A 284,363-nucleotide genomic window follows, 5' to 3' on the forward strand; every position below is an offset into this window, starting at 1 on the left:
ACGTGTCAAATATCCATTCCATCACACAGATACCACTTTACCCGTTGCTTGCGCTCAAAACCTCGCTCGGGGCTCTCCTGACTCTTGTACCTGAAGTCCAATCTGTTAGCAGAGTCTGACAGCTTAACCTTGACACAGACCCCCACCAGCCCGACGACACTGCCACTCACACCCAACCACCCCCACCTTTTGCCTGGGTTAGTCTGTGGCCTCCCAGTCAGCCCTCCTCCCTCAACTCTTGCTGCCTACAGCTTCTTGTCCCTGCAGGAGCAGAGCGAGGATTTTAAAAATATGCCTATCATGCCATTCCCTGCTCACACTCAGAATAAAATTTACAATTGTAACGCGTCCACAAGACTCCCCCGTGACCTGGTCGTTGGCGGTCTCCTCACCTACTTTCCTTCCCTGTCTCTCTCGCTCCTCCCCTCCCTGCCCCTTCTCTCTCTGTCATATGTTGTAGATGCACACGCTATCTCTCACACACCGACTGGGCTCCCACCTCAGGGCCTTTGCACTTGCCATCTCTCTCCCCCAGGTAGGTGCACGGCTTGCTCTAACCTCATTCAGTTTCTGATCAAATGTCACCTTGTCCAACAGGGCCTTGCCTATTCACCCTCTCTAAAATAAAACCCTTCCTGGGACACCTGAGCGGCTCAGGCAGTTGAGCATCTGACTCTTGATGTTAGCTCAGATCATGATCTCAGGGTTTGTGAGTGTGAGCCCCATGTCAGGCTCTGTGCCAACAGCTAGGATCCTGCTTAGGATTCTCTCCCTCTCCCTCTCTCTCTGCCCCTTTACCGCTTTCACACACACTCTCTCTCTCAAACTAAATTAAACTATAAAATAAAATAAAAAATAATACAATAAAATTAAAATAAAATAAACAAAACCCTTCCTATCCCTTACTTGATTTTTCTTCATAACATTTTTTACTACCCACTGATGGATGTAGTATATCTTGTTTATTGCACGCCTCACCTACTGCAAGGCAAGCACCCCAAGGGCAGGCATTTTTGTTGGTTTTGTTCACAGACGGAACAGAGCACTGCACGGAATAGAGCCTTAAAACGTATGACGAATGGAGGACTTGAGAGCCTTGCCTTTTCTCCTGCGGAAAAGCAGGGTGTCTGCGACAGACGTAGTCGCGTGGCTTGGCGAGACGGTGTCTGTAGCGCCTCAGCACAGCCACGGCTGCCTTCACTCCTCCGTGCCTGGTGGCTAGAAAGAGAAAATGAGAAGAGATCTTACACTGAAACAAATTCCAAATCAACCTCAGATACGCAGCAGTGGGGAAATAAATCAGTATGATGAGCCGTCAGGATGGAAAAGCAGGTGGGCAGGTACATCCAGGGTAGGATTTCCGTGAACTCTAAGGCTCAGCCCGAGAGGCAGGATGGCACAGTGGTTAAATGCCGACTCCAGAAGCCCAGTGCCCGGGGCTCGTGTACCGCTCCACGCCCTTACAGCTGTGTGACCTAAGCCTTGACACAAAGGGAAGTACAAACAAAACCTACTCCTCAGGGTTGTATGAAGATTCAACTAGTTAATTTTTATTTATTTTCATGTTTATTTTTGAGAGAGCAAGAGAGAGAGCACAAGTGGTGGGGGAAGGGGCAGAGAGAGAGGGAGACACAGAATCCAAAGCAGGCTCCAGGCTCTGAGCAAGTGTTCGGCACAGAGCCCGACACGGGGCTCAAATCCACAAACCGCAAGATCATGACCTGAGCCGAAGTCATATGCTTAACTGACTTAGTCACCCAGGCACCCCAACTAGTTAGTATTTATTTAAAACAACTCAGAACAGTGGCTGGCATGTGGCAAGCAATGCATATGTATAAATATGGTTTGTTACTATTCACTATCAACTAGAATTTCAAAGGAAAAAAACGAACTAGACAATATTTGCTATTCTTACTGTTAGGGGTTGAATTGTGTCCCCTCAAACTTCATATGTTGACGTCCCCCTCCCCGTTAGGACCTCAGAATGTAACCAAATTTGGAGATAGAACCTTTAAAGATGTGATTAAGGCCCTAATCCCATCTGACTGGCATCCTTATAAGAGAAGGTCACGACACAGAGGGAGAGGATGGTATCTATTTGCCCAGGAGAGAGGCCGCAAGACAACCTGTCCTGACACCCTGACCTTGGACTTCCAGCCTCCAGCACCGCAAGGAAATCAGTTTCCACATAGGCCACATGGAATCTGTGGCACTTTGTTATGACTGCCCCAGCAAATGAACATACTACTAAAGATCTCTTATAATCAGACAAAAAAGTAAATATTTTTTCCAATTGAAAAATGGGCCAAGTGGGGCACCTGAGGGACTCAGTTGGTTAAGTGTCCAACTCTTAGTTTCAGCTCAGGTCATGATCTCACAGTTTGTGAGATCAAGCCCTGAATCAGAATCGGGTTCTGCGCTGACAGTGTGGAGCCTGCTTGGGATCTTCTCTCTCTCTCTCTCTCTCTCTCTCTGCCTCTCCCCTGCTATTGTGCAAATGCACTTTCTCTCAAAATAAATAAACATTAAAAAAGTTATAAAAAGAAAGGTGGACCAAGTACACGAACAACAACAAAATGGACTGCACACATAAAAAAATGTGTTTGATTTCACAAATAATCAAAGAAACGTGAGCTTCGACAATGACCTACTAGTTAGCGCATCAGACTGATGGACACGTAAAGAAAGAGAACCCCCAAGCCAGGCCGCCGTCCTGGATGGCAATCTTCCGGAACAGTCTTCTAGGAGCACCACACAGCTAATTATCAAAGCTTCGCCTACAAAATGCATTTTTAGTTGGTGTTTTTTCCCTAAGAATACAATTGGACACATAAGCACTCGTTGGCTCTGCCGATGTCCCGCCGGGCACAGAGGTCACTGCTCTGCCCTCGGCCGCGCAGCATGTGCCCAGGCCGCACAGACGTTCTGCTGGTTCTGGCTCACAGCCCTCCCCCGACGCAGACGTGACTCTGGGCTAGGGTCAGGGAGGCCCCCGCCGCACTGGCTCAGGACCGTTATGTCCACGAAACTCTACTGGAGTGTGCCACGCGCCTTTGGAGTGTAAATCGCAGGTGCAGGACAGAAACACCTGCAGCGCCCCCTAGTGTCTCCTGGTGCCTCTTCATGACCAGGAGTCACCAGGCAGGTGAAGTGACTCAAAGAGAAGTCAGATGGGGATGGGGGTGGGGCAGTCATGGGGGTGGGACAATGTCATGTGTGGGTGGGGTAATGTGTGGGTGGGACAATGTGTGGGGGTGGGACAATATATGAGGGTGGGGCAATGTCATGGGGATGGGACAATGTGTGGGCGGGGCAGTGTCCTGGGGCTTAGGACAATGTAGTGTGGGGGTGGGACAAAGTCATGGGGTGGGACAATGTCATGTGGGGGTGGGATGCCATGGGGGTGGGACAGCGTCATGGGGGGTGGGATAGCATCATGGTGGTGGGGCAATGTCATGGGGGTGGGACAGTGTCATGTGGGGGTGGGGCAATGTAGGGGGTGGGACAACGTCATGGGGGTAGGGCAATGTCATGTGGGGGTGGGACAACTTCACGGGGTTGGGGGGGGTGGAGGAGTCATCAAAAAATACTGTGGTTTACAGTTTGGTTTAATGAAGAAAATCTTTCTCTTACAAATAATAAAGCCCTTCTGTCTCTGATGTGCTGAGGTCTCTGACCTCAGATTCATAGATTTCCGGTGCATCTGAATCCCGAGCAGTGACACGGGCACGGAGGTGCTGCCGTAGGCCGTAGGCCGGTGCACACATCGGTGACTTGACGCTCCCCTTTCATTGCATCTGCACAGGCTCCTCGGTCCGTGTGCGCTGGCCTCTCCTCCCTGTCTTCCCCAAGTAGGAGGAGTCCTACTGACCTGGGCGGGGCCTCCCCTCTTGGACCTGCCCTACCTGGGAGGCAAGACCATCACTGACCAGGGGAGGAGTTTTGCCCATACAACAAAGTGGTGAGCACATCTTTTTAAACACGAGATAAGCTAACAAGCTGTTCTAGCAGTAATTAAATCAGGACACTTGTCCCGCAGAGAATCTCACAGCCTTAACTCAGTTAAATAACTTATCTGGTCTAAAGCAGGCCTCAAGTTCACCGTCGGCCCTGCCCAGCACCGCAAAGATTTCCATTTATATCTTAGGTGAGGGCAGCAAATGTGGGTCCAGAAGTAGGAGATATTGGACACCGCTGACAGATGTCCTGCCATGAAGCAGCCGGCTGCACATCTGGTCAAGTGGGCAGAGTCGAAGTTACGTAGCAATGCCCGTGGACAGCGAATTCTGTGGTCCTGGGCAGACTCGCTTTCCTTTGTCTGTTTTGGTCTGGGGTATGCTGCTGTTCAGATGCCGGGAGCCTTTTGTGGCTAAAATCTGCGGATATGTGTTGCTTTCTCGGGAGCAGGCTGTCAGCTGGCTGGGCTGTGACATCAGCGAGGGGGGTTCCGGCTTCAGGCAGACCTTCTGAATCCCTTTCGGGTCCAGCCGATTCTCTGATCTCTCTTCCACCCACATTTCCTGCTGGTGTTCTCCCTGGAGGTATCTGGTTACTGACACAAACATATTACTCTGATCGCAAATAATCCTGAATTTTTGAGCTTCCAAGAATGACTGACTCTACAGACTCCACCATGGCGCAGCGTCCCCCCTACCATTTGCGTCGTGGTACAACAGAAAGCGGCGGAAACAGATGTGGGGGTGGGATGCCATGGGGGTGGGACAGCGTCATGGGGGTGGGATAGCATCATGGGGGCTGGATCTCATCAGGCAGAAATCAGAGCACTCAGGATGGCCACCCCCTGGAGGGTGTCAGACACCTTCGTGCTCTGGAACTTTTTCCCTGAAAAGATAACTGAGGCACAGGATAAACCATGGGCCGGGCCAGAGGAAGGAGGTGCTGGAAGCAGCTTGGGATGTAATGCGCATTTCTGATGGGGGTCACTCTCTTGTCTGCTAGAAAAAGCACGACATTTTCTATTAGTTTTAAAGCATCATTTGCATTTATGTTAGTTTTGCGTGTTTTGATAACCTTATTTTTAAATTAATTTTTTTTTTTTTACTTTTGAGAGAATTGTAGATACATGTGCAATTGTAAAAATGTGTAGAGACCCCACATACGTTCTACCCGGTTTTCTTCAATGACAGCATCTTGCACAACCACAGGACGATCTCAACCTGGATGTTACATCTGTACAGTCAAGATACTGAACGTTTCACCCCCTGGGTCCCTCCTGCTGCCCTATTCCTGCTGCACTGTGTGCCCCCTGCTCGTCCGGATCTGCTGTGGTCCATCCCTATGATGTTGCCATTTAAAGCATGTTTGAACAGAAGCACAGAATATGTAACCTTTGAGCATGGCTCTTGCACTGGGTATAATTCTCTGGAGACTCACTCAGGTTGCTGCATGCATGGATAACGGTCCTCTTCATTGCTGCATAGTATTCCACAGCAGGCAATGCCCCTGCAGTTTAGCTAGTCAGTCAGTGAATAGATACCGGGAGGTTTCCCATAGGGCTATTTAAAACAAAGCTGCTGGGAACGTGCATGCACAGGGTTTTGGGTGAATGCCAGTCTCCATTTTTCTGTATCATTTTGGTACCATTTCCAGATTGTAAGTTTTCGTGTATCATTTTATAAGACATTGCTTGTTTCACAGAGGGGCTGTGCCACTTACATGCCCACCAGCGATGGATGAGAGGCCAGGTCTCTGCATCCACGGCCCCATTAAGTGTCACTACTTGGATCTGAGCCTTTCTTATGGGTGCGGAGTGACACCTCACTGTGGTCTCGCTCTGCATCCTGCTGGTGGCCACTGACACTCACATCTTCTCCTGAGTTCCTGAACATTCCCTTCCGTGCGATGTCTGTTCCTGGTTTGGTCCATTTTCTAATGGGGTTATTTGTAATTTACTGTTGTGTTCTGAGAATTCTTTATATATTCAAATACTAGTCCTTTGTTGAACGTGCAGTTTGCAGGCATTCATCCTCTTCACAGGGTTGCTCATGGAACAAAGCTTTTCATTTTGCTCTTACAGATCAGGCTGATTTGCTTCTTTGCTTTTTCTCTTTTCAAAAATGTTACAGTTTCGTATTTTCCATTTAAGACCCATTTCAAGTTAATTTTTGTCTAAGGTGTGAGTGACTTCAAGCACTATTTCTCTCTCTTTTTTTCTTGCTTCTGGATGTCCAATCATACCAGCACCACTGCTGAAAAGGCTGTTCTCCCCCCACTGAATTATTTTGCACTTCTGTCAAAAGTTGGTTGGGTCTGTTTGCGTGGCTCTATTTCTGGGTTCTCTGCTCTATTTCCATGGTCTGTGTGTCTGTCCCTCTGCCCCCCACACCATTCTGACTACCCCCTACTGTCATGGCCATCACTGTCCGCTGACCCAGCATCCAAGAAATCAGCCACCTGCGAGGATTATGAATTTCATCATCCGCAGCTTTCGGGAAGGAAAAGTGCTCACCGTCTGCAGGGCACTGGGCATGCTGAGGTCGCTCCAAGGTCAGCTCACATTCCTGAAATTTGATGATCACTTTTCCTTGCCTGGCCTGACAACAGGGCCAGGAAGACAGTCACAAGGAAATGTAGTAAGTTAGGAAGGAGTCCCTGGCCAGCACAGGTCTCTGGAAATTGATTCAGCTCGGCTTACTGCAGAGAAAGCTTTCCTAAGGCCTCTACCTTTCTGAGGCCAAAGCCTGTGTTTTAGTGCTTTTTAGCCAGTTCTGTTACACAGACAATCCACAGTAGCGGGAGCCATCAGGGTGACGGTGGTCAGCCCTACAACAGGGCTCCCAATCCCAGAGATTTCCACAGCTTCCTTCCACATTTACTTTATTTTTTTAAGTTTATTTATTTATTTTGAGAGAGAGGGAGAGAGTGCAAATGGGAGAGGGGCAGAGGGAGAGAGAGAATCCCAAGCAGGCTCCGTGCTCAGCATGGAGCCTGACATGGGACTTGAACCCACAACCCTGGGATCATGACCTCAGCCCAAATCAAGAGTTAGACACTCAATGGACCGAGCCACCCAGGCGCCCTCTACATTTACCTTAATTCTGAATGTCCAATAAATTTCCACACGGGGGCAGCGAGTGGTGACGTTCTTGGGTCAGGCACGCTCACGGCGCTTGCTGTAATTAAGACGCTTCCTCTTCCATCCGAGAAAGACCCAGGGGATGCCAGCCAGGGAGGCTCTAGACCCTGCTCTTCCTCTCCCCTTGGTCCCACTGCAAACTACCTGCTTTGTCCCTGGATGTCACAATGCGGGAAGAGCTCCTCAGGACACGTCACGAGTGGTAAGAACCCCTGTGAACTTCCACACTAGAATCTACCACGGTGGACCCTCATTTCCAAGCTGATGGGGAACAGGCTGAGTCCTTACTCATGGTGAGGAGCACAGACACCCATGTGTCTGTGGTGGTGTTTTTTTTTCCAATGTTTATTTATTTTTGAGAGAGAGAGAGAGACTGAGCATGAGCAGGGGAGGGGCAGAGAGAGAGGGAGATACAGAATTCAAAGCAGCTCTGGGCTCTGAGCTGTCAGCACAGAGCCCGACGTGGGGCTCGAACTCATGGACCGCGAGATCATGACCTGAGCTGAAGTTGGACGCTCAACCGACTGAGCCACCCAGGCGCCCCAGTACACCCAAGTGGTGTTAAGGAGAGGCCCACTCGTGCTCCTATTTTAAAGAATTCATTTTTGCTTATTGCCTGATTTTCTTCAGAGCCAAAGAACTCAGATGATTCATTTATTCTATGGTTTTTATGATCATCAACATGTCCCAATATGTAAACACCTGTCCTGTGAGGTCTCCCCACAGGAGAATCTATGCTGAGGAAAAAAGAGGAAGTTTGTGAAGTTTTTGAGGATTTGGTTTTTCTTTCGTCACATCAGCAGGATTAAATTTCGCAAAAAGTTGGAATTAAAATGATATAACCCTTGTCTTTGAATATCTACAGTTGCTTAAAGGTCTTCGTGATGGATCCCCCACCAAAAGGTGGGGTGCCAATTCCAGTGCCCGCAAATGTGACCTCCCTCTGAAGATGATCGCATTAGATGACGTCATGACGGGGGGAGCCTGGGTGCCTCAGTTGGGTAAGCGTCTGACTCTTGATCTCAGCTCAGGTCATGATCTCGCAGTTCGTGGGTTCGAGCTTGGCATTGGGCTCTGTGCTGACAGCATGGGGCCTGCTTGGCATTCTCCCTCCCTCCCTCTCTCTCAAAAGTAAATAAATAAACCTAAAAAGAAAAAGACGAGGTCACGAGGGTGGGGCCTGACCCAAGGTGACTGTGTCCTTATAAAACAGGGAATTTGGACCCAGTGACACCCCCATCTCAGATTCCAGGACTCCCACGCTATTACATGATACACTTGTGTTTCTGGGACTTTGCTGCAGCCACCCTGGCAAACAGGTGCAGTATTTTACTTATTATTTTGGGAAATAACTGTAGTTTGAAAGACTCCAAGCTAACACAGAAACTTCTCGAGAAGGAAGGCGGCTGATGGTGAAGTTTAGTCTTGAGGAATTCAACCTTCTTGGCTCCCACTATGAGATCGTTTGGTTCAAGTAAATAAATGATGTTTTCATAGCAACACAGAAGTCCTGGTTTATATCCAAGTGTCTCCGGTGCTGCTCTAGCACACATCTAAATAAAAAAAAAAGGATTAACAATAATATTTCAGCTTTGCTGGAGCTCTGTCTGCCAGGAAGGAATGAATCAACCCCAACAACAACGGTCTGTCCTGTGAAGTTATCGTGGGCAGACTTCATATAATCCCGAAAGCAGAAGAAATTTATCTCTGAAGTCTGTTTGTCTGAATATTTCTGTCTGGTTCTTTCCACTTCTAATATATTACACATTTGTAAATCACTTCTGAATAGTTCTCCTAAACTTAATTAGCTTTTCTTGTGATGCCAATGGAAGGGAAAAATGCCAAGACAGGCGTGGAGAAGAGTTTAGAAAAAACAAAGCTAATCGCACCCGTAACTGGGACTCCAGCATTTGGTCATCTTGCCATTGAGTGATTCAACAGAGCCTTTTTGTTTATTTTTTATTTTTTTAAGTACTCTCTCTGCCCAGCATGGGGCTTGAACACAGGACCCCGAAATCCAGAGTCCCACGCTCCACCAACTGAGCTGGCCAGGTGCCCCAAAGCTGTTCATTTGGGAATCATCTCGAATGTCACAAAGAGGAACAAGAACAGTTCACTTGAGCACCCCTACACCTTTACTCAGAATCACGTGTTAACATTCTGCCCTATTTATTTTCCCTGTTTCTAGTAGTTTCCTTTTGCCAATAACTGATTACTCTGTATTTGCCAAGCACCGGGCCCTATAGGAAGCCCTGAGGTGAGACACCGCTCACGGGCAGACCAGCAGGGATGATGGGTCCCATCAGCCAAATCCAGGAGCAATCTCGTCCTCATGTATCGAGTGAATCTTGGGAATTACGGGGAAGTACGTTCTTCCTGGGAAACCTCATTTTATTGCTTTATTTTAAAGATTTTATTATTTTTTAAAGTCACCTCTGCACCCAGGGCGGGGCCAGAACTCAGGACCCCGAGATCAGCAGCTGTGTGCTCCACCGTGCAAGCCAGCCCGGCGCCCCGACGCCTCACTGTAATCCAGTGTCTGCGTCATCGATGGCTGCTCGCGGCTTCCGGTGAAGAGACATGTCGTGTGCCAGATCCAGGTAGGACAAAAGTCGCTCAGAACTTTGCCCCGAATTCTGAGATTTGTATTTTCCAGGTTCCAGGAAGACTGCCTGCTCGGTGGACCCCCGTCCCCAGGCCCTGAACTGTGCCCCGCACAGCACTGCCTGCCAGGCGAATGAAAACCCGGCTGAGTGACTGTGTAGCAAGCCCGGGCACAACACGGCACGTGTGGGCGCAGCAGGTCCTTCTCTGAGAGGCCCCTGGAGAGCCTCCTTCACAGGACAGGACACAAGATGTCAGGAGGACAGGTCGCCGTTCAACGCCCACCCAGCCCGCGGTTAAAGCCCAATCCCACCCCGCAGGTGTGTGACTACCCATACATCCCGTGTGTTCAGGCCGAGCGGTATTTCCTTAAACTCTTCATCACGTGTTTTCTTCTCGAGGATTTGAGTTTTGCATGTTCGGATATCTGGGATCGTGAGTCAGGAGGGCAGTGTTTATAGAACCCAACTGTCATCACAGAAAGTCCTGGATGTGAGGGGGAAGCTCAGGCCATTTCCTGGACAGGTGTCTGTGACACTTGTAGGTCACCCATGTTAAAGAGAGTCAAGCCTTCTACATACCTTTTAGGATGGCCCACAGACTGGCAAAGTTCGGGGAAGACGTGGGAAGGAGGTCCACCCTTTCCATGGCTCCCTGTGTCCTGACGACCGTCCCTGACTCACGCGGCGCATACACAAACCTCTCTGAAAGCAGAGGCCGTGGGGGATCGGGCACCAGCCCCCATCGTACACCCACATCCACGGTCACCAGTACCCGGATGTGGGAAGCGAGCTCAGATTTTCCACAGCTACACCAACTGCCCAATTCCCCTCCTGGCAGGTGGGTGCTAATGAATTACACTTCTTTCCTTCTTTTACAAAGGACCAAGTGGAAACCAATTTGACAATAAATTTCATATATTAAAAAAAAATAAAAAAAAAATAAGAAAATAAAAAGGACCCAAACCGCTCAGGCAGACTATAACCTGCGGTCAGGACGTTCCTGACCTTCTAGATGCTCCTGCCTTGCTCAGCCATATTCAGAAAAGTGAGTCAAGAGGAAAATACATAGGAAAAACCGTTCTGGCATCTCTAAATTGCATCGAAGTCTCGGTGGCCCGGCCACTCCTGCAAAGCAGCGTGTCCCAGGGGGGTGGGGTGATGAGGCCTGTGCATCAGGAAGCATTTGGGGCAGAGGCGTCCTGCTCCATAAGAAGCACCCGCTGGTGTGCCGCTGTCCTCCGGGCCCAACGGACACAGTTGGCGAGAGGGAGCCCTGTGACACTGTACGGTCGCCCAGGGGGTGAGGAGGACGGCGGCAGAGGCGGGCAGCCCCACGGCAGTTCACGGCACTGAGTCACCGCGAGAAGACAAAGGACAGTGTGATATGCAGGTGGCTTTGGTAGTTCCAGGCATCCAATCCTTCCAGTTTATAAAGATACGAATCTTAATTATTAATGGCTGAGATGAAAACCAGCTGGTCCGAGGTTAGGAAATTCAAGCGGGTTGTTTCCTCAGATCACATCATACAAAAGAGGGTCTGTCCCGTGCCGTCCGGCCTGCTCGGCCGGTTCCAGTGCCGAGCACATTCCTGGTTCCGTCCTGCTCCAGGCCAGCTGGTCACAGCGCAGAAACGTGAGAGCCACAGGCACTCTGCGCCTCTGTTGGCATTCGAGTGCGATTGTTCTTGAACCTTGGGGAGTTGGTGTGAGTGACCACGGGCTGTGCCCGTATGAGGACTCACAACAGGCTGTGCTGTGTGCACGGAAGACTAGCGACCACGTCCTAAGTGCAGCTGTGAGCTATTAAATATATACACAAGGTAAGTGCCTCCAGGGATGGGAGGAGATAAATCCCTTAAAAGTGATCCTAGGAGACTTCAGAACTGACAACCTCCCCTTGTCCTTGCCTCGGTGGGAATGTTTGGGACGTTGTACCATCACACAAAGAACCGGCTCTTGACTCAACATACAGTCTTACTTCTTTGATTATATCAGTTAGGAGTGTATTTTAAAAATTAGGAATGGGGAAGCCTAGATGGCTCAGTCGGTTAAGCCTCCAACTCTTGGTTTCAGCTCAGGTCATGGTCTCATGGTTTGTGAAATCGAGCCCTACGTCGGGCTCTGTGCTCGCAGCACAGAGCCTGCTGGGGATTCTCTCTCTTCCCTCTCCACCCCTCCCACACCTGTTTGTTTGCATGCTATCTCTCAGTCAAAAACAAATAAGTAAACTTAAAAATAAAAATAAAAATTAGGAATGGATGTTGAATTTCATCAACTGTAGTCATGGAGAAAATCAAATGGTAGTGTCTGCCATTTCTTCGTGAAGTCACTAATCTGGTTTCTGATATTTAGACCTTTCTTCTCCTGGTTTAAAACTCCCATATGATCACGGCATTTTCTTTTCATCCGATGCTGGATTCTGTTCGCCAGTGTTTTCTGTTTCTCGTTTGGTCGTTGATGCCACGTTCTTTGTAAACATCTCTTATGTCGCTCTGATTGGCATATACATGTCAGCTCCAGGTGTGCGGCACGGGGATCAGATATTTGCACGTGTTGCAAGATGGTCGCCACGAAGTCTAGTTAATATCTGTCACCACACGTTATTGCAAAATGTGTCTTCCTTGCAGAGAGAAGTTTTCAGGTTTACTCTCCGTAGCAACCAGACATAAACACGGTGTTGTAACCGGGGTTGCCTTCACATCCTCAGGACTCCTTCCTCTTAAAATGGAACTTCGTACCTTTTGACACCTGCACCCATTTTGCCCCCACCCCCTGCTCTGGCAACCACTGATCTGTTCTCTGTGCCCATGAGGTTGGGTTTTTGTTCTTGTTTTGTTTTCAGATTCCACATGTAAGTGAGATCATACAGGATTTGTCTTTCTCTGACTTACTTCACTCAGTGTCTTGCCCCAAATGTGGCAAAAATGGCAAGACTGCATTCCGGTTTTCTTTAAGTAATCGCCTCACATGGGATTCGAACTTATACCCCGAGATCAAGAGTCACATGCTCTACTGACAGAGCCAGCCAGGTGCCTGGCAAGATTGCGTTCTTAACCCAGATCATAACCTCCAAACACAACGATCTTCTTCTGAGAGAACACTAATTCCCAAAGCCCTGTTTTAGGATTTCTAGATACCTGCTTCCAGGGAATCAGGATCAGCATACACTGGGCATCATGCTGGAACGCAGCCTCACTGCCCTGTCCACTGGGACACCACCAGCTGCAGGAGGGAGGGGCAGGAGTGTGCTCTCTCCACCGTTTTTTCACACCGCACAGGATGCTAAGCCCACTCAGTGTAGACGTGAGTTGAATATTTACTTATCCATCTTACAAAACTGATCTCAAGTCAGACTTTAATGTGCTTCATGTATTTTGGAAATAAACTTGATTTATCTGCTTTTCGATTTCCTCAATGATAAAGAAGTTAGATGTAACTCAAATCAACTTTTTTTAAAATTTATTTTATTTATTTTTTTTAACGTTTATTTATTTTTGAGACAGAGAGAGACAAAGCATGAACGGGGGAGGGTCAGAGAGAGGGAGACACAGAATCCGAAACAGGCTCCAGGCTCTGAGCTGTCAGCACAGAGCCTGATGTGGGGTTCGAACTCACGGACCGCGAGATCATGACCTGGGCCGAAGTCGGCCGCTTAACCAACTGAGCCACCCCGGCGCCCCTCAAAGCAACTTTTTAATAGAATTGTTCTATCCAATTCTCTGGCATTCCAGGGTGTGAAGTGCAAACCCAGCAGCGGTCACACACAACATCTCAATCTCTTGGCCCCTTTCTCCCCCATGACAAACCACGAGGGGCTCTGTGGACTCTGGCTTCGCCCCAGCTACTCAGACACCCACATATCCTCAAGGGGAGTCAAAGAAGAGCCACCACCCCTGGAGGCCCACCTCCCCCTCCCCCACCGCTCCTGGAGGCCCCCCTCCCCGCCCCCCGCCAGTGGCACACAGAGCCCGCAAACTTCCCGCCCTCCTTCTGTAGGAGACAGGGTTCCACGTTTTTGGGCAATACGTGCCTGTGGCTCCCGGAAGCCTTGGTTCCATCAGTAGGGTTCACTGCTACAGGGTTTTATTGGTTTAGATTTTTTGGTATCAACATCAGTAAGACTGGCATGTGGTTGTTTTGTCTTTGTAAGTTAGACACTTGTGCCCAGTTTTGGTATCAGTGCATTACTTTGCTCTATAGAAGCACATCTGGAAGCTTTCTCTGTCTCTGCGATCTGGAACAGTTCAGAGAACATCCTGAACTTAAGTGTTTTTTAAGTCTGGTGAGATTTCTACCATCTGGGCCAAGGTGCCTTTGGAAGAACTGTTTCCCTCGCTGCTTAAGGTTTCTGCGTGACTCGAGTTTGGTGCAGGAGTACCGAGGGCCATTCTCGGGCTCCAAGTGTTTCAGAATTCACTTTATTTCCATAAAGTAATTTTCATTTTCTCAGTTTTATTTTGTACATTTAATGTACTTTCTTCCATTGCATTTCGCTGTATGTTAGCTAATAAGGTATCTACTTGTTTTTAAAAAAAATTTTTTTTAACGTTTATTCATTTTTGAGACAGAGAGAGACAGAGCATGAACAGGGGAGGGGCAGAGAGAGAGGGAGACACAGAATCTGAAATGGGCTCCAGGCTCTGAGCTGTCAGCACAGAGCCTGACGCGGGGCTCGAACTCACGGACCGCGAGATCACGACCTGAGCCGACGTCAGACGCTTAACCAACTGAGCCACCCAGGCGCCCCTCTACTTAATTGTTAAGTGGAGATTCATCTTGGGTCATTTTTTGCTGCTGATTTAATTAAATTGCATTTTCATCTTTACAGATTTCTTCTTCTTGCGTGTCTTGGTTTGTGCAGGCACGTGCGTGTGTGTGCGTGGATGTGTGTGCGCCTGTGCGCGTGCACGTTTCCCTGACGATTTCACTTGAAGACATACTTTCATTTGCTGCTGCTCAGTAGCATCGGCCCTATTTTCCCCTGAGCACTGATTTAGCAGTACACGTTGTCCTTCGTTTTCTCTCTAAAGTCTAGAAATAATAACGTTAACCTTACGGTATAAGTGAATACAAATGCATAAAGTTGTATTTCTTCTGAACTCTGGACTGAACGTCCCGTTATCTTATGTAACGAAGACAGTAAGTGGCATCTGTCCTTTCTTAATAGATTGTTTTTCTTCTAAGTTCCCCACACAACTTATTTCCTATTCTGTAAAAATTATGCTTTTCCTACCATTTGCCTAATTTTCCACTGACATGCACATTTAAACAGGTTTTTTCTTTTAGGGGAGCCTGGGGTGGCTCAGTCGGTTAAGCATCTGACCTCGGTTCAGGTCTGTGAGTTCGAGCCCCACGTCGGGCTCTGTGCTGACAGCTCGGAGCCCGGAGCCTGCTTCGGATACTGTGTCTCCCTCTCTCTCTGCCCCTCCCCCGCTTGTGTGCGTGCTCTCTCTCAAAAACAAATAACAAAACATTAAAAAAATAAAAGAATAAAAAATAAAAGTATCTCATTTTGCTGAGTGTTCTCAAATTTGCCACCTGTATCCTTCAGTCTGTCTTGTGAATTCATTTTTCTTTTGCTCGGCCTGTGTTTCCGGCCATCTGCTCCTTTTCTTTCCTCAACTCTGTCAATTTCTCCTTTGTGTTTTTTTTTTAATGCAGAAATTCACTTTTCTATCTTATTTTTGTTTATTTTTGAGAGAGAGAGAGAGAGAGAGAGAGAGAGCGCACGCAACCTTCCATCGTGGCTTTGCACTCTTATTTCAGAGAAGTAAAACTTTTCGGTGCATTCAGGCCTGTGCGTGGAGTACACTTGCCTACGGCCTGACGGGTCCGTGATGATCCTCTCCTGGCCTGGTCTCTGTCTCCTTCATTACCATCATCTTTAACAGCTGCTCTCTCAGCAGCCTGTCGCACGGTCCCATGGTTGATCTGAGTTTATCATGAGCACACCCTTCTGCGTGAGGGGGTCCACCTCACTGCGGCCAGGGAGCACGCCCACACCACTGGGCTGTGTGACCGTGTGTCTGGGCTGCACGGCCTCTCTCTGGACCTCAGGGAGCCCCCTGAGAACATGCCTCATGCTCCCCTGCCTTTTCACTGCGTCCAACCCGTGTGTGTGAATCTGGGTGGCTCTGGGCCCATGGGCCGCCAACAGCCCCTCCACTGGCCGCCACATCAACAGACGGCTTCTGAAACAGGAGGCTGTCGTTCAGCCCATGAGGGCTGAGGTTCCAGGGGATTTCTGTAGCTCTTTTCTTCCAGACCAGGGGCCTTTGGCTGACCCCCACGTGTGCTATTGAGGTTGAAGAATGTGTGCTCTTGGGAGTGGCCAGGTCCTCTCTCCCTTTGGTCTAATTTTCACTGTATTGGCAGTCATTTTGGGGGATTCTTGGTCACGTTCTGCGTGACCTGGGGTCTGCGGGCATGGAATTTCCATTTCTGTTTCTCACTATCTTTGCTGATTACGGCTGTAATCAGGGGTGAGGGAGTACAGAGGTATTTCTGCTATTATTTTACGCTGGAAGTCCTTTGCTACACTTTTCATTATTAAGTGGTTCTTCAGTTTTGGCCAGAGCACACCTTCCCGCCAGCTTACCCACCCTTAGGGAATATTTATGCAAATGGAATTCATGATTTGGAACAGCAACCAGTTTGTACCTCCCTTAGAACTTAAAAAAAAAACAAAACATTTTTGCTATAAAGGAAAGAGATAAAAATAATTCCTCATTTGCTTACCCCAGTGGCTTGTTAGGCAGAAATGCTCCCCAAGGGACCACCTTCTGCCCTGGCCTCTGTCTCATCACAGGATTGCTGCTCTGGAAGAGGAAGTCGCAGGCTGTCAGACAAGCCATTAATCTTCAACAGAAGTTCCTCTAGCAGATCTGAGACTTCATCCAGGTAGTAATGCTGAAGCAAAGAAAATCACATTAGTGAGTGCCTTCGAGAACCAGATTTTTTTCTTTTTCTCTCATTTTCTTTTCTTTTTTTTTTTTTTTTTTTAATTTTTTTTTTTCAATCTCATTCTCTCATTTTCTGAAGCGTTTACTGGTATTGACTTTAGATGGACTGTGCTTTGTTAGAAAGCTCACTGGAGGGGCACCCGGGTGGCTCAGTTGGTTAAGCATCCCACTCTTGGTTTTGGCTCAGGTCATGATCTCACGGTTTGTGAGTTTGAGCCCCGCACTGGTCTCTGTGCTGACAGCGTGGAGCCTGCTTGGGATTCTCTTTCTCCCCATCTTTCTCTCTCTCTCCAAATAGAAGAGATAAACTTTAAAAAAAAAAAAAAAAAACAACATAGAAAGCTCACTGGACCCTGGAGTCAGAGACCTGGGTGCTGGGCCCAAATCCTCACATCTCAGTCCCTGATTCACCGTGTCATGTACAGGCGTGCCTCGGTCCCTGATTCACTGTGTCACATACAGGCAAGTGTTAGGGTTCAGAATGTCTACGTGAGGACTCCTACATGGACTTAAAGGCAATAAGGAATGGTAAACACGTGACACAGAACGAAGCCCTATAAAAACGCACGCTATCACGACTGCACGAACCATGCTGAGGGATGACTGTCAGTCATGAAACAGCTGGGCACTCGGCGTGCAAACACTGGCTCTGATGTGCCTGCCTCCGTGTCAGGGTGACTAGGCTCAAACACTGTGCCTGAGTCCCCACGTTCTGGTAGAGGTTTGGGTCTGGTGGCAGAAACCGAAATCAAATGACGACTCTACAGGGACAGGGTGGTGTGTGTTTGTTGGTCGAAGCGGGAATCATAAACTCCCATCTTTTATTTATTTATTTATTTATGTTTTAAATCTTTATTTATTTTTGAGAGAGTGAGAGAGAGACAGAGTATGAACAGGGGAGGGGCAGAGAGAGAGGGAGACACAGAATTGGAAACAGGCTCCAGACTCTGAGCTGTCAGCACAGAGCCCGACGCAGGGCTGGAACCCACAAACTGTGAGATCATGACCCGAGCCGAAGTCGGACGCTCAACTGACTGAGCCACCCAGGCGCCCACAAACTCCACCTTTCTAACCCAACAGGGTCATCCAAACATAATGAGTTTGTGGAAGAGAACGTGCTTGGTAATCCCCTCAAGGCCTTAGAATTTCAACCAAAAATGTCCTGCCTTTGCAAAGATAGTTGGCACAGAATCGCCACCATGGTTAATGACCAAAAGCCAAGTTCTGCGAGGAAGCCTCCTCTGAATGTGCCACTGTGCCCCCTAACCCAGGCCCCACAGTCACCTGACTTTCGACCGTCTCAGCCTCTTCCCGCTGTGGCCGCTCCAGTCCCAGCAAGGCCAGGCACTGTCCCCACATGCACGCAGTCATGTCTTCTAGACTCACAAGGGATTTGCTTTGGAAAGATTTTCTTTTTCGAACAAGAGTCATGAGGGAACCTCTCAGCTGGGGAGGAGGACAAAAAAGATAGACAAATTGCATGTTACCAAACCCACCATGACTTTGTTAACCTGACAGACTACGAAGTGGAGATCGCATGTCAGGATGCTGTCCTGTGAGCTTTTAGTAAGACACCAATTGCTTAGCAAAACAGGAAAACACCTCTCGTGCCTTAAGCTCACTCAGAACACACGATGGATTCAGCCTTGAGGACAAATCTTACCATAAAGGATGTTTCCGTATCTAATAGCTGAGGACAAACACTGTTAACGTGACGTGCACTTTCCACACGTAAAATCGGGTTGGGGTCCTCAGCAGCCCTGCCGGCCATGCGTGTGCCCCACCGTGGGCTTGTGCCTGTGCCCGGGAGACAGGAAGAGGCGCCCTTGTGGTCTCCGCACACTGGCCCCAGTTTGTTTCTTTCTTTACTGCAGGCTGAGACTTGTTAGCTCAAAAAGCCCGTGGGCACCAAACTCAAAGTTTTGCACATTTGACTGTTTTAAAAATAGTCCAAACAAGCAAACTTTTGAGCCATGTAGGGCCTGCTTTGCATACCCTACAGAAAGTCACCGGACAGTTGTTGCCCCTGGTAAGACAGGGTGCTGCCCCTGGTGAGACCCCACAGTGCCCCCGCCCTCCGGAGCTCTGACTCAGACTTCCCTCGTGCCACTGGGTCACAGGGACACACAGAAGACCACCTCCCACTCTCCCTGCATCCACTGCCCTTCTCCCTTTCTTGAGGTGGCCCCGAGACACAGCCTCTGGACGGTCTTGTGCTGTGCGACCTGTCAAGATGTGGCCAGGTACCGCTTGTGTGTGTTGCTGTCTCTCGTGGTCATATCTTTTTCCTTGCTCGGTCCTAAATCCCTCGAACCCCTGGCAACGTGTCAGAGCCCTGCAGGGAGGCCCAGTGCCCGAGGAGAGGACACCATCCGTTCAGAGAGCAGGTGTGGGTCCGAGGCTTCCTCCTCTACCAGCCAAACGAGCCTGTCTCTGCAGAGACCCCCTGGGCACCACTGCCTTCCTATTCTTCATGATAAAGTCCAAGTGCCTTATCATCTTAGCATGACACTCAGAGCCCTCCTCGCTCCAAGCATCGTTCCCCAAATCACAGCTGCTTAACTCTGAACTCCAGCCTTCAGACCCTGCTCCCAGGCGTCTCCGTGAGCTGGTCCCTCTCATCCAACAAAGCCCAACTCCACTATCCCTTCTGCTGTGTGAGGACTTCCTGGTCCCCTCGGGAAAACAAATGGGACTCTATTTTGCTTGTTCTTTGAGGAAGCTTCTAGGTAGGCTTTAGAACTGCATAGTTGTGCGAGATCCACGTGCTGAAAACTACAAGATGTCAAAGATGTAAATAAACAGACAGACAGACAGGATTCTTGGCTTGAAAAACTTCCTATCGTGAAGATGTCAATTCTCTCCAAATCTGATTTATACATCCTTAGAAATCTCAAAATCCCAGCATGCCGTTTTGTGGATACCAACGAGCAGATTCTATAAATTATATGGAAAGGCAAAAGAACAAGAACAGCCTGAACTGAAAAAGAACAAATCTGGAGGACTCATCTGTGCCACGTTAAGACTTACATAGAGTTCTAGTACTCAAGACAGTGTGGGATTGGCAAAAGAAGGGGTCAGCGGAATAGGAAAGACGACCCAAAACCAGAATCACGGAAACAGTGAAGTGATTGGTGGCAAAGATACACAGGCAGTTCAACGAGCTTTTTAAAGATGGTGCCGGGGCAACTGGATGTCCCAAACGTGAAAGAACAGTAACTCTGATCCACCCCTCGAAACTTATACTAATATTAATTCAGAATGGACCTAAATCTAAAACCTATTAACTACAAAACTTCTAAAAGAAACATAGGAGAGAATACGTGTGACGGTGGCGTTGCCATTGGTTTTAGATAGGACACCAGTGGAATCTATAAAAGAAGAAACTGGTAAATTGGCCTTTACAAATACTAACAACTTTCCTGCAAAACAACACCATTAAAAGAATTAAAAGAACAAGCCACAGAATGGGAAAAATAGTTACAAATCACACATCCAATAAAGGAAATGTATCAAAATTTAAAAATTGCTACCATTCTTTGTTTATACTCGTGTCATCCTCTATGGACTGTGGACAATGTCCTCTTCACCACTGCCTAAACAGAATGGGTATTCTTTAAGTAATTGTGGAATGAGTGCACGAATGAACAAATGAGTAGATGAATGGATGGATAGATGGAGAGGTGGGTGATGATTCGATGGCTGGCTGGCTGGCTGGCTGGTTGGCTACATGGATAGGCGGATGGATAGGTGGGTGGATAGATAGGTGGATAGGTGGGTGGGTGGGTGGATGGATGGTTGGCTGGCTGGCTACGTGGATAGGTGGATGGATGGAGAGGTGGGGGGATGGCTGGATGAGTAGATGGGTTGTGTGGGTGGATGAATAAGTGGATGGATGGATAGGTGGATGGACAGGTGGACATATGAATAGACGGATGGGTTAATGGATAGACGGATGAATAGGTAGATGGATGAATGGATAGGTGGATAGATGGAGGGAGGAATGGAGGGAAAAGGGAGGGAGGAAATGCAGGAGGGAGGGATCTGTGGATGAATGGGTGGATGCGTGCATGGATGGAGGGCGGGACGGGTTAATGGGTGGACGGGCAGAGGGAAGACTAGATGGATGGATGAGCCGTGACCAGGAAGCTAGAAACACTGAAAGAAAAAAAGGACTCAGGTCTGAGTATTGTCAAGGTGGGGGTTTAAGTTGGTGTGTGCATGCGTGTGTGTGTGTGTGTGTGTGTGTGTGTGTGTGTGTGACATGACTAGATTGGCAAGTGGCAGATCAGTAGGAAGGTGGGAAACGGATCCCCATTCCAAACTCAGCCCGAGGTTAGAGAACCTGTCCGGTGAAGGCTGGCTAATGGAGTGAAACCTTTGTAAGATGGGAAGTTTGAAATAACAAGGCAAGAGTTAGCAGCCACCACGAGAGGAGGAAAGAGGGCGCAGCTCAGCGCTTGGAGGGCTGGGGGTCTCCCTGGAGGAGGCAGCACGCTGCAATGCTCGGTCTTGCTGGACCTGTTCAGGGTGCAGGAGTGTCCAGCCTCTGCCCCTTGTAGGGCAGACGGGCCTCAGGGAGCCATGGCCACGTGGAGATGTGCACACGGACAAGGAGAGTTTCACGCCTACGGCAGACCCTGACTTCAAAGTCTGGGGCAGGTGCACGTACCATTCCCAACCACACAGTGCTCGTTACTATAAAGAAAGCCCCGCAGCACCAAGCCGGGGCCCACGGGTCAGACTTGGAAAGACCGGGGAACGTGTCTCTTTGGTGTCTTCCTGGAAAACGGAACGGCAGGCCTCGGGAGACATCCGTGAAGGTGCCAGGCGGTGCTGCGTGCAGGTGGGAGTGGGCTGCTAGCATCAGGACGCCCGCCAGCTGCGGGGAGAAAACCCGCCATCACTCACCTGATTTGGCCCTGGTTCAGCGGAGCCCAAGACCCGCCTGGGGGCTTCTGAGGGCTTCCAAACAACAGCACGCTTGGGGAAGCAGCTTCTTGGGAGTTGATCTTGTCATCCCTAGTGCCCGGTTCTGTCTGCTGAACCTTCTCTGGGGCCCTGCCCCTCCCCTCCTCCTCCCTCACCCCTCCTCCTTCGCTCTCCCCTCCCCTCCTCCTCCCTCCCCCCTTCCCCTCCTCTCTCCCTGCTCCTCCTGCACCTCTCCCCTCCCCTCCCCCTTCTCTTCTCTTCCCCTCCCCTCTCCCCGCCTTGTCTCCCCTCCCTTCCCCTTTCTCTCCCTCCCTCACTTGCCCCTCTCCTCCTTCCCCTTCCCCTCCCCACTTCTTCTCCCCTCCCTTCTCCTTCCCTAACCCCTCCCCCTTCTCTCCCCCTCCCTTCCTCCTCATTCCCCCTCCTTTACCCTTCCCTCCTTCCCTCACATCTCTCCTCTCTTCCTCCTCCCTCCCTACCTAGCCCTTCTCCTCCCTCCCCCCCTCCCCTCTCCTCTCCCTCCCCTCTCCTCCCTCCCTTCCCCTCTTCCCTCCCTTCCCCTCCCCCTCCCCCAGTGCCCACCAGCTCCACCCCCTCCTCTATCTCAAGTGCCCAGGTACCATCTCTCCTTTCTTCCTCCCTGCACCCCACCCTAGCTGTTGGCAGCCATGCTTCACGTCTCCAGCACCTGGCAAGGAATCAGTAAAATAAACCACTTAAGAAGCAAAGGGAGTTACATTTAACTCAGGTCAAGTTTTGTGGTCTGGTTGTTGTGCCACATGGGAGACTTGATCTAGGAACCTCGGGTGGTACCACTGGTCCAGTGTGCACGTGTGTGCACGTGAGCGTGTGCATGTGTGTGCACATGTGTGCAGGTCTACCCTACCTGCATGATGGACCGCCAGCCCGTCGTCACGGGTCCACATGGGCCCCAGCCCAGCCCCCCCCCCACCCGCTGGCCCCATTTCCCGTGCTCCTAGCCCCGGCCCTGCACCCGAGGCCTCCCTACGAAGACGCTGGCCCTCCCCTCGCTGCTGTTTACTCTGAGTGGAATCACAGCCGCCAGTGGGCCGCCATGTGGGCCGAGCAAGAGTGGTTCCCCCGCACACCTGTCCCTGCGCATCCCATAATTTCTGAACGGTTGGGGCTCTGCCACTTAGTTTGGACAATGTACTCATGATATTCTGTGTTCTTCTGAGCAAAAAAGCATTTTTTTGAGTTGCGAAGTGGTATAACAACGACCAGTTTAGTAGTCAGAAGAGTTCCACGTACGCACAATCTCCAAGCCCAGGGTAAATGGCCAGGCACATGCCTGCCATGCACTCCTGGAGGCGGAGCTTGGGTACGGGCCCACGGTTGTGACAGCAGGCTCTGAAGAGGTGCAGTTGGGCTTGAAGCCAGGTCTCGACTCTGGGGTCAGCTGTTCCTGCCTTGGTTTGCTGGGCCTGTCCTGCCGAGCACGAAGCCAGCAGCGTTTGGGGATCTGTGCTTGGTTCCCCATGTGCAAGTAGAGTCTGGCACCCTGACAGTCAGATCACCTGATCAGATCACCCGGCCTGGACCCTCCCTCGGGAGTAAGGGGAGTGGAGGCCTCCCTGTGAGGAAGAGCCGGGCTGCAGGCGGCCTGGCTGTGACAGTTCAGGGAGGGAACCGCCAGACAGCCCAGCCGCCGTCCTGGCATTTAGCAAACGCTCCGCGGGGGAGAACGGCTGCTTTGGCAGTAGTGATGGTAATAATGCGGCCGGAAGGCACGGAACAGAGCAAGCGTGGACTCGGTCAGGGCTCCTGTGCTCACGGCCACAACTCACCACGTAGCGACCGGCACCCGTGATGTTAAACCACGGGGTGATGTTGGAAGCCCGGGGCTCTAGGGGTGTCTCAGCTTGAGAGCTCGTCCCTCCCTGTCACCCCACCCAGAGAAGGTGCTAACAGAAGAGGACGCTGGCCGTGCTCACTTATCGCGGAGGGAACCTGACCCTGGCTCTGGGAGAAGCCTCACCCCTGCCGCGAAGACGCCAGCGAAAGAGCGGCGTGTCAGGAAGGAGCAGGACGCCACCGGCATCTGGACACCAACGAGGCAGATGCACTTCAGCGTCAGGACGAAGGACAGGGTCCCCTGCAGCCACGACACCCTCTGAGACAAAAGGACAGAGCGGGTCAGCACGTCACCCCAACTACCGGCTGTACCTGCCGGCTGTGCGCGAGGGGAACACCCAGCAGGCAGTCGCTGCATGTGATGACGTCCTGGTCCCAGGTGTTGGAGGGACAGCAAGCAAAGTCTGCAGAATGGACTAGGGCCAAGGACAAATCATAACACACGTTCGGAAAGACCAGGCCTGAGTTGGGACCCTGCTGGTTCTAGAAACACCAGGACAGCTTGTCGGGGCTTCAGTTCACTGAGCTGCACAACAGCAGCCACGGAGGAGGCAAAGGCCCTTCCCAAGGCCGACGGTTGGGGGGCAGCCGTGTGTTGAGTGTGGCCAGGCTGGCAAGCTGGGCCGGCTGACTTTAGCCCCGATGGAGAGTCCCGGGGCCCAGACTGTGAGGCTGTGACGAGGCGGGCACAGAGACAGTGGGGGTCAGTGCCTCCCTGCACTCAGCAAGGAAAAGGCCAGCATGGCAGCCACCATTACAGGAGGCGGAGCTTGGGAGACCAGCAAGCGAGTACAGACACGCAGCGAAAGGCAGACAGGAGCCCACCGTCCATCTCAGAGAAGCGGCCACCCTCCTCCCCGGAGCCTCCAGCATTGAGGACGGACACACGATAAACCAAGCCAGCACAACACAGCTGGTCAGCGCCATGAGGACAGGGCGACATTCAATGGACACGCGGAAGAGGGGTGAGGGCACTGCCTGCTCTGGGCCAGCATCTGTGTGTGCAGCTTGACCTCGGGGCCCCACCGTGCATGGCCCTGTGCCAGCCTAGAGGCTGGTCAGCATCTGGGGCACAGAAGAGCCCATTCTTCTAGGTCATTCCAGGAGGGCCCACCCTGGGGGTGTGAGGTCACTTGGGGCCCTGGCTGCCACCCATTGGGTGGAAAAGGGAGCTCCCAGAAGACCTGCAGGGTCAGGGGGGTGGCTGTGAGGCCGCAGGACAAGGAAGCCGAACATGAGAGCTCTACTTGCCTACGTCCACATCCACGACAGCTGTCTACACCACAGGCTGTGCTGGGCACCACCCCACCCCCCCAACCCCCGAGGACTCCTGCCTGGGCTCACCCACCTGGATGTGCACTTGGCCCTGCTCCTCTGATGGAGCCCAGGCTGGTGGGGGTCAGTCCCTGTGGCAGGACCAGGGCCCTCCTGCACCATGGGAGGGGCTGACTCCACCCACCTCCAGGGCGCCGTTAGGAGGAGAGGAAACAGACACGATGTGTCTCAGTCTCTCATGTAGAGTCACTGGAGCAGTCCGTGTTCTAGAGTCACGTTCCACACACACACATGCACCCCTGCAACATGTCCCCTAAGGACTCCAGGCCCTTCCCTGTCCCATTCACCCTTGTCCTAGGCTCAGAGGATTTTCATTCAATATGGAACAAATCCCTTGTCTAGAACCTTCTAGAACGTGGATGACCTCCTCCTTTGGGCAGCCTCACAGAGCATGTGAGGCCCTGGACGCCCTTCCATACCTGATTCCATGAAGTCACAAGACTGAGGTCTAGAAACTCGTGGAAAAGTCCCTTTTGGAAGTGGTCAGCCACCTCCCCAGTGAGAGTGACCAGGTGGCTGGAGGCTGCGTGGTAGGCGAGGCCGGCTCCAACCACGGTGAGCTGTAGGGTTGAAGAGGAAGGTGCCTCAGGGGGCTCCCAGGGAGGCCCCCCCCAATGGCACCCGCATGGCTAGGGGTGCAAAGTAACAGCAGGAGCAGTGAACGGATGCTGACCCCATGCTATTTGTCATCAACACGACAGAGGGGGACACGGCAAGACGCTTGGAATTAGCTAGAGCATAACCCGTTTCTTGCTAAAATTATCTTCCTTTTCAGGTAAGGACACTGGTTTTCTGGTACCGTTTTTCTCGAGGACAATGACAGGAGAACCTACCTCCAGCCAGCGCCCCGGGCTGTGCCAGTAGCTGCAGACGCCTGTCTCAGCCATGCCGGAGAGGTGCAGACACAGGCCGATCAGGTTGAGCACCAGGAAGACCAGCTGACAGAGGGACACACGAGACAAAGATACGACACACTGTGTTCCCAGGTCTGCGCTCCCAGCTGGCTCCCCGCCAGGCACCTGGGGCTGTTGGTACCCTTCCCGCAGGACCCCCCCCCCCCCCCCCGCCCCGCTGCCCCCTGCCGGGCATCAGTTAGGGACACAGGTGAGATTGTGGTGGGCCCCACGCGCAGGCAGACCCTGTGGTGCAAACAGTATGCAGCCACCCGGCAGGGTCCTCCCGGCCCGTCCTTGTACAGCTCCAGAGAACGACTTTCCACAATTTGTGAGATGTGTGTTATTATCAGCTCCTGGGCCAGGCAGAGCCTTGGAAGCTCCTGATGAACAATTTCTTGAAGTTCCTGCTTGCCTGTGTTTGTTCATTCGGAGCAGCAGCAGGGACAGGACGTGTAGTAAGGTCCGAACGAGATGTGTCCCAGGGCAGGTCAGCCGTGCTGAGCCCCCGTGGACCCTCCCAGGTAACACTTTTGAGCTGAAGAAGCCTCTTTCGGGACGCTCCTCCACCCCTCTGCGGAGCACTGATGCCAACGTGCATCTCAAAGCAGAGAGAGGGTGCCGACTGTCCCCTGCCGGGCCCTGTGTCACAGGGGGCGGCACCACGGGTCTGCGTGAACGTGGGGAGCAGGGACGCGGTGGGGAGCCTGGCGGGTGGGCTGCCCCAAGTGGAGCCCGGGACCCACAAGCAGGCACGGGTGCGGGCGGACCCACCTCAGGAAGCGTGAGGCGGTACCACCGGGACGAGTCGCTGTGGAAGATGGCCACCGACTCCACCAGCGGGGAGAGGGCCAGGCCCCCTGCAGGGAGCAGTTCAGTGCGCAGGGACACGCTGGACAAGAGTCGAGTCGGAGGGTTATAGAGAGTGAAGTGCACGGACACGGCTCTGGTGCTGCGGTCTATCCACCTGCTGGCCCTGAGGCCGCTCAGGGCCGCGTGGGCCGCCGCCCTGCAAAGTGGTGCACGTCGGGGCGAGCCAGGGCCGCCACCCCAGACCTTGCGCCCCTGGTCTCCGAGGCCACCCAGGATCCTGGGGCTGGACGGACGGGCTTCTGTGTGTCCCCCCTCTCCTTGCCCGGGACCCTGAGGCAGGGCCACTCCAGAGAAGGGAGGCCCTGCATCTGGCACAGGCACAGCTCGGGGAGAGGTGGCCACCTCTCATGGCAAGGCCTCTAAAACCTTCATTCCTCTTTTCCTACTGCAGACTCACTCTGGTGCCGGAAAGACGCCGCCTTTGGCCTGTCTGTGTTTGGTGACAATGCAGTAATTTCCCTCCTGTGCTGCTGGTATCACTCACAGGCACCTGTCACCGTGGCTGCCTGAGGCAGGGCCCTTGTCGCTGTCAGACAGCCCACCCCTGTGCAGGCCATGGGCTGTTACAGCTGCCAGGGAGGCCGGGCTGGGCCACCAGCTGTGGACGATGGCCAAGACTCGGGTGCCCACCTGCACAACGCAAGACCAAGGGGAGGCTGCCCTCCTTTGTGGAGCCCCATGAGGCCCCATGTGGCTGCGTGAGGCCCAGTGAGGCCCAGTGCAGCCCTGTGAAGACCAGTGTGGACCCATGAGGCCCAACGAGGCCCAGTGAGGCCCTGTGAGGCCCTGTGAAGACCACTGCGGCCCTGTGAGCATCCTGCTCAGCACAAAGCCATTGAGGACAAATGTTCATTAGGTTTCCTGAACTTCAACCTTCTGGCAAATTCTGGGGGAATGTTTGGCTTTTCCTTCTTGTGCTGAGACTGAAGCCCTACATTTGCCAGGCCTCCGGCCTGCCTCCAGCCTGGGGCCTCACTCCTGTCACTTCCCAGCGAGAAGAGCTGCCCCTGACCAGGGCGGGTCGCGCCCCTGGCATCTGGCCACTGCACAGAGTGATGGACGGGCAAGCGTGGACGGAGCTGATGTCTGGATCACACTGACCTTGTGCTGCCCAGGCTGAGCACCCAGTGCTCTCTCGCCCCGTAGTCCCCGGGGCCACTTGCAGCCACTCCCTGGATGGCCGGATCTGTCACAGAGCTGGTGTCGGTGGCTCCCACTTGGGGGCTACGTGTAGGAGGAGAGTCTTCAGTAAGCACTGAAGGTGGGCTGGGAAGCTGTAGGAGAAATAATCAGAAATAATCAGCTGTAGGAGGGATAATCAGATGCATGTTTCAAAGTCGGCCCTGTGGCCTGGGCTGTATACACCTGGCCACACATGGGCACATGCTACCCTGACACACGGCCCCCACTTCCTCAAAGCCCCGTCACCCCTGGGCTCCAGTGGAGCCCGAAGGATCCACTCTGCCACGTGAAGGCCGTGCACCTGTCTGGGCTTGGACGTCAGAAGAGCTCCGTTGTCGCGGGGAACTCGGGCGAGGTGCCCACCTTCGAGCACCCCCTCCCACTAGGAGACACGAGAATACCATTTTCAGTATTTTGGGGCTGTCCTGCTTTCGCCCAGCGTGCTGGGACGGGCAGAGGGCGCGGGAAAGGTTTGGCAAGAGAAGGAAGGGCAGGTGACGCCCACGGTTGTCCCAGACCCTGGCCGCTGACCGTTTCCAATCACAACCAGGCTCCCAGCGAGGCTTCTCATGGCCTGCGGCCTTCCTGCCCGAACGTCTGCCAGACTTTCCGAACTCGGAGTATTTTACAGAGAACAGACTGGTGGGTGCCAGAGGGGAGGTAGGGCAGGGGGACGGCTGAAGCAGGTGATGGGGGTTAAGGGTGCACTTGTGAGGAGCACCGGGTGACGCACAGAGTTGCTGTATCCAGTGCGTATTGTACACCCGAAACCAGTGCGACATGGCGTGTTAACTCCATGTTAAGTCCACGAATCCACACATAAATCCACACGTGCGCACACACAGATAAATCATACATGCACACACACACAAATACACGCATACATCAATCCATCAATCCATCCATACATACATAAATGGCAAATCTCAGGAGAAAACACACACGCACACTCTCACGTGCACTCACACACGCTCACGCAAAGAGGTGACAAGAAGGAGAGCACCCCACCTCGCACTCGCTGTCAGAGGAAGCTCTCAGCTGTTTAATGACCAAAGCGCCCATGAGGTAGCACTTCCCGCCAAGGGCTCCGGGCTGGAGGAAGAATAAAAATGGAGACGCCTGCTACTCCTGACACCATTATCACCCTGTATGGCGGCTAATTGGAATTTAAATAAAATTTTAAAAAATAAATAAAAAACAAACAAACGACAACCACAAAAAACATGGAGATGCCTGGACAGACGGCAAGCCTGGAATGCGTGGTGCACCACCTTCTGGAAGCCCCAGCGACAGGATTACCTGGCAGGATGGATTTAACCAACATTCTCTGGAAGACACAGCTGCCTCACGGTCTTTGCACCAAATCTAAATGGTCACTTTTTGTCTTTTTTTTTTTAAGTTTTTTAAAAAAATTTATTTATCGAGAGAGAGAGAGAGGAAGAGAGAGAGGGAGAGGGGAAGAGAGAGAGGGAGAGAGGGAGAAGAGAAGAGAGGGAGAACAGCAGGGAAGGGGCGGAGAGAGGGAGGGAGGGAATCCCAAGCAGGCTCTACACCATCAACACAGACCCCGATGTGGGACTTGAAGTCACAAATCCTGAGATCATGACCTGAACCGAGATCAAGAGTCAGACACTCAACCGACTGCGCCCCCCCAGCAGCTCCTGCTTTTTGCCTTTTTCTAAAGTGTCTCCGGCGTCATCCACGTGACAGCATAGAATACAATAAAAGTGGAATCAGAAACGCTGCCGACCCTTGAACAGCACACTTTACACTGCACGGATCCACTGACACGTGGGTTTCTTTAGATGAATACAAGACAGAACCGTCAATGTACTTTCTCTTCCTTAGGATTCTCTTAAGGAGATTTTCTTGTCTCCAGCTTACCGTCATTATAAGGACACAATATATAATACATCTAACATGCGGAATATGTGTTCATCGACTGTTTCTGCTATTGGTAAGGCACAAGGTCAACAGTGAGCTGCCAGTAGTTAAGTTTTGAGGGCATCGAAACTTACATGTGGAATTTCAACTGCGTGGGGGTCGGCACCTCTGACCTTGTGTTGTTCAAGGGTCACTTCTACGGTGTTTGAGAAATGAAGGACAGAATCATTTTATTTTCTTAAAGAAAGGCAGAACGTAGGGTCACCTGGGTGGCTTAGTCAGTTAAGTGTCTGACTTCGGCTCAGGTCATGATCTTGCAGTTCGTGGGTTCGAGCCCCGCATCAGGCTCGGTGCTGACAACTTAGAGCCTGGAGCCTGCTTCGGGTTCTGTGTCTCCCTGTCTCTCTGCCCATCCCTCACTCATGCTCTGGTCTGTCTCAAAAATAAGCGCTAAAAAAAAGGTAGAACATAAAAGATAAACAAGGGACAGGGTTATTATATGAAATGCATATATTCACTGTAAGTTTTTTTTCAGAATTTGGGGAAAGCCTTGCCTCTCTCTGGAAGCTTCCTGGATGTTCCCCCTCTGTCCTGGGGTGCCCTGTGTCCTGTGTCACAGCATTTTGCACACTGATCTAGCCTTCTGTCCCCACTGGCCCACAAGCTCTGGTGGAGCCACCATGCCCTGCGTCCAGCCCAGCCTGGCGACTGCAGGCGTCCAGAGGTGCTGGTGCAGCTAAGGCAGGTGCACGGATCTGGAGCAAATTCGTGCTGGGCCGAGAAGCAGCAAGATGCACCCACAGCCAGGAGCCCCTGGCCCACAACCTAGAAGTCATTCACGAGCACGCAGTGTTGCAGGTCAGGTGTTTGACGATCTTGCCCACCGTGACATACTTCCCCGCAACGACCCCATGTTGAAGGGCGGACAGAAGCCCACCTGAGCACGTGGCACGCCAGCTGTGTGGGCGCCTTGCCCATGCAGGCCATCCAGCAGCGTGGTCAGACTCCAGTCCCACCAGGCCCCCACACTTGTCAGGCCGCCAGAGGAGCTCCTGGCATTCCTGAGCACAAGAGCAGAAACCAAAGGCTATTTTTCTGTAATGTACATTTCCAGTACCTTCAGGAATAAAAGTGGGGCTGTCCCCAGCACGGGGTATGGTGTGATTCTGGATCGTGCTCTGCTCCTCGGCGATAGGCGGGAAGACTGCACAGTGATGAAGCCACCTGTCCCTTCGCTCACCTGTTCACTGTACAAACTTCACCGTGTGCCAGGAACAGGTGGGGAGAGAGAAATCATGCCCTGGCCCTCTTGTAGGGAAACAAACAATAAATCAAATAAATAAGCGAAATGGAGGCTGTGTCAGGGGTCCACATTCAGGAGAGAAAGCTAAATCGTAGGAACCCGAAGGCAACGAGGGAGTGAGCCGCACGGATGTCAGAGGGAGAGTGTTCCAGGCGGGGAGGGTGAGGCAGAGGCTTAGACAGGCACGGGCCTGTGAGGTCAAGGAAGGGCATGGGGGGCGGTGTGGCCAGTGCAGGGTGAGCACCAGGAGGGGACCAGAGGAACAGGGGCCCCGGGACCCACGGGTAGAGACACAGCCCCCTCTCCACACCACTGCCTGATGGACGGCCTCCCCCTTTCTTCCCCAAAGACCCAGAATGGCCGCCAAGCCTCCCAAGACGGACTGAGTGTTCAGTGAATAGGCACAGACCGGGGGCAGGACGACACATAGTAGGGGGTCAACAAATGTGGGTCTGGTTTTCTTCCAATTAATTTTTATGACTTGTCAGATATCTGTTTCACTTTTCCAGCAAGGAACCGAAGTAAGGGACCACCGGAATTTCGAGCTGACAACACGGATGGTTTCTGCTTGCTCAGACAACGCAGTGAAGCCATGCGCACGGGCCCGAGCTGCACATGGCTGCACGAGTAGCAGACATGTGGCTCCAAGCTGCAGTCAAATGGAAAATGAGACGTTAAACTTCTTTAGAGAGAGGACAAAATACTTTGCCCTGCCTCGAAAACATGTCTTTACATGTGGCTTCACAGAAAGGACCCGTAGCCATGGCAAGGATGGTGTGCACCTAATACCCCCATGGCAATGGCAACCGGTCTCATGTCTTACTACATCCGGGCCTCCCTCCACGAGGAGGGGGGACCGGGACACTTCTTGGAGGAGGTCATATTGTGGGAAAGCGACGAGAAGTTAGGAAGTGACATGAACTCCAGTCATCCAAGGACACAATTTCTTGTTCTCCACGTATGTGGAGAGCAGGGGGTGAGCCAAACAATCCAAGAGTGTTCTCGCTCCGAATCAGAGCTACTAAATCAATCAGGCCCACAGAGCTGGCTAAACGTCGCAAAAATAAAGTCAGCGGCTATTTTCCACTTACGGCCCTTGGATGTCGTGATTATTTCATGTACTGGCACCTTATTGGGTGGTTTGCTTCTGTTTAACTTGGGACTTTCCTGGAGACTTGATAGAGTCCAGAAAAACTTCAGATAAAACTTAAATATGATGGAACCCAATCTCATGATCATTGTTTTTCTATGACAGAAGAAATCAAGCTGCCCAGCTGCCTCGCTGTGCAGATGGGGATACGCAGGCCCAAGGTCAATGGACTTGCCCAAGTCCCCTACTAAGCAAACAAAGCCCGGTCCCTCAAATAGACGTAGTTGGTGCTTCCTGGATGCTGGCAAACGCTGAACCGTGAAAAGCTGCTGAATTTTCAGGATTAGGTACCAGGGGAGGGTAGGGGGAGAGGGTCCCCCTTGAGGCATCCCAGTACAAGCCAGGACACATCAATACCCCTCCCCTGCCTGGTGGCCGGCACATCCAGAGGTAGTGAGATTTTGCGTCGCAGTGGGAGACACAGGTCTACACAAACCAACGGGACCAGCATCTGAGCCACGAATCCAAGCATATCCATTGCTCTACATGTGAGACTTTGCACAAATATTATCTCAGCTGTGATGTTTCTGATTTGGGGACCGAGAGGAACTTCTCGTATGAGAAGTATGTCAAGTAATGCTGACTTACAAAATAGGAGATCAAAAATAAACGATCCGAGCCAGAAATATCTCCGGTTTTCATCTCCTTTTCCAGAGAGAACCACCCAAATGGTCACTTTGCTTTGCACACAGCGCCTCCTGCTGGCACAACATATGTTGTGTGCAAGCGGGCAGAAAGCTGAGAAGTTGGTCATTAATGGAACTAACCGCAGTTGCTGCAAAGGTGGGGGGGCAGTTGCACTGCTAGAACATTCTCTGGTGAGCAGCTGTGTTCCTGTGTTCAGTACAGAGTCCAGACTCATGAACGTGGACGTCCTGCTCCCAATACTAGTGGGCCCTAGACCTGCATTTGCTAGCCATCATCTGGGTGGGCGTCAATCACCACCTCTCTCATAGAAGACCAAAGCAAATATGTCCTTAAGTAATAGGTAAATTAAATGGATTTGCCAGCCACCCACATATGTCCCCCTGACATCAACAAAAATAAAGTCCATCAAGTTGAATTAGTCAAAGGCAACAAATTCATAGAAAAAAAATCCAGGAATGTGTTTCAAAATATTCTCCAGAGAGTGGCACCTGGGTGGCTCAGTTGGTTAAGCGCCTGACTTTGCTCAGGTCATGATCTCATGGTTCGTGAGTTCGAGCCCCACATCGGGCTCTGTGCTACTATCTCAGAGCCTAGAGCCTGCTTTGGATTCTGTGTCTCCCTTTCTCTGCCCCTCACCCACTCCTGCTCTGTCTCTTTCTCTTTCAAAAATAAACATTTAAAAATTTATTTTTAATATTCTCCAGAGAAAGAGAAAGTAGATGTTGGAACATGGTATTTTATTTCCGCCTCCTTGACCACAGTAAAGAATCTATATGAGTTTGTGTCATGCACTTCAGAAATCAAAGCCAAACTTCTTTGAAAAGAACTCTCAGACTGAATATTTTTTGGCAGGAGAAAATAAAGTCACTTAATAACAACTTTCAAAAAAAAAAAAAAGGAACGGGCACATTAAGTGTCCACATTGATACAGTTCATGTCTCAATTTTGGAACCACCAAAACGTGGAGAAAATTATGGCACAACAAAATGCTGTCCGTGGTTGCCCCTGGATGGTAGTGTTTTGTTTTTTTTTATTGAGCATTTTCTGCTTTCTATGTTTCCATTCTTCTGTGTTTACCCACAACGAATATGTACTATTAACAGCAGGAAGAAACAAATGAGCATATGAGAAATGGTAGACAACTCGAGGGTCTTACCACTGCTTGAAACTGCGGCCATTGGTTATGAATCACAGCAGCCTTTGGCTGAAAAACTCAGATGTTCTCCGCAAAAAAAACAAACAAAAAAAAAAACAAAAAAACCCACAAAAACAACCTCAATAACCTGATTTAGCATCTTCGCGCCAGACCTTAAGGCACCTCAAAATATCGTTTCGCTATTAATGAAACTGAGATGCTATAAATGTGCCCAAAGTCTGCCAAAAAGAGGCCTCCTGTCAACAGTGGGGACAACAGTGCCCGAGCCAATATCTGACAATTTTTTCCAGATTTCACATGCGGGATAAGTGGTGAAACACCCTCTCTGGACCTCAATTTTGTAAAAGGAAAGTGTCCCGAGGGAGAGGATGGATCCCTTTCTTCTCTGACAGATGGCCTGTAATAGCAGACAGACAGACTTTTGTTCAAAATAACAGAGTAGGGGCAGCTGGGTGGCTCAGGGGGTTGAGCGCCCGACTTCAGTTCAGGTCATGACCTCGTGGTTTGTGAGTTCAAGCCCCGTGTCGGGCTCTGTGCTGACAGCTCAGAGCCTGGAGCCTGCTTCAGATTCTGTGTCTCCCTCTCTCTCTGCCCTGCTCCCACTCATATGCGCACACATGCTCTCTCTCTCTCTCCCTCTCTCTCAAGAATAAACAAACATTACAAAAAATTCCTACTGAAAAAAAAAAAGTAACAGAGTAAAGTAACTCTCACCCTGGAACCCCAGGCTCCAGGACCTCCCCGTCAGTGATGCTGTCCATGACAAACCAGTCCTTGGTGCGGTGGCCCTGGGTTCAGAGAAGTCTGAGCAAACATCCTACCTTGTAAACTCATTCCGGATAGCTTGATTGAGGGAATATTCATCCTGGGAGACTTTCCCACACAGTACAAACCAATGCAGGAGCAGCATGAGGGTGTGCATGCAAACGTCTCTGTAAGAAATACAGTTTAAAATTGGCTGTGTGCACAGACCCAGCAAAATATTTTTCGTGGAATGGACCTTTGAAACCCCTGGGTGAATTTTTGTATAAGTTGAAGTATGTACTGAGGTTCTTTTTTTTTTTTTTTTTTTTTTACCACATATTGAAATCTAATTTTCCTAGCACCATTTTTTTTTTTTTTTTTTAAAGTAGGCTTCATGCCCAGCATGGAACCCAGCATGGAGCTTGAACTCACCACTCTGGGATCAAGACGTGAGCTGAGATCAAAAGTCAGACACTTAACTGACTGGGAGCCACCCAGGCACCCCTCCTGGTACCATTTTTTAAAAATTGTTTTACATTTATTTATTGTTGAGAGACAGAGAGAGTGTGTGAGCTGGGAAGGGGCAGAGAGAGAGAGGGAGACACAGAATCGGAAGCAAGCTCCAGGCCCCGAGCTGTCAGCACAGAGCCTGCTTGGGATTCTCTCTCCCTGTCTCTCTCTCTGTTTCAAAATAAATAAGTAAACTTTTTTTTAATGTTCATTTTATTTTTGAGAGAGAGAAACAGAACATGAGCAGGGAGGGGCAAAGAGAGGGAGACACAGAATCCGAAGCAGGTTCCAGGCTCTGAGCCGTCAGCACAGAGCCCGACGCAGGGCTCGAACCCACAAACTGTGAGATCATGACCTGAGTCAAAGTTGGTCCCTCAACCAACTGCGCCACCCAGGCGCCCCTACTGGTACCATTTTTAAAAAGACTACCCTTTCTCCAATGAGACGGGCCTTCATGTCCCATCAAAAAATCAACTGAGTGTATTTGTGTTGGTCTGTCCATCTGTCCCCGATCTTTGGGTCTGTTCTATCACCAATTCCATGGTGTCTTGGTTGTCGAGGCTTTACGGTAAGTCCTAAAGTCAGTCCTCTGGCTTTGTTTGTTCTTTTCCAGAATTGTTCTGGTACCCTAATTCTTGCGCTTTCTATTGAAGTTTCAGAACCAGTGTGTCAAGATCTATGAAAAAGCTTGCGGAATGCTGGTTGGGAGTACACTCAGTTCCTATGGATCACTTGGGAAGAACTCACACCTTCACACAAGGATCCCAGCCAACGGACAGGTCTCTCCGTGTCTTTATATCTTCTTGGATGTCTTTCATTAGTGTTCCGTGGTTTTCAGCATACAAATTCTGCACGTGTGTTCTTGGATTTGTATCTAAGAGCTTCACTTCTGTTGTACTACTGTATACGCTATTCCTTTGTGCATTTTAAATTCCAGCTATTCCCTGCTGGTGTTTGGGAACAGAACCGACTGCAGGGTGACGTTTCCCCTGCAGCTTTTCTCAATTCACGTAGGGGTTCTAGGAGCCTTTTTCACGGAATATTTGAGAGTTTTCTGTACGGACTAGTCCTGTCCTCTTGCAAGAGGCTGTGCTATTTCTCCTTTTCAAACTGGTAAACTGTGTATTTCCTCTTCCTGCCTATGGCATGGGCTAGGCCTTATCACAGGAGGTTTAATCAGGGAGAGACGAGGGGACATCCTTGCCTTGTTTCTGATTCCTAAAAGCACTCCCTGGGGCACCTGGGAGGCTCAGCTCGTTAAGCGTCCGACTCTTGATCTCAGCTCAGGTCATGGTCTTGCAGTTTGTGAGTTCGAGCCCCATGTCGGGCTCTGTGCTGACAGCGTGGAGCCTGCTTGGGATTCTGTCTCCCTCTCTCTCTGTCCCTCCCCTGCTTGCTCTCTCTCTCTCAAATAAAAATAAACTTAAAAAAATTAATAAAAATTAAACCAAATTTAAAAATAAAAGCACACATTGTCTCACCACTAAGTGTGAGGTTAGGTGTAGGGTTTTCATGGATCCCCTTTATTGTTTTACGGAAGTTCTTTTCTATTCCTAGTTTGCACAGATGTTTTCTCCCCATGAATGAATGTCTAATTTGGTCAAATGGTTTCTTCTGCATCTATCGAGATGATCAGATAGTTTTTCTTCCTTGCTCTGTGGATACAGTAGATTCTATTCACGGTTTCCTGCTTCGGCCTCTCTTACCCCCTCAGGCAGCACCCCTACTTGCGTGGAGGGAACTGGCGCTGTCGCTGCTCCCCTCTCTCTCTGTCCTGACTCCCGGGGACCCCAGCACGTGCTCTCTTGTCAGCTGCAAGTTAGCACAAAAACGTGACCAGACTAGGACCAGGCCCTTTGGGGTAGGTTCCCTCCTGGGTGATGTGTTTCCCACCAGGAGACACATAATGTCTGGTTCTTTCTTCTTTTCTTCATGGTGGCCTTTGTGGATGATTGATGCTTAGACTCGTTCATTCATTAAAGGCTGAAAAATGGTCCAATCCTATCATTTTGTTTTCATCTGTTAGCTGGAATACCTCTGTAAAGAGAAATATTCCTTCCCTGTTATGTGATTTCCCAGGGGCAGTTTGGGAGGACAGGACCGATACTTTGTTACCGGCTTTTTGAAAGTTGGTTCCCACATATCTGCCGGCGCAAATCAATTACATTTCTGGTGTCACGGCAAATCTATGGATATTTGATGAGCTTTAATTCATTGTTACCACGATCTCTATCATGATCTCTGAAATTATGTCTAATTACCCATCTCTGACCCACTCAAGCCTCTTCAAACTGGCTTCTGAGTCTAGTTATTGTTTCCTTGCTTACCAAATGTTCCAGGCTTATCTTACACGTTTTCTATCACAGACTTGAAATCATAAAATCCAAGTCAGACGCTTAACCCACTGAGCCGCCCAGGCGCCCCAACATATTTACAGTCACTTTTAGTTCAAAGTCAGGACTATAACGTTTTAACTTTTTCAGACTCAAATCTGCACCTCCCTTCTCCCACACTGAGAATTAGGAAGTCACAGAATCCCTCATTTGCCACATCCCACACGAACCAGCGCTCAGAATGAAGACAAGAACGCTGCGCTAATGACAAATACCGTTGTGGAACCCGCTGGATGACTTTCTCTCTAGTTTCTCTGTCGTTAGGGAGCAGGCTTGTAAGGTCAAATGTTTTCATCTTGAGGCAAATTTTTGAAAATCCTATTCCTTTTCTGTCCCCTAAGTAGCAGTTTCCTAAAGTGGTAGGAAATCCCTCGTTCCACTGAGCACAAGCGGATGCACAGAAACTCGATTCCTAGCGGTTGGCCGAGTGGCGGGTAGCCCACACGTACATTCTTTCCCACCTGCTTCTCTCCTGTAATGGAGAGGTGTCCCCCGTCTGTGCGGACAGTCCTCGTGCTCCAGACGCCTTGGCCTCCCGCAAGACAGCGGGGTTATTTTTAGGCTCTTTCTATGGCAGGAGGTCCCGCACGGCCTGTCTCGTGCCTGGGTCATCTCGAGGTTTTGCTGACGCGCTTCCCGGAGCGGGGCCGCTGGGTCGAGGTAAATGCATCTGTGACGGTGCGGGGCTTCCCAGGTCCCCATGGGGGCGGTTCCATTCCACACTCACACGGGCGCTATGTGACAGCATCTCTTCCCCGTCAGCTCACCCCCAAACCACTGCAGATTTCTGCACTTTTAGTCTGCAATTCACTTGCTTACGAGCCCAAGTGCTACCCTCATCTGTTGGCTTCCTGAGCCCAGTTTTGTTCTAAAGAGTTGTTGGTCTTTTTTCCATTTTTTAAAACCTCTTCGTATGTTAAGATACTCCTCTTAGTTTGTCACTGTCTTTTTACTTTACGTATGACATCTTATGTCACACCAGGTGTCTCTTCTTTGAGTCTGATGTCCCCAGATTTGTTTCCTCTTCTATTTCTGGATTTTAGGTCACAGGGACGTTTTCCTCACCCACAGGTCACAGAGAAATTGACACACACTTTCTTCTGGGACTTGCATGGTTCTGCTTTCACATTTAAATCTTCATCCACTTGGAATTTGCACGTCTTATGACAAAAGTATCCAGTTATTTATTTGTTGTTTTTTTAAATTTTTTTTTTCAACGTTTATTTATTTTTGGGACAGAGAGAGACAGAGCATGAACGGGGGAGGGGCAGAGAGAGAGGGAGACACAGAATCGGAAACAGGCTCCAGGCTCCGAGCCATCAGCCCAGAGCCCGATGCGGGGCTCGAACTCCCGGACCGCGAGATCGTGACCTGGCTGAAGTCGGGCGCTTAACCGACTGCGCCACCCAGGCGCCCCTGTTTTTATGCTTCTCTCATGACTGTTCAATTATTCCTGGTTAAAAGCTCCCTCGTTTTCCTGAAGATCTGAGATGGTGCCTTCGTCACACACTCGCATCGGGTGGGATTTGCATTCGGGTCAATTTCCGGACTTCCTTATCCATTCCATGGGGCCGTCTCTTATTCGTGTGCCCAGAGCCACCCTCTTCGGGGGCTGCGGTCTTACCGTCACGGCCAGCAGAGTGAGCCCCACGCACTGGCTCTGCCTTCTGGGGTTTTCCTGGCTGGTTCTCCATGTTCCTTCTTCCACAGTGACTTGATCATGGGCCAGAACGAGTGATGAGGGAGGAGGAAGAGAAAGAAAAGAAAACCAGAAAGGTCTGCTGGCCCTTGATTGAGAGCGCGTTACAGTTGTAAGCTAACGTTAGACGGCACTCTAGAAGACGGGTGTCTTCTTCCCAGTCAAGGAGAAGAGGGCATGTGTTTCTAAGTCATCTTCACGTTCCTCCAGCTGCACTCGCTTCTCCTCTACCTGATGCCTGTGTGGGTCTCTTGTGTTTTATTTCCCTGCCCCGCTAAACAGTCCTCTCAAGTATGTGAAGGGCCCTGCGTTTTGCATTTTCGTTTTATAGCCTGTTACCTGACTCAATTCCCTTCTGCCTGTTTTCTTGTTCATTTTTGTAGGATTTTCTAGACTGTTAGTCACGGCACATGCAAACGGAAAAGACTCAGCCTCCTGCAAACCTGCTCTCTCTGGACCCACCGTCCCCTTGGTGCCCCTCCCCTGCGGCTGGGTCCCCACCCGCATGCCACAACCCCCGCTCCCAGGCCACCAGCGCCCCCTCTGCAGGGGGGTGGGAGCAGAGCCACCCCGTCGGGCCACCACCCACCTCAGGGCCACCCGCGTCCGGGTCTCTCTCCTCATCCTCTCCCTGGTGACGCTGAGCTGGGCCGCGGACGGTGGACGTGCCCAGCGCAGGCGGCGTGCTCGCTGTCGGGCAGCCACCATCTGTGGGGACGACAGTGCTGTGAGCCGGGGACCACAGATAAGGGCAGGAGGTCCCGCAGTCCGGACTGTTCATGCGGCCTGGGGCTGGGGGCAGAGCCACTTTGTGCGGGTCACATACAGCAGGCGGGCGAGCAGCGGGCCGGTGGGGGGGCAGGTCTCTGCCAGCTCTGGGGACAATGTCACTGCACAGGGGGAGCTGTCTGGCACTGACTGATTACGGGCATGGGTTAGGTGCTCAGGACGCCTAAGAAGTCAAAGACCCCTGTCCCGGGAGGTCACGTGAGTGGGGCCCTGGGGCAGGGATGCTCCCACCCCCTGCAGCCATCGCAACATCCTCAGTCCCAAGGAGGACAGGACGCACCCAGGGACACCTTGGGAGGGGGGGACTTGGCCGCCAGCCCCGCATCAGGGCCGCACCTGTGACCGGGCTGCAACCGGAGGCCAAAGACACAGAAGGGCCAGCAGACCTGCCGCACAGGGGCGGCGACTGTCCGTGGGACAGAAGGAGAAAGAAAAGAGACCAGGAAGGTGAGAGAAACCAGAGCCGTGTGCTGAGGGCCACCAAGTGCAGCAGGCGTGTGGCCAAGCCTTGCGGCCCAGAGCCTCGTCACCACCCAGGTGGCCTCGGTGTAATTACATCACTGCTCCCAGCTTCACTGTGACTGATCTTACAGCAGGTGCAGTGACGCTCCCGCTGCACGAGGTGGTGGGAGAAACACGCTGAGTATGAACAAGTGGTCAGGGCGGGGCACATGCACGGCACGTGCTCTCCATCACCAGGGGGCCGACGGGTTACTCAGGCAATCATGCCATAGGCCAGTTAGCCTCAGGGCTCACTGGTCACCTGCGGAAGGATGGCAGTTGGGAGAGAAAGGTAGGGGTGAGGCCCATCAGTGAGCTGGGGCGTGTCCCTGGTCATTCCACAGGAGGACATGACACCTGCCGGGGACCAGCCCGTACCCTTCCGCACGGGAGACCTTCCTCTGCCTTTGTGTTGTCCACCCCACCCGAGAGAAGGCTGCACACACAAGGGGGGTACTGATGGGAGGAGGGGGAGGAAGCAGCAAGAATTAGATTTGTTGTGAAATGCACATGACTTAGAAGTTCTCCAAAATCATGGCCAAGAATTCTACTTCTTATCTGCTTCAATAGTTTAAAGTAGGCTCATGGGGCGCCTGGGTGGCTCAGCTGGTTGAGCGTCTGACTTCCGCCCAGGTCACGATCTCATGGTTTGTGGGTTTGAGCCCCATGTCGGGCTTTGTGCTGACAGTTCAGAGTCTGGAACCTGCTTCTGATTCTGTGTCTCTGGCTCTCTCTGCCCCTCCCCCGCTCACACTCTGTCTCTCTCTTTCAAGAGAGACATGTTTTAATAAACATTAAAAAAGTAGTTTAAAGTAGGCTCAGGCCATGATCTTGAGGTTCGTGCATTTGAGTCTCATGCTGGGCTCTGTGCTGACAGAGCAGAGCCTGGTTGGGATTCTCTCTCTCTCTCAAAATAAATAAAGTAAAAACTAAAAAAAATAAATACAATAGGCGACTGTTCTTGATGCTCTGATTTCTCCGGGATTGGGGCAGAGGTAAGGAAACAGGTCTTGAGTGCTCACGCATCGCGTACGGGCACATGAAGCAGCAGAGAAACTACATTACACCCACGGGTCTCCAAAAACGCAGTCGAGTTTGAATCCAAAGAGGAAGTTCAGACCGGCCTGCGGAGGCTGGACCACGGCACCGAGGGCGGCCTCACCTCCTCCATCTGGCTTGCATGGTGGGCCATGGGGGACCTTACATGTCCTTCCAGCTCAGAGCCCAGGTCCTTGGTGGCCTCGCGCAGAGACTCGGTGAAGAAATGTGGGTCGTCTCTCTTTCTCCAGGCAAAGCCCAAGGCCACGAGGCCGACCTGGAAGGAGAAATCAGACAAGGCACCGTCCTCGTCCCCCGTCCCTGTGACCCACGGAGCTGTCCCGGTCACAGGCTCAGGCACACCCTAGTGTCACCTGCCTAGGATTCCCCGCCCACCCACACCCTGGGAGAGGTGGGTCCAGAGCCTCTGCGTCCCAAGGCTCCGTGTCCTCGAGTGAAAAATGGGGTTGGAGAGATGTCATCACGCGTCACCTGAATGGAGTCCTGGCTCCACGTCCAGGCCCCTGCTGATAGGAAGGGACCCCAGCAGAAGGGCCCCACTCACCAGAAGTGGCTGGGTGACAAAAACACAGCACAGCACGGACAGGGTCAGCAGGTGCAGCCACTGTGCGCATTGTGTCGGGTTAAACCTGTCCCCGGGGAGAGAGCAGCTGTCAGTACCTGCCTATCTGTGCACAGGACACCAGGACTGAGGGTCTGCGTCCTCGTGATGGTGCGACTGCGGGCAGCAGCAGTGGGCCTGTGGCGGGGAAGAGGCAGCAGCGGTGGGCGCCCTGTTGTTCCGCCCAAAGAAGGGAGTTTATCTGTCCGGAGGGGATGTCAACCCCGCAATAGAGAAAGGAAAGCCCAGCACAGGGACAGAGATCATGGGCGGGGAGGGGTAATAATAATGACAATAAACTTTGCATCTGCAAAGCACTGAGCCTGGAGGACTTCATTTGCTCCTTCTAAAATCTTACAAACTAGGTACTGTGAATATTCCCATTTCACAGAGGAGCAAACTGAGGCACAGAGTTTTTTTTTTTTAAGTAACTTGTCCATCATCACCAGGTGAGTCAATATATGCATGAAGAAAGGGAAGAGTCAAGGGCAGAGGGGCAAGTATCTTGGTTTTATGGCTGCTCCTCCTGGGCCCACAGGAGCCATGCTGAATGGCCCTCTGAGGAGCAGGGGACCCAGATGGAGAGGCCACCGTATGGACAGAATCAGAATCCCTGAGATACGTGCATCTTCAACAGACAGGGGTTGAGGGTTCCTTGCTGAGCCAGTAGCCTGGCTCAGAGCCCAGCTTCTTGGGAGCTTGGCTGCTGGACCTCTCCTTCCCGAGGAGGGTCTGGAGGCCTCGGGTGACACCCGGGGCTCCATCTGGGTCGGGCTGCTGTCCCAGAGCTGGCCGGCCAGGCCCTGGGGCTCTTGGGGATTTGTATCTGGATTCTTCGCCCGCAGGGCCGTGGGAGGGAGACCGGAGGACGAAATTAGCAACGGCCACATCTGGGCTCACACTTTGCATTCCCAGAAATGCAAGGAATCTTTTTATCAATGAGAGACTTTCCCAAAGGCCCGAGGATATTTGAAAACCACAACTGCTCACCTGTACCCCAGAAATGCCGTCCCCAAGCCACAGGCCACAGACACCATCCAGCAAGTGGCCCACGCTGCGAAGCCTGACCAAGGCGGTGGTGCCCTCGGCCACTGGAGCACAGCAAGTCGTCCAGACCCACTGGTGGGGACTAAGGGGGAGCAGGGAAGAGGCACACGTGTTAACAGACCTCACCCCTGCCATCTGAGTGTGCCTGCTAATTCTATGTCAGCGGGACTGGGTCATGGGTGTGCAGACATTTGGTTGAACATTATTCTTGGTGTGTCCACAAGGGAATTTCCAGAGAGATGAACATTTAAATGGCTGCACTGAGGAGCACCTGGGTGGCTCAGTCAGTTAAGTGTCTGACTTTGGCTCAGGTCATGATTTTGCAGTTTGTGGGTTTGAGCCCCACATCAGTCTCTGTGCTGACAGCTCAGGGCCTGGAGCCTCCTTTGGATTCTGTGTTTCCCTCCTCTCTGCCGCTCCCCCACTCGTGAGCTATTTTTCTCTCTCTCTCTCTCTCTCAAAAATAAACATTAAAAAATTAAAAACAATAATAAATAAAATAAACGGCTCCACTGAGTAAAGCCAGGTGCCCACCCAGTGTGGGTGGACCTCGTCCAATCAGGTGAAGGCCTGAATACAACAAGAGGCCCACCTTCCAGAGTAAGAGAGAGTTCCTTCTGCCTGACGGCCTCTGAGCAGAACATCTGCTTTTTCCTGTCTTTGGATTTGAGCTGAAACATTGGTGCTCCTGGGTCTCCAGCTTGTGGACTGTGGGTCCATGAGGACTGCCAGCTTCCATGAGCGCATGAACTAATTCCTGACAGTAAATCCTTTTATGTATACACACACCTCTGCACATATGCACCGTGTTATAGGATTTGCGTTTCCGTGTAGAGCAACGAGGTCTACAGAGCACCCGGCTGCACGCAGTAACCACCGTTTCAGTCTGGGTGAAGTGGGGACGCATTTCTCATATGGTCATTATCAGGGCAGAGTGCTCTTCATACTTAGGATTTTCTACCAGAATTATGCCACAGTCTGCTGCTGTATCTGCCTCACAATTTATAGTTTTCACTATGTGTATTGAGGAAGAGGAGGGGAAGGAGGGGAGAATCAGAACAAGAACAGAGAGGAGGGGGTGGAAGGAGCAGGAAGGAGGAGGAGGAGATCAGGGCCAGAGGAGGAGGAGGATGCAGGAGCAGGGGGAGGAGGGGGAGGAGGAGGGGGGAGGACTATGAGAAGAGCAGAGAGGAAGTGGGAAGAGAGGGGGGGAGGTGGGGGAGGGAGGAGGAGGGAGGAGCAGGGGGAGGACTATCTGAGAGGAGGAGGAGGGAGAAGAAGAGGGAGAAGGGGGAGGAGCGGGGGGAGGGATAGGGGGAAAGAGTGGGAGGAGCAGGAGGGAGGAGGAGGAGGAGGAGGACCAAGAGAAGAGCAGAAAGGAGGGGGAGGGAGGAGCAGGGGGAGGAGGGGAAGGAGCGGGGAGGAGGGGGGAGGGCAGGGCCAGGCAGAGGAGGAGGAGGAAGAGGGGGGGGCCACCTGGGAGAAGCACCTCTCACAGCTCCGTTGCGTAACCTCTCTGGAGCCGAGCACTTCATCAGAGGGTCCCACCCCCCATCTCATGTCTCCAAGAGGAGGCCGCTGCAGCCCCGCTTTCTCGGGTGATTGCTTGATAGGAGGATCCCAACCTGTTCAGAGGCGGAAGGCGGTGCGGCTCTAGGGCCGCCACCAGCAGTGGAAGCCAAGGAGCACCTGCTGGGGAGGAGGCGCTAGGCAAGGGGGGGGGACCCTTGGTGCATGTACAATGGGCTGTCCTTCCTTGACGACCTCCTCGAGTCTGGTCTGCCGGGCTGAACCCCCAGGCTCCCGGCCCCATGTGCGTGACCAGCTGTCGGCCGCAGGTGGCCGTCCTGGGGCAAGTGTGACCTCCAATTCCCGCGGGCCAGGCGCCTGCACTGCATGCCGCTGGCCCCGGGCCTCAACCAGTCACAGAACCCAGGTGCTCGACACCCTATCCCCCACGTGTGGGGTGCTGTGCCCACCACCGGCACCAGCCCTACCAACACTGTCCGCATGGCAGCATCTGCGGCTGGCACCTGCAGCTGGGACTCGAGGCCCTGGGTGGCCTGAAGCCAGGAAACACCACTCACACAGCCCACCACCCCGACCCCTGCAGCCACGTGCACCTGCCGGCCCAGGTCCCCGGCGGCCCCTCGGGTGGCCCTGACTGGCTGCTTGGCTGCCCCCACCGGGACCCCGTCCCTGCCGGCTCAGCGCTCAGCTCCTGCCTGGTCTGGAGCTGCAGCTACCCACTGCTGTGCAGCAGAAATAGTTGAAAGCGTCAAATCTCAGAACACTCAAAAAAAAAAGTTAAGTCTACTCCTGACTTTTTAAAAGGCGTGACCAGACCCACGTAAGTAAACACTGAAACGGCCAGGAATTTGGAACAAAACTGATGGCTGTCTCGATGGGCCTGGTTCACATGTGACCAGAGCATCCAGGGTCATTGGGCCCAACTCCCCAGGGGCCCAGGACAGGAAGGGCCTGGCGTCGCACACCCAGCCCTGACGTCACCTTGTGCCCCCTCCTCCCCCTCAGCCCGCTGGCGGGGGTCAGCTCCGCAGGCCTCCAGCTCCGGGGTCGGACCGCCTGCATCGTCACCGCCTGCTGCCCTTCTGCGGGCCCCGGCGCACCCAGGGAGAGTGTTACGCTGCAAAATACAAAGTCAGGACGAGGTTAACATCTCAGTGCATTCCATCCTCTGGGGCCATACTGTGTCCTCTGAGCCACGGCTTGTGAGCGCTCTCAGGGGGTGGGCCCGGACCTCCTCAAGCCTCAGGCTGGGCAGGGGTCTGGGGAGGAGGCATGTGGCCCTGGGACCAGATCTTCTGCCTCTACAGAGAGCTGTGGGGTGTCACCTGCCCTCCAGGGGGCTGACCTGGACCTGCCAGAGCAGTGGGGCTTTGAGGCTCACAGCGGGAGGGCAGAGAGGCCGCGTGGGGGTGGGGATCGGGCATCTCCAAGCAGGGGAGCAGAGGGGAGAGCATCCTGGACTCAGACCTGGGGACAGAGTCTCAGCAAGGAGGCAGAGATTCAAAAGCATAAGAAGCCTCCTGTGCCCCAAATGCTGGCCAGACAAGAGTCACATGCCTGCAGCACAGTCACACTGGTCCCCAAAGAAGAGCCATGATGTGGCTGAGCTACTTCGAAGCTGCCTTTCAGCCTGCCCTGGGTCACAGGCCGTGTCTGCTTGTCTAGACTTGTCCCGTGTCCCCTCTCGGGGCCCAGGAGCCAACAAGGGCCTCTGCTTCAAGCGACTTGTCCCCTGGACACACCCCAGGCCCAGCTTCCAAACGTCACTGCTTGTACACACGTGGCTTTCCCGACTCTGACAGCCACAGCCCTTCTCGAGTAGCCTCCACGGGGACTCATGACAGCTGGCCTCTCTCCCCGCAGGACCTGCCCTGTGCACTGGCCCCTGCTGTCCCCATCCCTCCCTGGGCCTGACCAGCCGTGTCCGGGCCACAGCCGAGGGAGATAGCAGAGAGCCAGCCCTGTTGGCTGTTCCGTTTACCTTGTGTATCTTCCGAGCCTCTGGTGTCCTGCCATGGGAGTTAGGGCCTGATTTAAAAAGAGTCAGATTTAGGACATTAAACCAAGGATTCAGGATTCTCAGGGAGAGAGCCTCCTTCAGGACATGCCCCTCCCTGTGACCCCAGCAAGATGGGTCCCTGAGACCCAGGACCCGACTGCCAGAGAGGCCCTTGCACGTGGCATCTTGGCGGGGGCTGCACAACCCCTTGTGAGGGCTCTTAGCGCACGAGATGACACTCACTGTCCCCACAACAAACACAGTGCAAAGGTCGCAGGAGACACAAGGTCTGTGCAGCGCACTGGCCTCTTGAAGAGGCTCAGCCAGGACGGAGGGGGCCCTCCTGGCACCACCCCGTCCAGACCTCATCCTTGGCCGCTGCCGTGACTTCACCTTTCAGGCTTTTTTAAACGCACACCTACCCTGTGCTGCCCCCATGGGCGCCCTCCTCGGGGGCAGGTGGGGCTTCACTCGGCGTGGCCCACTGGGCTCCTGCGGGAGAAGGTGGCTGTTCAGGCAGGGGTCCCGCGGCGAGGGAGGACCCGGGACAGCAGGACCAGGCGGACGGGCTGCGGGTACCTGGCTGACCCTCAAGAGCAGTGACAAGAGCTGAGCCGCGGGAGACGCCAGCAGGGTGCACAGGAGACCCGTCTGGAAGGACCCAGCGGCCGTGTCGGGGGCACCCAGAGCCCACAGGAGCTGCAGGAAGACAGCAGGACGCACGTCCCCCAGACCCATTCCGAGTTTAGCTACAAAGGTGTTTGATACGTGTGTACCCCATGTTTAACCAAAGCCCCTCTCCCTGAATCCTGGACCTTTCATAAAAAAAAACAGAAAAATCATAAGGAATCTTCTTGCTTTTCCGCCATACGCATCTCTGCAGACTGAACAGACGTTTGCCGGGTGCCCCTTCTTGCGAGGCACCTCTCGCCGCACCTGACTGGAAGTGCCAGGCACCTCGCCGCACCTGACCAGAAGGCACCCGTGTCCCCAGTGCGTTGATGAGCTGAGAAGATCACACACCGGGTGACGCCAGAGGGGAGGGCAAGTTCAGGTGTGCTGACCTTGGGCCCATTCCCGTCCCAGGGGGACAGGGCTCTTCCCTTTGCGCTGATAATACGTACCGCCGTCCTACCAACTCCACACACCTCTTACTCTTTTTTTAAAAAGCTCTGCCAATCCATTATTGCTATCACATGTACTGGGAACACCGTGCTCCCAGGTGGATACTTCGCCGGACAGGACCCCTTGGCACGTTCCCAGCCATTGCAGGGACCACGGACGGCCTCAGGTTGTCAGAAGCAGCAAAGCTGACTCTCTTCCCGTACCCCAAAGTCACCCTGTGAGCTCCCCACAGGAGAGCAGAGTCTCCGCTCTAACTGGCTGCGCTCAGGTACAAGTAACCTCTCCATCACATGAGGGATGGCCAGGCCAGCGCTGCTAAGGGCACGCTAGCATTCCAAGGGCAAACGTGGCCGTCAGAACTGTTCTGTTGTTTGTGGTCAGAGGATTTTTAAAATTTGAATTAACTGCCAACCTTAAAAGAATCCAGGAGCATTTTCTAGGACGGCCCGAGCTGCTGACCCCGCTGGGAAAGTCCTGCTCTGTGGCAGCAGGAGGCCACGAGATCCATGTGGCAGAGGTAATGCAGCAGGCCACCACCCCGCAGGCCCCCCAGCTCCGGGCGTCACCTCGGGGGCACTCGAGGCACATGGCCTCCCTCCCCTGCTTGAAACCTCTCCTAGGACTCTGAGTTTTGCTAATCCCTAAGTCCGGAAGGTGTCACACTGTGGGTCTGGGAATCGGAAGCCACTTTACACAAAAGCCAGTGCTCTCACCCGCTCTTGCCTCGAGGCGGTGACCAGGGCAGCGAGACACGCGTACGCGCACAGCAAGGTGAAGGCGACGGTGAGGCGCGGGGTGCGCAGGAAGCCGCTGGGCGAGGGCCGGCTGTACACGGAGGTCCAGACGTGGAAGTCTTCCAGATACTCCGTGAACTTCGAATACAAGAGCTGGAACAGAACAGCGCGGAGACAGCGGCAGACCTGGGGCATCTGCACCAACCACAGGAGCTCCTGCTTGGCGAGCAGTGATCTCCTGAGCGGGGATGCCCCTGGCTCACCAGCCGGACGCCGAGCTGTGTGGGCGCTGCAGGCCCCCGCGGACCCTCGTCCGCTCGGCGCCCTAGACGCCCTGCAACCCCACCTGCGCTGGGACTCGGGGGCTTTGGGACAGGCTGTCCCTCCGCCTCTCCTTTGTCGCCCTCAAGTGTCTTCACACCCTCCTCCCCAGAGCCTCTGTTCACAAACCCCTCCCCCAGTGGAACCCTCCCCCCTCCTGCTCAGTGGAAGTGTCACCCCTCCCCTGGTGATCCTAATCAACTTTCCCAGCATGCTCCCCACAGCACAGTTAATTTTTTCTGGGCTTTGAGCACACCGAGGACCAGGAACGAGCATCCCCCTGGGTGTCCGCAGTAGCCCGGCAGCGTCTGCTACGTACTGGGCAGAACGCCACGTACAGATTTGCACGTGGTTCACAAGGTTCAGTTCAACTCAAGGAATGCTTGGTGCTCAATGCTATTCCAGAAAAATTCATGAATTTGCTTTGAAATCATCACTGAAGGGGGTGTGCCTGGGTGGCTCAGTCGGCTGAGTGCCTGACTCTTGGTTTTGGCTCAGGTCATGATCTCAGGGTTCCTGGGATTGAGCCCCACGCTGGGCTCTGAGCTGATAGCACACAGCCTGCTTGGGATTCTCTCTCTCTCCCTCCCTCTGCCCGTCCCTGCTCATTCTCTCTCTTTCTAAAACAAAAATCCTGAAGATAACTAGAAAGTGCGAAATGCATAAGTGTTATTACAACTGCATAAAACACACTCACAAATGGGGAAAGATCAGAACAGACGCAGAGCGAGTTTCACAGCTGGTTTGTGAGGTTTTAGGGGATTCTGTCTTTTTTCATGACCCCCTGACCATGCCTGGACCGTTTCCTGGTCATTTTGGTGACCAGGAATCCAGGGCACTCACGTCTCTAATTAGCAGCCCATTGGTCACCACAGACCACAGGCCACCGTAATCCTGTAAACGTTATTGTGGAAGAAAACCAACAACCCAAGGGCAATTCCTTTAGGCTTGCAGGCTAGCTCAGTGGCCTCATCATTTACGATGCGGCCACCTTGACTCTTAGTGCTGTTCGGAGAAGCAGGGCCCTCACCGCGTCCTGCTGGTGGGTCAGTTGGCACCTACCTTCCAGAAGCCGGGTCTCCGGCGAAGGCAGCCCAGCTCCCGCTGCACGTGGCCGTCCCCCCGGCCCGCCGCCAGCCAGCACTCAGCGGGGAAGAGCCAGTGCCGCGCGGGCCCGGTGCCCAGCTCCTGCACCATGAGGTGGCTCACGTACCAGGCGGGGCAGGGCCCGCGGCTGTCGTGCCAGAGGCGGATCCTGCGGAGCGGGCCCAGCAGAGCCGGGGTGCTGGGGACACACACACACGGCAGTGCCTGGTCAGGCCTGGGCGGCGGGGGCCCCGGAGGGCGGCACCGGCCCCCATTCTCGCTTTGGGGACACATCGGACATGTCAACAAACACGGGTTACACAGACTGACCTACGAAGCCCCTCTGGGCCGTAGGGGGTGGACAGGGCTCTGGGACGTAGTGGGTGGACAGGGCCCTCAGGCCCCCACAGCCACTAAGAGTGACGCCCCTGGCCGTGCTGGGCGCTGAGCACACACACAGCTTGTCCACGTGGGCCCCTGAACCCAATCCACTCAAACTCCTTAATGCATGCATGTCTGGCGTGGACTAGTCTGGAGTTAACCTCTTCTTGATGAACACAGGACACTCGGAGCCCATACGGATCGTACATGAAATTCTCCAGGAGAACAAACCTTGCAGTTCTCCCACGCTTTCTGGAAACATCAGGAGCCTGTACTCCTGATAAATTACCCCTCTCCGTCCAACCACAGGGTCTTACATAGCGTTGCTCTCCCAAGCAGGGTGAACCGAATTCACTGAGTGCTGTCAGTACCATAGGAAGGGCTGGGCGTCTGACCCTCACCAAAGGATAAACCCAACACCCCTCCTGCCTCCCTCCTGCGCTTAACCGGACTCTAGTCTACTTCACACACCCCTGGGAGCAGTGTTACAAATCCGTCTGTGTGCACGTGCTCCTTATTGGGAAGTGATGCTCGGTATTTCTGCCTCTGCGGACGCGTGCTAAGGCCACACGGGGTCTGATGGGCCGCGCTCACCTCAGGACAAAGGTGTGTCTGGAGTTCCTTTCAAACAGGGGCTTCTCTGGACAGTAGAGTTCTCTGGGTTCTGAAACTCCATTTTCTCCACACAAAACAATGTAAACCTCCAAAGACAAGAGAGTGAGAGTCTGAGATCATGAACACAGGACACTACCCTGTGTGTGCACCTTCTCCCAGCCCCCAACCTTCCCAGAACCTTCCAGAAGGCCAAGGACAACAACGCGGTCCTGAGGGGCCAAGAAGACGCCCCCACCCCATCCCTGGATGGCGCCTCCCCAACTTCCCTGGGAGAGACGGTGAAGGAGCACCTGCCAGGGCGGCTGGATTTCTACATATTTGATCTAGAAAACCAGATGGCAACTTGGGTTCACTAGGGCACATATCTGTCTCAGGAGGAAGGGGACAGGACAGTGGGCGTGTTGTCCTCCCTCAGCTCAGAGGGGAGGCTGGGGAGCAGTGACGGTGACCGAGGTGGACCAGGGGAGGCCAGATGTCAGTGACAGTGACTGAGGTGGACCAGGAGCCCCGCAGGTGCACACTCTGGCCAGGAGGGCTTGCTGCCCCTCACTGGGGTGGCTTCTGTCCTACATAAGCGCCTGATTCTGGGGCTGTGCAACCTGTCACTCTTCCATTTAAGAAAGTTCCTTATGTATTTCCAGTTTTTAAAATCCTTCCCCATTGCAAAGTACACATTTCCTTCGAGAAGTTTCTAAATATTGTTTTGTTGTTGTCTTAAGTACGCTTCATGCCCTGCCTGGAGCCCAACGTGGGGCTTGAACTCACGACTCTGAGATCAAGACCTGAGCTGAGATCAAGAGTCAGACACTTAACCGACTGAACCACCCAGGTGCCCCCGTATTTTGTTTTAATCTTTAAATTTTGTGGAAGTGCTTTCGGGTATAAAATGAAGTGGACATTTCATATTGTTTTTTTCCACAAGAAAAGCCACTGTCCCCAAACGTCTTGCTGAACTGTCCCCGCTCCTCCCACGGGGCCTCCCCCATCACACCCATTCCGTCCTTAGCCTCACATAGGGCTGGATGCCTGCAGTGCTCCCCACAGACGAGGTGGAGAGGGTGAGGGCTCAAAGGGGCGGCCCTGAGGGCAGGGGAGGGGGGCTCGCACAGACAGGCAGGTGAGGGAGAGCAGGACGGCAGGAGAGGAGTCTCCCTCCCACCCCCCCGCCATCAGACGGAGTCAAAGGGGCAGCTGGGACGGCCAGTGTCCATGCCATGGCTCACGCCATCCACAGCCTTGCACACGAGAGCGCAAGCCCCGCGATGAGCCCTTACCTTGGCGCTACAGTGGGCTGGAGCCCGGAAGCCTGTGTCTACAACAACCGCGTACAGCTGGTGGTCGGCTGGAGTGTCTTCTTGCAGGAAAATGTACCCCGCCTTCTCTCTCTCGTGACGATCCACACGCCTGGTTTTGGTAACCAAAAGTGCATAGAGAACCACAGAAACCGCAATCAAAATACTGGGAAGCAGGTTTCCCGGGTGTCTGTAAACAGAAGGAGAGGAATGAACAGTAAATTATGAAGATAAAGCTCCCCAGGCTGGCTCACACTCCCTCACACTCACATTCACACACGGGGCCCCTGCTGGTCTTCACTGATGTATGTAGACGTCTGTCGGCCCCATAACTGGGAGAAGCAGGCAGACTCTTGCTGGGACCCGGTCAACAGGGGAAGGCGGAGGGAGCGACCTCTGCCGTCCGGTGTCGGGACGGGTCAGAGTCCCTCTGGGGGAAGCCGCTGGCGGCTGGATCAGGAGCTGGGACTCAGACAAAGCATCCCGGGAACCGGCCGGCTTCGGGGTCAGAAGGGTGCTGCGGTGCGGGGCAGTCGCTCACGTCCCGTCTCTGAGAAGCTTTCTTTATGAAATGGGATGAGAACAGGGCGCCTGGGTGGCTCAGTCTGTTAAGGGTCTGACTCTTGATTTCAGCTCAGGTCGTGATCTCCTGGGTGCGTGGGTTCGAGCCCCACATCAGGCTCTGCGCTGACAGCGTGGAGCCTGCTTGGGATTCTCTCTCTCCCTTTGTCTGCCCCTCCCCACTCACGTTGTCTCTGTCTCCCTCAAAATAAATAAATAAAACTTTAAAAATTAAAAAAGAGAGAAAAAGGAATGTGATGAGAACAGCCGTCTCGCTGAGCAGTACGTGCGACATCCGTAGTGGGCTTGCACACGTGCATGCAGTGGGTGTTCCCTCCCTCCCTCCCGGCAGACCCTGTCCTGCGTGCTCCAGCTGCCTGCGCCCCTACACCTGTCACTTGCCACCTGCTCCAGGCACCAGCGCTGGCCAGGGGCAGGGGGCACCGAACGCTCCAGACCCACGGAGTGGGGTCCCCTTCAAGTCACTTGTGCCAGCACCCTACCCTGGACTGGAGTCTTACGGGCCTCTGACGGGGTTTCGAAGGGCGGGTGTGGGGCCTGGCTTCGTGGGGTTGCTGTCCTCCCAGAACATTCCTGTCCTTGCAGGACTCCAGGGGCTGCCCCTCCCCTGACGGCTCAGCCCCCTGAAGTTCTGTCTGAAACCACAGTTGGACAGCTGTCCTGAGTCCCAGTCACTGGGCTCCTGGTGACCCCAGTGTCCCCAGGATTAATAAAGTACAGCCAGATTCCCCATCACAATGAGATATGGCACAGAAACCTAACACCCAATGCTCACCAGAAAATTCAGATACTCATTCAGCAAACACCCACTCGGCACCTGCTGCGTGGCAAGCCCGGTCCTCCTCTGTGTGCATGACACTGAAGAGTCAGCAGAGGGCGCCCGCTCCATGGCTCACACTCTCCTTACCCGTAGTTCAGAATTCAACACACGTATTCTTTCTTTTATGTTTATTTATTTATTTTGAGAGAGAGAGAGAGAGAGAGAGAGAGAGAGAGAGAGAAAGCAAGTGGGGGAGGGGCAGAGAGAGAGTGAGAAAGAGAGAGTCCCAAGCAGGCTCTGCACTGTCAGCACAGAGCCCTATGCAGGGCTTGAACCCACGAACTGTGAGATCATGACCTGAGCCAAAATCCAGAGTCCGATGCTTAACTGACTGATCCACCCAGGCGCCCCCAAATACACTGTTTCTATACCAAAAAATGGCTATAGAATAGGGTTGAGTCCAAATCTATTCTCTAAAATGGGACACTTTTGGAGGGTACCTGGCTGGCTCAGTCACTAGAGCATGCGACTCTTGGTCTTAGGGTTGTGAGTTCGAGCCCCATGTTGGGTGGACAGATCACTCAAACAAAAAACCAAACTAATTTCAAAAATAATATTAATAAAACAAAATGGGACACTTTTGAAGAGAAAGAGGGAGCCACGAACACACATAAACCAGGACGAGCAAACCACCACATCCTCCCTGGCAAGAAGGACCAGCCAAGGCTCAGCCTGACGGGAAGCGCACTGACTTTCCTGTTTATACAACTCTTGTCAGCGGATGTAAGTACAGAGAAATGTACGTGACGTTCCGGACGATAGTCTGGTAACACGGGTATTCCAAAAGGCAAGCTGACCGTAAGGGACGCGGGTTTCGGGCATACCCGGGTGTCCCGCTCGGTCAGCGGGGCAAACAAAACTTTATTCTCATTTGGAAAACGGAGCTCACCTCTGCAGCTTGGAAACGCCCTCCACTGAAAAGCCGGCACTCAGGTTTCTTCTTGCGACAGAGACCGGTGCGAGGCGATCGTAGCTAGGAGGGAGACGCGGCTTAGGACGGCACGTGTGTGTCAAGGGCCGTGTCGACAGTGTCACGTACGCGGATTAAGGGAGGGTCGGGAAGGGTGATGGGTTGCAGCACTTATAACAGACACCTGTTTTGCAGACACCTCAGTGTCCACACCGTGCACAGTCCAGCTCAGGCCCGGACACAGCAAGTTCAAGTCCCAGCCCCGCTGTGGGCAGATGAGTGGCCACTAAGCAGACTCGGGGTACAGGGACCCTGTCACCGTCACTCCTACCAAAAGACTGACTTTGTTTGACTAAAACCCACCTCTCCCTTGTTGTCTCGTGAGCAGACCCTGTGTGGCGTTCAATTCTCGTGCTCCTGGCTTGTGGAAAAGTGCCCGCGGACGGCGGGATGTGATGGAGAATGAACGGCTGTGTTAATGCGTTCGTGGTCAGTTTGACATCAGAGGTAAATACTGAGCCGTTACAGTAGGGCCGGTGATTTACTAGCCTGGGCACCGTATAAATTGAACAGCACAACATGGGCGTGAGCTGGGCATCTAACAGACGCCACAAAACACGGCTCCTCGTGACTTGATTTTTCTCTCCCCTTCCCTCCCCTTCCCTCCTTCCCTTCCCTTCCTTCCCTTTTTCCTTCCTTTCCCTTCCTCCTTTCCTTCCCTTCCTTTCCTTCCTTCCTTCCACCCTTCCTCCCTCCATTCTCCCTTCCCTCCCACTCTTTCTCTTCCTCGCTCCCTCCTTCCCTCCCTCCTTATTTTGAGAGAGAGAGAGAGAACATACACATGGGCAGGGGAGGGGCAGAGAGAGAAAGAGAATCCCAAGCAGGCTCCACGCTGTCAGCACAGAGCCAGACATGGGGTTTGATCCCACGACCTGTGAGATCATGACTTGAGCTGAAACCAAGAGTCAGACACTCAACTAACTGCACCACCTGGGCGCCCCGAGACTCGATTCTAAGAAGGAAATGGCCATTTCTACTTCTGAACGTGCCCGATCACTGTACCCTCCCCTCTAGTGGAAAGGTCCCAGCAGAGCCTCTCACAGGACTGCCCGTTCTGCCTAGATGATAAAGAATTTCTAATTGAGCAGCGTGACCGACACACCCAAATCTTCCAGAGGGCCAATGTGGTCCGTGTGGGGACTTTCCTGCACAGGAAATCTGCCTTCACAACCACGCGGTTGGGGGGCTTCCCGCAGGTGGGGCGCCAGGGCACGGGGGGTGGGGGGGAGCGGCGAGAGCAGACGCCCCACGGCCCGAGTGCAGACGCGCCCCCAAGAGCGCGCAGAGGCGGCTGACACCAGGCGCCACCCCCCACCCACCAGCACATTTCTTCAGAGGATGTGGGGGGACAGCTACCATGTGCCGTCACCCTGGGGAGGGGAGGGTACAGAGAACCCAAGAGCCAGATCCTGCAGCATGGAGGGGACCAGACCTGCCGACGGGAGGGACGCACAGTTTTCCCAGGGCCACGGCCAGGGAGGCCCCACGCTGGGCCCCACGCAGAGGAAAATGCAGCCGTGGTGTAAAAGTCGGGTTTGTCCTCACCAGCACGTCCCTACCTGCAGCTCACTTTCCCTAGAGAAGCTCCTGGCTGCGGAGAGGAGTTTGCAGACCTCCATTCCCTCGTTTCCCAGAAGACGCATCGGAGCCACTGGAAACGCACAGTGTAGTTGACGGCCTTGGCGAAATACTTGTTCCGAGGGCTTCTGTCATAGTCAGCATCCAGTAAGGATAAGTATCCCAAGCTTGTGTCTAAGGAGAGAAAAAAAACCCAACTCAATACAACCTGAAGTTTGCATAAAGGCATAATGCACCCCAAAGGTGGCCGGGGCAGGGGGGCAGTGGGTGGGGGAGGGTAGTGGGCAGTGGGGCAGGGGGCAGTGGGGGCAGTGGGACAGCAGGTAGGGGGGTAGGGGGCAGGGGGGCAGGGGGCAGTGGGACAGCAGGTAGGGGGGTAGTGGGCAGGGGGGCAGGGGGCAGTAGGGGTAGTGGGAAGGGGGCAGTGGGGGCAGTGGGACAGCGGGTAGGGGGGTAGGGGGCAGGGGGCCGGGGGGCAGTGGGGGCAGTGGGACAGCAGGTAAGGGGGTAGGGGGCAGGGGGGCGGGGGCAGGGGGCAGTGGTGGCAGTGGGACAGCAGGTAGGGGGGTAGTGGGCAGGGGGGCAGGGGGCAGTGGGACAGCAGATAGGGGGGTAGTGGGCAGGGGGGCAGGGGGCAGTAGGGGTAGTGGGAAGGGGGCAGTGGGGGCAGTGGGACAGCGGGTAGGGGGGTAGGGGGCAGGGGGGCGGGGGCAGGGGGCAGTGGTGGCAGTGGGACAGCAGGTAGGGGGGTAGTGGGCAGGGGGGCAGGGGGCAGTGGGGGCAGTGAGACAACAGGTAGGGGGGTAGGGGGTAGTGGGCAGGGGGGCAGGGGGCAGTGGGACAGCAGGTAGGGGGCTAGGGGGTAGTGGGCGGGGGGGCAGTCAGACAGTGAGTAGGGGGGTAGGGGGCAGGGGGCTAGTGGGATAGCAGGTAGGGGGGTAGGGGGTAGTGGGCTGGGGGGCAGTGGGACAGTGGGTAGGGGGGTAGTGGGCAGTGGGGCAGGGGGCATGGGGCAGGAGTCAGCCTCTCCAACTCCACACCACCCTACCCCTGCTCTCCTTGGCCCCTTAGCCTCCTGCCAAATACCAGCACGTCCCGAGTCTGCTGTCGTCCTGATAAGAATAGTGAGGTAACCATGAGGAGGCAGCCTGTCACTTTTGGATGACTTTTATGCTTAGAAACAAAAATATTTGGGGTGCCTGTCTGGCTTGTGTCAACTCTTGATCTCAGGGCTGTGAGTTCAAGCCCCACTTTGGGTATAGAGATTACTTAAAAATAAAATCTTTAAAAAAATTTAACAGTCCATTTATTTAAAATTTGCCCTTAAGATTTTTTAAACACTAATTAATTTTTTTTTTTTTTTTTTTTTTAGAGAAAGAGAGAGGGTTCATATGAGCAAGGTGCAGAGGGAGAGAGAGTGTGGAGCCCGACGTGGGGCTTGAACTCTTGAACCGTGATATCGTGACCTGAGCCGAAGAGGGACACTTAACCAACTGAGTCACCCGGAGACCTGTCCCTAATAAATGATTTTGAGACAACCAACTACTTGTAAAAACATGAAATTAGGGTGCCTGGGTGGCTCAGTCGGTTCTTTGGCTCAGGTCATGATCTCACGGTTCATGAGTTCGAGCCCCGCGTCAGGCTCTGTGCTGACTGCTTGGAGTCCAGAGCCTGCTTTGGATTCTGTGTCTCCCTCGCTCTCTGCCCCTCCCTTGCTCATGCTCTGTCTCTGTCTCTCTCTCAAAACAAACATTAAAAAGTTTTTCAAAAAATTATGAACTTCAACCTGTATCTCACACCACCTGCAGTGAGAAGCATCGATCAGAGATCTAAACACAAACGAATGAAGCAATATAGACACCAAAAGAAAACCTAAATGTGAATGATTTCCTTCAGAGCGTGGGTATAAGGAACGAATTTCTAACTAGGACTCAAAATCTAAGAGTAACTTGGGGCGCCTGGGTGGCTCAGTGGGTTACGTGTCCAACTTTGGCTCAGGTCATGATCTTGCGGTCCATGAGTTTGAGCCCTGCATCGGGCTCTGTGCTGACAGCTCAGAGCCTGGAGCCTGTTTCAGCTTCTGTGTCTCCCTCTCTCTCTGACCCTCCCCTGTTTGTGCTGTGTCTCTCTCTGTCTCAAAAATAAATAAAAAACATGAAAAAATTAAAAAAAAAATCTAAGAGTAACTTAAAACAAGTTGATAAATTTTACTCTTAAAAAAAAGTTTGCAATGCAAAAAAAACCCCAATGAAAACAAAGTAAAAAATATAGAAAAATATAGAAAAAATGTGGAAAAAATAAACTTGAGAGAGAAATGGGCATATATGAATAGGTCACCAAAAAAGGAGGTAGTGATCTTTAAACGTGTGAAATAATGCTGAAATGACATATAAATTGCAACCTTTTTTCTTTTTTTCCCTAGGTTTATGTCGGTTTGAAATTTCTTACAATAAAAAACTATGGAGGGGCACCTGGGTGGCTCAGTCGGTGAAGCATCTGACTCTTGACTTCGGCTCGGGTCACGATCTCACGATCCGTGGGTTTGAGCCCTGCGTCAGGCTCTGTGCTGACAGCACGGAACCTGCTTGCGATTCTCTCTCTCTCTCTGCCCCTCCCCCACTGGCTCTCTCCCTCTCAAAATAAATAAACTAAACAAACAAACAAAAACTATTAAAAAGAAACATCAAAGGCAAAGTGTTTTAAACTGCCAGTGAGAATCTGAAGATGGTTAACCATGTTGTCCATGCTGAAGAGAAACCAGGAGCTCACAGTGTCCGGTTCTCAGAGGAAAAGAGATCCGACAGAAACATGAAAACAGAGGCGACAGGTGCGCCAGCCAGAAGCCAATGCTTGTGCAAGGTCCACAGCCCACAGAATTGGTTGGGCCCACATGCTTACGGAGTGTGGATGCCCTGAAGCAGCCAGCCTGTTTCTTGCCTTCTGGGAACAACAGAGACTCAGGAGCCTAAGCAAACAAGGTCGGCCCAGACTGGCCCTGCCCTGCCCTGCCCTGCCCGCTGATGGCCGGGAGAGATCCTGGGGCTGCAGGGAGGCCGTCGAGTCATGGCCCTGATGCCGGGAGGCAGAGCAGCAAACAGAAGAGGCAAACACAAGGTGTCAGGGGAGCAGCCACCAGAGAGATCCCGGGGGTCGGGGAAGGTCCACCAAAGAGGAGTTTGGAGGGTCCGCAGAGGGTAGCGGAGGCCAGGAAGGGAGGCGCTGCAGAAACCGGAAGCCGCGGGAAGGTGCTGGGGAGAGGGAGACCGGCAGGGTCGGTGACCACAGCCCAGGGCACCGCTGCACACCGGGGTCAGGCCTCTGCACACGTCATGACACTTCCACCAGGAGTAGGAAAGTCCCTGCTGTCTGTGCGTGTCTTGTGACAGCTGCTGTCATCACACGGACAACTAAGGCTCGTGAGATCCTGTGCACTGACCTCTCAGAGAAGTGGCAGGGACATACACGTGTACCATCGGCTCATCCCAGATGTAGACCTTTTTCACGAGAAAATCGGAAGGAGTAGGTTTCTCAGAGAACCTAGGAAGGAAAAGCAAAGCAATAGTGTCCAGTTTTGTTTTGCTTTTTTCCTGTTGAGGACCTCTGTCATGCGACGTTGTGCAAGGACAAGGACGTGGGCTGGGACTCCGCGGGGCCACTGTGTGTGTCCCCCGGCAGCACTGGCTCTCAGTGAGAACTACACGCCCTCCCTCCCTTCACTGCATTAAAAATAAAAACTTCTGGGGTGCCTGGCTGGCTCAGTCGGTTAAGCGTCCGACTTCGGCTCAGGTCATGATCTCATGGTTCGTGAGTTCAAGCCCCACGTCGGACAGCTCGGAGCCTGGAGCCTGCTTCAGACTCTGTGTCTCCCTCTCTCTCTGCCCCTCTCGGACTCACACTCTGTCTCTCTCTCAAAAATAAATGTGTTTTTTGTTTTTTTTTAAAAAGCAAAGAGCCATGCTTCCCACTCAGTGGGTCAGTTCGTGTGACCAGATGAGGGTCAGCCGACACACTGAGTCCGTGCTGTATGCGGTGTGGACGTTACCCTGTGGAAGACACACCTAGCTGAGGTGTCCACCTAGGCAGGGCAGCAGGACAGACGGAGGAAAGCTTTGTCCGACAGCTGAAGGACGCGGCCCTTGGGGAGGAGAAATGATCCAGCAGAACCCCGGGCCCACCCAGACGGACGTGAGCTCTCAGCGCCGGCGGCATCCGCTGGCTCTGTTCATGCAGGATTCATTCCTAAAAACCTTCCCGGTGGTCATTCACCTGTGTTCCTTTGTGATTTATCCATAGGACAGGCCTCCCGAGGCCTCACCGACTCAACATCGCTGAGAGACAGGATTCGTTTACCAAGTCTCCTCAGATACATCCCTTTGAACGCATTTTTTCTTCTTAGAAAAATAAACAGAAAGAGGATTCTGACCCAGGTCTACACGGTGAGAGAGAAGTGGATCCCTAATGAGGCCACTGGTATTTGGGTGTTTCTTATGCTAATAAGCTGAGCAGGTAGGAATCCAAAATCAGGAAAAACTTGGCAGGAAGCTTATTCTGTGAGCAGGTGACCATGTCACATATGGCACATAATTCTGTCAGACAATGAGCTCAGGACTGCATTAAAAGTGAATTTCACTCCCTGGGGGCGCCTGGGTGGCTCAATCTGTTGAGCATCAGACTCTAGATCTCGGTTCAGGTCATGATCTCCAGGTTCATGAGTTCGAGCCCCAAGCCGGGCTCTTTGCTGACAGTGCAGAGCCTGCTTGGGATTCTCTCTCTCCCCCTCTCTCTGCCCCTTCCCCACTCTCTCTCTCTCTCTCAAGATAAATAAACTTCATAAAAAAGAATTAAAAGTAAATTTACTCCGTAGCTTTTGGCAAGGACTTTGTCACTGGCTGGAAAGAAACCCTGGTGGCCTCCCCACAACACACCTTACCAGCACCATGACCGGGAACGCTCTTGAAACGGGCCTAGAGAATTCTATCCTTATCTGCAGAGACTCCTGGGGGCTTTCAGAACGCCCGGTGAACCGATGAAAATTCACTGTCTCCTGAAGCAACACAAAGGTCGTCCTGTTTCTCCTCTCACCCTGTCACCACACGGAAAGCGAGGTCAGCAAAATTTGCCTTGGGAAAAGTCAAGGCACATGAGGCCGCGCGGCCTACGTGAAGTCGAGGTGGCTTGGGCAAGACCCCCTCACCAGGCCGTCTTCCTCCCCGAACTCCACGACCACAGGCTCCCTCAGCCGCTGCCTGCTGATGGGCCTTCTGCCGGAGCAGGTGAACAGGGACAGGGTGACAAGCGGGCCAATCTGTGGAGACAGGAGCACCTAGGAGCCGGGCGGCAGTACTGGGAACCCGACAGCAGGGGGCGGGGTGGAGAAACGCGGCTCCCTTTACTGGTTAGGAAGGCAGGACTGTGATTACTCTTATTATATTAATAATTTCTAAAGTCTCTAAAGTAGTTTCGTTTTTCACTTTAACAGCTCACACCAGAAGAACAGCGGCAGATCGTAGACAATCAGGAAGGTACAGAAAGGCGTACAGAAGAGACACGGATAGCTGGCCTGTGGCGCCGTGGCTCAGAGAACCCGTCTGGGGTGCTGCGTCCCAACCCGTCTGGGGAGCTGCGTCCCGACCCGTCTCTGTGCCCCAGACACATACTGGGCACGCAACGCATGCTCCTCACTGTTTGCACAGAATCTTCCAAAGTCACTAAAAGCCCGACTCACGTAATTTCAACTGGCTTTCAATTTTCATGGATAATAATTCATTTAAATCACCAGTGAGCTGGATCCCTCTGTCGAACATTTAGATACATTTCTATTTAGGTGATCACACATAATGTTGTTTTGAATAAATAAGTAAAACAGCACATCTTGCTTTGAATAGCTCTTTTTCTCCTTCCTCTGTAGGCTCAGTGTAGCAACAGGTCCGGCGCGTGAAGCTGCTCAGAGAACATGCACCGTGGACGCCTGCTCGCCGTGCCTCCCTAGAAGCGAGTCTCTCTAAAGAACTGTGCTGCTGCGTGTTAAAAAAATCATTTTGATTTCTATTTCCTGTTTGTTAATTTGAATGATTTTCGGGGCGCCTGGGTGGCTCAGTCAGTTAAGTGACCGACTTCGGCTCAGGTCATGATCTCACAGTTCATGGGTTCGAACCCCGCGTTGGGCTCTGTGCTGACAGCTCGGAGCCCAGAGCCTGCTTCAGGCTCTGTGTCTTCCTCCTTCTCTCTGCCCCTCCCCAGCTTGCACTCCATCTCTCTCAAAAATAAATAAATGTAAAAAAAAAAAGAATGATTTTCATATGCTGACTAGCCATTTCTATTTCCCTAAGAAAATAACAATGGGTCGATGTTTTCTCAGATGAGCATTTTTCACCAAGATAAGCTGTACATCATTCAGTCGTCAGACATTTACCAGGTACCTGAGCCAAGCGGGGGCTGTGAAACACACGGAGGATGCCGACTCTGCCCTCCCAGCTCCCTGCGACGATGGGGTTCTGCAGGTGGTTTCTGGGCGCAGGAGGTTAAGCAGGGGCTCCCAGAATCGCCAAGAGCCGGCCCCACCTTCCCCGACCTCCCCATTCTCACACCCTGCTCTGACTCTGGTCCCCTCTTCTGCCGAACCCCCCAAGAACCCAGCGGCCACGCTTGCTGGTTCAGCCTCGAGGGGCCGGTGAGGTAAGTGTGGAAGACAAAAGGTACAGGCTAGTGGGCCCAAGGCGGCCCCGTCTCAAGTCTCACGGAGTTACATTCTTCCTCTGATTTGCAGAAACAGGTAAAACGGCCCCTTTGGCAATACTGAGTGGGCCCAGGTCCCGGGATCCCAGGGAGACCTAGTTTTGCTAAAAGCTTCTTCCGAGAAAACTAGAGCCAACCGCACATTGTAAGCGGCCCCGCTCTTGGACCTGAGCGAAACGTGCCACGCTGACCCCTCTCTTCATCATCAAAGCATAACCACTGCACGGAGGAGGTGCTCACTGGAAGGAATGGGTCACCCGCCGTATGGTACCTGGCCGGGAGCTTGTCGCCCCGGATATGGGTTCTTCTTGAAGAGCATGAGCTGGCTAATGTAACACGGGCTTTGCATCCCCGCCGCCGCAGGCCTCTGTCCGGCCAGGCCGCCAGGTAAATGCACGCGCACGGGGCCCAGGCTCTGCACGGCGCCCTGACGGTCGTGATGAAGAAGCGTGCAGAACTCCATCTGCCCAGCGCTGACGCAGAGCTGATGCTCCTTGGCTGCAGAGAGACCGTCCTGGAACAGCAGAAAGTCAAACACTCACAGCACAAATGAGTACGCGGTCTCGAATCCAGAAGCAGGGGAGAGACAAAGTCATGAAAAGGTAGCTCATCTCAAGGTAGTTTGGACTAGCTGGTGATACGGGGATGTAAACACCAAATACCAATAACACACAACCTGTTTTCTTTGGTTTCGGGCCCTGTGCCTGGAACATTTTATTCACTTTGTGACAACCGTTATCCTTCTATTCGTTTTGCAACAACCGCTATCCTTCCGGTTTCTCAGCCCATCCAGAAGGAGCCTCGATACTGCGTGGTCTTGCTGTGTAGACGGGAGTGCGTGCCTTGGGGTTTAGTGCAGGGTGGGTGTGAGGTGAGCAGCTCGTGTTTTTAAATGCATAATTGCTAATCAGTTGCTATGAGGGGAGCATCTGTGTATTTCTGATTTCCCAAGTATCGGTTAAACCAGTAGGTCTGGACAGGAGGGAGGTAGTTATGTATCAGGGCTGCTTTTCACATTAACGCACATCAGAAATCATTTGTATCACTTCACTTTGCTCCTCAAGAAGCAGAAAGTGTGCTGAGAAATGCCGTCTCTAAGTCAGGCACTGCTCCAGACACCCCAAAAGGGACTCTACCAAAACACGGAAGGATGGAACGGAAGCAAAGTTTCATCGTGAACGTTACAGCATTCGCACGAAACACTCGAAATTCAAACCAAAAATCTCCAAAGGCGCCCACGACCACCCAGAACAAGCCACACGGAACTTCAGGAACCAGTTATGGTCTCGGCGTCTAGAAGCAGCCACGAGAGGGGATGGCTGTTACCAACGAAGATGAAGTCTGACTTACCAACAAGAGGGCCGAGATGACCTTAATGCCCTCTTCTTGGAGGAAGCCCACGTTCCTCGGGGTCTCCTGGTCGGACACTTCCCAGATGGCAGACACCAGCAGTATGAGCTCCAGCATCATGCCCTCGGCCACCGCGGGCCTCCCCGAGAGCAGGCTCTGAGCCAGGAGCGTCTGGGTGGACTTCAGGACGAGAGCTGCACTCGTAAAGCTTACCTGCGGGAGAAGCGAAGGCATAACCAGTCTCCCTGCACCTGTCTCCTCTCCTCCATCACTCCTGGAAACAGCAAATGCAGCACCAGAGCTCCAGATGGCGGGGTTCGAGCCCGGGTTCTGCCTAGTGAAGATTGGCCAAATTCAGAGGTGCCAATTTCCTTTCTGGTCTTCGGTCTCCTGACCCATGAAACGACCAGAGAAAATAAGGGTCTCTAATAACCGTTACGCAAAGACACTGCTGGGTCTGAACCCAGCGACCCTCTTATGGTTCCCCAAGCATCAACGTCTTGCCCTGCAGTGTCCTTTCCCTGCGTCTGCTGGCAAAACCCTACTTTACTCTCTTTTTTCCTAAACTCCTAATAGGGACCATTTTCAAACACACATGAAAACAGAATAACCCAGCTGTGACTACTACTCACCGACAAGAGATTTTCTCCCTCTCCTTTGGTTTCTAAGAAGATATTTAAAAACAAATTGCATGGTTTCTACTGTTTCCCTGCACGAACACGTCAGTGTGTATGGCTGACATGAGAACTCTTTCTGAAGATGTGCCCATGATGCCATTACTGCACCGGACAGGATTAATCATGATTCTTTCCCATGTTCTTTTAAAACCAACGTCAAGTGCCCACCAGGCAAAGTACTCTGCATCACTGCCCGTGTTTCTGGAGCTCCCTGTCCCCCTCCTCCTTACAGGACCTGGCATATTTACCGAAGCGTGTCTGTTCCCGCATTTAGCATCCGTCATGTGTGCCCCAAAGACAGCACTGAATGTGTCCCTCCTTTGTGCCCTGGCAGCTCCCGGCAATTGCCAAGTAAATGGGTATCGATGAAACAAAATTAAGATTCTACTTTCTGACAGCCATGCTTGTTTAGCCAGAACGTGGCTTGGAAACACTTCCTGACATCAAACTCTTTCACCAGCAATGAGATGAAACTCGCCTGGAAACACACTGAAACTGCCATTACGGGCACCACACACAAAGTCACTTCTCAGAATTGAAATAATAAGTTCTTATTTCAAGTAAAACAAATGCCTTTAAGGAACACATTATGCCCACTTTTCACACTGGCCATTTTTTTAGTTTATTTTGAGAGAGAGAGGGAGAGAGAGAAAGAGCAGGGGAGGGACAGACAGAGAGGGAGGGAGAGAATGAGCAGGGGAGGGGCAGAGAGAGAGAGTATCCCAAGCTGGCTCTGCACTGTTACCACAGGGCCCGACGCGGGGCTCGAACTCACGAACTATGAGATCATGACCGGAGATGCAAGCAAGAGTCAGACGCTTAACCGACTGAGCCCCCAGATGCCCCAACACTGGCTACTTTTTAATCAAAACTATTGGAAATGGTTTCTGCAAATGACAACCCTGCTAAGGTCTGCCCACACTGAGGCCAGGACCGTGGCAGACCCCAGGGTGCGCAGACAGGGGAGTGGGACCTATGCAGATATCTTCGGCTTCCACCAAGTCATCCCCCTGGCCCAGGGGAGTAATTCCATTCCCAGGTGCCCAGAGCCCAGGAGCAGCCCTGTGACGGGTCCTCTCAGGGGGATGTGATGGGGTGCAGGATGGCACTTATGGGCAACATCCTTGATGAGTGGTGCCCCTTCTCTCTGCCTCTCTCCAGCCTGGGAAGCCTCGGGGGCACGGGCTGACAGGACCCAGGGTGCCCGCGTCAACCTGGGAAGCCCACCCGCTGACACCTGTGCATGCGCGCATGACGGGGACAGGCTGCTGACATGCCAGGGATGGTCCACTACTTGTCCCAACCCGGTGTGCGATCCTAGCAGGCTAAGTCGCCTGGAGGTCAAAGACAGGCGTGCAGAAAGTGATCACCAGTCAGAGGTGCTAAAGCACCCTAACGCGGTCACTTACAGACTTGCCCAGAACGAGTGAGCTCTGCCTGCGGGGCCCTGAGAGCCCACTGAGAACGCATCACCTGAACCTAGCTTTGGAGGAGAAAACGGTATCTTCCCTGGGAAGAGGGGCAGGAACATTCCAGGCTGAGGGAGAACATATAGGTTCAGGGGTGCAAGGAATATTCGGTGACAGGAACATGGTGGGTGGCCATGGAAGGTGCGAGAGGAAGTGCAGAGGACGCAGAGCAAGTGAAGCCCAGGTGTGAGATGCAGGAGAACGGACTCTGTCCTTAAGGTGCTGGGAAGCCATCAATGCCTTAAAGGCAGTGAAGTGAGAGTCACTGACTAAAGTGTCTTCTCTGAGGTCTGCTCCGGGCAGCTGTGGGGATGTGTCCCTGCTGGGGGCCAGCCTTCCTCCCCAGGTCACTGACGGGGAGCAATTCAAGGTGATGCAGATGTGGATCGGGCAGGAGGGAGGGAACAAGGTAACAGTCATCCATGTCCTCACTCAGTACCTCGTTCCTGCCACACCTGTGTCATGGGCTGGGCTGGTGTCACAGCCCTGGTTACATGGGTGCAGAGGAGTGAAAGGAGCTTGTGTTCATGAGGGAATGTTCTGGAGGTAGTGGGCACAGTTGGAGAAGCAGGGAGCACAGTAGGGGAGATAGGGAGCACATCGGCAGATGTAGGGAGCACAGATGGAGGGGCAGGAGCACAGCTAGAGGGGCAGGGAGCACACTTGGAGAGGCAGGAGCACAACTGGAGGCACAGGGAGCACAGCTGGAGGGGCAGGAGCACACCCAGAGGGGCAGGGAGCACACCTGGAGGGCAGAGAACACAACAGGAGAAGCAAGGAGAACAGTTGGAAGGGCAGGAGCACAACTGGAGGCGCAGGGAGCATGGCTGGAGGTGCAGGGAGCACAGCTGGAGGGGCAGGGAGAACAGTCGGAGGAGCAGGGAGCAGTCGGAGGGGCAGGGAGCAGTCAGAGGGGCAGGAGAACAGCGGGAGAGGCAGGGAGCACAGCTGGGAGCACAGATAGAGGGGCAGGAGCACAGCTGGAGGAGCAGGGAGCATAGCTGGAGGGGCAGGGAGCAGTTGGAGGGGCAGGGAGCACAGCTGGGAGCACAGATAGAGGGGCAGGAGCACAGCTGGAGGAGCAGGGAGCATAGCTGGAGGGGCAGGGAGCAGTTGGAGGGGCAGGGAGCAGTTGGAGGGCAGGAACAAAGTGGGAGAGGCAGGGAGCACAGTGGGAGAGGCAGGGAGCAAAGCTGAAGGGGCAGGAGTACAGCTGGAGGGGCAGGAGCACAGTTGGAGGGGCAGGAAGCAGTTGCAAGGGCAGGAGCACACCTGGAGGCACAGGGAGCACAGCTGGTGGGGCAGGGAGCAGTTGGAGGGGCAGGGAGCACAGCTGGAGGGGCGGGAGCACAGCTGGAGATGCAGGGAGCATAGTTGGAGGGGCAGGGAGCACAGCTGGAGGTGCAGGGAGCACAGCTGGAGGGGCAAGGAGCAGTTGGAGATGCAGCGAGCACAGATGGAGGGGCAGGGAGCAGAGTCAGGGGTTACATAGAGGAGTTCCTGGGCAGGACAGGGGTGGAGACCATCAGTTCAGCAACATCACTTGCCTTTAATCGAAAAGGCCATGATGAGATCCATGTGCACCCACCAGGCAACAGAGAAGGGAGGCACCCACAGTGGTCACAGGCAAAGAGGCTATGCCCAGAGGGGTCCCTTGCAGGGCAGACCAGGCAGCACGGGAGTCTGCAGGTACTGGGTCAGGAGCAGGCTCTGTGGTGAGGTGGGGCAGGCAGCCAGATCCCGACAGCTTACCTGTGTGTGAGTCACGGCAGGCCGGGTGGGCCGAGCCCGCCTTCTGCAGGTTCTGCTCTGAAGAGGGGTCACCACCTGCAACCACACAGGGGCCCGCACGACGCCAGGGGGCAGCAGTCACACTGCTGCAAGGGAGCGATGAGGCGGCCCGGATGGGACTGAGCACAAGTAGGGGGTGAGCCCTCCTGGCTGTGGGGCATCCCTGCCAGGGCAAGGGGGGGCCCTGGAAGACCGGCCTGACTGCAGCTCGCTCTGAGGGCTGGTGAAGACGACCTCAATGGGGTCTCCTCTCCCCTCCCAGTGAGCAGGCAGTGAGAACATCGGGGAATGGGGGCAGTGGGGCCAGAGATGTGAGGAGAAAGAAGGCGTGGACTGGAGAACCCAGCACCCAGATTACTAGCAGAGAGCGACCCCCTTAACCAGAAGTATGTGTAGTACGGACGACACCATTGTAATGCGTCTCTACTTTGGGTCTTCAAACTTCTGTATTAGGGAGACCTTCCTGCCCCGTGCTCTGGGATGCGCCGTGCTGTTCAGGTGAATTTGCGAGAGAAGTCCCGTTTCGAATTCAAGGGTCAAACCCTATACCGTATGTTCTTCGAGAACGGACGGAGATCCTCCCAGTTAGGCACAAAAGCAGGAAAATACACTTGGCAAGAAACAGCACTCACCTTGTGAGGGAAGCGCAGGAGGTCCCTGAACAGGAGAACAGAATCAAGCATTTCCTCCTGACCCGGAGAAACAAGCAAGCACAAGGAGGCAAAAGGGAAGGTTACTTATGCAATTTAAAGTCAAACGGTTCACCGTGTGCTCCTTCCTGCAGCTGGAGCGGATTCCGGGGCTCTGAGGCGAGGGACCGTGGAGGGACCCAGGGTCCCCTTGACCTGAGTTTCCCAGGGGGAGCAGGGTGTCCGCCTCCCCCAGCCCACCTGGAGTGTGACCGGAGGGGAAGGAGAGGGAGGGCAGAGCTCAGGGAAACTTGGGACAAGGGGGAGAGAGTCCTGGAGGAAGGAACAGCACCCGTTCAGGAAGGATCAACACTACAATGACACATGTTCTAAGATGCAGCGTTCTCTAGTGGCAATCAGGGACAGCAGGTGCAGACGGGCAGTGACCAAGGGCAGTGACATTTGAACACACGCCCATTTCCTTAGAAGCTGCACATAATCATACACGTAACTCCGGCATGTCACTGACAAGACAGAGTCAGCTGGGTCACATCACAGTGACCTACAGTGGTAACCACCTTGCACGGCCTCTCTTGTGAACCGACAGCATTTGTTTGTGGAAGAATGAGCACACGTGACAGAGGCCACAGCCTCGCGCCCAAGCCACACCCTCCTGGTCCTCTTTCTTGACTGCTTTAGTAAGGCCGCTTGCTGGTGAGTCAGGCCCTGCTACCCGATGCCCATGCTCAGGTACCGAGTGTGCCCTGCCCCTGATGGTACCTGATCTGCGGAAGGCAGTCTGCATGCGGAAGAAATCAGCGCATCCTGTATTCGTGACCACTGGCCGCACGGGGGACTTCTGTCCTCTGCAGCCCAGCGACTCAGGATCCTGGCGATCATGGTGATGTAGTTCCTGATTTCTGCGTAACTGCCCATCAGCTGGAGGGTGGACAGGTGCTTCAGGCTGGAATTATATCTGAAGGAAATTGGGGAGTTATCAGGATTGCTCCGACATGCTGGGAACCTCTTCGGCCTGCCTACTGAGACAGGGGTACTTGTGATAGAAATCTTCTTGGGCGGGTGAGGAGGTCGGGGCAGACAGAGAATGGCTCAGAGGAGAGATGGTCTGTGCAAGCGAAACTAAAGAGACCCAGTGAGGCAGCACATCAGAATTGCACAAAACCCTTGATCTCCAGCAAACAGAATGACAGAGACGCATCGTGGCAAATGAGGGGGTACGGTGCGGGGCTGGACGCAGATGGCAGTGTGGCTACAGCAGGCTGAAGGTCTGCACACATCCTCACGGTGGAGCTGGAAGACAACACCCACAATCACAGTGCCGTGCACACTCCGACCGGATGGTATGTCCTTATGCTGGACTTCACACCATGGCTAAGAGGGGTCTGTGCCCGGAGCGCAAGAGTAACTTGAGTATGGAAATCAGTCAAGGTAATATACCATGGTAACAGATGGATGGACAAAACCCAATTAATCCTCTCGATGGATCTAGCAAAACACAGACAAAATCCAACACCCTGTCGTGAAAAAAAAATACCCCAAAGCTAGGAATACAAAGGAACTTCTTGGACCTGAAAAAAAACACAACTCCAGGGAACCCACAGCTAAGGTCACGCCAAATGTTCGGGAATGTTTCCCTGCCACGATCGGAAGCAAGACCGGGATTTCCACACTTGCCACTTCTACTCATCACTGAACTGGAAGAGTCTAGCCAATGCAGTTAAGCCAGAAGTAAGAAATTATCCAGATTGGAAAGGAGGAAAACTCTATTTGCAGATAGCATGCTCTTCTATGTGGAAAAACCCAAAGAATGCGTTCAAACACTGTTAGAACAGACATGCGAGTTTAGCAAGGCTGTGGGACACAATTGTATCTCTATACACCAGCAATTAAAATCCAAAATAAGAGAACAAGAAAACAACTTGATTTACAATAGCATGAAAAAGAATGCAATTCTTGTAACTAAATTTGACAAAAATATTCAATACCTATACACTGGAAACTATACAATGTTGCTGAAAGAAATGAAAATCTAAGTAAAGGGAAAACTCTGCTCATACATCAGAAGACTTCATATTCTCAAAACGATGATAATTCAAAATGACTCAATGCAATCCCTATAAAAATTCCAGGTGGCTTTTTGCAGAGATTAACAATAACCAGGAGATCCAGGATAACCAAAAAAAATGTGGAAAAAGAACAAAGTTAGTGGATTCATGCTTCCTGATTTCAAAATTCACTGCAAAGCTACAGTGGTTAAGACAGTGTGGCAGTGCCATGAAATCAGACATAGAGATGAACAGAGCATTAACTGAGACTCCATAGCATTTACAGTCAATTGATTTTTGACAAAAGGACTAAGACAATTTAATAAGACTGACCTTTTCAACACACAGCACTAGAAGGACTAGACATCCCTGTGTGCAAAAGTGAACCTGGAGCCTTACCTCACACCACATACACAAGTTAGCTCAAAGAGGATCAGAGAGCTCAGGGTAAGAGAGAAAACTAGAAATCTCCTGGAAGAAAAACACTGGAGTAAATCCTACAGATATACCAAAGGCATAAGCGATAAAAGAGAAAAATTAGGATGTTGAACTTCATCAAAATTAAACACTGTTATGTTTTTTTTTAAAGGTTTGTTTATATAGTTTAAGGGGGGAGGGGCAGAGAGAGAGAGAGAGAGAGAGAGAGAACGGGAATCCTAAGCAGGCTCCGTGCTGTCAGTGCAGAGCCCGACGCTGGGCTTGATGTCACGAATCGTGAGATCATGACCTGAGCTGGAATCAAGAGTCCGATGCTAAACTCACTGAGCCCCCCAAGCGCCCCGGGACTGTGTTCTGTATATGGGTGAACGAGTGGCACACAGATGATGTCTCAGTACGATGATTTCTTTTGCTCATCCTGACAAGATGGGACCCCAGGAGCCATCGTTTACTCCACCCATGGCCGACCGGGGGAGACGCGGCCCCGAGGAAACGCAGGCACGCTCCGGGGTCTCTGTGCCGCTTACTCACATGTCCTCGTCCAGGCAGAGACCCCCGTGGAGACGGGGCAGCACAGTCACCGCCACGGCACACGGCTGTACCCGGGAGCCCGAGCCATCTGTGATCTCGGTGGACAGCATGACTGGAAGGGAACATAACAGAGGATACCAACACCTCAGGACCCAGACTGTCTACTGCCAGCCATCACCAGAACAGTAACGACACCGTGCATCACAACAGAGTGAGGCGTAGCGCTGAGTGTGGCTGCCCCATCCTAGGGGCGAGGTCTGGCGTTCCAATGTAAAATGCCCCACAGCAGTATGGGATACTGAGCACCAGAGAGCTGGGGACACGGGTGCAGTCACGAGAGGCAGCAGAAGCAACAGCCACAGGCCACAGGAGCCAGGAGGTGGTTTGCTCACTCCCACTTCCTCGGCACTCACTCGTCTGACCTGCAGGCCCTGGGAGCCGGCAGCTCAAGGCCACCAGCAAACGGGACCGGTCCCGCCTGGGAGCACTGGGCCAGGGGGAAGATGGAGCTGTGGGAAGCCCAGAGGACGAAAGCCACAGTCCGCGATGGAGGATTAGGCGTTGGGGTAACATTTTAAGCCGCTCCTAAATCACATACAGAGACACGGCAAGTCTGGAGAAAGGCAAAGGAAGTCTGCGTGAAGTCATGGGAGTGTGGTCAGAAATGCCTTTTCTGGGGCGTCAGAAACTCCGTCCTGTGGTGCAGGCCTAGGGTCTGGGGTGTGGATGACACTCACCATGAAAGCCACGGGGCCGGCCACAGGAGTCACACAAAAGAGCAGAACAGAGGCATGCCATGAGCTTTCATAAAAGCATCTCAACCCAAAACACAGGGCCCAGGATTTGGGACTTAATTTTGAGGGTTGTGGTCCCTGGACCCTGGCCACCCCATTACCCCTACAAGCGAATTCTGGGCTCCCCCCTGTCCTAGGACTCTGAGCCCGTGGATACGGGGAGGCCCCATGTCAGCTGCGAGAGAGCCAGTTTAACAAGAACTGCAGGGACCCCACTGCAGGTGACGTGGCCCTCCTGCTGAAGCAGGGGACGCAGGCAAGGCAGCGGGAGCCGGCAGAGTTCAGGTGGACCCCACCCTGACCCCTGCGGCTATGGAACCTTCAGTCCAGAGATGGGCTGGGCTGGGATTAAGGGTCTGCTGCACTGTATTCAGTCTGCCTGCATTCCCCCTCGTAGGAATCTTCAAGTCAGGTCCTCGAAGGAACAGATCATCCCTGTGTCGACAACTGTAACTCCTGTGGGGTCTTTGGAATGGCCTGGGTGGCGTCACTCACCCTGACATTGCTCAGTGACTGTGGCCTGAAATATGGGTCTACAAATTCATCCCACATGGGGGCACCTGGGGGGCTCAGTCAGTTGAGCGTCGGACTTCGGCTCAGGTCATGATCTCGCAGTTCGTGGGTTTGAGTCCTGTGTCAGGCTCTGTGCTGACAGCTCAGAGCCTGGAGCCTGCTTTGGATCCTGTGTGTCCGTCTCTCTCTGCCCCTCCCCCTGCTTTGGATCCTGTGTGTCCGTCTCTCTCTGCCCCTCCCCTGCTCATGCTCTCTCTTTCAAAAATAAATAAACATTAAAAAAGCAAAACAAAAATCCATCCAACACAGAGCTGAGGCCCTGCCCTGACGTCCTAGGTGGGCATGTGCACAGCCCTATGGTCTGCACACCCCTGCGGACGGGGTCCCACATGGCCCTGTGGGCAGGAGTCTGGAGAGAGGCACTGCCCAGTCTGAATCAAAGCATAGGGCTTTGTGCCCAACACCAGGAAGCAGGGGAGCCTGCGGGGCGAGCATCCATTTGGAGGAAACTTTCCAGGAGACAGAAGGTGCGTGTGGTTTCATTCTGGAAGAAGTGAGGCAGGCCCTGAAACCACCTGCAGCCATCACCGTGCTCATCAGGACACACGGCAGATGTGCCCATCTGAGCGGATCGGTGTCCAGCTCAGAAGGCCTTTGCTCAGTGTCACCCACCTACAGCCAGGAGAAGGCGCACATGTGTCTAACTGGGGGTCAGGGAGGCTTTCCTGAACTAGAAACCTTTCTGGCTGGGGTTCGGGGAGAGAGGAGGTTTAAGCAAACCAGGTGGATGAACCAGTTGCAGACGTCAGGCTGAAATACTCTCAGGTGGCCAGGCCAAAGAAACTTCTAGATGGGTGACTCTCAAACTTGCCTGCACGTCAGAATCATCCAGAAGGCTAAAAAACACCCTGTCAGCCCCCGAGATTGATGTAACAGGCACAGTCCCGCAGATGGGGCCGCTTTCCTCAGTGGTGGGGTATCTAATACGCGCAGCGGAGGGAGGCCACTGCGGCCAGCTGAGAATGGGGCAGCCCGCCGGCACAGGGGTCGGGGAAGCTGCCAGCACCGTGGAGCTCTTTTTGCTCTGGGAACAACACATACTCAACTCTACATTCCCTTACTCCTGTGTTTTCTTCGCGGCGGGAGCCCCCCGATTGGGTTCTGTCTACAACCAACGCAGGATTCACCAGAGACCACATGTTTTGTCAGTAAACAAGGGGCGGCTTGGTCTCAAACATTTAATCCATACTCACAAGATGTTCCCTGGCACTTCAGCATTTACACTGTATCTCAGCTGTAATTTTAAAAGAAATTTATTTATAATATCGCTAATGTCTCTACACTAGAAAGTAGGTAATCTACCTCATCTAAAAAGCATGACACTTTTCCAGATGAATAAATAAGAACTTATTTTCTAAATTAAAAAAATTTTTTTTTAACATTTATATATTTTTGAGACAGAGACAGAGACAGAGCACGAGCAGGGGAGGAGCAGAGAGAGAGGGAGACACAGAATCCGAAGCAGGCTCCAGGCTCCAAGCTGTCAGCACAGAGCCCGACACAGGGCTCAAACCCATGAAACTTGACATCATGACCTGAGCCGAAGTTGGGCGCTCAACCGACTGAGCCACCCAGGTGCCCCGAGAACTTATTTTCTAGATGCATAGTTTTAACATTTTGTAGTTTGGGGAAACCAGGGGGAAGGTTTAGGACCGTAAGCAAACACAACCAGCAACCCACACCCACGGCCTGACTGACTTACCTTTATAGTCATCCAAGGGCTCGCCCGCGGGCAGTGCAAAGTAGTACTGGGTGTCTGTCCCGCGGTACAAAGTGTGTCTGGACCCGTTTCCTATCCAGTAACTGAATTTGTAATGGAAGTCCTAGGATCCGTTCCACGGAGAACAAAAAACAGTGTATAGGTGAACAAACTGGATCACGTCCCCAGGAAGTACACACCCCTGCCTCCTTCACTCCACCCGAGGGCACTGTTTATACACAGGCTGGGGGCAGATACTAACTTCGTGTCCCCCCGAATGCACACACGTGCATGGGGTGACCGCCCACCTGCAGGGTCCCTCTCCCAGAGCTGAGAGGACCCCACACACTGGCTGTGCCTGTCACTCAGGGTCATGTGCTCTCCTGTCCTGGGGTCTCCCAAAAGTCACAGGGGCACATGTGGTCTGGGCCTCCTCGGGCTGAAGGGGACACAGCAGACAGGAGATGGGGGGGGGCTCGGGCAACTTGTTCTTGGTGTCAGAACAGGGCATTTGGACAAACAGAGAGAGAGAGAGAGAGAGAGAGAGAGAGAGGCAAAGCAAGAAACAGACTCTTAACTACAGAGAATACACTCATGGTCACCAGAGGAGAGTGGGGGAAGGACGAGGGTTAAGGATGCATTTGTGATGAGCACTGAGTGTTGTAGAGAGATGTTGAATCAGGGGCACCTGGGTGGTTCAGTCGGTTAAGCGTCTAACTCTTGATTTCGGCTCAGGTCGTAATCTCACAGTTCATGGGTTGGAGCCCCGCATCGGGCTCTGTGCTGACAGTACAGAGCCTGCTTGGGATTCTCTCTCCCTCTCTCTCTGCCCCTCCTCCGCTTATTCTCTCTCTCTCCCAAAATAAATAAACTTAAAAAAAAATGTTGAATCAATATATGGTACACCTGAAACTAACTTTGCATGTTGACCATACTGGAACTGATATAAAAACTTAACTAAAAAAAACAACCCAGGACATTTGCCTGGGCCCCGAGGGAGGCCAGGATCCGACCCTCCAGGGACACAGGCGGTGGGTTCTGAGGGAAGGGGCAGGGTGGGGGAAGGAACAGGTGGTGTCTCCCTGAGCGGGTGGAGGGCACAGCCACAGCACTCCCGCCCCCAGACCCCAGGGTTAACGTCCCGCAGCATCTCCCCGGAGAGCCACCTCTGCCTCTGGGATGCACTCGGGGCAGCCGCGCGTACCGGTCTCCCTGACATGCAGAAGATGCTGAAGACGGTGTGTGCCTCGAGGCCACGATGTGGCTGCACTTGACAGGTCACGGCCCACGGAGCTGGCCTGAGTGTCACGTAAAGCTGAGCTCGCCCCAGGAAGCCATGCTTGGAGGCTGTGGAAGAGAGCGTGACAGAGAACTACAGTTGCACGAACGCACAGTCCCAGTGGGACACTGTGTGACTGCCACCGTGCGATCCCCAGACAGTGGCATCGGCGTCGCCCGGGAACTTGCTAGAGATTCGGATTGGGTCAGAGCCCGAGTGGGGGGACCCGGTGGTGGGGGATTGCGACATGTGCGGGAGGGGGGTACCCTGCACGCGGCACCTGTCATGTGACACGTCCACAGGCACTCAATGTGCAGGCAGCCACACCCAGGCCCGGGGGTCGGGAGGCACATGCAGATCATGCAGATGGAAATCAAAGTCTTGAGCACAGACACTAAATGACACAGGGCTCCCCCTCACCACAGACTCGCCACCCCCCCCAACCTGGGTCCTCTCAAAGTCTCATCCACAAACAGTTATGTGTGGCTCACTTGAATTTAGCACCAATGCCATTTTTTATGGCTTCTGTCAACTGCATTCATATCTAAATACAGAGTTCAAACTCCCCAGGGAAACACACATAGTCCGATATGCACAACCATGGTTCCCCAAGCATCAAACATTTTATTTCCCATTTGCTACCATGACTGATGATTAATCATTAATCATTCCATGTTTGTTCCCATGACGCGATTTTGTTTTGTTTTTCCACTTCTGATGTCTTTTTCTTGAGGTACAACATCTAAGAATGAGATGTGTAAACCATCATCCTAACAGCAGGTGCCACACTGGAGATAACCTCGTTTACCATCCTGCTCCAGGGTCACGTGGACCGTGGAAGTCAGCTGGGGGCCACGGCCCGGCCTGGTGTGGGCGGGAGCCCAGGGGCCAGCGTGGCTGCCGGGGCGGCACAGCGAGGTGAGCCGGGACGAGCTGGGCCTCTTGCACAGAGGCCAAGTCTCTTCCCCCCAGAAGGAGTGTGACCCACCTGTGAAAATGGCCCTAAGGCTCATCATTTGGACAAATGTCAGCAGCAAAGGGAGGGAGGGCTAGCCAATGGTTGGCTCTGTGGTATTTGGGAAAACACAGGGAAATGCTTCTCTTGTACCAAACACAGGCACCTGGGGTTTAGTCTCTGAACGCCCATGGAAGGGGTGGGACGACCTCTGCAACGATGTCAACAGAGACGGGGAACGAGAATGAAGCCCAGGGACCCTGCCGGCCCTACCAAGGGGTCTCACAGGGAAGTCAGCCTCGTGCTACATGCCCAGGAGAAAGGAAGCCAATGCAGAATACAACACTGGAAACGCACCAGGGTGTCCACGAGCCCAAAAGTGTGGGTACTGACCCAAACCCATCCGTACGTGTAAACCGTCAGAACCTCTGTGCTTCTTCTATGGAACTAAAGACCTCTAGGGGGCGCCTGGGAGGCTCAGTCGGTTGAGCGTCGGACTCTTGATCTCCGCTCAGGTTGGGATCTCACAGGTCGTGAATTTACAGCTTGTGAGTTCGAGCCCCACATTGGACTCTATGCTGACAGTGCTGGGCCTGCTTGGGATCCTCTCTCCCCCTCTCCCTCTGCTCCTCCCCCATTTGCATGTGCTCTCTCTCTCAAAATAAATAAATTTCAAAAAAAACCCACAACAACTCTCTAGAAATGGGGCAGAATGTCCAAAAATGACCCCAAAGTCAGATGTCAGATTGAGTCACGGGAAGGCCAGAAGGGACACGGAACAGGATGCGGGGTAAACATGTCATGTATTCAACAAACGGTGTCCACAGAACAACAGAAATGCTACCTCGTTGGGTTTTAAATATGTGGAGGAGTTATCGACCAATTTTCAGGGAAAGAACCAGCTAATGCACTTGTCTTGGACAAAATAAAATACATATGTAGTTTTCTGAGTGTGTGTGTGTGTGTGTGTGTGTGTGTATGTGTGTGTGTGTTTTTAAGGCAAACACCTCAGCCTTTACTGTGACCTAAACACCCAACTGATCCCTTAAGGATCAGAAACACACAAGGAGGCAACAATGAGCAGTGAGTGACTGTGGGGATGGAGGGAGGGTCAGGACACCCGGGACAAGAGCTCGGGAGACTCTGAAGTGGCTGAAATTTCCAGAAAAAACATGAATGTAATGAAACCCCTCATCATCCCCCCAACCAGGTCCAGCTGACAGCGTAACATACCCACAGAGGCTTGCAGGATGTAGGTCTTCCCAGGGCTCAGTGTGAATGGCTTGATTGTCACAGTCTGTCCCGTGATACCTGCGGAGAAGGGGCACATGGAAGCCGTCACGGGAAAGCTCTGAAGGCAGAGGAGCGGGCAGATGCCCTGCACCTCCATAGGCAGGGGTGCAGCAGGCTCCTCCCTGCAATGCCCCCAGATGCTTGTCACCCGCCCTCTTTTCGGAGCTGAAATCTCTCCTCCGGCGTCCCCTGCCCGACAGCAGTGACCCTGAGTGGGGGTGCTGGGGGTGGGCCCAGGGTCACACTAGGCTCCGAGGGAGAGACGACGCTGGTGAGAGCTCACTCTGCACCGGTAGCATTAGGTCCAGTCTCCAAGCCGGCTAGTTTGCACATTCAGTCTGTCCGTGAGCGGTGATGAAGAAATTTCAAAGCAGGGGAGCCTGGGAGGCTCCGTCGGTTAAGTGTCCGACTCCCGATTTCCACTCAGGTCATTCGTTCTTAGTTTGTGAGATGGAGTCCTGTGTCTCTGCTGCCCTCCTCTCTCTGCCCCTCCCCTGCACTCTCACTCTGTCCCTCCCCTGTCCTGTCTCTCCAAAATAAATAAATAAATAAATAAATAAATAAATAAATAAATAAATAAATATTTTAAAAAGAAGATATTTCAAAGCGATTTTTATATCTTGCAGGAACCCTGTAAACCATTTCTGAAACCTGGGTGTGACCGCTGTCCCCTGGGGACTGGGTCCCTTCCCTGGGGGGCAGGGGCTGACTCTGAAGGCAGGAGGGACCCAAAATACAGGCTGGTGGTCTCCACAGGGAACCATGGCGGGGGGCGGGGGGAGAGGGGAGGAGGCAGCCGTGTGACGGCAGTGAGGTAGACGTGGCCCCAGGCTTCCCCACAAGAGGCCTCAAGCCAGCACCGAGTGGAGCCAGTGTGTCACAGAGCAGGGCCACCACGCCCACTCCGTGGGGTGATCATCCTCCCTGTGGAGGTCGCGGCCTCGGCCTGGCACAAGCTGTTCCATGTGCAGACAGGGCTCCTGGGGCTACAGAGGCCAAGTCTGCCCGTAAATGGGGCCCCGTCTGCCGTCCCCAGAGGGACACATACAAGGAGAAAAGGCTCAATGACCCCAAGTACTTCTGTGTGGAAAGGAAATGTGGCAGAAGAAAGGGGCTGGCGAGCAAACCCTTCTGGACCAGCTGCCAATTCCCATTTGTGTAGACACGCGCCGTACCGGAGGTGGTGTAGCCGTGGAAGAGTGTGCGGCCCACCAGGGACTTGGGCCAGTCAACCATGAGAGGGGGCCCAGCAGCAGCTGTGGGGGGCAAGGGGCCCAGCAGGTTGTCCCCGTCACCACGGCCCCTGTCAGCACTGGAACTCGGATCTGATCCTGGGAGGCTGGGGTTGGGCCCTGGGAAGACAAGCCGACATGGTAAGGGACAGGCCATAATGACAGTCTGACAGCCTTCATCAGTACCCGTTCTGCTGTGCGTCCTCCTGAATGACGTGGGTTCGTGCTGCGATGGCACGTTCCGTCCCTTCTACCCGCCTCTCGTGTTCAGCAGACCCTCTGCGCACCAGGCCAGGTGCTGGACTGGGGCAGAGCTGCTAACCAGAGTGACAGGGGCCCTGCCTCCTGGAGCTGCCTGGGCAGGTCAGGGTGCAGGAGGACCCTGCCCCCTTGCTCCCCTGCCCCCCTCAGTACTGTAAGACCCTGAGGCAACGAGACAATGCAGAGCCTGGGAGGGAGGAGAGGGAGAGAGGAGTCAGAGGAACGAGAGGGGCCCCTCCGAGAAGGGGCTGTCTTAGAGCTGCTGGGCCATGGTCCGGGAGGGCCCGTGTGGGCAAGGCACAGACAGGGACCAAGTAAACACTCCTGGAAGGTTGGAGATGTGGCTGGAGGGGGTGACAAAGGGAAAGGCAGGGAAATGAGGCAGAAAGTGCCAGGGCACTCTGGTGGGAGGCCCAGCATGTGGCGGGAAGACATTGAGGACTGGTCGGGGGAGGGGGGGCTATGCTGTGGCCCTGAGAGGTCTCCAGCTGTGTCACATGGTGAATGAGGGCAGGCGGCAGGGACGGAGGCAGAGAAAGAGCAAGGGCTCCCGCGTGGTCCAGGTGCCTGGGGTGGTGGGACACAGACACGTCGTCCGCTGACCATCTGGCTGTCCTGCCCAGACACGTCGTCCACTGACCGTCCGACCATCCTGCCCACAGTCACGTCATCCCCTGACCGTCCAGCCGTCCTGCCCACAGACACGTCGTCCACTGACTGTCCGGCCATCCTGCCCACAGTCATGTCGTCCCCTGACCGTCCGGCCGTCCTGCCCACAGACACGTCCTCCAATGACCATCCGGCCGTCCTGCCCACAGACATGCCCTCCAATGACCGTCCAGCCGTCCTGCCCACAGACGACCAATCCTCCAGTGACCGTGCATCTCTCCATCTGAGAACACACTCACTGTGTGCTGGTGTGTCAGGCACTGTGATCGTCTGGCACATGGGTTAGCACTTGCCAGGGAAGCTCCCCTGAAGAGCTAGACTAGAGCAGGACACACAAGGAGACAGCCGCGAGCACCTTGCGCACCTGCTTCAGGGGCAGTGAGGAGTCTGCTGGGCTGTCACAGGAGTGGGGGTGATACAAGGTAAGAAGGTGGGACTGTCCCGGAGGAAGGGAACGGAGGCTGACCGGAAAGGAGGAAGCGCTCCAAGATGACAAGTGGGGAAGGCGCAAAGGGAGGTGTTTTTGGCAGATGACGCTCTGGGGACTGAGGTGTGGGACAGGGGCAGTACCCCAAATGGGCCTGGGGCTTTTGGAAGCGCAGGGAGCCCGAGGAGAAGTAGGTGAGATGGAAATAAGGATTTGGGGGAGACGGTGCCATGCAGAGGAATCGGGGCTTTTTCCTTCTTTGTCTCTGGGAGCTCTTGGTGGTCGTGATGCCATGGGGCGGAGGGCAATTCTCGATTTCAGAGGTTAGACCCGAGGGGACACAGGGACCCGAGGAGGGGACACAGGGACCCAAGGAGCCCCAGAAAGAGGGAGAAGCACGGACTCACAGTCAGCGGGCTGTCTCCCTCTGGACAGCTCTGCTTCTTGGATATTGCCATAATAGGCTTCAAAATCTACACAAGAGGAGAAAACCGTAACGTGTCATTTAAAGCCATAAGACTCTCCTGAAATTAATACCCACCCTCCTGATGCAGCACGTGGGCCGCCCCAGTGTGTTTCTAGAGTCCACATCCTGTCCTTGCGGGTGTTACCGCGTCACCACCACAGTGGAGGAGACAGTGGAGTCTGGGCCCGGCCCTGAATATGAGGGGACTGTGGCACTTACCAGAGGGGGAAGGGGACAGTCCCTGGGAGGGCGAACTTCCTCCAGGGGAGCTGGGTCCTGGAGAGCCCTGGTCCTGGGGAGTCACTCCCGGGGCCGCAGCGTCACCCGTGGTGGGAACCCAGTGTCGGCTGACCGTGGGCCCTGAGGAGGGTTTCCCCACGGCTGAAAGGCCGGGCTGGCCCCGGGTCTGTGGCGGCTCCTGTGAGAACGGCACTCCCGTTGTGTGGCACTCCGGCCAGCTCGGCTCCGTGGACGGTGGACTGGACTCTGGTGGCCTGGAAACGGCCCCCAGCCCAGCAGAGCCCAGCAGCCCCACCGTCCTACAAAAGGGAACTTGAACAAACACAGGACAGTGTCAGAAATCTGGAGCAGAAAAGCTATGTGGTTCAAGGTTTACAGATTACATCACGTGCTGTTGTAACAGACCCGATGCAAATCTGAAAAGGACACATATGAGAAAATTCGCAGAGCCTGGTTTTCACCGGAGGCAGGCAGTCCGGCCCCTGAGAAGCAGATGCATGGAAGCAGGCCACCAATTTGTCCATGTGTCCCCCTCGGGGCCCCGCCTGGCACAGGTCGTCCACACATGTTCGAGACAATGCGGCCACGTGGACTCTCTCCCGACCCTCGCTCACCTGTCAGCGTCTCGGGTCACAGTGCTAACAAGTGCTAGGATAATTTACAAGAAAGGACGAACGCCAAACAAAGAAAAATTTCTGAAGACGTAAAAGACGATGTGTCACGGTGGCCAGCTTTTAAGTGCTGCCGTGACACAGCAAAATTCTGTGACAACAAAGACAAGGGATAATCCCTGGCTCTGCTGCAAGATTAACTACCGGGGTCTGTGCCCCAGGTTCTTCTAGTGCGTTCCCCATGGGCTTTGCCTCAGAAACGCTCAACTATCTCGGGGTGTGGGAACGGCTCTGCTGTGAAGAAGTGCACATTGCCCGAGTCTCCGTGTCCCTCCAGCTGTGAGGGCAGCGGGGCTCCGAGCTCCGTGTAGGGAAGCTGCGTGCGGCCCCACCAAACGGATCCAAAAGAAGTTAAGTGTGGGTCTCTGAGGGCTTGGCACAAGCTTCTGTCATAGGAACAGACGTGCGCAGCTCAGAAATAAAAGCCCTTCTGTTTGCCATTCACCACCATCTCTCTGATCACAGACACCACCGGTGGGAACCCATGTCCCTCGTGGTTCAAACCCAGCGGCCACAGCACCCGCAGGCCACCTCCCACCCCAGAGTGGGCATGTTCTCCCGGGATCCTACATACCCTCACCACCATCCTGGCAGAGCCCAGACCCACCTTCTCCACCCAAGAGAGCCAGGTCTTGGAGAAGCCCCTCTGGGCACGGGGAGCAGAGCTGGGGCAAGACCTGGCCCCAAGGACGGGTGGGACCTGGGAGGGATGGGGGCGAGGCGTCCCCAAGGGCATAAAAGAGAGGGGCTGGGGGACACAGTCAGCGACAGGCAGGACCAGGGATGCCGGCCCAGAGGAGGCAGAGTCTGCATGCCATTAGCGATCTGTGAATCCCCGCGTCCTGCCCCGCTTAACACACGAAGGGGCAGCGACCTCACCTTCCACACTAGTCCCTTCTGTTGCGTTGACCAGGAAGAGGTCCCAGGAGTAGGACAGCCTGGACACTTGGCCACAGACTTCGCACTCAGCCTGAAGACAAAGTTCCTCGTTCCAGTTAACAAAGACGTCTCTAAAGTTGACCCAGGAGATGTGGACGAATCTGTGACATGCAGACCAGGTTGGAGGTTTTAGGGAAAGGACTGGGTGCTTCTGTGGTCTCGTTCAGCCACGTTAAGTGGGTGTCTGTGTCACGGCCAACGTGACTGAGCACCTCTGGGGTGGCCGAGCCCTCACCCAGCTCCATCCACGCGGGCCAGATCTCAGGAGGCAAACACATTGAGCTCACTGAGAGGGTGTGCGATCCCTCCAGGTCACACAGCTCGGGAAGAGCCAGGATGGCGCTCTGGCCACTCTCTTCGCAGGAGGGATGCCCCCTGAGCGTTCTCTTCACCTTGGGGCTCCGCCCCCAGTGGCCGAGGACATTCTGCATTCTCACACGGCCTCGGGTCCTCCAGGGGACACTGCATCCATGCCCTTAGCCTTGCTCCCTGCAGTCTGCTGGGCCCCACACATGAAACCCCACCCAATCTCTCAGGCCTGCAGCCCCGCAGCCCCCCGAATTCCTTCCCCAGGCTCCTTTGCTGACCAGCACTCGCCAACACGTGCCCTGAGGAACGCAGTTCCTTAGGCAGTATGGGTGGTCAGGGTTTGCTGCCGCGGGCCTGATTCGACGGGTTTCTGTCCTGTGGGACTCGGGGGCCTCGGCAGGCCAAGGTAGAGAGACCCCCCCCAAACTCCCCTAGCATGTGTGCGGTGCAGGTGTTCCCCCCGTGTCAGACCGCGGCCCCCCCAGCACAGGAGGTCCGGGTGGAGGGAGCACAGCACACGGGGCCATGCAGGCTCCTTGAGGGGCCTCAGGCTGGGCTGTCCCTATGTGTGCACGTACGTGTGTCTGCGTGTAAGTGGTCACATCTCTCTCCATGCACCACGTGCGCGTGCCTGTTGGGTAGGGACGGGCCAGATGCGGGAGGCCCGTCTGGCCCCAGACCTCGCAGAGACAGGGTCCACAGGGGCCCAGATAATGCCTGACAGGACTGATAGACATCCACCTTTAGAACATGGTGAGTACCTTCAAATAAATTCTTTATCTTATGAGTAGCAGAATTATATGGTACATTGTATTTTTTTAAAAAGGGCCTAATTTATTAGTATAATTATTTAAATGATGGCCCAAGGCTTGTAGCCCTGTACTGGCATTCCTTCACTTAAAAAAGATTTTTTTTTAAGTAGGCTCCACACCCAGTGTGAGGCTTGAACTCATGACTCAGAGATCAAGAGTCACATGCTCCACTGACTGAGCCAGCAGGGCACCCCCATTCCTTCATCTTTAACACACATCACGACTCAAAACCGATGCAGGCAGTCTGGGTCTGTATGGACCTTGGAGAAGTGTCCACTCTGTCTGCTGAGACTTGTTTCTCATGGCTTCAAACCTGAACCCCTGGGGGGCGGCGGGGCTCCATCACGGTGGTCTGCCTGACCTTGGTACCACAGCTCATGTCCTCTCCTTTGCATTGGTCCTGCCAGGCACGGCCAATTTGCTTCCTCCTCCAGGAAGCCTTCCAGAACCAGCTACCCACACTTCTAACTACACGTGTTTTCAACATGACGATGGCAACTGCCTAGACCTGTTGCAGGGTCCATGTATGGAAGCGGTCCCGCTCGCCTGAGTCCTTGCGGACGTCCCGCTTGCCCCCAGCCCGCTCCTCAGGACCTAGCTCCCCAGGGGAAGTCTGAAGCAGCGGCAGGGCACGCCAGCCTGCATGGTGCCGGCGCTGAGTGGGGCACTCACTCAGGTGCTAGTCTGGCCTCTGTGGTCATAGTATTTCTCTGCTCCTTCCACCTGCACCGCCTCCACGCTGCCATCTGGCCCAGCTCAGCGACGCCTGGAAGGCCCTGGGCAGAGGCCCTGAGATGCCTTAGCCCCTTCCAGGCTTGGCCTCAGGCCCCGGACACAGGAGCCCTCCCGCTTGGAGCACCCAGGTGCCAGCATGAGCCCAGCAGGCTCTGCCCTGGGGCCAGAGGACCGCGGATTCCCCCAGCCCTCCCTGGTCAGCCCCTTTCTCCTGTGGGCCCGGCTCCTGCATGCAGTGGCTCCCACACCCATAGGGCAGAGCACGGAAGGGTGCACCCCTTGGATCCGCAGTGCAGGGAGCACAGGACAGGACGCACCTGAGTGCCGAGTTGGGGCGAGGGGACAGGAACACCTGTGCCTCTGAAGAGTTCCGGCCGCCGCTGGACACCATCAGTGTCACGAGAAACTGGTCATAGGTGTCGCTCAGAGAGTCCGCAGGAAAGGAAAGGGTGGGAGCCCCGGCGTCCAGGCTGCGTGGAGAGGAGGCGGAGAAGCAGGGGTGCCCAGGGGCACTGGCCGCGGTGCACTTCCAGTGATACCTGTGGGACGCCACCGCGGGGCTGAACGCACCTACTCTGGCCTGTCAGGTGACCACCCCGGGGTCACTCAGTGGGCTTTCCCGGGGCCCCAGGGGAGCAGCTGGGCAGGGAGCTGTGAGGTTGCGCTTACACTCTGAGGCAGGGAGGGTGGGGGTGTCCAAAGTGGGAGCAGTACCGCCAGGTACCCACCCGGCTTCCTGGGCCAGGACATGAGCACCAGGCACGCTCAGTCCTCTGTACTTGCGACAGTCAGGAAGACAGCCCCAACCCCTGCCTGGGGCAGGTCCTGCCCGGGGCGGGGGGGGGGGCAGGGACACATGGAGACAAGCAGCGCCCCCCAGGGAGGTGCCGGCCCTGCAGCCTCAGGGACCCCTCCGTAGCACCCCCAAATCTGCACTCCTGCTCATCCCTTCAAGGTCACTTCCCTCTTTTGGCTGCAGGTAAGCTGGACCCGGACACCCGTCCTAACCCTCCCTGTATCCAGAGCCTGTCCAGCTCAGGCCCTTGTGGGAGTGACCCTCCCCGGGGCTCGGCGGGAACAATCCCCGTTCCCAGGGGGAGACTCAGCCCGTCTCAGCAAACACACACACTGAGCCCTTGCTTCTGGGTGCCACATGGGGCTGTCGGGAGGGCACAGCGTGACCAAGACCCCGCTGTCTCCTGAGGCCACAGTGCAGGAGGTACGCAGCCAGCTGCATGCTTTGTCCAGAGTGCGTACACATCACCGGCAAGTTGAGGGGCCGCCTCTGGCCTCCGCCAAAGCCCACACTTGGACGCAGCAAATGTCTACGCTGGTTATTCACGAACACTCACTGAGGCCCTGCTGGGCGCCAGGCACAGGGGATATGCCAAACCGCAGCCCTGCCCTTCTGGAGGGACCGTCCCAGAGGGAACAGACTGCTGACAGTGACAGCCGGTGAGCGGATATCCGATGTCATGGGGACAAGGCACAGAGTCGGGATGGGACCGTCGTTGCTTCAGATGGGGCCCTCAGAAGCCCCCCGGGAATGTGGTGTCTGAGCGCAGACGGAAGGAAGTGGGGTGGGGACGGTCCAGGAGTCAGCTGAGGGAAGATGTGGGAGGCACCCCCACCGCCCCAGCGCTGAGGGCAGGGGGGGAGCACGGAGCAGGAAGAGGACTCGGGGGACAGGTGGCCATAGGCCTGGGGCACGGGGAGTGCTCGGGCAGCGCTGCAGACTTTGGGGCAGGGCTTTGCGAGCTGCGTCCAGCTGCTCTGAGAAGCAGGGCCTGACGGTGGGCAGGGGGCAGCCGGGCACCGGTGAGGACGTCCCGTGGGAGGAAGCCGGACGCGGCCCTCGTGGCAGACGGGGCCAGCGAGTCTTCCTGACAGACCGGCCACGAAGGGGGAGAAGAGCAGCCGCGGCCGCTGAAGGCTTCGGCCTCGATAACAGGAAGGGCCTTCCATCAGCAGACGGGAAGGCCGCAGAGGGCCCGACGGGCAAGGGCACAGCCAGCCGGGAGTCCAATGGTGGTCTGGGTGGGGGCTGCATGGACGGTGTCCGTGGAGGGTGCAGCTCAGGGGGAGCAGGGTGCGGACAGTGTCCACATCAGGAAACTGGGTGAGGCCACTAGGGAAGGTGTGTGGACGGTCAAGGGCACCAGGCCTGAGACAGGGCCTCTAACGTTAAGGGACGTGCGAGACTCCGAGATCAAGCTCCCTGAACACCAAAGCAAGAACTTTAGTAACGAAATAACTTATTTGCTAAGGACGGACTGTTTGTGTGAGGTGTGAGCAGGGCCTCGGGAGAGGATTAGATCATGAAGGGGGGGGTGCCACGAAAAGACTGGCGCTCCTATAACATGGTCCCCAGGGAGCCCCGGGCCCCTTCAACCCTGTGAGGACACAGTGAGGGCACCAGCTCTGAACCAGGAAGCAGGTCCCCCCTGGACACGGAGCCAGCTGGCACCCCAGTCCTGGCCTTCCAGCGCCCAGAGGGGACAGAAGGAAGCGTGTGGTTTGTGGACGACGCAGGCCGGGGTGGCTTGTTACAGCAGCCGGAACAGATTGAGGCAGTATTTCAACTTCCATTTTCCAAAACACCAACTTACAAAGCTGCTCACGTGTTTAGTTCCACGCCTTCCCCAAATCCCTTACGTTACGATCCCGGGTGAAACATCAGTTCAACTAACAAGAGTGGAGGCACTTAAGTTGTTAGAATGACATGGCAGGATTTACGGCCACCTCTCCCAACGTTTCTGGGTCTGGGTTTGGAGAAGGCGATAGGTGGGGGGAGGGGGGGAGGTTATGCCCAGCCCAGATGGTCACACAGCCCCCGGGCTCACCTGAGAACGGCCCCAGGACTGTCTGGGTCATAAGACTGGGATCCCCTGAGGACGATGATGAACGAGGGGGCTCTGGAGATGAACAGGTGCGTGCCCTCGGAGATGACGCTCACGGGGGCCCGGGCTCGCACCTCCACCCCCACACGGTAGCTGCTGTGCATGACGCTGCCTTCCACCTGAACCTGAAACACCGCCGACAAGGGGGCATCACCTGGGGGACTGGGCAGGACGCCCTCCGGGGTGGACGCTCCTCTGACTCTGGAAGGAAACTGGGGCATCTAAATGCGCCGTTGGCTCCAACAGCGGCTCCGAGCACTGCACCGAGAGGGTCCGTTATTTCCAACCCCAGCCAGTCACCTTCGCCAGGCAAACAGCCTACTATGTGCCCGGTGGAAGCAGAGTGGCTAAAGCCAGTGAGGATGGGGGCATTCGCTCACCGCATCTGGAGGGCACACGGAGCTGGGACTCCTAGGTCTGGGGACAGAGCAACACCGTCAGTAACATGGCCCCATCCACTCAGTCCAGATGCCAAACCTACTCCACAGACAGGGAGTCTGTCCATCTGTCCGTGGTCTTGGACGGCACTGGCGACTTCCTTCAAACTACCTTTCTACCCCCATGTGATCGATGCTCTTGAAGCAAGTAAATGAACTTTGAGACAAATACTCTTCAACTCAGGAATATGGAACAGTTTATGAAGAAGGTATTTACAAGGGTTCTTTTAGAAGTTTGATGCAACTTTAAAACCAAATACAGCCTAACACCCACTGCTCTTTTCACGGGTCCTGGCTGGGTCCTCCGTGACTTTCTCCAAAAACGTACCCACGGTCCCTGCTGGCGGTTCTCCCGAGAGCGGGCCTGAGGGCGATCCGCCATCTCTGATGACACTCCAATCTGCCTGCCCAGCTCCTCCCGCCCAAGAAGCCAACAGGAACGTCCAGAGACGGGGATGTGCAGGGTGGGGGAACCCGTCAGGACAGTGACGGTAGGAGGTCTGGACATCTGAGGGAGTGGCCCCCGAAGGCGAAGTGATGACACGAGCTCGGATCTCAGCAAAAGCATCTTCTCAAGTTGGGTTGCCACGACTCGGACAAAGACACATCCATAGCCCACTCAACGCCAACGACACGGCTGATGAGTGAGTGTGTCAACCAGCGGAGCCATTGAGCTCCGAGGCGTGGACTGCAACCTTGACCCTTCCCACATAGGGCAGGCGAGGACACCTGTGACCCCACTGTCCGGATCTTGGGGAAAAGGGACTCTCAAGCGCTGGATGCATGAAGCTACCAGCACTGGGCCTCATCAATCATTTCGATGCCCATCTCTGTGCACCTTATCCAACGGCATGCGCTAGCTCAGAGCTGCAGGATGGAGAGGAAACCCATGTCCACACGGCCCTGTCTGCTTCTCTTTTTGCTAGGTCACAGAGCACTGACTCGTGACCTTACACAGTATGAACCAGCCTCTGCATGAATGACTGTTTCTAACCACACTGACAATGGTGCTTGTAATCTGCAGGGTTCGGAGCCACACCACAGGGAGATGGGCATCCGTGCCAGGCCTCTCGGGCAGGGGGCCAGACCGCCTGTCTTGGGAACTGTCCTCCACCCCATTCATGCCCAGCTGGAACACGGGGTGGTTAGGCTGGTCACACGGTCCATACCATGACCGCACTGGGTCTGCTCTGGGCCACATCTGTCCAGCTGAAATCTGCCCTTCTGGCAGTCGCTCCCCAAGAACCTCAGTGACAAGGAGACCCCCAAGACTGGTCACAGAACAGGAACGCCTGCTTGGTCTTGTCAATGTGATGACGGACAGTAAAGATTTTAAGCCACGTTAAACCAAGAAAAAATATAGACCGCTTCAGGAACAAGTGATTTCAAGAATATAATGGGGGTGCCTTGGGTGGCTCAGTCGGTTGAGTTGACTTTGGCTCAGGTCATGATCTCATGGTTCAGTTCATGAGTTCGAGCCCCGCGTCGGGCTCAGAGCCTGCAGCCTGTTTCAGATTCTGTGTCTCCCTCTCTCTCTCTGCCCCCTCCCCTGCTTGTGCTCTGTGTCTCAAAAATAAACATTTAAAAAAACATTAAAAAAATAAAATAATAACTGGGGCACCTGGGTGGCTCAGTCAGTTAAGCATCCCACTTTAGCTCAGGTCATGATCTCACGGCTCATGGGGTTAAGCCCCTTATCAGGCTCTGTGCTGACAGCTCAGAGCCTGGAGCCTGCTTTGGATTTTGTGTCTCCCTCTCTCTCTGCCCTCCCCTACTTGTGCTCTGCCTCTCTCTCTCTCTCAAAAATAAACATTTAAAAACAGGGAGTATTACTAATAAAACATTTCTACTATTTAAAAATTAACAGATCCTTGGGGCGCCTGGGTGGCGCAGTCGATTAAGCGTCCGACTTCAGCCAGGTCACGATCTCGCGGCCCGTGAGTTCGAGCCCCGCGTCAGGCTCTGGGCTGATGGCTCAGAGCCTGGAGCCTGTTTCTGATTCTGTGTCTCCCTCTCTCTCTGCCCCTCCCCCGTTCATGCTCTGTCTCTCTCTGTCCCAAAAATAAATAAACGTTGAAAAAAAAATTAAAAAAAAAAAAATTAACAGATCCTTATGATGCTTATTATAGACATACCAAACCTTGTCTCGTTTTCAGGCTCCTTCACCTGTTCCATTCCCAAAACACAAGGGCTGCCTGCTGGGGCTCCTCCCTCCTGCTCCTGTCCTCACTGCTCAGAAAGTGTCCCAAATGGACACTCTGCTCTCCTGAGGGAAATGAGGAGCAGTCTCACTGTACTCCATGCACTCGGTCTTGACCTTTGCGTTTTCCATTTCACTTGTGTGAGTAATCATGAGGGTAGGTGACTGGCTGTAAACCCACCTGCAGTCACCTGTTCTGCCTTTCTGCCCACGGCCACTGTGCCATTTCAGCTTCCTGTTGCCTCTGAGTTCACCATTAGAGTGCTCCAGAGTGATGGAACGTTCCAGACAGTATTCAGTAGTGAAGTCCCATCCTTCAGTCTACTCCCAACTCTTCCCTAATTAATACTTCTGAAGTAAAGTGTGGTTCCCACTCCGCTGCCTCTGACCTTTCCTGTGGACTTCATCTGCAACGGTGCTACTGTGGCCATCACCTGACCCTTGGGGAGGGGTCCAGGGCATGGTGGGACGAGCACAGATGTGGCAAGGAAGCATCTGGAAACCCTGATCGCGGTGCAATTCTGCTGAGACACGCAAGCACATGTCACTGCTCCCAGTGTGTGTGCTGGTGTCCCCAGGGACCTGAGGGACCCACACTGGTCTCCATGCATAGGGTAGGCCCTCATGTCCCAGATGAAGGAACAAAGCCCCCTCCCTATGGAGCTGGGGTGGCACCGGTGGTCTCCAGTCCAGCCTTTACACCTGTCAGGCAGACCCCAGACCCCTCATCAGGTCTATTCCCCACTTTCCCTGCCAGCCTGTGCCCCCTCGCGAGCCCTAGTCTCCTTCAGGGTCTTAGCCCCGGCTGCTGCCTCCCATGTCCTGTGCCCCATGAAGCCAACTCTCCTAGAAGAGACCACGACCTACTGTCACCATTTTTCCAGCCAAACTCAGCAAATGTCAGCACCAGCCTGGTCACCAGGGTGCCCTGGTGGCCCTGCTCTCTGACTAACATGCCCTCCCTTCCCAGGCAGCGGGCCCCTTGATGACACAAATACACCTTTAACATCCTGGGACTACCTCGGTGACATGGTCAAAGCAGGTGCACAGGAAGCTTTTGCTAAACAAATAAGGAGATTTTCACGATTACTCTGTCCGCATTTGGACATAAAATGTGTTAAAGGAATCAAGCACTTCTTGAGATCCCAGCCACACCTGTTGTGACAGCCCTCTTTTTCTTGGACAGAGCAGGCTGGGGTAACAGGGGCCGGGGTCCTGTTCGGAGGCTGGTGGAAAGCACGCTGGCCGGTCACCTACCTTGGCAAGCGCAGTGTAGTTCCCGGGCTGCAGGAAGTAGCCGGGGATGGTGAGGGTCTGCCCGTGAGTGCTGACAGCAGGGGGCAGGGGCACCCGTGCCCCCTCGGAGTTCCAGAAGGTCCAGGTGTAGGAGAGGCCTTGGGAGATGTCACAGAGGATCGCAGACTCGAACGTCACACCCAGGTTCACGGGCTGAGATCTCCATACCTGCAGGTTAAAGAGAAAAGAGTCTCGAAAGGTTCATTATGCCTGACGCCACAGAGAAGCATCAAAACTTACTCTCAACATCGGGCACCAGTGACCCTCCTGCATAATCACAGGGTGGGCCCCTTACAGCTGGAATACAAAACACTGAAACAAATACACATTCTTCCTGCAGACAAAATCATGAGTCAATATACAAAAACAAGAAAGAATACGTGAATGTTTATACTTATATACCCATGAGAGGAAAAATCCTTCTAAGCATAAGATTAATGGGAAAATATGAAAGGGAAAAGGTGAATAGATCTGATTCCATAGAAATTTAAACTTCTGAACAGTCAAATATAGTTTCAAAAAGATATCCACATAGAAAAGAAACACATGGGTAAAATACATGAAAGTTAGTATTGTTTAAAACTTTTTTATGTTTATTTTTGAGGAGACAGTGACAGAGTGTGAGTGGGGGAGGGACAGAGAGAGAGAGAGGCACAGAATCTGAAGCAGGCTCCAGGCTCCGAGCTCCAAGCTGTCAGCACAGAGCCGGGCACGGGGCTCAAACCCACGAACTGCGAGATCAAGGCCTGAGCTGAAGTCGGACACTTAACCACTGAGCCCCCCAGGTGCCCCAGTATTGTTAAAAATCAAGAAATATTAGGGGTACCTGGTGGCGCAGTGGGTTAAGTGTCTGTTTTCTCATCTTAGCTCAGGTCATGATCTCACAGCTCGTGAGTTCGAGCCCCGCGTCAGGCTCTGCACTGACAGTGAGGGGCCTGCTTGGGATTCTCTCTCTCCCTCTCTCCCTGTCTGCCCCTCCCCCACGTGTGTACACTCTGTCTCTCTCTAAAACAAATTTAAAAAGAAAGAAACTGGTATTTATTAAAATTGGAATGTGACTTTTGACGTTAAGTGTGTCCAGTGACAGTGGCTTCTCCTGATGCATTTCAGATGATTTCCCATTTTTCTTTACACTCTTAGAAAATGTGTTTGAGACAAAAAAATTATGAAGAAAAAACGGACTCATCAATGTTGTTTTATTTTAAAAATGAAAAAAACTTGAGTACTCTTTTTTGTAGAAAACAACCCCAGGAGGTGCCTGGCTGGCTCAGTCAGTGGAATGTGCCACTCTTGATCTCAGGGTTGTGAGTTCGAGCCCTCGCTGGGTGTAGAGCTTACTTAGAAAACAAAAAAAGAAGAGAACCCCAGATCACACAGCCAATACACAGTTTGAGCCACATGGCGTGGAGTCAACTCGACCTTGTTTAACCAGGGAAAAACCCCATTTGGTGGCTCAACCCAAGAGCAGAGTCAGGATTCAAGCACAGACCCCTCTCCCCTGATTCCAGGGGGACCCATGCTCCTAATGGCCACGTTAGGGGTCCCCCCTGACCTTCTGTCCATCTCCCCGACCCAGAGAGCCCACTGCCCGTGCAGACTGATGACCTTGTAGGCACATGCTGGCCTCATGGGGGCATGGGTCTCACTTGTAAGAGACTGTCACTGTCCCGTAGGGCCCACATGGCCAGGAACTACCCGGGTCTTGCCCGAGGGACTGTGTACCCCCCGATTCCCACTGCCTCATCTGGGGTAGGAGGTCCCCAACCCAAGACCCTGGTCAGCAGCCCATCAACGGCCTCTGATGCCAGAAAACCACGGGACACATTCGGGCAAATGCAGCCGAGTCCCAGGCTTTCACTCCGTGTGTCACTGGACACTTCTGCCCTGAAAGGGGAAATCCGCTCCACACGAGAGGCCTCAAAGGAACAAAAGGAATAAAAAGTGGCCCTACTTTTCCTAACCCGTAGTAGGCGCTCAGGGAAGGGCTGGCTGACACCATGTGTACCCGAACATCCCCTTCTCCTGACAACACTTCCGTGCTTTGCACCAGCAATTTCTGGAAAGCTTCTCAGAGCCAGCGGCTCTGAGCACCAGAGGAAGAGGGGAGAATGAAGGCCCAATCAGCCCAGAAGGAGGACCCCTGGGCCTGGCTCTGGGCGCTCAGAAGCCCTCAGAAGCGCCGCCTCACGTCCAGCACGGAGGGCCGGTTGCACAGAGCCTCCCTTTACTGCCCCAAGTGCCGTCGTTCTGGCCCAGCCCTACCTGCACCTTCCTCGGCCCCATGTTCTTCACCGGGGGCGGCTGGCAGGGCTCACGCACGACGAAAAGTTGCTTTCTCAGGGAGGCAGTGCTGACATCGTTGAAGGCGAGGACCTGGACGGTAAACTCCCCTTCCCTGGAAGGGCCACAACGCACAGGAATGAAGAGACTGAGCCTGTCCGTCTGTCCCTCCTCCTCTGGGACACCCTCCATCGGAGTGAGTGTAGGACTCCGAGCCGGGAGGCTCAGACCTGGACCCGGGTGGCCCGCGCCTCGTCCACTCCTAACCTTGAATGAGGCTTCCCATGGGCACGTCCACCTCCCCAGGCAGGCCTAGCTGTGCGTGGATCTCCAGAATGCCTCACGCCAGATAAACAGTGGGTGCTCAATAAATACCAAATGAAAGGACACAGCCCAAGCGCCTCAGGATGACAGAGAGGCCCTTCGCAGTCTTCCGAGCCCCTTCTACCCGCGTCGGGCCCCCACCCCTCGTCCAACTGCCCTCTCCGTGCCTCCTGGGGCTGAGAACGTCCATCTTCCTCCTGCCGTCCCCAGACCAGGAGCTCCCGGGGAGCAGCTGGGTTTACATGTCACTCTTCAGTATCTGCCAACGGCATGTGCTGCGGGGTCGGTTAGGAGACCCTTACGTGCCGGCCTCCGCGTGCAAGGCCCTGCCTGCGCCTGAGACCCTCACCTGCTGTAGCTGTGGCTGGCAGAGCTGCCCCCCGGGCCCACGGCGCCGTCCCCAAAGTCCCACAGGAAAGCGACGTCGCTGCCGAAGTTGAGTCTGCACTCAAAGGTCACGCTGGTGTTGAGCAGAGCCGAGGATGGGGATGCGAGCCGATTGGCGACAATTCTCCTCTGCGCCCTGATGCGGTGGGGCTCCGAGGACACCCTGCCCAGCCTGCTGGAAGCCTGCACCGTCACGCTGTACCTGGGGGGGGGTGGGGCGGGGACCGAGGAGGGGGCAGGTAGGGCAGGGGGAGACAGGAACAGGTCAGGGGCAGAGAACCCCGCCTCACTGCCTGAGAAAGGTGGGGGTGGGCATGGTCCTCCACAGGGCTTTCCCACTTACTGGGGGGCCACCCCTCGGTCATTAGGTCAGTCACCTCCAGAGTGGGGGGGGGGGGAGGGTCAAGCACTGGGACCCCTTCTTGGAGGGGGAATTTACCCAGGTGGGGGAGATGGGATCTGAACCCAGGAAAGTTTGGTTCCAAAGCCCCACACATGCCCCTGGTGCAAGCGGGAAGGAAGAAGCCTCTTCTTTAAATTCACATTTGAGGGGCGCCTGGGGGCCCAGTCAGTTCAGTGTCCAAGCCTCTGACTTAGGCTCAGGTCATGATCTCACAGCTCATGGGATTGAGCCCTGAATCGGGCTCTGTGCTGACAGCTCAGAGTCTGCTTAGAATTCTCTCTCTCTCTCTCTTGCTCTCTCTCTTTCAGTCTCTGCCCCTCTCCCGCTCACACTCTCTCCCAAAATAAATACACTTAAAGAAATCAAAGTTTAAAAATGAAAAAATAAACAAATGTACATTTGAAGTCCCATTCGCGGACGCACCAGCGGCACTAAGTGTGAATGTAGCTCAAGGTCATGGCGGGGAGACCTGTACACTGAGCTACGGCCACACTGCCAGCAGCCACCCCTCGTGATGCCCATTGACTGACCACTGGGGGATGCGGAGTCTTTTCCTAACGCTCCTGGAAGTTGTCCTCACGGGTGGGCCTTCTCCGAAATACCACAGGAACTCCAGGGGGACCGTCTCCTTGGTCACAGCCAGAAAGGTGATGTCGGTGTCAGTGGCAAACACGGTTCCGTTAGTGTAGACAGAGACGGCTGTGTATGTGAGGGAGGTACGGATGCTTCGGGCCATGCAGGGACCCCAGCCTCCTCACCTCCCACACGGTCGGGCGGGAAGGCAGGATCCTGAGCCCGCTGACACACAGGCGGCCCCAGTGCAAAGGCCAGCAAAGTCCTAAAGTGACAGGGCAATTCCCTTTGAAATCTCCTGGAAAGCGTCTGGTACAGGGTCAGGGGCTCCCAGAGGATTCTGCACCATAACCCACCCCGTACCTTCAGGCTGAAGCCTCGACGTGGGTGGTTTCTAGAAAGCCCTACAACAAACTACAGGGAAACACAGAGCTAGTTCAAGGGCAAAAGAAAATCTCAGCAGAGCTAATCGCGGAAACTGGCATTGCCCGGGGCCCTCGGGGATCCCGACTGACTCTGACAAGTCTAGAATCAGAAAGGGAACATACGCTGCATCTGGAACCGAACAGTCACGGGTTTCCACGCCTTGCCGCCACCCACTTGTGTCCGAGAAGTGAAGGACACGTTCCACGAGGGCCCAGTTGGAAAACGATGTGTGACGACAGTGCCTACGCGGGAAAACACAAAACAGAAAATGTGGCGACGATCTTAAAAATCCACTCCTCTGTCTCAAGCAACAGATGGTCCCCAGTTTCCATTTTTTACTCTCTCTGAATCCCAGTGGATTTCAAAATTCTGAAGCCCGAGGTTTGGAATCAGACAAGCCTGCGGAACGTGAACCCTGTCACAGAATGTTTTTCCCGGGAATCCTGTGTTTTCTCTTCTCCCCCAGGAACTGCCTGGCGTGGCAGTAACTGTTAATTCCTTTGCTGGATGGCCTCGTCTTTAAAGGGCCTCCCCGGTGCGCACCAAGGAGTGTCTTACTTCACAAGGGATCCTAACAGGGTCAGGCGGGGGCAAGCTTTTCACCCCTCGGACACGCAATGCAAAGGGCTGCACACACATGATACGTGTGCACACACGTACACATATATGCACACACGCGTGTGTGCGTGTACCGGGAGGGCAGGCACCCCACATGGTGTCAGGGTCCAGAGCAGGACCGTCGTGTCTGGGCACACTGGTCTGCTGGGACAGGAGGAGAGGAGACGGGTCTTTGTTCTCAGGGACTGGTGTTCTGTGCAGCTCTTCTCTTCACGGAGACAAAATCCTCTTTTATAACAATGGTAACGTGCAGTGGGTATTTTGTTCTTCATCAATACTCTAGAATATTTTTTTAACGTTTATTTATTTTTGAGAGGCAGAGCATGAGTAGGGTGGGGGCAGAGAGAGAGGAGACACAGAATCTGAAACGGGCTCCAGGCTCTGCACGGACAGCAGCGAGCCCGACACGGGGCTCAAACTCGTGAACCGTGAGGTCATGACCTGAGCCAAAGTCGGACATTCAACTGACTGAGCCACCCAGGTGCCCCAGTGTTTTAGAATTTCTGAAAAATAAATATCTCATGTCTAAGAGTGACAGCATCTCACTGACCACACCTACAACTCAGCTCTGACCAGGACACAGTCACCAGCTGGGAAGAGGAACCACGACGTACGAATCTGCACAAGACTACTCGGGTGGTCCATCTGTGCCAGGTCTCCTGATCCCAACTCCCAGTGCAGACCCCAAGGGCACAGACTAAAATGCCTCCTCCCTGTGTTTTGTGACATCCTGGACAGAGAGGCACTCACGGGTCTAAGTGTATAGAGAGTGTGGGGTCGGTGTGTAAGGCGCCATGAGTGTCATCCGGACACGTCCTCGCTGGCCTCTCCTTTTCCCTGCTTCCGGGAAACATAACCCCTAATTCCATCCCCTGAGGCTGAGTATCTCCGATGGGTGCCCACACTCGCCCATGACTCTTCTTCCCACGTGTTGCTGATATCTGGCTGGGATCCTCCACTCCCACTCCACCGGCCTCCAAGCCAGGTCCCTTACAACACTGAGCGCCAAGGGAGCCCCCGCCGGCGGCCGTGGGCCCGATGTGAGCGAAGCGGGAGAAGAGCGCCTGGCACCCTGTGAGCATTCAGCTGCCTGCAGCACCCGTCGGGCCTCCTCTCTGTGTGCAGACTCACTGCCACGCTGTCAGCTCCAAATGCTCTCCCCGCACCCGTTACCTCGCGGCAGACCCACTCCTCAAGGCCCATCGTGGACTGCTTACCCTGCAGGTGCACACGATCCCTCCCGAAACCTCCCAGACCCTGGCCGTGCCCTTGGGGATGCAGCTCCATGTCCTGGCTCCTGTTTTTCAGACGCAGACCTCCATGCATTTACTAGACTGTGAATCCCGAGACAAGGACTCTGGACGTGCCCCTCAGAGCACAGTACTGTGCAATCAGTGCTTGCTGAGCGAGGCGCGGTGAGGCAGGAGTGCGTGTCTGGATGGGAATGGCTATGCCCCGCACCGTACAACGCCAGCACAGAGGCTCGCCGCGTCCAGAGTGGAGGGCGGGAGGTTCAGACCCCAGGTGCGGCTCTTACCTTTCTGATCTGTGTGGGAGTCCGCGAGGACAAGAAGCCCGTCCTTGTGGATGCTGCTGGAGTTCATGGACACGGACACGGTCGCAGGGCCGATGTCCACATAATAGGGGCCGAGCTCCTTTTCAGTTCCACGGAACTCACTGTGAATAACTGCCTTGAGCGTATAGACTCCTTCTGGAAAAGGGAGGAAAAATGACCACTAGATGAACCATTAAAAATATGTGCAACATCAAACCTGTGTGGAAGGGCAGCGACGGTGATGACACTGGGAACCGACACAGCAGAGGCAACTTTCTCTTTCAGGAGGGCCACGTCGTGGGCACGGGACACCCCGCAGGCGGGCCACGTCGTGGGCATGGGACACTCCACAGGGCCCTGCATGGGTTTTAGTGCTCCGCTGTGGTGAAAGTCTTAATAATTTTCATTAACAAAGGGCTCTGCATTTGCATTTTGCCCTGGGCCCCGGGAGTTCTGCTGTGGTACACATTCACAAGGATGGAGACAGACCCTGGTCACCCCACCACTAGGCAAAACAATACAGTGGTTGTGAATATCACAAGCACAGACAAGAACACGCGGCACACAAATGCCCTTTAATGAAGTGGGGGGGGGGGGGTGGCGCTGAGCTGGCTGGCAGGCAGGAGACCACTGAGCACATAAAACACTCCACAAAAGTTAAGACGGGGAGCCCCTGGGTGGCTCGGTCAGCTGAGCATCCGACTCTTGCTGTCAGCTGAGGTCATGATCTCACCGTTCATGAGTTCGAGCCCTGCATCGGGCTCTGTGCTGACGGCTCGGAGTCTGCTTGGGATTCTCCCTCTCTCTCTCTCTGCCCCTCCCCGACTCCCACTGTCTCTCTAAATAAATAAATATATATTTGTTTAATCTTTCCGGGGGCACTTGAGTGACTCAGTCAGCGGAGCGTCCGACTTCAAATCAGATCATGATCTCCCCATTTGTGGGTTCGAGCCCCACTTTGGGCTCCCTACTGTCAGCACAGAGCCTGCTTCAGATCCTCTGTCTCGTTCTCTCTCTGTCCCTCCCCAACCTGTGTTCTCTTTGTCAAAATTAAACAATAAAAAAAAATTTATAAAAAAAAATTTATAAAAAAAATCAGAAATTAATAAACTTAGGGGAGGAATGTAATTAATGAAATTCAAAGACTGGTCCTTTAAACAAACCAATGAAACTGTGCCTGACCCAGTCAAGGACGAGGAGAAAGCATAACCCAGAAACAAGACGCGGCAGAAGGAGACACCCATGAACACTGATGAAACGTAAGGAGCTGTTACCGCCTGCTTGGCTCACTTCGTGCAAATACACGCGACAACCGGGGTTCAGTGGATGCTTTCCCAAGAAAATGTAACTTAAAAAAACTAACTGCAACAGAAATAGAAAACTTCAACAGTAAAAATAAACTCTTTCATTTATTTTTTTAAGTTGATTTATTTATCCTGAGGGGGAGGGAGGGGCAGAGACAGAGAGACAGAGAGAGAGTCCCAAGCAGGCTCCATGCTGTCAGCGCAGAGCCCAACATGGGGCTGGATCCCATGAATGGTGAGATCATAACCTGAGCTGAAATCAAGAGTTGGATGCTCAACTGACTGAGCCACCCAGGAGCTCAAAAATAAAATCTTAAAGAAAAAAAGAAAGGTTGTGGGGGATCGGGGGGTGCACCTGGTCGTCTCAGTCAGTGGAGCATGCGACCCTTGATCTCAGGGTCGTGAATCTGGGCACCATGTTGGGTGTAGAGATTATGTAAAAATAAATTTTAATTAAAAAAAAATTTTTTATTTTTACATTTATTTATTTTTGAAAGACAGAGTAAGACAGAGCACAAGTGGAGGAGGTGCAGAGAGAGAAGGAGACACAGAATGGGAAACAGGCTCCAGGCTCTGAGCTGTCAGCGCAGGGCCCGACACGGGGCTCGAACTCACGAACTGTGAGATCACGACCTGAGCTGAAGTCGGATGCTCAACTGACTGAGCCACCCAGGCACCCCCGTAAAAATAAAATAAAAAAAAAAATAGAAGAAGAAGAAAACATCTCAACCGATGAATTCCCACGGATAAAATAGAAGGTGGCATAGAAGAAACGGAGGCAATTCACATCTATATGCGTGTGTATGTATCAGTCTCAGAGAGTTATCAGCAAATTCTCCAAAACAGAGTAATGATTTCCAAAGCTATTTAAACCATTTCAAGACCAACAAAATAAAGAAAACCTCCACACAACATCGATACCCCAAATTCAAAACAACTGCACAAAACCTAGTGACTACAGACGAGTCCCATGTGATTACCAGAGGAAGAAACATAACTAAAATGTTGGGAAACTGAATTCAGCAGCACGAAGAACAGTACCCCCAAATCCAGTGGGTTTTCCCTCCTAGGAATTCCAGGGCGATTCAGTATTAAGATGCTGGTTAGGGACACCTGGGGGGCTCAGTCAGGTGAGTGTCCAACTTCGGCTCAGGTCATGATCTCACAGCTTGTGTGTCAGGCTCTGTGCTGACAGCTAGGAGCTGCGAACCTGCTTCGGGTTCTGTGTCTCTCTCTCTCTCTCTCTGCCCCACCCCTGCTCATGCTCTCTCTCTCTCTGTCAAAAATAAATAAACATTAAAAAAAATAAAAAATAGAAAGACGTTGGTTAATATTTACAGCTCTAAAGAGGCAGGAAAGAAATCATAAGATCAGCTCCACAGATATTGGAAAGGGTTTCACAAGTTAGATGACTCTTGATTTTATCTCAGTTTTTTTTAGTAGGCTCTAAGCCCAAAATGAGGCTTGAACTCACGACCCCATGATCAAGAGTCCCATCCTCCACCAAATGAGCCAGCCAGGTGCCCCATGGCTCTTGACATTAAAAAAAAGTCCTTGGTAGGAACCCTCTTCCACTGTTGGTGGGAATGCAAACTGGTGCAGCCACTGTGGAAAACGGTATGGAGCTTCCTCAAAAAATTATAAATAGAACTACACTATGATGGAGCATTTGCACTACTAGGTGTTTACCCAAAGAATACAAGAATACTAATCCAAAGGGATACACACACGCCTATGCTTACTGCAGCATTTTCACAACAGCCAAACTACAGAAACAGCCCAAGCGTCCATCAGCAGGTGAATGAACAGATGTGGTACATATGTACAATGAGATATTATTCAGCCATAAAACAAAATGAAATCTTGCCATTTGCAATGATGTGGCTGGAACTAGACAGTATTATGCTAAGCCAAATAAGCCAGTCAGAGAAAGACAAATATGGTTTCACTTATATGTAGAATTCAGGAAACAAAACGAATGAACAAAGGAAAAAAGAGAGAGGCAAATCAAGAAACAGACTCTTAACCACAGAGAACACACTGATGGTCACCAGAAGGGAGGAGGGTGGGGGAAACAGGTTTTGGGGATGAAGGAGGGCACTTGGGCAATGCATGGATGTGCTGAATCACTATATTGTACACCTGAAACTAACATAACACGGGTATTCAATTCCTAGCTGGAATTTGAAATTAAAAAAATGTTAAAGTCCTTGATAAAAGAGCAAAGATGAATATTTCCTTAACATTTGATAAGTTACATTGGTCCCAAGTCTGGTACCCAGTTTAACGAGCGACACCAAAAGCATCTCGCGACAAAGATGCCGCCATCCTCTCCCTTCAGGCCCCCTGTTCAGGAAGTCCCAGCCAAGGTGATTAAGTAGGACAGGGAAGGACAGGTGTCAGGCCGGGGGTACGAGGTTGGCATATCACTACTTGTAAATAATGTTTACGTGACTGACAAACACTGAAGAATACGCTTCACGGTTAAGGATTTGTGGCCACTCAGAGCGATGCAACGTTGATAGCGAATACCAGCAACTTCTCCACACCCGACGACAACCAACCTGAAGATAACACCTGATGGGTGTCCTCTCTATGAGCTAAAACTCAGAGACCATAAAAGAAAAGATAGAGTATACTTGATAGAAATTAAAATTTCTACATGAAAAGCAAAAACAACTCTAAGCAAAGCCTGAACACAAACGACACACTGAGAAAAAGAACTGTTGCAGCTTATATCACCTACAAAGGGCTAATCTTCGTAATTACCGAAAGTGCTCATACAAACACCATGGGAAGTTGAGCCACAAAAGTGCTATTCTGGGTACAATAAGGCAGACGCTGGCCCTTTCTCACGGTCGGACCTAATAACTAGTGAGACCTGCTCTGGGGACTAGAAACCAGTCAACCCTTGTTGCGGGCAGTTTAGTAACAACCGTCAAGTTACAAATGCACCTGGGGCGCTTGGGCGGCTCAGTCAGTTGAGCATCTGACTCTGGCTCAGGTCACGGTCTCACCGTTCGTGAGTTCGAGCCTCACATCGGGCTCGCTGCTCTCAGCCTGTCAGCTCAGCCTGCTTTGGATCCCCTGTCCCCCCTCTCTCTGCCCCTCCCCCTGCTTACTCTCTCTCAAAAAATAAGTAAAAAAAAAATTACAAATGCACTTAGCATTTGAGGCAATAATTCCTCTTTTCTTTGAAGTGGCAAAACGGCACACACGTGTGATTAGTCACCGCGGTGTTGTCTGTGATATTGAAAGATTAGAAGAACTCTCGATGTGTACAGATAAAAAGCATGGTTAAATAGACTCAGGCACATTAATGTGCACCCTGCATGTGGCAGGGCAGGGAAGCCCGTCCTGTGGGGACATGGGAGGAGCTCCAAGATGTGGCCGGGCGTGTGTGCCAGCGGGGAGCAGGGCTCCGAGTGCCGTGCTCATCTGTGTTCAGGAGGAGAGAGGGTCATGTACGGGCACCAGAGGCCTAAGGAATAGAGAGCAGGGGTCCCTGAGGGGGGACACCCATCACCACACATGCCTCTGTAAGGTGGGGGCTTGAATTATGAGGATGTCCCAAGTTCAAAAGATAATTTTAAAAGATAAACAGAAAGCGGGAAGCTGCACGCTGCTGGCGAGCGGGAAAAGGTCAGAATTCCCACCCACCCCGCCCCCCACACCGGCGATGGGGACTCGGTCCTTTTCCGGGCAGCATGGTCCCAGTGCCATGGTGTCCGGAGAAAGAGGTTTTTTGTCACTTTGCCTACATGCAAGGTGTTCGACGCTTTAGTACAAACGATGAAGCATGCAGCATCATGCGCGTGTGCACCCACCTGAAGGACAGTGTCAGCAGTTCACACGGTGGCTCAGAGCTTTCCCTGGGGAGGGTCATGTGGCTCCTCAGGTGTGCGAGCCGGACAGACCCCTGTCCCGCCTCCCCTACGTGGGGAAGGGTAGCAGTGGGGCTGGCAGGACGCAGCAAGGGAAAGTGCTCGGGGGCGGGCTTGGTGCAGCCCCCGAGCCTGTGTTACCAGGACACGGAGGGTGCGGGAGCCCCGGGAGGAGCGGGGTCTCCTCTGGCCCAGTGTGGCCGGGGCTACCCGTGGGGTGTCACCGAGTCTGCACCCGCTGCCCGTGCTCTAAACGGACGCCGGACCACCCACCTCTCCCAAACTGGTGGAAGGCAGTGACCGCTGTTCCCTCGGACACGTCGCGGATCCTCACTTGAACCCCACAGCCGTCCCCGAAATCCAGGAGCAGACACAGACTCGCATCGGAAGCCACCTGGACCCGAAACCCCAGACTCAGAGGGGCCCAAGTGTCAGCTTCTGGGAAGCAACGAACGGCGGGATCGACTGCGTCGGCAGGACCTTGCACGGAGATGGCCCCAGGGAGACAGTGAGCGAGGGGACAGAGCTGCTTGGGACGAGGCCAGGACACCGAGACATTGTGGCCGAGGGAGCTGTGGGGGGACAGGAAGGACGGCTTCAGAGAGCATGATGGTAAACCGGGAGGGACAGAGACAGGAGGGGAGCAGCCTGCCCAGAAGCAAGCGCTACGGGACCCGAGGGCAGGGCTGACTTTCACTGGTTCCTAAAGTGGGGTCCCGGGTCCAGCAGCATCGCATCACCGACCTGGTGAGAAGTGCTGGGGGCGGGGGGGTGCCGGGGCGGTGGGAACAACGGTGGCCACCTGCGTGGTCCAGGGCACTAAGGCTCAAGGCGCTGGCCACAACTACAATCACCGCTAGGTGGACAGGAAGACAGTGAGTCGCCGGCTCGCTGGGTGTGGCTCCCGAATCGGTGGCCTCCGCGCCACCCTTCCCCTACCTTCTGGGCAAGGTGGGAGAATGTGAAATCGGGGCGCTGGTTTGAGTGGATGCACGTGCCCCGACCGGGGCCCCCATCGCGACAGCGGCCGATGTGACGTCAGTCCCTGGAAGCAGGTCGGGGGCCACGTCCTCTGCAGAGCGCTGCTGTCCCGTGGTGCAGGAGGGGGTCCCCACCGTCACGCTGCAGGAGCCCACCACGGGGCGGGTGCACTGGGATTTAAGAGGTTAAGGAGTGAGGGGTGATGACGTGGCCTAGTCTGGAGTCAGGACCGGTTTCCGGGTTTCCGCCACGTCAGAAAGCCGGCGAATAGAGCGCCCCGGTGAGGCCGAGGGCTCCCTGAGTCGGCTGGGCTGGCGCAGGCCGGCCCCGTGCGCCGCACACATGGAGGGGGACAGGATTCACGCTTGCCAGCACCCCGGCCAAGAGAGCGCCCGGACACCCTCCAGCACGTTCCACCAGTAGCCTGGGGAACCCGTATCACCCCGAGTCCACGCTGCTCCCCGGCTGAGCTACTACCAATTTGCAGGGTCAGAGATGATCAAAGTGGACAGCTGGGTGATGGCGCTCTGGCCGACAGCAAAAACGCGCTGTACATTTTCTTTATCGAGGATCCAATTGGGTTGTGCTTTCCAACCGCCTGAGCGGGGTCTGAAGGCCCAGAAGTTGGACACACGGCTTGCCCAAAGGCCCCAGGGCCGCCTGACCCCACCAGCAGGTTTCTGGAGACAGTCGGCCATGTCGGGCACACACCCACCTGGGGAAGACCACAGAAGGCACTGCTCACTTTCCCAGCCACACACATCCGTCGGCGACAGGGGTGCGGGCCACGGCTGCTCCAGGAGCTGGAGATTGTAACGGAAGGTTCCCGGTTGTTTCTGGACACAAAGGGAAAAGGGACAGTGAGGACGGCCACGCTTCCTCGCTCATGGGGCCCATCTGAACACGACTTTCTCCCCGGCTCTCCCGGGGGGCCCCTCTGTGACCCACACCTGCTCCTTGGTGGTCCGGGTGACACCAGGGTGCCCTGCAGGTAGAGGCTGAACCAGTGTTCCGGGGATGAGTTTCACTGATGAGAAGCATATTTAAGGCCACAGACTAAACTCTGTGCCCAGATGGGACCCCGCTTCAGATGGCTGACCCAGAAGGCAGGTCACTGTCCATAGGGGCTCTGCCGTCCAGGGGAAGTGGGCTGCCCTGAGGCAGAACAAGGCCTCCGCGGCATTCACTGTGAGGTCACAGTGGCTACTCCCGTGTAGGACGACTGCCCACTGCGTTTGGCCCATTCACAGGTTCCGGGAAAGGGATGCGAGGGCTGTGACCCACAGCCAGCAAGGATGAGGCCCTCTTAGAGGGACCCTGTCACAACCCCATATACCTGGCCCGGTGAGCCGCACAGGGGAACTGTGCCCAGGCCTCTCAGGTACAGAGCACTCAGGGCTGTCTTCCCTCAGGCCCAGGGCACTCAGAGCTGCCTCACCTCAGGTACAGGACACCCAGAGCTGACCCTGCCTCAGGCCCAGGGCACTCAGCACTCTACCCCCCTTCACGCCCAGGGCATTCAGATGCGGTCCCCCTCAGATACAGGGAACACAGATGCCATCCCCCACTCAGGTACAAAGAACTCAGACTCTGTCCTCCCTCAGGTACAGGGCACTCAGAACTGTGCCCCCCTCAGATACAGAGGACACAGACGCTATTCCCCCCAAAGGCATAGGGCACTCAGAGCCACCCCCCCCCCTCACATATAGGGAACTGAGATGCTATTCCCCCCTCAGGTACAGGGAATTCAGACGCCATCCCCTGCTCAGGCCCAGGGCACTCAGAGCCATCCGCTGTCAGGTACAGGGCTGGGCACCTTCTCTTCGGGCAGGGGAAGGTTGCTTCTGGCTCTTGTGCTCTCAACCCTGGGCAGGAAACAGCGGCTCCCGGCTCACCTGGCCTTCTGGCCGAGGTCCTGGCCCACGGGATATTCCACTGCCTCCTGTCTGGACTTCAGCCCAACCCACGTAACCCACGTTTACTGTCCGTGTGTAAAACCTCTGAGGACTGCACCCGTGCCCTCATGGGAAGGGAGAAATACTCATTGTGGGAATGCCCAGGGAGTTTCAGGTCCCGTGGGCCTCACTGCCACCCCGACGGCTGCCAGGTCCAACCCTGGCCTGGGTCTCCCCCACCTCCCCTATCTTCCTTCTCTATGAACCTGACTGCCCTAGGGACCTCATGCAAGTGGACGCCCATGACATCTATCCCTCTGTTACTGGCTCATTCCACTTCACATCACGTGCTCAAGGCCCATCTAATGCTACTGCTTTAAAGTGTGCGTGTTTCGCACCCACTACAGGGTCTAGTGCCCTTGACCCTGGCAAGGCCCGAGGTGTTCCCAGTCTTCACGGTGCCCCCGTGGATGGCTCCCAACATGCTGGGGGAGGTTGGTCATGGCGCCTGATCTATTTCTCTCAACCGGCAAGAAGAGGCCCTCTTTCCTCCATCACGGTTGGTGTTCTGCGTGCTGTCCACGGTCTCCCGCAACCCAGGCGGCACCCCCTACATCACCCCGGCCCTGGCAGGTCCTTGGAAGGCCCCATGCATGTACAGAAGAACAGAGCTCAGCCAGGGCTCCCTGACATACCTGTTGGCACTATTGCCCAGATCCGAAGCAGCCCCTGTTCTCCTGCTGACCACACTTAATGGTGCTTGACCAGTTGTTTCCAGAATGTTCTGCAAGGGGGAAGATAATAATCATTTGAGAGCTGCTTACAAAAACTCGGTAAATTAGGGAAAGTAACACTATTCCATTCACAGACTAGCGGTTGGCCCCTGCTGTGCCGGGCTGTAGAGAACCAGCAGAGAACAAAGCAGGCTAGTCCCCTGTTCCTGCGGCGCCCACGTTCTTGGGGACCTGGGGGGCCAGCTGGCCACGGCTGCGTGGCAGGCGCCAGAAGAGCAGGGGGTGATGTGGGAGACAGGGAGGTTGGATGGGAATTTGCATGTCATTCTGAATGAGATGCAGGTTTGGGCACCAGCATGACATAATCTGACCAATGGTATGGAAGCGTTAGCCCGGCTACCATATTGAAAAAGGCCATGGGAGGCAAGAATCCCAAGGGACATCTTCTGACTTGACTCTAGATCCAGACATTGGATGGACTCTAGAGACACGAGTGGGCAGGGTGGTGCCACTGTCTGCCCCTGTGGAATCCCTACAAGAGGTGGGCACCATAGGACATTTTTGTCAAATTGACCGGCACAGATCTCCCTTGACGTACGAGGGGGTTGCATCCAGATGAAGCCATCATAAGTTAAAAAGACCGTTAAGTGGAAAATGCATTCAACACACCCACCGTCCCGGACATGACGGCTGAGCCTGGCCCACCTTAAACGTGCTCGGAACACCTACACGAGTCTACAGGCGGGTAAAATGCTCTTCTCACAAAGTCTATTTTATAATAAGCTGTGGAATGTCTCATGTAACTGGTTGAATGCGGACCTGAAGGTGAGAAGCCGAGCGGCTGTGTGGGAGCAGAAGGGTGGTCAGGGCCTCGGTTGCTGACTCTTGTGACCACGTGGCTGCCTGGGAGATGCTCAGGTCCTAGCGAGTGTCACCAGCACGGGAAAATTCCAAGTACGGTTTCTATGGAATACGTATTGTTTCCATACCACGGTAAAGTGGAAAATCCCAAGATGAGCCATCGTAAGTCGCAGACCGTCTATAATGAGACTGGCTGACAGCTTCTAACTGCACTGGATGATGCGAGGGGGAGGAAAGGAGAGGCTCAGAGATTCGAACTCCCAGCTGGAGCTGCTTACAGATCTTTGTCGCCTGGAAGGAATCCCGACCCTCCTGTAGCCACAGGGCTGAGACTGCCGAAAATCAAGCCAGAGGCTCGTCTCTGGGGTGTGCGTCCATACCAGCGAGAATGCTGGCCAGCACCAGGAAAAGGCACAGCCCTGCCCGCAGTCCCCGGGGGTGTGGCCCTGCCAGCAGGTGGATTTCAGCCCTGGAAAACCGATTAGACAGAACAAGCTTCTGTTGCATTAGGCCACCAGGTTTGTGATTTGTGTCGGTGGCCCCGGGAAGCCCATGCAGGAGCTTGGCTCCGATGTGGCAGCCTCGCTAGGGTGGTGGTCAGGGAGGCGGGGAAGGGGCTCGGTTAGGGACACCGGTAGGAGCCAGGAGCCAGGACGGGGCAGGAGGGGCTATGGGAGCCAAAGCAGGACCAAGCAGGAGAAAGAAGGAAAGGCAATGCCAAGGGCTTGGCAAACTCGGGGCCTGGGTGGGCACGGCCGGGCACCTGGGGCCAACTGCGCCAAGATGCGTCGCTGGCCTCCGCTCTGCCGGCGGCCGCAGCCTCCTGTGACGAAACCCACGACTCCTGCGCCAAACGGCAGGGAGGAGCCGGACGGGGGGATGGCCGTCAGACCTTTCCAGGGCTTGCCACCTCACTGGCCCACACTCAGGCCCCAGCCCCGACAGTGCGCCACTCGGTGTACGTACAAAAGGCAGCCACCATCCTCACACTGAGTGCCCAAGCTTCAATTATTCTTGACATCACGTTTAGCACAAGTGGTTTCAGCCAATTAATAACCCAGCTCCTCCCCTCTCGGGAGGCCCTCACCGAACTGTCCACGCACACTCTCCACCTGCTCTGAGTACCAGACCTCAGCTCCCCAGAGGAATTCACAGCAAGGTGTCGAGGGCCAAGGCCAAGGCTGACAGATGCCCAGCACCCGGCCTCTCTGCACCCCCACTGCCACCTACCAGTCCTGCTGACCGGGGGCGGGCCCTGCCCTTTCCTGGGGATGCGACCCCTCAGGCTAAGGCAGCCCCCCTCCCTGAGTCTGGAAGGTGCCATGAACTGGGAGCAGCCAGAGGGAACAGGACAGGGGCAGGGACAGCCACCAGCTCCTGGGCCTCCATTAGCCTCCTGCCTGCAGGTCCCACAAATTCTACCTTCAGCTGAGCTAGTTTGTAACAACACAAGCTTACTGCTAAGGGTTTCTTTTCCAACTCTCCCTATTTATGCAAAATTTCCAGAATAAACTAGTCCATGGAGGCTGAGAGAGGATTAGTTGTTGCCGGGGGAGGGGTTGGGGAGAGATGTTCATGGGGCATTTCCTTTGGGGGACGATGAAAATGTCCCAGAACAAGAGAGCAGCGACAGTGCACAACCTCGTGAATGTTCTAAGTGCCACTTAACTGCACACCTTAAAATGGTGTTGATGGTAAAAAAAAAATAATAATAATAAAGGGGGAAGGGGGGAAGAGCTTAGGCCTTACGTGAACACAGTGGAAATCACGATCCATTCTGGGGATTATACAGTTCCTGTTAAGTCTAAGTTGGACCATAACCTAAATTCAGCCCGTGACGACTTCCTCCCCTGTTTCCCTTCCTGCCTCCACCTCTGCCCCTCGCCCACCACACGTACACTCCAATCGTTGGTCAGCTACCCACAGGGCCTCTGAAACATCACATTGCTTCTTGCCCATAAAGCCTTTTCCAACTTCTCCCGTGACCTGACCCTATGCAGCATCGCAGCCCCTGAGAAGGCACCCAGCCCTCCCCACCAGGCCCCTGGGCCCCAGAGATGCGGCCAAGGCTTCCGCAGCCCAGCAGCCCAGCATTTACATCGTGCTCTGTGCTTTCCTAGGCGGGAGTTCCTGGAGTGCAGGGCCCTGTTGTTTTCATTCTCGGAACCAGTGGGCACAGAGTAGATGTGGGATATGTCCCTGTTTCCGAGTCAGTACCCAGGCAGAACCTGTGTTTGTTACCTTCTGGGATACAGTAAGGATGCTCACGTTTGCAACAGAGACAGAGCTCAGAATGAGTGGGACCATTGGGTACCCTGCATCCCACAGGCCCGGGTGGGGAAAGGCCAGGCCCCACAGACGCCACAAGCATCGGCGGCAGTGTTAGGACCATAAAGGAAGCGAGTGCCGAGGGTCCCCTGGCTCCTGACCTGGGGAGTGCCAGCTTCCCAGCACACCCACAGAGACAGAATTCAGGAGAATCCCACTTTTTCTTTTCCTGTGGGTCTTCCGTAAGCAGCTGACGCTTCTGCAGAAAGAATAGTAGAGTGGACGCAGGAAAATGCAGCCCCATTTAATGAAGTTTGGGAAGTGGTATTCTAGAAACTTTGTCAAAAACTTAGTCAAACTTGCTAAAGGTATGTAATGAGTAACGGAATAAAGGCTGGAATTTGGGGGGAAGCTTACAGTGAAAATGCAGCACTTTGTTCTGGGGCAAAGTCACCACAGGGCACCTCTCCAGGGAAAGGTGTCAGGCTGTGAAAGAGTTCCCAAGGAGCGCCTCAGAAAAGTGAGCATAGTAGCTGCAAAGGTGTGAAAGAACATTCACAAGGTTCGACCTACATTTGTGCGCATTTTACATTTACAGCACCCATCAAATTATGCCCATGGACCACAAAATAATTCGGCAAGTGCAGCTTTAAACATTGTTTGCCTCTGAACAGCTTGAAATGTCTAGAAACCTTCTCTCTCCAAAGCATGCGGCCTGAGTAGTAACTTACAGGCTGTGCTCTCCCCCGGACAGGAAGAGTTTTCTGCCCACAGTGTGGGCAGTCGGGCAGAATCTGTTGGAACAGTTGTGCTAATGGCAAACTCGAGAAAGCCAAGGAACGGCAGATAACCAGGCTGGTGGGGCCGGCCAGCAGGACGGTACCAGCACCTACCAGCACCACACTGGGAGGACCGGCGGCCACGTTCCTGCTGTGACCCCCAGGACCCAGCCACACCTGAGTCACAGGGCCTGCGGCTGTGGGACACAGTACTAACCATGCGCAAGCATTACTAAGGGCCCCGAATGTCTTATTCTGCAATAGCGAAAACGTAATTCTGATCAGGGGTACCCACATTTTATTCCAGACAACAAGACGCTCTGAAAACAGAAAGCGCTAAGCCAGCCCTCAGAGTTCTGTCCTGAAGACATGAAGGCTGGAGGGAATATGCCTTCCCCCACTCGGTAAAGACCCCCAGGTCTCCCAGGAGTCAGGTCGCAGTAAGGACCTGGCTCACCCACCCAGTGTGTCCTGTCTCATCACTCTCAACTCAACATCTATTCACCGAAATCACCCCCAATCTGCCATCTGAACTACAGCAGTGGGTTTTACAACCTTAACATTCACTTGGGGTAAGAAACAGTATTACTCATTTGTGTTTGTTCTAGAAAACTACATTTGCTTATTAACGTTTCACGTAACATTTAACCTATGAACTATGATCTTTGACGGGTCCCAGACCCAATTCCAAAGTCACCCCCAAACCCAAGCAATTCTCAGATACCAGCAAGAATTCAGCTCTCTTCTGACGCCTTCTACCAGAGACGGCGTCAGACCCCACACACGGGTGATGGGCTCAGTCTGCCAGGCCCCCCACCCCTGCAACTTCAGGTGCCAGCCACAGCCCCAGGCTATCACCCGGAGGTTCCAACGGGCCTCCTCCTTTGGTTCTTGGTTCTTTTAATTGGTTAGAGAGGCTCACAGAACTCAGGGAGACCCGTATAGTCCCGTTCACCAGTAAAGGATATGGTGAAAAGTGGAAAAGCTGCAGGAGGTGAGGTGTAGGAGGGGGCATGGGGCTTGACCACCTCCCCAGGGCTCATTGCCCCCCATCTCCACGTGCTCACCAACCCGGAAGCTCTCTGGACCCCATCCCCTTGGGTTTTTATGGAGCCAGAGGTTGGGGGTGGGGTGGGGGGACTGGAGTTTCAACCCTGGAAACACAGGGTTGGTTACCCCAGCAATCAACCCGCCCCCACCCCCAGCCCTGGGGAGGGGTCTAAAGTCTCCATTAACTTAACAAAAGACACGCTCCCGCCCTCTATCACTGCAAAGTCCAGGGGTTTGGGGACGAAGACCACATACACATGAGAGATCTATTCAGGTCATCCGGATGCCCAGATGGGCATTTCCTACAAGTCACAGTATGGCACACAACTTTTAATGTGGTGTGACCAGCTCCACCGACTGGAAACACTCTCTGTAACGACTTGAAGTGGGCAAGACCTATCCGTTCTCCCCCGGCTCCCCCTGCACCAGAACATTTTACAAACTCAGTCCGGAGTCTCAACTTCGCACAACAACACACCACAGAACCGCCTAATCATCAAACCGTCCAGGACCCCAGTCTGCAGCCCCACTTGGCCATTGCTCGAGGCTGAGTTGCCCCGGGGATCCAGGGAGCAGGGCCATGGGGGCTGGGGGAGGAGGGGTGGGTGGGCTCAAGATCAAGGAGAGCCTGGAAACGGGCAGGAGGTCCAAGGCCTTGGGGACAACCCCCAGGGCCGGCTGAGCATGTGGGTCACCAGAGCAGGTGTGGGTGGGGCACCCACACCAGGTCCACGACAAACCCACGGTACCAGGGTCCACTTGTGTCTGGGAACGCACCCCAACGAACTTCTCCCGAACCCTGCTCTCAGATCATTACAAGTTCCCCGTTGCAGACATCCTTCCGGATTAACCTGAAACGATCCCTATGAACTTTCACAAAGTGGCAGCTGAGCCTGGAAGAGCTCCCAACAGGAACAGAATGGGCTGACAGAGGTTAATTTTCAGATACAAATGCCCTTAGAGGTACTGTGTACAGGACAGGGGACCTCCTGGGGAATACTGGAAACCCCACGACAAGTACGAGGGACCACGTGGGGAGTACTGGGGACCCTGTATAGAATACTGCGTGCAGACCTCTATGAGGAGTACTGGGGACCCCATGGGGGTTACTGGGAACCCCAAAGAGGAGTTCTGGGGACCCACATGGGGAGTACCAGAAACAGCTGCAGGATAATCTCTGCCAAGGGGCGGGGAGGTTCTGGGAGCTTCTGCAGAAGGGGCTCCTTCCCATCAGGACAAAGGCAGAGCTCTGGGCTGGCAGCAGTCAGAGCTCACTGCATCGGGCACAGGTAGCCTCGTTCTCAGGGCCCGCCGCACCCCACGCTGCTTGCTGTGCCCCAGCTTCTCCTAGGACACTCCCCACCTCCTCATGCCACTAAGACCGTCTGTCCCGTTCTCTCCACCCCAACTGCTGTGGGCCGTTCTGATAGCCAGACACAGACGCACCTGCTCAGACGTCCAGGTAGTCTAGTCTTACCAGTAGAGGCCTTCAAAGAGCTCCCCCGGGGCCCCCAAATAGGGTTTCGGCTCCCTGGGAGCCCCCTGGGGTGCAGCCCGTCCCCACTTCTGTCTCCGGAACGCATCCCGGCTTCTCACGACAGGATTCCAGATCTGCAAGTGAACCCCGCTCCCTGGACGTGGCACACAGGGCTGAAACCACATCTGGCCGGCTCCTACCGCACCCAGGAGGCTTTCCAAGGCTACACCGGACACGCGTGCTGCTCAGGGAGCAAACCCGAGCTCCCCAGATGCCAATACCTTGTCCCACGACACCAGCGACACCAGCGAGGGTGGTTTCTCCAGTCCCGGGTCTCCTTCCGCCCGTGTCCGCGCACCCAGAGGACGGCTGGACTCGTCGGTGTTCATAAAAGGCGCAGGATTAGCGCGGACCTCTGGGGAAAAGAACAAACGAGGTGTGGGGACTGCAGTGTTCGATGAGGAGACCCGACCTCACACACGGGTTAATGCCCCCTGCTCTCCAGGTGGGTCAGGAGTCCTGTGCCCGTGGGCTCTGCCTGTGAGGGCGGCTGTGTGTATTCGGTGTTTCTTCCTTTTCATCCTCACCTGGCACAGCGTCTCAGAGGTAAACAAACACAGGCTACGTCAGGCAAGTCCAAGGCCAGAGCTCCTGCTCACCACCCGACCCTGAGGGCCCTCCCTCTCTCCTCCAGGGCTCAGGGCAGAGAGGATGAGGTCAAGGGCTCCCGAATCAGGGAGATGGGCACAAAATGGGAGGAACCACAGTCATGGGACTGGGCAGGGATTTGCTGGGTAAACATGAAGACCAAGAAGATGCCCCCAAATTTATAAGCCAGGATGCTCCCACCTGAGGGCTCTGGGCGTGCCCAGCCCTGCCCAGCTCCCTGCTCCCAGCTCCCTGCTCCCAGCCCTGCCCGGCTCCCAGCTCCCTGATCCCAGCTGTCAGTTCCCCACTCCCAGCCCCGCCCAGCTGCCAGCTCCCAGCCAGGCCTGTGTCCACCCTCCACCTGCCTCCATATGCCGAGAGCAGGCAGAACACATGTTAGAAAGAGAGCCAGGGTTCCAAACGGACCCCCTTAGGCCAAGTCACCAAACCAGGGCTTCACCCCTAACTGCTGTTCCAGCTTCCTCCAGAAATAGTCTTGGGGCTCTTGGCGGGGGGCCTCAGTCGGTTAAGCGTCCCACTCTTGATTTCAGCTCAGGTCATGATCTCATGGTCGTGAGTTCGAGCCCCACATCAAGCTCTGCACTGACAGCATGGAGCCTACTTGGGACTCTCTCTCTCTCCCTCTCTCTGTGCCCCTCCCCTCTGCTCACATGCTCTCTCAAAAATAAAAACGCAGACATTAAAAAAAAAAAAAAAAAGAGCCAGACGCTTAACCGACTGAGCCACTCAGGCCCCCCTGGTGGCATTTCTTTTTAAGTGCTTAATCTCTGCCATGTGCGCACACTTTTTTCCTCTTGCTGATTCCCTTCTACTGTATTGAATTCCCTGCCCATGAACCTGTAGTTTGCAAAACCCAGATGTAGGGCGGGTCCCTGCCTCTGGACGTTCTGACCCAGGCTGCAGTCTGTCTATGATGTGAAGCAGGTAGGAGAGGAGGGTGGCCACGGCTTTCTAAATGGTGCATTTAAATTCTCCTGCAAGGCTGAAGCCCGGCTCTCACAGGGCTACCAAAAATTCCAGTAGCAACTGGTGACCGGGAGGAGAGGCAGGGAGCCGAGCAGGAAGCCGAATAAACATCTGCCTTCTTGATGGAAAAGAGAGTGAGAGGGAGGGACATGGCGTCTGCTCCTCTGTCCCGGCCGACAAGGTTCAAGAACCTGGAACGCTCTTTCTCTACCTGCTTGGTGACATCTCGCCTCTTCTGCCTTTCCCTCCTGCTCCTGCTCCAGCACGACCTGGGGTGCGACCTGGGGTGCGGCACGACCTGGGGTGCGGATGGTTCCAGTACCATCCTCAGTGCCTCAGCCACTGCCGGCTCCTCCCACCCTCAAGGTCAAGGAGCAAAGAGCACCCTCTTGGACCACCCACTTCAGATTCCCCCACTGGCGTCCCAGTAAAAACTGACAGTGGGGAAAACCTGACTGACTTTTAAGTGGATACAGGTGAAACACATTTGTGTGAACTAATTTAAGTTTGCCGGTTTAATTAAGATAGACCTGTGTTTAGAGTTATCGGCATTAAATATGAAACCTCGATTCTACCCAGGTTTACTAAAGTCAAATAAGCTTGTGTTATCTCTGTTGCAATTTCTTTTTTTTAAAACTTTTTTTTTTTTAACATTTATTTTTATTTTTGGGACAGAGAGAGACAGAGCATGAACGGGGGAGGGGCAGAGAGAGAGGGAGACACAGAATCGGAAACAGGCTCCAGGCTCTGAGCCGTCAGCCCAGAGCCTGACGCGGGGCTCGAACTCACGGACCGTGAGATCGTGACCTGGCTGAAGTCGGACGCTTAACCGACTGCGCCACCCAGGCGCCCCTCTGTTGCAATTTCTTAGCAAAAAGATGACTTAAGGTGATGGTTAATTTTGTCTGTCTCAAAGTTTTCATGGGTAACTGTTAAGATGGCTTTCGGAGTCTTTGGTAACCTGAAACTTTAAGGTTTTGCATGATAAATGGGACTGAACTCATTGGACACCTGGGTCTTTTCCACATGGGATGGAGTTGCTGAAGCTCTGATAACCGAACATACGTTTGCACTTTTAACCTCTTATTGCAGAGGAACTACGGCTATTTGGGTGTATTGGACCATAAACGGAAGCAGTTTAACTTTTCTCTCTACCTAAACCCTCTAAAATTCAAACAGTCTCAGGGAGTGTTCTTTCTTTCGTGGCAATTACAATTGTTTGCATAAGTTCAATAAAAATCTGTTTTCCTCGTAACAGGACACCACTGGAAATACTGGCTATTTTACCAAGACTTTGCCTGGAATGTTCTATTTGAGACTGACCTGCATAGACTCAGATATGACCATCCGGCTTTAAGGAGCTAAGGTTGACTTTATGAAACACGGAGCCATAAAGCCCCTGGGATATGTGGGCCTGATACCTTGCTTACGGAGTTCCCAGCAGCCTCACCAGGTGAGCAAAGAAAGTCACTTCCTGGCAGGTGCAGGAAACGCAGGATGTCTTGGGGACCTCATGGAGAGGAATTTGCCCAATTCCACAGGAATTTCAGGCCTGTCTGACAGAAGTACTTGGCTTGGCTTCTGGCCTGGAGAAGCTACTAAGAGTGCAATCTGGAGAATTCCGTATAAAAGATTCCGGCAAAACAAACTTTAAGACATCCATATGATCAACCACTGTTCTTGCTGAACTTACGTAAATAATTAGGTCAAGTTTGTTAAAACTGGACTTGTTCTACAGACGAATCGGTCTTGATTTGGCCATCTCTGGAAATGACGGTTTTTAGAGAGAAAAACCATGTTTCTGTAACGCACCCTTATGGCTGTCAAATTCTAGTTCCGATTGTCTTTAAGTGTTTGTTTGCCTAAACTGGACGACTTGAGGTAAACATCAGAAAAACTGTCGCAATAGCACAGGTATGGACAATCTTCTTATCCTGTGGGGATGGTAACAGGACCCCATGGGCATATCGTTTAAACAACTGGGAAATGGGATGGATTCGCCTAACAGTTGTACGTAAAAAGACTTTTCTCACTGTAGACCTATCAGCCAATAAAGACTACAGTGCTTTAATAAATTATTCACTTCAGGCTGGGTGAATTCATAAATCTTTAAACATGCCAACAATATTCTCCCTAAACCTGATCTGACAGTTCCTAGAAACCCACCCCATACAACCCCAAAGACCTTGTTTTCTCAAAGGATGCAAAGTCTAATACAACAGGGGATTTAACTCCAAAATAAAAGGGCCCCTGCTGGGTCATATTATGCAGTGAAGTTAGAGGGGCACTCTTCATGGGCTCCTGTACCTAAAATAAAACCTGTATCCCCTTCACAGGAAATCAATGAGCAAACTAATATGCCTTCTTTTCAAAAAAATTTTTTTTTTGACATTTATTCATTTTTGAAAGGCAGAGAGAGACAGAGTGCAGATGGGGGAGGACCAGAAAGAGAGGGAGACACAGAATCCGAAGCAGGCTCCAGGCTCCAAGCGGTCAGCACAGAGCCCAACGCGGGGCTCGAACTCACGGACCGCGAGATCATGACCTGAGCTGAAGTCGGCCGCTTAACCGACTGAGCCTCCCGGTCGCCCCTAATTTGCCTTCTTATTTCTGTGAGCCTGTGGAAGACCTCAAACCTCTCTTAGGATGCTTGTACCTTTCTTCTTCGTTCTCCATTCCCCATTTCTACTAACAATTCCTTCTTGCAATGGGCCACTCAAAAGGACCACCACAGACCTGTGGTGTAACCTGTGAGTTACAAGCCAGAAAGACCAATCCGATTGCTGCTGTGTGCTCCCACTCCCATCTGAGGAGGCTTCAAGCCTGACATCTCAAAATCTCACTGGCAGCACCGGGAGACACTGGGTTTGAAATGCGCTCTAACCATTCACCTCTGTTTTTCTTGTTTCTGTAAAGATACCTCTTACTAATTAGCTGAGTGTTTACTAAACAAAGCAGCGTCTATAGGACGGCCACGCACTGCCTGTTACACAGTGGAGGCTTTAAACGGCTCTCAAGATAACATTACGGTATTAAATACGAAAATAACTCCAATGCATAAAACCGTTCTACAAACCAGAATGGCACGAGATGTGCTGACCGCTGCACGACGTGGAACTTACACTCTCGTACAAACAAAATGCTGTGTGTATGCTCCAGATGACCAGAGAAACGTTTCTGGATTTCTGCCTGACGCAGACACTCCACTTGCTCTGAAACAATCCCTCTTTCCTTCAGTGATTGGTCAAACTCCTGGACTGGAAGATGTTCGTCAGCTACCAAAGGGCTTATTTGGGCTGATCTTTCTAGTTGTTCTAATTACGTTTTGCCGTTTTCCCCTGTGTCTCCCTGCCTGGTGCCAAGACTCATCACTGCAATGACTTCGGGCCAGCAGATGATCCTCTCTACTCAAGAAGGTTCACACACGTTGCCCACGTTGGATTCAGCTGCCTCCGCCTTTTGTAACTCCCCTATATGTTTCCCAGCTGACCCATATTCACCCGTATGGCTGGGGACGTCTCTACACCCCCGCTCAGCGGGAAGAAGCCACAGAAGACGAGACCTTCCACCTGCAGCAACCCTGAAGATCTCAGGGTCAAAATTGTTCAGGGGGGATATGATGAGGGAGCGTGGGGCGGGCTGAGGGCAGAGCACAGCCTGACAGCCCCCCACCCCCACCCCCACCGTGGATCTGTGTGATGTTCCTCGGACACTCCTGGCCGCCTAAGGACACAGGAAGGGGGTTCAAGTGCTTGCTGTGGTGACGTGGGAAACTGAGGCAAACGAAACATCAAATCCCGTTACTGCCTACGGCTCACTGACTAGTCCTTGAAACCGGCACAGTGACCTCCTTCGAGGGGCTCAGCTGCCTCCATGATGACACTTTGCGGGGGACAAAAGGGAATCTCAGCTTCACATCACCCCACCTCGAGGACCCTGTAAGTCTCCTTCCTTTATTTCAACTGCCCCAGGACACACGCTGGCATCATGCTCCAGGCTTAGGGCCCCCAATATACGCCCGAGGGGTCTCAGGACTGAGGTTTTACTAAACGGTAATAAATGGCGTTTCCCTGGCCACAGCGACCCCCTGAAGGTCCTGGAAACCTTGCTTCCAAAATTCCTAAGAGACTTACTCTATCCCTGCCCCCTCCCAAGCTGAGGGTATGTGATGAGTTACCCGTCACGACCCCAGTGTAGCTCCTCCTGCCCAGGGGTCCTGTCCCCGTGCTTTAATAAATCACCTTTATGCACCAAAGGCATCTTCAAGAATTCTTTCTTGGCGGTCAGTTCCGGACTACCCCCCACCATCATCACCCCAAAACTTTATCATACCCATTGTGACGCTCGAACTCATGACCCCATTATCAAGGGTGCAGGCTCCACTGACTGAGCCAGCTGGCACCCCGGAATTTGGTTGTTTCACCCAAGCACTGCACACGGTTGAAAACCACTAAAGCTGACGCCGGGTTCAAGGGCGTGCATGACGCCATCTTCTCTAGCCGTGTAGATGTTTTGAAAACATTCCCACTGAGCCCTGGCCTTGCACAGAGCCTGGAGGGCACTATGCTCAGCAGCCCCCAGAGCGGGGCCGGGAATGTGAGTGGAAAGGAGGCGGTGCTCTGGGCTGGTTTCCGTCCTGTCTCCTTCACCACCAGCCTCCGGCCCCTATCAGCCACACTCACAGCTGGTGGCAGGACGCCAAACCGTGGGTTCTGGAGCCTGGCCACCAGGGCTGGCCCATCCCCAGCACCACCAGGCAGTAACACCGGCTTCAACCTTCCCCAACTTTCGGATTCGATATCGAATCCAATTTAAATTTCTGAGTCAACGCCCCTATTTAATGTCAAGAGTGCAGTGGATTCATATCTCAGGCTCATAAAAGCTGAACAAGATTAACCCGCAGCCACGTTGCTGAGGCTTCTTCAAAACTACACACAGACAAATATGCCAACCCAGGGATGACACAGTCCCCTGCCTGAACGTCCACGAGCACGTCTGTGAACGACCACGGAGAATAAAGTGACTTCCGTTTCTCTGAAACCCATCGATTCCCAGAAGTACTGTGGTCAGGTTAGCAGAAGAAAAATCTGACCTCCTAAACGACTGAAAATGTCCCCAAACTGGAAAAATCACATGGAAACATCCTGAAGATACATGGTCATAAAATTACATGAACAGAAATCACCAAAGGAGGAAGGAGTTAGATGACCAAAATCCATTCGCCACCATTGTCAGGTAAGAATCAGGAGAGTGGGTTTCGCGTTGTTTTCAACACCGACCCCCGAGCCCCGGCCACCAACACACACCATTAAATCTGGCTCATGTGCTAGACTGTGAAGTTCCTCACGTGTAACCGAGTGCATGGCCCAGAGCCGAGAACTCAAACATTCCCTTCTACCTACAGTAACACCGGAAATTAAGTTTCAGGCAACCATTTAAGATTTTTATTTTAAATGTTTTTTTACCTATTTTGAGAGAGAGAGAGAGAGAGAGAGAGAGAGAGAGAGAGAAAGCAGGGGAATGGCAGACAGAGGGAGAGAGAGAATCCCAAGCAGGCTCCACGCACAGCCCGATTTGGGGCTCGAACTCACGAACCAGAAGATCACGATCTGAGCCGAAATCAAGAGTCAGACGCTTACTGAGCCACCCAGGGGTCCCTAAAATTTTTATTTTAAAAGACAATGGACATACTGTCCTGCGCTGTGGCCGTGAAACATCCCCCAGTAACCTGGACGCCCCCATCACATGGCTCCAGGTCGGGGGAGCCTCACAGACTCAGTGGTTCTCAAGCGTGCAGCCCCTGGACCAGCCACGGCACCCCCCACCCAGACCTGCCTGAAGCAGAAACCCCATAATCTGGTTTCAGCGAGCCCCACGCCGCGGTGAATGCCCGGTGATGCCCTCTTGAGTTTGGGGATCCCAGGAGAGGTGGGTAAGGAAGGCTCTGGGTCCAGTGTCCTGAAGCCCAGACCTGTCACCTGCCGGCAAGCTGGGGGCAAGCCAGCGGCCTCTTATTCTCTACTTCCTCACCCGGAAAACCCAGCTAGGACGGTCCCTCCACGAGGCACAGGCAGGGATGAACTCAGTGCCGTGAACTTGGCTCCCCTTCCCAGGCCCTTACCGACTGGCGCTCCATGGAGGCAGGGGGGATGAGGACCCCCGTGCTCCTCGGCTCTTGCTCTCGGGGGCTGGGCACCGCGCGAGGACCAGCAGCAGGCAGTCCGGACGTACCTGACAGGGTGGGACAAACGGGGGTGGGCACCAAGTATGGCCATCCAGCACCCGCTCTGCCATCCGCACCTGGATTTCTTGCATAAATTAATGAAGCACACAGTTGGCTTCACGTGGATGGAAAGTTGCTTCTGTGGTTTTTTGACCATTTTCCAAGTTTGGGGCCTGTTTTCACACTGTCAGTCGAAACAGATTTTTCACCTCATTTTACTATTAAAACAGGGTCCCTCCCTCCCTCCCCACCACCTCCAGGTGGTCAGCAGCGGGGGGGGGGGGGGGGGGGGCGGGGAGCAGAGAGCAGAGCAGGCCAGGCCCCTGCCCCCCTCCCGCTGCACCTCCCCTCGCCAGCCCACACTCCTCTGTGTGGACCTGACCACTGTGGAAAGGAAGGGCCCAGACTGGCGGTTATGAGACTGTGCACCGTGTGACAGTCACAAAGCATGGTGCCAGCACATCCCTCCCCTGTAATCCCCACAGAGGACCAGGGAGGGAGAGCGCAGGCACTTTTTTTTTGTTTTTTAGTTTAGTTATTTTGTGAGAGGGAGAGTACAAGCAGAGGAGGGACAGAGAAAGAAGGGGAGAAAGAGCATCCCAAGCAGGCTCCGCACTGTCAGTGCAGGGCCCAATGTGGCGCTCAAACTCACGAACCGTGAGATCATGATCTGAGCTGAAACCAGGCGTCACAGGCTTAACTGACTGAGCACCCCGGCACCCCAGTGCAGGTGCTTTTTGCAGTGAGACCAGGGAGACCCTGGAAGACAGGCAACTTGGCTCAACGTGGTGCAAACAGAGCCAACAATTCACGTTGCCCTCCCGCGTTCCCAGAGGGGACGCCCGCAGACCCTGGGACACAGCTCAGAGGCCCAGGCCCCTGGGTACAGTGGTGCCCAGGACCAGTATGGGGCACTGGTCGCTCCACTACATGCTGTGGCTCCTCGGGGCCAGGGGCACCTGTGCCTGAGTCCATGGGGCTGCTGGCCATCCAGGAAGATCCACATGCAGTGAGTCAAATAGCCCTGAACCGAGGTGTGGGGACGGGGGTCCTGACCAGACAGGGGGTGCCATTTGGGGATGTCACCCAAGGGCTGTCCGGGCCCTGTGTCTGCACCGCAGGCGTGAACCCCACTCCCTGGGGCTGGGTCTCGCCTCCCCGTGAAAACACATGCAGACTTCGTGGTCATCCCTCACTTCTCTGAGCATCTGTGGAGTTGGGAGGGTATATCCTTTAATTTAAACCAGGCTTCTACAAAGACAAAACCCCACTTTTACAAAACCTCGAAACCTGCCTCTTGATGCAGTGCCCTGAGAAGCTGCCGCTAGAGGGCAGACAGGGACCTCGGGGACCCGGGTGAGGCTGGGTTCTGATGACGGTGGTCCTCGGCTGAGGGCCCCTGCTCAGCTTCTGCGTAATCCCAAGGACAACTTCCCACCCCTAACCACACCTGTCTTCCGCGGGCCAGGCGAGCAAGAGAATGAAAACAGGAAACGACCATTTGGCATCGTGCGCACCGTATCTCATGGTATCTCATGGTATCTCATGGTATCGCAAGACTAGAGGGGTCTCTGCCAAGGGCAGGAGCAGATCAAACAGGAAGCCCCAGGGGGCCTTCTCCCACACCAGGGGCCTGCGGCGAGGCCTGCCCACCACGCGGGGGGCCGGTGCCAAGAGCCTGCAGACCACACCTGATGCGGTCCGCCCTCTGCAGGGGAGCCTCACGGGGGGGGGGGGGGGCGGTGTACAGGGGTGTGCAGGCGGCACAGCAATTGCGCCCGGAGAGGTCAAAATCTTCTCCGCTACAAAACGGGGAGGGGGGTTAAGAGGAAAGTTTAAATATGAGACTCCCTGGCCAGGGTGGGCCCTGCTCTGGCCCTTTCCCAGAGGATGTGTGTTCATGAGAGTGCCCCTGGGCGAGACAGCATGGCTCACATGTCCGAGCTGTGCAGACAAGACGGCGAGAGCCAAACAGTTCCCGGCAGCGGAAATGAAGCTCTTCCCTCTCCAGAGCGGGGCGGGGCCGGCCAGGCCGGGGCGAAGCTGGGGACCCGGCGCTGGCTCTGGCTGTGACTGGACCACTACCCCCATCTGCCTGGCTTCTCTCCTTTTCCTGAGGGTAAAGGGGGCACAGGTCACTGGGGTGACTCAGCCCCCAGGACGTCCTCCTCCGCAGCCACAGCCTCACAGAAGTTGGTATGGGAGACACCTCTGCTGATGGGTGCTAGCCAGTGAAACGTGGACACATCCAAAGCCACGGAGACCCTCATGCGAACAGAGGCACCGGGCAGGAGAGCAGGGGCCCCCTCGCACGCAGGGGCCTCCTCGCACACAGAGGCACCGGGCAGGAGAGCAAAAGAATCTGCATCTGGCTGGGCCCTTGCGGGGAAATTGCCAGAACAGCTATTTACACGCCTTGCCTTGTTCTTTCCTCGTGTTTGTTCTTTCGGTTGCCCCAACTACCCGTCTAAGGTCTGGGAATGCTCCTTGCCAAGGTCCTTCAAGAGGATTTCCACCCCACCCCCAGCTCCTCAGTAAAACTGACACATCACAAAATCCCCAGAAGGTTCCAGTGAGTCCGGTTAGGTGCAGAGCCAGGGCCGTGCCCGTAACCGTTCTGCCTGGAAGTGGACCGTGGGTCCTAAGCGCAAGATCTCAGGGCTGGGAGGCATCAGAAGTCAAGCACACACGCCACAGTCTCACTCACACATACACACACACACACACACACACACACACACACACACACCCCACATGCACACAACAGACACACGAACATATACACACAGGCACACAGCACGTACACACAAGCACGCACTCACACAAACATGCCAGCACACCCCCCACGCTTGCACACACACTCACACGGACACACGCACGTGCAGGCACACAGACATGTTAAGTCGAACTCCGTGGTGTGGTGGGCACAGGGCACAATACAATCCCCTCCCTCTCTGCAAACAGACCAGCCGCTGTCTGCTTTCAGTGACTCTGGAGACCCCAAGGGGCGAGGTCAACAACCCCCTCCTCAATATGTTTCCTGTCCTTCTAAGGACAAAGAAATCACCCCACAGAGGGACACAGGGACACACATGACAAGAGTGCCTGCAGCAAGGCCTTGGGAGCTGGCTGGAGCGATTTAGAATCGAAGAAAAACAAGGCGATAAAAACATCAGGGGGAACAAAGTCACAGCCAAAATCAGCCAGTTTGGGGGCAACACTGATGTGACACAAGACAGAGAAATTTTCAGCCAGGACCACGGCCACCTGGTTGGAGGTGGGGCCTCTGTTCACACGGGTTTCTTCGATACAAGGGTGGTGCCTGCCCAGACAGACTCAGAGCTAAGTGGGCACAGGGCTCATGCAAACTCCACTGAAGGACAGATTCCTTTCGCCTTCAAAGGGCTCTGGGGGGTGGACAGTGATGAAAGTGGGAGCATTTTCGGGAGAGGGGCTGGGCGTGAGGAGTGAAGGGACACGAGGGTACATGCAGGTGCGGGCTGCCTGACTCCGCTCTCAGCGGCCGGGCACCCGAAGGGGGCCACCTCACTGACCCTGTGTCGGGGGTAGGGGTGTGGAAGCCACATGGCCAGCAGGTGGTCGACGGCAGAGTCGATGACCCAGCTGTGCTGGTGCATAGGGAGCGTGCGGAGGGAAGATGGAGTAGAGTCTGTGGCCCTGGTGACGCCCGGCTTGCCCTGGGCTCTGCCCTGCACTCCGCACAAGGGACATGAGAAAAGAGCTCCACTCCATCCATGCGGGCAGCAGGTGGTTCTGGGATCCCCGCGGGCATTCCGGGTTTGCAGGAAGAGCGAAGGGCACTTTGCGGGGGTGAGGACAGCCCCCGCAGCCCGAATCCTCCTGCTTCCTTGGGCTTTACTGCAGAGACACCCGGAGACCCCGGTGCTGCCCCACCCCACCTGAGCTAGCCCGGGCCCCCAGTGCAGATGCACGTCCTTCAGGTGATGACCAGTCCAGCAGTGACCTTCAGAGCTCACGCCCTTTTGTGGCACAAAGACGGAGAAGTGGCAGGTTTGGCACCGGCAGTGCCAGAGGCCAGGCACGCAGGCTGAAGTCACGGGGGTCCTCCCTGCCATGGGCTGGGTTCAAGTCGGGCTAATGCTCATTTCTGTGCACAGTTCTCTGAGCAACTCCCTGAAAAGTTCCCACTTTCCCAATGCTCAAGTAAGAGTAGAATATTCCTAAGAAAATTCCCGAATGCATGCTTTAAATACAGACTGTGGGGGTACCGGGCTGGCTGTCGGTGGAGTGTGCAACTCTTGACCTCAGGGTCGAGTTTGAGCCCCACGCTGGGTGTAGGTATTACTTAGAAATAAAATCTTTAAAAATAGTAACATAAAATACAGCTTATCAAATTCCCTAAGACCAGGGCTGCTCACCTCTCTGAGTCATCAGAAACGCCTTTAGAGGCCTCCTGGGCCCTTGGGACCCAGGTGCTTCCTGGTGTCCCCGGGTCATGACCCCGGCCACAGCAGCCAGCTGGCCAGCTTCCTCCTGAGCCCCCTGGAAGACAGGGAAGTAGGGGAGAATATGCTCGTTCCTGGACACACGGCCAACACAGGAGAGCAGAAAACCCACTGGCAATATGCTCCCCATCAGAAAGGCTTGCTTCCCTAACTCACAAAGCTGCTCTCATCCAGTCACCTGGAGTAGGTGGGGGTCCTTGTGTGTCCGCCTGCCCCTGGCCAGCACCCGAGGGGGAGAGGGCATCTGGCAGCAGATAAGTCTGGGAAAACACTGCAACCACGGATACTACATTTGGGAGGAGAGAAGGACTGACTGGGAGTCCACACAGGACCCTTAGGGCCACCCCAGCTGTTCCCCCGACTCCTCTGCGGCCCCCAGGGCTGCCTGAGTCCTCCCACAATAAGCGTCTCTCTTTTTTCACTATTGGTCAGTTCCCTTGATTCTTTATGTTGACATTTTAGTTTAATATAAAGGATCTTACAAAAGGTTGTCTTATTTTGTGTTTTACCTAGAAAACTAGACCGCCCTTCTGTGTGGCCTGGGGTTGTTTATGGGTGTGCACATCACTGGAGAAGACAGTGGTGTCAACTGGGGGCACCAGAAGTTCCTTCCCAGGCTGGGGGAGGGGGATCCTGAGAGAAAGACTGAGAAGGCTGCAGGGGCACCGGAAGCTCCCTGCGGGAGGGGGGGGAAGGGGAAGGGAGGGAGAGAGGGTCCCTGGAGAAAGACTAAGGAGGCTGCGCGTTCGACTTAGGCAAATTCCTCTGAATCCTGTGATTTCTAGAACATTGCTGGGGCCCTGCAGCCCAGCAGGGCAGGTGAGTAAACAGGGCCTGGAGCCCCTGGTGGGCTCAGCACACAGGCCCTGCACATGGCCCCCTCCCCAGCGCCTCTGGCCCCCTTCGTCCTTTCCCCACGGGGAAATGTGTACCTTCCGGCTTTACCGGTGACGGGCTTTAAAGTGAGCTGTGTGCAAATACCCACCGAGTTGGCAAACAGTCCCTCTCCAGAGCCCTGGGGCTGGCACCTTCCTGTCAAATATGAGGACCCCTGTGAGCCAACATCTGCTCCTGCAGGCAGGGGACCGGGCCGGGCGTTTTCTTCCCAGGAGTCGGGGATGGAGCTCCAGGGGTCAGAGCCAACCCAAGATGCTGGGCGTGATAAGGAACCGAGGGGAATAAGGTCCCTGCGCTGTCCCCTGGGCCAGCCGCAGCCACCTGGGCTACTTGAGTTTAATTAAATACGTAAAATTTAGCGTCTCCATCACATCAGCCACGTTTCAAGGTCAGTGTCAGACATGGGATTTGTGGGTGCTCGGAGCGCTGCGGCCGGTGAACAGGGGCCACCACCGTGTCACTTGTGAGGGCGGAAGGACGCCCGGAGGTGAGGGTGGCGCTCTCTGCAGGGCCTTCTCAGCTGTGCTCAGTACAGACACTCCAGAGGGAATCAGTTAGCAGCTTTCTCTAAGAAATGGCCCCGGAAGCCCCTCGGCAGGAGCCACGGAAGCTCTGCCAGGACGTCCCCCACCAGTCCTGGAGGCTTCTCCGCACAACTTCCCTCCCTGCACCAGGACCAAACCCCTGGGAGAACCTTCCGGAAGGCAAAGCACCCTATGCAGCCTCCACCCCTCCTTTGTGTTCGCTAAGTTCTGATGAACAAAAGCCATCTACTCAGAACTGTTCGGAGCCACAAATTCTATTTGGGATTTAGTGCTCAGTTTTGGTGCTACCTCTGAGCTAACACTCGACTTAACTGAGGCTTGCCGGTTCCAGGGAAGGCTCAGGGCAGCTAAGACACACACGGCGGCTTGACGGTGGCACTGCGTGAGGTCCCCACCGCCAGCGCTCAGGCAGGCCCGCGTACTTGCATACCACACCGAGCGCCCAACACCTCGGGAATGCTGTTCCTCATGGCTGGTGGCCTTTCCCTGCTCTCAGTTTGATCCGGGCCCTGCTGTTACCATAGGACTCAGTTTCCCCGCTCTGAACGGAGCTTAGCCAGGTACCCACGTGGCAGGCCGGCACCAATGGCAATGCCCGGCACCCCACCTCTTATGGAGCAAACCGCGTCTTCGTGGGCTCCACTCCTGGAGGCCCGCATGGACGGGCACGCACTGCCCATCTCGAGATGCTCCGACCTCGGGCCCCCATGGCGCCCGCCCCACCCCAACCATGCTCTTGTCTTGACTCAGCACCGAAGTGTGCGTGGGGAGAATTTGGTAATTAAGTTCCAGCCGTGAGGGGAGGGCAAAGATCCTGGTAAAGGGGACCCTACCTTCCTCTGGGCTGCTCCCAGGAATGGGCTGCGGCAAGGACAGCAGGGGCAGGAGCAGGGGCAGGGCTCGGACGAGCGCCCTCCAGCCAGGTCCCATGCAGACCGCTTCCAGGGGGCCTCCCGCTCGCAGCCCTAACCTCTGCACGCAGGACAGCCGTCCCCTGTCCTGAGAGGGGCAGTGAGCCTGGCCCTTAACACCCTGACAGCTGACCAATCACGAGCGAGCTCGGGGGTGGGTGGAGCTGGGGGGGTCTCACCCACTCACTCCCAGCCCCCCCTGATGGGCGGCCCACCTGGTGCTAACGTGCGCAGGGCAGAGGGTGAGTCCTGCGTGAGCCTCCACCGTGAGGCTCCACCGTGAGGCTCCACCGTAGCTCCAGCAAGGCGATGCCCTGAATAGAGTGTGCGACGGGGACACAGAGCCGGCACCTCGCGTTGCCAGCAGAGGGCGCCCACGGGACACTTTCCGAGCAGGTTTCCAGGTAGGAAAAACACATTCCCTATGCCTGCAACTAAAACAGCAACTGTCTTACACACTCAGATACTTGTTGAATGAGCACGCGGCACCTGTCCCTCTAAAATCTTCCCAATTCCCCCACGGCCTTCAAAAGTAAACTAAACATCCACAGATCACTCTTCACACACCTCAACAAGTTGATCGCGAATGCCTCGGTACCCTGGCCACTTGGCAGGGCGGACATCCTGACAGCCTGTTTTCTAATTGTTCTCTCCTCCCCACCTCCTCCTGCCGCCCGCCCCCTTCTCCTCCTCCCTCTTCCCTCCTCTGCTGCTCTCCCACTCCTTCCTTCTCTCCCTCCCTCTCCTCTCCTTCCCCCCTCCCTCCCTCTCCCCTCCACCCCTCTTTCCCTCTCCGTCTGCAAAGCTGCACAGAACAATTCCACGGACAGGACACAGAAGTCACAGAAGTCACAGAAGTCATTATTCAGCACTAAAGATTTAGGGATCACTTTGATTTTTCTCTTAAAAAATACGTTACGAACGGTAAATTAACACAACCACTTTAGCACGTATCTTGTTCCAAGGCAGCAATTTAAAAAGCGCAACACGTAGGGTGGGGGAATTTATTAGGGTCCAAAATACGTGTTATGTGTGAGCAGGGTACGGTCACTGGTGTCAGCCCCATCCACTCCTCTGTCCCTTTATCTGGAGTAGCGGCCCCCTACATCCTCACCAAACACAGCTACCGTGTACAGATAACTGAGACATCAAAAAGCAGAGAGCAAATCAGTGTGGGAAACTCATTTGTGGCCATGCAAGTCCGGGGCGGGAATCCTCAGGCAGGTGGGGCCCCGAAGCCCCTGCACAGCCGAGCGGTGCCACCACCCACCCACTCCAGGTCATCCCAGACGTGTCCAACAGGAAGGGAGGTCCCCTGTGTGACTAGGAACAGAGGAGCCAGCCAGCACCCCAAAATCACACTGAGCGTTACCCTCCAATGTGACAAGACTGCAGGCCCCAGGCTCTGGCGGAGCCCCTGCGCGGAAGGTGAGCAGTGTGCCCCCAGTAATAGGAGGAGCAGAGGGGAGGACAGAGCAGGAGGGGAGGCTCAGCCCCAGTGGCCGCTGCCAGCAGGGGAGGACCCCGCCCAGGAAACCAGACTTGGGGTCTCCCCCCCATGGTGTTCTGCTGGGCTGGTCACCCTCCGCCAGGAGCTGTGGTCACAGTGTGCGGTAACTGCTGACCAGCAGCAGACCCCCCAGGACCAGTCTCGTGTGAGGTTTTCACCCGATGGCTGCACTTCAGCTCTAGAGGCCTTGCCCGGGACTGGGGTCAGCATCTCCCCAAACCTCCCCGGGGAGAACAGGGCTCTCCCCATGCAGGGCACGGTCAGTGGGGCTCAGGGAGGCGGCCCCCTGCCCCATGCTCCCAGGGATCTCCGCTCATCACAGACCTGGGAAGCCCCACCAGCCTGGATGCTGGCAACTGTCCGCACCCCTCACCACAGATGCGGCAATCACGCTGCCACGCACAGCACCTTGTGGACGCGGACGCAGTGCTGTGACCTTCCTGCAACACGACTAGTGAGACTTCAGCTCTCTGCTTAGGAAAGGATGCATGTGGAAATGCAGAATCTAAAGTCCGATGTTCCGGAAACTCTAGTTGCCAGGTGATTATGGACTGCATTCAAGTAACAAATATTATTGCTCAGTCTTTTAAAACATAATTTTTTTTTTGTTACAAAACTCATCATAAGAGTTCTAGAAAATACCCTGGTTTACAAAGATCGAAGTAAAACATTCAGCAATGATCAGGTGTAGGTGCTGGTGTAGGTTTTCCAGCCCTTCTCTCCCCTATAGACACTCGTGTCCTCAGAACCAGAGTCACACAGTACACACGAGTGTCTGGGCTTCTTTCTGTGACGAACTGTGCACCGTAAACACCATGCTGGCCAGGGCGCTCCTTCTGCAACGTTGCTGTTAGAGTAGGAAATACTGTCGAACCACGGATGATTCAACAAATCCCCCATAAACTCATATTTAGGATATTTCATGTTGTTTCAGTACAAGAATATTAGAATACCTCTGATTATAATCCGTGTGTCAATTCCTATAAGCACAAGTAGTGGATGAAAGGGCACATGGCTATTTTGAAGGCTCCTTGAAGGCTCCACACGTAATAAATATCCAACCCGACCCCAGCAGGCACTGTCTGCCGGCTAAGGTATCTCCTTGTCCCCCACAGAGGGCTCCTACCTGCTGGCTCAAGGACACCCCAGGGGCTCAGGATTCCTCGTGGACCCCCCCACTGGAATCCACACAAAAGGACACAACTGTATCTCTTCAAAGTGAAGCCCCGCCCATCTGGCCACACCCATGACAACCTGAATGCCATTCAACACCTTCCCTGTCTGGGCACAGCTATGGTTCTGGCCCAGGAAAATGTGGAGGTCATGTTCCAGGGTCGCTGGACTGGGTCCTGTGCCAGGCCCGGAGGGACCCGCATGAGCTGCCAGGTCGGGTATTCCTGCACACCTCTGAGCCAGCACAGGGGATGGGGGCATGAAGGAGGGGGCCTGAGCACAGAACAGCCATGCAGGGGTTATCTCCAGGGTGCGGGACACGACTGAGACACCTCAGCACTCCCAGGTGCCAGTCCCGAAAGAAGTTAACCTTTCAAATTACGTGCTTGTTTCTAAGCAGACTAAACCGCTATTCCCAACCTACCAGATTTTCACCCTGGTATACTGCCCAATAAAGCAGCACCCTGGGCTCCCCTAAGTCTGCGGTTTCCACCAGCTTCCCCGGCGGTGGAGGGACAGCCATCCTCATTCAAGGCTCTGAGGGGCCGGTCCTGAGGCCGGGCCCTGGGGAACACCAAGCGGCAAGTCCTCCAGAGAATCAGAAACAGACCCCACCGTACTGACCCCCAGGGAAGGCTGCGTGGCCAGTCTGCACAGACTCGGGCCATCCATAAAACCATCAAAATCCGGCATTACTTAAACAAACACTGTACAAACCAGAGAGAAATTACATGTGGTTTAGGACATTTAAAAACTGCACGTAAACGTGCTTTCCTACAGCAGATTTAAGACAATGACACTCTCCCAGACTTAGGAAATGACTGGTGAACACGGACTCTGAAAGGTGGGACTCATCATTCCGGCCACACAGCGGAGCCTGGAGGAGAGGGCTTCCTATCAGACGCTGGGGCCTGGGTGCCACTCCCATCCCCGCCACCAGCCGTGTGGCCCCGGGCAGGTCACAAAACCCACTCGGCAAAATCTCAGGTGTCTGAGCAGCTGTGCCCATGTCACCTGACGCCGGACAACAGAATGCCAAACGCGGGCTACGCGCTGGAGCAGAGAACGGGCCCTGCTGTGTCGGACAGATGAAGGATGTGCTACTTTACTGCTAACTTACACTCACAAACAGCATTCTATCTTCGTTATATGTTAAAAATCGTTTAAATAATCAGAAGTAAACAATTTTCCAGGTTGGTGACTAATACATTTTCGGTAACCAAAACAAAACAAACAGAAAAAAACAAAACAGAGCCAAACCGCTTTTGTAAACTATTTTCAGGCACTGCCCCATTGAACATCACGATTTCTAAGTTTGACGCTGCAGCTAGAATTAACTTTGCTACAAGCCGAAGAGAGATGTGCTCACTTAGGGTGACGTGAACAAATGTTCTGCCCCATCTGAACTCACCTGACAAGCAGCGGAAGAGGCACTCAAATACCTAGCTGGCACCGAGTACTCAGAAGAGGCCATGAAGGAAACTTTCCACGTTGCGGATTTCCCACTTGTTCCTCTTCCTCAGAGCAACTGCCTTACTTCTCGGCTTTGTCGCGTGAGTTAAGACACTGTTCACGACGTCCCCATCCACGGGGCAGAGGAGAGGCCGCCACGGTGGGACGTGACGGGGCGGGCCCCAGGGGATGAGACGTGGTCTTGGCCCCGAACACAGGCTACTGGAGTTCTCTGTCCCTCCCCTACACACGCGGCTGTGCTTTCCAGAACATCAGAAGGCCGAGCACGGCAGCCCGCGGACCACGGGGGACACGAGATCCGAACGTCAGGGGGAGACAGAACGGGGAGGATCGTGACCCAGGACGGACAATGGCCCCGGGAACCTGGGAGGACCGGCAGCTAAGGCTCCACACACTGCAGCCAGACAGCCCCCCACAGACCCCGTGACGCTCTGCGCAACCAAGGCAGCGGGAGGGCTGCCCTCGCCTGTCATCCGGCTCCGGGGAGCAGAGCCAGGGTCGTCGGGCTGCTCCTAGAAGCCTCGGCTACCTGAAGCCTGCATAAAGAAACTCTTCCTTTTCTTTGCCGCGTCTTAACAAAACAGACATGAGAACAAGAAGCAACATGAAGTAGTGTGTTTATCCAACTGTGCTCCGCAAGCTCCAGTTCCCGCCAGCAAGGAACCGAGGGAAGAGAGGGGCCGGACACAGCCTACGAGAAGGCCGGGATGAAGTACTGCAGGGAGACGTCCTCGTGGAGCAAATCAAAATGGACGATCTTGTTGCTCACGATGTCTGGGGAGAGAAGAAGACCTGTCACCACAAGGGCCGCAGCTGGCGCTTGCACGCGGGGGCCCCTCTCCTGGAGCCCGGTCTTGCTGCGGCTCCACTCCCCGCGACGTGACCGCCCACAGCCAGGGAGACGAGGCCCAGGACCCTGGTGAGAGGCCCTCATTTGCCAAATCAGTGTCGTTCTAGGAAAACGCGTCTGCCACCCACGAGCAAGCTAAGTGAGGTGAGAAGGCCTAGCACGGTGGCCCGCGGACCACGGGGGACAGGCTGCAGCGCAGGCCGGAGCGCAGGAGGGGCCCGGGTCAGGCGCCGCGCCGTGCAATGGCAGGTGCACAAGCCCAGAGCGAGGAGTTCATCACTCTGCTCGATTCCACAGCAGTGAGCGCTGGAGTGAGGGAAGCGGCCAGGACCACAGCCACTGAGGGGGCGGGGACAGGACTGCGCCGGGGAGCCAAGGGCAGGCCTCAGAGGCAAGCAGGGCTGGGGCTGGACGAAGTCTGTCAGGGTTGGCCGGCCGCAAGTGCCAAGCCGAGGAGGGAGCAGTCCCAGGGAATGGAGGCCGGGAAGGGGCACGGCGCCAGCAGGAACACCTTCCAGGAGCCGTGGCGGCTGGAGACTGAGGGCAAAGGGCAGCCAGCATGCCGTGGAGGCGGGACAGTGGAGAAGCGGACCTGGGGGACGCCACCACGGAGGCAGAAACTATAGGCACAGACGCAGGGCTGAGGGACTAAGGAAAGGGTAGGAGCAATCCAATTTTGCTTTGTCACAATCTGCCACTTCTGGGGACTCCAAGTCACCTTCCCCAAGGCACAGGCAGCTCAGACGGCTGTCTCGCCTAGAACAGACAAGCTCTCTGTCCTGGGCGGGCCATGAGGGCGAGGGCAAGGGCGTGCACAGGGCCAATGCCGCCACGCTGCATGGGGTCGGGCTGCGTGACCCGGGTACCACCTGGACTGCTAGCCAGGACCGCGGTTGCGCCACCCGGCAGCGGTCAGGAGCCTGGCAGCAGGTGGGAGAGCTGTCTGGAGTCTGTGAGGACCCTGCGCTGAGACACAGCCACTGCCCTCAGCGTCATGAATGTGCGCCAGGCCAGGCCAAGGGTTCTCAGCATTCGGTGCAGGTGGACACCAGCACCCGCCCTAAGGCCCAGCTGCACCAGCTCCCTCCCTCACCCCGGCCCTCTGTCCTCCACACAACCCCTCACACCCCATCACCCCTTCCAGTGCCTTCCTGATGCGCTAACTGCCCACCCGTGATCTGTTTCACTTTCTGTCTCTCTTGGAGGGCTGGCATTCCTTGGCACAGCCACCTAGCATCTTCTATTCCTTGTCCTGGGTGCGGACGATCTGGCGGCCGTCCCCGGCTCCGCCCACTGGTGCTGCGCATGCAGCCTGATGGTTCTTCCACAAAAGGTGTAGCTCCCTTCCACTTGCTGTGGTCAGAGTGACAAGGAGACAGAAAGAGCCTCGAAAAGTTCAGGGCGAGTAAGCCCTCCCTCATGTGTGGTCAATGAATGCCGAGCCGAGAGGCAGGTGTATGGCTGAGGAAGACAGATAGGACCCACCACGGTCACAGGGCTGGCAGGAAAAGTCAGCAGTCGAGGAGAAACGGGAGAAACGGGAGTCGAGGAGGAACTGCTAAGGTTTAGACACAGAGGGGAAATAAAGGCATACGAGGGGACCTTAGTCTAAGTCCAGTGGAGTCAGGGGCTATGGCTGTCGGGCCAGATTAACAGAGCAGCCTGGACGACCAGCAGCCGTCCTCCGGAAGCTTCTCCTTAGGCGCAGACCCACGCGTGGTGGCCGGCAGAGGCAGCCGAGCCAGCGTGGCTGCAGGGCCCCGGATCAGAATCTCTAGGTCCTGCTGAATCCGGGAAAACTGCCCTGGGAAACGGGCCCACGTGACCGAGCTGTTCTGCACTTAGGAGAGTGCGCAGATGTGAGACCCACCCCGCCCCCCCCCAACCCCCCGCAGGCGACCCAAACGTGCACTCACTGCACACGGCCTTTGTCGGGTTCACTTGCTGTCCGGCGAGGAACTGAAGGAGCCTCCGGATATCGATGCGCACCTCGGCCATCTGCTCCAGGTTTCTATCCTGAGATGCGTCTTCAGAGGCTGAAACGACATGCACAGCTCGGGGGTCGGGGGAGCCCGGAGGCGGCAAGATGCCTGTTTAGATCAATGATCCACGTGACTGCCGGCTCTTGGAGCCTGGAAATGCTGCCAGACGCTAAGCAAGCATTTATCAAGTCCTTCTCTTTAAACTACGTGGCAGATTTCCAGAGAATCTTCACTTACAGTGACATGAAATCTGACCTGCTGTCCCCACTGCAGTGGAAGAAAACTCATGTGTCATTCCCCTGACATACACGGAGGAGCGGGACTGTCAGGCGCTAATACGAGACTGAATGTTCTAAAGTGGAATGAAACGAGAGAACAGGTCCTTGCAACTCCGGCAAACACCAAAGACCAGACCCTCTATGCAATTTATCAAACTAAAGAAAGTGAGTGTCACCAAGCTCAGTCCCTGCGCACAACGATTAGCAAAGCCTGCATCACACGGATTTCCCTTGGCAGGAACGTATGCCCTTTGCCACCAAGTGAAAACCCCTCGCTACGCTACGCCACGACGGGTCATCGACAAGCCAACTTGTGGTGATAGATCCAGACTGTAAAAGTGGTGGCCCGTCCTGTGTTTGGGAGGGAGGCTGCGCAGAGCTGAGCCCGTTTCGCGCGACCGGCGGACGTCCCCGGGACCCTGCCTCGCGCCCGCGGCACCACCCGCCGAGTGTGTCATCCAGGCCTCGAGCCCTGCCGGCACAGATTACCCGGTCAGTGACCCCATTGTCCCCTGCTACTGAACTGGTCCCACGGTCTCTGTCGCCGTGTAGGGAGGAAAAATCTGTCAGGTGAGGAAGGCATCTGTTAATCTGATTTCATAAACACTTGGGACGTACACAGGAGGGAGGAGACCTTCTGCACCTTGTGATGCCGCCCCAGGTGAGAAGCGGGCAGATGGGCACTAAAGAGCTGCCAGGGCTCCTGGGGACCATGGGGCAGGCACTGCCCTCAGGCCCAGGAGGCCGACCTTCCCTGCTCTGGCCTCGGCTGTCTATTCTCTCCCCGAGCGTGAAACTCGGGCAGCCGAATTCCACCCGTTCTCCAGGCAGAGATCTCAGCAACTGTGCACCTGAAACAACGTATTAAAGGCAAAACACAACCCGCCAGAAAACTCACCTGACGGAGGGTTCCCGAGATCCTTAAAGTGCGTTGTAACGCACACTAGCTCCGTTTCTATTTTCAAGTTCAATTCTCCATTTAGGTTTGCTTCAATGATCTGCAAATTGAGTATTTTACAGTCTTAAAAAAGCAAAGCAAAACAAAAGGGGTAAAGGGGGAAAGAAGACATCAGCTTCCACGAAACCAGGTGACAAGGCCACCCCACAACGGCACCAAGACCCACCCAGCACCAGCGACACAGGGAGCTCAGAAATGCCCAGAGGGGGGCCCGGAGTGGAGGCCCGGAAGCCGTGTTGGGGGGTGGGGGGGGCCTGGCAGGGCACATGGGGCAAGGGGCGGGGAGGCCGCAGGAAGAGCCTGTGCTGAGAAGAAATCCCGGGAGCAAATGTTCAAGGTGAGCGAAACAGGGGTGTGGGGCTTACAGGAGAGAAGGAGAAAGAGGAAGAGGTGATGCGGGGAGGGCTGCTATGGCATGCAGTGGGGCGGCAGTGTGCTGTGACAAGCTGTGGCCACAACAGGACGGAGAACCCGGAGTTCTGGAGCGAGAAAGCGTCTGGTCCGCTCCCACGGCTACAATGAAAACCCACGCTCTAAGAGAACTCCTGAAAGGTCTGTGGTCAGGCTCCAAATGGAGATCTTGTGGCAGGGGGATGAGGGGGAGAGAGAGAGAGAAATCCCTGGCCAGAGGGCATCTGGAGCCCAGCAGGTGCTACAGAGTGGACGCGAAGCGTAAGGGATTAGGTCTGGCTCATCAAGGGGACAGATGAGAAAAAAGAGCCTGAGTCAAGAGTCGGGGGAGCTGGGAGGCGACCAGACCTCATGCAGGCACAGAGTGGGAGCGGATGAGATGAGAGGATCGAGGATCGCAGAGGGAAGGAGACCAGGAGGGCACAGCAGGTGGGCCCAGAGAGTGCAGTAAGAGGAAATGAGATGGATGGACAGACGGAAAACAGGAATTATGGAGCAACACAGAGACCACACGCCCTGGAGAGAGCCACAGGTAAAACACGAGGTAGTCCACGTCGTCCAAAAGGAGAGCCAGAAGAGGGGCCACCTCTGGGGACGCTGCCCGCGCCTTGAGGGAAACTGGCCCCAAACAGCTCATGGTGGCTTCTGAGGGGATGGAAAAGCCCCCAGTCCCTCTCCAGGCCTCTCCCCCCTCATTAGAGCCCCCTGCTCACAGGGAGACACTGGAGGGGCCGCACCGGACCCCGTGCACCTGGAGACTAACCAGTGCTGCCCCCACTAGTCCTTCCCAAGTGACCGGATAGATGGCCGCTCTACAGGACTGTGAGCCCTTCACCGTCCCCGTGCAGTGCAACCTGCATCTCCACCGCCTATGGGCAGAGACCGTAGAACCACGCTCTGTTCTGACAACTACTACACACAGGAAGGGACCGAGGAAATTAGAAGCTGACCAACTGCCCTGTTTTCAGCTGGCCGCACCCTGGGTCATAGCTACAAATGCAGCATAACCACAAAACCTTGAGAATTCGTGGGAATGTGACCCTCTATTTAAAAACCAGGAGCGGAGGTTGGCAGGGGAGATTTCCAAGTTCAGAAAGGTCTGGAGACGTTGCAGCGTCCAGTCGCTGGTGCCCCTCCACACTCCCAGCACACAGGGTGCCGGCCACCCCACCCCCAACCCCCTGCCTCCTACCCTCCCATCCCGGCCTCTCCCCTGCCTGTGAGGGGCAGCACACCACCCCAGGACCCACCTCCCACCCTCCCATCCCGGGGGCCTCTCTCCCACCTGTGAGGCTTCTGAGGGTCAGACAACATTCCTTCCAAGCTCCACCCTCCACACCAACCCTAGGGTTTTTTAACGGGACAGGATCTACCAATGATGTTCATAGTAAGATCTGTGCCACCGAACAGCTTCCAGTTTCACTCATCTGATTTCTCTTCCCAAGTCTGCATCTGCCCATTTCTAACGCCCAGCAGGTCTTGGGGAGCCCGTGTGGCAGTTTGCAGGTCAACATCTTGTTCACCCACCAATACAGGACGGTGTGTGAGGCAATGGAAAGACAAAGGGGCAGCGGGGGACCCAGGATGGTGGAGGTGCCCTGCCTGCACGCTGGAGGCAGCTACATCTACCTACACTGAGTGAGCAGCTCAGTACCCCTCGTTCGTGTTCCTCAACACCGGTGAACTCCAAGCATTTCTCATTCTAGAAACAAAACCAAAACCTTTCTGAACTTGACTGAGCTAGTATCTCTGAGGGTTTTTTATTATTATTACTTAAAATATGTTTTTTAATGTTTATTTACTTTTGAGAGAGAGAGACAGAGTGTGAGCAGGGGAGGGGCGGGGAGGGGCAGAGAGAGGGAGACACAGAATTGGAAGCAGGCTCCAGGCTCTGAGCTGTCAGCACAGAGCCCAATGGGGGGCTTGAATTCACGAGCCACGAGATCATGACCTGAGCTGAAGTCAGAAGCTTAACCGACTGAGCCACCCAGGTACCCTGGCATTTTTTTTTTTTTAAGGTTATAGTTTTAAGTAATCTCTACACCCAACGTGGGGCTGGAACTCATGACCATGAGATCGAGAGTCACATGCTTTCTGTCACATGACAGAGCCAGCCAGGCACCCCTGAGGCTTTTAACATTAAGTAGAAAACAGTCCTCCAACTTCACTATTGCATAGTATCGGAATCGTGCCCTCAAACGTTAAGTGTTTCTTGTCAACTTTATTGGTGAACCCAGAAATACATTGTTGTATTTCTAAGCACATTCCCATAGAATCTGGAAATAATATGGGATTAAAACAACACACAACAATCTGTAAACTCTCGCTGCTTTTGAAAAACAGTGGTTTTATATAGACTTAATTCAGGAAAGCAGCTCGCGGTGGTTCCGGATTCACTTCAGCCTTTAACGCTCTCTTCCACTTTCTTCCGAATCCAGAAATCTGAGTCATCACATGATTAGCTCTACGTCCCCTGAGCACAGCCAGTGTCTGGTGCACGGCCACCGTTCTGCCACTACCCAGGGAGGGAACTGACAAACGACGGGTCTCTGACCCCCGGCCGCTTATGTCTACTCTGGAACTCACCAGAATGCTGCCCTCACCAACATCCTCTGTCTCTTAAGGGTCTGGATGGGATCTTGCTTCTTCCAGTGATCTTCTCAATGGTAATTACCTACCACTCTGCAGCGCTGACTCAATGCACTGAACATAAGGTACCTACCTCTCCATCTGTGGAAAGTTGCAAAGCCCCCGTGAAGGTGCGTAATCCTGCCCACTTTGGGTAACACCCAGGACAGGGCCCATAGGTTGGGTAGTGTGGCCAGGAGGGGGCCCAGGTCTGTGTGGCCCCAAGGACTCCCCTTTGCCACCAGGTCACTACACTGTTCCACCTGCTGTCACCACTAAGCTGATGTACATAGCTCTGAGTGGCTTGTAAGCTAACAGGTGACGCACAGCAGGACACAGCTCCCACCATGGGCACAGGCAGGACCGTGTCAGACCCCAGCACACACACACCTCCCGTCCTGAACCGGAAGCTCAGGTGGGCTGACAAGCCCTCAGGGGCTGGAGTCTGAGGTGGCACCTGCAGACGGCAGGGACTCCTGGACCCCGCACATGTCTTCCCTGCTCCTACATGGGTCCCACACGCACCGCCCCACGGCCGCATCCCCCACTGAAGGAGGTGGGGACAAGGCTGTGAGTCTCAGCAAGGGCCTCCTAGCACCTCTGGGACGGGGATGTGAGAGTGCTAACGCCCTCTCTTCCCTCATTCTCTTGCCACGACCTTCATATGCAGAATTCTGGTCATCTAGTCATGCTCACTATGCACTTGGCCACCCTGACTTTCCACCGAGTATTCCAGACTGCAGTGGCCGCGCCACAAATTTTTTGTTTTTAAACATTCCAGAGAAGAGAAAAACACCTCCAATGACTCGGTCTGTCTCAGCGACTTTGCTGACTCATTTCCACGGGACCGAAAGAACAAACAACCAGATCCTTGGATTAATTGCCCTGGTTTTCCCTGTGGGCCTCCCTGAGCCTCTCTGCAGGTGCCCGGACTCGCCGCAGAGGAGGCCCCCAGCCTGACGACTGGCTCGACGTGAAAGCCGTCACAGGACACCGGCGTTCTGGGACAGCTTGGACCTGCGCTCGCCGAGACACGTGGTACGTGGACAGGACGCTCGGCTGTGCTGATACCAATGATTTGTTAAAGAAACACACATCAGCAAATGAAACGTGACGCTCTGTCCGGGGCACAAGAATCTGCTGAAAGCATCCCTGACGCACTATAAACACGACTACGAGGGGTCAGGGCAAACACAAAGGCTCCCACTACGAAGGGGGCTGAAAAGCACTAGAACAGCTTCTCAGGGCATCTGAGACTGCAGGCTCTCCACCACAGGCCGGGTCCTCGAGCCTGCCTCGGCAGGGGGACCTGCACCCTGGGACGCCACCAGGTGAGCGAGGATGCACCCACACCTCTGCCAGGCGAGGCTTCCTCCCAGGACACTCAGCCCGATCCTGACACCTCCAAGATGCTGGGAAAGCTCTTCGCTAAACAAGTGACCACTTACAAGGTGATTGCTGATGTTTTTCATTTTTTCCACGATGCTCTTCATGGTCTTCAAGACTGGCAAATAGATGCTAACCTGCACAATGGAGGAGAAAAACCATTAACGCAGCCAAGGACAGACGGCACTCACCACCTATGTCGGAAACGTGCAGTTGCTTAGAAGCTCTGAAATCCTGTTTCCAAGTTGTGGGAACAGAGCTCCTTTAAAACTAGGAAAAGAGGGGCGCCTGGTGGGCTCAGTCGGTTGAGTGTCTGACTTCGGCTCAGGTCATGATCTCGGGATTCGTGGGTTCGAGCCCCGTGTTGGGCTCTGTGCCGACAGCTCGGAGCCTGGAGCCTACTTCGGATTCTGTGTCTCCCTCTCTCTCTGACCCTCCCCCGTTTGTGCTCGGTCTCTCTCTGTCTCAAAAATAAATAAACGTTAAAAAATTAAAATTAAAAAAAAAAACAAAACTAGGAAAAGAAAACAACCCTACAACCTTACTGACCCCCGCCTGCCTCCGGGACACCTTGGCGCCCTTGTCCCCGTGGCGTCCACCTGGTTCCAACGGGGTGGCCCTCCCGCTGACGTGCACCGGTACACGCCCAGGCGCCCACGTCCCCATGGTGTCCTCCCGGTTCCAGGGGGGCGGCCCTCCCGCTGAAGTGCACCTGCGCACGCCCAGGGGACAGGACTCAGCACAGCCCGCAGGGCCACCTGCCACCTCACAGACGCTGCGGGTGGGTCGGGCCCCAGCGCTCAGACCCTCAGACCCGGCCCCCGATGTTGCTTGAGACAGCGTGGTCTTCCTCCCGGTCAGTGTGGATGGCCTCCCAGAGTCCAGTAATATAGCCTACGCGATATATTTTCACAATTCCTTCTTGCTCTGATGTAAGCAAAATGTAAGGGACCCTCTGGCACCACACTCACTGTCAGGGGCTCTGGGACTCCTGGCAGCACGCCCGGAACAGCCCCGCCTCCTCGCTTTTACACGAACCCTGGACACCAGTCCTTATGGGACGAGGAAAACTCGAGTTCTGGGAAATGGACAGAAGTGACCTTGCCCCCAAGGACTACTCTAGGTTAGTCTTATGGAAGCGCTATGACTGAGCAGGACATTCTCTGTCCTGCGTGTGAAGCGTGTGGCGTTTCTACCATGAGCAGCACAGTCTAAAGGTGTTTTATATAAACAACGGAAGGCAAACATTCCAATTTTTCCCTGGAGAATCCTTTAAAAATGACTCTCGTTTCCTCCCAGGTACATACAATCTTCAAATGAAACGTATGGCGAGACAGTAACTAAAATCAGGGACTTCAAACCACACCATTTAGTTTGCAAGCAGAGGACGGGCATCACTCACGTCGGCGTCTGGGACTGTAGGCTCTTGCAGATCCTTCCACAATTTTCTAGGAATGACCCTAATGGGGATGTCATGTGTCACAACGCGGCTACTATTTGACACTGATAACTGCCAAGAGAGAACATGTTTTCATAACGTCAATGTAGAAAAACCAGAGTAACTGAAGAATAAGTAGAAGCCGACCCCACATCTACGTGGAATGTTCTCGACTCTTTCATCCGAGTCCATAAAACAAGTACTTCCGGCGTGGTGCCTGTCCTGCTGAGCCCTGTTGAAGTCGGGAGTGTGAGGAGTAAGTCACGGTCCCCATGTTCCAGGGACACAGATGGGTCAGGAAGCAAGAAAACAAACACGACCTTGTCTGAGCTGCATGTGACACACTGGTCACAGCCTGGAGGAAAATGAAGCAGTGACCAGATGAATGTTTGGGGAGGTTCCCAGATGGAGGGCAAGAAAGGCCTCTCCGAGAGGCAACATTTCAGATTGTGCCACAACATGGTGGGAAGATGGGGACGAGGGGAACCCTGTCCCTCACTACATGTGAAGCCGTGAGGCAGAAGCCAAACCGTCTGCTGAAGGAACCGAGACTGTTCTTTGTGAGCTCAGCATGCAGCAGTGTCTACACTGCTGGACAGAACCATGTTTATCCATGTCCAGGGGCTTCCGTGAAAGAACAGATTGACGTATCCTGCCCTTTTACTTATTTATTTTTAATTATTTACAATATTTATTCATTTATTTTGAGAGAGAAGGAGAGAGAGTATGAGTGGGCAAGGGGCAGAGACAGAGGGAGAGAGAATCCCAAGCAGGCCCCACGCTGTCAGTGCAGAGCCCGAGGTGGGGCTTCAACTCATGAACCATGAGATCAGGACCTGAGCCAAAATCAAGACTCGGATGCTTAACCTACTGAGCCACCCCAGCACCCCTAGCCTGCGCTTTTAGACAGAAAGCATCACACGTCACTATCCTGTTTCTCCTTAAACAAGTGAGGAATCACACAAGTTTGTCCTAAGGCGGGGAATACTCTGATCGGCTCTCACATAGTGAACAGGTGAAGAATCCGTTATCAGGAAGAACTTCAAACTGCGCACAGCGCTCGCACCAGAGTGGGGCACAACACACACAGCACGGGGGTGGGAGGGTGGTGGGGGCGGGGGGGGAGGCTGCCGATGGGAGGAGCGGCGCTGGACTGGCACTAACGGGAGAGGGGGTTTCAAAGAGCGAGAAGGGGACATTCCAAGCAGGAGCCCCAGGGTCCCCAAAGCCTGGGAGCTGGATTAGAATGGGACACTCCGGAGAACTACTTAGAAAGTGGGAGTAGGCGATGTGGCTCCAAGATGGACACATGGCTTTGAACAACACATTAAGATGTGAGAATGTCGTCCTGTGAGCTGTGAGTCTGGGGGAAGGGGGGCACGTCCTGAGGACAGCAGGTGTCAGATTCTTCTGGGAGCAGCACTGAACACACAGCAATTCTGGGAGATCAAGAGATCACCTAAAGGGATTACAGATGAGGTAGGGAAAACCCTTCAAAAGGGAAAATGTATAAAAACCATGATTTCTAGATGAAGGGACCACACCTCTAAGAGGAACAGAGATGCAGGGACACGCAGACTGGAGCAGAGGCAGAAGTGTTCCCACACGGGCAGAGGCAGCGTCCCAGCTGAGTACTGTGTGATTGCAGCACTATTTATACACGAGGGAATCTGACTCCAATAGAAAACAAGTATTTGTGGGCACATCTTTGCTTTTAATAAAACCAACTAGGGGCACCTGGGTGGCTCAGCCGGTTAAGCATCCAACTCCTGGTTTCAGCTCAGGTCATGAAATTCTTGGGGTTCTTTCACTCTCCCCCCCACCCCCCCACTCTCTGACCCTCGCTCAGTCTCTCTCAAAATAAATAAATAGGGGCTCCTGGGTGGCTCAGTCGGTTGGATGTCTGACTTCGGCTCAGGTCATGATCTCACAGTTCATGAGTTCGAGCCCTGTATAGGGGCTCTGTGCTGACAGCTCAGAGCCTGGAGCCTGCTTTGGATTCTGTGTCTCCCTCTCTCTCTGCCCCTCCCCCACTCACGCTCTGTCTTTCTCTCTCAAAAATAAATAAACATGAAATAAAAATAATAAACTTTAAAAAAATAAAAATAAAACCAACTAGCTTTCCACGTGTTATTAGAAAGCCTGGACTTGTAGCCACTTCTAGCCCTGCTGGGAAGTCCTGGAGCGCTCCCTCCTACTCACCAGCTCTATGGAGACCGTGAGGCAGGGGAAGTGTTTATTAGTCAGCTTGATCTTCAAGGCTCTGGCATTCTGGGCAGTTTTCAAAGCTCGAGATAAATTTTCCGATGTCAGCTCTAAATAAATCTCGTTGTTTTCAGCGGAGACACCTTCCATCTGAAATTCACTGAAGAAGTTCTCCTAAGGGCAGGAAAAGAGGGGTCCTCTGTCCCTTTGCAGTGGCCTTTGGGTGCGGTCCACAGGCTTCCAGAACCTTCTGCTCACCTGTTCCAGCTCACACCACATGCTCACGCCTCCGTTGGCCACTTTGTCGGAGAGGATGAAGTTCAGCTTATCCGGGCTGATGCGGAGGGTACAGGTTTTGGCAAGCTTGGCGATCATGTTGCTGACTCCTGCAGCAGGGGGTTAAAGCAAGGAATTACCAGGACAACTGAGCTTAGACAACCCCCTGAACATGGTGAAACTGCTGGTGGAAAAATAACCCACTGAAAGGGGCTTTAACACGGTCGGTCACACTGGCCCCCAATAACCCTCATACCAGGAGTGATGGAATGAAGAAGGAAGGCTGCGGGGAGGTTAACTGGAGCCCAGTGAGGCATTCACTCGCTCAGCCTGCAATGGGGCCCCCCAGGCCTGCAGCGCAAGGCCAAGGGCCAGTGCAGCCCGACCAGAAGAGATGTCTGTGCTGGATACACTGTCCATCCGGGACAGCAGCAGGTTTAAGATAAAAAACTCCGGGATGGAAATCAAGTTCCGTAAACAATCCTTGGCACCTGCTCTCTTGCCTGCCTGTCCTCACCCAGGTCCATTCACCCAATCCTTCACCGAGAGAAGCCCCATCCACTCCCATGGCCCCATCCTGCGGGGGAAGGGGGAGGGGGAGAGGGGTGTCCTGCCCCTTTGGCCCCAAGCCCCCTAATCCCCATCCCTTAATCCTCCCGCGAGCCCACATCCTCGTCCCCCCCCTTCCCGCGGGCTCCCATCCCCACGCCCCCCATCCCCGCGCCCCTCGACCCCCATCCCTTTCCCCCCACCTCCGTCCCCCCATCCTCCCGTGGCCCACATCCCTGTCTCCGTACCTCCACCCCTCCCGCGAGGGCCCACGCCCTCCACCCGCGTCACCCTACCTCTGTCCCCCCACCCCCGCGCCACCACCCCTTCCGTGGTCCCCGCCCCCATCCCCGCTCCCCCTCTCCCGTACCCCCTCCCGCGGCCTCCCGCCCACCATCCCCGCTCGCGCACCCCTATTCCCCCACCCCCGCGCCGCCGCCCCTCCCACGGGCCCACGGCCTCCGTCACAGCCCCGCACCACCCCCACACGGTCGTCCCGCGGCCCGCGCCCCCTCCCTATTCGCCCCCCGGCGCGCGCACTGCCTCCTTCCGGCCCGCGCTCTTCTCTACGCCCCGCGGCAGGCCCGACCCCGCTCACGTGTGAAGTGGTTCAGACACGCCGTGTCCACGATCTTGGCCCGAAACTTCATGGCGGGACACGGGCCCGCGCGGGGCTTCCGTCGGCAGCGGACTCGAGTCTCTTCCTAAGCGTCCCGCCGGAAACGCCGCCGCGCGCTCATTGGTTCCGCCGCCCGGCCCGCCCCGGGGGAGGCGGGGATCCCGGGTGACGTGCCCTGGGAGGCAGGGTCTCGCGTCACGCTCGGGGTCGCACCCACGTGGGAGGCGGGGTCTGGGTCAAGTCTGCGGGAGAGGGAGGTCCCGGGTGTCACTAGGGGTCACATCCCCGGGGAGGCGGGGTCCGGGTCAAGTCTACGGGAGAGGCGGGGATCCAGGATCCTGTCCCCCTGGGAGGCGGGGTCGGGGTCACACCCCCAGGATAGGCAGAGTTTGGGGTCAGGTCTGAGGGAGAGGAGGGTTAGGGGTCACACTCCGGCTCGCACCCTGGGAGAGGCGGGGTCTGGGTCAGGTCTCTGGGAGAGACAGGTCCCGGTGTCACTCCGAGTCACATCCCCGGGTTAGGCAGGGTTTGGGGTCAGTGTCTGGGAGAGCTGGGTCTGGGGTCTCTCTTCAGGTCACATACCCTGGGGAGGCGGGGTCCGAATCAGGTCTGCGGGGGAGGCGGAGATCCAGGGTCATGTCCCCGAGGGAGGCCGGTTTTCGCGTCACTCTCGGGATCACACCCCCGGGGAGGCGGGGTCCGGGTTAGGTCTCCTTGAGAGACAGGTCCTGGGGTCTCTCTCGGGGTCACGCCCCGGCGGAGGCGGGGTCCCGGATGTCAGATGAGGTCACACCGGGGAGGAGGGATCGAGTCAGGTCGGCCAGAGAGGCGGCTCCCAGTCTCACTCAGGGTTACACCCTAGGGGAAGGCGGGGTCAACGTCCCGAGGAGGCGGGGTCCAGGGCCACGACTGCAGGTGGGAGCCGGGGGGGGGGGGGGGGGGGGGGGGGGAAGGGGTGTACCCGGATCTGGTTCTGGTCACCCCCATGGAGAGGTGGGATCTTTTGTCAGTCCCTGGATGGGCTGGTCTAGGGTCAAGCCCCAGGGTGATCTTTTTGTGACTCTGGAGTCCTCAATCCTCAAGAATGGGAACTGTTTCTGAGGATTCACATTTTGAAAGAATTTTGTGACACCTATTTCCAATTGTTTTAAAACATTAAAAAGATCCTCTCCCTGTCTCTGCCCCTCCCCTGCTTGTGCTTTCTCTCTGTCTCTCCCTCAAAATAAACCTTAAATAATTTAAAACATTAAAAAGAAAACCCTTAGTTTATTTATAAAAGACTTGTCAGGGTGGCCAGTGACCTTTCAACATTAAATAATATTATCACTTAAATGTATACCTCTCTGGAGTAGGGCAGTTTATAACCCCCCTCCTGGCTCAGATGGCAGTGAGGAGGGAAACACAGGCAAGAGAAATGCAGCTTCAATGAAGCCTCACGGCTCACCGCCCACTGCCGGACACGTGACACATGCGGAGGGTCACCTTCCCAGACACCTGATGCGTGCGGGGGTCATCTTCCTGGAGGAACGCACGGTGCCCCCAGTGCCTTAATGTTTTTGTCTCATTAGAGACCGGAAGTAACCTTATCTTCACGGCACCAGCCCCTCGAGGTCCTGGAAGCCTTGCTTCCGATTCCTCAGAGACTGACTTTAAGTCTTACCCTTCTCCCTCCACTAACTTAAAAGTCTGTTATCCGCCTCTCCTCACAACCCCAGCGCAGCTCTCTCTGCCCGTGGGTCCTGCGTCCGTGCTGTTATAAAGTCACCTTTTTGCATCAAAAATGTCTCAAGAATTATTGCTTAGCCGTTGGCTCACGAATCCCACTTCATAATCTCATCAGTAGCACCGGTTGTGAATCCTTAGAAGTGAGGGTCTTTTTTTTTTTTTTTTTTTTTTTTTTTTTTTACCAACAACAACCAAAAAATGGGTTTATTCACAGGAATAGCAGAAAGGAGAAGAATGCTCTTTTGTGGAGAAAAAGGAGGAAATTGGGAGAGTTTGTTTTCAAAGACGGACTAGTAGAGAAAAGCAGGGCTTCTGGGCTGTAAGTTTTCTCCAGGAAGATTTGCAAGGGCGGTACATTTCTTGTAGGAGTTGGGATCTAGACCTTTCCCTGTTGGAGCCTGTAACTGATGTCTTGCTGTGGGCTCTTGGGGGGGGGGGCGCTATAATTGACACTCCTTCCTGTAATGGTGTGGAGGGGCCCCTTCCCCCTTCTAGCTCCTGGCTCCACTCCCCAGGCTTGGGCTTTCCCTTCATTCTCATATGGTAAAGACGGGGTATGTCAGCACTGACCTTAAGCAATAATCCTGCAAGTTTGTCTCAAGATGAATTTTACCAGATCCTAGTTAAAATTCTTTAAAAAATTTTTTTTAATGTTTATTTATCCTTAAGAGAGAGAGAGAGAACAGCATGAGTAAGGGAAGGGCAGAGCAAGGAAGGGACACAAAATTCAAAGCAGGCTCCAGGCTCCGAGCTGTCAGCACAGAGCCCGAACCCACAAGCCGTGAGACCTGAGCCAAACTTCGACGCTTAACCGACTGAGCCATCCAGGAACCCCCCCCCCCCAGTTAAATTCTTATAATGTACATGATAGAAATGATGGCAGAGAATTAAAAAAAACAAAATAGGAAATATACCTTCAACTGTATCCAGCATGGTTTTCCAAATACTATATTACCCATGTTAAGAATGTATTATTTTGGGGGGTGCCTGGGTGGCTCAGTCGGTTAAGCATCTGACATCAGCTCAGGTCATGATCTCACAGTCCGTGAGTTCGAGCCCTGCATCGGGCTCTGTACTAACAGCTCAGAGCCTGGAGCCTGTTTCAGATTCTGTGTCTCCCTCTCCCCTGCTCGGTCTCTCTCTCTCTCTCTCTCAAAAATAAATATTAAAAAAATGTTTCAAAAAAGAATGTATCTTTGTAAACAATGTTTCATGCAATATTGATGTTCATTATTTTTTTAATTTTATTTTTAAATTATCTGTACACCCAACACAGGGCTCAAACTCACAACCCCAAGATCAAGAGTCACCCCATTCCACCAATGGAGCCAGCCAGAAGCCCCTGCTCTTTACTTTAAATGACTTAATTTTATGCCATAAAAAATAAAACAGATTTTTTTAAACTCGCCAGGAAGACTTCTTTGATTTTACATTCTGCATAGACAAAGGCCCAAATAATAGAGGGAATTTTGCCCCAGCAATTATAAAATTAAGCTGGAATGCTGTTTACTTGAATGGGAAAAGGAATCTTCTGTATGAAGCCTCACAGTTTTCTTAAACTAAATAGATTCAATAAACCAATAATTCCAGTTCTGATCATTAAATATACAGACACTGCTACCCCAAGTTTTTTCCAAATGAGTGTGGGGTGAGGCGCAAGATCAGCAGTGATCTCTAGAAACCTGTGTGCTCTTGAGTTTTCTATCACCGAGCACTCTCCCTTTGCTATCAGTCCAGCCAGTAAACAGCCTTCGGATTTAAAAACCGGCCACACCTCAGCGGTTGGTAAATCAGTCCCAGGAGGATCTAGGGAACAGGGCTGGTGCTGTTTGTTATGTTTGTGTATTGTGCAAGGAAATGCCCTCATTTAGTCCTAAAATGGAAATACAGCTACAGTGTGGCAAATAAAAGCGTTTACTGCCTGTCTGTCCTGGAAGCTGCACACGCCCCATGGGGGGGCAGGTGACTGCTCACCTCCAGTCCCTGCGGGGAGGCCCATCTGTGGTCCCCCTGTCACGAGGCAGTGCTGGAAATCCTAAGCAAGGGGAAAGAGACTGGCACAGCTCAGAGCTTCTGCATCGGATCTGACAGGCGATATTTCTCTCTTTTTTTCTTTTATGTGAAAAAACTGTAAAATGAGGGTGTGCATACTGTAGAGGTGGTGAGAGAGCACGCCTTCTGACAACTGTACTGTTTACGGGATGGTTTTGCTTAAATAGCTTTTCAGCGACTTCATCTTTTAGACGTGGAAGGAAAAATACTTCAATAAATTGCATAAATCTTTTCTTAATGTTTATCATTTTTGACAGAGAGAGAGACCGAGCATGAGCAGGGGAGGGGCAGAGAGAGAGAGGGAGACACAGAATCTGAAGCAGGCTCCAGGCTCTAAGCTGTCAGCACAGAGTCTGATGCGGGGCTCGAACCCATGAACCATGAGATCATGATCTGAGCCGAAGTCATTCGCTCAACCGACTGAGCCACCCAGGAGCCCTGTACATTTCATAAATATTTTTTAAATTAACATTTGTGGAGCCCACGAGAGCTATGAGGCATGGTGCTCAGGGTTGGGGTTCTGAGGAAGGGGACACCCAGTACCAAGGACAAGGGACATGGGCATCTGTTGGCTACTGGGTCCCACATACAAGGTGCCATTGAAATAGTATCTGTCAGCAGGGTGAGTTAGATAACCATCGCTTCTACATCACCTTCTCCTGATAATATCACTTTGATAACAAACACCCATACGGCAAGTGCTATTACTGCCATCTTATTTTTTTAGATGTTTATTTATTTATTTTTGAGAGAGGGAGGGCAGGGGAGGGGCAGAGGGAGAGGGAGAGGGAGAATCCCAAGAGAATCTGTGCTGTTAGTGCAGAAGCCTGATGTGGGGCTCGAACCCACGAACCGCAAGATCATGACCTGAGCCGAAACCAAGAGTCAGATGCTTAAATGAGTAACCTGGGCGCCCCTATGACTCCCATTTTAAAGATGGGGGACTACAGAGAATTGGGGATGTGAGCTGCGGTTACAGCATAGGCTGTTTGGCTAATGGGCTGGTTACCTTAGGTGCGTTGGTTTGGCAGAAACGGTGACAGCTGGGAGCAGGTGGGAGCATCCTGTGGCCCTGAGGCTCGGTTCGTGGACCCTGCGCTCAAGAGAGGGACCAGATAGGACTGCGCTGAAGCTTCCCTTTCCTGTGCCGACATGGGTGCTGACATCCCGCCACCAGTGCGACCCGTCTGCGTCCTCGCGCTCAGGAAGGCACAGGCCAGCTCTCCGGCATCTGTCTTCTCTCCTTGTATCCTCACGGGGCTGTGGCTTTCAGATGGGCCACGGGCTCCCCCATGTGCCCAGCCAGCACTGAACCAGGTCACACTGGGGACCCCTGTCCCAGGTCTCTTGTGCCAGAAGCGTCCCGACTTCCCATTTCTGCATTTTGTCCTTTTAAAAATGTTCTTCCTTCTGTTTCTGTTTCTCATTCTCCCTTTACTTATTTAATATCCACCTTTCCCCCTGGGCCACGGGGAAATGATAAGACAGGACATATGTCCGCCCCGGAGCTCCCGGCACACAGCTCAGAAGACACTTGTCATTTCCTAAGTGACAAGAACACTAGCAGCATCTTACTGCTCTAACATGTGATCTTTGGCCCCATTTCCCGACTCCGAGCTTGTCAGTCCCTGGAAATTTCCTGGGTGATAAGAGCGCCTTTGAGGGGACTCTTGGTGCACCCCATGTACGGGCTGCTCACCAGAAGACCAAACCGTGATCCTAAGCTTGGAACTTTCAGTCCCACCCCTATTCCCCAGACTGGGGAGGGGGGCTGGGCATGGAGTTAATGATTGATCACACCAAAGTGATGAAGCCTCCTGAGAGTCCCAACAGGGGGCGCTTGGGTGGCTCAGTCTGCTAGGTGTCTGACTCTCAATTTTGGCTCAGGTCACGATCTAATGGTTTTTGTGAATTCGAGCCCTGTGTCGGGCTCTGCACTAACAGTGCGGAGCCTGCTTGGGATTCTCTCTCTCTCTCTCTCTCTCTCTCTCTCTCTCTGCCCCTCTGCTGCTCACACTGCCTCTGTCTTTCCCAAAATAAATAAGTAAACTTAAAAAAAAAAAAAAATCCCAACAGTACAGGGTTCAGAGAGCTTCGGCATTGGTGGACACATCCATGTACCGGGAGGGTGGCACACCCCAACTCCACAGGGACAGAAGCCTGTGTATGTGGGACCCTTCCAGACCTCACCCTATGTATCTTTGTCTGGCTGTTAATCCTTGTCCTTTATTATATAATAAACTGGTAAATATACGTATTTCCCCCAGTTCTGTGTTCTGGCAAATAACTGAATCCAAGGCGGGACAGGTGGTCATGAGAACCTCCAATTCGTAGCCAAGTTGGACAGATATTGTGGGGAACCTGGGGACCTGCCACTTGGCATCGCAGGTGAAGAGAGTCTGGTGGGACTGAGCCCTTAACCTGTGGTATCTGCACCGGCTCTGGTTAGTGTCTGAACGGAGCTGAACCACAGGATGCCCAGCTGGTGTCACAGACTTGCTTGGTGTTGGGGGAACAAAAGCCCACATCCAGCGTCAGAAAGTGGTCAGGTCGTCGTGTGAGAGTAGAGGAGAAACACGGCAGAAATGAGTTTTTCCTTTACAACCATTATGTAAGAAAGCAAAAGATCATGTCATAAAAAAGGTTTGATGTCTAAGTAGGTAATGTTTTCCCATGATCTGAAAACAAAATATTATGCAGTGGGACGTTTTGCTCCCACCCACGTGGGAATCCTCCTGCTAAACACTGCTGATGAATAACTTTCTAGGTACAAACAGGTATATACATGTATTTTTTTTTTTTTTTTGCACATGACATCTTGTTGAGTCAGAGGGTATACGCATCTGTAATGTCGCTAGATATCGCCACGTTCCCTGCGTCATGGTTGTTCCTGTTCACGTTTTCACCAGCAATGTGTGGGAGCCTGTTTTTCCAAAGCCTTTTCGTTAAAGTGTGATTGAACTTTTGAATTGTTCTAATTTCACTGCTGAAACAAGGTTCCGTGTCACTTTTTCCATTTTTCTTAAAACAAATACATTTGAATACTTTTTTATGTGTTTCTGTGAGCCCTCAGTTCATACTTTTGGGCTGTATTTCTGTACCTATTGATATTATTGTTGCCTTCTTGAGACTCTTGACATATGGGAAAGTAAGTCCTTCTGATATCAATGGAAAGTCTTTTTTTCCTATTTTGTTTAAGGTTTTGTTGGCCATGCAGAGGTTTTTTGTTGTTGTTGTTTGGGATGTAGTGGAATTTATGTTTTTTTCTTTTGTGGCTTCTGAAGCTTGAATCATACTTGGAAAGGTCTTCCTCTAGCCAGTGCCATGCAGGAATTACCACAGGGTTTCTTGTTTTATTTTTATGGTTTAATTACACCTGTTAATCTTTTACTGCGTTGGAGTTCCTCATGTTGTAAAGTGAGCGATGTGATTGCAACTTTATTTTCCTAATGAGCAGATAATTGCCCCAAGCCCAGTCTTGTTTTTCTTTTTTCTCTTGAGAGGTAGAGCGAGAGGGGGGGGAGCAGAGAGAGAGGAGAGGGAGAATCCCAAGTAGTCTCCACACTGTCAGCGCAGAGCTAGATGCGGGGCTCGATCCCATGGACCGTGAGATCACAGCCTGAGCTGAAACCAAGAGTTGGACGCTTAACCTACTGAGCCACCCGGCCGCCCCAGCAGTCGTGTTTCTTCCATCCCCTTTTGAGATGCCGCCTGCATCACATACACTGTTCCCACACAGATAGGGATCCATTTCTGACATACTGGAAAGACTTTCTTGTCTGTTCCACGGGTCTGTCAATGTTCTGGTACCACACCATTATTTAGCATCTCTCTCTCTCTCTCCTAAACGATTCCGGAATGCCAATCCCAGTGTGCGGGGTTTTCTTCTTCCACACCAAGCAATTCTCCAACACCAGGGGAGTGTCCTACAGTTCAACTCAAGTCTGACACTGTCTGCCTGGAGACGGCGTCCGAACCGCAGGCTGAGGGCTGGGTCCCAGAAGGCTGCCTCTCCCCCCACCCCTGCTACAGATGCCCGGGTGTCACCTGTGCTCCTGGCTCATGCCCCCCTCTTCTTGGGTTCAGTTAACTTGCTGGAGTGGGTCAGAGGAGTGAGAAACACTTTACTTACTGGATCACCAGTCTATTATAAAAGGACAGAACTGGGGTGCCTGGGTGGCTCAGTCGGTTAAGCGGCCGACTTCGGCTCAGGTCATGATCTCACGGTCTGTGAGTTTGAGCCCCGCGTCGGGCTCTGTGCTGACAGCTCAGAGCCTGGAGCCTGTTTCAGATTCTGTGTCTCCCTCTCTCTGACCCTCCCCTGTTCATGCTCTGTCTCTCCCTGTCTCAAAGATAAATAAAACGTTAAAAAAAAAAAAAAAATAAATAAATAAATAAAAAGACAGAACTCAGAAACAGCCAGACGGGAGAGTTGCCCAGAGCGACCACTGGGGGGAGGGCATGGAGCTTCCATACCTCCCCAGGGCACAACTAACCCCAAAATCTCTGCGCTCACCAACCCGGAAGCTCTTCGAACCCCATCCTTTTGGGTTCTTGCACAAGCTTTAGTATGTGAGCACACGTGATTTAATCATTGGCCACAAATGATTGAGTTCCATCTCTAGTCCCTCTCCCTTTACTGGAAGGTTGGGGGCAGGGCCGAAGGTTCCAAACCACAAATCCTGGTTGGTTCCCCTGGCAACCAGGGTGTTTTACGGTCCTTAGGTGCCTCCCCCACCAGCCCAGGTCACCTCATTGGCCTAATAAGAGACACCCTTATGCTCTCATAAATTGCCAGCGTTTTAGGAGCTCAGAGCCAGAAATGCAGACAAAGGCCAAATGTATCTTTCTTATTATAAATCACAGTATCATAGAGTTATTTCCCTCTGTTGATTCTTTCAGAGGGTTCCTGGCTTCCTAATGTGTTTATATTTCCATTTGAACCTCAGAATCAATTTGGTTCAAAGCACAACTCTTTCGGTTTCTTAGGTATATATGTCTTGTAATTTTTTTTTAACTTTTTAAAATTGAAAATATCCAATACAGGTGATACATATAGGCAGAATAGTGTGAGTGGACCCTCGTAGGCCAGCACTCAACTTCAACGATCGTTTACGGCCAATCTTCTTCATTGACCCCCCCGACGCATGTCCTCCTTGTATATAATTTTAAAACATACCCCAAATATATCATTTCATCTGTAAATATTTGTTTGTTTGTTTATTTAATTTAAATTGTAGAGGAGGGGGAGGGGCAGAGAGAGAGAGAGAATCCCCAGCAGGCTCCACACTGTCAGTGCAGAGCCTAATGTGGGGCCTCAAACTCTCCAACCGCGAGATCATGACCTGACCTGAGCCGAGATCAAGAGTTGGACGCTTAACAGACTGAGCCACCCAGGGGCCCTGATGTCGATTTATATAATTTTGTATCTACTAACTTCCTGCAGCTTCTTCCTCGTTTGTAATGTATTCCTTAGTTGGCTTCACTTCATTTCAAGGAATTCATCAAGCCGTCTGCAAATAGTCAGGGACAGACTTTTTCTCTAATTTTTGCCTCTAATTTCTTCTGCTTACCTGGTTGCATTGACCCAGTGCCTGCAGTCACTCTCCGATCACTTTTAAATATACATATACTTCATAGCCGTGATGGTGCGTACCCGTGGCTCGTATGCTTATGCTTGTATGAATAATGGAGACTGTTGACTAATACCAGCTTCTTCCAAATACATACTTATTTTCAGTGCTTCCACATGATGCATCCTCAAAAGCTACACTACCACAAGAAGATTGAATTTATTTTTGTATTTTTTACAAGTAAAACTCATTCACATTTTCTGGGCAGGTATGAACCACTTTGAGGTTCCCCTCCCACCCCCATTTCAATGCCTATGGGTGCGATGAATCTAAGGAAGACGAGTCACATGTTCTGGACCTGTGGTCACAGCCGTCTGCCTGGCTTCCTCTAGGCGTACTCTCCTGGGGTGCCGTGGACCCTGAACCTATACAAACACGTGTACTTCGGGTGACCCCAGTTGCTGAGGATTTTAAGTTTCACACATAATAAAGGTTCGGAAACTTCATGCTGAAAATAAAGAGAAGATACAAATCAATGCCTTATAAAGAAAACCATCTCAAAGAATCCCAAGGTATGCAGATCTAATGGAGAATTTGTGGATGCTTTCTTTCCTTCCTAAACAGTATTTTATGAGACACCAGTCTAATGGATGGGAAAACAAGTTTCTTTAAGTACAGGGCTCATAAGAAGGGTGAGAGAGAAGGAGATAATGTGGTGGTCTGGACATCAAATGCCTCTGCCCGTCCCACGGGGTCCCCGTGTGGGAACGGGAGACACGGCTAAACAATCAAATAGGAAACCCCACTGGGTCATTCGTTTCTGACACATATAGTGTTTTCAACTTAGATTATCTCAGCGTTGGCCGAGAGGTATCGTACGCAGCACACTTATTTTGACACGTTAGGCGATGCCATCTTAAGTCTTCCTGTGGCTGATGAGAAATAACGAAAATATATTTCATATACCTTAATGGCTTTCAGGGGGTTTATATCTTACCAGGTGGCATTTCCCCGCCTTGAGTTAGGAAGAGAGGTATCACTCACTCTGTGTGATAGAAGTATTTATTCTCTCTTCCTGAGTTCCTGTCTCCCTACAACCATCTCTATCCCCTTTACCCAATGGGAGATAACATACTATCAAGGGAGCCCAAGAGGTAAGAGAAGGAGTGAGAAAATAATTATAGTAAAAAAAAAGGAGGGGGAGTAGCAAATAAGGAAGAATCTGGCTTAGAACACATTCTGGTACTTGCCTGGTGTTTTGCATTAAAATCCACGTAGCATGGGGCGCCTGGGGGGCTCAGTCGGTTAAGTGTCTGACTCTTGGTTTCAGCTCAGGTCATGATCTCACAGTTTGTGAGTTCAAGCCCCACATCGGGCTCTGTGCTCACAGTGCAGAGCCTGCTTGGGACTCTCTCTCTCCCTCCCTCTCTCTCTGTGCCCCACTCTGCTCACTCTCTCTGTCTCTTCCTCAAAAATACATAAACTTAAAAAAATAATTAAAAAAAATCCATGTAGCACTTGGAGCTACAAATTAAAGTTCAGCTAAGCCTTCCTTAGCTCACACTTTTGTCATAATTATCCTCTCACAGCACTTTGCATCAACCCCACAAACCCATTCTGGGGATGGAGCTCCTCATACCCCATCTTTTCCCGTGGCTCTCATTACCTGGAGCGTGAATGTTTGAATGGTGGTTCCTGTTTTGTTATACACAAACCGACCCAGGAGAATTTCTTCTCCCTCACAGTGTTTCAAGATGCCCTGTGAAAGGAAACAACAGACATGGGGGCGTGTCACGAAAGGATGCTCAGTTGAATATACGGAGCCTGTTGTCTGTTCAAGTAGCCACAATTCACGAGACACCTTGGGTGTCTACCAGGGCGCGGTGCTGTGCTAGGCGCCAGTTCTGCCCTATAAACCCAAAAGGCATTTAACTGGGGGCTTGTGAGGCAAGAAACGGGTTGACCACAGGGCTGACTGGACATATAGACGATAGGTAGATCAATCGATAAAACGATCGATTATTCAATAGATAGATGATAGTTGGATAGATGACAGATCAACCAACAGGTAGATGATGGATAGATAGATAGATAGATAGATAGATAAGTAGATGATAGATGATAGATAAATAGATGATAGATGGATAGATAGATCGACCAATAGGTAGATGATTGATAGACAGATGATAGATAAGTAGATGATAGATGATAAATAGATGATAAATAGATGATAAATAAATAGTATCTATCTATAGACAGATTGACCAATACGTAGATGATAGATAAGTAAATGATAGATGGTGGATAAATAGATGATAGATGATAGAGACAGAGAACCAGAGCAAATCCCAGCATTAACTCTGGTCTAATAACTGAATTTGCTGTTGGCATACTTTGAATGAAGGAAACACAAGATAAGTTCCCATGCTGACCCAATGTTTTCCAAAATGAGCGAAATTTAACCCAATTGCCAGACTCAGACAAGCCAAGTAACTCCAAAAAGTAAGCTTTTGTTGACTGAAAGAAAATAGTGTTATTTGTATGCTATTTCCCTTGGGCTTTTTCCTTCCTTCTCTACCCTTCAAAATGGAAGTTTTTTGAGAGGAGACAGCCTGGTGGAAATTAATTTTGTGAATCTAAACTTTGTCTGTCATTAGTTTCCCCAAATCATGGAAACACAATGCACGAAGGGTCCATTAGTTCAACCGTTTTATAATGAAAATTATATGCTATGTAACTTTGATATGTAAACTTTATCACAATTTTTTAAACATGTCAGCTCTGTACCTAACATGGGATTTGAACCCATGACCTCGGGATCAAGAGTCATACACTCCACTGACTGAGCCAGCCAGGTGCCCCATTATAATTTTATTAAAAGAATCGGCTACACCATGATTAAACAATGCAGCCACAATTATATGTACATACAACTCAAACCTCATTCATAGCTGACCCTAGAACATGGGTTCAACCATGTGGATGCACATATACACGGATTTATTTTGGTAAACATAGTACAGAACTGTATTTTCTCTTCCTTTTGACTTTCTCCTTTTTTAATGTTCATTTATTTTTGAGAGAGAAAGAGAGCAAGTGGGGGAGGGACAGAGAGAGGAGGACAGAGGATCTGAGGTGGCTCTGTGCTGACAGCAGTGAGCCTGACGTGGGGTTCGAACTCACGAACCTCGAGATCATCACCTGAGCCGAAGTCAGATGCTTCACCGACTGAGCCACCCAGGTGCCCCTTTTTGTGAGTTTCTTCATAACATTTTCTCCTCTCCAGTTTCCTTCCTTGGAGGAATACAGCGTATAATGTATGTAACATACAAACTATGTGTTCATCGACCGTTTATGGTATTATAAAACTTCTGGTCACCGTAGGCTGTTAGTAGTTAAGTTTTTGGCTGGTCAAACATCACCACTGCTGGGGGCGGGGGGCCAGCTGTAGTTTATCCTGTTAAGGGAGGTGTGCGAGTTTCATTGCCACCTTCTTTATCACTGCTTTAATTTCACTGCTTCATAAATTTGCTAAGAGAAAAAGGATGAGAAGTGGTTTTTATTGCCTGACAGGCTACCCATAATTCATCTGTAATGAGCAAACGAGTGCACCTCTCTGAGGTGGGGTTCGACCCGCTCAGATCCAACCTAAGTCAGCTGTAGGTGTCAGCAGGCTCTGCGTCAAAGGGGAGCAGCTTCTGTTCTGTCCTGTGACCCCAGAATCATGGCATTTATAGGCGTTCCAATGGTGCACAGAGCGGGCCGGGTGCCCATGTTTTAACTGTGAGACCCCCTCCAGATGGGGTCACCGGGGAGCTGAAGAAAGGCACAAATTGGGCGCCTGGGTGGCTCAGTTGGTTAAGTGTCTGCCTTCGACTCAGGTTGTGATCTCATGGTTTGTGGGTTCGAGCCCCGTGTCGGGCTCTGTGCCTGCTTCAGATCCTCTGTCCCCCCTTCTCTCTGCCCCTTCCCCACTCACACTTTCTCTTAAAATAAATCAACTTAAAAAAATTTTTTTAAAAGCTTAAAAAAAAGAAAGGCATAAACCAACAGGGAACACCTGGGAACAGGCACTAAGACAAGAAGTCTGCAGATAGCCACCTGGTGACTGGTGGAGTGGCCTGGAGAAAGCATGAATTACCCTGTGTGTAGCGGGACCAACAGCATGTCGATACTGTCATTGCAAGTATCCAGAAAGGGCAGAGACGGGGTCATTGGGGTGGGGACTGGGAGGGGGCTGCAGTGGGGGGGGAGGGTACCATGCACCTGTTCTCACAGCGTGTGGCTGGTCACGCTGAAATCCCCACGCAACAAGGTTGTGGGATTCCTTGAGGGTCAACCTAACCCTGTATCACACTAGGGGCGTCGGAAGAAACAGCCCAAGCAGACCACCCACCCAAGAAGCTCACACACCAAGTGTGCAGAGCTTTGAGCTAGCTTTTCACCCTTTGTCTCTGAAATGCGACAGAAAAGCATCACCAGACACGAGAGAAGAGCCACTTTCAACAAATAGGAAAAGTGGTATTTGGGGATAAAAACAGGGGAGGGAACAGAAGAAAACACCACAGAACTGAAACGAATTCCGTTAATATCTTCCAAAACTGAACATACTGTATCCATGAAGACATTTAGACTCTAAAGACGGGAGTTATTTACAGAAAAAAGAAAAAGTCTTGGAATAATCATGACAGCAGAAATGAAGAATTCAACAAATGGGTTAAGATACAAGTTGGCAAAATCTTTCAGAAGGTGGAGCAAGAAACAAAGGAGAATCAGAGAGAAAAGATTTTTTTTTTAAATAATAGAAGAGGTGATTACGTTGAATCCCCAGGATGCAGAGATGAAGTTCATGCAGATCAGATAAGAGGGGGCAATGCGGACAAGAAGGACATCTTTTTTTTTTAAATTTTTTTTCAACGTTTTTTATTTTTTTATTTTTTGGGACAGAGAGAGACAGAGCATGAACGGGGGAGGGGCAGAGAGAGAGGGAGACACAGAATCAGAAACAGGCTCCAGGCTCCGAGCCATCAGCCCAGAGCCTGACGCGGGGCTCAAACTCACGGAGCGCGAGATCGTGACCTGGCTGAAGTCGGACGCTTAACCGACTGCGCCACCCAGGCGCCCCAAGAAGGACATCTTTAAAAAGTAAAATAAAGAAGAAACTTAGAAACTGTCTGACATGAAGGAACATAATGGCAGGATTTTGACACTCCTGAAAGAGAGATAATGAATGTTTTTGTGATAGGGATATAGAAAAGTAAGCAAATTATTTTTTAAGTTTATTTACTTATTTTGAGAGAGAGAGAGAGAGCAGGGGAGGGGCAGAGAGAGAGGGAGAGAGAGAGAATCCCAAACAGGCTCTGCACTATCAGCACAGAGCCCGACGTGGGGCTCGATCCCATGAACCTCGAGATCATGACCTGAGCTGAAACCAAGAGTCAGATGCTTAACCGACTGAGCCAGCCAGATGCCTCAAGCAAAGTGAATTAAAAAGAGACATTTGTTGTCCTCAAGAACATCAAAACTCTTACACAAAGAAACTCGTATACGATATGGCTCAAATGAGAACATCACTGACACGGTTACAGCGAAAACACTGCATACCGATTGAAAGTAAGAGATACCGTCTGGCAGCATCTCGAACATGAAATGCAGGTTTACCATGTGATCTAGTAATTCCACTTCCAGGTACAGTTCTGAGTGAAAAGAAAACCAGTGTCCACACAAACGTTCGTACACAAACGTTCCCAGCAGCATTATTCATCACAGTCAAAAAAGCGGAAGCAAACCCAACACCCATCATCTGATGAATGGATACGTAAAACGTGGTCTATCCACCCAGCGAAGTAGTTATTATTCAATAATTGAAAAAATAAAGTGCTGACACGTTATGACACAGATGAACCTTGAAAACATGATCCCAAGTGGCAGGAGCCATTCGCGAAGGACCACATGTTCTATGATTTCATTTATAGGAAATATCCAGAATGAGTGACTCTACAGAGACTAAGTAGGTCAGTGGTGGCGGGGAATGACAGACGGAAGATGAGAGGTGACAGCTAACGAGTGCACGTTTTCTGTCGGGAGCAACAAAAATGTTCCAGGGGCGCCTGGGTGGCTCAGTTGTTGAGCATCTGACTCTAGATTTTGGCTCAGGTCATGATCTCACAATTCGTGAGATCAAGCCCCACATCAGACTCTGTGCTGATAGTGCTTAGGATTCTCTCTCTCTCTCTTTCTCTTTCTGCCTTTCCCCTGACTCGAGCTCTCAAAAGAAATAAACATTTTTTAAACATGTTCTAAAATTGATGGTAGGGATGCATCCTCAACTCTGTGAATATACCGCAAGCCACTGAAGTGTACATTTTATGTATTTGAATTGCTCGCGTGTGAATTACATCTCAATACACTTGTTGTTGTTGTTTTTTTTATGAAAAAGTAAGACATAAAAGTTTGGGGAGATTGGGAGAGCCACGGAAGAGGCTACTCTTCATTTTTCATCAAAGGATACCAATGGATTACAAGCAAAACTGAAAGATCAAGAAGTAGAAGTAGAGGCACCTGGCAGGCTCAGTGGGAGGAGAGTGTGATTCTGGATTTTGGGGGTGGTGATTTCAAGCCCCCACATTAGGTATAGAGAGTACCTTTTTTTTTAAATTTCTGAGTAATACTCCATTGTGTGTGTGTGTATGTATGTATGTATATATATACATATATATATACATATCTTTTATTTTATTTTATTATTTTTTAAAATTTACATCCACATTAGTTAGCATTAGTGCAACAATGATTTCAGGAATAGATTCCTTAGTGCCCCTTACCCATTTAGCCCATCCCCCCTCCCACAACCCCTCCAGTAACCCCCTGTTTGTTCTCCATATTTAAGTCTCTTACGTTTTGTCCCCCTCTCTGTTTTTATGTTATTTTTGTTTCCCTTCCCTCATGTTCATCTGTTTTGTCTCTTAACGTCCTCATATGAGTGAAGTCATATGATTTTTGTCTTTCTCTGACTGACTCATTTCACTTAGCATAATACCCGCCTGTTCCATCCACGTAGTTGCAAATGGCAAGATTTCATTCTTTTTGATTGCCGAGTAATACTCCGTTGTATATATATACCACATTTTCTTTATCCACTCATCCATTGAGGGACATTTGGGCTCTTTCCATACTTTGGCTATTGTTGATAGTGCTGCTATAAACATGGGAGTGCATGTGTCCCTTTGAAACAGCACACCTATATCCCGTGGATAAATGCCTAGTGGTGCAATTGCTGGGTCGTAGGGTAGTTCTATTTTTTAGTTTTTTGAGGAAACTCCAGACTGTTTTCCAGAGTGGCTGCACCAGCTTGCATTCCTAAGAGATTACTTTTCAAAAAGGGAATGTAAGGGTGCCTGGGTGGCTCAGTCTATTAAAGTGTCTGATTTCAGCTCAGGTTGTGATCTCGCGGTTCATGAGATCCAGCCCTGCATCGGGCTCTGTGCTGACAGTGTGGAGCCTGCTTGGGATTCTCTCTCTCTCCCCTTTCCCTCTGCCTCTCCCCCACATGTGCTTTATCTCTCTCTCTCAAAATAAATAAATAAACTTAAAAATAAAGAAGTAACAGGGGCGCCTGGGTGGCTCAGTCAGTTAAGCATCAGACTTCAGCTCAGGTCATGGTCTCACTGTTCCTGAGTTTGAGCCCCGAATCGGGCTCTGTGCTGACAGCTCAGAGCCTGGAGCCTGTTTCAGATTCTGTGTCTTTCTCTCTGTCTCTGCCCCTCCCCCGCCCATGCTCTGTCTCTGTCTCTCTCAAAAATAAACATAAATTAAAGAAAAATTTTTTAAAAAGAAGTAACAATAAAAACAGATATGAAGGCAAGTAGCCAAAGGAGTGGCTAAAACTGTCGCAGGCAGAAGCTTCCAGAGAGTAGAAACCTGGGGTGAGAGCCCTGGCACAAGAAAGTGCTGAATTATAAGCATATAAGAATGTTCATTTTAAAATTGTGCACAGATAGCTTTGATAAAAGCAAAAAAAATTAAGTAATAGAACGTATCTGGTCCAACCCTTGCCTTGTCGATGGCAGAGCAGAGGTCCAGGGAACAAGTAACTCTCTCACAGTGATAAAAACGGTTAGCTGCTCATCCCAGCGTCTGATTCCCAGCCACCCCCTCCTATCATAACCCCTCGGAACACCGATTTTGATTGCCTCTCACATAGACGGAAAATTCCTTGGGTGCGCTGGAGATGTTTCCTGAGGGAGACACCTTCTGGGAGATGTGCTCCATGGTAACAGCAGTAGGGGTGATCTTCCTGGCGAGCTGGATCAGGGCATGACCCTGGGAACCTGGGAAGGCCCAGCACTTTCCAGGATGGACATCTGGCTGGAAAGAAAACATGGAGTTAATCTCTTATGTGGCTATATAAATCCACTGCTGCAACACTGGTCAGCAAACCACTACTGACCACAGATCTCACGTACGCCCATAACATGAAGGCGTTTTGTGGGTACACATCACGCAGGAAAACTGCCAAGATACCTATGGGTTCGGTTGTTCTTCCAGAGCACATTATGTTTATGGCAAACAAAGCCCTTTATTGCAGGATTATATACTATATGATTAGATAATTGATTTACGGTGTTTTCTTTTGTTGCTCTAATTAGACTGTGGGCAGCTAGGAGGTGGCGGGTTGGCATGGGTGGTAAAGATATGATGGTGGTGGCGATGGAGATGGCAGTCGTTGTAAGAAAGAAAAATGACGTCTACCACTTTCTAGATCTAGAGTCTGGAATGAGATCCATACGATTGCTCCTGAAGGGCTTCTTACCTTGAGAACTGACTTTAGGTTTGTAGGTTATAGTTAAGAAGAGCCCCACCACCTGTTGATGTCTGTCCAGAGCCTTTTGAATTGAATTTGAATGTTAGCGGAAATCTTGTTTGGAAATTTCTCCTGTTGTAACTGGACTTTGTAAGAATGCATTGGCCTGAGCAGCATGTAGCACAGTGTGGGAGCTGAGGGGACATGCACCTTGAGCAGGTATTTGTTCGAAGACTGAAGCTTTCAAAGAAAAGGGGGGTGGGGCGCAGAATCAACGTAAGGAAAAGACATGGAATGTCTTTGTCCTATTTAAGAAGTCAAATCATCTAGTCTACTGATCTTAAAATAATAAAAACAACTAATAATTAATCAATCATAATTTACTGCTCATACAATAAGAAAAAATTTATATAGTTTGATGACTATTGAAATGCAAGAGGATGGGTTCAGATTCTGTGACAAGTTCAGAGTGGCCTCCGTTTCGGTGTTAATATTGTCATGATACATAATAAGAACAAAATCCTAAAATAATAGATTCATCTTAGTCTAGCTTTTACCTGAAGAATAACATCTGGGGGCATTTCATAGGTTAAGAACCCGATCCCATGCCAGTAAAGTTTTGCTTTGTTATTTTTGTAACTTTCGGAGGTCCCAGATTCAATGACAGAGGCCCCTAAAAAGATAAAATAATTAAAAAAATAAAACATTATGCAACCCCAAACACGTCATTTGCATTTTATTTATTTTATTTTTAAGAGATATTTATTTATTTTTAGAAAGAGAGGGGGGCACAGAGGGACAGAGAATCCCAAGCAGGCCCCAAGTTGCCAGCACAGAACCCAACATGGGAATCGATACCATGAATCACGAAACATGAGATCATGACCTGAAGTGAAATTAAGAATCAGATGTCCAGGGGCGCCTGGGTGGCGCAGTCGGTTAAGCGTCCGACTTCAGCCAGGTCACGATCTCGCGGTCTGTGAGTTCGAGCCCCGTGTCAGGCTCAGGGCTGATGGCTCAGAGCCTGGAGCCTGTTTCTGATTCTGTGTCTCCCTCTCTCTCTGCCCCTCCCCCGTTCATGCTCTGTCTCTCTCTGTCCCAAAAATAAATAAACGTTGAAAAAAAAATTAAAAAAAAAAAAAAAGAATCAGATGTCCAACCAACTGAGCCACCAAGGCACCCCAGTCATATATATATATATAAATGTGTATATATATTGTATGTATATATATATATATACACACACAAATATATAACTGTATACATATGTATATAGAAATAACATTTTTTAAATGTTTATTTATTTATTTTTGATAGCTAGCAGGAGAGGGGCAGAGACAGAGGGAGACAGAATCCCCATCAGGCACCACACTGTTAGCACAGAGCCCTATGTGGGGCTCGAACCCACAAACCGTGAGATCATAACCTGAGCTGAAACCAAGAGTTGGAAGCTTAACCGACTGAGCCACCCCCCACCCCGGTCATTTGTATTTTAATAATGTTGTTCGCAAAGTATTCCCAGGCAGATTACAAGTAAGTTAAGGTTCACACTCGGGAACTGGCTGGAAAAGTATGACTTCTGGCTCTCATTACTGCTGAGATGTTGTCACTTTGAGAAAATCATGTTTGTTCCGTGTAATTTCACAAAACTTCTGAAACTGGTATTAACTGAATTCCAGAGCAGTTGCATCAGAGGTGGAAATATCATGTGCATAGCGTTTATTACTTAGACATATGAAACCCCATATTTTCACAGCTCGTGTGATGAGACTTTATGTCAGCCCAATCTACTTGAAAAAAAGCATAAAACCCGACAATGTTATAATTGTATCCACAAGTTATATTCGTAAGAGCAATTCTGTAGATTCACTGAGCTTTAATTTTAACCAAAGAAATCCAAAAGTATACTCGTCAAATGTTATCCCTTCAGGTTATTTCAGTTTAGAAGCAAAATGTAGTTTAGACACAAGAAATTAAGAAAATGCAAATCGTATCCTCAAGCTGTATCTGGATATCACAAAACAAAGCTAAAAATGCATGTACCTGACTGAGTATCCAATTGCCAGTATTTTTTCTGAGATGGCAGAATCTGAAATAGTTACTGTGCACCTAAGGTTGCCAGATTTAGCAAGTAAAAATACAAGACTCCCAGTTAAATTTGAATTTCAGATAAAAAAAAATAAGCAATTTTTTAGTATGAGCATGTCCCATACAATATATGGGAGATACTTATACTTAAAAGTTAGTTGCTGTTTGCCTGAAATTCACATGTAACTGGGCATCTTTTTTTTTTTATACTAAGCAGGTTTTCTTTTCTTTTAAGATTTTTTAAATTTTATTTATTTTGAGAGAGAGACAGAGAGAGAGAGATAGAGAGAGGGAGGGAGAATCCCAAGTAGGCTCCAGGATATCAGCACAGAGCCCTACATGGGGTTTGATCCCATGAATCATGAGATCATGGCCTGGCCAAAATCAAGAGTCAGATGCTTAACCTACCAAGCCACACAGGTGCCCCTAAGCAGGTTTTCTTGATCAATTTTTTTTTAAGATCTTATTTTTAAGTAATCTCTATACCGAACAAGGGGCTTGAACTCACAACCCTGAGATCTCACAACCCCGAGATAAAATGTCAAACACTCTACTGACTGAGCCAGCCAGGCGCCCCAGGTATATAGGTTTTTTTTTTTTTTTAAGAATGTATACGTGGGGCGCCTGGGTGGCTCAGTCGGTTAAGCGTCCGACTTCAGCTCAGGTCACGATCTCGCGGTCCGCGAGTTTGAGCCCCGCGTCGGGTTCTGGGCTGGTGGCTCAGAGCCTGGAGCCTGCTTCCGATTCTGTGTCTCCCTCTCTCTCTGCCCCTCCCCCGTTCATGCTGTGTCTCTCTCTGTCTCAAAAATAAATAAATGTTAAAAAAATTAAAAAAAAAAGAATGTATATGCATTCACTTTTTCATTCATTTATTTTTAAATTTCTAATCAGCTTTATTGAGATAAAATCCACATACTACATTATTCACCCATTTCAAGAGCACAAGTGGGTGGTTTTTCGATTATTCACAGAGTTGTACAACCATGACCACAATCAATATTAGAACATTTCTATCAGGGGCACCTGAGTGGCTCAGCCGGTTGAGAGCCCAAATCTTAATTTTGGCTCAGGTCAAGATCTCATGGTTCATGAGATCAAGCCCCATGTCAGTCTTTTTGCTGACGGCACAGAGCCTGCTTGGGATTCTCTTCCTCTCTCTCTGCTCCTCCCCTTCCCCAAATAAATAAACATTTAATTTTTTTAAAATTTTTTTAATGTTTATTTATTTTTGAGAGAGAGAGAGACAGAGAGACAGAGCATGGGCAGGGGAGGGGCAGAGAGAGAGGGAGACACAGAATCCGAAGCAGGCTCCAGGCTCCGAGCTGTCAGCACACAGCCGGACGTGGGGCTCGAACCCACGAACCGTGAGATCATGACCTGAGCCGAAGTCGGACACTTAACCCACTGAGCCACCTAGGCGCCCCATAAATAAATACACATTTTAAAAAAGAAATCTTTTCTGAACTTAGTCACAAGGATCTTTCTTTTAGAAGTTTTATAGCTTTAAACTTTACATTTAGGTCAGTCTCCCATTTTGAGTTAATTTTTGTATGGTGTAAGTGATGAGTCGAGATTTATTTGCTGAAAATGTCTCACTTCTCCAGCACCATTAACTTGCCTTTTCTCCTTTGCCAAAAATCAACTTGCCCTCTATGTGTGGGACTATTTCTGGACTTGCTATTCTGTTCCACTGATTTCAGCAAGACCACACTCTGTTAATTACTATAGCTCTGTAATAAGCCTTAACATCAGAGAATGTCAATCCTCATGCTTTGTTCTTCCTTTTCTTTTTTTTTTATATTTATTTTGAGAGACAGAGAGAGCACAAGTGGGGAAGTGCAGAGAGAGAGAGTCAGAGGATCTGAAGCAGGCTCCAAGCTGACAGCAGAGAGCCCCATGCGGGGCTTGAACTCACAAACCACGAGATCATGACCCCAGCCGAAGTCAGACGCTTAACTGAATGAACCTCCCAGGCTCCCCTGTTCTTCGTTTTCAAAACTGTTTTGGCTATTCTGGTTCCTCTGTGATTCCACATACATTTTAGAAACAACTTGTAGATTTGTATAGACAATTCTGCTGGGATTGAGTCAATAGACCAGTTAGCGAGAATTGCCATCTTAAATGAATTGACCCTTCTAATCCATAAACGTGTAACTCACCCCCACGTGGGTCACTTCTGGGTTTTTCATTTCCCTCCACAATCTGCCTGCTTTTGTTTACTTTTCATCAGACTTGGGTCTGATAAAAAGCCAGACTTTTTATATTTTATATATATATTATATATATAATATAAATATATATATTATATATATATAATATAAATATTATATATTTTTATATTTTGTCCAAAACTTTTAGTCGTATGTAATCAGTTGGTGGAGGAGGTGGGGGGATGGGAAGCTGGCATGGGCTCCCTCCATCTTGGCTCAAGAAGCTGGTATCGTGTCTCACATTTATTGAGAAACCATGACCATTTTCTGCTTTCCCTTACTCTAGTGGGTTATCCCTGGACTTACACTTGTCATCATGAATTCTTCAAAATGGAAGCCGTAAATACATTCAATAGGGAAGGGGAAAGAAAGCATAAAAATGGTGTTTCCAAATGCTAATACTGAAAAAAAAAAAAGGATTCTGCAGTTCACCTTCCTATGCTTTATCTCAATGCTGATTCTCCCCAAACTTCAGGGAACTCAGGTTCAGCAAGTCTCTTCTCTTGCTCTGTCTCTTTCAACACACACACACACACACACACACACACACACACACACACACACACCGTATAATCATTCTAGTCCAAATGCTGTCAACTCGATACAGGATACAGATTTATTGCCCCACTCTAAATCTGGCTTTGTCAGTTGGTACATACCAGTGTGACTGTGTGTGCTTTACACTTTCTCCCTCTTTCTCTCTTTCCACATGGTTCACTGAACACATTGTTTATAGGCTATCACAGGCAGGTAGAGAATATTAAGGTTCATGGTCTAAACTCTAAGCACTTAAGCATTCATTTTATTAATGGCAAGACATTTAGAACACATCCTGTCTTTCACCACGATTATTCAATCACGAATAATGCATTTAGATTAGTCATTAGCAGTCATTGTAGGTTGTAATGATTGTGTCACCTGTTCTATTTTCTGCATCCCCAACCTCACTGTGACACATCAGCTTCCTTCATGGTCCTGGACTCATGCTAATGAAGACGCACACCTTTGCTGCCTCCGAGATGCGCACCCAGAAAACATCAACTACAACCATGTCTATAGTCTGCCTCATTGTCTAGATTTGCTCATTTTTCCTCCTTCTCAATTACTGGACAGATAACTATGTTTTCTTAATAAACACATATGGAGAATCGAGACCCTTGGGAAGCATGAACTTTTTCCAGTTTTTACTCACCTGCTGACTTAAGGGCATAGTCAGCCATCTGGACTTGGTCTTCTCTCAACTTTTTAAGGATGGAATTCACCAAGTTTGACATTTCCTGTACAAATATTAAAAAGGGGTTTCTGTTAATCGCAGCCAAGTGTTTGAGTTTTGACATTCACTTTGTCGATTTGGACCTACGTGCCATCATCTGCCAAATAACAATAACAGTGAACATCTACTGAGCTGCACACATCCAAGCACTATGCACAGATTTGGAATGACCTTCATGGTTCTGTGGGATCACCACTCCCCGGGGCAGCTGACATGTGTCCAGACACCCTCCAAGTCCCAGTAAGGTTGGACCGAAGGCCCCTTTGGAAACCCCAACGACTGCCTGTCCTACTGTGATCCCCACCACCCCCCATCATTCAGGTCTCATTTAGTAATAAAGACTTGAACATTCTGTAAGTATTCAGGAATCAAGGCAGTTGACAGAGAGCACGTGACTGCTTGTTAGAAAGTATCCATCCTTTGAGTTAATATAGGACTCTTGGTTACGCAAGAAGACCACTGATTTCACCTCAGGTCATGATCTCACAGGTCATGGGATCGAGCCCCATGTCAGCCTCTGCAATCACAGCACAGAGCCTGCTTGGATTTCTCTGCACCACGCCCCCTTTCCCTCCCTGCTCTCTCTCTCTCAAAATAAATAAATAAACTTAAAAAAATATATTGGTTTCTTAAGGGCATTCTGATTCTCAAAAAGCAGAAGCCCCACCCTTCAAGCTGTGACTGATGGAAGCCCTTGTCCCAGGGCAATGACAAAATAGGGTCTGGAAGACAGCAGGTGTCAGGGTGAGGTTTCCGGGTGCTTCAGAAAGTAGACATCATTCCCTCTCTCCCTCCCTCTCTGCCCATGCTGTCTCTCTCAAAATAAATAGATAAATAAACTTAAAAATATACTTTTAAAAATAGGGCCACTGGGTAGCTCAGTCAGTTGAGTGTCCGACTCTTGGTTTCAGCTCAGGTCATGATCTCACAGTTTGTGAGTTTGAGCCCCATGTCAGGCTCTGTGCTGACAGTGTGGAGCCTACTTAGGATTCTCTCTCTTTCTCTCTCTCTCTCTCCACCCTTTTTGCTCATGCTCTTTTCCTTTCTCTCAAAATAAACAAACAAAAAAATGTATAATATTTTTATTTATGGACCTGAATCAGGCGCACTTGACCTTATCAGTACCCAACATGGGGCTCAACCCCACCAACCATGAGATCATGACCTGAGCCGAAATCAAGAGTCAGACACTTAACTGACTGAGCCACCCAGGCACCCCCAAAATGCTTTGTTCTTTAAGTACGTGTGAATAGACATCAGAGGCTGCCACTTCTGAATGATCTTCTGTTTGTTTTCCTGGAAAATAAAACAGAATCAGTCATTTATTTGGCGGGAAGTCAGTCATATTGCCACAGTCTTCTCTGTGATTCAGCAGTGATGAAAAATTGGGTGTGTGCAGCAAGCTTTCCTGAGGTAAGCTGCTGTCAGGGAGAAGGTTAGAGAGGAGGACACAAGCCACATAACAGCCTGCACTCGATCTTTCTGCGCCGGGAAGCCGTGGAGTGTGACCCCCCCCCCCCCAAGCCTCCCTCACCTCGTCAATGGCCCCCATGGGGTTCTGGTCCTCGCCTCCATCCGTGTCCCCGCTGTAGTTGTGCAGACCATCTCGCGTATCTCTAAGCAAAGCCTTCAGAACATCTATTTGTTCAATCAAAAATAGAATTTCTCGGAAGTTGTTCTCCAGAGTCTGGCTTTCCTTCCTGTGAATGGAGACCCCCAGTGTGAAGGGTGGGAGTGGGGGCTTCCCATCACCAGCCGGGCTTCAGGAGCGGCCGAGGAAGAAGTGATGAGGCTTTATGTTGTAGCGGAGACCAAGTCTCGAGAGAGAGCTCAGGGCCACCCCTTTGTCTAAAGAACTGCCTCTAACTACCGATGAAAGGCAAGGACACTCAGGGGAAGCTTCTGGAAGGCGGCCCAATGCTTAGGGCACACTCTTCCCAGGCAACTGGGGCTCATCCAACCTTGCATGTCCCTCCCTCAGGGCTCTGGCCGCCCTGACTGAGACTGGGTGATTTCATGGTGTGAATCCTCAAGCCTAACCCCCACCTTATTCGAATGGGGAACCCCCTGCATCTCCAGTGGGGCATGGAGCCGTGGTCTTCAACCTGAGCCCTGAAGAGGGCTGGAGGTTGCAGTCCAGGGCAACTCCTGTCACTGTCACTGTCACTGGCAAGGAGGGTGCCAAACTTTACTCTTGAAGAATGGGTTCTGCCATTTTGACAGTTTGAAAATGACTGGTGGGCCGAATAAGAACATGTCAAGCCAGTAGGTATTTCTCTTTCTCTCTCTCTCTTTTTTTTAATGTTTATTTATTTTTGAGAGAGAAAGAGAGAGAGTGCGAGTAGGGGAGGGACAGAGAGAGAGGAGGACAGAGGATCTCAAGCAGGCTCTGCACTGACAGCAGAGAGCCGGATGCAGGGCTCGAACTGTGAGCTCATGACCTGAACTGAAGTCGGACGCTCAACCGAGTGAGCCACCCAGGCACCCCAACAACAGGTATTCTCTTATGTTGAAAAATGTAAGCACTACTTATGTAGTATTTTCTCCCCAATTTGTAAAACAATACATGTTCATGGTTTAGAAAATATAAAACGCTTCCAGAAATAAACACCGTTACAGTTTAGTGTGTTTCTAACACTTTTTATTCCATGCAAAAAAGTTAGTAGCCAAGTAGAGATCCTGTTGACAATTTTGTGTCCTGCTGCACATTAAATACATTAAATATGTTTTGGAGTTATTTTGATGACTTCATAATTCTCCATTGTACGGATAATCTCGAACGTATTTAACCATCGGCCTGATTTTCTTATCTAGGCTGGTTTTCCATTTTTTTCATCGTAATCCGTCTTGAAAGCACTTCTCAGCGTACAACTCCCTAAGGAATGACCCACAGGGAGGGCGCCTGGGGTGGCTCAGTCGGTTAAGCCTCCGACTACTGGTTTCAGCTCAGGTCCTGATCTCACGGTCCGTGACACAAGCCCCCGTGTCAGGCTCTGTGCTGACAGTGTGGAGCCTGCTTGGGATTCTTTCTCTCTCCCTCTCTCTGTTCCTCCCCGACTTGTGCTCACTCCCTCTCTCTCTCTCTCTCTCTCAAAATAAATAAACCGAAAAAAAAAGAATGACCCACAGAAGCAGGAATGATTTCATTTTTATAGTTTTACGAAAACATCCTGCTGCTGCAGTCCCGCCAGAAAGGCCCGCGTGGCAGAAAAATCTCACTCACTTTAAAAGCTCCAGGTGCTCCTTTGGCATACGAAGTCTGGCCTGGAAAACAAACAAAGAAACCAAATCAGTCCCAATCCTGCCTGTCTGAATAGAGTTAGTCTTCTTATTCGTAAAGGGGAGAGAAATCACATTTCCACCCTGATACACGTTCATGGCAGGTGGGACGCTGAGTGTCCTCTGAGACACCTGTGTCCTTTCCAGACTTTCCTAGGAAAAGTCACGTTCAGGGGAGATGATCTGAAAGCGGGGAGTCTGTTGTACTGGAGTCCGAGAGGCTGTCTGTGAGGACACAGAATGGGGCGGGGATGAGGGCAGGAGGAGTGGGGAGGCGAGAAAGAGGGAGGGAGGGGAGCGGAGGGCCATGCTGCAGCCTTAGGCTGTCCTTGTAAACAGTGAGGGGCATCGCCTTTCTACAGGAGGGACCCGATCATCGATCATCGGAAGAAGCTCGGACATTGATCTAGGCTGACAGGTGTCTGACCAGGACCATCTCCTGTTTGCACGGGTGATGCAGCCCCGTGGCTTTCAGGCCCACCTACAAATGGCTGCAAACCCAGAAGCCTCCAATAGTAGACAGGTGCTCTCTTGGTCTTGAAGGCAAGAAGTCAAATCAAGGTGCCGGCAGGGCCGTGCTTCCCTCTGAAGCTGGGCGGGAGGGACCCTCTGCCTCCTGGTCCTTCTGGGGTCTGGTGGCTCCCGGCTCCCCGGCGTGGAGCTGCCTCACCCAGTCTCTGCCCGGCGCCCAGGCCTTTTCCGCCAGGCGCTTCTTCAGGGACACCTGTCCCTGGGTCAAGGGCCCAGCTGGGAAATCCAGGATCCCTAAGTGTGTCTGAGGAGACTCTTTCCAAATCGAGGTCACTCTCACAGATTCTCAGGCCGCGGGACTGGCCTTCGGGGGTCACCTTTCAACCTGCTGCAGTGACCGTCGATGCGCTGTCTGGGCAATGGTTCCCCATCCTTCTCTGCTGTTACCGCTTCTCTGTCTCAAAGACCTGACCTCCTCCAAGCTGGCTCTGCGGAAAAACAGCGCAGGCACGGAGGGCATCCCATTGGAGAGTCCCCTCTGAGGACCGCGGGGCCAAAAGCAGCGCGGTGTGGCACCCGGAAAAGATGACCCCCCCACCCCCCGCTGTTTGTATGTTTTTAACCTGCTGAGCAATTTAATTCCCTGTAGGCTCCCCTCAACATGTTTCCTTTGCCAGGGACGTGGATTTGGGGGCTGATTTTGGGCAGGGAGAGACATTTATTTCTAGTTTTCTGGTTTCTGTCAGTACGGGAAATGTTTTCAACTTTTATCTCTTGTTTTCACCTTTGGCCTTAAAAGTCCATACAGGAGTGCCCAGGTGGCTCAGTCGGTTAAGCGTCTGACTCTTGGTTTTGGCTCAGGTCATGATCTCATGGTTCGTGAGTTCGAGCCCCATGACAGCGTGGAGCCTGCCTGGGATTTTCTGTCTCTGCCTCTCTCCCCCGCGAAAAATAAATAAATAAACTTAAAAATATCCATACAGAAAATACTCCCTCATTTATTTGCTGCTAAATGCGTTTGGGGGTTCCTTGAAAACTAAACGTCTCAGGATTAAAAAAATACATATTTTATTTTGGCTTCTCCCCCAAAGGGTTTCAGCTGGCTCCTACTATAGGCACACACACAGCGTGACGCATACAATTAATTCCCTCAACTGTTCCAATCCAGTTTCCTGGAGGCATATCCAGTGTTTGAAAAGCACTATCAAGTTATTAAGATTCAAAATAAAAAGGTCACTAAAAAAACTGTGAATCGTTTATCTGTCTTTCAGGAGTTTATCCTAAGTAAGAAATTAAGCACGGTTGGAAAGATTTGGCAACGGGGATGTTTATAATATCGAAAAACTGCATACAATTCAATTGTCTGGAAATATGTATTATTGAATATGAGATTGTTTTCACATATTTACTCAGATATAGTCACTGGAAATTAGGCAGACATAAAATGCCATTATAACATGGTATCTAGAGAGAAGGGAACGTTGTATAAAGTCTATCATTAATTGAATAAAAGCAGATTCTATGGTCCACAGCTTAGGATCTAAAAAGAAGTCACCTGGGGCGCCTGGGTGGCTCAGTCAGTTAAGCGTCTGACTCTCGATCTCGGTTCAAGTCATGATCTCATGGTTGGTGAGTTCGAGCCCCGTATTGGGCTCCACGCTGCCAGCATGGAGCCTGCTTGGGATTCTGTGTCCCCCTCCCCCTCTGCCCTTCCCCTGCTGGTATCTCTCTCTCTCAAAAATAAAACATAGAAAGAAGTCACCCAGAAATAAGCCCCAGTCAGTGTCATGCGATTTCTAACAGGGCTTTCTCCTGTGTGTAAGACAAGGTAACACTGGTCAACAGTGTGACTGTAGAGAAACCCTGTCCTCATGAGACACACGCTCTAGGTGCTCAGCCGGAGGCACTTTTAGGGGGAAGGCACTGCTAGGTGTGCTGTCTGCCCCCAAACTGAGATGCAGAGGGGAAGAATGTCTTTTGAAAAGAGACCTTCATTTTTCGTGTTGGTATCTAGTGAGCCCCCGTGTGGCTGGGGACCACGTTAGGCTCTGGACAAGCTTCTTGCTTGTTACCTTCCAGTAGGAGGATCGGAGGGGCAGGAAGAGGCTCTGCAAGTCAACCAAGTGTCCACGGCAAAGTGGAGGCTGGGATGTGCAGGGCAAGGTCACAGGCAGTCTAGCTGGCCGCAGAAGGCTCTCTGAGGAGAGGACACTTGGGCTGGTCTGGAAAGTCAGAGAGGAGACCCCCCTGCAAGACCTGGGCAGAACACTGCAGGCAAAGCCCTGGCAGAAACCGCCAGGGGAATTTGAGTGTATGAGGCCGGGTTCTCCAGAGAAACAGAACCAGTGTCAGGAGAGAGAGGGAAAGACACACAATTGGGGAACTTGGCAAGTCTAACACCTGCAGGAGAGGCTGGCATCCTGGAGGCCCAGAGAAGGGCTCATATTGTAGCTCAAGTCTGAAGGCTGTTTGGAGACAGAAGTTCTTCCTTTTTCTCTTAAGACCTTCAACTGGTTGGGTGTGGCCCACCCACACGATGGAGGATAATTTGCTTTACTCACAGCCTGTCAGCTTGATGTTAATCACATCAAAAAATACCTTCACAGCAACATCTAGACTAGCGTTTGGCCAGACATCTGGGCACATAGCCTAGCGAAGTTGACCCACAGAATTAGCCATCGAAATAGGAGTTAATCCCAAATTGGCAGTAACCGCTGAATTCTCTGTTGTCCACGCCAAATTCTCATCTCTGTTCCCTGGTGATAACCTGACTATCTGGCCCCAGTTCCAGTTTTTAATTTTTTAATGTTTACTATTTATTGTTGAGAGACAAACAGAATGTGAGCAGGGGAGAGGCCGAGAGAGAGGGAGACACAGAATCCGAAGCAGGCTCCAGGCTCCAAGCTGTCAGCACGGAGCCCGACGCGGGGCTCGAACCCACGAACCGTGAGATCTTGACCTGAGCCGAAGTCGGACGCCCAACCGACTGAGCCACCCAGGAGCCCCTGGGATCCTGGTCTTTGATGTGAGGACCACGTGGTAGAGGGGATTCCTCAGGCTGGCCTTCCTTGTGGGGTTTCCTTGTGTTCTTCTTTCATCCGGACCCAGGCACCCAGGATACACAGATCCTCAGTGTTTGCAGAAAGGTAGCTTCCTTGCGGCTGGGAGAGATTCCAGGTTTCAACCTATGAACTTCCCAGGGAACGGCCCTCACTGGGTTGGAATGCGGAGGGGACCCAACCAGCACCCTCTCCCCGTGTAGGGACCCCACACGACCAGACACACTGGGCTCCAGCGGCTGCTGGCTGAGCCGGGAAACAGGGTCTCCAAGGGAAGTGGCCACGAAATCAGGTTCAAGGTCACTGACGGGGTGGAGTCCGTCGGTCTGGCCTTCTTTCCGTGGAGCAGTGGCTCACCCGGCTCCTGTCATTCTTCTCTGCTCTGGTCTTTGGAGACCAGCGCGTGGGGTTGGCGAGACCCAGGCTGGAATGCAGGAGAGGCAGAGGCGGGTGGGCCAGAGAGGGGACACCCGTGTCTGGCCTCAGTCTAAGCCCACTGAGATCAAACTGGCTTCGGGACAAAGGGGAGGCTGGCCCATCCGGAGCGTCAGGCAGTGGCTAACACGATTTGCCATTTTCTACGTGCTGGGGCTTCCCCTGAGTAGCTGCCTTAGCTCAGGTGTTGTGACAGAACACCCTGGACACCGGGGGCTGATGAACAACGGACACCGATTTCTCACAGTCCTGGAGGCTTGACGTCTGAGTTCAAGGCCGGCAGACTGAGCGTCTGGTGAGAACTACTTCCTGGTTCTTAGCGTCTCCTTGCTGTGTCCTCACATGGTGGAGCGACGGTCGGGGAGCGGTCTGGGGTCTCCCCATAACCTCACCCAAAGGCCAAAGGCCCCTCCTCCACATACCTGGGGCTTGAGTTTCAACTGGGAGGGAACACTCAGTCTGTGGCATTCTGATCCGGCACCCCAAATTAATGTCCTTTGCGGGTGCAAAACACGTCCGTTCTGTCCCAATAGCCTCCAAAGTCTTAGTTCATTCCAGCCTGACTGAAAAGTCTAAAGTTCACAGCCTCGGGGCGGTTGGGTGGCTCAGGGGCGCCTGGGTGGCTCAGTCGGTTAAGTGTCTGACTTCGGCTCAGGTCATGATCTCACAGTTCGTGAGTTTGAGCCCCAGCGTCGGGCTCTGTGCTGACAGCTCAGAGCCTGGAGCTTGCTTCACATTCTGTGTCTCCCTCTCTCTCTGCCCCTTCCCTGCTCATGCTGTGTCTCTCTCTGTCTCAAAAAATAAATAAATAAATAAACGTTAAAAAAAAATTTTTTTTTTAAATAAATAAAAAATAAAGTTCACAGCCTCATCAAAATAGCAGCTAAGTCAGATACGGGTGAGATCCTAGAAGCAAATTTCCTTCCAGCTGTGAAACTGTGGAATCAAACATGTTCTGTGTGAAATCAGCCATGGGACAGGCACAGGATAGACACCTCATTGCCGACGGGAAGAAACAGGGCGAACCAGAGTTCGCAAACATTCAGTCTATGGCAAGAGCCCGAGGGGATCAGAGGCTGGGGGAATTTGCAGGGTCTCTCAGCCAGAAAGCCACTTACTAGAACGCTGATCCCTATGTTATTTCCATTAGATATTCACATGCAAAACAAATGTTACCTTTGTTTGCATGTGAATATCTAATCTGGTGTACTAAGTTTTAAAGGAGTGACATACAAAATGACTTAACAAAAGATCACCTGGAAATTATAAAGTCTGGAACCGCATTCTGCAATTAGAGCATAAAAGTGACTGGATTTCTGAGGAAACTCCGTTTCTTTCAGCCACATGTGATTCCCAAGCCCTGTTAAAGAAAATACCAACTCTGATTAAAGAGTTTGCAAACATTTATGATGTTTTGCACGTATTTATAGGAATTTCTCTAAGTGTGAAGGATACATACAATGTTAAAAAGAATATTGGGGGCCCCTGGGTGGCTCAGTTGGTTAAGCGTCCAACTCTTAGTTTTGGCTCAGGTTATGATTTCATAGTTCGGGGGTTCAAGCCCCCACATCAGGCTCTGTGCTGACAGTGCGGAGCCTGCTTGGGATTCTCTTTCCCTCTCTCTTTGACCGCCCCCGCCCCGTGCTTGTGTGTGTGAGCTCACGCTCTCTCTCTCTCTCTCTCTCTCCCACGTGCAAAAATAAATAAATAGATAAAATAAATAAATAAATAAATCAACATTTAAAAAAATAAAAAGAATATCAGATACTTGGGTGACAGTATGGAAAATGGCAATATTGGGTGCTTCACAAAATCAGTTCTCCCTTGAAGTGTCCAGATACTGGCAAAGGCAAACAGGACCAACAATTTTTGGACTCCGAAATCTAATCCCAAACTTAAAGCAACTAGAGGACTGAAGAAAAAAGCAGATTATTTTTGTTAAGAGGCAGTGTGGGACTTCCGCTCCCCTGCCTGCCACCCTCCATTCCCCAGCATGAGGGCAGGGCTGCGGAATGGCAGGGAACATTCCTGGGGGGGTGGGGGGGACAACTAATACTGATTTGTTCTTAAAACAGACGGTGAGTTCTGACCTGCCTGGCGTTCCTGCTTCCTTGGGCTAGAAGGGGTTTCTGGTAGGCTGTGATGTCTGTTAAAAGATTTAAGGACATAAACTGGCCTTGCCCACCTGGGAAAGGGATGGTGAATGGGACAAGTGACAGACAGACAGACCCAAGAGCGTGGGAGGGAGAAGTGAGAGGAGGCAGTCTCTTGTGGGAATAAGGGCTTGGAAGGGAAAAGGTGCAGCACCATGCACGTCCAGCACGGGACACATGTTTAGGACAGACCGTAGACACGATCCCACACTTGCACCTCTGGTGGCCCTGCGGGCTCTGTGTGAGCAGGAGGTGACGGCTAAGCCGGCAGGTGGGGGATTGGCGTACTGAGAGAGCGCCCCAGCTTAGAGCCACAGGATCGAGGCGTGGGGGGCCCTCCTCACGCTGTCTCTCAGTGACTCCAGGAACTGTGTCATGTCACCCATTGTCCCCTGAGATACCAAACAGCGACCATCACTAAGCCAATGGCCATGACCCCCAACAAGGAATAACAACAATCCCTGGGAATGGGGGGACATCTGACTCCTGAGTCACCACATTAAAATTTTGAGCGCCTCGGGGGCTCAGTCAGTTGAGTGTCCAACTCGATTTCAGCTCAGGTCATGATCTGACAGTTGGAGAGTTTGAGCCACATCAGGGTCTATGCTGATGGCGTGGACCCTGCTTGGGATTCTCTCTCTCTCCTTCTCTCTCTCTCTCTCTCTCTCTCTCTCTCTCTCTGTCCCTCCCTTGATATTGGGTGTGCACGCACTCTCTCTCTGTCTCTCTCTGTCCTTCTCTCTCTCTCAAAATAAATAAATAGGGGTGCCTGGGTGGGTCAGTCGGTTGAGCGTCGGACTTCGGCTCAGGTCATGATCTCACGGTCTGTGAGTTCGAACCCCGCATCGGGCTCTGTGCTGACAACTCAGAGCCTGGAGCCTGTTTCAGATTCTGTGTCGCCCTCTCTCTCTGCCCCTCCTCCGCTCATGCTCCGTCTCGCTCTCTCTCTGTCAAAAATAAATAAACATTAAAAAAAATTTAAAAATAAATAAACAAATAAACTTAAAACAATAAAAATAATAAAATACTGAAATGTCCAGTTTCCAACACAAAACTACAAGGCACACGAAGAAACGTGGAAGTCCAGCCAATGGGAAAAAAAATGACCGAAGCCATCCCTAAGAAAGTCCAAATGTTGGACTTTTTGGAGTTACTAAATAAAAACTTCAAATCAACTGTCTTAAATATGCTAAAAAAACTAAAGGAAATCAAGGACAAAGAATGAAAGAAATCCAAAGAAATGATACATGAATGAAATGAGAATAACGATAGAAAAATTATAAAGGGAACCAAATATAAGTTCTGGAGCTAAAAAGCACAATAACTGAAATGAACAATTCACTGGAGGGCTCAACGGACTTGAGCAGGTGGAAGAAAGAATCAACGGGCTCAAGGATCAGGATCAGGTGATCGGAGTCACGGAGCCTGAGGAGGAGCAGCAGCAGGGAAACAAGAATACAGAAACCAGAGCCTAGGAGCCCCGCAGGACACCCTCATACATATGCATATAGACTTCCAGAGTTCCAGAACAGCCACGAGACACAGGGACAGAAAGAAGACGGGAAGATATAACAGCCGAAAACTCCCCAGGTCGATGAAAAGCATAAATCTACACATTCAAGAAATTCAACAAACTCTAACTAGGATAAACTCAAAGATGCACCGCACCAAGACACGCTATGAGTCAGTCCAAAGTCAAAGGCAGAGAATCTTGAAAGCACACTACTTGCGATGTACAAGGAACCGTCAATAAGACGATTATCACATTTCTCAGCAGAAACCACGGCAACCAGGCAGGGGCATATTTAACGTGCGGAAAGGAAAAAGAAAACCACCAACCGAGATCTCCTCCATCCAGCAAAACTACCCTTCAAGATGGAGAGGAAACCTGTGGAGGCTCAGTCATTTAAGCATCTGACCTAGGCTCAGGTCATGATCTCACGATTTGTGAGTCCCAGCCCCACGTCAGGCTCTGAGCTGTCAGATCCTGCTTCAGATTCCATGTCTCCCTCTCTCTCTGCCCTTCCCCAACTTGCTCTCTCTCAAAAATAATAAATAACTTTTTAAAAAACACAAACAAACAAACAAACAACAAATTAGAGAGGAAGTTAAGGCGTTCCCAGGTAAATAAAAGCTGAAGGAGTTCTTGCCAGAATATCTGCCCTACAAGAAATGCTGGAGGGAGTCTCTCGGGCCAAAGTGAAAACAGACATGACAGAGGAAATGTCATATGAAGAAATCAGTGTTTCCAGGAAAGCTAACTACATGAATAAACATAAAAGCCAGGGTTACGGTAGTCTTGCTCTGTAACTCTTGTTTTTAATTTTGACATGATTAAAAAGATAAATGGGTACACAGTGTACAAAGAATTAATTTTTGACAATAACACGAAGGAGGGAGGGAGAAGGTTGAACAAGCAGAGTATTTATATGCTGTTGAAGCCAAGTGGCTATCAATTGAAGCTATATTGCCACGGATTGAGAACATTCGCTGTGATCTCCAGGGTGACCACTAAGAAAATATCTAAAAAAATGTACACAAAACGAAATGAGGATCAAAACAGCACGCTGCAGGGGTGCCTGGGTGGCTCAGTCTGTTAAGCGTCCAACTCCTGATCCCACAGCTCAGGTCTTGATCTCAGTGTCATGAGTTCAAACTCCATGTTGGGCTCTGCGCTGGGCATGAAGCCTACTTAAAACACACACAGACACACACACAGAGAGTCAACTACAAAAAATCAATTAAACACAGAAGGCAATGGATGGAATGAGGAACAGAGAAGGTATAAGACAGAGAAAAAACTGGCAAAATGGTAGAAATCCTTCCTTATCAGTAATTACTTTACAAGTATGTGGGGAATAAGCTTAGGAGTTCCCTGAGCCTGCACTGATGAGTCAACAAGCACCTTTCTTTTGTTAATTAGCTCCACTCAGGGTGGCATCACACATAGAGCATTGGTCTATAGCCCGGTTTACCTGTTTACCTAATTTGGTCCTTCCTTCCTGTGAAAGCAGCTTTCTGCTCTAGTACTAAATGGGGGGGGGGGACTTCTGCCCTTGGTTACCTTGTATACCTTTGTTCTATATTGGGGTGTTTGCCCCGCCCTCTTATACCTATTTACCTAATCTCGTTTACCCAAACTTGGGTGTGAGCATCCTATAGCTTTGTAATTCTTTATGCCTTGTTAACCCATCAGTGCAGGCTCAGGGAATTCCGAAGCTTATCCCCCATACATGTAAATGGGTTAAACTCTCCAGTCAAAAGTCAGAGACTGGCAAAATAGATTTGAAAACACGGTCCAACTATATACTGCTTACAAGAGATTCATTCTCCAACCCACACTGAAAACTATAAAACATTGCTAGAAGAAATGAACAAAGATATAAATAAGTGGAAAAACAACCCATGTTCATGGGTCAGAACACTTCCTATTGTTAAGGGGTGCCTGGGTGGCTCAGCAGGTTGAGCATCTGACTCTTGGTTTCGGCTCAGGTCATGATTCCACAGTCGTGGCAACAAGTCTTTTGTTGAGCTTTGCACTGAACATGGAGCCTGCTTGGGATTCTCTCTCTCTGTCTGCCCCTCCCCTGCTCAAGTTCTCTCTCTCTCAAAATAAACACACATTTTTTTTTAAAGGGACATTATGTAAAAAGCAAAAGGACAACCAAAAGAATGAAGGGAAATATTTGCAAATCACATATCTGAGAAGGGTCTAGTAGCCAGAATATATAAAGAACACTTACAACTCATCATCCAAGAGACAAAGGACCCAATCACAAAATGGGCCAAGGACTTGAGTAGATATCTCTCCAAAGAAGATGTATAGACGACAAAGAAGCACATGAAAAGGCATTAGTCATTCAGGAAATATAAACCAAAACCACAAAAGCACTTCACATTCACCAAGATGGCTTTGCTCCAGAAACCGGAGAACAACAAGTGTTGACAAGGATGTGGGGGGAGCAGGACAGTCATGCGTGGCTGGTGGGATTGTGAAATGGTGCACCTGCTGTGGAAGACAGTTAGGCAGCTCCTCCCCAGCAAGTTACCAGAAGGCAAGCACCCCCAAAGAATTGAAACCACGGATTCAGACAAGTACACGTGCACATATGTTCAGAGCCGCACTGCCCACAACAGCCAAAAGGGGGACACAATCCTGGCCCATTAATAGTCGACTAGACTGCGGTCTATCCACACGGTGGAATATGATTCAGCCACAAAAAGGAATGAAATACTGACTTGTCTACAATGTGGATGAACCTGAAAAACATCAAGTTTAATGACAGAAGCCAGACAAGAAGGTCACATGTTGTGTGATTCTGTTTATATTCAGAACATGAAATCCACAGACACAGAGAGAAGAGTGGTGTTGCCAGGGCTGGGGGAGGGAAAACGGGGGGCAAGCGGTCAGTGGGCATGGGCTTCCTTTTGGGGTGGTGAAAATGTCCACAAATTAAGAGTGGTGGCCGCACAGCCCCGAGACAGCCACTGAACTTCTCGCATTATGATGGTTAATTTCACATCCAGAGGATTTCAGCTCCACAAAAAGAAAGAGAACCCAAGTCCGGTTAAGTCCACCGAAACCACTTACATCCGTGGCATCTAAGATGGGCCTGCAACATTGGTGGGCAAGGTGCAAGGCTGCAGTGGGGACATACAAAGAAGCAGCTGGCATCCGCTGTGAAGATGCATGGATTTCCATCTCAAAGGATGTCACAAGAATGTGGGGTACAATTTCCCAGATGCGGAAAACCCTGAGTGCAGACATCTCTGCTGCCCGCACCAAGCACTCGTGACACTTCCCTGCGTGTGGTCTGGGGTCGTGCCTGGGGAAATGTTGCCTACATCCCACTGCAGCAAGGTGGGGATGTCCAGCTGAGGGGAATGGCCCCAGGGCAGCAGCGATGGGGACAAGCAGCAAAGCTTCCAGGGAGCGGTTCCCAGAAGAACCAGAATATTCAGGGTTCGGTCTAGATAGAGGTCTGCGGAGCTGGGCGGGGCACAGCAGGCGCATGGAAACGCAACCAAGAGAAAGAGCTTGGACCTCAGGCAGGCACAGCATCAGGACAGCCCAGCCATCCAGGAAGCCACATGCAATGATGACAAAATGGCACCCAGCATCCTGCCATGTCATAAGATAGCAATCCCGGCAATAACTGGGTTGGAACCTTGATTTTCCCGTGGTTCAAGTTGTCTTGAAATGCCAAAGAAAGTTGTCAAAGAGCAATTTTCCAGTGCACCAGGGGTCGTGATGCATGATACCCTCAGTCTGAAAGCTGCAAACCGCACGTTCAGCCATTTCTTCACCCCTGGGATGATGTCTTTGTTGCCCGTTTATCTGTAGCATTTACTTACTTCCAGGACTTTCTTTGGCATTTCTTTACAAACATGAGTCATTCCACCGAGGTCACCCTCCCCACACAGAAACGTCCCGTGACCTGGCTTTCAGGACGATTACTTAGTAAGACTTACCTATAAGAAGAAGGGTCACCATGGACACTGTGCTTATGACAATCTTCCATGACTGCATTAACCTAGAAAGGAGAAAAACAAACAGAACTTAACGGTAGAGATCCAGTAACCTGTAACTTGAACTCGAAACTAACCACCACAACGAAGGCCACAAACGTGCTTATTCTAGGTCAAGTCTTGCGAACTAATTCAGTTCCTAATCCAATCTCAGGAATTGAGGGATAAAAAAATTTCCGGGATGGTATATCAACATACTTGAACAGATATCCACATCCCTCACTTTCACACACGTTATGGTTACGCTCGTTTTTACATCTTGTGTATGTCTGGACCTTTCCACGTGTGCCTAGATGCTAACACAGAAGAAAGTAGAAAGGATTATCTGTATCATCTGCACGTAGAAGGAGAGGAGGAAGGGCAGAGAGAGAGGGAGACACAGAATCCGAAGGAGGCTCCAGGCTCCGAGCTGACTGTCAGCACAGAGCCCAACGTGGGGCTCAGGAACCTCGAGATCATGACCTGAGCCAAAGTCAGCTGCTTAACCAACTGAGCCACCCAGGTGCCCTTGCTCTTTCTTTAACTTTATGCACAAATGACAGTAAACCTGTGCTAATTTTGGGAGAGTCTGGTGACCATTTAAGTGATGTACCGACTCACCCTGTCCACGATCTGGTCCTGAGCTGTGATGTCAGGAGCAGCTCAGATCCACTCAAATACCGCAGGAGAGACTAGAACAAGCCAGCCAACTCCCCCCAGGGTAGGGTCTTTGATACCTTATTTCTCTGCAAATACCAGCCCTGCTTATTGGCTATCCAGGGCGGTTAGACTGTGCCCCCCCAACCCAGAAGGTTTTCTCAACTCCTTTCCCTCCTGGAGAGCGCATCTTTTTTTGTAAATAAAAAAAAATGTTTATTTATTTATTTTGACAGATTGAGAGAGAAAGAGAGAGAGAGAGAGAGAGAATCCCAAGCAGGCTCTGCACTGTCAACGCAGAGCCCGACACGAGGCTCAAACCCAGGAACCGTGAGATCACGACCTGAGCCGAGATCCAGAGTCAGATGCTTAACGGACAGAACCACCCAGGCACCCCCAGGGAAGTGTATTTTGAAACCACCTCCTCTTTCAATATCACTCATCGGTCATGTGGGGGGTCCACTGCCCAAAGAATCATTCAAAGATGGATTTACAGCCCAGGTGAGCCCGCCTGATGGGCTGAATTGAATGAAAAGGACCACATTACCACATTCGCCAAAGGTTAATTATGTGTTTCGTTACCATCCTGGCTGTCAGACTCTGCTTTCCAAAGCCCCTTGGCTGCCTTTCCTGGCCTGCGGAGCCCTGCCACCTGTGGGGTGCGGGAGCGAGGGCGCTTTGCTACCTTTCGGTGTAACTGTCATGTGCTGGCTTCTTGTATCGTGACTTTGTGGCCCTGCCTCATTTTCACTGACAGGTTTGTTCCTGTGCAAGGGCTCTGCTGTTACCACTGGCATGGCCACTTTGTTCCTTTTCATTTCTGTTCCCCCTGCCCCACCCCTGCAGGCAGTGCACAAGGGGCAGGTAAGGGGGCTTGGGTCTTGGCTCACCCAAGTGGGCACAGCTTCCCTGTTGCCTCTTCCTGTGAGGACACAGTTATTGGGCTTAAAATGCTTGCCCCCTAGCCGTGCGGTCATGTCTCACCTAAGGATGGAATAAACACACTCTGTGTCTGGGGTCCTAAACCGCAGTGCTAAGTGCCAGAATCCAGAGAATGGACCGGCTACGCAAAAACAGGAATCATCTCTAAGTTCATAAACTAAAATACTAATCTTGCTGCTCCTATGGCTCATTCTTTTGTTTTTTTTTTTAATTTTTTTTTCAACGTTTATTTCTTTTTGGGACAGAGAGACACAGAGCATGAACGGGGGAGGGGCAGAGAGAGAGGGAGACACAGAATCGGAAACAGGCTCCAGGCTCTGAGCCATCAGCCCAGAGCCCGACGCGGGGCTCGAACTCACGGAGTGCGAGATCGTGACCTGGCTGAAGTCGGACGCTTAACCGACTGCGCCACCCAGGCGCTCCTCTTTTGTTTTTTTTTAAAGTGTATTTATTTTGAGAGAGAGAGAGAGAGAAAGCACGCGCAGGGGAGGGACAGAGAGAGAGGGAGAGAGAGGATCCCAAGCAGGCTCCACATGGTCAGCGCAGAGCCCGATGCGGGGTTCGAACCCACAAACCGTGAGATCATGACCCGAGATGAAATCAAGAGCCAGATGTTCAACCAAGTGAACCACCCGGGAGCCCCTGGTTCATTCTTCTAAAACGATGGCTTCTTGTTCAAAACCCTTGTCCCCAGTCGGCTGTACGGAATCAAAGTAACCCCTGCGTAGCGCGGACCCAGCATCCCACGGGAAGTCCTGTGATGGAGAGAAACCTACAGAGGAGAACTTTGGAAAGGCCTCTCTCTAAAAAGGGCATGAGTTTTGCTGGGTTATTTTCCAAGTAAACAGAGCACGCCTGGCACGTGGGATGTGGAACATAAGACCTCGTGGAAATCATTCTGCAAAGGTACATACCCACTGAAGTCAGGGCGTCCGTGACCCCGGAGCACGTCACCGAGTCCACTGCTGACGCTGGCTTCTTCAGAATGACCTCTAAAAAACCTGGCCCCCCTTCTTGGCTTCGGTCTTCCGCTCATTTCCCCCCACGAGGTGGCAGGGAGCCGGGGGAAGGAAGGACGGCGTTCGCTGGCTCTTTCCTACTTTACGGACAGCATGACGCTCTACGGAGAGGGTTTTGCTCCGTTTCTTGTCTTACATCCCGGGTAAGACGCCTTGGAGGGAGACACCGTGAGTGAGCAAATGTAGAAATGCTAAACACTCTCCTGTTACATCACCTTCTGTGACACATCATAATGGCCTAATGGCCGGGTCAGCTGGTGCACCTGCAGCCACACCCCACCCGCCACTGGGTCCTCCTGAGCGATGCGTACGTGCTTTACTGCGATGCCTTCTGAGCAGCCCGTGTCGTGCTAAGGTCCCCCTGTACCCTCCTCTCTGCCGCCACAAATCAGGAATCTGCTGTGTTTGCTTCAAGAGTTTTTCCCAAGTGAAATACCACAAACACAATGGGAGACCCCAAAACATCACTCCCCAATCGCACGCCTCTCCATTCCTTCCCACGGGTGACCACCATCTGGACCCTGCTATGCACAATTCCCATGTGGTTCTAAAAATGTTATCACACAAATATGTATCCTTGAATAACATAACGGTGTGTGTATGATTTCAACTTAAATGACCTTTCTCAGCTTTTTTTTTTCTGATGTTTGTTTACTATTGAGAGAATGAGAGAGCTTGAGCAGGGGAGGGGCAGACAGAGAAGGAGAGAGAGGGGACCCCAAGCAGGCTCTCTGCTGACAGTGCAGAGCCCGAGGTAGGGCTCAGACTCAAGAAACATGAAACCACGGCGTGACAATCACCCCATTCCTGACCTGGTCACCCCCCCAGGCCCCACCCCCCCAAACAACATCACACTGGGGGTGAGGTTTCAACATATGAACTTGGGTGCAGGGTCAGGGTGGGACATGACACACGGTTGGTCTTTGCCATCACGCTCAATGATGCCAATGTCTTCATCACCCTCAGTGATGCCCCTTCCTGACTGGGATCTAACCACCAGGCACATGCCTTGGAAACCTTGCAAGTGAAGCCGGCACACTGATGTATTTCTTAAAATGACTAGGACCCATTCTACTCCCCGGAATGAGGCAAGGAAGCAAAATACTACATTATTATTAAAAAAAAAATTCATCTCTTGGGCACCTGGGTGGCTCAGCTCATGATCTCACGGTTCATGGATTCGAGCCCCACATTGGGCTCTGTGCTGACAGTCAGCTCGGAGCCTGGAGCCTGCTTCGGATTCTGTGTCTCCCTCTCTCTCGGCCTCTCTCCCCTGCTTTCACTTTCTCTCTCTCTGTCTCTCAAAAACTAATAAATGCTAAAAAAAAGAAATTTAAAAAAATTCATCTCATTTTGAGATACAAAAGAAAACCCTACAACTCTTGTTCTAAACATTGGCTTCTGATAGACTATATAATAATACAACTTGGGACGCCTGGGTGGCTTAGTCACTTGGGCGTCCGACTTCAGTTCAGGTCATGATCTCACTGTTTGTGAGTTCGAGCCCTGCATTGGCTCTGTGCTGACAGCTCAGAGCCTGGAGCCTGCTTCAGATTCTGTGTCTCCATCTCTCTCTGCCCCTCCCCCACTCATGCTCTGTCTCTCTCTCTCTCTCTCTCTCTCTCTCTTTCTCTCAAAAATAAATAAACATTGGGGCGCCTGGGTGGCGCAGTCGGTTAAACGTCCGACTTCAGCCAGGTCACGATCTTGCGGTCCGTGAGTTCTAGCCCCGCGTCGGGCTCTGGGCTGATGGCTCAGAGCCTGGAGCCTGCTTCTGATTCTGTGTCTCCCTCTCTCTCTGCCCCTCTCCCGTTCATACTCTGTCTCTCTCTGTCCCAAAAATAAATAAAAAATGTTGAAAAAAAAAGTCTTTTAAAAAATAAATAAACATTAAAAAAATTTTAAACAGACAAAGATACTGGCTAGTCAGGACCCCTGCAGTTACTAGGATCAACTATTATTTACTTACTTATCTATTGGTTATTTTTTAATTATTTATTTATATATATATATTTTATTTTTTTGCTCTTTAATGTTTATTTTTGAGAGAGACAGAGCACAAGCAGGGGAGGGGCAGAGAGAGAGACACACACACAGAATCTGCATCAGGCTCCAGGCTCTGAGACGCTTGAACCCACAAACTGCAAGATCATGACCTGAGCAGAAGTCAGGTGCTTAACACCCTGAGGCCCCCGGCACGCCTATTTCTAAAACTTTAAAATTTTTAGTTCCAGGGTAGTTAACAGACAGTGTTGAATTCGTTTCAGGCGTACTACGATCAACTACTCTCAAAAACAACCTTCTCTTGGCCCTACAATCCCCTCGGCACACGATGCTGTGACAAGTAAAAGGAAGCCCCTGTCACTCTTGGTCTCTGCGCACAGTGGAGCAAACATTTGACAACGCAACGCCAAGTCTGGATTACCCGCATGACCGGGCGGGCGGCACACCCTGAAAATTCATCACAACATTACCTGAGAGCTGGTGAACCGCACTCAGGGTTAGTTCCGGTCACAAGAATTACCTTGTCGCCACCGAGTCAGTCCCAGCGCGCGCACCTGTGCAAACCCCAAATCCAGGCGGGGCGTTCGCACTGGGGTCACGTGTTCCGCAGAAACCTGAACGTTCTGCGGCGGAAACGTGGCCAAGGGCTTTTTAAAAAGTGTCTTTCAATTTGCAAAACAGGAATTCTCTCAAACACAGAAGGTATGGGGAAGGACTTTTACATGATCATTTCACTACCCATAGGCGGTTAGCAGAAATGGCTCTTTGCCGTTTTCCCAGGCACTTATTCATCCTCTTATTTATTTTTATTTTTTTTAAGTTTATTTTTTTAGTAATCTCTACACCCAACGTGGGGCTCAAGCTCACAACCAGGAGATCAAGAGTCGCATGCTCTTCCCACTGAGCCAGCCAGGCGCCCCTATTCCTCCTGGTTTTACAAATGCATTAAATAAACGGGAGATTGACAAGCAAATCTCGGTCTAGTTTTTTGTGGGAACTCCCTGGGGTGGAGCACCTGGGCGACCAGGTGGCAGGCCTCGCCCTCCAGCATCGCGGCCCCGCCCCCAACCGCAGCCCCCGCCTCCGCCCCCTCCCCGTCCTGGCTCCGCCCCTGCCGGGCCCCGGCGGTTGACAGGGGCCCGCGCTCCGCCCCTGGTCTTGATTGGCCGGCCGCTTCCCCCCTGGCTTCTCCGATTGGCTGCGAGCGCTCCCGCCGCGCCCACCGGTTGGCCACGGGGGCGTTGCCGGGACGACGCATGTTGTTGTGGTTTCGCGCCCGCTGGGAGTGTGGGCTGGGCTGCGCTGGCCCCAGCCGCCCGTGGGCAGAGTCGTCTCCGGCGGTGCGCACAGCATTCAGGGAGACCCTCGACCGGCGGGTGAGCGGGGCGGGAGGCAGGGGGCGGGGCGGGGGCCACCTGTCACCCCGTGCCCGGAGAGCACCCGGCCACCTGCATGAGTCCCGCCGCCACGCGATCACACGCTGCCCAGCTGTGTACCCGCATGGACATGCCCCTGCTGTATACCCGGCGGCGTGGATGTGCTCCTGCTGTATACCCGTGTCGTCGTGCCCCTGCCTTATACCCGTGTGGATAAACTCCTGCTGTGTACCCGTGTAGTGTGCCCCTGCTGAGTACCGGACACAGACTTCCCTCTGCTGTATACCTGGCATGGATATGCTCCTGTGTATACGAGAGTGTGTATGCCCCTGCTGTATACCTGTGTGGATGGCCTCCTGATGCGTACCGACTGTCACCTGCTGTCCCCTGTTGTGTGCCTGCGTGAACGTGCCCCTGCTGTGTACCCGCCTCCACGTGCCCCTGATGAGGTGCTCCTGTTGTATACCAGCATGCACATGCCCCTGCTGCATGGGGTCGTGTATGCCCTTCCTTAATGACGAGAGCCTGCATACCTGTCAGGTGGAGGTGGACGGAGAGGGCAGGCCCTCGGAAGTGGCCTCTACAGTCAGCACCAGGGGCGGTTCCCTCCTCACCCGTGGTCACCTGGTCCAGCCTGTCGCCTGTAGGCCCGCATGAGGAACACAAACAAGGAGCTGCAGGGCGCCGCCAGCCGCTATGCTCCCTGCGGTGAGTGTCCAGCTAACAGAGCCCGCGTTCGTGTTCGCTCTGCCGAGGGAGGGCTGGCCCCCAGCCCAGCGTCCTGAGCGTGTGGGCACGTGGGGCTGGGGTGAAACTAACGGGATACCCTCAAAGAGAGCTGCTTCTGTGCCCCAGGGTCAAAGCAGCTTAAAGGGAGACATTAAAAGAAAAGGGGGGGGGGGAAGCAAAAACACAGCTAGTCTTCTTTTTCTTTATTTTCGACAAAAGAAAACCAGGTTTCCCAGTGTTGTCTCAGCTTCTGGGGGGTAAGATCTCTGCAATTTTCCTGTAAATGGTTTGACCGTTGGTGAGCTGCTTCCTCCAGTGTTGATCCAGGGACTTCCTATCTCACCACCCATCTCCCGCTAGTACTTTAATCGCCTCCACATTTACGTGCTGGATGCAGAAAACAAGAATTGGGTGGAGGCTGGTGGGGCAGTGGGGCTTCTCACTCAGCAGGGTTTGAAGCTGGGCAGAACGGAAGGAAAAAGAGGTGCATGCTGTGGTCTGTCTGGGACTCTTGTTTTGATCCCCCCCTTTTTAAAAATTTTGTTTAATGTTTATTTATTTTTGAGAGAGAGAGAGAGAGTGTGTGTGAGCAGGGGAGGGGCAGAGAGAGAGGGAGACACAGGATCCGAAGCAGGCTCCAGGCTCCCAGCTGTCAGCACAGAGCCCAACTCGGGGCTCGAACCCAAGCACCTCAAGATCATGACCTGGGCTGAAGTTGGCCCTTAACTGACTGAGCCACCTAGGGCCCCGATTTCTCCCCCTTTTGTGAGGGTTCTCCCCCTTTCGTGAGGGCGGGATGAAAGGCTGGACAAGAGGATTTGATGCTCCGCTGGGAGCCACAGGGCGGGAGCTGGCAGTCACCTGCCTCACTCACATCTGCTCAGAGGTGTTAGGAAGCCTGGCCGTGGCATTTCTAAATGAGCTTGTGAGATCTGACTGACTGCTTTTGGTGACACCGTGGCTGTGCTGGGCACATGGGTGTGTGTTTCAGGGGGAGGGCTGACAGGTTCCTCTTTGCCTCCGTTGGCTCTCAGCCTATATGTGACTTCTCCAAGCCTTAGTGGCTTCCCCTGTATACACAACACCAATGGACACTGACAAACGGCAGGTACCATCCTAAGCACTTTTATACACTGACCCTTAACCTCAAAATGACTTGACGAGGTATCATTAACCCTTATTGATAGACCTCACACTAGCCCAGGATGGCACCTCCCACGGGGGCTCCTCCGCCCAGGCTTTAACCCCTGCTCTGCAAGGCGGCCGCAGCCCAAAGGCAGGAATATGGCTGTCTGCGGGGCTAAGTGGGCACGTAATCCTGCCCTGTGACTAGAAGTCTGGCAGCCCCTGGTCTTGGGTGTCAGAGCCCCTGTCTGCCTTCTCCTTATTGATAACATGAGGTGCTCCTGTCCTGCAGGTGGGGAGTCAGGGAGGGGCGCCTGGGTGGCTTAGTCAGTTGAGCTCAGGATCCCCAGGATCGTGGAACTGAGCCGTGTGTTGGGCTCTGTGCTGAGCGCGGAGCCTGCTTAAGATTCTCTCTCTCTCTCTCTCTCTCTCTCTCTGCTCCTCTCCTCTGCTTGTGCTCTCTCTAAAAAATAAAAATGAATAAAAAGAGCTGCTTAAAAAAAAATACCTGCATGATACCCAACCTGGTGGTTAAAAAAGAAAAAAAGAAACAAAGAAATCCAAATGATACTAATTGATCACCTTAGTAATGATAGTAATTGCTATACAAGTACTAATAATTTCTAAGTTATGGAAGTTACAAGACAGCTCTCATTGTTTTCACTGTGTGTGTGTGTGTATGTGTGGTGTGTGTGCTCCTTTGCTCAGTTATAAATGCCCTACTGGAGTAGATTCAGTGCCTGCCCGAAGCTTCCAGTAATGAGAACCAGAAGGTACACTGTTCCCTGTGGATTAATTAGTAATCAAAACACAGAGAGGAAAAATAAAGCAAAGAGTGCGTGCCTTCCTTCTAAAAGAGAAAATTTTTGAGCAGAATATGATGAGTGTAGGAAGCTGCTTTGTGCTTCCTCCTAAAGCTCCAATGATCTGTGAGCTTCTGCTCCATTCTTTAGACCTTTCCCAGTGCTTTCTTCCATTCTCAAAAGCATAATGCTGATTCAGCTCATTACTGTCCTTTAGACATTAATTTTTGTTATGTTTAAACATCATTCGTTTTGATGCAGTGAACCCAGCTTTAGTTACAGGTGGAAATCGGATGTGTAAGCTCTTACCTTTAGAAGACAATCATTCGTGAGTTCCTTGTGTGTTACATGAATCAACTTCTTCAACACGGTTTCCTGTGCTCCTACTGTATTAGAGTTCTCCAGAGCAACAGAACCAATAGGACGTCTGTCTATCTATCTATCTATCTATCTATCTATCTATCATCTATCTTGAAAGAGGAACCAGCTCACATAGAATCTGCAGGGAAGAGCTGTAAAATTCCTCCCTCCCCCTGGAAGACTTCAGTCATTTTCTCTTAAAGCCTTCCACTGGTTAGATGTGGCCCACCCACATTATGGAGGGCGATCTGCTTTAATCAGAGTCCACTAACGTAAATGTGAATCTCATCTGAAAAATATCTTCACAGAAGCATCTAGAAAACATATGACCAAAAATCTGGGCACCATGGCCCAGCCTAGGTGACACATACTATTATTCATCACACCTGTTGGGAGCCTGGCACTGTGTTAGACCCTGAAGGTCATGAATCTGTGACAGCGCATTCCAATAAGTGCTCGTAAATGTACGAGTCGCGTGTGTCACATTAATGGCATCTGTTGTATTTTACATTCTTCCTTCACTTTGTTTCCCAAGTTTTCAATCAGCAGGGATATTTTTTCTTACATTTGGACTAATCCGTTTCTGCTGCAGGGTCACCTGAAGCACCCGTAGTCCGGGTGTCCCCAATGTCTTCTCACTGCGGGATCATAGGTGGACCCTGGTCACTGAAGGTCTCTGGGGTTCCACCCCCACCTCTCATGCCTGGCAGGGCCATCCTGGACGCCCTCAGCTCCTGTGCCCACTTAGGGGCCCCGTGGGTCGTGGGGTTCAGACCAAGGAAGGGAGGAAGGGCAGACAGCGGGCTGCCTTCCTTCTCCTCTGGTTCATCCGTGCAGTGCCACACCTCCTGTCCCCTTGGTCCGTGCTCACTGCGCTCCAACTCTGCGGGACCCACTTAAGATTTCCTGGGAGCTAGGCTCAGCCACCTCATGTGCCCGCAGTCCGAGGAGGTCTCCCGTAACACGTGGCTGCCTGGCCGAGGTCATGGCTTCTGCTTGTCAGAGTCGCACTTGTGACTTCTCGCTCGTGGGGCCCCACTGTGGCCTCAACGCAGATGAAGGGAGCAGAGAGATTTATGTGCTGGGGTTCCCACACCTGAGAGGTGGCCCACCTGGGCTCCGGCCCCAGGGCGTGGGACGTGGGAGGTGGGGGGGGGCTCCCCACGGGGCCCGGTCCTGCCTCTTCCTGCTCCTGTCAGGCTGCTGGCCTCGCTCTCTGAGGCTGCTGCTGCTGTGATGGGTTTTGTATCTCAGCGTCTTTAGTATACTGAGTTCAACAGATCTTGGCCAGCACTGGCCACATGTCCTGGACGCTGGCCTGCAGTGTTTTAAGTGAGTGTGGACTTTGCGGGAATGTGTATTCCCCAATATATCCAGAAATGCAGTTTACTGCCAGTTCCACAGAGGAGAGAGAGCAGGGGACACACAGGAGGGGATCTGGTACCTTGGAGGACACCCTGTTGCTACCTCTTTGGAGCAGACGTGCAGCCTGTAGCAGAGGAACAGCAGGGCCTCATAGAGGGAGATCTTCCTTTGGGTGGGATCAGCGGCTTAACCCACACAACCTCAGCACAGGCATTCGAAAGAGAGCATTTTCTCCCCACTGGTCTCCTGTGATGGTGTCTCCTGTGCAAATGTCCTGTGGTGGTGTCTCCTGTGCTGATTCCTGTGGTGGTTTCTCCTGTGCAAATGTCCCATGGTGGTATCTCCTGTACTGATGTCCTGTGGAAGTTTCTCCCATAGTGATGTCCCGTGGTGGTTTCTCCTATACAAATGTCCCATGGTGGATTCTCCCATGCTGGTGTCCTGTGGAGGGTGAGATGCTCTCCCTGGCATAGCTATGTTGTGGGCAGTGGGGCACACCAACTTGAACTCTGGGTAACAAGCGGGCTTCCGGCCCCTCTCCTCCAGACTGGTATTACCACCTTCCCGTGAAGCGGTCCGAGAAGCCCATGGACGCCCCCCCGGCTTCCCAGATACCCGGCCTCAGTGACTTGAGTGAGCCTCCCAACGGGCACCTGCCGGGGCCGCGCAGGTACTGGATCAAGGAAACCGACTCGGAGTATGTGAAGCTCGCGAAGCGAGGCGGTCGGCCCGGTAAGAACCCCACACACGCCCCAGGGTCCCTGCTGCGTGGACAAGGGGATTGGGTCGCGCTGGTCACCCTTTCCTCCATGTAAATATGTTGCTGAAGAACCTAGAAGTTCTGCCCAAAGCCTTGGGACGCCAGGGGTGGCGGACGCAGCGCGGGGCGTGTGTAACCCACAGGATGTGCCCACTGTTGACAACAGCATTGACGAGACTGAATGTGCAGAACTGGCTTGTGAGAGGCACCTTTGCAGGGGTTACCCGCCCCATGTCATTGTCACTCGCAGAAGGTGTGTCCCTGCGACTTCGATGGCCTTGTGGGGACAGCCGGCTCTCCAGCGTGCCCAGTGCCCATTCCCACGGCCCATTCCCATGGCCCATTCCCGGGGCCCATTCCCGTGGCTCGTTCCCGTGGCCCATTCCTGTGGCTCCTTCCCGGAGCCCATTCCCGTGGCCCATACCCGTGGCCCATTCCCAGGGCCCATTCCCACGGCTTATCCTCATTGCCCTCGTCCCGGGTTCTAATGTGTTTTCAATAACAAAGACCCTGCACGGGTGTCTGCGGCGATGGTGGGGAACGTCTGCCTCGACCTGTGATTTGTCCGAGAAATACTGCCTGGTCATGCTCAGAGACTGTCGAGCAGGGGCAGGGGTCAGCCCCGAAAGGCTTTAGAAAAGTCCAGAACAATCCATTCCACTCTCTCCATGCAAGGCTGGGACAGGACTGTGATGTCCTTCCACCCCCCTCCCCGCTCCCCCGCCACTGGTTTAGGGAAAGTCAATAGGATCGCCAGCACAATCTGGATGGGTCTGCAGGTTAGACAAGACAGTCGCGTGTGCACTGACTTCCTGGTGCAGATCGTGGGCTGGGATCATGTGACAATTGTCCTCTAGAGCCTGCCGCCCTCAGGTCTGCAAGGGGGTCCCTAACTGCCCCCAAACAGCAGGGACAGTGACAATACCAATGGGGGCGGGGGAGGAAGAGGGAGGGAGAGAGGGAGGCAGCAAAGGTGAAATGAGACACGAGCATCTGGAGGAGGCCAAGAGGAATCCATGCTGTTCCTGCCACTTTCCCCTAATCTGAAATATCTGAAAACCAAAAGCGACATAAAGTGCTAAACATTCCCTACGGATCCTAAGCAATCAGTGACAGCTGGCTCAGGAGCAAGCAGGGCCAGACCCCCCCCCCCCCCCCGCGCCATCCCCGCCTTCCTGTTGACCCCTTTGGGGCCCCAGCGAGGCAGGGGGTTTGGGAGCAGGGTGGGTCTCAGGCTCTGTCCCTGTCCTGGGACTCCAAGGGGAGGCCCCGATTACCAGTTCCCCTCACCCACGTTCCCTGGGAAGCCTGCGAGGACAGCTGCACAGCCATGGAGAGCAGTTGGACTGTGCAGGGGTAGGTGAGGGGGGCAGCCAGCCCACAGTCCCCGTGTCCCCACGGATGTCACCTGGGATGGTGGATGTCGGCACACACGGGTGCCAGCTCAGTAGCTGGGCAGGATTTGGGGGAAGGGGTGCACATCTGGGCACGTGCACGGGCAGGTGGGGACCAGACACAGTCCTGCCCACCTGAGAGCCCAGAGGTGACCCTGGAAGTCACAGGGCACCCCCTCCCCCCCACACACACTGCTGTCAATGGTGACCTGTGTGCTCACAGCTGCGTCTTTTTGGCTCTGAGATCTGCTGAAGCACCTGGTGGTGGCCGGGACCAGGAAAGCCTCCCCGGTTGCATACTCCCTGCCGGACTGGTACATTCACCACAGCAAGCCGCCCACGGCTGAGCAGAGGCAGTGAGTATCCCAAGGCCTCCTGGGCCATCTCTGTAGCGAGAGGGTAGCTCATTGTGCATTTCATTCATTCATTTATTTATTTTTAAGGTTTGTGTATTTATTTTGAGAGAAAGAGAGATTGAGCAGGGGCGGGGGGAGAGAAAGAGAGAATCCCAAGCAGACTCCAGGCTCAGAGCTGTCAGCACAGAGCCCGATGTGGGACTCAAACCGATGAACCATGAGATCATGACCTGAGCCAAAGTCTGACGCTTAACCGACTAAGCCCGCCAGGTGGTGAGGCAGTCCACAGTTGGGCAGGGGTGTGGCATAAGTGATCACAGAGTCCCCCAAGCCTGCCTGAAGGAGAGGGGAGGGAGGGGGAGGGAGGGAGATGGACAGGAAGAGGAGGGGGAGGGGAGGAAGAAAGGAGGAGGGAGGGGGAGGGAAAGAGGGAGAAGGGAGGGAGGGAGAGGGACAGGAAGAGGAGGGGGGAGGGGAGGAAGAAAGGAGGAGGGAGGGGGAGGGAAAGAGGGAGAGGGGAGGGAGGGAGAGGGACAGGAAGAGGAGGGGGGAGGGGAGGAAGAAAGGAGGAGGGAGGGGGAGGGAAAGAGGGAAAGGGGAGGGAGGGAGAGGGACAGGAAGAGGAGGGGGAGGGGAGGAAGAAAGGAGGAGGGAGAGGGGAGGGAAAGAGGGAGAGGGGAGGGAGGGAGAGGGACAGGAAGAGGAGGGGGAGGGGAGGAAGAAAGGAGGAGGGAGAGGGGAGGGAAAGAGGGAGAGGGGAGGGAGGGAGAGGGACAGGAAGAGGAGGGGGAGGGGAGGAAGAAAGGAGGAGGGAGAGGGGAGGGAAAGGAGAGGGGACGGAGGGAGAGGGACAGGAAGAGGAGGGGGAGGGGAGGAAGAAAGGAGGAGGGAGGGGGAGGGAAAGAGGGAGAGGGGAGGGAGGGAGAGGGACAGGAAGAGGAGGGGGAGGGGAGGAAGAAAGGAGGAGGGAGGGGGAGGGAAAGAGGGAGAGGGGAGGGAGGGAGAGGGACAGGAAGAGGAGGGGGGAGGGGAGGAAGAAAGGAGGAGGGAGAGGGGAGGGAAAGGAGAGGGGACGGAGGGAGAGGGACAGGAAGAGGAGGGGGGAGGGGAGGAAGAAAGGAGGAGGGAGGGGGAGGGAAAGAGGGAGAGGGAGGGAGGGAGAGGGACAGGAAGAGGAGGGGGGAGGGGAGGAAGAAAGGAGGGGGGCAAGGAAGTGGCACCAGGCTGGGTGCTCCCACCTGTTTCTGCAGGATCCCTGCCATCTCCATGCCGGATTACATGGTGTATGAAGAGTTTAACCCCGATCAGAACAACGGTAACTATGAGTCCAGAAGAGGGCCTTTCGACTTTGACGTGAAAACTGTCTGGCAGAGGGAGGCGGAGGAACGTGAGGAGAAAAAAAAGGTGACGGGCGTCTGACAGCAGCGTCCCCCTGCTTGCGGCTCCCTGAATAAGCCATGTAGCCGATGGCTGTGTGTCTCGTTCATGGTTCTGTGTGTTAAATGTTTATTATTTTGAGAGAGGGGAGGGGCAGAGAGAGAGGGCGACACAGAATCTGAAGCAGGCTGTCAGCACAGAGCCCGACGCGGGGCCAGAACCCACGAACCGTGAGATCCTGACCTGAACCGAAGTAGGACGTTTAACTGACGGAGCCACCCAGGTGTCCCTGGATTTTTAAAAAAATTATTTATTTATTTATTTTGGCGGGGGGGGGGGTGGCGGTGGGCAGAGAGAGAGGGAGAGAATCCCAAGCAGCCTCTGCATTGTCAGCACAGAGCCCGATGCGGGGCTGGAACTCACAAACGGTGAAATCAAGACCCGAGCTGAAATCAAAAGTGGGATGCTTAACCGACTGAGCCCCCCAGGCGCCCCAATGTGGACTGTTTTCAGGATCTCTGAGTGCCACAGCACAGGTCTAGGGGACCTTTGAAATGCTAAAGGCCGCACAGCCCCCCATCAGGCGGGGTCATCTCTGGAGCCATTGACAGAAGCTGTGTGAGAGGTGCGGGTGACAGCCAGGGGGATGGGCACCCGTCAGGGACGACCCGGACAGCAGCCCTGTATCTTCACCTTGCTTCCGTGCACAGCTCGCCGGAACCGCCCACAGCCCGCAGGCCTTTGGCACGGCTAGAGTAAGACCTTGAACGTGGACGGGCGCCAGCCACCAAGTGAATCTAGTAGGTTGTGCTGGATTTGACGAGTGTCCAACCCCAGCCTCTGGTGAGGGCCTGGCTGTTCCCTTGCTCTTCCCCTCTGGGCCTCCAGGCGTGGATCTGGGACGCGGAGTTGACATGTGGCAGACAGGAGACAATATTTCGGCCAAAATGTCACCCGTGGACGGCCAGCATTATGGGGTCTCACACACCTGCAGGATCGTGTCTCGTCTTTCCCAAAGGCCCCCCTTTGTCTTCCTGTGAATGTTTGCAATACGTCCCTGGGTTTGTGGGCGTCCTTGTTTCTCTGTTCGTTTTTTTCTGTTTTCCTGTAGCATTTTCCCCTATTTCGTTACAATCTAATCTACACCTTTTTACCGAGCACCGTTCCAGGAGTTTTGACAAATGCACCCATTGTATTACCTCCACCACCATCAGGGCGCAGAGCCGGTCCGTGGCCCCCACACTCCCAAGGCCCTTTGCAGCCAGGCCCGGCAACTGCTGCGGAATCACGGAGAGTCTCCACGACGTAACCGTTTTATGGGACTTTTGTCGAGTTGTGTGGCCGGTGACGTAATGACCACGCTCACAGGCGGTCCTTCTCCACCGTCTGTGAGTCTCCTTCTCCTGTTTTCCCTCAACAGGTGCGGCTACCAGCCATCAACTCCAAGTACCCGAGCAAAGTGGGGACCCCGCTTGGCCCCAAAGAGCCTGCAGGAAGCAGACTGTCCTTCCCTCCCATGTAAGTGCACGGACAGAGCGAGTGCTGTCTGGGTCAGGTTCAGGTTTGGTCTCTTCGGTGCTCCGTTTGGGGGACAAAGTGACAATGATGGCAACAAGGCGCTGGGCTGGTGGCGGCCTAATGATGCTGGCTTCCTGGCAACACGTGTCGGAGACACAACGTTGATGTCACGCCCCGTAGCCCGGCCTCGCCCACTGGGCTCCTCGTTCGCTGGTCCTTCCCCCCTGACATCCGTTGTGGCCCCGCGGAGCACAGCCGTCCCCATCCACGTCTTTGCCGTGTGGGTGCCGAACTTCTCCAACCAGTGGTTCTGTCTCCGTGAGCCTGTGTCCTGCCTGAGACGCCCCTGGGGACCCTGTCCTCAGCGAGGCTCGCCTTTTAAATTCGGGGCCATCAGCCTTACGTGAGTGTGTTGTCCCATCCTGACTTTATCTGTCACCAAGGCCTGGACCCCGTGTCCGCAGCTGGCGGTGGGTGCTCTGACTGTGCACGGCTGGCAGAACCTCAGTTAGTGCCAGAAGTCACGTCACCAGTTATCCGACTGGTTCCTCCTGCAGCCTCCTGTCCCGTGGGAGATAAACAGCAGGACAGACCTGAGAGCACCACGCTGCCACTGGGGGTGGAGAAAATATATACTTAGAGGGTGGGGGACACTGGGAATACCCTTCACCACAGAGCGATTTGCAGGTTAGGAGCCCGAGGCTCAGAGAGAGCAGGTGACCTGTGTCACCTGTGCGACTCCATCCACGTCCGAGGCCCCTGTCACTCTTCAGCGTAGGTGAGACCCGCGAACGTGCAGTCGCTGACTTAATGGCAGATAGAAGGCAAAGCTGTGCAGAGAGTGGTAGATCATCTTTTGTTTTTGGAGTTTATTTATTTAAGCAATCTCTACACCCAACGTGGGGCTCGAACTCTTGACCCCCAGGCCAGGAGCCATAGGCTCCACTGTGTCAACCAGCCAGGGGCTCAACCGGCAGATGATCATTAATGTCAAGGAAGACCTCATTAAGAAAGCGATCATTTGTGAAAGAAATGGTAGAGTCCGGGCAACCATCACAACCAGGGGAGGGGGGTGTGAAGGTTTCGTCCCTGCGAAAAGCATCATCATTAGTTTTCTGCTTGGATGTCCCGAAGACAGGTGGTGGAAGGTGGATTCTGCAGGCTCTCGGCACATACAGGGATGATAGCAAGTGCGTTTGCTTTAAAAAAAAATTCTTTTTAACATCTGTTCATTTTTGAGAGCGAGGGAGACAGAATACTAGTGGGGGAGGGGCAGAGAGAGAGGGAGACGCAGAATCCGAAGCAGGCTCCAGGCTCCGAGCCATCAGCGCAGAGCCCGACATGGGGCTTGAGCCCACGGACCATGAGATCATGACCTGAGCTGAAGTTGGGTGATTAACTGACTGAGCCACCCAAGTGCCCACCAAGTGTATTTTCTTATGCTGAACACGGGGAGAGAGACATTGAGAAAGGAGAGAGAGAGAGAGAGAGAGAGAGGGAGGGAGAGAGAGACAGAGACAGAGAGAGGGACAGAGAATTATCCCCGTTGGGTTTTAAGGGGCGATAACATATCCAAGTTATTAGCAGTATGCTCACTGCGGACTGTTCTGGATTGTCATTAACCTTTGTACTGAAGTTTGGCACTAATTTCTCTCTTTTTGAGGCCCGGGCAAAAAACCAGTTCACCCACCAACTTTTCCAAACTTATCAGCAATGGGTACAAAGATGAGTGGTTGCAGCAACGAGCTGACTCGGACGGGAGGGCCCTGCGGACACCGGGAGCAGCCCCGCCGTCCACGTCTGCGCAAGACCCCGGAGGGCTCCAGGGTGGAGGCCCGAACCCAGACCCGGAGCTGCCCGAGGGCTCCGAGGACGCTCAAGGTGAAGTGCACCCCGCAGTCCCTGTCTGCTGTGGTTTCTGTTCCTTGGGACGGCCCCTCGGGCTTTTTCTTGTCTCATTTTGGATCTCGAGCTGAGTAATCTAAACACCACGTAAAATCCTACGGAAGCGTGGAGGTCACACATACTCAGGAGGATTGTACAGGTTTTGCTTTTGTCCTCTTTATTCACGCGAATCGCATGAGTCATGATCGCTGTGGCTTTGAGAGAGACGGAGAGAGAGAGCAAGGGAGGGGCAGAGAGAGACCGAGAGAGAGAATCCCAGGCAGGGCTCCCCGTGCACTGTGAGCGTAGAGCCCGGCGCGGGGCTCAAACCCACGAACCTTGAGATCATGACCTGAGCCGAAATCAAGAGTCAGAGACTTAACCCACTGAGCCATCCAGGTGTCCCTTTACGTTTTCTTTTAATTTCAAATCTTTCGATACGTCACATACACACAGACAAATAAGATACCAAACGATATCATATTTAGTGTCCTTTGATCTAAGATCCTGGCCCCTATGATGTGTGAACTTCTGTGTAGGCAGCCGGTCCCCTTTGGGGCAGGTTCATAAGAAGCCCTCAGGTATGTACACAGAACTCATGGTTCAAACTTGGAATTATTCTGTTATCCACATTTCTTTTTTTTAACTCTTTTTATTTAAAAAAAATTTTTTTTAGTGTTTATTTTTGAGCGAGAAAGAGAGACAGAGTATACGTGTGGAAGGGGCAAAGAGAGGGGGAGACACAGAATCCAAAGCAGGCTCCAGGCTCTAAGCTGTCAGTACAGAGCCCAATGTGGGGCTTCAACTCACAGACTGTGAGATCATGACCTGAGCCGAACTCGGACGCTTAACCAACTGATACACCCAGGTATAAACCCCTCCCCCCCATTATCCACATTTCTTAAACTTTGTTATTAAATTCTGAATAGTTTGGAAGTGTCCCTGTAATTAGATGTTCCAAATACTATATTAGTTTTGATTTTTACCAGTGATAGCAACGGGTGGAATTAGTCTTAGTTTTGGCTACATCCATCGTAAAGCCCATCGAGTATTGTTTACTTTCTGTGGCTCGGTGATTATTGGCCATTTGCCTATAGGCAGCTTGTTTTTTTCTCTTGAGGCTTCATTTCTTTGGTTAAGAAGGAAGGAGATGTGTTATGTCTCTACAAGCATCTGAAGTGCTTTATGTGTATGTTTGTCAGCAAGGTCTCTGCCTGCCTTTGCCAGCCAGTCCCTTACTCTGAGGGTAGCCACTCCCGACAGACCCCACGTGAGGGGATGCTGTCCGTGCACCTGCTTTGTGCCCCCACCACGGGGGCCCGGCCACTTCTATTGATGATGTGTCTTCTCTCCGTCGTAAAATGGATGTGTGACAAGTTCACATTTGATGCCAATAAAAAGTGCACTTTCAAACTTTTCCATGTTGGTTGTGTTCTGTGGCTCAGTGTTTTCAGTGATACAGCCTTTTACGAAGTCTTTTAAGTGATTATTTAAAGTATTAATTCTTGGGGCACCTGGGTGGCTCAGTTAGTTAAGCGTCCAATTTCAGCTCAGGTCATGATCTCACGGTTCGTGAGTTCAAGCTCCATGTGGGCTCTGTGCCGACATCTCAGAGCCTGGAGCCTGCTTCATATTCTGTGTCTCTCTCTCTCTCTGCCCGTGCTCTGTCTCTCTCTCAAAAATAAATAAACATTAAAAAAATTTAAAGTACTAATGCTTTTAAAATTTATTTTTGAGAGGGAGAAAGAGTGCAAGTGGGGGGACGTAGAGAGAGAGAGAGAGAGAGAGAGAGAGAATCCCAAGCAGTCTCCATACTGTCACCACAGAGCCGGATGCAGGACTTGAAATCACAAACCGTGAGATCAAGACCTGAACCGAAATCAAGAGTCAGACACTTAACCCACTGAGCCACCCAGGTGCCCCCCCAAAGTGCTAATTCATTTAGTACCAACTCTGTTTGACTAAATTGACCTCCTGTACTTGTTCTTTGTTACAGATTCTCCTTCTCCAAGTGAGTACTTCTAGAGAAACCGAGTGCGCCCAAATATGAAAAGTGTCCCCCACGCAAAAATATCGATGGACGGAGGTAGTTAGCTCTGAAGCTGAAGCTTCTGGGCAGCCGGGCCGTCTTTCTCCGAACTGCATGTGTTCTAACCGCAAGGGGGCGCCAGCGACACTTAAAAATCAGCGTCCTGGGAACACAGTTTGGGGGCACAAAGAGAAGGAGCAAGTCCGTCAAGATTCTTTTGCTGTCTTATGCGCATTCTCCAAGACGGGGGGGGGGGGGGGGGGGGGAGAGACGCCCTGGTTTAGTCCCGAGACCCGTTTGGTTACACACGGTGACAGAGGTCTCGATAATGGGACAGGAATGACCTGGCCCTGGGCGGTGGGGGCGCAGGGGAGCTCCCGCATGGGCGGCAGGTTCACAGGTTTCCCCCCGCCCCCCCCCCCCCCCCCCCCCCAGCGATATAGCAGGATGATTGTCATGGTCTTTCTGCACTGCCTTCAGTAGGTGGAACTTACTTTACTGCCAGTGAAATAGATGATCCAGTCAAGGAATTCTCGCCTGATATTAGCACAAGTTTATAAACTTTTCTATCAGGAAACAAATCATGGCAGGTGCTACATCATCCCTGTGCTTAAAGTAGAGAAAGGGGAAACCAACCCCTTCCCCGCCACCCCCCCCCCCCCCCATCATCATCTGATCTCAGAGGAACAGAAAGGCTGGGGAAGCCATACAGCCCTTGTCACCTGTGACTGGGTGCCCCTGCCTCCCTGCCCCTGGGTCTCTGAGGCTCCTGTCCTCACCAGAATCTCCCGTGCCCCGGGCCCTTCTCTTCTGGTTCCTGTTTCTTCTCCTGTCGGTCTTGGCTTTTAACTTGATCAACCACAACAGCCAACCCAGAACTTGCCTTTTCCCTCTGACTGGAAAGTCCTCCCCTGAGAGCCTGGCTCTTTCTGGATCTCAGCCAGGCTTCTTACTGATGCTTTTTTTTTTGTTTGTTTGTTTTTTTCCTTACTGCAATTTTTGCAGCCGTTCTAGTGTGTCTTTGGTGTGCTGGAAAGCTGGCCCGTCGCTACTGGCCCAAATTTCTAGTTTGAAAGAGCCAGCATTGCTGAAGGCACTTGGTGCCAAGGAAGGAGCCAGGCCGTGTCCTCTGGGGCTGGGGAAGCACAGGGACCCTTCGTCCTGCCTGCTCCTTCCCTTCGAGTTCAGCTCAGCACATTTCTATCAGTGTCCGCGGGGCCTTTTCAGCACACGGGGACACAGACCAGAAGATGGACGGGGCCCCTGCCCTTGTCTAGCGATGCACGGGCTGCAGACGGAGGTTTCCCGTACGATTTGTGCTTGGCTTGTGGGTGGGACCATGCGTTACATTTTTATGCAGACGTCAGGAGTAGTTTTCAAAAGTAGGTACAGAAACATGTGCTTTCTTTCTTTTTTTAAGTTTGTTTTTATTTATTTTGAGAGAGATAGAGAGCAAGTGGGAGAGGGACAGAGAGAGAGAGGGAGAGAGAATCCCAAGCAGGCTCCATCCACACTGTCAGTACGGAGCCTGACATGAGGCTTGATCCCATGAACCAGGATATCATGACCAGAGCCCAAACCAAGAGTTGGACACTTAACCAACTGAGCCACCCAGGAGCCCCAACATGTGCTTTCGTTTAGTTAAAATTAATAGGTTAAATTTCTTAATATACAGGGGCGCCCAGGTGGCTCAGTTGACGAAGCGTCCGACTTCGGTTCAGGTCATGATCTCGCGGTTCATGAGTTCGAGTCCCACGTCGGGCTCTGTGCCGACAGCTCGGAGCCTGGAGCCAGCTTCGGATTCTGTGTCTCCCTCTCTCTCTGCCCCTCCCCCCACCCCAAAATAAATAAACTTAAAAAAAATTCTCTCAAAAAAATTTTAAAAATTTTTCCTTAAAAAACTTCTTAATTTACAAAAAATGTGGTCTTTATTGCTCTTTCCCCGTCAACTCATCTCTTCCCTTTTTGCATTGCAGGGGCGACCACATCTCCATCGGCATCCATACCAGGAGAGCTCAAATAAGCCCCTGCGATCATTTTCTGATGGCTGAAAAAGATGTGACTGCATCACAACTATACTTCTGAGGCTCCTGCTGTATTTGACGAGCATAGATTCTTATGAACTAAGTTACCTTCTAGCCGATTGGGCATCACTGTTGCATAGATGGTACCAATGTTGGGTGTCGCTTCCTGTATTTCTCTGGGATGTGAATCATGGGGCTTGGGGACGCTGCGTCTCACTGGCCTGGGGTGTCCCAGTGTCTTGGAACCAACCCCTTTCCCCCCCACCCCCAACCCATCATCATCTGACCTCACCTGCTCCTGTGTGAGTCTCCATTGGTGACATTTCTATTGAAGTCAACCTATTTAGACCCTTAACTAGAAGAAACTCACAGTCTTTTCCATTATTTGGTCCTGTAATACCTATAGAGATGATATTCTCTGTTTCAAAAAAAACTTGAGAATATTGTGACATAGTTTACACTAAGATAAAATCACTACTATCATTATGCCTTAAAGTTGTAAACACCTGATGTGAAAGCATCATATCATATGCCAGTTTAAAATGTTTGCTAATCTTTTTTGCATAGGCTGAAATTCATATTACACATTTATTATTTTGTATCATTTAAGTAAAACTATGTCTCATTTTAATATTTAATTTAGTAGTTTTAACAATGGTTTTTTAACTAATCAGACTGAATTTTATTATTTTATAAATTTTGCGACTGCTACACGTAATTAGCATTGCAATGTGGTTTTATAAAGTTTTATTTATTTATTTTGAGAGAGAAAGAGTGAGAGAGAAAGCGTGAGCAGGGGAGGGGCAGAGAGAGAATCCCAAGCAGGCTCTGCTCTGTCAGCACAGAGCCCGATGTGGGGCTCGAACTCACGAACCGTGAGATCATGACCTGAGTGGAAATCAAGAGTCAGATGCTCAACTGACTGAGCCTCCCAGATGCCCGAACTGTAGTTCTTCAAACGAGATACTTAGTTGGGCATCTGTGCTGTGTGAGCAAACTGAGGAAACATTTCCATAGGGAAATGTGTGAGCATGAGACAGTGTGGATGGCTGGTCATATCGAGCAAAAATGGGACAGTCAACCCTGAAACAACCTGGACTTGAACTGTGCGGGTCCACTGACAGGTGGACATTCTACAGGACAGCATTACAGATGTGTTCTCTCTTCCTTATGATTTTCTTCATTTAGTTTTCTCTTCTCTAGCTTACTGTCCTGTAAGAACACAGTATGTGATCCATAGAAGGTACAAAACGTGTTCATCGACTGTTGATGTTATGGGTCAGACTTTTGGTTAACAATAGGCTGTTAGTAGTTAAGCCTTTTGGGAAAAACTTATATGTAGATTTTCAACTGTGTGGGAGGTCATGCAAATTATGTTCTGTAACCACATTGGAATCAATAATAGAAAGGAATAATGGAAATCAATAACAGAAGGAAAACTGGGTATTTCACAATTATGCAGAAATTAACACATTGGGAAGTGACTGACAGGTCAAAGAGGACATCACAGGGAAATTAGAAAATACTTGGAAATGAATGAAATAAAACCACAACGTACAAAAACGTATGGGATGCCGTGAAGGCAGGGCTCAGAGGGATATTTATAGCTGCAATGCCTGCATTAAATAGTAATAAAGATCTCAAAACAAAGAGACAGAGAGAGAAAAGAAAAGAAAGATCTCAAATCAACAACCTGACTTTACTATCTCAGGGAACGAGGAGATGAGCAAACTAAACCCAAAGCTGGCAGAGGGAATGAAACAAAAGAGATTAGGGCAGATATAAACGAACCAGAGAACAACAAAACAATAGAATCAACAAAACTGAAGCTCATTCTTTGAAAAGTTGCCAGCCCTTTAGTAGACTGGCTAAGACAAAGAGAAGACGCTCATCACTAAAATGAAAAATAAAAGTGAGACATCGTTAACACTATAGAAATAAAAGGACTATAAGAGAATACTAAGACAATTCTGTGCTCCGACAGAATGAGATAATCAGGATGAAGTGTGCATATTACCAAACTAACTCAAGAAGAAATGAGAATCTGGACAGATCTATAACAAGAGACTGAATCAGTAACAAAAACAAAACAAAACGAAACAACAACAAACCCCCAAAACCAAAACTGTCCAATAAAAGAAAAGCCCAAAGCAGGATGTCTTTACTTATAAATGCTAAAAGTCATTTAGAGAATTAAAACCAATTCTTCTCAATTTCTGTCAAAAATGGAAGAGAAAACACTCCCTAACTCATCCTATGAGGCCAGGAATATCCTGATACTAAAGGCTGATAAAGACATCACAAGAAAGTACTGAACAAATTACTGAAAAATCCTCAAAAAAAAAAAAAGCCCACAAAATAAGTTTCAAAGCAAATCTGCCAGCATATTGAAAGAATTCTAGGACATGACCAAGTGGGACTGACTCCAGGAATGCAAAGTTGATGCAACATACGAAAATCGATCAATGTAATAAAGTACCTTAATAGAATGAAGGGGAAAAAAACATGATCATCATTATTATGATCATCATAATTCACCCAGAAAAGTCATCTGAAAAGAAAATACAATACTCTTTCATGATAAAACCATCCGCAAACTAGGAGCTGAAGGGACTCAGGAGGAGCTGAGTCCTGGCTTTGCCAGGACCCAGCTGGCCTATAGGTTTAGGACAATCTCTATCCAACTCCCAGGGTGTATTTTTGCAGATATAGACAAGCTTATTCTAAAAGCTATATGGAAATGCAGAGGCCTTAGAATGGCTGAAACAACCTCTTAAAAAAATGTTTATTTTTGAGGGGGGGCAGAGTGAGAGAGGGGGGACAGAGTATCCGAAGCAGGCTCCGGGCTCTGCGATGACAGCACAGAGCCTGATGAGGGGCTTGAACCCACGAACCATGAGATCATGACCTGAGCCAAAACTGGACGCTCAACCGACTGAGCCTCCCAGGTGTCCCATGGCTGAAACAATCTTGAAAAAGAAGAATTCAAGCAGGAAAATTACTCTACCCAATATTAACGTTTACTATGTAGTTACAGTAACCAAAATACTGCAGCATTGGCAGAAAGGGAGAGACACACAGATGATTGATTAGAAGAGAACAGAAAATCCAGAAGTAGGCCCACACACAAATACGCTGCACTAACTTCTGTCAAAAGAACAAAGGAAATTCAATGCCATAGGACAGTCTTTTCGACAACAGGTTCTGGAGCCACCGTCCATCCATAGACAAAACCCACAAAAACCCAAAAGCCAGAGTCACCAAATCATGATGTTTAAAAATGGATCACGAGGGGTGCCTGGGTGGCTCAGTCAGTTAAGCATCTGACTTTGGCTTAGGTCATGATCTCTCAGTCCATGAGTTCGAGCCCTGAGTCAGGCTCTGTGCTGACAGCTCAGAGCCTGGAGCCTGCTTGGGATTCTGTGACTCTCTCTCTCTCTCTCTCTATCTCTCTCTCTGCCCCTCCCCCACTTGTGCTCTGTCTCTCTGTCTCTCTCTCCTGAAAATAAATAAACATCTTAAAAAATTAAAAATAAATAAATAATAAAAATAGATCACGAACTAAGATGTAGAACATAAAACAATAAAACTTTAAAGAAAACACAGGAAAAGTCCTCAGGATCTAGGACAAGGCAAATCACTTTTAGACTTGACAGCAAAAGAGTGAAAAGAGAAAACTGATAAATTGATCTCATCAAAATTAAAAGAATTCTTCACTGTGAAAGCTCATATGAAGAGGACAAAAAATGAAACAAAATAAAAACAAAAACAAAAAACAAGCTACAGACTGGGAGAAGATATTCGCAATGTTTGCAGATGATCTATCCAACAGAGAACTTGCATCTAGAATATACAAAGAGCACTGAAATCTCGACAAGAATAACCAAACAACCCTCCAAACAATCCATTAAAAAAATGAGGGAAAGACACGAACGAATACTTCCCCAAAGAGGGTATACAGATGTCGTAAGCACATCAAAAGGTGCTCAACACTATTAGCCACCAGGAGAGTGCAAAGTAAAAACCATGAGAGATCAATGCACAATGATCAGAATGGCTAAGGTAAAAAATAATTACACCACCAAATACTGGTGAGGATGTGGAGAAAGTGGATTTCACATCCATTGCTGGCAAAGTGCAAAATATTACAGCTACCACAGGAAACAATTTGGCAGTTTCTTGTACAACTAAATGTGTAATTACCATACAACTAGCAATTGCACTCTTGGTATTTATCCCAGGGAAATGAAAATGTATGTTCACGCACACACACACAAAATACCTGTACGTGAAATTTCACAGCAGCTTTATTCTTCATAGCCTACACTGGAAACAGCCTGGCTGTCTTTCAGCGTGCGATTGGTTAAAGAGGATAGTCTGCATCAGGGCACAATGCTCGGTAAAAAACAACTGTTGCCTTTAAACATAAAACTGCCATTTTTTTGTTTTTTGAGTAGCAAAATGGGTTTATTTAGGAATAGCAGAGAAATGCACTCTGTGACAACCAAGCTTCATGCAGAACCAGAGGTGAATCTGTAAAACGAAGGAGAGGACCACTCTCACAGAGGCAAGCGAATCTGGGAAGGCTGTGATAACAAGAAGCTCATTAGAATAAACTGGGAACTCAAAATATAGTGGCTTCTCATTGGCTGAGCTGAGACTTTCACGCATTGGCTGGGCTGTGCCTGCTTCTCATTGGCTGGGCTGTTGGGGGGATGGCGGGGGCCGGAGGTGTTCCTTCCTCCCACTGAGACAGTAAAGGTAGTAGCTAAAGTAGTACCCCGATGCAAGGTGCCACTGTTCCTGTTGGGTCTGGAATTGGTAACAAGTGCTAGGGTGTGAGAGCGCCCCCTGCTGTCCATCAGACTCTATTCTGAATGAAGTTTCCTTTTATTAATTTTCCCAGAACCAACTACTAATACATACAGTGTGGACAAATCTTCAGCGAATTCTGAGTAGAAAAAGCCAGTTCAGGGGCACCTGGGTGACTCAGTCTGTTGAGCGTCCGACTTCGGCTCAGGTCACAATCTTGAAGTTCACAGGTTCGAGCCCCATGTCAGGCTCTGGGCTGACAGCTCAGATCCTGAAGCCTGCTTTGGATTCTGTGTCTCCCTCTCTCTCTGCCCTCCCCCACCCATACTCTGTCTGCCTGTCTCTCTCAAAAATAAATAAACATTAAGAAATTTTTAAAAAGGGGCACCTGGGTGGCTCAGTCAGTTAAGCATCCGACTTCAGCTCAGGTCATGGTCTCACAGTTTGGGGGTTCGAGCCCTGCATCGGGCTTTGTGCTGACAGCTCAGAGCCTGGAGCCTGCTTCAGATTCTGTCTCTCTCTCTGCCCCTCCCCCCTTACAGTCTGTCTCTTGAAAATGAATAAACGTTAAAAAAATTTTTTTAATTAAAAAAAAATGAGACATCTTAGAAATTGAGGGCAGATTAGCAGGTACTAGGGCTTAACGGTTTTGGGGATTGGGGTAGGGGTGGGGATAGGGCACCATGGGGGTTCTTTCGGTAACTGACAGTTCTTCATCTCAACTGTGGCGATGTCACACATGTGACAAAGCTGTATAGAAGTGAACACAACACGAATACGAGTGTGAGAAAACGTGCGGCGATGTGAAGGGGACACTGGTGGGTTGTGTTAATGTCAAACCCTGGGTGGATCCGCACAATGTCCCCACGGGGGGCAATGGGGCAAAGGCTACGAGACACCCTTCCGTAATTATTCCTTACAACTTTATCTTACCCTATCGAGCTGCCCTTGCAAAAATGCCACAGACAAGTGGCTTATACACAACAGAGATCTATCTGGGGCATCTTTCCCATCTGATAGACTGAGACGAGGGGACGGTCACTGTGGGCTGTAAGGTGTGCTGAGTGCCAGTTAAGAAATTAACTCCTACGATTCCTGGATGGAATGGGAAGAAGGGTGTGCGGAAAACTGAGTGCGGACAGAGCTATGTAGCAGCAAGCGGGCGGGCTGATGTTGGGGGCACGTGTTTGCCCCTCGTGTTTGGGGTCCAGGTTGGACAGTTCCCAGAGGCCCTGGCTTTCCTGCTCAGATGGCCCCCTTAGGAGACAAGTGGCCCTTATACAGGTAAAGACAAAGAGGCCAAGACCATATCAGCTGGTGGCATCCAGCTGGTGTCCGGGGCCACCTACAAATGTTCTGGGGGCCACACTGTGCGACACAGAGGTACCTGCCTCCTCCCCGCGGGAGTGGAGATGCTTTTCTTCTCCATTCTTCCCCATCGACAATCAGAATGCTGGCTGTGATCCACGACACTGTTCCATGGCCTGCCGTGGGGCCTGCCGGCTGTCTGAAGAACACCATTCTCCCTTCTCTGAGGTTTCTACCCTCTGAGCGCTCTAGGATGCTGGAGAGCCGCTGAGATGGGAGGAAGGGTGGCTGGCACTTGCACCTGGGAAGTGGTACCCAACAGCAAAAGCCAGCCTCCACAAATGGTTCTGCAACATTCTCAGCTCCTTGTGGGGGACTTTGAGTGGTGTGGAATGACTCCTTGGCCAGTCCGCCAGGAGTGGGTGTCATTCGTCGTCAGTGGGCTTTGCGGCATGACTGCTTCAGGGAGAGGCTGCTCAGAGCACTTCTGTGCACAAGTCCAAGGCCCTCGGGGCTGGCCTGTGTGTCCTTGGCATCTTGGCCTGTAGCAGCGCCGCTCGGAGGCGCCCGGGGGTGGCCTCGCGGTGGGCGGGGCTTTCAGGTGTGGTTTAGAGATGGTCACAATCTCGTTTCTGGTCTGTCGCATTCACCGGGCGTTCCCTTGACACATATGTCCTGGGTATTTGATTTTCCAGGTCAGGTGCAGCGTGGTCATCGGGCCACGGCTGTGCTCTGCGCCAGAGATCCTCAGGCACCGAGCTCTCGGGCGCTGGATGCTTGTGCAGGCCACCTGCAGGGCAGCTCGGGTCAGCCTGCAGTCTTGGCGGCTGCCAGGCCCTGCAGTCTAGGCTGCCGACCGAATGAGTCATTTCCTTTCTTGCGCCAGCATCTCCTGGCTTTGCCCAGTTACTAGGGAGCTCCCACAACCCAGAGTCTCAGAAGAAAATCCAGATCAGGGACTGGAGAGATTAACGGACCACAGCGGACATGGCCCGGGCACCCCCCGCCCCCGTTTCCTGACACCACCCCACCCAGGGCTGGTTCCGCGTGTTATTTCTCTCCGGTGGCTTTGGAGCTGGGGGTGGGGCAACCCCTACAGACCTGGGCTCCTCCACGGAGGTCAGGACCACTGGCCGCATCCTGCAGAGTCCACGCGGAAGGAAGAAGGAAGATTTCCTCTCTACCTGGCAACAGCCGCCAGCCAATGAGGGGCCACCTCCACCATCACCTGCAGCCAATGAGAGCCCACCTCCACCTCCATCACCTGCAGCTGAGGAAAGGCCACCTGCCTCTCATTTCCCTCCAGTGAACGTTCCTTCAAAGCAGCCCCTCCCACCCCGCGTCCTCTGGGAGCGGATTCTGAGTTCGGGTTTGCTCCGTGGGCATAGTTTGCTTGCCGCACTGGTAATTGGTCTGCCCCTTCTGGCACAAGCCCATTTGCCGCTGGATAACCTCTGCTGTTTGCTCTTCAAGATTGACAAGGGGTTATCTTCACGGCAGAGCAGCTTAATGAGTAACCGGGATGTCTCCGGTGACTCACCACCTCACCCGCCATAGGAGGAAACAACTTTGGGCGGAGTTGGGGGCAGCCTTCCCGGAACGGGGCGGGGAGGGGGCAGCGGCGGGGCGATGACCCAGGCTCAGCGCTCAAACTTAGATCCGAAACTGACGCTGCGGGTCCCCGCTTCGGTGAGTGGTCCCCGCCGGGGTTCGGGGATCTGCTTTCCGGAGCCAGGCTTCCCTGTCACCTGCCGTGGGCTGGGAAGGATGTGCGGGGAGCGGGGTGTGCGCAACGGGAGTACTCGGAGAAGAGAGGGCGCACGGGGAGGGTGAGCAGAGGTGGGGAGCAGGGGCGGGGAGAGGAGTGTACGGTGAGGGGGTGCGGGGAGGGGGCCCGGGGAGCAGCGCCCGCGCGGGGCCGATGGGCAGAGCGTGCGGGGAACAGAGCACCGGGTCCGGGGAGAACAGGTTTCGGGGAGCGGAGTACGGGGAGGGTGCACTGCTAACCGGGCGCGCGGGGCGGATGAGCAGAGGTGGAAAGCAGGTGCAGGGAGAGGAGTGTGCGGGGCGGGGGACCGGGGAACATCGCGCGCGTGGGGCGGATGAGCAGGGCGCGCCGGAAGCAGGGCACGGGGTCCGAGGAGAACAGGTTTCAGGAGGAGCGGAGTATACGGTGAGGGCGCGCGGGGCGGATGACCAGGGGTGGGGAGCAGGTGCAGGGAGAGGAGTGTGCGGGGCGGGGAACCGGGGAGCAGCGCGCGCGGCGGGCGGATGAGCAGGCGTGCCGGGAGGAGGTACAGTCCCGGAGGATGCTGAGAGCACTCAGTGGGTGCATGGGGAGAATGTTCTGGGAGAGGGGATGGGGGTGCACTTGGGAGCAGGGTGCACAGGGAGAGCGCTCAGAGCGTGCGGGGTGGGGTGGGAGAGGGGTGTGCTTCCTGACCCTGCCACCGCCGCCTTTTTCCCAAGACCCGAGACGCAGCGGGTGTGACCTCTAGGTGGAGGCGGGCGGGGCAGGGACCGGCTTCTCCACAGCTCAAACCAGAGAACACCCAGAACCCCCCCCCCCCCTTTTTGTTTAGTGGTTAAGTAAAGTTACCTTTTGGAGAATGATTTTTACTGTTAAAAACTACAATTCCACTGAGTGGGTTTGAAGATCTCATTGGCTGTATTTGGTTACCGACGCTGCAGCGTCCCATCCAGCAAGCGGAAAGGAGCTCCCAGGAATTGCACAAGAGGAAGACTTTTATAGGCAGAAATGGGGGGTGAGGGGGCATAAGGGTGAGGGAAGAGGGAGGGGACTGGACAAGACAAACCTTATTATACAAGGAAAGGATCCTTCCCCCAAGGTCACCTTGCTTTGGGGGTAGGGCCGGAGTCTCTCACTATGGAGACCAGGTAATTGCAGGTGGGCTGGTTAAAGGTCAGATTCCTGAGAGGCTGATAGGTTAGAACTGTCAAAAGTTCAGAAATAACAATAAAGCAAATGATTCACCAGAGTAGCAATTAGCAAAAGTTTTTGGGCACACGCCAAGAGACCGTTTGCAAGCAGGGAGCACTGGAACCAGAGCATAGGATAGGACTCATAGGTCTACGGTCATCGCCACGCCAGAGTTCAAGTGGGAAGGCGGTGGCTCGTCTTCGCAGCACTTGGCTGCAATATTAGAAAGTTCTTAAATGGTGGGGAATTGGTCCATGGTTGCCTCATACTGACATTGGGAAAGAGTGGGAATCTTGCTCTGCATTTCCAGAGGCGTAGGCAGGAAGTGGCCCGGGGGGGGGGGGGGGGGGGCAGGGTCGGTCTTGCAAACTCAAACTTCGTATGACTAACCTTTTTCTCTGCTCGGAATTTTTAAGGCTGGTCTCCATTTGGTTTTGATTTAACAGATATCTGAGTCTTGTTTGCTGTCCTGGGGCAAGTGAGTCTGTTTTGGGACTGTTCCCCCTTTTTTTTCTTTCTTTCTTTCTTACTAAACTTTCAGAGTCTCGATGGCCAGAAGTATGCCTGAAACCAGTGTTGAACAAGTGTTGCAGCATGAAATACTGACCTCTAGTTGTCCTGCAGATCTAAAGAGAAACCACGGTAAAAAATTAGAGGACGTAGAATTGGTCCCTGCGTGCGGGTCCTTTCACAATTTGTGTCTATGGTAAACTGTCCTGGGACCTAGAAACACCCACAGCGGGGACCACAGGTCTGTCTCTCTTCTTGGTCAGGGGTTGGCCAGGTGACCCAATTGGCCGGCTGACCCAATGTCACAGGTGGCAGCCTCCTGGCCGCCCATGCCAGAAGTCAACCCCACATCAGGCTGCTGCCCTCCATGAGGGGTGACCCAGAAATTCTGAAATTCGGAGAACAGGAAATATCCTGGAAGGCCCCTGAGGCACTCTTCAGGCTGTGGTGTCCTTCCCGGCCCCCCTTTCCCTCTGCTACTTCCCTGTCCCTTTGCCCTTTTCTACTCTGCCCTGCCCTGCCCAGTGAGGCCTGGCCCCTCTAGCTCATTCCACCCTCCTGGTGTCTTCAGGGTTAAAGACACCTTTGGTTGCTTTCCTTGGCTGTAAACTCGGCCTTTAAAGGATTAGTGATCTCCCTGAACCGGAATGAAAGTCTAAATCTTAAACCCCTAAAAGGATTTTCACACCCTGCCCCACCCTTTAAGGCTGCTGTCCTGCCCTGTCACCTCTCACTGAACCAGGCCTAAGTCCCCTAATGTTCCATCCTTCTGGCCTTTTTCTCCCCTCTTTGGAGGCCAGGTTGACCTACTAGTTCTCTCTCTGCATAAGCCTCATGATCCAACAAATCACATTCGCAGTCCCAGGACTTTCTACGATGGTGGGCACCCCAGTAACATTTTAGTTAAAAAAAAAAAATGAATTTTTCCCATGGGCTTTTGTCCAAGTGGACTTCTTTTGTTATCTTTACTGATCATAAGATTAATACAAACTCAGTGTTTAAAAAAAAAAAAACACAAATAGGGGCACCTGGCTGGCTCAGTCAGCCGAGCGAGTAGCTCTTGACCTTGGAATTTGTGAGTGAGTTCGAGCCCCAGGTTGGGTGTAGAGATTACTTAAATAAAAATAATAATATGAAAAACCTCACAAATATAAAACAAAATGAAACTTTCAGCATTTCCTACTCCCTGAAGATAAACACTGTTCATTTTCCTCCCTCTCTCTCTCCCATACACACACACACACACACACACACACACACGAACACTCACACACATTTGCTAACTATGTTCATTCAAAAGAGTTTCATAAACATTTATACACACCAAGTTATTTACACAGAGTAACCCACCTATCTGATTTTTAGTTTGATGGTTAAAACTGAAAAAGAACAGAAAAGAAAACCAAACACAACTACAGGGTTTTTTGTGGGTTTTTCTTTTTACGGGTTGGATCTGGCGACGGGTAGTGGGGAGACCCCAGACGCTCACAGCAAAGGATCCTGAGAGCCGGAACCAGGTTCCAATTTCTCTGGGAGGCTGAACCTCGGGGCCAGGAATCCAGGGAAACGCTCCCCTGGCGTAGAGAAGACCGTGGGGTCCTGGGGAGGTAAGGGGAGTCTTCTCTTCAGGAAGCAGGATGTATCCTGGCCTTGGTGTGAAGTTTGAGTATCCTGGTACGAAGCCAGAAGGTACAGTGCCTCAAGTAGCCTCCGGCCTGACCTCACCTGCTGAGTTGTTGGCTGGGCTTTGGAATGGGTGTCTGCTGTCTGCTCTCCACAGAAGCTCCATTCCTCAGGACGAAGGGACATAAAGTGTCACAACCGTCGTCCAGTGCCGATAATGTTGGAAGATTACACTTTTTTTTAATGCTTATTTATTTTGAGACAGAGAGCATGAGTAGGAGAGGGGCAGAGAGAGAGAGAGAGAGAGAATCCCAAGCAGCCTCCGCACTGTCAGCGCAGAGCCCAATGCAGGGCTCAAACCTATGAACTATGAAATCACGACCTGAGCCGGATGCTTAACCGCCTGAGCTACCCAGGCGCCCGGGGAAGATTAGACTTTTGAAAGACTATTTTGAATCAGTGCTTCCTTCCGCAGGGATAGGACGTGGCCATGGTCATTCCCTCCCTACCCTGATGTCCCTCTCGTGTCTGGGACTTCCCTCAGTTGTTGGTTCCGGGGATGTGACTTGGGCCCCGAATTCCCACCTGCCCTGTTTCCCCCCAGCTAGCCTCATCTCTCACTTTTCAAACCTGCTTGTGAAAACAACTCAAGCTTCATTTCCCACGTGGGGTGATGCCCACAGCCACCTTGTGTAGAACCAAAGGGTGTCATGGGAAACAGCCAGCTTAGCCCCATGCCTAGTAAGTGACACTGGGTCCTTCCCTGTCATCTTAGCTCGACACAGGCACCCCTTGAAGCCTCATCCTTCCAGTCAGCCCTTACGATTTCATCTCCTGGATCCAGAACGTACCCTGCCTTTCTGTTCTTAACATGTCTCTGCTCATGTTCTGTGTCCCTCCATCCAACTCTGCTGGAATCATGTGTCGGGGAGGAAAAACTTCTATCCTCTTAGGTAGCGTCTTGGGGGACTGCAAATCAAAATGACAAGACAGACTAGTGGGAGAAAAGATGGATTTTTAGTTATGTATGCACATGGGAGTTAACAGAAAAATGTGGCTCCAAGAGGTGGTTAGAATTTGGGGGTGCCTGGTGGCTCAGTCATTGAAGCGTCTGACTCCTGACATCAGCTCAGGTCTTGATCTCAGGGTTGTAAGTTTGAGCCCCTCATCGTGCTGGGCATGAAGTCTACTTAAAAAAATTGGGGGGTTTATTTACCATCTTCATAGGGCATAGAGGGGGCAGAAGGACACTTCTGGGAGAACAGAGGACTTCTGGGGAGGTGCAGAAGGGGCACTTAGGGAAACAAAGGACTTTGGAAAGATAAGTGGATAGATGGGAGATAAGATAGTGAGAGTGTCTTTTTGTGTTTTTGTTTTGGTTTTGGTTTTGGTTTTCAAAGAAGAGTTGGCATTGCTCCCTAGGACCTAATTCACGACAATTGAGTTCTTCTAGGAGGCTCCACTTTTAGGCAGACAAGGGATTTCAGAAACTCCTATGTCTTCAGGTGGGAATAATTGTTATGTGACAGTGGCTTCCTCTGGACCCTTTCACAAAGACACATCTCCATCATTGCCCCCTCCAAACCTTTCAGGAGTCCCCAACCACGTCCAGGTGCTGCTCAAGTTTTTTATGGATTCACCGCCTGAGCACTTGGCCTCTGACCTGGCCCCAAGTCAAGTGACCCCTGCCTGCCATGCTTAGCCCTTTCTGGTACCTCACAGATAGTTCGTGCCTTTCTTAACTGTGACTAAACACGTGAAGTGACCTGAAAGCACCAGGCGAGCACCTAAATTCACCCTGCTCTGCAGTGGCCACTGAGGAGGGGGGCGGAGCCCTTTCATGGCGAGCAGGGGGGACAGTGCAGCCAACAGTGGGCTACATCAGTCACTGGGTTTTGCAAGCTGATTTTTCTCAGTCCCGCGAGAAACAGGAAGTGTCGCGTTCATTCTGAGTTGCCCAGACTGGAAAGGTCCCATTGTATACCACCAGTGTGTGTTGCTGGGAATGTGCCATACCTATTCTCGGTGGGAGGGAAAATGTCCAGGGTGCACGACGATTTTAAATCAGCAAAATGATGTAAAAAGCGGTCATCGGAAATCTTCGCTGAGTTGATGAGTGACCTCTCCTTGTGAAACCGCACCGGGGGTGGGGGTGGGTGGGCGGTGCTTGAAAATCAGTGCATCTGACACTTCCCCTGGTGCTCCCTCTTGCGCCCAAGACAGGGTCCTGGGGAGCCCTTCTGTCTGGGTTTTACGTCGTGAGCTGCAGTTGAATGCACATGGTGGATGCTGGTGGTAGGGGCCCTGGCACAGGGGTGCCTCCTTTTCTAGAATACCCTGAACCCCCGCTGGGCTGAGCCTGGCCTCAACGACACTCAGGGACTAGTCCTGTTTCCTGATTCCTTTGAAGGTCGGAAAACATAATGTAGCTTTGTGTGTTTTCTTCCAACTTGAAAACTTCCTTCAAAATGCAAATGTAGTGCTGGGTCCCCGAATAGTGATTCCCTCTTTCTTACTCTTCGCCAGGGTTTTCTTTTACACCTGCTCCCCACGCTGCCTGTTCACCTGTCCGTTCACCTGCTGCGGCTGGAAGAATCCAGGTGAGTGGGGAGCTGCCCCCAGGGGTGGATTGGCTCCTGGTTTCCACCCTCTGCTCTGCCTGGTCTAGGGAGAAAGATCTTGGTAAGTGAGACACCTCCTTTACCTCCTCCTGGCTTTGACCTTTCTGTGGGCAGGTGGGGGTGATGTGGTTTTGGAGTGATGGGGATTCAGAGCTGGCGGCCAAGAAGGAATTCTTGAAGACATTTTTGGTGCAAAAAGGTGGTTTATTAAAGCACGGGGACAGGACCCGAGGGCAGAGAGAGCTGTGCTGGGCTTGGGAGGAGAGACTGGTTCTATACTGTGGAGTTGGGGGAGGGAAAGGCAAAGGGAGGCCTCCAGAAGGACTTTGATGTGCTGAAGAGGACCCACAGGATCCTGGAGGCCATGCTACTGTCTGGCTATGGCTGTTTTCCCTCTAGGAAGGCAACGTGACACGGGCAGGTGTTTCTGGAGAAACGTGCTGCTCTGTACTTGCCTCAAGTATCTGTCAATGGGCTGCAGGTTATGAAGACATTTAACGTTACCTGCCATTTCCTTCTGCCTGTGTTCCCCACATCACTACAGAGGGGAGGGTGATGCTGGGGCTCCGGGAATGAGTTTGTAGGTTTCTGGAGATGAGGCTATGGGTAAGATTGCCTTTTTCTTGTAATTTCCTAAGATATTTGTAAACTCTTGGAGACGCACGTGCTGTAGGACTGTGGTCTCTATCGGTTAACCGTTTGTTTTCTTTCCTTTCCTGTGTCCTTCGGCAGCCAGGGTGCCTGAGGAATGTCACACACATCCCACCTGGTGGGGGAGGGTGTGTGTTAGCTTGACTTAATGCTCCCTTATCAGAGGTGATGGGGTTTTGGGGTGATGGTGGGGATTTGGAGCCAAGAAAGAATTATTGAAGATGTCTTTGGTGCAAAAAAGGTGATTTTAGGGGCTCCTGGGGGCTCAATCGGTTAAGCATCCGACTTCGGCTCAGGTCATGATCTCGTGGTCTGTGAGTTCGAGCCCCGCGTTGGGCTCTGTGCTGACAGCTCAGAGCCTGGAGCCTGTTTCGGATTCTGTGTCTCCCTCTCTCTCTGACCCTCCCCCGTTCATGCTCTGTCTCTCTCTGTCTCAAAAATAAATAAATGTTAAAAAAAATTTTTTAAAAAGGTGATTTTATTAAAACGCACAGACAGGACCCCTGTATAATAGGGAAAAAATAGGATAAAATAGAGAAAGGACCTGAGGTCCCTGGGTGGCAAAAGCATGTATTTTGGAACAATGCTGGGAGCTGGGAGCGGTTGACCACAGCAACCCCCTTGGGGAGTAGAGTCCCACTTAAGAATGTAACAGACGTCACCTACTCCCCCTCAGGTTCCTCTCAGGAATCTGACAGTGAAAATACCTAACTAAACCCTAAAACTTGTGTATACGGGCAACAGTATGACCAGTCTGACCCCTCGCACAATGGAGTCGAGCCCATCGGGAAGGGACCACCCAGCACCTGGAGTTGTCCAGCCAGTAAGGGTGGGACCTGAGGAGGATCCAGGGGGAAGAGAAGGGGATGCTGACCAGAACCTCCTAAAACAAGGAGCCTTGCGTCTAGTCACGGGCATTCCCTCTGAGCGCCCCCTCTCTGTAAAGAGAGCTTCCCCAGTATTCTTCCTTCCAGATCTGATGCTCTAATAACCTTGTACCTGCTCACTCTGTGTCCACCCCTTCCTTCTTCCAAGTGGGGAGACCACAAATCCTGGTGTTGCATCCACACGACTCCTAAAACAGAATGCTGTGGGCACCAGTGACAGTCACAACAAAGTTTATTGCAATGAGAGGCAAGGCTGACCGATCAGGACCAGCACTTTTGATCAGAGTGGTACATGGTTTTTATAGCCGACCACCTCATTTTATCATCACCTGGGAACAGAAAAAAGAAATAGCTTCCAGATGAGGTGGAAACAGTTCCCGGATGGGGTGATTATTTTAGACTTTCTGCCGTTAAGTCGCAACCAGTTGATCTCCTTGACCCTGCCTCTGATGCTCTTTTCTTTGAACTTTTGTTTCCTTAATTGGTGAAGCCTAACTTACGAGAGTATGAAGCGTAACTTACAAGAGTAAAGCAAGGCTGTTATCTCTTAACCTTCAGTGTCAAAACAAAGCTGTTATTTCTCAAGCTATAGTGTCAACACAAAGCTGTTATCTCTCAAGCTATAGGTTAGCCCTACACTACAATTTAACCCTTACACTAGGTGTTGAGGTAAAAAATAAAATCCTGCAACCCGTTGGCAGCAGGAGCTGCACTGGGGTCGTCATGGGTAACTCGTCACATACCCTCAGCTTGGGAGGGGGCGGGGATAGAGTAAGTCTCTTAGGAATTTTGGAAGCAAGGTTTCCAGGACCTTGAGGGGGTCGCTGTGGCCAGGGAAACGCCATTTATTACCGTTTGTAAAACCTCAGTCCTGAGACCCCTCGGGTGTATATCGGGGGCCCTAAGCCTGGAGCATGATGCCAGCGTGTGTCCTGGGGCAGTTGAGATAAAGGAAGGAGACTTACAGGGTCCTCGAGGTGGGGTGATGTGAAGCTGAGATTCCCTTCTGTCCCCCGCAAAGTGTCATCGTGGAGGCAGCTGAGCCCCTCAAAGGAGGTCACTGTGCCGGTTTCAAGGACTGGTCAGTGAGCCGTAGGCAGTAAGGGGATTTGATGTTTCATTTGCCTCAGTTTCCCACATCACCACGGCAAGCACTTGAACACCTTTCCCACTTGAGGGTGATATTAGGGCTCCGGGAAACGGAGTCTCTAGGCTTCTGGAGATCAGGCTCTGGATGAGATTGCCTCTTTCTTGCAGTTTACTAAGTTCTCCATATACCGAAGGAGACCCTTGTCCTGCATGACTGTGATCTCTATCAGTCAACCATCTGCTTTCTTTCCTCTCTCCTGTTCTTGGGCGGCCAGGAGAGTGCAAGGAATATCACATATCCCACCTGGGCGGGCGGGGGGGGGGGGGGGGGGGGGGGGGGAGGGGGAGGGGGAGGGGTGCTGTTAGCTTGTGTTTGGCCCCCAGCCTGCCCCATGCTCTCTCATCAGGGGGACTGTATAATGTATGCTTTGGAGAGTGAAACGCGTCTCTGGTTGGAACACCAGGACCCCCCCCCCCCACACACACACAACCCTGCACACACAGCCATGCTGCCTGCCAGCAGCCTCAGTTAGCAGGGGGTTTTCCAGCCAAAGGGTCACCGAAGTCTGCGGTTTTCTTGGCACCAAGTTGCTTAAATCTTTTGCTGTGTGCCGGGTGGGGGCACGGAGAGGGGTCAGTCTTGGGGAGGCTCGCGGCCTGCAAGGGGGGCCTGCCGGCACTAAGGGTGCAAGGGGAAGAGGCCCCGGGGTGGACTCAGGAGGGCGAAAGGTCTGGAACGGGGCAGGGAGATGATCTCTCTGTTTCCGAAGCGAGAAAAGCAAGCGGGTGTGGGAGTGGCGCTTTCTCTGCAAGACAGGACAGGATGCTTTCTCTGAGGCTTGGTTTCCGTTTCTGGATTCTGTCTGCCGCCTCCCGGGAAAGCACTTCTAACTCTTCCTCTTTCGATTCTCTGCGTGCTGCCCAGCTTCCCACCCGCAGAGGAAAAATTAGCATCTTGGAAGGTGCAGGTTGTTGGGGGTTTCGGGGAGGCGCGTTGCTGGGAGCATGTACTGCTCTGGCAGGGAACACTGCCTGACTGACTGACATCGGCCCTGGGGACACAGATGTAAGACCCCAGGCCCCACTTCTCTCAGTGCAGTGAGGGCCCTAAGGGGAGGGGAGCGGGGCCACCTGGGGCCAGTCTCTGCATGGTCCTGCTGATGGTTGCATTTCCTGGAAACCAGACTTCTGCGGAAGCCCAGCCGTCTGTATAAATCTGTTTGATGAATACTGTGCATGCCTGGAATTAGGAGCTAAAATGCTGATCACCGATTACAATTCTGACGCGTGCGTGGGTTTCCTGCCACTAATTCTCTGATGACAGCAGGGCGTCAGAGAATTCAACTCACTTCTGACACCACCTACCCAGAGATGGCAGTCAGACCCTCCAGGCTGAGGGCCCGGTCCCCCAGCACGGCCCCTCCTCTCTCCAGACGCCAGTCCACGTGTCACCTGGGTTCTGACCCACCAGCTACAGACCAAAGGCTCCCACGACCCCTCCCTGGGTTTGGCGAACTGGCCGGAGCCGCTCACAGGACTCGGGGGACAGATCGCTCACTAGATCACTGGTCTGTTGCAAAAGGATTAAGTCAGGAACAGAGGGAAGGGAGAGCTGCCCAGGGTGCGGTTGGGGAGGGGGTGCCGAGCTCCCTGCCGCCCCAGGGCCCGCTGTCCCCCCATCTCCACAGACCCTGGCCTGTTGGGATTTTATGGGGGTTTCAATGCATGGACACGACTGATGAAATCATTGGCCATTGGTGATTGATTCAACCTCCAGACCCTTGAGGTGGGAGGTGGGGCTGACAGAGCCAATCTCTAATCGCGTGATTGGTTTCCCTGGCAACCAGCCTCCACCTTCTGGCGCTTTCCAAGCCACCTCATTAACATAACAACAGACCCCTTAGTGCGTTCACCACTCTGGGAAACTGGATGAAGACCACTTACAGCCGATGCTTGAATAGCCGGGGTTTGAACTGTGCAGATCCAAGTACATGTGGATTTTTTTGGATAAATACAGACAGTACTGTAATTGTGCTTTCTCTTCTTTATGATGTTTTAAATGACATTTTCTTTTCTCCAACTTTAAGAGTATAGTATATACTACATAAAACATACAAAATGTGTGTTCATCAACCATTTATGTTTTCAGGAAGGCTTCTAGTCAATAGTAGGCTATTAGTAGCAGTTAAGTCTTTGAGGAATCAAAAGGCAGAAGCACCAGGCGGATTTTCCAGTGTACCACCCCCCCCCACCACGTTGTTCTGGGCTCAACTGTATGTATATCTGTTTCCCTTAAAACCACCAGTTACCCGCAACAGGTGGGCTTAATCGGATATAAAGTGTGAAACTAGCCAAGAAGCACAGACTTGCTGAAACACGTGGCCAGTAACATGGTTCCCTGGTCACTGCGTGGTTCAAGAGGGGATCCCCAGGTAGGGGATAATCTTTTCTAATAGGATTTTAGTCACAGAAAAGGTGTGGGTCTGTCTACAAGGCAAGACTTCATTCCAATAAGAGAGAAAGCATATGATCCATGACTAAAACATATTTATATCCATGAGATGGAGGGATTTGCACGAAACCCATTTGCCAAACCTCAAACGGTCCATTGGGCAGTATGGGTGTTTCCCAGGATTGTATTTTGGCCAGTGGGACAAGCAGAGTTCCCGCCATATTGGTTCATGAACACTATCCTTTCACGGTAGACCAATGGTTTAATGTGTGTACAGTTGTGAGTACTGGGAATTTAAAACTTTCTGGTACGGCCACATTGTTCTTTGGTCCACACCTGAGTTCTCTCTTTTTATCAGACCAACAACTGTCAGATTTCCAATATTGATTCTCCTTTTATGCGGCCCATTGTTGGGCATCTCTGGTCAATTTTTCCAGGCCGTCATTTGGAAAAACATATCTTTGGACCATGACTGGGGTCCTGCTGTTGGTCTCCTTTAGCACAGCATTTTCAGTGGAAATATAAGCAAAGTGGTTTCCTTTGGCCTCCAGGGGGATGAGGCTAAATGCCTGGCACCCTTAGTAATAACTAGAGCCACCAGCAAAAAGTATGGCACCTAGTAAATGTTGGACATAGGAGCCATTTTAAAAAAATATTTTTTATTTATTTTAGAGAGAGAGAGTGGGGGGAGAGAAGGGGTAGAGGAGGGAGACACAGAATCCAAAGCAGGCTCCAGGCTCTGAGCTGTTCAGCATGGAGCCCGACTTGGGGGTGCTCGAACTCATGAACCGCGAGATCATGGCCTGAGCTGAAGTCAGTCACTCAACCAACTGAGCCACCCCGGCACCCATTGGAGCCATTCTGAATCTTATCCTCATGGGAGGTAAGAAAACTGTTGTTTCCCTTCCGAAATCATGAGCTTCCCCAAAGGCACACTGAGTGTCCGCATAAATGTTTGTGGTTTTGCCCTTGGCTAAAACAGAAGCTCAATTTAGGGCACATAAGTCAGCCTGTCGGCCAAACAGAGGAGCCTGAGGTGAAGGTGCTGTCTTGGTGACTTCAGGGGAGTTGTATAGCACATCCAGTGTGACATTTGATGCTTTGAATAAGGACCATCAGTAAACCATGAAAGGCTGCATTGACTAGAGCAGTTTCCTGTGAATTGTCACGGGAGTCAACAGGTGATCTGTCAATGTGAGGCCACTGTGAGTGATTTTATCCTTGATGGAGAGGAGAGGGGTGAGAGGCTTAAGGATCCTGGAACCAGAAAGAGTCATTGTAAGAGGAACAGTGACCAGGATGATGTCACGGGAGGTGAGGCGACAGGCTGAAAAGTCTTGAGCGTCAGGAGAACTTAGGAGGGCTCCTGCATGGGGCACTGGGATGGTTAGAGGAACACCTGTGACTATTTCTTCAGTGGCCTTAACTGAGAGGGCAGTGGCAGGAATGGCTGTGAGGCCAGGGGGATATCCCTGAGTCACAGGGTCTAATTGTTGGGTACAACACCCCATGGGGTGATGGTGGTCTCCGTGTTTTTGGGTGAGCGGCTCCCAGGGCATCCCCCTCCCTCTCACATGCAGAGAGGAAAAAGGGAGGGGTGCCTGGGGGGCTGTGTCGGTCGAGTGTCTGACTTGATTTCAGCCCAGGTCCATGATCTCATGGTTCGTGGGATCAAGTCCCATGTCGGGCTCTGCACTGAGAATGTGGAGCCTGCTTGGGATTCTCTCTGTCTCTGTCTGTCTGTCTCTCTCTCAAAATAAATAAAGAAAAAAAAGATACTGATTGTCCTTATCAACTGGAACACTAAAAATGCACCACATAGGTCAGTTACCTATGAAAACGTGAAAACGTTGCTTTCAGTGGACATGGATGTTGGGAATGTATGGGGGTTAGGAATAAAAGGGTTTTGAGGGATAACAGTCTTATCGATTGCCTCGAGGTCCCAAACAAACCTCCATCCTTGGCCATCGGGATTTCTCACAGATAAAGTAGGGGTGTTACAGGGACTAGTACCGGCCATAATGAGGCCCTGAGACCTGTAATTCTCTATTATGGGCTTGACACCCTGAAGGGCTTCTTCATTTATAGGCTATAGACTTATTCTAAGGACAGGTTTTGAGGGATCTATTTGAGCCGTATTGGCAGGTCCTCTGTGGACTGTGCCAATATCAGTTAAAGATTTTGCCCCTAAAGGGGATGGTAGCTGATCCATTCGTGACAAATTACCAGTGTCCCCAGACTCAGCTGTGGTCCTGTCAGAGACAGAGCAAATCAAAGATGTCAAAGGGTCATTTAAATCCCCTGGTTGGCTATGTTGATGACTACTGTCAAGTTCTAGAACTATCTTCCCCTTTGGGGAAAAAGAAATTCTGGCATGATGCTTTTCTAAGAAGTCTCAACCCAATAAATGAGTAGGGGCAGAAGGCAGAGTCAGTATGTCTCAAAGAGAGTAGGTTCAGAGATGGGAAACTGTTGAGTTGTAAGAGACCCCTCCTCACTAACTGAACTGTTCAGGTGCTCTGGGTGGGTGGCAGTGGGGCTGGGCACTGAGGGTATAGGTCCTGTGTCAGTAAGGACGGAGGTTCATTCCCAGTCTGGAGAGTGGATTCTCCGAGCTGATTACCAGCGACGGGCCGACAGGACGTTGAAAAGTTTGGCTAGCGGTCTAGAAGCACCTACAACGCCTAAATTTGTTAACAGTCTTTTTTTCCAATATCCTGGTTGCTTGTAATAACAGCAGAAATGAGACTTGGCTAGGGTGCAACCAAGCTGGTTTGCCAGGATAACTAAATTTGGAAGGGACGTAGTTTCCCATTCCGGCCTGGCCCTTTTAACTGGAAGGGAAAGATCCTGGATCTTTGATAAACAGAGATATAAACAGAGATATAACTGTTGATAAGCAGAGAATTAAATACTGCCTGGGTGGACTCAATAGCTAAAGGGAAGACCAGAATGTCTTTAAAGTCTGTTTGGAGTCCATCATCATAACCATGAGCAGATTCATCAGGCTTTCGTGTACACGCCTCAACCTTGTTCCCGTCACCAGGCTTAGGAAAAGCCATTATAATTGCTCCAGTGAGTGAGTGTTCTAGCATCTTGCCAAAATTCGGGTGTGTGTTGCTCTAACTCCTGCTCGGGATGTTTCCACCAGACTGGCTTCATCCAGTGTTTGGGCTGGCCCCAGCAATCAGTGTGTGGATCTGCTGATACAAATCCGAGAAGCCAGGTTGGAAAGTTTGAATAACTACGTGCAATTCTTCAGCAAACCTATGGGGGTCCCCGGCCACGTTGGAGAGCTCGTTAACTCTGGCCCCCAGTTCAGCCTCAGTCCAGGGACCATAGGAAACTGGGAGTCCATTTATATCCTCAGAAGGCTGAACTTTGAAGGAGCCAGTTTTAATAGGTTCAGGATGCAGAATGCAGGGGAGCATCAGGAGAAAAGGAAGGTAAAACAGATAAGAAGGAGGGGGTGGAGACAGGGCAGGTGTAGAGAGAGCAGAGGAAAGTAGCCCCGGGGGCCTTGCGTCTGTGGACAGAGAGATGGGGGAGGGGAACAAGAGGCCGAGCCCCAGGAACTGAACGCGGCCGCATCTGTGGTTTCTTCTTCCTCCGGCTTTAGGATGGTAGTAAGACAGGGTTGACTTGTGCCTGCTTCGGATCTTCTCCCCTTCCTTGGCAGGTGCTGGAAATCCCACAGTTCAGACCTCTCCCCCGACCCCCACCCCTCTTTCTGGGCTGTCCCTGACGCCTGAGATCCCACAGGGGTGGGCAGCCGGGAGTGGTCTGTGGGGCCAGGCTGGGAAACCAGAGGTGATGCCCGCCCAACTTGGCTTCTGGTGTATTTCTGCTAGCTCCTTGGAAATTAGCAACCCTGCAGGTCACATAGCGCACATGGGGCCTGATGTGAGTGTGCACAGAGTTTCAGCACTGGGCTTCCACAGGCCAGTGAGCCAGAGTGCCCTGGGTTCCTCCAGTGGGGGTGAGTGGGGTGGGGTGGGGGACTCGCTGTTGTTAAGTTAATTACACAAGGAGGCCTTGGACAGAGGTGTCAGATCTGATGCCCAGGTCCCAAGTCAACACCTGGTGTTGAGCCTGTCAACACCTCGAGGGTGTCAAGTCAAATCCCTGAGGACAAGCTATACTCGATCTGCCTACCAACCATGTCCTGGCTCCCCTTCCGTACCTGCTCCCTTTAATTCTCTCCTGGGGCCTTCCTGACAGCTTCTAGTCTGACGCTGCCTTGTTCCAATAGATTTTTGCCAAATAAGCTCTTAAGAGTCTCTTATATGCCTGAGTCTATTTTTAAATAATATTCTGGGGGCACCTGGGTGGCTCAGTTGGTTGAGCATCTGACTTCGGCTCAGGTCATGATCTCACAGCTCGTGAGTTCGAGCCCCATGTCGGGCTCTGTGCTGACAGCTCAGAACCTGGAGCCTGCTTCGGATTCTGTCTCTGTCTCTCTCTCTGCCCGCCCCTCCCCCCGCCCCCTGCTTGCACTCTGTCTCTCAAAATTAAATAGACATTTAAAAAAAAACCTTTTATTCTTATTTTTTTAATGTTTATTTATTATTGAGAGACAGAGACAGAGCACGAGTGGGGGAGGGGCAGAGAGAGATGGGGAGACACAGAATCCAAAGCAGGCTCCAGGCTCCGAGCTGTCAGCACAGAGCCCAATGGGGGGCTCAAACCCACAAACTGCGAGATCATGACCTGAGCTGAAGTCGGATGTTTAACCCACTGAGCCACCCAGGCGCCCCCTCCAAAACTTTTAAATAACATTCTGTGTTGTTTTCTCCTAGGCTCCTGCCCCGGCTGAGAGAATGGCTTCCTCGGGACTCCAAACAAAGAAACGTGACAATCACAAGTAAGGCTCCGGCCGACCGCAGGCTGGTTAGATCCTTACGTTTATGGCGATTACTGTGTGACACATGTTTTTCCGAGAGCCACCGTACGGTAACACGTTTGATTCTGGTGACAGAGACTGGGGATGAGATGACAAGAGCCCTGGCGTCTGGTGCCAGGGACACGCGGTGTTGGCCACGCGGGCAGCTCTGGGCTCAGAACGGCTCTGGTGGGGCCCCTTCCGAAACACGGCCCCTGCTTGTCTCCTGGCCCTGTCGGGGTTCGGAATTGTAAATACTTTCTTTACGGTTTTCCGTGATTCCAGCTGGTGATCCTTACAGCCCATCTTCTATGTCTATTTGTGCATTGCTGGCCAAGGGAGAGTTTCTTGCCTTCATCCTGATTCCTGCCTGGGCTTGAATCCAACAGTATTTTGGTTTCCTCGCTCCCCTTGGTGTCCCCCACCTCTGCTGGGGTTACCTGGGGGAGCCCTGGAGCTGGGCTCAAGGTCATGGACAGGACCCAGCCAGAGTGGCCCCTGGCCTGCCCTCCGCTTGAGCTCCCTCACTGGTGTGTCCTTGCCCACCACCGCGAGGCGGCTGTGGTGTCAGGAGCTCGAGGCCAGCTCACGAGTGCAGCCTTTTATGAAAAACATTCACGTTGAAGTGAGCCCATACGGTGAGGGGTACTGATAGAACCCAGCTTCCACAGCAGTCGTGAGTGTGAAGTAGGTTTTTATGTGTGAGCTATTCGATTTTCAAAATTTATGTTTATTGTTGAGAGAGAGAGAGCATGAGCAGGGGAGGAGCAGAGAGAGAGGGAGACACACAGAATCCCAAGCAGGCTCCATGTTGACAGCAGACAGCCTGATGTGGGACCAGATCCCATAAACCGTGAGATCATGACCTGAGCCGAAATCAAGAGTTGGATGCTTAACCGACTGAGCCACCCAGGCTCCCCATGCGTGAACTATTAGTTACATCAGTTCTACCGCAAAGCCAAGTGCCTCCCAGGTACTAACGTTTGTATCTGTGTCCAGAACGGGGCCTGATGCGTGGCTGGGGTTGGATCTGGCTGGCTGCCCTGAGCTCTCCCTACCCCCCCACCCCAGACTCCCTTCTCGCCTCTTCTAGTCCCTGAGCACCTGTCCCGAGGCACCTGGACAGCTTGTAGAATCAGCCAGTTTGCATCCATTTTGCATTTCCTTTCCGGAGCAGGTGTTTCACAAATAGTTGTTAAATGAGTCAAGTGACAAAGCCAGATAAAGTGACTGGAAATTGTATGTAGAGGAGAGAACGAGCTTTCCAAGTAATGTCTTTGATTTGTTTTAACATCTTTTAAAAAGTAAGTTCTGACATGGTCTGGTTCATTATGGTCCTTGTCCAATTTATCTATTTTAAAAGCATTGCAGGGGGTCCCCGGGTGGCTCAGGTTGAGCCCCGGTTGAGCGTCCGACTTCGGCTCGGTCATGATCTCACAGTTCGTGGGTTCGAGCCCCGCGTCAGGCTCTGTGCTGACAGCTCGGAGCCTGGAGCCTGCTTTGGATTCTGTGTCCCCTCCCTCTCTGTCCCTTCCCTGCTCATGCTCTGTCTCTTTCTTTCTCTCAAAAATAAATAAAAACATAAAGAATTGAAAAATATATAAAAGCATTGGTGTTCTTCATAGTAATGCTCTGTTTCCTTCTCCTTCTCTTCCTGGAATCAGAGAGGGGAAAAAAAAAGTTTCCCATTTTGAAATAATGTGGCAAACTTGTCTTAATCACATCCTGTTTTGTCAGTTCTGACGCTTGCCGCTCAGCCCTTCTACTTGGTCCTCCGTGACCATAACATCCCGAAGGCATGTAGCAACCATCCTGTCATCAGTGACAGTTGTCGTGAGAAGACCTTAGGACGCCATGACCGTGTGAAGGTGTCAGAATTTTCATAGCAGCCGTGGGTACAGTGTAAACGGATGAGTGAGGCCGTGTGCCTACAAAACCCCAATCAGACTCCAGCTGGATCTGCCCCGCAGGCCACAGACACTGTCGTGGCCTGAATGCTGTGCCCTTCTCTGTCTTACCGCAGTTACTACCATACTGTAGCTGTGTTTGCTCCCGTCTGTTTTCCTTACTCGATTTTGGGCATCTTGGGGCACAAAGTGCCTTACAGTGACTTTTCAGGTCTGGCGGAGTGATTGGTGCAAACAGGAACTCATGACTTAGTCATATGGATAGCTTGCTCTCCCAGGCGATCACCCATGTTGTTGCACCCTAAGCCAAAATCAATACAGTCAAACCTTGGTTTGCCAGATGGTTCGCTCCAAAATCCAAAAATATCCATGTAAAAATGATTACAATACTGTCACATAATACACAATAATAAGGAAAATACAGAATAGAAAAATAAATTAACCTGTACTTATGTTTGAAAGCCTTTGTGGCTTGTGTGAGGGAGACGAGAGAGGAGGGTTACTGTGTAGGACGACTTTCACGATCACTAATGGAATCACTGCTGTCTATTGGTTCCCTGGGATCTTTTTCTGCATGGGGGCCCTTGTATACGCTCGCACGGATGTTGACTATAGTGCAGTATCAATAAACTCTCGTCATAGACTGTATTTACTGTAACTGGTAATAAGGTAGTGGAGGAAAGGGTCTCTGTCCGCAGGCAGCCTGAGCTAGAATGAAGCAAAGCGTTCCTAAGCTCACTCTTGTCTGGAAAAGCAAAGGACTGTCCACAGGTGCTTTGAAGTGACAGAAAAGACACCAGTGCCAGTTGTGGGTACCTTCCAACGTGCTGAAAAATCACTGATTTCTGCCAAACACCACAGCCTGAGACCGAGCATCCGAGCCTGGGAGACGATCGCCCACAATCCCGCAGAGAGAGAGAGAGAAGGACCATTGGCTCAGTTGTCATCATGTATCATTCGGTGCCACGTACGACTCACGTTGCAAGACATCCATCGCTTGCTTATCGAGTTAAAATTCTTAGAAATGTTTGCTTGTTGGGTGCCTGGTGGCTCAGACAGTGACGGGCCAACTTCAGCTTAGGTCACGATCCGGCAGTCTGTGGGTTTGAGCCCCGCGTCGGGCTCTGTGCTGACAGCTCGGAGCCTGGAGCCTGCTTTGCATTATTGGCATTATGGCTATCCAGCACATCTCTTTGGTAGGGAAATGTGTGTTTTCAGTTAGATTTTGAAACATTGGGCACATGTCCCGAACTCTCACACCCCCAAGGAAACAGCCACTGCGCTGGGGACCTGAGTCCCATAAAGCATCTCCCCGGAGGAGTTCTGCAGCATACTTTTTCTGATGGGCTTGGTTTACAGGGTGTGAGAGACTCAAGCCAGCCCGTGCAGTCATGTGGTGGAATTTCCAAGTCACAGGCAGCTGAGAGCCTCTTCTCTTACATCTCTTTCTGTTTTTTTTTTTTTTTTTTTTTTTTCTTACGGAGTTAAATTGAGGAAACAGATCAGTGGGTTCTGGGCAGAAGGTCAGGCGTGGAAGGAAGAATGAGAAGCTTCTGAATGCCCTCACTCAGGGATCCATGTCTGTCTGCACACCCCTGGTGCCCGACAGGCCAGGCTTTGGTGGGGAGCACCGCGGCCTCTGGGAGTCAAGCAGGCACAGATGTCAAAGGAGGCGTGTTTAAGCTTGTCAAGTTGGAGATGTGGTCTAGACCTACACATCTGGTTGTGTAAATAAAGTTTTATTGGAACACAACCACACACACTTGCATTTGCCTCTGGTCCCTTTCACGTGACAACATCAGGATTGAGTTGTGACAGAGCCCATGTGGCCTGTGAAACTCAAAATATTTACTATCTGGCCTTTTATGAAAAAAGGTTTGCTGACCCCTATTCTAGGCTGGCAGTGTGCTGTCTGATAGAAATAATAATGTGAGGGGCTCCTGGGTGGCTCAGTCGGTTGAGCGGCCGGCTTCACCTCAGGTCATTATCTCACAGTTTGTGAATTCAAGCCCCACATCAGGCTCTGCGCTGACAGCTCAGAGCTCAGAGCCTGGAATCGGCTTTGGATTCTGTGTCTCCCTCTCTCTGCCCCTCCCCCACTCACACTCTTTCTCTCTCTCTCACTCTCAAAAAATGAATAAAATGTTAAAAAGAAAGAAAGAAAGAAAGAAAGAAAGAAAGAAAAGAAAGAAAGAAAGAAAGAAAGAAAGAAAGAAAGAATAATGTGAGCCACACACACTTTCAAGTGGCCACACTGGAAAGAAAACCAAAATGGAAAGATGTCTTCTCTCATCCCTCCCGTTGGACATTGTACAGGAGTGGTACTGGCTAATGCAATAAGACAAGAAAAATTAAACCCAAGGTGTACAGATTGGAAAGGTTACCTCTGGAAGGGAGAACAAGAAGCTTTTTTTTCTTTTTTCTTTTATTCCCATCCATATTTCCTCTGTGAATGTATTATTTTGAAAATAAAGCCAAGTTCAGGTGTCGAATGAACTTGGGTTGGGTAGCAACTGGCTATACTTTCTATAGGGTGATTTAGCACTTTGATCTTTGTATTTTCTTGGCTCTTCTGAGTTCTTTGTGATTCTCCTCCAAACAGGGGCCCGGGGTGTGGGGAGGAGATGTGGGGAAGGAGAAGGGGGCAGAACGGACACAGGCAGGTGGGAACATTTGTGGTGCAAGGGTGTCCCATCTCAACTGACACAGGATGCTTCTGTTCTCACTTTGGCCACTGGGTTCTGGTGTTCTATAAACCTTTCGCCTTTCTATTTTGTGACAGTGGCCACTTTGTACAACCCACCAACCCAAATGTAGCAACAATGCAAGAAGATGTCCTGTACCACTTCCATCTCAGCACCAGCACGCATGATCTCCCTGCTATGTTTGGAGATGTGAAGGTAAAAGGCAGGGCTGTTGATTCTGGGGATTTGTCTTAACATCAGTCTCGTCATAGGTGATACTGGTAGACATGGGCACAGAGGACAAGTTCATCAAGTTATATCTTCAGATTTTTGCTAACCGTTGCTTTTAAAATATGTAAACTAATGAGTTTATGAAGGAAACCTTGTAAGTTCTGCCATATTGGTGCCTAAATAATCTCTTATAAATTCAGTGTGTAATGGAAACCATATAAAATAAATTTCCTAATGCTCCACTCTGAGAAAAGGAGTTACAAAACATTCTGTAGAGGAACAAGGGAGAATAAGCGAGTAATTACACGTGTCTCCTTGTAATTTAAAGTGCATGTTTGTTCTTTTAATGGCTTACTTGGCTGAATGCAACTTCTAGCCCATTTCCCCCACAGAGTCCTGAGTTCCTCAGTGTTGGTTTATCCTGGCACAGGACTTTTGAAATGTCTGATCCCTGTGGGTAAAGATGGACTAATGTTTAGATTCAAAATCAAAACAATGAATGACTCAAAATTTCCCTGCTTCTCCACGGGTCTGTCTTAGCAGCCAGCGTATTCCTTTCCAGCTATGAGATGACTCCCCATGTATTCTTTTTTTTATGAGAGGTATTTTCTCTGGTTACTTAGAACTAATAGTATTTTCTTAATTGGGGTATAATTAACATATGGTGTTAAATTAGTTTCAGGTGCACAATATCATGACTCAACAATTCTGTACATCTCTCAGTGCTCGCCATGATAATGTGATCATCATCTGTCATCAATGTTATTACCATCCTGTTGAGTATATTCCCTATGCCATACTTTTCATCTCCATGACTCATTTATTTTGTACCCGAAAGTCTGTGCCTCTCAATCCTCCTTACCTCTTCCCCCATCCCCCCTACACTCTCCCCTCTGGTAACCACCAGTTTGTTCTCTGTACTTAAAGTCTGTTTTTTTTTTTTTGTTGGTCTCTTTTTTCTTAATCAGTTAGCTTTGTTTCCTAAATTCCACATGTGAGTGAAATCATATGGTATTTATCTTTTTTGGACAGACTTATTTCACTTAGTGTTATACTCTCTAGCTCCATCCATGTTGTTGCAAATGGCAAATCTCATTCTTTTTTTATGGCTGAGTAATATCCCATTGTATGTGGACACACACACACACGTGTGCGCACACACACACACATTTATTCATTTATTTGTATCTTCTTTATCCATTCATCTGTCCATGGACACTTGTGTTGCTTCGATGTATAGCTATTATAAATAAATCTGCCATAAACATAAGGATGTATATAACTTCTTGAATTAGTGTTTTTGTTTTCTTTGGGTAAATACTCCGTAGTAGAATTATTGGATCATATGATTTTTCTACTTTTAATTTTATTTTTTTATCTTTCTTAAAGTTTATTTATTTATTTATTTATTTTGAGAGAGAGAGAGAGAGACAGAGTAAGCGAGTTTGAGCAGGGGATGGGTAGAGGGAGAGACAGAATCCCAAGCAGGCTCCATGCTGTCAGCGCAGAGCCCAAAGTGGGGCTCGATTTCATGAACTGTGAGATCATGACCAGAGCTGAAACCAAGAGCCGGAACCTTCACCCACCGAGTCACCCAGGTGCCCCCTATTTTTAACTTTTTCAGGACCCTCCATACTGTTTTCCAGAGTGGCTGTACCAGTTTGCATTCTCATCAACAGTGCTCGAGGGCTCCCCTTTCTCCACATCTTCACCAACACTTGTTGTTTCTTGTGTTGTTGATTTTAGCTACTCTGACAGGTGGGAGGTGGTATCTCATTGTGGTTTTGATTCGCATCTCCCTGATGATGAGTGTTGTGGAGCCTCTTTTCATGTGTCTGTTGGCCATGTGGAAGTCTTCTTTGGAAAAATGTCTATTAAGGTCATTTTTTGAAATGGGATTATTTTGTTTTTGTTTTTTTTGTTGTTGTTGCTTTAAAGTTTATTTATTTTGAGAGAGAGAGAAAACACAAGTTGGGGAGGGGCAGAAAGAGAGAGGGAGAGAGAGAATCTCTCTCTGTGCTGTCTACACTGTCAGCACAGAGCCTGGTGCAGGGCTTGAACTCACGAACTATGGGATCATGACCGAGATCAAGAGCCAGATGCTTAACCAACTGCGCTACCCAGGCACCCCTAAAATGGGGTTATTTGGTTTCTTTGCTGTTGAGTTGTATAAATTCCTTATATGTTTTGGAGACTAACTCCTATGGGATGTGGCATTTGCAGATATCAGTGGGTTGCTTTGTCCTTCTGTTGTCGTTTTTCTTTGCTGTGCATTGTGTTCTTAATGTATTTACTTTCCATGCGTTTGAATTTAACCTTTCTAGGTGGTGGGGATTTCTTTTGTCATGTTTAGAAACTAATAATTCTTTCATCATCAAACTCCTTAAAACCAGCTCATTTACTTTTTCTTCTTGTGTAAAACAAAATGGAAAGTAAGACTGTATATATAATACTTTGCAGATTTTAAGTTTTACTTCTCTGAGCGCCACTCACGCACCTGATTTCTACCAGTTTCCGACTCCCACTGGGCCCTTGGCTCTTTCCATACTTTGGCCGTTTGGCTCTTGGACGTCTGGGTGGGAGATGTTGGTTAGAAGCCCATTGTACAGATGGGCTGGGGGGCCCCGGTCGCACGGTGAGGCTCCCTCCAGGACATCGGCCGAGCTGTGCACTTGATGGACAGAGGCCGGGCAGGCATGGAACCTCGAATTAGCTCCCCAGAGATAACAAGGGTCTGGTTTCCCTGTGTCGTGCAGAACTGTGACCCGGCATTTCTCACACTGAGCGAGTGTGCATCACGCACAAGCCTCTGCATCACTCACAATAGCACACGTAACTGGGCTCCCCGGACACAGGAGCTGTGAGGCCTTTTTTCCCAGCAATGTCTAGGTGATGCTAATGTCTGCATCTAGGTAGCACCCTTCATGGTGCTCTGTGCCTGTGCTGACGGGGCTCTGTTCTCTGGCTGCAGTTCGTGTGTGTCGGGGGAAGCCCCACCCGGATGGAAGCGTTCACCAAATACATGGCCAAGGAGCTGGGCCTTGACCACCCAGGTGCAGAATATCCCAACATCTGCGTGGGGACCGATCGCTACGTCATGTTCAAAGTGGGCCCCGTGCTGTCTGTCAGCGTGAGTACCTGCCCTGACGGTGGGCTTGGGCCTGGGGCTCCGCAAGCCCCCTGTCACCCCCGCCTCCTGCTCTCTGCACACACACAGGCCTGGTCCCCTCGACACCTGTTTATGCTGTCGGGCTGGGGGCAGGGTGAGACGTCTCTAGCAGCGTGAACCGTCCAGAGCACTCCAGTGTGTGGAGACGGTGTTCAGTTCCAGATAGTTCGTGGAGGCAGGAGCTATGCAAGGTCACACGTGATCAACATAGGTGCGAGAGCTCGCCCCAGCCTTGGGAGCAGTGCCTGTGCGTGTGTGGGCACTCGGGAAGGGCTTAGTGGGAGATGTGCCCTAGGAGGGCCTCTGAAATAGACCAGCGAGGTGGCGGGCACCCAGTAGCCAAGGTACCGGCCGTTACTTTTTGAGGCAGAAGCAGAGAGCGCAGGGAGAGAAGCAGGACATGTAAAACTGTGACAGTTGTGCGTGGCGTGGGCATCTGTGCAGCGTCTCCGGCCGGTGGGGACGCTCCTTACCTGGCGCTTAAGTAGCGGGCTGTTGCTTCCCCGCCAAGCCTCCATTTCCTGGGCTGCTACCTGCTTCGCAGATGTGGGGACCAGCTGTGCGACCCCTTCATGCAAACGTTTGCATTTCCCAAAGTGTCAATAGTTTTAATTAATTAGTTTATTTATTTTGAGAGAGAGAGTACAGGGGAGGGGCAGAGAGAGAGGGGGATCCCAAGCAGGGTTGGTGCTGGCAGCACAGAGCCCGATGTACGGCTCGAACTCATGAACCATGAGATCATGACCTGAGCCGAAGTCAAGAATCGGACGCTCACTGCACTGAGCCCCCCCCAGGCGCCCCAGTAGGTTTTAGGTTTATACTTGGAAGGTCATGTCATCTCCCTGCCGGTGCGCGATGCACAGAGAGCGCCCTGGCCGCCCCCTCGCCCCGCCTCCTGTCCCCCCCCCACCAGGTAACGCGACGTCCCTCCCGGTTCTAGCACGGCATCGGCATCCCTTCTACCTCAGTCATGCTGCACGAGCTCATCAAGCTTCTGTACCACGCCCGCTGCTCCGACGTCACTGTCATCCGCATCGGCACCTCGGGTGGGATCGGTGAGTGTGCCAAGGGCCTCCGCCCAGGGCCAGTGTCCCCGCTGCAGACCCAGTGTGGGGCGGGCTTGGGTACGAAGAGCTCTCTACCCAGCTTTGTTCAAGGAAGCTGGCTGGCAGGAGGCACGAAGAGAAGCTCTCGTTGTTTCCGGTTCGGCCGGGACCACTAGGCCCAAGTAGGTAGCGGAAGGGCCCTAAGCCCAGCGTGTGCAGAGCCTCCTCCTTTTGGGAGCGACCGTGGAGTCTCCTTGTCTGCCTGCCTCTCTCCGTGCCTTCTAACCGCTTCTTCTCTGCCTCTCTCCTGTCCCCTGCGCTCCCCAATCCCTGCAAGGATTCAAGCACCTTAGGAGAAAACCAACAGGAAACTCAAAGACAGAGATGGAACCCAAAGTTAAGATAAGTGTCCTTAAGTTGCCTAAAGGGTCCCCAGGCCAACCTGAACGGGTTTTGTTTTGTCCCTGAAAGCCACAAAGAGAACAAAGAGAACAGGATGTTGTAAGAAAGCCAAGGCTGAGTTCAGAGCCAAGGCCCCTGGGGCACATTTGCTTTATAGAAGCTGATCATTCTCTGACTCAGACATTCCCGCCCTGTGCCCCTGTGCCTGGTGGGCGTCTCCCTGCGGGGAACTGCCTGGGGGGCTTGGAGCCCGGAGGAGCCTATACCGGCTGTTACTGGTTCTGCCCTGCACGTGTGGGGTTGTGACCTCTCCTTGACTGACCGCACTTCTGGAATTTAGGTTTTCTGACCAGGGGCGGAGACTGCAGTAGACCCCAAATCTTCTGGATGCATTATCCCGTTTTCTCATGTATACAGACAGATTGCTGTGTAAATACCGGTGCTTGAAGGATTAGAAGTCAATGTTTAAGCTGTTCTCAGGGAAGAGTACGGGTGCCTGAATGGTTTTGGTCTCGGCCCCGGTGCCGTCCGCCAGATGGATACTCACAGCGTGTGCACATCACACCAGTGTCTGCCAAAGACCCTAAAGATCTGAGTTTGAGTTCTTGCTCTGGAGGGATTTTTACAGTTGATGATCAGAGAGCGTGGTGGAACACGTGGTGTCGATTTTGAGTCCCCTAAAATAGCCCCATAAAAAACAGCCACTAGAGAGCTGACCCAGACCCCAGATGATGCTGGTGACAACGCATGGTGTGGCATCTCCACAAATTCCAGCCAGCATAAGGGTGGTGGGCGGGTGCCGGGGCACCACTTGGGAAGAAGCACAGGGTCGTGAGAACAAACAGCCCCCCTCCCCCCCCCCCCCCCCCCCCCCACGTAGCCAGCAGGGACTCTGAGGAAGGGGAGGGGCTCACACACCCCAGCTTGAGGGTGACTGGACATCAGAAAGGGCATGAACTCCCCAGGCTAATGAAGGAAGGGGAGCGCTGAGCACCATTCAGTTTCAACCCCAGCGTGGGACCAGCTGCAGAGAGGAGGGTCTCGATGACCAGGAGGGACCAAAACAGCACGGGAGAGAAAGTCCAGATAAACATGCAGGGGCGGAGAACATACTTTGTAATGTTTCATGAAAACAGCCACTCTGGGGGCTCTAGAACCATCCACTGGCTTCCTCCTCCTCCATTCCTAATGTTTAGGAAACCCAATTTCCCATTCGGATAAGTATCAGGAAAGGCTCGTGGTCAAATCCCACACGAAGCTATTGTAAGATCAAGGAATGAGAGCCAAGGAATGACCCTACAAATAGCAAAATACCCCAGGAAGGTGTGCCCAGAAAGCATTCGACGTGGAACCTAGTAACACGCGGATGAAAGGAGAGCAGGATGGGTTGGGAATCAGTCGTTGCCCGAGCTGGGTTTGGGACGCACAAGATTTCTTGCCTATGTTTGTAGTTCCTTGAAATATTACATAATGAGAAAGCACAAAACTGGGACCAGTTTGGCACATTGTGGTCACCTGAGCGGCGGGGTGCCAGTTACAGAGTGGTGGCTGGAAGGCGCGGCACATCAGGCAGGGACAGGGCCTCCTGGCAATTTCTTTTTCTTTGCTCTTTGCTCTTCCATATTCTCTGCCTCTATCATCAGAAAAAGAAAAGAAAAATGCTAATGTCTTACCTCAGTCATCAGAAAAAGAATTTGATGCAGAAAATCGATCCTTAGCGATTTCCTCTTCGAACATTACAGGGCATCCTGGTATTTTCTGGTGTAGATGGGTCATTTTCCTTTCTGCTCTGCGGTGCCCTCCCTGTCTGCCCCGTGTGGCCACGACGTCTGCTTCTCCCTCCAGGTTTGGAGCCTGGCTCTGTGGTCATCACCCGCCAGGCGGTGGATGCCTCCTTCAAGCCCGTGTTCGAGCAGATGGTCCTGGGGAAGCGGGTGGTTCATAGGACACACCTGGATGAGCGGCTCGCGCAGGAGCTGATGCAGTGCGGTGCAGACCTGCGGGAGTTCCCCACGGTCCTGGGGAACACTATGTGCACCTCTGACTTCTATGAAGGTGACGGGGACGGGCCTGGCCTCCCAGGGGTGGGGGCGGGGGACTCCTGCACGGGGGAGGGTCTCCGTCACTCCTGGGCTCCTGTCTCTTCAATGTTTCCATGGCATTCATAGCGCTCTGCTTATGAGTGGGCGGTTTGGGCTCCAGGGCGGTCAGGGCCTGGGGGGATCCAAAGTGTCCCCGTGTCCCGGCGGGAAGCACGTCGCAGGCACGCAGTAGGCCCTTACTGCGTGCAAGTAGTGAGCACACCCAAGTCAACGCTGGCACGTCTCCATGTGTCTTCAGGGCAAGGGCGTCTGGATGGTGCCCTCTGCTCCTACTCAGAGAAGGACAAGCAGGAGTACTTGGAGGCGGCCCACGCGGCCGGCATCCGCAACATTGAGATGGAGTCTTCGGTCCTGGCTGCCATGTGCAGCGCGTGCGGCCTCCAAGGTGGGTGAGCATTTGGTCACGGGGGTCCTTCCTCCAGGGCTCAGCCTCCAGGCCCCGTCCGGGCCCTCCTCCTGCCCCTACCACCCACCAGCCCCGAGGCACGTGTGGACGGGTTGGCATCGTCCAGCCCTGTGCTCAGACACCCTTGACCGTCACACAGTCTGCTGCAGGGCCCTCAGGAGCCCCCGGGCCTCTAAGTGGGATGAGAAAGACCCACCTCGGCTCAGGTCAGGAAGCTGCCAGCGCAGCTGAGGGTTCCACCCCCGAGTTCCTCGTGTCCCCGGCAGGGTCCAGCTCTGCCTTCCAGAATCCCCGGAAGCCTGGCCTTGGAAGGCAGGATAGGGCTCCTCCCACCCCAAGCCAGTCCTGGGATTTGCTCGAGAGCTTCTTTTGGAAGTGAAGGCTGAGGGGTTGATCCTGCGGGGACAGCAGAGGGGATGCCTCGGCCGGGGTCAGCAAGGCAAGCTGGAAACCCAGCACTTTGTGTGGATGTGGCGTTTGGTCTCTGCAGTGGCCGTGGTCTGTGTCACTCTGCTGAACCGCCTGGAAGGGGACCAGGTCAAAAGTCCTCATGAAGTGCTGGTCGAGTACCAGGAGCGGCCGCAGCGCCTGGTGGGTCACTTCATCAAGAAGCGCCTCGCGGCTGCCGGAAACCCCCGGGATCTCTGAAGACGCCAAGTTGCAGTTGCTATAAATAAAATCAGCACCCAGGTGCCAGGCTGGCTCAGCTCTCAGGGTCCTGAGTTTGAGCCCCACGTTGGGGATGCAGATTACTGAAATAAATAATCTTTTTAAAAAATCACCTTCAAAATCTCCTTTTGTACGTCTTTGTGCTCATTTTAAAATTTGGAATTTAGGGAATTGGATTGTATTTCAGAGGCAAAGAATCCTGCATTAATGACACAAGTGGCTTTTTTTAATGTTTATTTGTTCTGAGAGAGAGAAAAAACATGAGTGGGGGAGGGACAGAGAGAGGGAGAGAGAGAATCCCAAGCAGGCTCTATGTTCAGCACAGAGCTGGAGTGGGGCTCAAACTCCTGAACCGTGAGATCATGACCTGAGCTGAAATCAAGAGTCGGAGTGAGGCAGCCCCCGCCCGGGTCTGGTGTAGGATCAGGCAGTGCGGAAGGTCTGTGTAGATGCTGATTTTCTGAGGCAGGTGCCAGCTGTGCATCGGGGCCAAGGGCTTTCCAGCCCCCCAAGACTCAGAGGGAACATGAGTCTCCTAAAGCTGTGGTTAAAAATGTCCCCGTATACGGGCGCCTGGGAGGCTCAATCGGTTAAGCATCCAACTTTGGCTCAGGTCATGATCTTACAGTTCATGGGTTCGAGCCCCACGTGGGGCTCTGTCCTGACAGCTGGGAGCCTGGAGCCTGCTTCGGATTCTGTGTCTCACTCTCTCTCTGTCTCAAAAATAAACATTTAAAAAAAAAAATAAAAAAGCCACACAGCTGAGGTTGGACCTGAGGCCCTCATGATCCCAGGCCTTTCCCGTAACCCCACACTGTCTGCGAGAATTGACTCTCAGGGCCGTCGTTTCCAGTGACCTCTGATCCCTGACTGGCCTGCTCGTTCATTCTGTGGGTGTCAGGGTCCTGGTTTGCAGCTGAAGGGCCTGACCTCACACTTGCACCTGGCCGAGGTAGAGAACAAGAACAAATCTCCCACCTGTCAGCCCATCAGCTTCTTCCCCATGACCGCAGTCCGTGGTCCAGCTGAGGAACGTCCATGATCCCCCGGCTTGTACAGAAGGAGAAAGGGGCAAGGTGAAAATATTTAGCATGCAAAGCACTGGGAAAACGTTGGGTCTCAAATCCGTTCATAATACCATTAGTTAACATAACACACTACTGTTTGCCGCCACGTTCTAAGGCAGGCCCCACAGCCGGGTCATGGGGCAGCAAGTTTCTACGTTAGGTCAAGCATCTGCTTCCTTGTCTTCGGAGCCAGGACAGTGGACAGACCCTTCCTCCCAAAGTGGCTGTGGTTCCCTGTGATGGGTAATGTCATGTGTTGACCTGGCTAGACCGTGCTGCCCTGTGTGGTGCAACAGCGTGGCTGTCGCGGTGGAAGTGTTTTGTGTGTGTGGTTGACATCTACAGTCGCTTGAGTCTAAGAGGAGCAGAGTGCCCTGGATAAAATGGGTGGGCCTCATCTAATCAGTGGACGGTCTTAAGAGCAAACACTGAGGGTTCCCGGAGAAGAAGGCATTCTGCCTCAAGTCTGCAGCAGGGAACTCCTGCCTGAGCTTCCAGCCTGGGAGTCTGGCCTACAGAATTCTGGCATGCCAGTCCCCCCAGTTCTGAGAGTCCGTGTGGCCTATGCAGTGGCCAGTAGGGTGACAGCACCACGTGGGCTTGGCCGTGCCTGGGGGGCCTCCCGGCTCTGCTGAGACGCGCCCACACGGGCCACCCGAGGCCTGAGGACGAGGCCCGGCCAAAGGCTGGCTGCTCTTCCTGCAGAGAATTACTAGAAAGTGGGTGGGATTCCGAGGGAGCACAGGCCTCCACATTTTTGTCGGTGTTAGCAGAAAAGATCTCAGCACAGCAATTCGGCAGTGAACCTGTGGCCTGTGTGGAAGATGGCCGGCCCGCTGCTCTCTGCCGACATGGCCACCCAGCCCTCTCTCCCTGGCCTGGCTCAGGCCGCGGCCCAGGATGTCCAGTGTCACCAGGGTGAGCTCCTTCAGTCTAGTGGTGTGACGGGCAGACTGGGCAGTTTATCTGGCAGCTATGCTTTCCAACGAGGCCGGGCCTGGGCCCCGTCCCCACAGCAAGCAGCCCGTCCTGGGACCAGGTGCCTCGCAGCCCTGGGGTCTCAGAAGGGCGCCCACCTCTGCCATCGGCGGGCATTGTCACTGCAAGCCCCGATGAACCCGCACCACAGCTCTGAGGGCCTTTGAGGTCCCAGGCCTCTGGGGTGGGGCAGCCGGGATCAGAGGGGAAAAGCCTGGCTTAATTTTCTTCTCTAGCCGACTGGAAATCCCGCACACTCTTCCAACGAGGGCCCCACCAGGGGGAAGTCTCCTGTCCCCTCCCTCCTGTCCCTTCTCTTCTCTGTCACAGAGGAGAGAAAGGTGGCCGGTTCATGTTTTCATTTTCCCCTCTGTTTGGGGTGCGGAGAGTCTCAGAAACTACAGTGCACAGCCTGGCGCAGAGCCTGGCATGGTAAACACAGAAGTTTTAGGCCTGGGAGGCGCCTGGGTGGCTCAGCACGTTAGACATCTGATTGCAGCTCAGGTCATGATCTCGAGGTTCATGAGTTCGAGCCCCGAGTTCGGTGAGCTCGGGCTCGGGGCTGACAGTACGAGCCTGCTCTCTCTCTCTCTCTCTCTCTCTCTCTGTCTCTCTCACTGCCTCTCACTCACTAGTGCTCTCTCTCCCTCAAAAATAATAAACTTACGAGGAAAAACAAAAGAAGTTTTAGGCCTGGGCTGGGGAAAGGAGTGGTGTTAAATATTAATCAGCCTATCAAACATCAGATACTATCTTTGGATTTTCAATGACACGGTAGCTCTCTTGTCTCTGCCCACTGAGAAGCAGGTGTTCTGTTTCCCATCCCGCAGAGGAGGGAAACTGAGGCCCGGGATGGGGGTCGCCCGGGGTCACCAGGCTGTGCGGGGACACCCGGCTTGTGTATTGAATTCTGCATGGGGACGGTGGCCTGCTGGATGGGGGTCGGGGAGGGGGGTACAAGCCAGCCACCAACTGTGCCGTTTCCACACTGAGGAGGTAAAGTCACAGGTCCTGCCACTTAGGGTCCTAGAAATGGGGTGGGGGCTCACGTCCCCTGTCCCAGGACATGGCCCCTGGGGAGCACAGGGCACCAGCACCTGGTACTTGCCAAGGGGGTGGGACAGAGGATGTAGGTGGTTGTTTGGAAAGTGCCTGGGGGGAGAGGGGGGAAGGGGAATAAATAGAACAGAAGGTGGGAATGTGACCGTCCAGGCCCGAGGGGAAGTTGTCCTGCTGTCAGATGCCCGGGCAGCGACACAGAATCACAACAGGTGTTTGTCTCATCACAAGGGCGACCAGCAGCTTAGGTGCAAGCCTTTCTGTTCAGAGAACTCGCTCCCCTTGAGCGGGCAGGGCTAGTCTGTGAGCCTGGCCTTTCTCCCTTGTCCCCCTTCCCCACAGTGACCCAGCTGAGTGACCCTGCAGGGGCCCAAGCCAGGAAGTCTGGTCTGACTTCATGTGTCCAGGGGAAACGCCGCTTCTGTGTAGCCAGCAATACACGTCTATGCCAACGGGCTACCCCAGCCTCGGGGAGCTAGTGGCTAGGCACGGAATTCTTTCCAGGCAGATGTCACAATGTGGTCACAGAGGAGAAACGAAAGCTAAGGAAGGCCCCACCCACACCACCGCCTCTCGGGGTTCTCCCCGGTTGTGCAAGGGGCAGTGACAAAGAGAATTTTCAGGAAAAGATAAAATCACAAACCCCTGCAGGCATGTGCCAAAGACTGTATTTTACGGTGAGAGAACTGGGCACATGTTCTCAAGGTTTGAGAGAATGGGCAGGGCGCCCGGCTGCCTCAGTCAAAACAGCATGAGAGTCTTGATCTCAGGGTCGTGAGTTTGAGTCCCACGTTGGGTGTAGAGACGACTTAACGTTAAAAATAAATAAATAAAGGGTTCAGAGAATGGAAAAAGCACACACTGCTGGGAGGGAGAGCCAGGGATGTTGAAACAGATGCTTTGTGGGGCAGGGAGTGGCTGGTTTTGCTTAGGGACTGGGGACAAGTTGCTCAGATGTCTCCCAGCGGTGATGGGGAGTCATGGCCGGGGAGGCTGTGCTGCAGACAGCACGTGGTTTTCTTGCTTTCTTTTTTCTCTTTCTTAATGTTTATTTTTATTTGAGAGAGAAAAAGAGAGAGAGAGAGACAGAGAGAGAGACAGAGAGAGCACGAGCAGGGGAGAAACACAGAGAGAGAGAGTGTACGAGCTGAGGAGGGGAAGAGGAAGAGAGAGAGAGAATCCCAAGCAGGCTCTGTGCAGTCAGTGCAGAGCCTGACATGGGGCTTGAGCTCATGAACCATGAGATCATGACCTGAGCTGAAATCAAGGGTCAAGGGGCACCTGGGTGGCTCAGTTGGTGAAGCATCCGACATTGGCTCAGATCATGATCTCGTGGTTCATGGGTTCGAGCCCCATGTCAGGCTCTGTGCTGATAGCTCAGAGTCTAGAGCCTGCTTTGGATTCTGTGTCTCCCTCTCTCTCTGCCCCTTCCCCACTCATGCTCTGTCTCTCTCTCTCTGTCAAAAATAAATACACAAAAAATAAAGATAAAAAGAGTCAGGGGTGCCTGGGTGGCTCAGTCAGTTAACCATCTAACTTTGGCTCAGGTCACAATCTCATGGTCCATGGGTTTGAACCCTGTGTTGGACTCTGTGCTGACAGCTCAGAGCCTGGAACCTGCTTTGGATTCTGTGTGTCCTTCCCTCCCTCCCCTGCCTCTCTTACTCACTCTCTCAAAAGTAGATAAATAGACTGAAAAAAAAAAAAAAAGAGTCGGATGCTTAACCTACTGAGCCACCCAGGCGCCCCCTTTCTTTCTTTTTTTTTATCGCGGTAAAAGATACGTAACCTAAATATTTGTCATTTTAATCATCCATGTGGATAATTCAGTGGTGTTACTTTTGCAGTGTTGTGCGGCCACTACCACTTTCTGCAGCCAGGATACTTTTCATCAGCCTGAACACAGCTCTGCCCATAACCACGGATTCTTTCCCTTTTCCCGCAGCCCTTGGTAACCCCGAATCCCTCTGAATTTGCCTATTCCGCTCAGGAAGGTGGAATCATACCCCTCCCTTTTTTTTTTTTTTTTTTTTTTTTTTTACCAGTTTGGCTTATTTCACAGTTTTCAAGGTCTATCCATGTAACGGCGTAAGTCAAAACCTCGTTCCTTCTAAAGACGAAGTGATATTCCATTGTACTCATATACATCATTTATCTGTTTATCCGTCGACGGGCACACCGCTAGTTTGTCTTCTGCCTGCTGCAAATAAATGCTGCTGTGAACACGGTTATGCGGATGTCTGTCCCGGTTCCTTCTTTTCATTCTTTTGGAGTGTGTATCAGGAGTGTAGACAGCTGGGTCATGTAGCATTTCTACGTTTAACTCTTTGAAAAACCCCTTGGGCATCATTTTATCTCCGTGCAGGAAGCCGAGGGGCAGTTGCCATTAAGTTGACCCTCCTTTGCAGCTGGCCCTTCTCACACCCGGTCCCTTCTGGAGAAGGCAAATACTCTTTTTTTTTGGCATTAAAAATTTTTTATTTTAAGTTTATTTATTGTTTATTTTGAGAAAGAGAAAGAGAGAGAGCGCCAGAGAGGGGCAGAAAGAGAGGGAGAGAGAGACTCCCAAGCAGATCTGCATAGTCAGCACGGAGCCAGATGTGGGGCTCGAACTCACAAACCCTGAGATCATGAACTGAGCCAAAATCAAGATTCGGAGGCTTAACTGACTGAGTCACCCAGGCGCCCCATGGCTTTAATACAGAGGGGAGCCCTGCTGGCTAAGCTCCTACAGGTTGCAACTCTTGATCTCGGGGATCATGAGTTTGAGCCCCAAGTTGGGTGTAGAGATGACTTCAAATAAAATTTTTTTTTTAATACCAGGAAAGGGGAACCTAAGTGGCTCAGTCAGTTAAGCGACTGACTCTTGCTTTTGGCTCAGGTCTCGCTCTCACGGTTCGCGAGTTCCTTCGAGACCCACATTGGGCGCTGTGCTAACAGTGTGGAGCCTGCTTGGGATCCTCTGTCCCCGTCTACCTGTTTCCCGCCCACTGGCTCTCTATCTTTCTCTCTCAAAAATAATAAATAAATGTTAAAAAGTAATAATAAAGCCTTAACAGGGTCCCTAGGAGAGAGAGAATGAAAGATCCGACCCTGGCAGGTCACAGTCATGGCTGGAGTCCCGGTGTCTGCCTGGAGGTCTGTGAACGGATTGTGCTAACTCTCTCAGGGGGTTGGGGCTTTAGGAAGGGGTGACGTTGACCATCAGAAGCGGCTTCAAGGACGGTACAGCCTTTCTCGCGAGGTGCTGCACTGCCACCCTGTGGACGGTTTACAGCTGTTGCATAGCTGCCCGGCAGGGATTGTGCGGCACAGGTCCCCGCCCGCGGTGCCCAGATGGACCAGACACTATGTCCAGACAGATGTTGCCTCCCTCGTTCCTAGAGAGGCTTGCATGGGCCTCAGCATGTCTGTGAAGGGGGCACGATAGGCCACCCCAAAACGCACCCCTTTGGCACAAGGATTGTTGTGAGAAACTGCAGAGACCGAAGCTCTGAAAACAGAGTAGAACTTGCCCTTTTGTGAGGGAAATTTACCTGGATTAGGGAAATCCTTTTGTAAGGGTGTCTCCTACCCATACTCGGAAGAAAACCTGGAGCCCGGACGCATCCCTGGGAACCGAGAGGGGCCACCTGCCAGTCTGACTTTGTATTAGGCAGATCCCTGGTCCCGTGGAGGACGAGGGAACAAGGGAGCCCCGGGACCCTCCCCAGGCTGTAGGGAGATGGCCAGGGGACCAGCTGAAGCCCCCCAACTTTGATGGGGAGGAGCCTGCGGATTTCCCGTGTGGACATGGGAACTCACAGAAGTTGGGGGGCTTGCATGGGACTTTGATGAGGCAGTGTGCTGTCCCCACAAAGGGCGTTGAGCTGGGTTCATGAGGGGTGGGGAGAGAGGGTCACATCCCCTGTAAAATGCGGGACTGTGTTTATTGCTGCTGCTTGTTGAGGGTCAACTGTGGGCAAGTCTGTTTGCAAATGCTCCAACCTGTCTGTGATGTGATGTCCTTTTTCCTCCAAGTTCACTTTATTAGACTTTGGACAACTACAAATTCTCTGTATTTCAGTCCCCCCGCCCCAGAATCATGTATGTGTATATACACGTCTGTGCTTATCATACATTGTACTGATATAAAGAACGTGTAATGTACAATTTAGAAATAATAACAAAATGTGCAATCATCTTTATTGTAAGTTGCTGGTTCTCGCAGAATGCTTTTACTGATTTTTGCTGAACTCTTAGCCACTCACAGCTGCAATGCAACTGTGACTTGACAGATAGACTTGCCGTCTAATCTGCAAACTTCCTCAATACACTTATTATTGTTAAATCTAATGTGCAATCTGCTGGGAAATGACTTAAAAAATTTTTTTAATGTTTGTTTATTTTTGAGAGACAAAGTGTGTGTGTGCACGCAAGCAGGGGAGGGGCAGAGAGAGAGACACACACACAGAATCCGAAGCAGACCCCAGGCTCCTAGCTGACTGCCAGCATAGAGCCTGATGCGGGGCTCAAACTCATGAGCCATGAGATCATGACCTGAGCTGAAGTCAGACATTTAACCGACTGAGCCACCCAGGTGCCCCATGACTTTTTTTAAAAGTAGGCTTCATGCCCAGTGCGGAGCCCAACGCAGGGCTTGAACTCATGGCCCTGAGATCAAGATTTAACCTCATAACCCTGAGATCAAGACCTGGGTTGAGATCAAGAGTTGGCCGCTTAACCGAGTGAGTCACCCAGGTGCCCCAATTTCGAATCCCAATTTACACCAATTAACAGAAACCTCCTCCATCATCAGCATATTGGAACTCTACTCGTCCATCAATACATGAGCCGTTTCAATGCCAGATGGATGATAGTCTTCAAATATTTGAAGAGCATTAAAAAAAATTTTTTTAATGTTTATTTATTTTTGACAGAGAGAGAGAGAGAGAGCGAGCATGAGCGGGGGAGGGGCAGAGAGGGAGACACAGAATCCCAAGCAGACTCCAGGCTCTGAGCCGTCAGCACAGAGCCCGATGCAGGGCTCTAACAGACCACGAGATCATGACCTGAGCCGGAGTTGGACGCTCAACCGACTGAGCCACCCAGGTGCCCCTGAAGAGTATTTTCTCAAGCTTGTATGTTACTCACAAGGTAACAGCTACTGACACGACAGGCTTTGACGTTTAATCTGTACTGTTACATTTCCCTACCATTTTTAAAGTCTAGAAAATCAACAATACGGTGTTTGCCAGTTTCCACGGTGCAGACCCTCCTGCCATGTTGGATTAGAAGCCATCGGCATGGGTCGCTGGGATTTGGGATGAGGTGCGGTGTCATATGTATGTTGTACAGATTCAACGGGTATAAAAGTCCGTTTATATTTTCCATAAAATAAAAGCAGTAAAATGCAGTAAGATAATTGCAAAGTGATGAGTTTGGGGCATTTGTCCCTTTTGTTTTTCCCATAATTTATTGAATGGCCAGGCAATTCCATTTTTAAGAATGGTATTAACAACTGGCTGGTAAAATTCTTGACAATTTAACAATCAGCTTATATCAACTTTTATCATAAGCTTAGCAGAGGCAAAGGATGCCATTCCTGGGATGTCTATTGTACCTTTGCTTGATTCCTGTTTTTTTAAAGTAATCTCTACGCCCAAGCTGGGGCTTGAACTCGTGACTCCGAGATCAAGAGTTGTGATCTCCCCTGACTGAGCCAGCCAGGTGCCGCTATTGTACCTTTGCTTTAAATATATCGTATCAGGCCTCAGAGCTGAACATTCGGTCCATTCAATTTTCAGGTGTGTGTCATATGCTCCAAATGACAAAACCCATCCTTATTGCCAAGTCAGTCACAATAGACTTCCTGTAAGGAAAAAAGGAAGGTTCTTTTCAAATCTATTCACATTTGCACTTGAATAGAAATCCAATGCAAATTCTATTCGAATAAACGTGGCATATCATGGCTCCAGTTCTGAATGCTTACGTGGAGATGACAGGTAGATGGCCCACGGGCACAGGTGCACAGGTGCTAAGCCTCACCAACCCTTGTCACCTGGATAAACTCACATACTCTTGCTTCCCATTTCTTCCTCAAATCCTCTCGGCCCAGGAGTCTCCGGATTCTCCCCGAGGAGCCCTTACACTTTCTCCCTGTGCCGCTAGGCTAGGTTTGGCTCTGTACGCTCTTACACCCAAGGGCCATGTGTCCTTGTAACGCCAGGACGGCTACGTGATGCCTTTTCTCTGGTTGAGTGAGAGACACGTGCACCCCGGTGGATGATGGCAACTCAGAGGGCATGGGCCACACTGTGTCTTCAGACCTGCTGCCCCTCTCTCTTGTTCTTAGTGGATTGCTGTGGCTCCCAGGGGCCCATGGATGGCCCAGTCCTTCCCTGCAGAGAGTCTGGCCTCACCTGCAGGGAAAGAGCTTATGCTCAAACCACAGGGCTGGGTGTGAACAGCCTGGCAGCACTCTGGCACAGGTGGGAGAGGTCATGGATGGCTTTGAGAGCAAGAAGATGCACGCCCTCCCCTTCTGGTTTGCTACCTAATGGCCACGTTGTCTTTCTTTCTGTACCTCTCTCCCTCCCTGTTTCCTTCTTCCCTCCCTCCCCCTCCCCCCCCTTTTTTTTAAGTGAGCTCTAAACCCAATGTGGGGCTTGAACTCACGACTTTCAGATCAATAGTCACACGCTCTACTTGACAGAGCCAGCCAGGCGCCCTCCTGCCTGCCTTCCTTCCTTCCTCCCTCCCTCCCTCCCTTCCTTTTTGTATTAAACCACAATGTATCTTTGTGATATACCTTTACAACAGTTAAGAATGGGTAAATTATCCTGTAAAATGCCTCTAAAATGAATTGTCTGTTGGAAAATTGCTAAACATTCTTTGAACTGCAGTCTAGCAAACATTTTGCAAAACTGGAAGGGTTTTTCTCATTTGGTAACATAATGAAGCCAAAAGAGAGGCGCCTGGGTGGCCCAGTCTGACTTTTTAAGCGTCTGACTTTGGCTCAGGTCATGATGTCACGGTTCGCTGGCTAGAGCCCTATGTCGGGCTGAGCTAACAGTGCCAAGCCCGCTTGGGACTCTTCCTCTCTCTCTGCCCCTCCCCTGCTTGAGCTGTCTCTCAAAATAAAGAAATAAACTTAAAAAAAAAAAAAAAAAAAGACCCGTCGGACGCCCACCCGACTGAGCCACGCAGGAGGCCCTCCACCCATCTTCTGCGGGCTGTGCCTCCAGTGTTAATTCAGTTCTCAAGCGCTTTGCACTGCTTTTCCGGTCCGCCCCACCCGTGTGCCACCCAGGGTCCAGCCGGGGCCCGCGCAGTGTCTGGATCGTGTCCATTCTCTGCACGCGTAGCTCAGAGGGACCCAGGATTTCTTACGTGCATGGTAAGGATCTCCTTCTCCTGTCCGCTGCTCTGGGATGTCGCGCATAGAGCAGTTTCCAGCTCAGTGTCTCCTGGTGCGCCGGGCAGGAGCAGGCGTGTTGTGGCGTGTCCCTAAGCAGCCGCACACTTCCTGCAGCAGACGACCCAGCCTGTGGGTCACTCACCTGCGGGGTCCCCGAGGCAGGGTGGCCGGGGCACGAGCTCCATACCGTAGGGTCCCTGGCTAGAAGTTTCCGTTCTATGGTTTTACCCATCTGTGTTTGTTCACACTTCCAGGATGTGGGCTCCCTAAACTCTCAGTCCCGCAGGCCGGGCGGAACTCCCCGCCCCCCCCCCCCCCCCCCCCTCACCGCCACACGGGTCACCGTTAGGGTGATTTCTCTACCCATCTGTCTGCTCTTATCTACCCTAGGTCCTGGCTTGCTTTTATGCATTTATTTATTTATTTATTTATATTTTGAGGGACAGACAGTGTGAGCGGGGGAGGGGCAGAGAGAGAGGGAGACACAGAATCCGAAGCAGGCTCCGGGCTCCGAGCTGTCAGCACAGAGCCTTGACGATATGGTGACAGCATGACCTGAGCGGAACCCAAGAGACACTTAAGCGACTGTGCCATCCAGGCGCCCTGTTCTGGCTTTTAAGTGAAAAGGTCATGGTCCCTGGTCCCGACAGAAGGTAGACTATTTTGGAGGAATATTCATAGAATTTTGGTTGCTTTCTGCTTCCAGGAGCCTGGATAAAGTTGTGTGATGTAAGTGGATGGGATTACTGGGGGGAAGACAGGGAAAGCTCCTTGGGAGGCCCCCTTCCCGCCCCCCAGCCACCCTGTCTTCCCTTGCCTTGACATCTCCACCAGGAGTTTCACGGAGACTGGTGGCCCGCTGCCTCCTGAAGCCTGGGAGGCGGCTTCACGACAGCAGAATGGCAGAGACGCTTAGTGCGGCCTGAGACCTGAGGGTGTCACCCAGTGTGGGCGACAGAGAGGAGAGCAGCAACACGTTCGCGGTGCTTCCAGGATCCTGGAAGTTAGGGAGGGACTGGCCCGAGGCCAGGACTCAGGATACAGCCACAGGGGCTGGAGGGGGGCATGGGGTCGGGGGTGGAGTGGGGACGAGAGACCACACTGGAATGCAGGCACCACAGCAGTGCGACCCAGACGCAGTGGTGCCAAGCCTGCGGGTGGTCCTCGTTGGGAATGCCCAGGGAAATGCGGGGTGGGGCAGGGGTCCCTCTGGGGAATGTGATGGGGGGCTCGGGGGTCCTCAGAGGGAATACGGCGAGGGAGGAGGGCACAGCAGGCACGGATCTGGGAGCGGGCCATGCGCACCGGAACCGGAGCCCTGAACCTGCCCGCGGTCGCCCAGGGAGCAGGTGCACCGGCACAGGCAAAGCGCAGGGAGACTGCGCTGGGCACCGTGAGGTCCTGGAGACGGGAAGACGCGCAGGACCGGGGGGCGGAAGCCGGGAAGGACAGGCAGGGAGGCGGAAGGAGAGGTGAGGGAGCTCCGGCAAGGGGAGCGCACGGCTCCGGCCTCGGTTTGGAAGAGCACGGGGTTCGCGGAGCCAAGGTGGCCTGAGCGCGAGGACGGAGCCCGCCTGCGGAGGGTCTAGGACCGAGGCAGGCAGGGCTGAGGGCGTGTGGGTACCAATGAACAAGGTCAGGCGCAGTAGCCGAGGGCTTGGTACGCGGTGGCGGCAGCGATGCTCGCTCCCGTGCGTGCGCGTGAGTGTGCATGCGCGCGCGCTCACGGCCGCGACCCCTCGGCCGGCGGCGGGGCGCGGAGCCTCGTGGGGCTGCCGGAGAGTCCGAACAGGGCCGGGATGGACTGCGTGCAAGCTTCCCCGGGCTGCCTCTCCCCTCCCAGGGAAGCGCGGAGCCTCCGTGTGTGCACCCGGAGAATGGCCCGTCACACCTGCCCCCTGCCTCCTGCCTCCTTTGCAGGTTTGTGAGCACCCCAGGGGATGCATGCAGACGTATTTTGGAAATTCCAAGACTCGGGACACACAAGACCGGTGACACAGAAACGACCGACTTGTTCCCTCCCGCTTGGGAGGCTCTCCTTATTTCCAGCCCTTTACCGCCCTCACCCGGACACTGGGAGAGCGGTGATCCTGGGTCTGTTGCCACTTGGATTTCGATTTGGAGTTCGTTCTGTTGTGCTGCCCTCTGCTCCCTAATTGGAATTAGACTCTCTGGCCTCAGTGTAAACAGAAATTGCCTTTCACGGTTTCACCTGGAGAAATGCCACCCAAGGCCAACTGATGGAGGTCTCCGATCGGCCAGAGGGGACTAAGAGGAGAATTCTGCTCAGTGCCCTGAGATTTGAGGTCATAGGTCTGGGCAACTTTTTCGTCAATATTGTTGGTAGATTTCTGAGGATTTCTTGTTAATTTTCTTAGGTCACTGGACACCAGATAACGTTAGAAGGTGGAAACCACATGTTCCTATCAATTTATTGTCTTTTGAACAAATCTCCTTCAGATACAGGGTCGACTGGTTTTCCATTAGGGCAAGAAGAGAAACTCATTAAGATTCATGAGAAATAATTGAAATTAGCAAGATAGAATTTTGATACCAGAGAGAAGTAAGTCATTTAAATTACCCACAAAGTTATTATTTTTTTAAGGTTTAGAAATTACAATTAAATAAGAAACAATGGGGGTTATGAAAGTTCTTGAAACGAGGAAACTTTCTAATTGCAGCTTGTCCCTAATTTTAATCAAGCTTTTTCAGGGACACAAAGAGGCAATTTTACCTGAAAATCCTGAATCATTTACATTAGAACTTTCAAGCTGCATTACCATAACCTTTCAAAGGGACCAGCCAACTGTGTGTATGATAATCTCCTACATTCAAGTTCAGGTGCAGTCAGCAGTGTTGGACTGGAGCCAGCTGGGAAAGAGGTGGGGGTGGTTTTCAGCCCTCTGTCCTTCTTGCCCTTTCTGTTCTGGACTCAGCCCTCCTTCCCTGGCTTCCTATCCACCTGGACAAGAAATCAAACCTTAATTCGAAAGATCATGCTGAGTGGTGGTGGGTTGAAGGGCTGGGGGCTGGGGAGAGAGTGGCAAAGAGCAGCCACTGGGGGCAGGTGTAACCACTGAGAAGACCAAGCATCATTTTTAAAAAATGTTTATTTATTTTTAGAGAGAGAGAGAGATACAGAGTGAACAGGGGAGGGAGAGAGAGAGAGAGAGAGAGAGAATCCCAAGCAGGCTCTACACCGTTAGTGTGGAACCTGACATGGTGATGGAACTGACAAACTGTGAGATCATGACCCGAGCTGAAATCAGGAGGCGCTTAACCGACTGAGCCCCCCAGGTGCCCCGCAGGCATCATTTTTATAAACCAATATGAAAGGTCTTACAACAAAGGGCCGGTGGATATGTCATTGGGGTCTGCAGTGATTAGTGCCTGTGGCCCACAGCCTGCCCCTGCACGGCCCATTCATGACACCATGTCAACACGGTGTGCCTAGTTCTCCTCTGGGGAAACTTCAACCTGAGAAATAACCAGGGAGTTTCATTCTCAGGATCCTTTGTATAACAAAGACCTTTCTGGCAACCTGTGGCTTCCTCGGTGTATTCCAGGGTCAGAGAATCTCCTGGATCTGGGTAAGGTGCAAGCATTGACCTTGAAGTCCTGAGCCAGCCTCCTCACCTGCAGGTACACAGAGGCAAATTCAGCTCCCGGCTCCACCCTGCTCTGCAAACCCTCTGTATTCATTTCCTGGGGTGGCCGGAACAAGACACCCCAGGCTGGGGGGCTCGCGGTGATGGACACTGGAAATCCAAGATTGAGATGTGGGCCAGGCTGGCTTCTTCCTGGAGTGTAGATGGCTGCCTCCTCGCTGTGTCCCCATGGACTTTCCTCTGAGCATGCATGTAAAGGAAGGTGCCCCTTCCTCTCCTTAGAAGGATGTCAGTCCTATGGATCAACTCCCCCCGCCCCCGCCCCAGCCCAGGACTGCATTCACTTTAATTACCTCCCGGGAGGCCCCATCCCCAAATACAGTCACACTGGGTTTTAGGGCTTCAACATGGGAATTTGGGGTGCACAACTGAGTCCATAACTTTTTCTTCCTCGACTCTCCTTATGATGCAGGTTTCATGGCAAACTTCCCATTTCCTGTTGACTCTTGGAGCTGCTCTTGTGCATTGTAAGAAGAGGGGCTGATGAGCCTGGTCTCATGGTTTTCCCCTCTATTTTTTTTAAAAGCTCTATTTATTTAAGTAATCTCTACACCCCATGTGGGACTTGAACTCAAGACCCCAAGATCGAGAGTAGCACGTTCTTCTGACCGAGCCAGCCAGGCGCCCCAAGGTTTTTCCCTCTGATTGTGACATTTGAACATTTATGCTTCCGTCTGTGGGTCTCGTCCACTGAATGGAGGGAGGTGGGACAGGTGGCCGTCCGGGCAACGGGCTGGCATCAGGCCATGGGCAAGAACTCAGTGGATCTTGGCAAAGGGGACTCTGGGAGCAGGCAGCACGGGCAGGACCCCCAAGCAGCCACTTCTGAGACTCCCGTTTCTGCCAGGAGCTGGGTTGGGTGCTTTCTCGTGGTTCAGCTGTGGTGGTCACTTCATGTGCTGATTGGAACCCTAAGGCCATGGCCTGCCCGAGTCACGCAGCTGAGGAACCACAGCCAGGCTGGGAATTCCTGCTTGGCTGATTTCAGCACCAGAATTTCCCTTGGAAATCCAGCCAGCGCCGGGCACCCCCATCCTTGTAACCGAATCACAGTGAGTTTGCTCCTTGGTGAGTCACAAACTGCACTGGGCTGCGTTGTCACAAGAGGAATACTGTTATTTGCAGCAAATGAGGAGACTGCGGGGAGTGGCTTCCAAAGCCACGAGTCCCCCCTGAGTGAGGGCGGATGGGTTCCTTTTGTTAATGGTTAGATGAATATTTGCCCCCTACAGCCGCCCACGCATGCGCCTCGTGTGCGTGAGATCATGACCTGAGCCGAAATCAAGAGTCAGATGTTTAACCGACTGAGCCCCCCAGGCACCCCTAGCCACTTGTGCCTCCTCAGTGAAAGAGAGAGAGAGAGGAGAGGGAGAGAGAGAGAGAGGGAGACACTCTCTTCCCCATGACGACAGGCTGGGCTCAAACCGGGTGCAGTCATTGCCCTGGGAGCTGGTTTTATGGAGCACTGGGCAGGCTCCCTATCTGTCAGGGTCAATGAAGATAATAGAAATCAGGTTGAGCAATAAAGACAGGACATTTAATGTGGGGAACTCATGCATGCGTCAAAAGAGCTGGCCTGGTGGCAGCAGGAAGCCGGTGTGTCCCATGCTGGCAGGGGCGGGATTGTTGGAGCGCCACCCCCCCAACACCTATAGGAGCCACCGCCCCAGCAGGGAGGGGGAGTCAGGAAGGGGAAGGAGGGGGGCGAGTTTCCAGAGAGAACTCTGCACTCTGGCTGCTGTATCCTGCAAATGCCCTCACCATGGCTCAGCACAGGGACATTTGTCTCCTGCCCACGGAGCATCCTTGTTCAAGGGGCTTCTCCACCCACGTGTGGGGGCCCAGGGTCCAGGCTCCTTCCATCTTTTGGAAAGATGGAAGTGGAAAGAGAAGTGCCAATGCCCCCACTGGGGAGGTCCTGTGGGGACCCCACCTCTTAGCAGCTACTCAACTCTGTGCAAGGGGGTGCCGTGCAGGACAGTGACTGTCCCTGTGTCACCTAATTCCCTAGTTCACAGAACTAAAGCTTACGCTTCATCCTCCTGTCCCCCAACCAACCCTCTTTTACTGCCATTATATTATTATCAACACCTTACAGCTTCTTCAGGGCACTTTGGGATCCAAGGGAAGGGAAGGGATGGAGGTGGGTCAGTGGGTCAGAGCCATGGCTGTGTTGTTGGTTCACACCCTCGGGAGCGTCCCGGAAACCTGCCTGTGCACGGAGGGCACGGAGAGACAGACAGACGGACAACTGCAGCGGCTACTTCAGATGGGTGGGTAGCAGGTGTCTGGAGCGAGGGGGCATACACCCGAGGCTTGTCTTGGGTGCTGCAAGGTGGAGAGGTCTCCACTCTTCCCCCAAATCTTAGAGCTTCTAAAGAGGCCTTAGGGGAGCTCAGTCAGTCCCGTGCACCTTACAGATGGTGTCAGCACCAAGTCACTGGGGGCTGAGTCCTGGGGGCAGCGTCTGGGAGCTGGGGGGGCGGGGGGATGGATGGGGAGGCTGGTGGGGAGGAGTTTCCAGATGCCAGAGTCCAGCTCCCCCGGGTCAGCCGGGGGTCACGTCCTCCGGATGACCTCCTCCAACGAGCTGGGGGTCAGGCCGTAACCTCTGTGTGCACCTGTGTGTGCCCCACCCCGTGTTTTCGGGGAGCAAGAAGGGCAGGAATGGACCGCATGAGCCTATCCCAGAAGGTAAGATAAGCCTGAGCCGCTGGGGAGGAGACCTTGGCTGCGGCTCCTTTACAAGCAGGTGAGAACACCGGGAAGAGTGAATGTGGTCAGGACTGTTGGGCTCCAAGTGCAGACCCGTCCGGGGCGCCGTGTGGTGAGGCTGTTGTGAGCCTGCCTGTGAGCTGGCAAGAGACGGGTGCTGAAATTGACTTAAAAAATCCTTTCTCGGGGCGCCTGGGGGCTCATTTGTTGGGTGTCGGACGTTGGCTCAGGTCATGATCTCATGGTTCATGGGTTTGAGCCCCACGTCGGGGTCTCTGCTGTCAGCACAGAACCTGCCTGGGATCCTCTGTCTCCCTCTCTTTCTGCCCCTCCCCCACTCGTGCGTGCGCTTTCTCAAAAAATAAAAAAAAAACATAAAAAATAAAATGATGTTCTTTTAAAAAAATAGGCTTCTGGGATAATTGAGTCAATCCCTTTGCTGAAGCCTGCACCCCTGTTTCCTGTTGCAAAAGCCACTGATGGAGCGTTCTCAGCTTGTGAAAATTGCTTTATGAAACGGAGGACCACAAGAGTCGGCTTGCCTCTCACCCCTGTGACCACAACGGGGGCAACAGGAACCGGGAGCCTGGGCCTGGGGACGATGGGGCAAGCGCAGGCCAGCTGAATCCCGCAGGCCCGTTAGAAAGACAAGGTGTGCAAGAGTCAGCCCGGGCCCCGGGGGCCCCGCAGACTTGCTGATTCCGGCCTCCTGCTCCTCGAGGCTGCCAGAGAGGCGCTTTGCCAAGGGCCCCCTTCACTGGGCAGCGGTGATGAAGGACAGACGAGGGAGGGGCTGGCCTTTGTTGTCTCACTGTTGAGGTTTTGGGGTGATGGTGGGGTTGAGAGCTGACGGTCTTGAGATGTCTTTGGTGCAAAAAGGTGATTTTATTAAAGCACGGGCACAGGACCCGAGGGCAGAGAGAGCTGTGCTGGGCTTGGGAGGAGAGACTGGTTCTATACTGTGGAGTTGAGGGAGGGAAAGGCGAAGGGAGGCCTCCAGAAGGACTTTGATGTGCTAGAGAGGACCCAGGGGATCCTGGAGGCCCCCCACCCCCACCCCACTGTCTAGCTATGGCTGTTTTCCCTCTAGGAAGGCAACATGACTCGGGCAGGGGTTTCTGGACAAACGTGCTGCTCTGTACTTGCCTCGAGTGTCTGTCAGTGGGCTGCAGGTTATGAGGGCATTTAATGTTACCTGCCATTTCCTTCTGCCTGTGTTCCCCACATCACTACCGAGGGGAGGGTGATGCTGGGGTTCCGGGAATGAGTTTGTAGGTTTCCGTGGCTGAAGCTATGGGTAAGATTGCCTTTTTCTTGTAACTTTTTGTAATTTTTTGTAATTTTGTAATTTTTCTTGTAATTTACTAAGATATTTGCAAACTGATGGAGACTGCAGGACTGTGGTCTCTTATCAGTTAACTGTTTTCTTTCTTTTCCTTTGTTCTTGGGCAGCCAGAGTGCCTGAGGAATGTCACACACATCCCCCCTGGGGGGTGGAGGTGCTGGCTTGTGCTTTCCCTCTGCTTGCCTAAGGTTCCCTCATCATTTCTGCGCCACCCAGGGTTTATGTACAGGCCCTGGGGTTGGGGGAGCCTGATCAGACCCCTGCTCTGCCTGTTGTAGGAAGCATGGGCCCCTTGGGAGAAAAGGGCGAAGTGAGGGGTCACGGAGGAGGACGCACAGGGGCACAGCCGACCTTGAACTTAACCACCCCTCTACTGTCCCCTGGGGAACACCAGTACTGCTCTCCATCTCTTTCCCCCGGATTCTCTGCCAGGGGACCTCCAAAAATGTCCTGGCTAGTTCTGTGATAGCTGGTGCCAGGGGAGGGGAGGACTCATTCTACTGAATTCACATCAGGACTGGGGGGCCGCGTCACCTCCAGCACTGCCTCCCGCCCGCTGTCATCAGTGGTGTGCGCTCTTGGAAACTTGCGCGGGAAAGGGCCCTGGGGGCCGCCTCCGGTAACCCAACCCTCCCAGAATGCAGGGCCGCCCGTGAAAAGGCAAGATTTCTCAACAGACGCAGAACAAGAGGGACATTTGATGCCTGCCGTGTGCAGCTACTAGTAATCTGTCTTGCCTCACTTTTGTTGGGATTGACTAATGCTGCCCAGCCTTCCCCCAGCCCCACAGATATAAGCCCAGGCTCCAGCTGGCTTCCTGACCGCGAGCGGGCATGGGGCCGGCTGGGCGCCAGTTCGGAGCCCTGATCTGGAAGAACTGGCTTTGCAGACTCAGGCACCCGGTGAGTGCGTGCGGGGCACGCTTCCCAAGGGTCCCGGGGAAGGGAAGAGTGCGGTGTGAGGACGGAGGGTCCGGGGTGGGGGGCCTGGTGGGCCTCGCGGGCCTGCCCCGTTCTGCAGGGAAGTGTGGGAGGGGGGCTGGGTCTCTGGAAGTCAGAACCTGCCCTCAGGGCCAAAATAGCTGAACTGTCACAACCGGCATGAAATCCAGGGGGGATGAGATACAGGCTGCGCCCATCTGGTGCGAAAAGGGCTAGCTTAGAACCGCCCCCCCCCCAAAATATAAAGATGGAATTTGAACTGTGATCAGTGTTTCGGGGCTTCAGCTCTAAAAATGAAACTGCACATCCCCCTGGTTGAGGGGACAAGGCATGCGTGGTATGTTACGGATGCGACCCCACGGCGGGAGGCAGCGGTGTCTGTCGCCAGAGCGGGCCTGACACGTCCACTTGGGGCTATTCGATATCACACCTTGAGCCTAATTCTCATCTCTTGGGAACATCGCAAGGCGCCTGAGTAGATTGGAATTGCTCAAACCAGGCTTGTGTTAGTGTTACACAAAGAGCCTGTAAGTGTGCGGTTTAACGGAGCAGAAATCACCGGCTTATTAGGCTGATGACCTCGCCTTTATTTGTAACGCTGCCAGATTGAAATGAACAGCGTCTCAGTGTTGTTTTCAGCAGACGTAGATCGGCCGTCACAGGGTTTCCGATTCTAAGGTCCACACTGAGCACACTGGGTTTCCCTGCTGACGCATTGTTCTGTTTGAAGCCATTCAGTAACTGACATTGAATTTCATTTTGCTGACTTCTCATATCCGGAATATTCCTTCTTTCTCAAAATAGGGTAAATGTCGAAAAAGATGCGTTCTTTCTCAAGCAAAGACCTTCAGGATTTAACGACTTCAGTTGGAAATTTGATTGCACAAGTTATTTATGTTTTTAAGTTTATGTATTCACTCTGAGAATAATAAGTTGGGGGAGAGGCAGAGAGAGAGAGAGAGAGAGAGAGAGAGAATCCCAAGCAGGCTCTGCACTGTCAGTGCAAAGCCCGATGCGGGGCTCGAACTCACAAACCGTGAGATCGTGACCTGAACCGAGGTCAGACATTCAACCGACTGAGCCACCCAGGCACCCCTGACAAGTTTTAAGATCAGGAGCTAACAAGGAGGCTTCTGCTCTTAACTGATTGTTAGTGCCTTAGTGTTTTTCAGTTCATGAACATCATATTATAATGACATCATTATATCATGTATATCATTATATAATATAATCATATTGACTTTGTAAGTCAAAAGTCGAATTTTACTGACATAGAGGTTTTGAGGAACGGAGCCCATTTTCCTGCGGAAGAAATGTCACAGGTGGAAGTTAGTTTCTCAGGCTTTTTGTCTGTCGGCTCAGGGAGGCCGTTTCCAGGATAGTCTAGCCTGTAATGTCAGTTTATACCTAGTCACGGTGACATTCAGGTAGACATTCTTCACTCATTCATTTGATGTCGACTCACTGAAGTGTGGTCCTGCACGCTGCCCTTCTTTGCCTCATGTAGTTATCACCTCACAACATGCCACGGATTTACTGACTTGTCAGCTTGCTCTGGAGCCTGCCTCAGTATCTCAGATCCATGTGAGCAGGGAACTTTTTCTGATTTGTTCGCCAACGTGTTCTCTAGCACCCAGACGGTATCTGCCCGCAATAGGTGTTCGATAAATATTGGTTGCAAGAGTAAAGGAAGAAAGGACTACAGTATTTATTGCATCTCCATTAGATGCTAGATGCTGGATGTGCCAGACAAATTGTGTCCTGCCCTCAAGTCAGGGGGCGCCTGGGGGGTTCAGTCGGTGAAGCATCTGACTTCGGCTCAGGTCATGATCTCGTGGTTCGTGGGTTCGAGCTCCGCGTCGGGCGCTGTGCTGACAGCTCGGACAGAGAAAAAGCAGTGAAATATACAAGCACATATTTCGTGAGCCTGTTTCTGGGGATAAACCCCACAGATATCCCTGCACAAGCGGGAAATGACACTAGTGGCAGGCTATTCGGCACGGCACTGCTTGTAATGGCAACATCACAGGGCGCAGGGAGCGCGGGGTGTGGTGTGGAGAATGGGGAGCCCACCCTCCTGGGTTCCTAACTCTGCTCTGCCACTTCCTAGTTCACTTGAGTAGGCACATTTCCCGACCTGGTTCTCCTCCCTGTAAGAAGAGACTGAATGCAAGGATGAAGTGAGTTAGTGCCCACCGTGTGCCCACATATGTGCCCGATATAGGAGCAGGAACGTTTTCTTTTTTCTTTTTTTTTTAATGTTCATTTATTTCTTGAGAGAAAGAGAGGGAGACAGAGCATAAGGTGGGGGGGGGGGGAGGAGCAGAGAGAGGGAGACACAGAATCTGAAGCAGGCTCCAGGCTCTGAGCTGTCAGCACAGAGTCCGACGTGGGGACTCGAACTCACAGGCTGTGAGATCATGACCTGAGCCGAAGTCAGACACTCAACTGACTGAGCCACCCAGGTGCCCCAGGAATCATTTTCTTACGTGGGCGATGATGGTGGTGCTGGGAGGTCTCAGGTGCTGGAAGGAGGTGGCCTTGGAGACGGAGGATAGGGGAGGGCCCAGGATGGCTCAGCTTCTGCTTGCGCATTGGGGAACAGCAGCCCCAGGCAGGGAACGTGTTCCCAGCCCTCCGTGCCCACTGCACTGGAAATAGTCCAGCCTTGTGCCAGTGGCTCCAAACTGACCTATTTCCAAGCTGCGTCCTGGCCCCCAGCCATAGCCCGCGAGTGGTTTGTGCACAGGGCTTCCTGCCTCTGCCAATGGGGTGGGGGGGATCGGTGAAACTGTGGGCTAAGCCCCCGACCCCAGGGGGCAGGCGGCCTCCAACCGTTTGCAGAGTAAATTCGAAGCAGGCGCTCTTTGTGAGGTGATGCAGACCCAAAGTGCAGTGAGCTATCACCTCACGCTGCTTCTGTATTTTCTTTAAAGAAAAAAAAAAACCCCTTCGGTTCATGATATTTTATTATTGTATCATTCCTTTAGAAAATGCTTCATCGTGGACGCTTGAGACAGAAAATTAGAATAGTGTAGAATGGATGAATAGTACCCTTATATTCATCTTTGTGCTTAGCTCCATAGATTGGTGACTTTCCACTCTTCTTGGGAAAAAATTATTAAAAAAATTTTTTTTAATTTTTTTTTTTTTTTTTTTTTGAGAGCGAGAGAGACATAGTGTGAGCGGTGGGAGGAGCAGAGAGAGAGGGAGACACAGAATCCGAAGCAGGCACCAGGCTGTGAGCTGTCAGCACAGAGCCCCACGCGGGGCTCGAACCCACAAACCGTGAGATCATGACCTGAGCAGAAATAGGACGCTTCACCGACTGAGCCCCCCAGGCACTCCCATGATGTGATATTTTTACATAATTAAAGTCATAGCTTTTTGCTTTTTGCCATCCCTTAACACGGAAGCCCGACATTTTAAAAGTTTCCCTTCGGTCTTTGAATTTAACGGTTTTGTTGCAAACTAGGAGGTCGGTTGGATACACATAAATTCTTAAACCGTGTCTTTACGCTGGACGTTAAGTTTCCTCCTAGATCTTACTGTTCCACATGACATCTTTAGACTTGGAGGACGCATCTCCTGCTAGGTCATTTCTCTGCAGTGAGTTTCCCGGATTCTGGGTCGGATGAGGACAGTGCTCTGGGCACATCCAGAGCAGCTGACGGTGCCCCGGGAGCATCCGCAGGGGCCACTTCGGATCAACCTTGCCAACACTCGCAAATGGCCACTGGCCGCGAGCCTTGCCGCATGAATTTACACACACACCTTTACATTTCATTTTAACATAAGTCAATCTGCTTCGTTGCCTCTCATGCTAATAATTTAATAGCAGCAACAAGAAGAAATAAGGAAAGCCAAGCATCCGCTGCTGGGACGTCCTCTTTCTGTACCTTTTGAGGTTTTCCCGCGTTTTTTTTTTTTTTTTTAATTTTTTTTCCCAACGTTTATTTATTTTTGGGACAGAGAGAGACAGAGCATGAACAGGGGAGGGGCAGAGAGAGAGGGAGACACAGAATCGGAAACAGGCTCCAGGCTCTGAGCCATCAGCCCAGAGCCTGATGCGGGGCTCGAACCCACGGACCGCGAGATCGTGACCTGGCTGAAGTCGGACGCTTAACCGACTGCGCCACCCAGGCGCCCCTTTCCCGCATTTTTTAAGACACAGGCTGACCCTTTAGCCTGCACAGGTGGATGGCAGTAGCCCCGCCCCCCCACCAGTCCCCGCCCCCGCCACCAGTCCCCGCCCCTCAATCCTGGAACAGTGACTGTTCTCTGGGTCTCCTGCCTGGGTTAGATTCTTCCTCTCTGCTCTGTGTTTCTAGTTCCTCTCTCCATCGATGAAAAGCGCATGCAAACCTTATGGCTAGCGCAGGGGGATTGGGGCGCACTTTAATATGAGGGCATCATGGTCCTATAAACCGGGGGTCCGCTCCCAGCTGTGGGTCGGAGGGGGCTGACGGAAATCACGAAACCCTACTGGCCACCATTTGACCAGGAACCAGGTTCCACCTGCTGGCTCCACACCCCGGGCCCTCGCTACCCATAAAGCCCCACATTCTCGCTTTCGAGGGCCACACGTGTGGCAGAATGCTCGTAGACACAGGCAAGGGTTACAGGGTCTCCTGGCCCAGCTCTCAGGAAGCCCCAAGACAGACTCCAACGCCTCCCCACTCCCCTGGGACAGCCCCAGATAAGCCCACCCCAACCCAGGCCACATTGCTCTGAACCTTCCTCCTGGCCCAATGCCTTGGGGCCTGGTCCTTAAAAACACCATCTGGGAAACGACTTTTCTTCTCTTTAACATTTGAGGAACAGATTTTCAACCTGAGCTTCAACTACTGCAAACCTCAGGGCTTCTGTGTGTATGTGTGTGTGTTTTCCTTGTAGATCTTTCTTCTTCTGTAAGTGATGTCTACTCCCAATGTGGGGCTCGAACTCACAACCCTACCGACTGAGCCAGCCGGGTGCCCCTGCTTTTGTAACATCTTTGAATTTTCGTCCACTAATGAACGTAGGTGCTAACAGCCCAATTTAGTGTCAAAAAATAGTTCCCCTTTGGAAACAACACGCTGGCCGTGATTCTATATTTTTCTGAAATTGCAAGAAATTATAGTTATCAAGCCCCAGGGGTAAAGTAGCCCTTCTTGTTTTTGGAAATTGTTTAGGTCTCCGAGATTGATGCTGGCTGGTTTTGTATAATTACAACACATCCACTATTTGTTTCCAGCTTTGCCATAAAGGTCTGTAGGAGTGTTAATTGGAACCAGAGGGTCAAAGGTTAGGAGCTGACCTCTGCTAGGCAGGTTTGAAAAAGGGTCAAATGATGGCTCCTGAAAAGATGCTGCACTTACTTAAAAAAATTTCTTTTAATGTTCATTTTTTTTTCAGAGAGAGACAGAGAGACAGAGAGAGAGAGAGAGACAGACAGAGACAGAGACAGAGCGTGAGCCGGGGAGGGGCAGAGAGAAATCCCAAGCAGGCTCCAGGCTCTGAGCTGTCAGCACAGAGCCCGATGTGGGGCTCGAACTCACGGACCGTGAGATCATGCCCTGAGCCGAAGTCGGACGCTTAACCGACTGAACCACCCAAACACCCCAAAGATGCTTCAGTTCTTGTGTATATTTTTTAAAATAGCGGGGTAGGGGCACTGGCTGGCCCAGTCTGTGGACCATGCAACTCTTGATTTCAGGGTTGTTGGTTCGAGCCTGTTGGGTGTGGAGGCTCCGTAAAAATAAAATCTTAAAGCAGCAGAATAGCTTCATATTAGAGGAAACAAGAAAGTGCAGGAGTTCCAATAGTAACTATATGAACAGACTGATGTTTTGAAAAGTGTTTATGGAAGGGGTTATGGACAATAATGACCTGTTTGTTGTTTTTGTGGGTTGAAAAAGTTAAAGAAAAGTCACCGGCATGGAATCTTGGTGCTGAAAATATTTACCAATATTTTTGCATTGGGTGTTCTGAGAAGTCAAAAGTGGGGCCTCTTCTGTCACCTGCAAGGTAGCTGGGATGCATTGGTGCTGGCGCTGGGACCGTGTGGATCCTGGGACCGTGTCCATCCTGGAACCGTGTGGATCCAGGGACCGTGTTGATCCTGGGACCCAGCCCCAGTTGGCTCGGGCTGCCTTTGCAAACCCACAGACTGGGTCGGGACTGCAGACAGACACCGTCTCAGCTCTAAGTCTCCAAGTCTGAAAACAGGAGTCCACAGGGCTAGTCGCTTCTGAGCCTTGTCTGCTTGGCTGTGGACAGTGTCTCCGCCCTGTGTCTTCGCACCTCCCTCCCTCCACATCTGTTTCAGCTCACGTGTGTCCTTTTTTCCGTTTTCTTCTGACGCTCAGTTTTAGTCGGTTGGGGAAAACGCATGCCTTTTATATTAAAAGAAACAGATTATTATAGAGAAGCATTAAAAAAAACCTGCTTTTAAAAAAAAGTTTATCTATGTATTTTGAGAGAGAGAGAGAAAGAGAGGGAAAGACAGTGTGAGCAGGAGGAGGGCCAGAGAAAGGGGGGCAGAGAGAATCCCAAGCAGGCTACAGGCCGTCAGCACAGAGCCCGACGTGGGGCTCTATCTCACAAATCATGAGATCATGACCTGAGCTGAAACCAAGAGTCTGACGTTTAAAGGACTGGGCCCCCAGGTGCCCCTGCATTGTCATGAAAAGATGAAACAGGTTGCTTCCGGGATTTTCAACTTCTCCTTTTTATGAGGACACGGTCATTTCTGACCCAGGACCGCCGGCCTGACCTCAGCGTGAGGCCCAGCATGACCTCATCTCAACGTAACCAAATCTGCAACGGGCTTGTTTCCAAATCAGGTCGCCTTCTGAGGTTCCGGGGGTCCAGACTTGAACATGTGAATCTGGGGAGGAGACAATTCTGCCCCTCACAGGGTGTGTACGTGGCCCATCCTGGGGCTCTAACAAGTTGGTTCGATGAGACAAACCCTCGCCTTGGGTGGCTTGGGACTTTTAAATGGCACAGCGCTCCCGGGTGGCATGACCTCTGGTGTCACACTCTGTCCCCTCTCTCAAGGAAGAAGTCCGTCAAACAAAGGAAATTCATCAGACCGGGTGCCCCCAGGGGGCACCTGGGGGGCTCAGTCGGTTAATTGCCTGACTCGAGATTTCTGCTCAGGTCACTATGTCACAGTTTGCCGGTTCGAGGCCTGCGTTGGGCTCTGCGCTGACAGCACAGACCTGCTTGGGATTCTCTCTCTGTCTCTTTCTGCCCCTCCCCCCTCAAAAATACATACATAAATATTCAAAGAGAAGGGACGGGTCCCCCTAAGAACGTGTTTCCACCGTCTGCTCAGCATGGAGTGAATCACCACCAGCTGCATGGGCTCCCCTCCAGGCTGGAAGGCTGCAGCCTCTGGGCCGTCTCAGCTGCCCGACCTGCCGGCCAGGGGCCTGTGTCCCAGCTGAGGCCAGCGGCCTGAATTCCGCGTGTCTGGTCGGCATCAGTGCGGGGACTGGACCAACAACGAGAGTGGGCTCCTGGGCACCCAGAAATCCCCTGCGGTGGGGCAGTGAGGGAGAGCCCACACTGGCATTGTCCACTGCCCGTCCACGTCAGGGCCCCAGAACCTTCGACTCAGTGACTCTGGCCCCACAGCAGGTCCTCAGGTCTCTCGTGGAAGGACCCGGCCTCTTGAGCAGGGTTTGGGATACAGCCTGGGGCCTCCTCTCCCAGACGGTTGTCCTGGTGGCGCCAGCCCTGCTCCCTGGTAACCTTGCGCTCAGCAGAACTGACTGCCTGTGCGGCTCTGGTGGTTTAGCCATCCCTGTGGTCAGGGCGTCCTCGTTGGCTGCTGGTTCAAAGTGGAGCCTGGTGGGGTGCCCTGAAGGGTGCCTTCTGAGACCTCTGAGAGCAGGTGGCCTCCACCCATGCACCCCTGGAGCTGCAGACCAGGCACTGCTGAGCAAGATGGCGGGGAGGGTGGCAGGGCATCCTTGGGTGGCCGCGGGAGCCTCAGGGGAATCCACGTCCCCCTGCGAAGACCCCTGGATGGCCTCCATGGCTGCTCTTTCCTCTGGCTGGCAGTCTGTCTCCGGCAGGGGGGCTGGGGAGCAGGTAGCCCTGGGCCCCGGGGGAAACTGGCTTCACCAAAGGTCACCGAGGGTCACTGAAGGTCATTCAAGTGTGTCTCAGCTTACTCAGAGCAGGGGTCCAGGAAAAGCGGTTCAGAAATTGAATATTGAAACACAGATGTCTTTTTGTATCTTTAGAGGGGGTGCAGGCATGTGTGTAGGCTGTGTGGGTTTCTTTGCCTTTCTCCTGCTCCTACCATGCTGGCCACAGGGCCTTTGCTTTTATTTTGATGGATCTTTTTTTTTTTTTTTAACTTTTTAACGTTTATTCACTTTTTGAGAGATAGAGAAAGACAAAGTGTGAGCGGGGAGGTACAGAGAGAGGGAGACACAGAATCTGAAGTAGGCTCCAGGCTCCAAGCTGCCAGCACAGAGCCCAACGCGGGGCTCGAACCCACAGACCAGGAGATCATGACCTGATCTGAAAAGTCTGATTCTCAACTGACTAACCCCCCCAGGGGCCCCTCATTTTGATGGATCTTAATATGCTTCCAGTTCCTTACCTTCATCTTCCTTTTCTTCCTCATGGTCTTAGCACACATGATGGAGTGGAGCTCAGAGACCACTTCTGAGGGGCAGTGGGCACTCCTTCTGCACAGAAAGTGTGTTAGAGTTTCACTCACTGTAGATGTTCTTCTGTCCTGCATCAAGGCCCAAGTTGAAGAATGCAAGAAAATCCAGGGGCGCCTGGGTAGCTCAGTAGTTTAGGCATCTGACTTTTGATTTCATCTCGGGTCATGATCTCACGGTTGGTGAGTTTGAGCCCCACATTGAGCCCTGTGCTGACAGCGTGGAACCTACTTGGGATTCTCTCCCTCCGTCTCTGTCTTCCCCTCCCCCACTCTTTCTCTTTCAAAATAAATAAATAAACTCAAAAATAAAAATAAAAAAGAATGTCAGAAGATCCAGTCTTTCAAAAGTGTAGAAAACGAACTGGGTTTCAGAAACAAGGCATCTGATTACTCGGTTCTCAATGTGGTTGTTTGTCAAGGTGGAAAGGAAACAAAAACCCTGTTTACATTGCCTTTCTGCTGAAAATGTTACCAACATATGGGAAAGGAAAATGGCAAGATCCTCAAAAGGCTAGTTCTGGAAGTTTCTATTTAGCATGGCAAATTCATGTGGCTTCCACGAAGAAACAAAAACAAAAGCAACAACAAACAACCAAAAACCAAAAGCAGAATCATCTTCTTTTCCATAGAGGTGCCCCCTCCCTACTCCGGGATGTGGGTCTTGTTAGGAATCCTGGAGTTTCCCTATTTTATTTACTTTGGCTCAGATAAGCCTGGGTTTTGGATTACAAGCAAGGTTAAAACAAAATAAAACGAAACCAACCTCCTGGTAACAATAACTCCAGAGATGAAGGGCAAGGGAGATTTCAGGCTTGTTTTGTGAGATTGTATTACAGGCCCAGGCTGTGTCCCGGGGACCATGGAGACTGAGGAGGACATACATTTTGTCACCCTGGGGCCCCGAGATAGGCTCTGCATTTGCCACTCAGCTGTGTCAGTTGCTCTCTCCACACCTGGGGCCCCTTCCTGCCCTGTCTGCTTGTGGCTAAATCAGTGCTCACCCAAGGGAGGGACATCATGGTCCCAGTCCTGGACCAGATAGCAGGGGCTTGTCCCCAGGCTGTGCTCACAGGCACCTGTCGCCCTGCGGGTTCCAAGCAAGAGCTCCTGGCAGAGTCTAACCTGTGCACCTGAGAGCTCCGTTTGAAAACAACCACTCCTTAGGGATGGGGGGTGGCGGGGAAGAGGCAAGCAGGCATGTGCATGCCACCCATCCTGACCTCTCCCAGACTTAGGGGCTGTGTGAGGGACACAGGGCTGCTAGGAGGGACTGATGGTGAAAGGTGACATAGTGTTGTGGGTGCCCTTGGGGGACCTGGGATGTCTTCTCAGCCCTGGCCCTTTCCTGTGTGCTTCCAGTGTCCTGTCTCCCCTGTGCATCGTAACTTCCTCAGGTCCCCCACCCCAGGCCTGTTTGGTCTTCCCCACACCCCTGCAGGGTAGGACTTCTCATTCCCATTTCTCGGATGAGGGAGGCTGAGAGCAGGGGCCACCTGTCTGAGGCCCAGGGGGCAGCGGTCCCCACCTGGCCCGGCCACCCTGGGCAGAACTCTACCCCTTGCTAGATAAAGGTTTGGTCACCTCCACGTCCCTGCCTGGGGCACTGGGTCATCAAGAGTTGCTGTAATGAGGCATTCTGTTGGAGGGCTTCCCTGTCTGCAGCGGTATGAAGACCATGGCCACATACCTCTGATGCATCATCAAGGTCGTACAGAGCATTACCTTGGTGCTGGGCCTGCTGGTGCCTCCCCAACCCAATCATGTTAGAATACGTTCCAAACAGTGGTACATCTGAGCCAAAAGGAACCCCAACTACTACCCATTGCTGTGGTTTGTGCTACCTGCCGGCCAGCTTTCTTTCAGAAGGGACGTGCAAGTCATGGCTACCAACCGGTGTGTCCAGGGTTGTGTTTTCCCGGCCTGTGTTGGCCTAACTGCATGCGTGTGTGTGGTCTGTGTGCCCAGACTTTGTACAGGTCTGGTGGCACGTTAAACTTTCTTTAATCTTCTCTTTTGAGACATCAGAGTAAAAGGGAATATTTTTATATTTATTATTATTATTATTATTTTTAAGTTTATTTATTTGAGAGAGAGAATGAGTGTGAGCAGGGGAGGGGCAGAGAGAGAGAGGGAAGGAGTGAGAGAATCCCACACAGGCTCTGCACTGTCAACGCAGAGCCCAACATGGGGCTTGATCCCAGCAACCGTGAGATCCTGTCTTGAGCTGAAATCAAAAGTTGGATGCTTAACCATCTGAGCCACCTGGGGTTCCCCCAAAGGGAGCATTTTTATCTCTATTTTCCCTTATTTAAATGGTCCATCGGGGCACCGGGCTGGCACAGTCGAGTGGTGCACTCGACTTGATCTCGGGATTGTGAGTTTGAGCTCCACGCTGGGGCTATGTGGAGATTACTTAAAAAGAAGATATTAAAAAAATAATAAATTGCCCATCAAATTCTCTTCCAATTTTGTAAGTAGGAGGCTAGTGATTTTCTCCTGTGGTTTAGTCATTGAGACCTTAATGCATGGATTTCAAGTACCCGACCCCCACCCCAACAGTTGTTCCTTTTTGTTTGTTTCTGCATTTTTATTGGCCAGGTTTAGTTTGTATATCTTCCAATATCACCATTGCTTTTTCTTTGTTTTTTTTTTAATTATTTATTTTTATTATTATTTTTTTTAATGTTTGTTTATTTTCGAGAGAGAGAGAGAGAGAGAGAGAGAGACAGAGTGTGGGCAGGGGAGGGGCAGAGAGACAGGGAGACACAGAATCTGAATCAGGCGTCAGCACAGAGTCCAATGCGGGGTTCAAATCCACGAGCCATGAGATCATGACCTGAGCCAAAGTCAGACACTTAACCGACTGAGCCACCCAGGCGCCCTTGTTGTTTTTAATTTTTTAAAAAAATGTTTGCTTATTTTGAGAGAGAGAGAGAGATAGAGCGTGAACTGGGGAGGGACAGAGAGAGGGAGAGACAGAATCCCAGGCAGACTCTGCGTTGCCAGCGCAGAGCCCAATGTGGGGCTCCATCTCACAAACTGTGAGATCATGGCCTGAGCTGAAATCAAGAGTCGGATGCTTAACCAGCTGAGCCATCCAGGAGACCCTGGTTGAGTCTGTTTTGGACACCTTGACCAGGTGCAACATGAATGTTTAGTATGTGAGTGTTGAACAAAAAGCAATTGCTTTTCAATATAAAGCCAAAAAAGTAACAGCACCAAAAAAACAAAAACAAAAACAAAAAAGTAGGAGAGTGAGAGAACTCATCCATTTCTATCTCTTGGCCCCCAGCTAACTCATTGGCCAACATAAAGATTTGCAAAGGCTCTCTTAGAGAGGGAATTTTGGACTCTGTTGGAGAGGGGTTTGGGAGTCCCAGGTCAAGGTGGCAATGGATTTAGGCCAACTGGGTGGATGGTTGCTATTTGGTCTTGAGTCAGGCTTTGTTTGGACCCTCTCTTATTGCAGGGTTTACAGCTAGGACCTCATAATACTTCTGGGAAAGTCCCCTCTTCTGAGAGGCTGACATCCAGAGATCCAAGCGCGCCCCAAAGAGACACAATAGAATTTCACGCTCTAGGCAAAGCCCTTTGTTTCCAAAGACCGAGCAGCAGACTAATTACATGCTTTGCTTCAGCTTCCTTGATATTCTAAACTTGTTATGATGTTTTCCTCTGTGAGTCTCATGACTACCTTCTTCCTGGTAAGAGCCTCCTTCCTTCTTAATTCATCAGCAATTGTGCTTTTTGTACCGGGGCGTTTGGTTCTTTGTGGTTTTCAGTTGTAACCGAAACCACACACTGCCCGAGTAAGCCTGAGGATTTAAAAATGGGTTTCATTAAGCTCCGCTCATAAAACGTTCTGTTCAAGTAAGATGGGAAAGTATTTATTTCATCCACAGGCCTGAGGTTGATTCAGGTTCCCTTGAAAACTAGTCCAAGGAGACCGGGCAACAGACTGTGCACAACATGACCTACCTCACTGGTTGGTGGAAGGCTAAAATAACGGATGAGCACGAGCTTGCAGATGGTCCAGGGCTATGCCGACGAAGGGTGTGAGGACGGGGCCTGGTCATCCGCACATGTGCATCCCCGGGGGAAACCGCACTCTTGGGATGTGTATGCATACATCTGCCCCATCCTCCCAGGCAGGGACTCAGCCATGGGTGTTCACTGCTGTTCCTCAGTGCCTGACACTTCGACCCACTCCCTGATGAATGAATGGATGAATGGATGGATGGATGGATGGATGAGTGCACTTTTTAAAAAACTTTTTTTATGTTTATTTATTTATTTTTTGAGAGACAGAGAGAGAGAGAGAGAGGGAGAGAGAGAGAGAGAATCTCAAACTGGTGCCACACTGTCAGCACGGAGCCCAATGTGGGGCTCGAACCCACGAACCTCAAGATCATGACCTGAGCAGAAATCAAGAGTGGGAGGTTTGATCAACTGAGCCACCCAGGCGCCCCTCCCTTTCTTTTAGAGAGAGAGAGAGTGAGAGCAGAGGAGAGGGGGAGAGAGAGAGAGAGGGACAGAGAGAGAGAGAATCTTAAGCAGTCTCCACACTGTCAGCACAGAGCCCAACTCGGGGCTCCAACCCACCAACCTGAAGATCATGACTTGAGTTAATATCAAGAGTCACAGACTCCACCCACTGAGCCCCCCAGGAGCCCCTGAGTGCACTTATTTTCACTGTTCAGTGGACAGCAATTGAACGATACATTCTCCTGTATTTTTGCATGACTTCCGGTTTCTTTTTTCTCATTCACAAAATAACATAAGCATTCTTGGGCACGCATCTTGATTCATGTATGTAATTACCTACTAGCTCGAACCCTTTTCGTAGGCTCAAACCAGTGTAATAAAGATAAATTAATATGCTTCAACTTATTATATAGTTGTTGAAATATATGGGTCATAGAATGTGCACCTTCCGCTTTGTTAATGTTGTTGGGCTGTTTTCTAAAGTTCCTGTGGATCCGTGTCCCCACCGACACTTGGTGGTGTCAGAGGTTTTACTTTTTTCCGAACTGGTGGGTGTAAAATGGTATTTTGTTGGGGTTTAATTTGCATCTTCCTAAGTACTTCCTACTGCTGAGACCGAGCACCCTGTCGTGTTATGGGGTGTTCCTAATTTGCTCCTCTCTGCTCTTATCCTTTGAGTATTTTCTATGGGGTAATCAATCTCCCCACTGATTTGTAGGAATGTGTATATATTCTGGAATGTCAATTACATATGTTGAAACAGATTCTCCAAGTCTGTGGCTGGCTGCTGGGTGGCTCAGTCCATTAAGTGTCCGACTCCGGCTCAGGTCATGATTTCGTGGTTCGTGGGTTTGAGCCCCGCGTCGGACTCTGTGCTGACAGCTTGGAGCCTGGAGCCTGTTTCGGATTCTGTGTCTCCCTCTGTCTCTGCCCTTCCCCTGCTCGTGCGCTGTCTCTTTCTCAAAAATAAACATTAAAAATTTTTGTTATATAAATGACACTTCTAAAAAAATAGCTTTTCTGAAGAATAGAGATTTTAATTTTAATATGGCTTAATTTCCCTTTGTTGTTCATGCTTTTTTCTGTCGTGTTTAAGACCGCCAAGACATGGAGAAGGTGCACCATGTATTCTTATAAACATCTTAAAGTTTCTTTTTCTCACTTTTAGAGCTTTGTATAAAATGAGAGCTCAGGATCGGATACCTCCCTGCCTCTGCTCCCCGACTTTGCAGATCACCCATGACCTGGTGGTTTGTTGAGTAGCAACTTTTTCTGCCATTGGTCCGCTGACCACCTTCTTCCTCTATCAGGTTTCCAAATATGCCAAGTTCTGTTCCTGGGCTCTCTTTGCCTCTCCTCAGGTCAGTTTCTGTATCGCTGAACTGACAGTACGCTGTGTCTTCCCATCTTAATTTTATTGGAAGTTTTGATTCGTGAGAGGACAAATCCTTTCAAGCCGTTGGTGAAAATTGTCTTGGATATTGACCTTTGATCTCCCGGGTACATTCCCGAACCAGCTCATTAAAATCGACACCTGCCAAATCAAAATGCAACAGGCAAAAACTTGTCGGGATTCCACTGGAATTGCGTCGAGCCCATGGACTAGCTTGGGTAGAATGAACCCCTTGGTGATATTGACATTGCTTGTGCGTCGCCAACGTGCTCTGTTTGTTTACCCGGTTCTCTCTGGTGTCTTTCAATAAAGTTTCACAATTTTCTTCAAGAAAAAATTGCACGTATTTTGGGTAGATTTTCTTCCCTAGGTGTTTTATACTTTTGTCAAAACTATAAACGGCATCTTATTTAAAAAGTACTATTTCAAAAAAAATGTATTTTCTAAGTGATTCTTACCGGTGTAGGGAATTATTGAGAGACAGGTATTGAATTTTCTTGGATGAAAGTAAATTCGTGATTGCCTTTTTTCCTAAGCTTTTATTTTTGAGTAATCTGTACTCAGTGTGGAGCTCTGAGATCAAGAGTCACAAGCTCCACCAACTAAGCCAGCCAGGCGCCCCTCTAATTTTCTCTCTGTGTTTCTATCACTTATTGGTTTCTATTTTCTTGAGGACGTTTAATAAGTTTATAAATGCCTCCAATTATTGCATCTTCCTCTCCTCTCACTTCTTTTATTACGTTGTGATCCTTTCTATGTATGATGGTTCTTTTTCTTAAGCCTCTTGTCTGAACCTAAAGATATTTAATCATCTTCTGGTTTCTTGCTCTTGCTGAGTCCCTCGCAAGTCTGACCATTCCTTTGACATGGTGTGGCTTTATTTCTTGAATTGCTTTTGAGATCTTTTCTTTGACTTAATTTTGCTGAAGTTTTTGGGTTTTTTAAATAACTTTTTTAATACTTTTGAGAGAGAGAGAGAGAGAGACAGAGACAGAGAGACAGAGAGAGACAGGGCACAAGCTGGGGAGGGGCAGAGAGAGAGAGAGGCAGACACAGAATCCCAAGCAGGCTCCAGGCTCCAAGCTGTCGGCACAGAGCCTGACACGGGGCTTGAACCCAGGAACCGTGAGATCGTGACCTGAGCTGAAGACAGACACTTCGCACTGTGCTGAAGTTTTTAATGTGGATTTATGTTTCCTGGTAAATGTTGTATTTCCATTATTAATGAATCTCTGTCATCGTATGTTCTGGAGAATTCTCAGGCATTTATTATTTAAATATTGCCCTACCTGCCCCTCCTCCATTCCCCTTGAGGGGACTTTCCTTTATAACTAAATCTTACACTTAAAGATTCAACTTATGATTCTCTCTTCTCTTTGATTTATTTTTTGTCACTCTCCTCGCCCCAGCTCTCTGGAGATTTCTTTCTGGAAGTCCAGCCATGCAGTAAGAACTGTGTTCTCCTAGCAAGAGTCCTGTAGTTTCTAGCTGATGTGCTACCAGAATCAGAGGTGACATCACTGGGTATTAAACTTTGCCCCATTTTTTATTTTGGCCGATGTCATTGCCCAGATTTCCCCCTTGGGTTTCATGGACTAGGGCTTCACATAATCAGATGAAAAGAATCCAAAGTCGTAGAACAATTTGCCCCAAACTGGATGGAGTGAATATGGTATAAAACACTGGTTGGAGGGGCGCCCAGGTGGCTCAGTCGGTTAAGCGTCTGACTCTTGATCTTGGCTCAGGTTAATAAATGATCTGTGTTCTTTACGATTGAGAATATTCGTATGTTGCTTTTCATTTAAGGGCCATTTTGGTTGGTTATCAGATTTTTATCACACTTTCTTTCTCTTTGAACTTTGTAAATACTGATGCGTCGGCATCCAGCGCGGAATGTTGCGAAGATATATTTGAGGCTGGACTGATTTTTCCCCCTCCTTTCAGTGAGTTGCCTTTTTTCTCCCCTTCTGGAGACCTGTGCAAATCTTCCTTTATCTTTGGGGCTCGATAGCCATAGCTCAGCTATAGCTTATTTCTTCCCCCTGAAATACAACATATTCTTTTGGTCTTCAGAACAACTCTTCTCTATTTCCAGGAAGTTCTGTGTTCTATCTCTGAGCATGTTTTTTGTTGTATTTGTCGGATGCTTTTCTGTGTTTATGGTTCTACCTTTAAAAATGTTTTAAAGAAAATCCCCGTTGTGATCTCAGACTGTTCCTCTGATGCAGAAATTCAAATTCAACCAGCGTCTACTCTCTGTGTAGTTTCTAGGTCTAAATTTTGGATTTCCACAATAATCATTCTGTTATTGTTGTGTTTTCCTTACATCTGTAACCTCTCTTTTTCATTTACCATCTTTTTTTTTCTTTTGAGCTCTTTTTTTCCGAAAGTTTGCTCTTACTAAATTGTTTTTCTTTACGAAGCAATTGTAAAGAAATTTCATGTTCTTTGGGTTGTTTCTTTTCCAGTCGTGCTTTATGACTTTGGTTTGCGTGTTTGGGTGATTCCCTCCTGAATGCTTAGACAGCTTTCTTTTGTCTAATCTGATTTCTTTTGCGCTTTCTTTTAATCTGATTCGTTCTGGGAGGGCTCAGCCGGGTGTTGTGTTTGCTCTGGACTCTCTTGATAGATCTGAGACCAGTCTGATTTCTCCTTCAAACCCCAGTGCGGTCCCTGAGCTTACCCTATATATGCTGATTGCCAACAGCAGGGGGGGTGGTGGGGATGAGGGAGGACTCACATCCCCATGGCAGGAGATGCAGACATTATTACCCTGGCTGGGCTCTGGGCTCTGGGCTCTGTGCTCCGCTTTGGAATTTTCTCCAGTGTTTTATTTTTATAGTTTTCATTTAAAAGTTTTTTTTTTTTAATTTTTCATTTATTTTGAGAGAGAGAGATAGGGTGCAAACAGGGGAGGGGCAAAGAGAGAGAAGGAGAGAGAGAATCCCAAGCAGGCTCTGCTGTCAGGACAGACCCCCATCCGGGGCTCGATCTCACGAACCGTGAGATCATGACCTGCGCCGAGATCAAGAGTCGGATGCTTAACCAACTGAGCCCCCCTGGGCTCCCCTTCGTCCAGTATTTTATAGCATACTCACTCCATCCGATGTCGGGGAAGTTGTTCTCCAACAGACTCAGACTCATTGCTCACTTCTCCGTGTTTCATTTATTGCTTGCAGCTTTCTCTGATTCCTGCGGGAAGAAGGAGGGAGGTGATGCCTTCAGGGGTCTCACCCCGCAGATGCGGGCGCTGGGGAGGCCCCCCAGGATGACAGGTTTGGAGCTGCTGGGCTGAGTTAGGACTGAACTTGCTTGATCTGCTCTAGAGACCTGTTTCTTGGCATTTTTGTGGCTTTCATCTTATATAAAGACAAGTTAGCTCTCTTTCTCCTCTACCTTCTTTTCTTTGTCTCGTCTCATTCTGTCTGGAAGAAGAAAAAGTCTGTAAGGAGACACCAATGTTTTACCCGAGAGCCGTTGATGTATGTATTTCTGTGTGTGTGCTGTGAAAGTCTCCGCCAAATGCTGCTGCATCTCAGCTGTGTTTTTAGGAACCAAGGAGGGGCACCCATTGAGGTCATGCGGAGGGCGACTGTGGAATCTGGGGTGCAGAACTGAATACTTTTTCCATTCCCTGGTGGGAGCTCCCCTGCTGTGTGGGCGCCTGATCCAGTGGCTGCTGTTTTGTGAGCCCAGGTGATTCTCCCAGCTGATTCTTTTTTTTCTTTTCTTTCTTTTTTTTATAATGTTTATTTATTTTTGAGAGAGCGCAAGCAGGGGAGGGGCAGAGACAGAGGGGGACAGAGGATCCAAAGCAGGTTCTGTGCTGACAGCAAAAAGCCCTATGCGGGGCTCGAACTCACGAACTGCGAGATCATGACCTGAGCCAAAGTCGGATGCCCAGCTGACTGAGCCGCCTAGGCGCTCCAAGCTGATTAATTTCTTGAGAGCACAGCATCTTGTAGCATCTGCTCCGGGCTGCCTTGGGGAACAGCATGGATGCTGTCTGTTCTCGACCCTTCCAGTGCGGGGAAGCCCCTCGTGGGGGCCCCACGGTGTGGGCGATGGGGGGGAAGCATTCCCAGTTAGCAGGGAGGGGATCAAAAATGTCAGGTAAGACTCCAGGACAATGAGGACACATGAGAAGGAAACCAGGGTACAAAAATATGATGAGAAAGAGCCTCTGAGCGCCTCTGGGAGAGAGTCTTGTGAAAGGAGGTGATTCACTGGCTCACAATGGGCAGTGACACAGCAGAACTGGGCGTTTCGATACTTGTCTTCTGAACGGAGTTATTTCACATTCGAACAATGGGAGATTTTTACTCTACCTGTGCTTTTTGGAGCAGCTGGTGATTATCTTACAAATAAAAAACTAACGTACTATTTTCTTTAACATTTATTTATTTTTGAGAGAGAGAGAGAGAGAGAGAGCAGGGGAGGGTCAGAGAGAGAGAGTGAGAGACATAGGCTGCACAGAGCAGGCACAGAGCCTGACTTGGGGCTAGAACTCACGAACCATGAGATCATGACCTGATCCGAAGTCTGATGCTTAACTGACTCAACCACCCAGGCGCCCCCTGAGATACTATTTTTTAAAGTGTAACTGGGGTTCTGTTTCAGTTCAAGATCTTTAAGAAATTGCTAGATTATACGATGTAGAGTTTTGCTTTTTTAACGATGTTATTTCCATTTGAAACTGAAGATTTTCCACTGAAGTGAGGACTGGACAGGTAAATTCTTATAGCTTCACAGCTGCCACTGCCTATTTTAATTTGGCCATGATAAGGGTCCCTTGAATGATGATCATTCATTCATTATGTGTAGGAACAAGAATCCAGATGCTATAAATAAAAAGATTGATGAATTGATTGCATCAAAGATTTTGACAATTAAAAGGCAAATAAGACACTGGAGAAAATATTTGCTTAAATACTTTAAGCCGACAAAGGACCAATGAAGAAATTCCTTAACTCAAAAAGAAAATAGGAGACAATGATTTGCAGACCAGTAAAAACAAAACAAAACAAAACAAAACAAAACAAAACAAAAAGAAAAAAAGTACGTAAAGTGGGTTTTAAAATAGTAAGATGCCCTCATTTCTTTAAAAATTTTTAAAAATGTTTTTAAGTTTATTTTTGAGAGAGACAGACAGACAGACCACAAGCAGGGGAGGGGCAGAGAGAGAGGGAGACACAAAATCCAAAGCAGATTCCAGGCTCTGAGTTGTCAGCACAGAGCCTGACTCGGGGCTTGAACTCATGAACTGTGAGATCATGACCTGAGCTGAAGTTGGACGCTTAACCGACTGAGCCACCCAGGTGTCCACTCTTTTTAAGTTAATATATTTCTTTTGTGGAGGGGGGAGGGGCAGAGAGAGAGGAAGAGAAAATCCCAAGCAGGCTCCACACTCTCAGTGCAGAGCCAAATGCGGGGCTCAAACCCACAAACCGCGAGATCAAGACCTGAGTCCAAATCAAGAGTCAGACCAACTGAGCCACCCAGGCACCCCAGTAAGACATCCTCTTTAGTTTAAAACCGCGTATCCTCCTATCCTGATAGAGTGTAAATTTCTGTTTGTGCATTATTGAATGCCTAGCCTGTTTTGTGTCTGACCGTACACTTTTGTATCATATATATATGTATAAAAATATATATATATTTATATGTAATAGAAAAATGTGCACAGGGAAGAATAAGGAGTGAATGGACAAGGAATTATTGTAGATTTGACTTATGAAAAATGCTTGACCTTAATAATTAAAGAAAAACATTTTTTTGCATATTACTTTGACAAAATAATGACAGAAATTTGAAGGTTTGTTAATCTCAGGAGAGTGTGTTTGGAGGGAATGATGGCTGGGCTGGTTTGTACTGGGTGTGTTTTGTATGATTAGAAATCATACACACTTTGACTCAAGAATCTCATTTGCAACGACACTTCGTAAGCATACTTACAACAGTCAGCCAAATATGTACAGAAACCTCATGATAGCAATGGCCCCAAACAGAAAACCTTGCACGTTTCCATGAACTAGGTGATTGGTTGAATAAATTACATTCTACAGTAGATTATCGTGTTCTCTTTAAAAACAATGAGACAGTTCTGTAAGTGCTGATATGAAAAACTGTTTCCAAAAACATTAGTTAGGCTTATATATACTTTAAAAAAAATGAATTCAGAAAGCTGTTGAGGGGAGCCGAGGTGGCTTAGCATCCAACATCGGTTAAGCATCCAACTTCAGCTCAGGTCATGATCTCACGGTTCGTGAGTTCGAGCCCCGCATCGGGCTCTGTGCTGACAGCTCAGAGCCTGGAGCCTGCTTCCGATTCTGTGTCTCCCTCTCTCTGCCCCTCCCCTGCTCACACTCTTTCTCTCTCTCTCTTCAAAAATAAAATAAACTTAAAAAAAATTTTTTTTTAAAAAGAAAGCAATTGAGATAATTTATCCTTTGGGAGAATGGCTGTATTCTTTCTGTACTTTTAAAGTTTCCTAACCATGCATATATGTAATTACTTATAATATCGAGAGTTGTTATACGTACGAGTCTTGGGTCTATGGACCATTATCTGTGTTCTTTATACCTCTCTGTCTTAAAAAATGGCTCTCATATGCTATTAAAAAAATTTTTTTAAACAGAAAGTTAATTATGTATTTCTTCTTTTTTTCAAAGTATATTTATTTTGAGAGAGAGAGAATATATTTATTTATTTTGAGAGAGAGAAATATATTTGTTTATTTTGAGAGAGAGAGAAAGCAGGCGAGCAGGGGAGGGGCAGAGAGGGAGGGAGGGAGAGAATCCCAAGCAGGCTCCGTGCTGTCAGCACGGAGATCATGACCTGTGAGATCATGACCTGAGCCGAAATCAAGAGTCTGACGCTTAACTGACTGAGCCACCCCGGTGCGCCTGTATTTATTCTTCTTAACGGTATCAAGTCATTGCTGAATTTGTGGCATGTTTTCTGTTTTGCACATTTAGTTTCAGCCGGAACTAGTTATGGAATCTTCCCACACCACACCCCTACTCCTATACTTGAAGAAATGATTATTTGTTGTAGAGAATGAGCTAGATGACTTGAATTGGTGGTCTTCTGAGTGTTCCCGACCTCTCTGGCTGTTTTAATCACCATCCTTTGAGTAGACGTTGGCCTCCTGTAGACATTTGCCCCATTATAAAGATGTATGATATTGGATTTCCGCACTCGGTCAGGGAACTTTCCATAATGATGCACTTTCTGGCACAAGAAATATTACATCATGAACTCTTTCAAAAGTGGTGATTTCTTTTCTTTAACTACAGTGGGGATCGAAACCTTTCCACCTGTGTTTTGTCTTTATGGCTTCAGGCCACATACACCCTCCTGGCCGCATTTCGATGCCATTTCCTTATAGGGAAGAATTGTGAAGGGCAGTTCAAAGAGCAAAGGAACCAAAGAGGCAAAAAGTTTGTTTTAGCTCAAAGCATTATAACTTGGAGTCTAAAAAAACTGTCTTTAGTGTTAGGGTGGGTACCCCTACCTCC

The 284,363-nt window shown here is 51.9% G+C and overlaps 5 protein-coding genes across 12 annotated transcripts; 2 read left to right on the plus strand and 3 right to left on the minus strand.

The window, feature by feature from the left end:
* Nucleotides 1–17,957: 17,957 nt before the first annotated feature.
* On the minus strand, nt 17,958–133,288 carry PKD1L1 (polycystin 1 like 1, transient receptor potential channel interacting). The gene is given in 55 exon segments (XM_043588424.1): nt 17,958–18,013; nt 18,016–18,109; nt 21,336–21,545; nt 23,595–23,729; nt 25,225–25,365; nt 25,639–25,743; nt 26,473–26,707; nt 27,673–27,845; nt 28,762–28,845; nt 30,575–30,698; nt 34,716–34,826; nt 39,830–39,948; nt 41,693–41,845; nt 42,134–42,218; nt 43,181–43,319; nt 45,749–45,884; nt 46,749–46,795; nt 47,189–47,258; nt 47,346–47,465; nt 48,605–48,778; nt 50,009–50,231; nt 51,008–51,114; nt 52,303–52,510; nt 54,612–54,695; nt 56,252–56,444; nt 59,707–59,807; nt 61,196–61,353; nt 61,465–61,575; nt 63,277–63,519; nt 64,356–64,568; nt 68,925–68,981; nt 69,702–69,897; nt 71,957–72,068; nt 75,026–75,146; nt 76,227–76,369; nt 78,490–78,567; nt 79,725–79,901; nt 81,546–81,611; nt 81,824–82,156; nt 83,395–83,555; nt 85,628–85,849; nt 88,154–88,335; nt 92,105–92,311; nt 94,406–94,538; nt 95,097–95,336; nt 96,068–96,236; nt 96,659–96,778; nt 98,692–98,865; nt 104,171–104,469; nt 104,837–105,048; nt 105,594–105,714; nt 107,469–107,557; nt 114,224–114,357; nt 126,201–126,324; nt 132,735–133,288. Coding segments are annotated over 55 exon segments (8,079 nt in total). The 5' UTR covers nt 132,798–133,288; the 3' UTR covers nt 17,958–17,963.
* A 108-nt stretch (nt 133,289–133,396) lies between these two features.
* On the minus strand, nt 133,397–146,493 carry HUS1 (HUS1 checkpoint clamp component). Of its 2 annotated transcripts, none has more exons than XM_043588423.1 (8): nt 146,356–146,493; nt 145,191–145,318; nt 144,930–145,106; nt 142,692–142,799; nt 141,352–141,426; nt 136,805–136,904; nt 135,563–135,682; nt 133,397–133,570 (listed from the first exon to the last, which is right to left on the minus strand). In XM_043588423.1, exons 1-8 carry the CDS (start codon nt 146,405–146,407, stop codon nt 133,488–133,490), a joined length of 843 nt encoding a protein of 280 aa, XP_043444358.1. In that variant the 5' UTR covers nt 146,408–146,493; the 3' UTR covers nt 133,397–133,487. The 2 variants fall into 2 exon arrangements, with proteins under 2 accessions (XP_043444358.1, XP_043444357.1); XM_043588422.1 differs by lacking the exon at nt 146,356–146,493 and adding an exon at nt 145,465–145,649.
* Nucleotides 146,494–155,921: 9,428 nt separating this feature from the next.
* SUN3 (Sad1 and UNC84 domain containing 3) lies at nt 155,922–187,820 on the minus strand. 2 transcript variants are annotated; one of them, XM_043588427.1, is made up of 10 exons: nt 187,519–187,820; nt 184,970–185,031; nt 178,601–178,704; nt 173,324–173,364; nt 171,635–171,716; nt 170,020–170,104; nt 165,087–165,202; nt 163,926–164,093; nt 157,393–157,485; nt 155,922–156,234 (listed from the first exon to the last, which is right to left on the minus strand). In XM_043588427.1, the coding sequence occupies exons 1-10, from the start codon at nt 187,638–187,640 to the stop codon at nt 156,115–156,117; spliced, it is 993 nt and encodes a 330-aa protein (XP_043444362.1). In that variant the 5' UTR covers nt 187,641–187,820; the 3' UTR covers nt 155,922–156,114. The 2 variants fall into 2 exon arrangements, with proteins under 2 accessions (XP_043444362.1, XP_043444361.1); XM_043588426.1 differs by having other exon boundaries at nt 171,635–171,800.
* A 3,086-nt stretch (nt 187,821–190,906) lies between these two features.
* Nucleotides 190,907–206,841, plus strand: CA2H7orf57 (chromosome A2 C7orf57 homolog). Its single transcript, XM_043588428.1, has 9 exons — nt 190,907–191,003; nt 191,544–191,711; nt 195,932–196,117; nt 197,784–197,895; nt 199,146–199,299; nt 200,693–200,790; nt 202,454–202,671; nt 204,671–204,685; nt 206,680–206,841. The coding sequence occupies exons 2-9, from the start codon at nt 191,657–191,659 to the stop codon at nt 206,724–206,726; spliced, it is 885 nt and encodes a 294-aa protein (XP_043444363.1). The 5' UTR covers nt 190,907–191,003; nt 191,544–191,656; the 3' UTR covers nt 206,727–206,841.
* Nucleotides 206,842–213,980: 7,139 nt separating this feature from the next.
* On the plus strand, nt 213,981–243,221 carry UPP1 (uridine phosphorylase 1). Of its 6 annotated transcripts, none has more exons than XM_043588431.1 (9): nt 213,981–214,225; nt 220,448–220,521; nt 230,421–230,485; nt 235,193–235,310; nt 238,297–238,455; nt 239,435–239,549; nt 241,788–241,997; nt 242,283–242,429; nt 242,941–243,221. In XM_043588431.1, the coding sequence occupies exons 3-9, from the start codon at nt 230,442–230,444 to the stop codon at nt 243,096–243,098; spliced, it is 951 nt and encodes a 316-aa protein (XP_043444366.1). In that variant the 5' UTR covers nt 213,981–214,225; nt 220,448–220,521; nt 230,421–230,441; the 3' UTR covers nt 243,099–243,221. The 6 variants fall into 6 exon arrangements, with proteins under 6 accessions (XP_043444366.1, XP_043444364.1, XP_043444367.1 ...); XM_043588429.1 differs by lacking the exon at nt 213,981–214,225 and adding an exon at nt 214,361–214,536; XM_043588432.1 differs by lacking the exon at nt 213,981–214,225 and adding an exon at nt 220,220–220,331.
* The last annotated feature ends 41,142 nt before the right edge of the window (nt 243,222–284,363 follow it).

Source organism: Prionailurus bengalensis, chromosome A2 (assembly GCF_016509475.1).
Source record: "Prionailurus bengalensis isolate Pbe53 chromosome A2, Fcat_Pben_1.1_paternal_pri, whole genome shotgun sequence".
NCBI lineage: Eukaryota > Metazoa > Chordata > Mammalia > Carnivora > Felidae > Prionailurus > Prionailurus bengalensis.

Coding starts and splice junctions, on each gene's coding strand:
- HUS1 (XM_043588422.1), bottom strand. CDS start 145,525: ATGCCTCACTGGGCTCCAGTTAACCTCCCCGCAGCCTTCCTTCTTCAT. Junction 145,319..145,464: donor TCTTCATTCCATCACTCCTG/GTATGAGGGTTA, acceptor CCCCTGCTGCAG/GAGTCAGCAACATGATCGCC. Junction 136,905..141,351: donor AAAACATCAGCAATCACCTT/GTAAGTGGTCAC, acceptor CTCAATTTGCAG/ATCATTGAAGCAAACCTAAA.
- SUN3 (XM_043588426.1), bottom strand. CDS start 187,640: ATGAGCGGAAGACCGAAGCCAAGAAGGGGGGCCAGGTTTTTTAGAGGT. Junction 173,365..178,600: donor CCAGACTTTATAATTTCCAG/GTGATCTTTTGT, acceptor TTTGTTTTCCAG/GCCAGACTTCGTATGCCAAA. Junction 156,235..157,392: donor TTCAAACATTCACGCTCCAG/GTAATGAGAGCC, acceptor CTTTATTTTCAG/CATGAAGTTTCCGAACCTTT.
- CA2H7orf57 (XM_043588428.1), top strand. CDS start 191,657: ATGAGGAACACAAACAAGGAGCTGCAGGGCGCCGCCAGCCGCTATGCT. Junction 191,712..195,931: donor CAGCCGCTATGCTCCCTGCG/GTGAGTGTCCAG, acceptor CCTCTCCTCCAG/ACTGGTATTACCACCTTCCC. Junction 197,896..199,145: donor CCCACGGCTGAGCAGAGGCA/GTGAGTATCCCA, acceptor CTGTTTCTGCAG/GATCCCTGCCATCTCCATGC.
- UPP1 (XM_043588431.1), top strand. CDS start 230,442: ATGGCTTCCTCGGGACTCCAAACAAAGAAACGTGACAATCACAA. Junction 230,486..235,192: donor AAGAAACGTGACAATCACAA/GTAAGGCTCCGG, acceptor ATTTTGTGACAG/TGGCCACTTTGTACAACCCA. Junction 241,998..242,282: donor CACCTCTGACTTCTATGAAG/GTGACGGGGACG, acceptor ATGTGTCTTCAG/GGCAAGGGCGTCTGGATGGT.